General features: G+C 42.8%; 17 protein-coding genes across 37 annotated transcripts; 9 read left to right on the forward strand and 8 right to left on the reverse strand.

The window, feature by feature from the left end:
• Positions 1-1,751: 1,751 nt before the first annotated feature.
• On the forward strand, positions 1,752-4,278 carry LOC115382283 (ICOS ligand-like). The gene is made up of 5 exons (XM_030083987.1): positions 1,752-2,130; positions 2,219-2,542; positions 2,622-2,903; positions 2,980-3,150; positions 4,192-4,278. The coding sequence occupies exons 1-5, from the start codon at positions 1,995-1,997 to the stop codon at positions 4,269-4,271; spliced, it is 993 nt and encodes a 330-aa protein (XP_029939847.1). The 5' UTR covers positions 1,752-1,994; the 3' UTR covers positions 4,272-4,278.
• An 822-nt stretch (positions 4,279-5,100) lies between these two features.
• On the reverse strand, positions 5,101-9,423 carry nit2 (nitrilase family, member 2). The gene is made up of 10 exons (XM_030083988.1): positions 9,349-9,423; positions 9,116-9,234; positions 8,715-8,835; positions 8,159-8,247; positions 7,983-8,076; positions 7,825-7,899; positions 7,679-7,757; positions 7,082-7,180; positions 5,941-5,996; positions 5,101-5,630 (listed from the first exon to the last, which is right to left on the reverse strand). The coding sequence occupies exons 1-10, from the start codon at positions 9,374-9,376 to the stop codon at positions 5,530-5,532; spliced, it is 861 nt and encodes a 286-aa protein (XP_029939848.1). The 5' UTR covers positions 9,377-9,423; the 3' UTR covers positions 5,101-5,529.
• Positions 9,424-11,492: 2,069 nt separating this feature from the next.
• Positions 11,493-25,069, reverse strand: tbc1d23 (TBC1 domain family, member 23). 2 transcript variants are annotated; one of them, XM_030083305.1, is made up of 19 exons: positions 24,932-25,069; positions 23,175-23,286; positions 19,700-19,805; positions 18,932-19,136; positions 18,731-18,854; positions 18,188-18,312; positions 18,039-18,085; positions 17,859-17,962; positions 17,586-17,708; positions 17,414-17,506; positions 17,156-17,326; positions 16,781-16,823; positions 16,311-16,417; positions 16,047-16,192; positions 15,651-15,695; positions 14,822-14,910; positions 14,367-14,502; positions 13,945-14,139; positions 11,493-13,553 (listed from the first exon to the last, which is right to left on the reverse strand). In XM_030083305.1, exons 1-19 carry the CDS (start codon positions 24,970-24,972, stop codon positions 13,469-13,471), a joined length of 2,097 nt encoding a protein of 698 aa, XP_029939165.1. In that variant the 5' UTR covers positions 24,973-25,069; the 3' UTR covers positions 11,493-13,468. The 2 variants fall into 2 exon arrangements, with proteins under 2 accessions (XP_029939165.1, XP_029939166.1); XM_030083306.1 differs by lacking the exon at positions 15,651-15,695.
• Positions 25,070-27,662: 2,593 nt separating this feature from the next.
• On the reverse strand, positions 27,663-35,839 carry tomm70a (translocase of outer mitochondrial membrane 70 homolog A (S. cerevisiae)). The gene is made up of 12 exons (XM_030083501.1): positions 35,510-35,839; positions 31,157-31,330; positions 30,642-30,768; positions 30,445-30,554; positions 30,196-30,344; positions 29,742-29,949; positions 29,198-29,332; positions 28,981-29,088; positions 28,762-28,878; positions 28,172-28,269; positions 27,949-28,071; positions 27,663-27,861 (listed from the first exon to the last, which is right to left on the reverse strand). The coding sequence occupies exons 1-12, from the start codon at positions 35,738-35,740 to the stop codon at positions 27,708-27,710; spliced, it is 1,734 nt and encodes a 577-aa protein (XP_029939361.1). The 5' UTR covers positions 35,741-35,839; the 3' UTR covers positions 27,663-27,707.
• A 15,124-nt stretch (positions 35,840-50,963) lies between these two features.
• On the forward strand, positions 50,964-54,961 carry lnp1 (leukemia NUP98 fusion partner 1; the record flags this gene model as incomplete). The annotated part of the gene is made up of 3 exons (XM_030083625.1): positions 50,964-51,174; positions 53,871-54,116; positions 54,902-54,961. Coding segments are annotated over exons 1-3 (492 nt in total), but the record flags the coding sequence as incomplete, so codon positions are not given.
• Positions 54,962-61,484: 6,523 nt separating this feature from the next.
• On the forward strand, positions 61,485-67,928 carry tmem45a (transmembrane protein 45a). Of its 3 annotated transcripts, none has more exons than XM_030083129.1 (6): positions 61,485-61,706; positions 64,256-64,456; positions 64,619-64,831; positions 65,960-66,144; positions 66,219-66,361; positions 66,513-66,609. In XM_030083129.1, exons 2-6 carry the CDS (start codon positions 64,261-64,263, stop codon positions 66,607-66,609), a joined length of 834 nt encoding a protein of 277 aa, XP_029938989.1. In that variant the 5' UTR covers positions 61,485-61,706; positions 64,256-64,260. The 3 variants fall into 3 exon arrangements, with proteins under 3 accessions (XP_029938989.1, XP_029938990.1, XP_029938987.1); XM_030083130.1 differs by having other exon boundaries at positions 61,485-61,701; XM_030083127.1 differs by lacking the exon at positions 61,485-61,706 and having other exon boundaries at positions 64,261-64,456; positions 66,513-67,928.
• A 1,880-nt stretch (positions 67,929-69,808) lies between these two features.
• On the forward strand, positions 69,809-73,983 carry sft2d2a (SFT2 domain containing 2a). The gene is made up of 8 exons (XM_030083157.1): positions 69,809-70,037; positions 70,121-70,210; positions 71,657-71,742; positions 71,858-71,939; positions 72,350-72,385; positions 72,487-72,545; positions 72,629-72,658; positions 73,139-73,983. Exons 1-8 carry the CDS (start codon positions 69,972-69,974, stop codon positions 73,176-73,178), a joined length of 489 nt encoding a protein of 162 aa, XP_029939017.1. The 5' UTR covers positions 69,809-69,971; the 3' UTR covers positions 73,179-73,983.
• A 2,942-nt stretch (positions 73,984-76,925) lies between these two features.
• chd1l (chromodomain helicase DNA binding protein 1-like) lies at positions 76,926-88,928 on the forward strand. 3 transcript variants are annotated; one of them, XM_030083816.1, is made up of 25 exons: positions 76,926-77,090; positions 77,295-77,407; positions 78,303-78,409; positions 78,496-78,607; positions 78,705-78,736; positions 79,156-79,237; positions 79,331-79,493; positions 79,707-79,862; positions 79,955-80,047; positions 80,153-80,249; positions 80,691-80,764; positions 81,262-81,372; positions 82,276-82,390; positions 82,726-82,879; positions 82,948-83,134; positions 84,081-84,226; positions 84,582-84,745; positions 84,869-85,065; positions 85,167-85,265; positions 85,352-85,422; positions 85,560-85,674; positions 86,768-86,876; positions 86,971-87,258; positions 87,408-87,489; positions 87,840-88,928. In XM_030083816.1, exons 1-25 carry the CDS (start codon positions 76,997-76,999, stop codon positions 87,960-87,962), a joined length of 3,084 nt encoding a protein of 1,027 aa, XP_029939676.1. In that variant the 5' UTR covers positions 76,926-76,996; the 3' UTR covers positions 87,963-88,928. The 3 variants fall into 3 exon arrangements, with proteins under 3 accessions (XP_029939676.1, XP_029939678.1, XP_029939677.1); XM_030083817.1 differs by having other exon boundaries at positions 77,003-77,090; positions 77,241-77,407; XM_030083818.1 differs by lacking the exons at positions 87,408-87,489; positions 87,840-88,928 and having other exon boundaries at positions 86,768-86,816; positions 86,971-87,110.
• A 341-nt stretch (positions 88,929-89,269) lies between these two features.
• On the forward strand, positions 89,270-95,238 carry traf3ip2l (TRAF3 interacting protein 2-like). 2 transcript variants are annotated; one of them, XM_030083258.1, is made up of 10 exons: positions 89,270-89,496; positions 90,455-90,536; positions 90,771-91,438; positions 91,518-91,560; positions 91,647-91,711; positions 91,810-91,907; positions 93,030-93,098; positions 93,731-93,847; positions 93,949-94,023; positions 94,181-95,238. In XM_030083258.1, the coding sequence occupies exons 2-10, from the start codon at positions 90,478-90,480 to the stop codon at positions 94,325-94,327; spliced, it is 1,341 nt and encodes a 446-aa protein (XP_029939118.1). In that variant the 5' UTR covers positions 89,270-89,496; positions 90,455-90,477; the 3' UTR covers positions 94,328-95,238. The 2 variants fall into 2 exon arrangements, with proteins under 2 accessions (XP_029939118.1, XP_029939117.1); XM_030083257.1 differs by having other exon boundaries at positions 89,271-89,496; positions 90,455-90,540.
• A 1,376-nt stretch (positions 95,239-96,614) lies between these two features.
• Positions 96,615-136,169, reverse strand: wwc3 (WWC family member 3). 2 transcript variants are annotated; one of them, XM_030083527.1, is made up of 23 exons: positions 135,792-136,167; positions 115,786-115,895; positions 115,430-115,630; positions 115,016-115,092; positions 113,622-113,701; positions 109,975-110,104; positions 109,436-109,585; positions 109,208-109,281; positions 106,452-106,700; positions 105,229-105,318; positions 104,570-105,147; positions 104,373-104,493; positions 103,613-103,693; positions 103,420-103,506; positions 102,214-102,409; positions 101,960-102,130; positions 100,898-101,049; positions 100,666-100,813; positions 100,421-100,585; positions 100,237-100,329; positions 98,439-98,669; positions 98,230-98,357; positions 96,615-97,322 (listed from the first exon to the last, which is right to left on the reverse strand). In XM_030083527.1, exons 1-23 carry the CDS (start codon positions 135,935-135,937, stop codon positions 97,256-97,258), a joined length of 3,525 nt encoding a protein of 1,174 aa, XP_029939387.1. In that variant the 5' UTR covers positions 135,938-136,167; the 3' UTR covers positions 96,615-97,255. The 2 variants fall into 2 exon arrangements, with proteins under 2 accessions (XP_029939387.1, XP_029939386.1); XM_030083526.1 differs by having other exon boundaries at positions 104,570-105,318; positions 135,792-136,169.
• A 5,962-nt stretch (positions 136,170-142,131) lies between these two features.
• On the forward strand, positions 142,132-143,429 carry cldn33b (claudin 33b). The gene has a single exon (XM_030083240.1). The coding sequence runs from the start codon at positions 142,391-142,393 to the stop codon at positions 143,048-143,050; it is 660 nt and encodes a 219-aa protein (XP_029939100.1). The 5' UTR covers positions 142,132-142,390; the 3' UTR covers positions 143,051-143,429.
• A 5,468-nt stretch (positions 143,430-148,897) lies between these two features.
• cldn34a (claudin 34a) lies at positions 148,898-152,976 on the reverse strand. The gene is made up of 2 exons (XM_030083481.1): positions 152,840-152,976; positions 148,898-150,347 (listed from the first exon to the last, which is right to left on the reverse strand). The coding sequence occupies exon 2, from the start codon at positions 150,289-150,291 to the stop codon at positions 149,545-149,547; it is 747 nt and encodes a 248-aa protein (XP_029939341.1). The 5' UTR covers positions 150,292-150,347; positions 152,840-152,976; the 3' UTR covers positions 148,898-149,544.
• Positions 152,977-153,091: 115 nt separating this feature from the next.
• Positions 153,092-194,974, reverse strand: shroom2a (shroom family member 2a). Of its 2 annotated transcripts, XM_030083400.1 has the most exons (13): positions 194,774-194,974; positions 192,866-193,076; positions 176,435-176,583; positions 164,798-164,899; positions 164,421-164,438; positions 163,773-163,895; positions 161,083-163,555; positions 160,585-160,670; positions 156,942-157,532; positions 155,837-156,391; positions 154,933-155,122; positions 154,569-154,841; positions 153,092-154,489 (listed from the first exon to the last, which is right to left on the reverse strand). In XM_030083400.1, exons 2-13 carry the CDS (start codon positions 193,070-193,072, stop codon positions 154,217-154,219), a joined length of 5,040 nt encoding a protein of 1,679 aa, XP_029939260.1. In that variant the 5' UTR covers positions 193,073-193,076; positions 194,774-194,974; the 3' UTR covers positions 153,092-154,216. The 2 variants fall into 2 exon arrangements, with proteins under 2 accessions (XP_029939260.1, XP_029939261.1); XM_030083401.1 differs by lacking the exons at positions 164,421-164,438; positions 164,798-164,899 and having other exon boundaries at positions 194,774-194,973.
• Positions 194,975-195,394: 420 nt separating this feature from the next.
• Positions 195,395-200,862, forward strand: LOC115381636 (synapse-associated protein 1). Its single transcript, XM_030083135.1, has 9 exons — positions 195,395-195,688; positions 195,774-195,892; positions 195,966-196,032; positions 197,629-197,702; positions 197,812-197,951; positions 198,065-198,216; positions 198,403-198,458; positions 199,309-199,453; positions 199,543-200,862. The coding sequence occupies exons 1-9, from the start codon at positions 195,517-195,519 to the stop codon at positions 199,668-199,670; spliced, it is 1,053 nt and encodes a 350-aa protein (XP_029938995.1). The 5' UTR covers positions 195,395-195,516; the 3' UTR covers positions 199,671-200,862.
• Positions 200,863-204,517: 3,655 nt separating this feature from the next.
• LOC115381637 (AP-1 complex subunit sigma-2) lies at positions 204,518-218,495 on the reverse strand. 10 transcript variants are annotated; one of them, XM_030083138.1, is made up of 8 exons: positions 218,408-218,495; positions 217,565-217,743; positions 215,080-215,188; positions 214,862-214,999; positions 213,572-213,602; positions 209,766-209,828; positions 206,627-206,635; positions 204,518-205,429 (listed from the first exon to the last, which is right to left on the reverse strand). In XM_030083138.1, the coding sequence occupies exons 2-6, from the start codon at positions 217,741-217,743 to the stop codon at positions 209,776-209,778; spliced, it is 510 nt and encodes a 169-aa protein (XP_029938998.1). In that variant the 5' UTR covers positions 218,408-218,495; the 3' UTR covers positions 204,518-205,429; positions 206,627-206,635; positions 209,766-209,775. The 10 variants fall into 10 exon arrangements, with proteins under 10 accessions (XP_029938998.1, XP_029938999.1, XP_029939000.1 ...); XM_030083136.1 differs by lacking the exons at positions 204,518-205,429; positions 206,627-206,635 and adding an exon at positions 206,950-208,659; XM_030083139.1 differs by lacking the exons at positions 209,766-209,828; positions 213,572-213,602.
• A 3,140-nt stretch (positions 218,496-221,635) lies between these two features.
• LOC115381983 (retinoschisin-like) lies at positions 221,636-225,260 on the forward strand. Its single transcript, XM_030083627.1, has 5 exons — positions 221,636-221,690; positions 222,064-222,321; positions 223,019-223,160; positions 224,092-224,287; positions 225,108-225,260. Exons 1-5 carry the CDS (start codon positions 221,636-221,638, stop codon positions 225,258-225,260), a joined length of 804 nt encoding a protein of 267 aa, XP_029939487.1.
• Positions 225,261-228,021: 2,761 nt separating this feature from the next.
• On the reverse strand, positions 228,022-267,545 carry LOC115381359 (cyclin-dependent kinase-like 5). Of its 4 annotated transcripts, none has more exons than XM_030082665.1 (18): positions 267,412-267,545; positions 264,651-264,685; positions 245,062-245,107; positions 244,740-244,876; positions 244,470-244,590; positions 243,236-243,295; positions 240,497-240,587; positions 240,177-240,366; positions 237,543-237,623; positions 236,598-236,764; positions 233,994-235,032; positions 233,466-233,567; positions 232,853-232,958; positions 231,619-231,724; positions 231,305-231,410; positions 230,948-231,070; positions 229,062-229,223; positions 228,022-228,974 (listed from the first exon to the last, which is right to left on the reverse strand). In XM_030082665.1, the coding sequence occupies exons 1-18, from the start codon at positions 267,473-267,475 to the stop codon at positions 228,624-228,626; spliced, it is 3,087 nt and encodes a 1,028-aa protein (XP_029938525.1). In that variant the 5' UTR covers positions 267,476-267,545; the 3' UTR covers positions 228,022-228,623. The 4 variants fall into 4 exon arrangements, with proteins under 4 accessions (XP_029938525.1, XP_029938524.1, XP_029938526.1 ...); XM_030082664.1 differs by having other exon boundaries at positions 231,619-231,742; XM_030082666.1 differs by lacking the exon at positions 233,466-233,567 and having other exon boundaries at positions 231,619-231,742.
• Positions 267,546-269,333: the final 1,788 nt, after the last annotated feature.

Consider the following 269,333-nt stretch of genomic DNA (forward strand, 5'->3'; position numbering starts at 1 on the left):
CTTTCATATATAAAGTGGTGTCCCAGAAAACAGTAGTGTCAGAGCCCAGTGCGATAGATCCGCCTGGAGCCACTCATCTGGCTCATTATGGGAGACCTGCAGGGAGGCTCTGACAGGAACAGATGCAGGGACTGAACCACGCGTTTTATTCTGTTTGCCAAGCTGACTGGAAACTTAAGTTCTTGCTTTGGACTGCTGCATACCATTTTCATGTTGTATTTACTTAATGTCGCTCCCCCCTTTTTTTTAAGGCAGCCATATTATTAGGAGCATTCTAAATGGTGGCATTCATGCTCATATATGTTCAGTCCTGTGTGAGATGGTACTTAATTTCTTTTTAGATTATTACACTTCTATTGACAGGTATCAACTAAGGCCATTACATCCAGTTTTCTTTCATTGCTCTCTCTCTCTCTCTCTCTCTCTCTCTCTCTCTCTCTCTCTCTCTCTCTCTCTCTCTCTCTCTCTCTCTCTCTCTCTCTAATCCTCTGTGTGTGTGTGTGTGTGTGTGTGTGTGTGTGTGTGTGTGTGTGTGTGTGTGTGTGTGTTCTCGTATTTCTATCCTTGTCGGGGCCAAATGTCCCCACAAGGATAGCAAAACGTGGAACGACGTGCCTTGTGGGGACCTTTTTCCGGTCCTAAGTAGGAGAAACAGTGTTTTCTTGACCATGTTGTTGTTACTGAATAAAGTAAAAGTGCAAAAACATTTCTTTAGGGTTAGGCTTTGTTGTGGTGTGGGTTAGGGTTAGGGTAAGGGTCAGGGTTAGGGGCTAGACATGAATGGGAGTCAATGGACGGTCCCCACGAGGATAGAAATACGAGACTGTGTGTGTGTGTGTGTGTGTGTGTGTGTGTGTAAATTAGTTGTAAAAACGGAACGTGTCATTTGAGTGCAAATAAACCTGATCTTGAATTCAAAAAATATGTTTGAAAACTGTATTTGTAAACTCTCTCTGTAATGTGCTCCAAGAGAAAACCTTTGCAGTTTTTGTTATTAGCAATTATCTACAAACTCGTTCATTTCAGAGTCTGCTGGAAAAAAGCTACTTAATAGCAAAAATAATAATATATTTACAATTAAAAGCAATTAAAAATACATTTTGATTTGATCATTTGATATCTTCGATCAAATTCAGGCAACAGAACGATTTAAAAAATGTATTGAGAAAATTCATAGTAACGCTAATTTTCAGGCCTTATCTATTAAATATGTTTTATTACAAATCAAAGCAGAAAGTTGTGCAATGATCATTTTACAATTTACGACGTGCAGTTCTTGTCGTTACACCACAGGTTAGATCAGTCAACCAACACATACACAAAAAAAGGCTTTTCCAGCCAGTATCCTTTTAGTTTATTCAATGGTTCATTTAAAGAAGAAAACAAAAAGAAATACAAATATCTTTGTGTCATGTATTACGTGAGAACTGAAGTTATAGAGCGAACAAACACTTTTGATGCAATTTTTTATTCATATAACATTTTTTAAGAGCGTAATTTTAAAAAAAAAGGTTATTGAAATGTGTGGAGAAGAGAAACTTGTGTTAAAAGTGCAACATTTTTGTGCAAAAGGTAATCAGATTTTGTATTATCAATCTTAAAAAGTAAGTCCAAAACATTATAAGGCTGTGTGCTGGCTCAGAAGTTGCCCAGACCCACAGCTGGGTGTTTTTTTTTTTTGTTTTTTTTTTTATGTATTGTTGGGTGGCATCACTGCGCTTCCTCACCTGGGCTTGTGGGTGTGTGCGACCTGGAAAGAAGTCAGACAGGTCGGACGGATCTCCGCACAATCAAGGCTCCTAACCGGATCTGCGCTCACAGACATCGCCTTCCTCTGGATTTAACTCTTATCTCTAGTGGGAACCGGTGGTTTTCCGGGATATAAAGTGCAGGTATGGTGCGCCGAACCGCGGCATGAAAGGTAATGAAGTTCAGACCGGGGAAAGGTGCGCTGTGTGTGACTCGGAAATAGCGGAGGACGAGGAAGTGAAGTCATGGACGGATCGTGGACTTCTAAGTTACAGACTCGAAGCTTTTTAACCTTCTTAATTGCGCGGAATTGCGCGAAGCCGCTGGCTCTGTGGCGCACCGGACTGCTGCTCGGCTCCCTGTGTCTGTGCGCCTCTGCGGGTAAGGCGACTGTTGATGCAGATGACACACCGGGAAAAGTATTTACCATCGGCTTACATGTGTGTGCATGCCTGTCTCCCATGTACAGAGGAGGACTGTGTTCTTGGCATCGTGGGTCGGCCTGTGGCGCTGCCCTGCTTTTACCCCGAGCTCCTCAAGTCTGAGAACGTTTCCATTGAGTGGCGGAGGGACGGTGAAGTGGTGCTCAGGTCAGTGTGGCAAGGTGACAAGCACGAGCAGATGTGGGGATTCTCTGTGGCCACACTGGCTCATGATGCTGCCAGCACAGGAAACTTCTCTTTGGAGCTGCCCAAGGTGGACCCCCAGGAGGACAGGACCAATTACAGTCTTTTCATCATTTCAGAGGAGAGTCAGAGTGCACCTCTGTGCACCGTGTGCCTCCGGATCGCAGGTCAGTCCCAGTGCAGTGGCAACAAATCAAGTCAGTGCATAGAGCCTCTAACAGTTGTCTTCTTATTGCTTGTTTGCAGCTAGTTTTAGTTTTCCACAGCTGAAGAGAACAGATGGAGAGGCGGGCGATAAGACGGCCTTCCTGTGTCAGTCCAGTGGTGGATATCCCAAACCAACAGTTTCCTGGCTCATCAACAACACCGAGGAGCCTCCTGAAGGTGCGGTGAGGACCCTGGCGGTGACGCTCGACTCCCTCCTCTATAACATCACCAGCTACCTGATGGTCAACATCTCCAAAGACGCCAGCGTGTCCTGCATCATTAAGAACCCGTTTATGAACGAAACCTTGATGTCCACAAGCTGTGAGTCTGGTTTTTCCTGCCTGGTCAGACCCTTAAAGGCCCCAGCACGTCTCTCATCTCTCCTCTTCTTCTTCAGATGGAGTGAATTATGGACCCACTGTCAGTCGAGCGTCCGAGGCCATGTGGATGTTCAGCACGGGACTCTGCGTCGTCGTTGGGGCCATGGTGATTGCTGGGGTGGCCTATCAGATCCACCTGGACAGAATAAGTAAGAGGAAGAAAAAGGAGTTCCAGGCAACGCAGAGAGGTGAGCAGATCACAGCCTCACCACCCGGCACGTGTCTGCATCTGTTCCTGTTCATGAAAATAGGGAATATCTTCAAATTTAATGCCACGAATAGTTTATGTATCACGGCTGATTTCACACAGGTTTCCACTTCATTAGAGCACGTACACACAATCACACCTACAGGCAATTCAGTTACCATTCAACAAAACAAACAAACATTCATGTACAGAACCAAGCACACCAAACAGAGATGCACTTCAACTGTTGGAGGAAGCTTCATTGTCTGTTTATAAGTGGTTTAAACAACCAAAGCTGCACCTTGCCCAAAAATTAAAAATAAAAGATTTAAAACAAAACATTTAAGCCTCTAAAAATGCAAAGAAAAATTAAAACTGATTAAAAAAAAAAAAAGCTTTAAGAACTGAAACAGTCAAGGCAACTGATTAACCTTAAATAGGTTAACCTACATAGGAATAACAAATAGAAAACAGGAGAAGCCTAGTATTTACTATTATTTAAGCAGTGGTAATCAAGATTTTAATACTTTACTCTCTCTACATGTGTTTCCATGTCAGTGTGGATCAGCAAACCTTTTTTTAAGTTTCTCTTGTGGTTTAAAAAGCTTGCAGTGTATTGACACGTAATCTGGAACAGTGGAGCCCCAAATAATACACACATAATGACCAATTCATGATTCAGCATGAATATGAATAAAATCATATCTGTTATGATTATTAAATATTATATTATGTTTTCTGTAACTTTAGGGTAATCAGTGCATTGCAGGTTACCTGAATAAGAGGAACTCAGAGTTGCATTTACAGCTGAGCATACAGAGAAGGAACAGTGTTTACTTTACATTAAATTAAGAACTTCTGGTAATTCATGGATCAGTGAGCAACGGTTTCTCATGTGACTGCAGTTTTGCTCGACGAAGCTTCCTACTACTCCTGTCTCTCTCCGATGTGAATCTGAAACTCATTTATTCTGCTCCTCTTCAACCTCTTTAAGTGTATTTCTCCATGACTTTTACTGAAAACAACCGTTTGTTGCCGTCAGGGTACAAGCGACGGCGGCGACAGCACTACAAGGAAGAAACGGAGGTGATGAAGCCGGCGTCGAAGGAGACAAACGTCTAATAATCTCCCACCGTATTAAAAACCCATTAAAGTCATGGTTGTTTTAAGCTGTGAAGCAACCAAAGCACTGAAGTGTAAATATGTGTGTGTTGTCAAATGATGGGCTGTCTGTGTGGATGTTTGCATATTTCAGGGACGTTTCATGTTCATTAGTCATTTTTTTTCCGTTTCCTGTTGTGTCTCAGGTTTTCAATAAAAAAAACCTCCCACACCTAAACCCATACTTTAATTTCACCTCACAGATGAGTTGAAGACAATTCTAAATAAAACTTCAACTGCTGGCTGCAATCAGACAACAATTCCCATTTATTTTCTGATTTCCTTGACAGTGTTCACAGGTTAAACAGCTTCGTTTCAAGTGTGTGTTTCGCCAGGAAATAACAAAATGCCATGATTTTTCTTCTGTTCATCAAAGTTTCAACACTACGCACAAACGTTTCGGCCAGATTATAGCCCTTAAATCTCAGTAACCAGTCTTCCTGTGACTGACTCTACAGAAATGACGTGTTGCCACAAAGAGCTGTTGCACAATTTCTGTTCGGCTTTTGCAACCTGCCTCTGAGGAGCCGTCGTCATGTCTGTGCCTGGAATACTGAGGTCTCCACGTTAAACTGCAGACTCTCTGACATGAGTTTTAGGTTTGACATTGCCCTTGGTGCTGTGAGTAGAAAGTCTGGAGTTAAACGTGCTTCGCTGTGCGCTCTGCTGGATTGTCGAATCAAGTATTTAACAATATGAAAATAAAGTTGTATTTAAATGTTTCAGAGTGACCGCATAATTTATTGTCCTTTTCTAGAAATGTAGAAAAAAAATTCTGAAATTGCAGAGATGTGAATTAAAAAAATAATTTATTCTCATATTGTACAACTCTATCACAATATTTTCTGAATCACGGTTTCTCAATGAAAGGTATCATTTCAAATAGGTCAGCACAGAAGTGCCGCTCATTCACCATACTGGACTTGTTGGCTGCATTTAATATGAACCCAACACCGCAAGTTTACATGTCACAAAATATGAATTAAAAGCATGATTAATACCTTTTTTAAACCCTGCAAATTCCTCCTCCAGCTCATTTATGTGCAAGCGGGATCACAACGTTGCCAATCATACGAAGGAGCTGTGATACGAGCGTTAACCGAGGGCGACAAACCAACCACTGCTCTGACAGCCTTTTGAGAAATGAACAATCTAGATGAGAATCGGCACGAGAATTTCAGCCGCACGTGGAGAACAGGACCGGGTCGTGGCGCTGGGTTCAGCCTGAGGCTTCCTGTGTGCAGGTCACCGAGTAGAGGTCGTCCCGACGCTGAGCTGTGATCGGAATCTGCTGCCTGATGTCGGCCAAATACTGCAGGTCTGAAACAGGAGGCACAGTCAAAGGATTAAATATTCTGGATTCCACAGCCTTCCTGTGTCAGCTGCTGATGGGTCACTGCTGTGAAAAAGTTTGAGGGAGAAAAGATTAAAATAAAATAAACTAAGGTGGGTAATTGATATTTAAATCAAACTCATTGGTTTATTTCTCCTCAGAATGATCCGAGGTCTCTTAGATGTGAAGATTGTAAATCCGTTTATCATCCTGTGGTGCACTATTATTTTCAGAAGATCAGCTTAAAAGTTTGGTCAGTTTACAGAAGCCGAGCTGCATTTGTTCCTGAACACTCACCAATGTCTGCATATATGATGGATTCCTCTGGTCCAGCTTTGGAAATCACTTCTCCCCTGTAACGAGACATTGTACAGTTTGGATTAGTGGATTAGTGAGGCACTAACAAGTACCATCAAGACAACATGAGAGAAACTTACCCAAGTACAATTAAATATTACAGCCCTGAAAGTTTATTGTTGTTGTTTGAGTATTTCAATTAAATGCTGAATAAAACATTTAATGACCTTAAAAACAGAACAAAAATTAAGTAGCAAATGTTAAATGTGCAACAGTTTCAACTTGTAAAGTCTTGCAACTTGTCAGGCAAATCAAAAGTCTCCATTAGGAATAACAATGTGGCTTTGGAAAACCAATCAAAGATGGGAAAGTTCAGCGGCGTCTCTTAAATAGGTCAAACATATGAAAGCAAGTCAGTAAGAAATGTAATGTGCAAACACACAAACCCGCCATGTGAGTAAAATAAATCAAAAAACTTCTGCAATTCACAGAACAGGATTCCTGCAGGTTTAGCATGAAGTGTGGAATTCTGAAGCTTGTTTTGATGGAGGGCAGCTAAATCAGCCCTGAGTGGACTCCTCGTGTCCTCCCAGTCTGCTGCTGGCATAAAATGACTTTAATGTGAGCTGAAGACCTGTGAGCTGGGATCTTCATGCATCAGACCACCTCAAAGCCTTTATCATGCTCTTAAAACCTTTCTTAAATACTTTTTATCCAGTGGTTCATGAATGAATGAATGAAAGTTTTGTATACATTTTATGATACATTCATTATTACTTTGCTAATAATAGATATTTTAAAATGTATTTCATTTTCAAAAATCATTTAGGCCCTTCCTATATGCACCACAAGAGGGAGCTTGAGTAACACAGTTTGAGAATCTATGATTTTTTTAAATTTTTGGAAAACCCCTGAAATCATGAAATACTGTTAATACGAAGGAGCATGTGAGGGTCTGCAACAATGCTTCACTGCAAATTTCCCAATCCTCAAAAGATGTAAAAGTCATGAGACAGTGATCAGTGTTTTAATGTTGCCACCAGAGATCGGTGTGTGTGTGTGTGTGTGTGTGTGTGTGTGTGTGTGTGTGTGTGTGTGTGCAGTGGTGTGAACAGGTGTCCGACTGGTGCTGTTCTCTCACCATGGGTTCACCACAGAGCTGTGGCCCCAGGCCACATAGGATGCAGTCTCATCTCTGGCAGGTGACGCTGTGGCTACATACACTTGGTTATCAATCGCCCTGGATTGGTGGGAAAAACAAACAAACAAACAAAAAAGTACATTTCAGTAAATTTCACAAAGTGTTTGTTAGAACATTGCAAATGCTTGTTAGTCTCGCCTCAAAACGTCTGGATCAATGACAGCATGGACACAGGAACTACAAAGAGTCTGCAACTGTTAAACCAAATGATTATTGACGAAACCAATCAGGAGAGAGCATCATGATTATTTAAGCTGTGGTACCTGTGTATTGACTCTTGTAATGTAAATAATCATTTTCACCACCAGTCCAGAATTTCAGAGCGTGCCTCTGATAACCTCCACAGGAAATGTGAGCTTTTAGAGCAAATTCTTTATGCAAATGTGTGAAGTGTAAGTTTTCTGGCTTGGTTCAAAGCTGGTATACATCTCCTTAAGAGAGACATCCACCACTCCACGATTAAACTCTGGCTGTTTTCAATATAGGTGCTTTATAGAAAGTTTCATGAGAACGTTTGAAAGAGGGTCTCGGTCTGACCTCCCCCGCTGAAGGAGCTCCCAGTGGGCCGGACCGGTCGTCATGTTGAAGGCTCCTGGGTAAACCAGCAGCTGGCAGCCTGAGAAGCAGGATTTTCAGTCATCATGCAGCCAACCAGACCAAGAGAGCCAGTGGTCCTGCCTCACCTTTCCTGCTGTAGAGCTGTGCGAGCTCAGCAAACCTCATGTCATAGCAAATCCCGACACCCACTTTACAGAAGGCTGGAAGGCGAAGAACAAACGATAACATACATCCAGATGATTGTTATCCAAACCCCAGGCAACAAAAACGCAAAAACACTCACGTGTCTCAAACATGGACAAGGCGTTTCCGGGACTCAACGTCTCAGACTCCTGGAAGCGGATCTTCCCCGGAACGTCAATGTCAAACAGGTGAATCTTAAATGAAAACCAGAGAAGTGAGGACTGATATGACACCACCTGTAAAGCTACCACCGCCCTACGAGCAATGCACACACACCTTCCTGTGCTTGAGGATCATCTTTCCATCAGGGCCGAACACAGTGCAGCTGTTGTACAACTTTCCCCCGTCCTCTTCAGGGATGGAGCCTGTTGGATGGAAAGCCACACGGACAACTAATCATTTTTTTGAATGGATCCTTTGGACTCTTATTCTCTGTGCAATTAGCACCACACAGGTCAGAACTTCATCTCCTCCGCCCGTTCAGTGTCATAATACAACTCTTCACTATTATGTTGCATCGATGAGCACCTTTGATTCAAGTGACTTGCTTTGAGTTGCTTTGTGTGCTTTACATGATTGAGAGAGGGGAAAAAGTGCAGAGTTAATCAATGACATTAGGATTTTAATCATACTTGTTTTGCTAAAGAGTAACTGCTACTGTCTAACTTTGCTGCTGACAAAGAGAAAGATTACTGATCTACAGATGAAAGCCAGCGACTGTGAATATTTTGAAGAGGCTTGGATTGAAATAAAAGCTTCTATGAGAGATAAACTGAATTACAGAGTTTCATTTTTCTAATGTCACTGATGCATGGGTGAAATGGTTGCCTACCTCCCACGAGATACACCTTGCTCTCCTTTGCCGCCTCAGACAGCACCTGAGTGGACTCTCCCGGGATCCTCTCCGCATACTCTGAGAAGAAGCTGGTCCCATATGGAGAATTGAAGCACTCCTGGGTTTGAGACACGTGGGAGAACGCATTAGTTCCTTTTTAAATGCAAACGCTTTATCACTCCGGGGTATTTGGTAAATAATCACATCCCGGTAGAAAACATGCCCACCAAGAGGTTTGTGGGTGGGCGGGGTCTGCAGGGACCCTGTCCCACACTGAAGTGAAACATTTACATTCCAGGACTTTTCTTGTTTTCAGTATTTATCCCGCTCAGTACCAGAACCACGTCCTCAAACAGAGCAGTGCCTGTAAAGCAGCGGGGCCGTCAGCCCGTCCTCACCGGCAGCAGCACCACCTTGCCCCCCTGCGCTGCAGCCTCCCTCACCAGACCCCGGGCTCTGCTCAGGTTGTCCGCTTTGACGCTGCTCACCTGCAGCTGGACCACGGCGAGGCGGAACTCTGAGGGAGGACGGACACACACACACACACACACACACACACACTCACACCAAGGAAGGGACAACCGGCCCACAATGCACAGCTACACATACACTGCACACACTCTGTACTTACTGGACATCACTTTAGCCAAAGTTGCCATGAACTCGGAAAACTGCAGCCACCAAAGATCACCACTGAACGGACATGTGTTTCCGGTGGCTGCTTAGCTTTCAAATTAAGAGTATTACATCAGCCAAAAGTTTTAGCAGAGCTTTTCAACTCGACTAAATCCGATTCAATGAGACCAAATACTAAAGGATGATACTTAAAAATAATTTACTGGTAGAAATACAAATCTTATGATATTTAAACAACTTTCAAGTGCACTGTTGTTCAAATACAAAACTGAGATGTTTTTACTTTGAAGGTTAGGACACTGAGTCCGTCACTTCCATAATCGGAAGTGACGTTTTATTTATTTATTTATTTATTTATTTATTTATTCTTTCTTTCTTTCTGTCATTATTTCATGAATCATACTTTATTATCTTGCGGGTGGAGAAGCTTGCTCAGTGACCCCCTGGTACATATTTTTGGACTTTGGGAGGAAACCACGGTACCTGAGGAAACCCACGCGCACAACGGGAGAACATTGCTAACCACAGACATAACATATGAGAGCCTCATGTCCCGATGGAGCTGATGCAAAAACATTACTCTTTGATATTTATTACTGTTATGGAGCTGAGTACCAGGCCGACCGCCATCTTGGATGGGTCCCCCTCTAGTACATTTATTTTTATTGAGGAAGGAGTTTACCCAACTCCAATAATCATAACACCGTGAATTTTCAAACATTAAAACACAAGCTTTCATGCAGAAATACTTTGTACAAATGCTGTTGTGACTTTCAGCTGTTGTATTGTAGCATTTGCGTTTGTGTCTTGGCTGTTGTGGTGTTGACCTTTCTGGGCTGAATAAAAACAGAGAGAGAGAGAGAGAGAGACAGAGACAAGCATAATAGCTGAGAGAAGAGATAAAGGTTTAATTGACTACCATATCCTTCCTTTCTGTGGGAAAGTTAGCAAGTCCTCCTTGTGTATTGGAAGTAATATAGTTTCTATTTCATTGTAAAATGTCAAAACATTATGAAAAATGCTGGAAAAGAAAGATTATACTGCTAAAACCATATACAAAGAGTTGAAAACATGATGAAATGTTCCTTATCCTAACTTGCAAATGACAATTTATAAAAGTGACATTAATGTACATGGTCATGCAGTGGTTAGTAGTCTCACCCCAAATCATATCTGGGCCCTAATGCCAGCTGGGGCCTTTGTATATGGAGCTTGCATGTTTTGAGTGTGCACGGTTTTCCTTCTGCAGTCCAAAACCATGCATGTGAGGATAATTGGTGACCTTAACTTGGCCCGAGGTGTGAATGTGAGTTTATCTTACTGTGTGTGTTTTCCCTGTGATGGACTGGTGACCTGCCCAGGTGTATCTCACCTGGAGCAAACAGACAGGCTCCAGCAACCCTGCACATGATGAAGTGGTATGGAGGGACAGAAATGCAACATATGATTCAGTTTTTGTACATTTAAAAACTACTGCATATATGAAAGTTTAGAAACTGTGTTCATCTCATTTCAAAAGTTAAATGTGTTTCATCAGTTCATGTAAGTTTGATTTGGTGTAAAATCACAAACATAGCTCTTTTGGTCATAAATGTTGCAAACCCCTCATCCAGTGTATAAATGTCTATTTGTACTCATGTTAATTTGATTTAAGAAATCCATTTCAGGTCACATAAATCTGATACACTTGTTTGTACAATTGAGTGTTCATAGTAAACACAAGTTTATCTCATTGATTTAGAAAAATAGATTCTATGTTTTCATTTGAACGCAATAGTCAAACCTCTTTTAAAGCAAATCCACAAGTTTTAATCACTTGTGTATTTGTCTGTAATCTTTAGATCTGACACACAAAGTTGCATTAAAAAAAACTGTTGAACGTATTTATCTACTATCAAGTCAGTTATTTGTTGCTTTGCTGCTCCAAATATGTAACAGGTCACATTTTAATTACAAGACAGTTATATAGTAATTGTTCTCAAACTTTGTAAGAAATACGACTTCGAAATTCTGGGTTATAATAATTACCCTGCATCAGCGTGAATCAATAAAAGATTCCTCCCTGTCTTGCATCTTTTTCTTTTAATCCCAAGCAACTCAAAAAATCGTCAGGTTTATGTCAAACAGCATGTCCACAGGTGCAGTCGAATAATCTCCATTTATTAAAAACAGAAATGCTTAGAAAATAATAGCAGTACAGTAAGGTGCAAATTACACTTGAGACATGTTGCATCTTAGACTAGTGGTTGACATCCTTCGCCACCTATGGTAAAGTTATGTAAAGAGTCAACGATGTTCCGGTCAACAAGAATACTGAAAAAATATCACAAAATTACTAATTACAACACACTGCATGGATTACACAGGAATGCTCGGTAAAGACTGGAGTGAAAAGGACCCAAATTTACAGCCTTTCATTCAAGTTTTGGTTTATCTTTTTTTTAATGTGCATCACGTCAATATAATGAACCCCTGTGTAACTTTTAAAGATGGAAAGGGATCAACACTCTATGGACTGAATCTGTCACAAGGGAGGCTTTTGATGCTTTAATCCAAGTCTGCAGACACACCTAGACTTCAACGCAAAGAAATGAGGAGCCGAGAACCAAGCAGAGAGAGAGAGAGAGAGAGAGAGAAAAAAAAAAAAGGTCCGAAACAGAGTTTGAGATTAGAAGAGAAGCAGCAGTATACCGTGATATGTTGCCACTGCTGGTGCCAATATCACACATCACAGGTATGAGGCCAAAGGCAATAGTGGCAAGCAAACTAAAGCTGCTCAGTTTCAATGACTACAATTGACAAGAGACCGATTCAAAAACAGGTATATAGTACATTTCCTCTAAACAAATGATCTTTCCATTCCTATCCATGCTGTGCTGGAAAGTGTAAAGCACACTGTCCTTGTTACAGCAGGTTTTTTTTGTTCCTTCCTTTATTAACATCTGTGTAGCTTTTAGCCTTCTGAATACAGATGCGATCAGTGAGGCCGTCACTTGTCGGGCACCTCCTGAGCGAGAGGCGAGAAAGCTCATTCACACACTGAATCGGAGCAGGATGAGAGAATACTGAAGCACTCGGGCTCCTGTTCACTACAATCACTGAGCCTCTGCTGTAATCCTAATGTGGTCCAGAGGGGCTGTGGGTGAATCCTTCTGAGAGCTACATCAGACTGCTGAAAGATGAGGTTAAACTCATTATATGTAAAAGCACTGAATAAATTATCTCCCAGAAACACTATGAAAGGCTTTAACTCAGGAAAGAAGGGGAACTGCAAACCGTGTGAACCGGCTCAGAAACCAGGCTAAGCTTTACTGCATATTCTAGCCATGAGGATATGCTTTCAAAAGGACTTTCCAAAAGGTCTGTGCTGATATAGAGCAGTTTACACAATATTTACATTACATATCTTTAAAAGACCCTCAAATGAATCCTATTTAAGGCTGCCTGCTGTAAAAAGAAGTTATCAAAAACCGTTGTTTGCAGTCGGAAACCTGCCTTATGTGCCAGCACTGCTTTTTTAATTTTCTTGCTTTGTTTTAGGGATGTGCATTTTTCACGTCTGAGCCTGCTGGCCGACTCACTTTCACTTCCTGACTAAATCGATGGAAATCTACTTTAGAGAAACACAATACCGTTCGCCTCGAAACCAATGAGTCAGAACTGAAATGCTCGAGTCCAAAGAAAAACGTCAGTCATGTATAAATCAGCAGCTGGTCGACCAGCGCACTATGTTAAGGCCAGAGAGAAACCATGAGAGGTGGAGCTGCGCCGTAGTGACACTCCCATGCATGTACAAACAATAAAGAAACCAAACACTACAACCGATATATGTTTAAGTTAAGTGTGAGAGAATAGTTGGATGACTGCAGAGCACCGAAGTATATGAATCAAACGCAGCCCGTCCCACAGGCCTGCAGTCAGCGGTACGCCCGGCCGTCCTGAAGGACAAATGCTGGGCTTCTCAGTCAACACTGCACTGGGATCAGTCCAGCAGGACGACTCCTGATGGGAGAGCGGGTCAAGGTTTCAGTCTTGGCAGACAGAGATTCTGGTTAGAGTTTACGTTGGAGGCGGGAGGGCGTCACGGTTTCCCCCGGTGAGACCGTCGTCTTGGTTTACGAGCTCTCCAGAGCATCGAGGACTTTCATGATCTGCTGCTTGATGACCTTGGTGGCATCGCCTGCGTTGGGTATCAAATATCTGAGCAAGGACAGAAAGAACATGTCAGCCCTAGACCAGAATGACACTGAAACTCTTTTCTTTTTTTTTTTTTAAAGAGGGCAGCAAGAAACAGGTCATAGAAGAAATCTAGTCTCGAAACCAAAATGGCCATCTGGCTGTTGGAGTGTTTTTAAACAGTTTCCCTCATTCGCAAAGAATACCACAATGTGCACAGGGATTAAACTTTTTTTTTTTAATCACTGCACTGGAAAGTAGCAATTTCATTGTTTTATTTCTTTCAGCTTTTTGCAAAGAAAAGTACTTTGCGACTGAGCAGTAATTGTTGTGAATATAAATGTTGTAGGTATTGGGAGGATCCATCTGTGAAGCATAAATCATCACCAGTCTTCCATGTGAGTAGAAAAAGCACCTCTCAACTGCCGATATCTCCACTCCAGCTGAATTGTTACTCCCAAACTTGAATGTAATCAGCTCTGGGTGCTTCTTTTTGGATGTGATCTTCACCACGGAGTTCAGCGCCTGTCTGGACTGTATGTAGGCAAAGCCTTTCCTCGAGGCAATCTCCCTCAGGCAGTACATGTGAGTCGCTGTGATCAACAAGTGACTGCAAACACAAGGACAGCAAACAAGGTCAGAGGTCAGGTTCAGAGTTTGTTCAATCAGTGCAACACTTCTTTGTCTGTTGATTTGTAGGGAGTGAGTGAGAGGCCTTGTTAACGCGACAACAGCAGAAACACATTTCTGTAACCGACATGAGATGGCCATCTTCACCCTTACATGCTACACACTAATCATCCCTTATAAACACAAACGGTACATTTTCCAACTCACCTGGGGAACATGTGACCCGTTTCTTTCACCTCATTACATGGAATGTGATGCTTTACATCGGGCTTGTTTATCCAGGTCTGAATGTTGACAATCTCCTTGCGGTCATCGTCGGACATGGACGAACTGTCGATTTCATCTGGAAAGACGTCAGAGAGACGTCACAAAAGACGGCTGGATTTTCAAAATACAAGCATCAAGCTTCCTGTTTAGTTAATGCTCAGTCATAGAAGTTCATATAATGGAACCCCACTCAGAGCTTTTCATAGTGAGGTTCTTGTAATTTGACGCCTGCCTCATTAACTGCTGCAGTATGTGGTTGACAAAGAGGATCACACACAATTTGTCACTTTTTGGCAACATAACAGAAAAGACTAACACATTTAAAAGTCTCAGTCCGGGCAGCTTTAATAATACCATGTCAATTTCAAGTCAAGACGCATCTCTTCAGCCTTTACCTGTATCATACTCTTCCTCATCAGCGATGCTGAAAACAGGCTTCACCCCGCGGTAAGGTTTGCCGACACGGTCGCTACTGCTCACGTGCCTGATCACAGAGAGCAGAAAACCCGGTTAAATCATCACTGAGCAGAACTGAGTGATGGCTGTGAAAGCATGCTGATACCTGCGATGAAATCAAACAAATACACATTACAGCAAATTTGCACACACATAGCCATGGTATGAAAACCTCCAGCCTGCTGTAGAAACAACTGAGGAACTACTGCCACAGATTAAGCTGTTAGGTATAAAAGGAAAAGGTTAAATAGCACATTTGTAGTTGGGTATTAGATGTTAGCGCTCAGTCACTTCATGATATTCAGGGCTATCGTAGGGCAATTATGCTTGTTTGGTTTCGCGTAGCCCTGACTATCATCTACAAGAATAACAATGAAATGGAGAGACAGACTTCGGTGCAACTCAAAGCAAACAGAGGTGAAGCCAGGTTTTGCCCTCAGTGACTCAGACTAGGCCTCGGTGCGTTGGAGATGCAAGGATGACTTCCTAAAAGGTTGCAGCAACTCCGACAGAGCAAAAGCGGCTGAGTGTTGTTAGTGACAGCATGAAATAAAAAGATCTACAGAGGATACATGAGCCGGTACAGTGTCCTTGCAGGGTATAATAATAACGCGCGGATCTATTAAATGAGTGAGCGGTGTAGGCAGAGATGTCGGCACTAAGCATGCGTTGATGTGACTGAAGACTCAACAACCTCTGGGACTGGTGTGGGTTTACAGCCAGCCTGGCATGCTTGTGACAGACAGCTCAATGTTTGGGAGCTCTTACCGATCTGGAATCGCCTTCTCTGGCCAGGGCAGATTGAAAGATATTCTAGTGTGGGATAAGGCACAAGCGACTTTTTTTAAGTTAAATTACAACATAGCCTCTGAAACATGTTAGGTTCATCAGAACGACCACAGACGATCCTGCGTTAATCATCCAGACACCGAGAGTGACTCCATTAGCTCTCCTTCTGATCTGATTCAGCTGTGAAGGGAGAAAAGTCCTCAAGCCTTTAAAATAACAGATAAAGTGGCTTTTCTTCCCCATCAACTGATTTTTGGTCTTTTAATTATTGCATGTGTTAAAAATCATTGACAAAACAGCGACACATTACATACAAAGCCGTGGCTTCAAAGACGGTGCACAAAATTAGGACTACGCAGTTCTGTAGAACCCCACCTGTCGACAGGGGTGGAGGTATTCTCGATGAAGCTGATCATCTTCTCCTTGACGTTGACCGACTTGGACTTCAGAGCAAAGGTCATTTTGTTTACCAGAGACTTAACCCCTTTGCCGTCACCACCAGGGCTGGTCAGAGACTCCCCCTGTGTGGTAAAAAAAAAAAAAAAGATAAACTGAGGACGGATGAACTCCTATTCCAAGAAGCATTTTGTCTCACTAAAGCTCTTGACGCAGTTCTTTCTAACGTATCCAACTGCTTACATCAGCTGAGCACAAACTGCTGTGTGATCCCGACGTGCTGACGATCCAGTGGACGTATGAAGAGTCCAGTCCCTCGATGTTCATGTCCACCAGATGCTGCTGAAGAGCTGCAATTGCACAAGAAAGTTCTCATGCACTGCACTGCAATTGTGTCTTAGGAAACAGATGTTATGTCACTTCAGTAGCCCAAGGTTTAATGGACGGATTTCACTGAATTGAATGAGAATACATTCAAATGCTTTTAAAGGAAATCAGAACCAGAGTCTATCTGACAGACTTCTGTATTTTTTGACTTAACTACCAATTTCTGGAACTCTTTTCTGAAGACATACAGAGTACAATGAAAATGTGATGAGACCTGTGAGATAAGAGATTCTTAGAGTGTTGAATACTTATTTCCATAAAGAAACTTTGAATGATCCCACGTCTCAACAGAAATTTAGCCAGAGTTACGCTATGTAAATACGCACCCATAAACCCGCCTTTAGCGATGCTGACATATTCTTTGTTTTTCTGGAACAGAAAGATCTCGATGAGCAAAAATATCAACAGCAGATCTTGACATTGATTAAGAGCATAGACACAAATATATGGCAAAAGCTACCTCCATGTTTTTCTCCAACTGGATTTGCACTGATTATCAGAGAATGAATGAGCCAATATTTGATTCTCATACGAATTTAAAACCACATTAAAAACAGAAACAATTCAGCTGCCACGGCTTTTAATCACTGACAAATTCTGCATTTTCTATATTTGCAGTCCTGTATATAAAATTCTACAACTACTGATTTGATATTTACAGCACTTTAAATGTTGGAAACTCTGCAGATCCACATGCTCACCTGCAGGAAATGTGCCAACACCATGTTCATGTACATGTCTTCCTCTTCTCTCCCACTGCCCATGAAGCACAGGTGCTCTCCACTGGCAATGGAGCCCGACTCTAAAGACTGCTTCTGTGCTTCCAGGAGGGATTTCACAGAGAGGGCGAATTCTGAAGGGTTCTGCAGCATCTGTCAGTGGAAATGCATGACCAATCATTACAAAAGAATATTCAGAAATCATGGCCATGGAGAGCTTCTCATGCGAGTCCCTCTCACCAGATCAGAGTCCAGGTGGAACGCTGTGGACAGGTGACCAGCGTTGTACTGCTCGGCAGGACGACAATCCACCACGAAGAATCGTACCCCGTCCTGAAAGACAGACGTTCTTGATCACGTGACCCATCGTCTCAGATTAGCAGACTCCCAAGAGAAGCGTGACAAAACCTGCCTGCTGCAGCTGGTTGGCTTGCAGGATTTCAGGGACAGACACTGGGAGGCACAGCGCCTGACTCAGGTCCATGTCCTCCTCTTTCAGAGCCAAGAGGCTGCTCCCAAACAGATTCTGATTCATCTGCCGCAGCACGGAAGACAAACATACAACAATGGTTATTAAACAATGAGCTCCATTGTGAAACTGGCTCCTTGTCATCGGGAGCTTTCAGACTAGTCTGACGACTCCATGTGGATAAAGCACAGGAACCGATATTTAAAGTGTTTTTACCTTTCTGAGTGACAGAGGGGTTTTGCTCTGGTAATACTGAGCTAATGAAAACAAATCTTCAATGTCCTCGGATTCAAGAAGAGAAGGAGACGACTGCAGCATTTCTGCAAGAAAGAGAGACCTGTCAATTCCAAGTGTTTAACAAAGACACCAAACAAGGTATCAGGCAGGTAAACTTACTGATTATGTCTTCTTTGCTGTCTCCTTCTTGCGTGAGGATGGACTCTCTAATAATCAATGAAATAACGAAAAGTCAAAAACGTAAAGAATAAACCAACAAATAAAGACAAATGCATGCAGTGTGCAGAGCTGGCAGAGACTGTGATTACTTGGCATTGACGAGGATAATGAGCATGAGAAAGAAGATGAGGAAAGGGTCAGCCTGCTGGAGGTAGGAGTCCCACAAGGCCTGGGTCACATCAGGGAGGCAGTGGCTCGAAAACAGACTGCCCAGCTGTGAAGAAAAGACAGACTGCTCAAACATGGATATGTGGGAAATGCTGTTTTTAGAGGCTGTACACCTCAAAAGATCTGGTGTGGTCATTTAAGCATTTCGTTAAGCTTCTGACAACTCCATTTGCAATCTTTATTTGACCTCCACAGGCACTTTCTGAAACTCCTCACTTACTGTTTGTCTAAAAACAAGCTGCATTTATGTGTTTTTCACTCATGTGAACCTGGTCTAAAACCATGTTTGATGTTCACAGATGTCTGAAAGCCTGACTGTCTCATCTATTCAGGTATTTGTATATGAAGTAAACACTTAAATAAAAACCACCAAGATGTGCAAATACTGTACGAGACAAAAAAAAAATCCTGACAATGCGACAGTTGACTGCAAAATAGCTTTAAAAGAAGAAAGACAAACAGACCCAGTTGATTGCGTAGGAGTCAGGTGTTATCTTTTTGGTGTCCAGGAAGGAGCAGAGCTCCGGCTCATGATACTGCAGCAGTAGTCTGTAAAGGTGGAACGGTCGGCCCTTCGCCACACAGTCCCTGAAAAGGACACATTTCAGACATAACTCAACATGACCGTCACGTTTCACCTGTCTTCAGGTGTCCTGATGATTCACCTGGGGATGTATTTGTTCATGATAGCATAGAAGCAGTTGTAGAGGTCGCTGCGGGGCAGCTGGAGCCCCAGTAGGGGTTTGAGCAGGTGAGGCCAGCTCAGGTCCGGGGTGAAGGTGATGTTCCGAGACTTGCAGTAAAACGTAATGACCGACTCGACATCGGACACCATGTCACTCTTCTCATCTGCTGAGACTCCCAGCTGATCTGGACATGGAAAACAAGGGAGGATGTTAGGAATCTTTTCCATAAAGTCCCACACAGCAATGAAAAAAAGAGGAAGAAGAAGGGAAAAAAAGGAAGCACTGAAAAGAGGAATTTTCTATTTCAAGCTACTTCCATTCTGCTTATTAAAAGCATGCTGATCAAAGAGGTTTCCATGAAACCATGAAGGTTTTGAACACAAGCAGAAGACAAGCAAGACTTTAAAAATCAACAGCCTCGCTTCTTTTCTCTAAATACTGCAACAACATCATCCTTCACCGCATAGTCTTTATTTTCTTCCAGTCAGATTTATGCAGTCCCTTAACTGATTACTCACAAAACATCAACTAAGTACAACAGTTTTGTTAAGAATGTTAATGTCTTCTTATTGCATGTAAGTTAAGAGCCTGGCTCAATCACGCTTGATACTCTTCAAAATGAAAAGAACCTGTCAGTACCTTTACCCATAGATTACATGTTTCTTTCTCCATTCATGGGACAAGATGCATACTTTTGTTTCAGATTATTGATATGAAACTATTCATAGGAAAAATGACTTTACTCACCAATCAGCTGCTGACTCCTGTTGTGAATGAGCGTTTGTTCTGGTAAATCGAGGACACCGTCCCAGGGAGACAGGCTGTCTCCTTTTCCAGAGACGTTTAGAGCAATCTGACAACACGAAACAAAGACTCACTGTTAATGTGGATCTACTCACGGACCAATAAGTGCAACACGTCTGGTTTGGAAGTGATGTTTCATTAACATGCATTAGATTCGTAGATATGCTGCATCTGAATTCAGTCAAAGCCAAAGCCACAAACTAGCAATGCCTGCTATATCACAAATTAATTTTTCAATAGGTTCATTGGAAATTATTGTACAGTAAAGCACTTAAATGCCAGTCAGATACATAAATTAGTGTTTGCTACCTATAACAATATCAACACTATAAAACTTTGAATGATGAACAACAAATATGTTAACCAAGAAAAAAAAACAGTGTGAAAAGAAGCCTCTTCATAAAGGGCTTCAATAGTTATTTTTGCAGGCTTTAAAAATAATTTCAAATACAACACAAAACTGCAAAAACTGTTTTTTGCCGTCTTTCATAACATCGGTTCTATTTTACACTCCGTGGAGGCATGGAGAACAGGAAAGCCCAGACATCCCTGTTCTTTCCTCCAGTTCAAGCTGTTCCCAGAACAAACCAGTGCCATAATCAATCCAGCGGGTCCTGGGCCTCCTCCTGATGTGACTGGTAGACCACTAATGGAGTGGCAACCAAGAGGCATCCTAATCAGATGCCCAGACCTCCTCCACTGACGGGAAAGAGGTTCATCGAGTCCCTCCTGGATGGTTGAACTCGTCACTCTATCACCTACACCCGGTGGGGAAAACTCATTTCGGCCCGCTGTAGCTGCAGCCTCATTCTTTAGTCATGACTGACAGCTGGTGATTAAAGGTGAGCGCTGGGATGTAGACTGACAGATGAACAGAGGGCTTTGTCCTGCAGTCTAATGTAGTCAGCACATTACTGCAACTGTCTGTCTGAATCTGTGGGGCTGATGTAGTGATGCCTCCTCCACTCATTTCTGAAATGAAGGGGATATTTAAACTCCACCAGGGGAAGATTCTCCCTGTGACCCAGAGTGGACAAACCATCTTTTCTCATGAGGGAACTAGAGCTGCACGTAACCAGTTTGTTGAATTTTGGCAACAAAAATATCAGTTGATTTTATCCCTGTACAGGTTCAACTATCGTGCAGCTGCTTACTACTCATTATGGCTGTAGCGCCGTCGAGCAGCAGTCCAGCTGCCTGCGCCACTGCTCCAGAAGGCTGTAATTAAGACGGTGCTGAAACAGCATGGTGGGAAATTTAGAGATGTCCTCTCCTAAAGACAGTGTAAAATGGTACTTTCACCCAGAAGATGAAAACCACATAGCATCTACAAAATCTGCAAACAACTGACCCGCTTCAGGAATTTGGAATCACATTTAACCCAAACATTTGGATAATGACTTGAATGCAACAACGGCACGGTGCTAGTCAGCCAATTTTACATTGTTGACCCAGGTAAGCTCTACTCCCGCATAATCCGAGGATGGTAAATGGAGTTCCCTTAAAAATCAAAGCACTTTACACTGTTAGTCCTCCATTCACACATCAATGAGAGTGGACAATTTTGATTCAGTGACTTGTTCAAGGACATTTGAGCATAGAGACATGATGGAAGATCAAATCCAAAACCATCAAAACAATAACCCGGCAAGATCTGCTTCCACCTGACTTTAAAGGGAATTTCTTCAAGAATATTCACATTATTTTTAAAATGTGCTTAAAATAAGTATAACAAATTGCATTAATATTTTACTGTTTTGTTGGGATTTTTTTTCTTCACCTAAATTTACTTAACATCAGAATTTAGTTTTAGACTGAGAAATCAGTCCCTAGAATAATAACTAGAGAGCACAGTGGACTGAGGCTTGGAAATGCTGATCAGCGTTCCAGCCGCTTCCTTCTTGGTGGAGGCTTTCACGTGATGGACCAAAAGAATGCTGCTATCTAGAAACAAACACTATTCTGTACTTCCCCAAACGAGGCTGTCCTGACTTTGGATGCACCTCATCCAGGAAGGCCACAAACAGAAGAAGATATCAAGCACAGCAATTGCAGAAACTAACAACTGCCTTGGACAAGTCTGACTTAACGCTGAGTATAAGCTTTCACAACAACGTACAGAGCAGAGACTGGATGGCCTGCGGCAGCGGGCCCCGTATCAAATACCCCTGAAACTCCTCCCACAAGATATCTCACTGGATGGTTGTAAGCCTTTTCCAGGTCCAAACAGCATTGTCAAACTGAGAGTGTACAAATCTGGTCTGCGTCGACTATCAGTCAGTCTCCTTCCCAGTACTCAGTACAGACTTTCCCGAGGAGGTAATACCTGAATGATTAGTACAAGTTTTCCAGTCCCTTTGTTGTAAAAAAAAAAAAAAAAAAAAAAAAAAAAAGAACCACCATCTCTGATTTGCCGGTCCGAGAGTACTGTACCCTTGGCCCAATACAATCTCACAATATACAGGGGCCAAAGCATTTACTAACTTATCTTATCTATGCCCAGTTCCCTTCGATCAAGAAACTTTTTTACTACCTTGATGACTTCCAACAGAATCATGGACGCTTCCAGTGTTGCCACCCGGGAGGAGGTAGGTTCTCACATGTTCAGCAGGTCCTCAAAGTGCTCCCTCCACCTCCCAATAACATTCACATTTATGTCAGAGGATGTCCATTTCTGCCATGCAAGACCCCTCCAACCCCTTGGGGGACACTCTTTCGGGATGACTGAGAGTCAGTCTGCATGGCTTTAACAAATCCGTCCAGGACTTTGCTTTGCTGTGGCTCTTATAGCTTGCCGATACCCATCTGCTGCAGCAGGGGTCTCCTTCCTTCACCAACTACATCCGGAAGGCCTCTTGCTTCAGCTTCACTTAAGCAATAGATGTGGCTCAACATCTAACATAAGAAGAAGGATTTCGGACATTCATTCAGCAGATTACAACCAACCAAACAAAAACTTGAGTCAAAATCACATGAGCTTAATTGTCAGGGGAAGCTGTTCAAACCCTATCCCTTATTTGTTTCTGTTTTTTTTTTTTTGATGACAAAACAAGGTTTTGCATGTGAAGCCAATAACAGCACAGCATCAACCAACAAAATGAAATGTATGCAGACATGTTTGACAATATACCAAACAATCCTTCTTGCATTTAATCACATACTTGAAGAGTGAAGCGAGACGCAGACATGCCATTTCAGACAGAAATGTTACCGTGGGAGCGTCAGTCCAAGCTGATGACTATGACGTCATTTACAACGCTGGTCTTTCCCGTTTCTTGACTCCGGTACACGTGAACAATAGCCTATTCTTAGCTGAATGTCTGGCGTCCATTCAACCATGTTGTCATCATCGTGTATTTAATCACCAACACTTTCTAATGGTTAACACAACTGAAACAGCAGTCGAGATGCTCCTCACCTTCCACATCTTGGCTCGGTGTTGAGCCGATTGCTCCTGGACGTGAATAATGCCCCTCTCCAACTCCATGTCTGAACCACCAGAGTCCAGAGCGTCAGTCAGATCCTGGTCCCTAAGAAGAACGGGCATATTTTGAAATATGTTAGTTCCTAAAAGGTCAACGCATAAACTGTCAGCATTTGCTTATTAGTTTGTATGTGCTGATTAAAATTCCAAATATAAAAAAAAAAATAAGCATTTGATATTTTGTACATATTAAAGCCAAATATGAGAATGACTATCTTTTCAGAAACCTGACCTTTGATTTAGGTTGTAAGTCCTAACTATGCATTTTAAAATATCAAAGACTTGAGTTAGAACATTCTTGAAATTCAAACTGTAACAAAAAAAATACCACTGACATTTGAATCACTATATTTAGGTGACCTACCAGAAGAAAAAATAGGAAAGGACAGATATCTCCTGAAAATATCAACAGTTACTCAAAAATGGTTACAAACAAACCCTCCTTTAGTGTATTACTGGATTGAAACTGTTAAAGTGATTCATCAGGTAGAAAGACGGACATTGCTCTTGAGAATAAGGAAAGATGTTTCGGCCACCAAAGAGGCAAAATGGACAGAATATTTGTCACAATAAATAAGTGGTTGATGGCCTTGGTCCTCATCCCCATCGCCCACAATCTCAAACACTGTTCATATTTCTCTATCCAATGCTATGATAACTCTGTTCAAGTATTAATCTATTTTATTTGTTAAAGCCTGATATGAATGTAGTACCTGATTGATTTTGAATTTGGATGTTAACAAGTGTCTGCTTTTATGTTAAAAAAACCAAGCATAAAAAAGTATAATATTATTTTAGAAAAATATTTTTAAAAATGTATAATAAACTCAGAAAACCTCGAGTTAAACAATAATACGACGACGGAAAAATTGATTAGATCAAAAATAATAGTGTTGCTATTATGAAACATATTTTCACCTGGCTGTAAAGTGAAACAGATTTAAATGGTTTTATTAATGAGCACTTTAAGTAACAGGGACAAATTAATCAATAAAACATCAAGTTCAAATTGAGGTGTTGTGACATTCCAATTATGTACATTATTCGATAAGAAAAACGAACAATTGATCGGATTTAGGGCCTCGTGGAGACACTGTCTGATCGATGTTTATGCTTATTAAAACAGAACTAAACCCTCTAACAGGTGATCTTACACCGCAGGCTCAAGTGACACATGTCGATGACATCGCTAATTATTGATCAATGAACTGAGAAAACGCCAGTCATTAAAGTTTAACCCGCGATATCATCTTTAACTGGTTTGAGATAGATAATAACAATGGCGTGGGGTTAGGTGTAGTTAAAGGGAAGCAGCAATCAATGCAAAGCGGCTATTTAAGCTGGATGTATTAGCGTACTGGCTGGTCAGCTTCGTCTAAACACGCTTCGATGCCATAATCAACGCGAAATGCGACTGCGTGAAGTTTGTCGTCCCTTCATCGCATCGCACTTTAAATGTTTTTAAACGTGTGTTGTAATAAATCGCCGGGCTGGACAGTGTTAGCTCGCTAGCCGCCGAGCGGTAACATTGTCAAACTGGACCCGCACGCTAATGTCCACAAAGAGCGGGGCGCACGACCCACGCAAACTCGTCCCGAGTTACTTTACACAGAGGTCTTCGACGAGGAGCCGCCGCCACCGTGTGACAGTCGAGCCATCGTCGGTGAAAAGGCTGGAACAAATCGTCTCACCGGCTGCCCTGAAGAGCGTCTTCCTCCGCGGCGTCCGCCATGGCTGCTCTGTTGACGGAGACACGTCAAAAGCCGTCAACAGTGCTGGAGTGTCGCGCAGCGCAGCCCCAGATCGATGGGAGTGTCCGTCACGTTTTTAGACTTCTAGCCTCTCGACCGCATCAAATGCGATCTTTGCACATTTATCAAAACGGGCGTGTGATAGAAGACAGCCGGTTTGGTGGCATTCCATTGTTCCCCGCGTTCATAAGTTGCGCTCTAATGGCTTCAGAAGTTAGCATGCTAGCCAGCTAGCCCCAGCATCCTTTCTCAGTTATAACCTATGAGATTGAATAATGCACACAGCACAGGCTGGAGCTCTGGGTTTACTAATCAACTTTAAGACAACGGCAACATCTCAGTTTTCTATTCAGCTGATTGGAATTTCTTGTGAAACTGTTTACTGCATTGACTCACTACTGCCACCTAATGCACGACAGTGGCATGACTTACATTGGACCAACAGTCCCTTCAGAATAGAACCATTTATTATTAACAACAGAAGGACATTATTTTACGGCGTTTCTTAAAACTGAATAAATATAAAAAAGAGAGGATTATTCGAATAAGGAAGGGTAAAATTCAAAAACACATTGAATATACACCAAATTGTACCACGATTTTCTTTCTTTGACAATGGCAGTGTCATAATATCTCAGAATTCAAGTAAACAAGTTTGTCTGAGAATCAACTTTCCTTGATTAAAAAAAAATCTCTTCTCAGCATTAGTCAGAGCGTACTGACATGAGAAACCATTGTCACACTGATGTCTTCTATGCTTCTTAAAACTTCCTAGGGCTCAGAGCCTGTTCCCACTGGCATTTAATGCAAAGCCACAATCACACCTATTATAAATTAACCAAGAAGTTAGGCCTTCATTTCAGTTTTTATCCAGGCAAACTGTAATGAAATACTGAGTGGTTCTGAAGCTTTGAAGATAAATGAATGTTCAAGATAAAATTATGAAAGCTAAACATTACAAGTGGCCACAGCTGTATATGACAGAATAAAAATGTTTGAAACAGTATGGTTAGGCATGGTAAAAAAATAAAGATATGCACACACAGTTAAGAATATATTAAGAAGTGAAATTCATTCCAAGAATTGTAACTTTATTATTCTCTGTCACTTTGGTCACCATACATATTGTTGATGAAGATTTTTAAACAAATTTTTTTAGGTTGAAGCCATTTCCTCCAAGGTGAACTTTATTTCAGATGATGGGATTATAAACAAAACAAAACCAAAATAAAAACAACCATAAACAGCATTGCAAAGATGACCCCACACGAGGTTACATCAGGGGGCTGGTTTGACAGAGAGAGGTTTTAGTGGAGAAGCAGTCCTCGCCAGCTGCAGCTTTGATTGAATGATTTGGCTTTGTCATGAGCACACATTCACTCATTCACTGACGATGTGCTATAACTGCTGTGAGAAGAGTGGACTTCGTGAACATGCATGGTTTCTGCAGCTTTGTGTGACTTTGTGTAATATAACGTATATTATCAAAATATGCAGGATTACTGTTGCAACATGGGGTAAAATGAACCCATCTCACATACCAGAAATGATGAAAGCTTAACAATGATATAGAAATGATATACAAAATCAATCATGTCTCTCCTTTAGCAACATGAACTAAGAAAACCAATTCAACGTGACATCTGACACTAGAGGCAACTCAAAAACAAAAATAAAACAAAACACCTAAGTTTGTCTAAAAGAATTTTACTCAAAGGGTCAAATTGTTAGGGCTTTTCTAGTGTTCAGGACAGCAGAAGCATTGAACTTACATTCAGTGTTACCAACTTAACATCATTTCTGCCAATGCATCAAAAATGTACAGTTAGCTAAGAGGGGATTTGTAGTTCACAGATTTTTAGCAAACAGATGGTTGTTTTAAATTCACTGGTGTCTTCTCCACCATCTTTTACAATAACATACACGTGCAAATGTGATGTTATTTAGCAACGTTTAGGACAGCCACTACAGCTACATTTCTGACTGCGGCATTGGCAACACTGTTTACATTTATGTATATAGTGAACATGCCACACAAAGATATAAACAAGCAGGCATTCCCCCATAAAAATAAAAAAAAAGATGTCGCCCGTAATCCCTCCAATAGCCCGTATCCATGGGATCAATTCCAGCATTACAAATACAATTACACTGTTAAATTTTAATCTTGCATTCAGAACAGATGCCTCGACATGGAAATACCTGACAGAACAATTAAGATCAGCATAAATTAAAAGTGAGTGATCAGTCCACTAACACATAAAACTCACAGTATTCTCTGTAGACTTACAACGGTAACAAACTGGACAATTGCATCAACTGAGCGCCATTCTCTCATATAAGCACAGCTAGTTTTGTATGGTCAATCATGTATGCTCCTTCTCTATAGGTGACAACCTTTTCTCCATTTTTAGCAATAAGAAAATGGGAGAAAACAAAAAAACTTCCAAAATGATCAAATTAAGCGAAGGGCTGTCCGTGTGTGTATTCAGACCTGCCACACATCTAACAGACTCAACCCGAGGCCATGACAATGGCCACAGGTTGATTGTGAGTAGAAATCCCTTGCTTGCATCACAAACAACTCACCCAGGGTTTTTTCTTTTATTATCCCTTAAGCTTCGCTTTATTTTTAAACAAATTAAAAGACAATTCAGGCATTTGCACTTACAACGTATTCGGTAAAGATGACTGAGACTGGGGAAAACAGACGGCGTTACAGTGTCGGGGGTTTCAAGCCGTACTTCCTTGCCACTTCTGTTTGAGCGTATGCTGCATCACATAGCGAGTACAAATGGGCCATCTCCATTTCTGACTTGGCTAGGTTAATTGCTTTGTTGAACATCTCTATTGCCTTGTCCAAATTGCCCCTAAAAGGAAAACAGTCGTGTTAACTCAGCAAACATTCAAACATTTTTTTAATGTGGGATTTCGTTCATTCAAACTCCAGTTCTCACCTCTGGACTTCAATAGTTCCCATAGTTTCATAGGCAAAATCACATTTGTTGTCTATTTCAATCGCCTTGCTGATGAGCTCCAGACCCAAGTCGAGGTCCTGTTTCCACTGAAGCTGCAACAACCTGAATAAATGATCAACAATTAACAGGTTTATAAAACAAGCTGCCTACAAAAAAAGGAAATAAAGACAACTATTTGAGCTTTCTTCTTTAAAAATCTTACCCCTTGTGGACATATGTAGTAGCATTGTCTGGTTCCAGTTCGATACACTTGTCGTACATCTCATCAGCTTTTCCAAACTGCTGCTGATCAGTCAAAGCCTGTAATGAGCAGCAAAGTAAGAATGATTGATTGGCCTCGTCACAGGCCAGTGAAGAAAACGTGTGCAGATGCGCTGAATTTATTTTCACATATTGTTTGCACCGTGGAAGTAGGTACCATCAGGATTGTGACAACACTAATTTTTCTGATAGTTCCAGTGATATTTTGCAGTTTCTTTCCAATCAGTTCAAATCACAGCTTAAAAGTAAATCATGTTTTTCAACGAAAGGAATGAAAACAGCAACCATGGTGCGATTAGATGGAGATGATGCAGATATTGTCATAGCAGGATACCAAAGAACTATGCATTGTTTCATTGTTTAAAACTCTACAGTAATGGGGTTTCCTGCAATCTCCTCATCAATCTTTAGTGTCACTATTTGAAGGTTCTGACGTGGAAGAGAAGCGAGTTAGCAACAATTTCATTACTTAACTGACTGGTTTATCAACATTTGTTTATAAAGCATACATTCAGTGTTATGTTCTCTTACCTGGGCGTACAGAGCGTAGCCTTCAGCGCATTTCGGAAACCTCCGAATAACATCCTCAAAGCCGTCCATGGCCGTCTGTACCTGTGATGGGTTGTTTCCAGTATATGCTTGTCTGTACTGAGGAACACAAGCAGGGAGGGGAGGATAAATTATTAATCAATTAAATCAGTGTCAGGCCAACATACTATTCAGTCAGTCAGTTTTCAATGGATCACTTACAAGGGCAAAGCATTTCTGTGCCTGGGCCAGGGCAGAGTCTGGCCTGAGCAGAATGCACTCGTCGAAGTCTCCCACTGCCTCATCCACCTGGTCCAACAGGATCTTCAGCTGTGAAAATATACAGAGCACCTGTCATTTAATGTGTTAAACAAGCTCCGTGTAAATGTTCAGTTAGTCCTTTGCCAGAAAAGCGACATTCAGGTGTGTTTGTTCTCACCTGACCCCTATGGTGATACACGTCCGGGTTGCGCGTGTCGATCTCGGCTGCCATATTGAAGTCTTGCGTCGACAGCAGAGGCTGCTGCTGCTGCATATACATGCTTCCACGCTTGATCAAAGCATTGGCCCGGAGCTGGAGCATTGAGATGGCAACAAAATGAGTTACCAACGAATACAAAACAGGTGCTCTTTCTTAAAAATAAGCATGTCCGAACTGACTTAGTGTAATTCACGTTTTCTTATTGAATAAATCAAGTCGACAGTAAAATGAACATGTGACCGAATAAATTATTGTTTTCCTCCTCGTTCAGAGGAATATGTAACAGTCCAGACTGACGTAGTTTACAGAAACTGTACTGAAATGACCAGAAACCAATGTTTGAAGAAGACAAATCACCAGTACAATTTGTTCCAGGGGTTATTATTACCAGATAAGAGCAAATAATCGAGGCTAACAAATATCTGTGGTTTGCTATCTTTCCATCCTCCTGGACTTCAGATAATTAAAGAAAATTAAGAGCCAGAGAATAAAGTAACCTCACCTTCACACTGGCCTCCTGCATGTTGATGACCCGATCCAGATCGGGCTGAGCAGCAGTAGCATTTCCTATCAGGAGGTAAAAAGTAGCGCGCAGCAGCAGGGCTTCTGCAGTGTATCGGCCCCCTGACTCGATCTCCTTGGTGCATTCACTGATGATTTTGTCGTAGTTTTCCTCCTCCATGTACTGCTTTGCCTTCAGGTAGCCGGAGCTGAGAGGGCAAACAAGAAAAGCAATTCTTTGAATTTCTTGAATCATTGCCAAATGTACTTGTAAGAAACATGTTTGAAATGTGGCCACTTCAGTCTGTCCCTTACAGACTGACTTTGGTTCACGAGGATGTTTTGTCGAACCTGAGGAGCGAATAATCCTTCATGGGGGAAAGTTACCTTCACCACCTGATGATTCTGATGCAGCCAGGTTTAGTATGAAACTGAAATGCAGGAGATGTTCAGACCTTTCAGTGACCTCGGCAGCCTCGCCCTCTTTGTCCTTGTCTTCATCTTTCTTCTCGCCCTTCTGCAGGGGCTGTGAGATAATGTCATCGGTGAACGAGCTAAAGTAAGACTTGATGAACTGAGGGGAAGGCATCATCGGCTCACGGTTCTGCAAAAAAAGACAGAAAAAAGGGTTGAAATACAGTCAGAAGTTACAATCTGGGAAAACAAAACTGGAGAAAAAAAACAGTCTGAAATGAGACACATACCTTATATTTCTCTTTGGCCTTCTCCTTGCCCAGCTGCTTGAGTACCTTGTCTGCAAGGAGCATGCTCTGCTGATTCTGGAAAGCCTCAAGGATGCACACAGCTGTGACGTCTAGAGGAAGCACAGCAACGTCAGCGGTCGTCAACAGTCACACGTGACATTAAAAGAAGGTGTTTATTGTGAACGCGAGCGTCTCACCTTCCAGACACTCTTTCTTGTTGTCCAGTTTTTCCAGGGCTTTAGCCCTCCTGAACAGAGCCTTGACGTAGCGCGGGTTCAGCTCCACAGCCTGAGAGCAGTCCTGCACCACCTCTGTCCATTTACTCTGAAACACAGATTTCACACCATGAGTGCTCCATCTGGCCAAGGTGTCACTCTGCACTCTGACACGATCTGTAGTCAGAGACAGGAGCGGGATGCTGATGATTTGCAAAGACTCTGCTACACATTGACCAAAGAACTTTAACCACTGTTAGTGAGTAGAGCAAAATCCTCTCCTGTGGTTTTAGGCTGTGAAAATTAAAATTAAACTGAAGATGTAGCTGTACTGATGCATTTGGCTCAATCCTGGGAACTGTAGAGATAAAACTCCATGTTAAAGATATTTATAGCTGTAGGTTGAGGCACTGAATCAGAATATTTATTGGCTGTTGAACACTATCACTCTATGAGATGAAGAGATTCTGCCGGGATTACGAGGAAGTGGTACCAACCTGCTGTTCATAGGCTGCCGCTCTGTTCTGGTAAAATGTGGACAAGTCCGATTTCTGTTCTGTGGGGCACAGAGCGATGGCTTCTGTGTAGCACTGGATGGCATTTTCATATTTCGTGGCCTTGAAATACTTGTTTCCTTTGTTCTTTGCTGCCTGGGCCCGATCCAGAGGGCTCTGAGTGAAGGACAGAGAAGAGAAGCAACAAATATTGGTTAAACCGTCTCTCCTTTACAATGAACTAAGACAAGTACTTAGAAGAGCCAAAAGCCAGTTTTCCTTTAAAAGTTTTACATACATTTCTGCCTCAAGTAAAACAAACATTGAGCAATGATTGTCATGTGCATTTCACTGGTGCATACAGCAAAAGAACAGTAAAATAACCAAACAATGCAAGAGCGTAAAAAAAAAAATCTTCAACTTGTAGATGTACAAACTCTGCTGCTGCAACAACATCCTCTCTCAATGCAAGACTTTTTATAAATACATGTTATAATCCAACTGAGTATGAGGACTTAAACTTATCCTGACGAGAAGATCCAATTTGTGCTGACATTAGCATGAGCATAAAAGTTGAAAATTAAAGCAGGTGAGCATTACTGGAGAACTTCAAAAGAATTAATTCACACGTCAAATCGGTCAGAAATATTGTAATTGCGCATAAGATAAAGTACAGTCCTATAATATGTGCAATCAAACAGCATGAGGTTGATATTTCTGCAATCTATACGCTTTCTGTGACTCTTAATCACCAGGGTAGCTGGGGCCTGTACTACGAAGCAGGATTTTCTTCTATCGAGGTAACTTGAGGATTAACCCTGGGTTTTCAGTACTAAGACGCCGGTTTTTGCTGGGCTAAATCGCCAACGGTATCTTCTGCCGAACAGCCAACCTGCTCCAGAGCAGGTTATGTCCTTGGTAAGAGATCAGCGAGTATAAAAGCTCCACCTCCTGACCGACCAGATCTCTCTGAAAATGACCTGCCCATTCTTTGAAGATCCTGGTTGGTGTGTCGATCGGGTGAGAGCGGTGCACTGAGGAGAAACAGTTTTATGGATGACAAATTAAAAGAAAGCCTCGTCACTGGATGTTTTGAGGGATGTTGTTAGTTCTTAACTTGTTCCAAAGTCTGAAATAATGATCACTTAACTGCAGAAACGTGACTTTATGGAACGGAACTACTTATGCTGTCATGGTGAGCAATTAATATTCCAATGTATAACGTGCTCACATGGGGAGCTGGGCCTCAAAAGAACTCAATGGAAAATATCAACGAAAGGAAAGGCACTTCCCGAAACGTCTGTGTCGTAATAAAGTGAAACTGAGTGATCAGCGTGATGTCCGTTTATATCGCCCGATGAATTAATGCAGTAGAATTTCACATAATCTCACTCTCTGCATGGTTTCTCTATGTTTGCGATTTGTCAGAGGCTGAATACGCCTCCCCTTTCATGTGAACACGCGCTGCTCAAGATTCTACATCCTGGGTTGAACTACGGAGTTGATAACCAGCTTCGCACTCCTGCTTATCAAGGGCTGCAAATATCTGGGTAAGTCAACACAGAAAACCGATATCTCGGGGATGTTATTCCTGCTTCGTAGTACAGGATTCAGCCCCAGCTGTCATTCAATGAAGGGCAGAGTACACCCAGCTCAAAAATATATCACAGGTAAAATGCTCACAACTCCAACCCTCTTAGTTACCCATTGGTCTAACAAGCAGCTGTTTGGATTGTTGTCAGACAGATTTTGAACCCAGAGCGTCTTGTTGAGCCAACAGGGCTAACTGAAGCTTTAAGATGGATAAAATGTTAGTTTTAACGTGTAGTTGTACTGTATGTGGCACCTGAATCAAAGTTAAAAGCCCCAAAATAGATCATTCTTTCAGTTGTTTGAGCCACCGTCTGTTTAAAAACATCACTAATAATCCCAGACCCCTTATCAAACACATCAATCTGCAAAAAAAATAAAAAAATAGGAAAAAAACAATCTGCAAAAACACCAGCAGCCATCTCCACAATGCTGTTACACTTCTGATAAGGAAGTATCTGATTGTAATGGCTGGCATAGATCTGACTATCCACTCCTTCAGCATTGCACAAGTTTGGTTGAGCAGTGCAAAGAAACCTAATACAGCAGTTACCCAACAGAATACTTTCACTTTCGCTAAATGAAAGTGTCACTTGTGGTGCTAGCATTTTGGGCTCCACACAGCCTTGCTATAATGAAGATCAATACAAGGCTTTAGGGCCATCTCTGTGCTGTCACGCCAATCTTGTAACCCTACAAGAATCAAAAAGATGCGACAAGGAATCCTCCATTCACTATGCATTACTCGCCATGTTGTGAAGCTGTTCACATCGCTTTGCTGGACTGTTAATTAATTCTGGATGACTTAAAGTTTGAATAAGCCTAGAGTGAGTTGAACAGTGTTAGAGGTGGGGTTCTTAGTGGAATTTGGAGGCAAATTCAACAAATGAATGGAGGCGACAATTTGACAGAAGGCACACGATCAAAGAAGTGTAACAGTGTGGCAAGTCACTATAATATGATCAAGGTAGCATTATCCTCTCCTTAACTTCCATGATGCTGATGTTTGATTTATGATTATTTCAGTTCAATTAGCGTCTGAAGGCCATTTGAGTACAGCTAAGTCATGTTCAAGAAAATCAGTCTGAGATGATTTGAGCTTTGTGGCATGGTGCCCTGTCCTGTTGCAGGACCAGAATTTGACACACATTGTTTAAAGTAAACTCAACTGATACTTGAGGGACCCAGGACGTGCCAAGAAAATACTGTTAACACCAGTACTTGACCAGCAGTCTGAACTCTTCTATTCTGTGGTCCTGTAGCCTCAGTTTCAGGCTCTTGAGTAGCAGGAGTTGCAGGCTGTCTTCTGAAGCTGTCGTCAAACAGCTTCAGAATCCTATGCGTTGTGTGGACAGAGATGACTACAGTATTCTTTATACCCTGGGTGCAACATGTGGCCATTTGAGTTATTGTTGCCTTTCAATCATCTCAAACCGGTCTGAGTGTTCTCCCTTTACCTCCGGCATCAACAAGGCACTTTGAACTATAGCTCATTAGAGAGCTTCTCTATTTGGACCATTCCCTGTAAAGACAATCTGCAGTTTATAAAGCACCCAGACCAGCTTATCCAACAACCATGCCACATTTAAAGTCACATGACATTTTCTCAACCATGGTCCTCAAAGCTCACTGCCCTGCACGTTTGAGTCCTCCTCCAACACACATGGTTCACACAAACAGGCCATTACTAAGATGTGTAGAAACCTGATAATGGACAATTCATTCGTATCATGTTTGATGAGGAAAACAAGGCAGTAGGCTCTGAGGACCACTGTTGAGAAATAGTGGCTCAAGTCACCTTTCCCCTTATCTTCATGTTTGGTTTAACCTTCGCCAGGTTTTCTTTTAAACAGGTCTAAAACGTGGATGCCATGTGACTGGCTGACCTGGTGTACCTGATAAAGTGATAGGTCAATGTGTGTGTCTGATTGTGAATTGGGCTGATCTAATCTCATTATGGGGAAAAAAAATACATCATTGACAAGTTGCAAACTTGCTAAAATACATATTAGACTATCTTTTTTTTATTTCCTGTAAAGAATTTGAAGCAATGGATGTTTGATGGGATAGCCATGTACACCACAGCAGCAAGCATCTCCAACTGGATGCTATCAATCATTTCTCGACGATTTCAAGATTTAAAAAAGCGTCTTCTCCCAATTTTAATTATTTTTCAGCATAAAATACCAATGGGAATGTGCTATTTGTGGCATTTACTCAGACGATTCGATCGATCTATGTTCCTGTTAAAGAAGCGGAAAATAAATACGTGTTTTTGGATTCATTTCACAATTTAATAAAAACAATTGACGGATTGTTAGATTAAATATTTGAGGGTCCTGGGGGTGATAGCCGTCCACGCCCACACCGAATTCGTGCGGAAAGCGTTAAACGGGCAGCACGCCACGGTCCCTACAAAACTATGCCAACCTGGAAATAATCTCCTCGTGCTTTCCCTGTTTTCACGAAAACTACTACTAAAAATGTGTTCCGCGAACGAGTCACGCATGCAGAGAAGCTAGCTAGCATCAGACAAGGCTAGCAGTCCACCGGGCTAATCCAGCACCGCCGCGCCGGCTGCTCTCGGCCTGCTGCGGGGAGCCGCGAGCGACGGGCTGCCTCTCGCTCCGTGCCCTTGACTCTACCCTCCCAGCCCCACGCTTTCAGGCGGAGAGGCGTGCTCACCGCGGCGGGGCAGCTAGCGCTAGCACGCGGAGGGGTGTTACGTGAGCAGCGAGAGTCTCCCCATCAAATTCGCTCTCTCACCATGTTTTCCTGCTCCCTGGTCCTCCCTGCTCCGTCCTGGTCCTGCACGGGGCTGGCGCTGCCTTCGGGAGTTTTCCGCTCCCCGGTGCCTTTCCTCGCCTTCGTCCTGCTGCGGTTCCACAGATAGACCGCGCCGACCCCCAGCACGATGGGAGTCCCCACGAGCAGCGCCAGCTGCCAGCGGGGAAGTCCGGTCCCGGACTGCGGCTCGACTGGCTTTGAGGCTGCCATGATCAACGAGGGAGCGACGATTAGCCAGCTGCAGTCCTCCTCAGACAGCGTGAGGGAGCTCCGCTTCTTCTTCCCGTGCTCCCGAGAGGTCACACTCAGCCTGGGGCACCACGGGAAAGTGGCGGATGGGCGCAAGGGCTGCTGGGACTTGGAGTCCAAAAGCAAAAGTCGCGGGGCGTGTCCCAAACGGGGGAAAACGAGTTACGAAAATTTTAACTGTTTCAATAAATAAAAGTTTTTCGCCCAAAGCATGTCTCTACAACAAAAAATAATGGAATTTGTGGTGTTTGAGACTGTTGCTACTGATATGATCAGATTCCAGAAATTTAACGAATTTACCACTTAATGTTTGCTTTTGACAGCCCAACTTTCACTGTCTTTACTGTCAATAATAATCCTGCAAGTCGGCGCGTCTCTTATCTCAGTCCTGTATTGTGGATGCAATGCCAAATATTCGCCACCAGACGGCGCGCTGAACTCCTTCTTGCAATAGTTTTTCTATCAGAATCTATCAGAATCAGAATCAGAAACGGGTAGTAACAAGTAGCCTATACAAGGAATTTGTTTTGATGGGGGTGCAAACATAGAAAAAAGAAAGAACACATTTAAAAGGCACAAGTATAAAATACAAATAGAAGGATTTAAGAGATGAATAAATAACACAATAAGAATAAATATGGCAAGGATTTACAGAAATAACATAAATTACAAAATTACATAGGTATCTACAGTAAAGTTTATGGGGCTGAAGATTGTCCGTAATGCATAGTCGGTTTCTATGCATGCGTGTGTGTTTGTGTGTGTGTGTGTGTGTGTGTGTGTGTGTCAGTGGTGGACTGAGGCCTCGTTCACGAGAGCGGAGGCAGAGGGGAAGAAACTGTTCTTATGTCGTGAGGTTCTGGTCCTGGTGGTCCTGGTGGACCAGAACCTCCTTCCAGAGGGGAGAGTTTGGAAGAGTTGGTGCCCAGGGTGGGAGGGGTCGGTCACCATCTTGCCTGCATGCCTCAGGGTCCTGGAGGCGTACAGGTCATGTAGGGAAGGCAGACTGAAGCCAATGAAGCCAAGCAGTTTGTCCTTGTCTCTGGCCGTGGCTGCACCGTCGTACCAGACGGTGAAGGAGGAGGTGAGGATGGACTCCATGATGGAGGAGTAGAAGTGCGCCATCATCTTCCCTGGCAGACTGGACTTCTTCAGCTGCCCTAGGAAGTACATCCTCTGCTGGGCTCTCTTGAAGAATTATTATACAGTAATTAATAACATTACAGCAGGTTCGCTAGGGTGTCAGGGTGCATAACTACCAGATACTAAGATACATTCTGAGATCTTTTGTTGATTATTGTTTTTATGGAGTTTGAGCTTCATAAACTCAGATGAGAACAAAACTGCTATTGGCAATAAGGAACATAGTCAGGCCCTTGTGTTTCTAAAACAGTGTGTACTCATCTTGTGAACCTTGTGTTGGATTGTATGCCTACTAAAAGTATCAAAAGATACAGCCAACAACTTATTCCTGGGGGCTCTGATATTAAGTTGCATGTGAATTAGTAGTTACTGGATGTAACTCCAGTTCTACGAGTAAGTGCGTGCCCGCCTACGGGCTTCGCTAGTGGCACACCTCCGTCTCTGTCCAATCCACTGAGACAAAACAAAGCTCGACACACCAATCCCCCGCACGCGATGGCGAAGCGCCACGACCCTCACCGAGGGTACATGACCTCGGGCGGCGCTACAGCAAACCCTTCTTCTGACGTCAGCAAAACAAGGGAGGCACACAGCTGGGCCAGCAGGTAGGCGGGCACGCACTTACTCGAAGAACTGGAGTTACATCCAGTAACTACTAATTCTACTTCGTAAGTGCTTAGCCCGCCTACGGGCTTCGCTAGTGGTACTCACCAAGGCGAAGGCCGTAGGTCGATGAAGGCCCAGCTGGCCTGCTGACGGGATTAGTGCGTAAGACAGAAGTAAACAAACCGTACATGCAGAACGGCCGAAGGACGAGGCGGGCATCCAAGAGACGAAGCGCTGCCCACGACGTACAGAAGCATCGCCACAGCGACACACATACACGTCGGTCGGGAAAAACCACAGCAGCAGGCGGGTGGGGGGGAACCCCTGGTCGGCGACCCACACACGGGGAGCGGCAGCGAAACCCAAAAACAGCAAGCAGCAGAACTCCTGTTCCAGCAACAACATCCGCAGAACGCAGCAGAGCTGAGTGGCAGGTGGGAAATCCCTGGTCCGCGACCCCACCTGGGATGCGGCAGCCGGGCAAGAAGACCAGACACGGCAAGCGGCAGAACCCCTGTTCCCACTAAGCACCGCCACAGTCATAACATCCGTGGGCTGCGGCCAAGCCAGGCGGCAGGCGGAAAAGCCCTGGTCCGTGACCCCACCCGGAACGCGGCAGCCAGGCCAGAAGGACCGAAACGGTTAGACAACTGAACTCCTCTTCTCGCCGAAAACCGACATGGCCACAGAGTCAGTGCACATATCCAACAGATATGAACGCACGAAGGTGGACACAGAGGCCCAGGAGGCAGCCTGGCAGATGTCACTCACTGTGACCCCTCTGCACAGGGCCGCAGAGGCAGCTACACGTTGTGTGGAATGGGCATGAATCACTGCCGGTGGCGAGAGAGACTGTGCCTCGTAGGCAGCTCCAATAGCGCCCCCCACCCAGTGGGCGAGACGCTGAGAGGTCAGCGGGGCTCCACGCCCCCAGGCTCCAAACCTCACAAACAGCTATTCCGTGGGGCGAAAGCCAGCTGTGCGCTGGACATAAAGACACAGAGCCCTGACCGGGCACAGCAACAGCAGCTGTGGGTCGTCCCCAGACGAGCCAGGCATGGAGTCAAGCGTCCTGATCCGGATCACTCGCGACCGGAAGTCCGAAGTGATCACCTTAGGATGAAAGGCTGGGTTAGGCCAGAGGTGCACGAGTACCCCATCCTCGCTGAACACCATGCAGGATGGGTGGACCAACTCTTTTGGCGGACGCTAGCACTAACAAGATGGCAGCCTTGAAGGACAGAAAGCGGTCCTCTGCCTGCTCCAAAGGCTTGAAAGGAGGTCCTTAAGACCCTCCAACACCACGTGGAGGTCCCACGGAGAGACCACATGCCTGGAGGGTGGTCGCAGCCGGCACGCCCCGCGGACAAACCGCTTCAGAAGCGGGTGGCTGCGTGCAGAGAAGCGGGCGAAGCCGCCATGGCCCGCTGCGATGGCCGATGCAAACACCGCCAGTGTGGATGCAGTGCGACCACTGTCCAGCAGGGCCTGGAGGAACTCCAAAACTCCGCCAATGGTGCAGAAGACCAAGTCCAAGCCCCTCTCTGAGCACCACGACGTGAAGAGCTGCCACCAAGACCTGTAGGCCTTGACAGTAGATGGGGCCCTGGCATTCTGGATGGTGGACACCACTGCTGGGGGGGAGGTCTAGTTCCACTAGTCTCACCCACTCAGCCTCCAAGCCAGGAGCGTACCGCCCAGAAAGGGGCGGGACCGAAGGGCGCCCCCTGCCCGCTGCAGCGCGTCGGGCCCGTCCGGAATCGGCCACGGGTCCCCGACCGCCAGCTGAACCAGGTCCGGGAACCACCATGCACTCGGGGTGTCCGGAGCCACCACAATCACCTGAAGATTGTGCAACCTCATTCTGTGCAGCAGTGGGGTCAAGAGGTGGGCCGGAGGGAACGCGTACAGGAGGCCCGACGGCCAGCTCCTGTGTGCGAAGGCATCTACACCTAGAGGGGGGGTCTGATGACCTAAGTGAGAACCAGAGTGGGCACTGTGCGTTCTCTGCACTGGCGAAAAGGTATGCCACTGGGGGTCTGAACCTTCGCCAGAGTCGGCTGCCACCCACGGGGACAGGCCTCACTCGTCGCAGAGTGGGCCTCCCCGGGACATTCTGTCTGCACCGACGTTGAGGACTCCGGGCACGAGACACGCTCTGAGAGACGCGAGGTGCCGGTCCGCCCACAGGAGGATCTCCGCCGCTTTGCGATGAAGAGGGGGAGACCGGGTCCCCCCCTGCCTGTTCAGGTACGCGACCACCGTAGTGTTGTCCGTCCTGATGAGCACATGGCTGCCCTTCAGCCTGGCTTGGAAATGGAGCAGGACCCTCTGCACCGCCGTCATTTCCAGCACACTGATGTGAGTAGGAGTCGAATCCCAAGCACCGCCCACCGCGTGGTGGTCTAGGGCGCCTCCCCATCCTGCAAGAGATGCATCCATGAACATTTCGACGCGATGCGACACACAGCCCAGGGGAACTCTTTGCATTAGGAGAGCAGGATCCATCCAATAAAGGAGATCCTCGCGTGCTTGGGGCGGGATCGGGAACCGTTTGCATCCGTCCCGCTTCCCCACGCAGCGGAGGCGTGCAAACCACCGTTGCAGCCTGCGCATGTGTAGAATGCCAAACTGGGCCACTGGATGGGCCGCGGCCATCAAACCAAGGACGGTCCTGATCAGTTGAACACCAACCAGGGGTGCAGTCATTGCAGACCTCAGAGTCGAGAGAAGGGAGGTTCGTCTCTCCTCGGAGAGGCAGGCCGTCATGGAGAGCGTATCCAGCTCCATCCCCAGATAAGCCATCCTCTGAGCTGGGGTGAGCGCACTCTTGTGTCGGTTCACCATGAACCCCAGGAGCTCGATGTGGTGCAGGACGTGGGTCGGGTGCGGCACAGCCTCCTGATGAGAGGACGCCAGTATGAGCCAGTCGTCGATGTACGTGAGGACCCTCAGACCACGACGACGGAGGGGCTCCAACACTGCTTCGACACACTTGGTAAAGGTGCGAGGAGTGAGAGAGTAGCCGAAGGGGAGCTGGTTGTATTGAAAATACCTGGTCCCCACGGCGAAGCGGAGGAAGGCTCTGTGCCTTCTGAGAATGGGGATGTGGAAGTAGGCATCCGTAAGGTCAACCGAAGTCATCCAGTCCCCGGGTCGAATGCTCTCCAGGAGGTGTTTGACCGTCAGCATGCGGAACCTCCTAGTGGCCATGTGAGTGTTGTGGACCCTCAGGTCCAGAATGGGTCTCACACCCCCGCTTTTCTTGGGGACCAAGAAGTAGGGGGAATAAAAACCCGAGTGCGCCTCTGTCACGCTCAGCTGCCCCCGCAGGGCATGCGAGCCGCGTACGAAGGATGCCGTTGAAGAGAGGCGGACGACAGGCGAACTGCAGGGCATAACCGTTTCTCAGTGTCCTGGACAGCCAGGGAGAAAGCGGTCCCAGCATAGCACGCCTCCTGTGAAACCGGAGCGTGAGTGGCTGTACCATGGCCTGAGGGGACGGCCCACCCGTCCTCCCGGCCTCGGGAGACAGGGGGCCTGTGGCGAAAGGGCTGTGGAGGGGGCGTCCCTTGAATGAGCGCGGACGGCCGCCGGGGGGCCGCGGACAGGCACTTTGCTGGGGACAACCCGAGCAGAGGCAGCGCGATCCCGGAGTTTTCCGGGTCGCTGTCCTTGGTGCTGAAGTCGGAGCCTTCCGGGTCGCTGGCCGTGGTGCTGAAGTCGGAGCCTTCCGGGTCGCTGGCCGTGGTGCTGAAGTCGGAGCCTTCCGGGTCGCTGTCCTTGGTGCTGAAGCCGGAGCCGGGACGCTCAATAGCGGGAGCCCGGGACGGCAGAGCTCCGCTGCTCCGAGGCTCCGCCGTGTCAACACACGGGGAAGCCGAGGGAGCGCTGCCGGGAGCAACACGAATAAGGCCGGGATCGGGACGCTCTACGGCGGAAACTCGGGCCGGCGTGAGCTCGGCGGAGAAACTCCGCTGGGAGCGGCATGAGTGGCACCGGGGCTGGGGCGCTGCATGTCGGCAGCCCGGGGCGCTACGGCACCGCCGCTCTGACGCCTCGTCATGCTAACACGAGCAGAGGCCGGCGGACAAACGCTGCTAAGAGCACTATGGGTGCAGCCGGGGCTGGGATGCTCCATGGCGGGGACTCGGACCGGGACGGGCCGCCGCTCAGGCTTCGTCATGCTCACTCGAGCCGAAGCCGGCGGAGAGTGCAGCCTGGGGCGTTTGCGGGGTGCCAGAAGGACATCGGCAGCGCACCGCTTGCGTGGCGTGCACAGCGGGAAAGCTAGCGGCCCCAGCGTGCTGCTATGCCCCGCGTCCGCAGCCGCATTACCCCCAATTTCCACCGGCGCCAGCGTCTTGTTCCTACAGTGAACGCACACCGGGAGCGCAGCGCAGCGGATGGGGAGGGCTGCTCTTCTGAGAGGCTCTCTGCTCTTGATATATCACTCGAACAACACATGATATAAACAGAAAATAAAACAAAATAAAAACACACCATTTCGCTTCTGCAAGGTCGCTCTGCTCGTCCAACCACATTGATCTGAATTTATAGACTTCCAGCAAGGGTGAGTGCATGGTTTATGTTTTGATCTCAAATGAGTGCTTTTCTTTATCCAATAGTTCCTTTTGTTTGGTTTATTCTATATAAAAACGGTAATTTCCGCGTTCGCTACTGTCTGGGACCCTGTTCAGCTGATTCTCGTGCCTCCCGAGGCGGCGACAATATGTAGAAAAAAAGTTACGTCCGTGAGGTCGTGCATTGCGTTTTATTTTGAAACTTCCGGTGTAACTTCCGGTCTGGTGCTCTCTCAACGACAGTGAATTTACGAGGTTTTGAAGCGGCGGCGCAGAAAATAGAAGCGAATCACCAGCGAATCACTTCGCGCCCGGTGGAAATTGTCTCAAAGAAGAGAATGGGTTTTAAGTGCTGCGTGATGATTTAATGTTTTGTTGTTGTGATTTTATGTTTTGTTGTTGTGATTCAATCCCCTGTTTAATGTTTTGATTTCTTGATGCGGTTTTTTCTTTTGCAAGTTTTTGATGGGTTGATTTCATGGTTTGTTCGTTGAAATGGCATTGTTCCGCAACGTTTAGATGTTATTAATTTCCACAGACACTTTTACTGTAGATAGACTTTATCATTTTATCAGCTGACTTCGGCCCACAACTAATGTGGAACCATTTGATTTGATTTGAGGTTTTCATGACTTAGCTTATCCATTTGTTGTTGGCTTGGTGTTTAGCTTTAGGAATATTTCACTTTATGTTTTTTGAATTACTCTGTTCATTTGTATTCATTGTTTGTTTTTGTTTTTTTATAAAATGCATAAAAAATAAACTTGCAAAAAAATATGAAAGTGTGTCATGTTTTCATGTGGTGCAGTTTTTCAAAGTGTGGAGTTTCAGAACTTGGACTCTCAGCATACACTGCTAAATGTCACTTCTTTGTACAAGTTCACAAAAATATATGAGCCATTGATATGGCCTTGTAAGGAACATTTAGGTACTGTGGCATATACAATAATGGTTCAGCTGTTAGTTACAAAAGTTATAAAGGATGCTGTCATGATGACAACTGTCAGGTTTTTTTTTTTTATGGTTGATATTTTATTGGTAGCTACCTTACACTGGCCGTATTATAAAGTGCTACCATTTTAGGTAGAGTTTACAAAACAGAAAAACACTCAAACGTAAAACAAAAAAAACAAAAAAAAAAAAAAAGAAAAGAAAAGAAAAGGAAAAGGACGGCCAGACAATTGTAAATTTTCAAAAATAATTCACTCAAAAACAAAACACACTGCTGCAGTAACTAAAGTAAAGCAAGTACAGCATGATTAGTTCAGTCAAGCATCTCAGCTGACACCAGGAACGGTTACCACATTTTTCAGATCGGTTCTGTTTGTTGGGTTTATGCAAGCGAAGTCGTTCTCTTTGAAGGACAGATAACATCTCACTGAGCCAGTGAGCAAAGGTTGGTGGAGTGGTAGACTTCCAGGCTAGAATAGGAAGCTTCTTAGCCACCACCATCTCTCGGTGCAGAGCAACTTGTGCATCATGTAGATCAGAAGTCTCAACAGAACATCCCATGATGGCCGGGTCGTGATTAGGTGGAATGACGCTGGAGTAAGCTTTTGATAACTGTTTAAATACAGCTGATCAAAAGTTATGCAATTTAGGACAGAACCAGAAGAGATGTGCTCGTGCAAATGCCGCTCCATCACCTCCACAGTATAGTCGGGGAAGATTCGGATTCGGTTACCTTCGTGTTTCGCTGAACTCTGTCTCCCGAGCCACAGAATCTTTTCCTTCTCCTGTATGAGATGAACCCGTGTGATCATAATGCGGGGTCTGGATCCTTCTGGTGGTTTGTGCTGGTTCATGCAGTGTGCTCTGTCAACAACACCCGGCTTGGTGAGGTTGTCGTCCCCCACCAGCTGAGGGATCAGGTTGGACACAAACTCAGTAGGCCTCCCTTTCTCCACACAGGATGCCTGCAGGAGAGCAGGTGTGCAGGGTGGTGTGCAGGTGAGCAGGTTGTTAAAAGTGGAAAATAAAAACTATTCATATAAAAACATATATTATACAATACAATACAATACAGCACAATACAATGCAATACAATACAAAAGACTTTAGGGATGTATGAATGAAATCAGTGACAGAATTTAGCTTACACTTATCCAAATTTGGTTTGTTTTAAGCCATCTCTTGAGGTTGGATTTGAAGGTCAAGTAGTTAGCAGTCTGTCTTATATCAATAGGGAGACTGTTCCAGTGGTGTGAGGATCTAACAGAGAGGTTTGTCTCACCAAACACACTCTGTCTGACTGATCCCTCACAGTCCCCTCTGGCAGTTGCACTTTTTTTTTTTTTTTGGGAGCACATTCTCTTTGTTTTATGAACTTGTTTAGTGGTGGAGGTGCAAGTCCTTTTAATATCTTAAAGATCAGACATGCATCTAAAAAAGGTGTAAAGCTGTCAAAATTAAATAAGTTGTGTTTTTTTGAACTATGTGACAATGGTGATAACTGTTGGGCTTTTGAGCAAATGTTTTTAACGTCTGTTTGTATAGGAATTCTGTGGATTTCAAAGTAGTTTGATTTGTCTGTGACCAAGTTGTGAAGCAGTATGTTATGTGTGAGAAGATCATAGCATGCATACAAAGTTTTGTTCCATCTATGCTTAGGTATGGTCTTATGTGCCTGAAATTGGCCAAATTGAATTTAATCGTATTGTCTATCTTTTTAACTTGCTTTTTGAATATCAAGTTTGAGTCTAATGTGATTCTGAGATATTTAAATTTTGATACTGCCTGAATACTGTTTCCATTGATCACAATGTCATGGTTGGATTCCGTGTACATTTATGTGAGAAAAACATACAAACCGTTTTGTTTGTGTTTAGATGTAAACATGAGTTCCTCAACCAGACATGGACCATGGCTGCATTCAGTTTCTCTGCTGTTTGCTGTTTAATTTCAGCATGTGTATAAAGGACTGTGTCATACATTTGTATGGAGACAGTTGGATTTAGTTTAAACTAAACAAAATAGGCGCCAATATCGATCCCTGGGGAACAGTTACAGTTAAGATATGTTGACTGAGATTTACCAATGTGGACACTTTGCTTCCTGTTGGATAAATATGAGACTGCTTCCACAGAAAAATTAAAAGAAGACAGCTTTGATATAAGTACCTGATGGTGTACTGCAGAGGCGGAGCGTGGGTCTCAGTACAGAGGGGGCGGAGCATTCTCGATGGGCCCTTATGAGAGTAATTTTACCATTCAAACAATACCTCATCCTACCATCAACCAACACACTAATGCTCACTTTTATTGAGCCAAGCAAACCTATATGCCTCAGAAAGCAGAATAAAGTCACAAACCAGTTCACAAACTTGTTCTGAAGAACAAATACACATATGCACACAACTGCAGCCTGACAGGTGTCGCTCAGAGCGTTCGCTGTCCATGGTGCTGAAAATTCAGATAAGAAGTCACGGGCTAAATTTGTACCGTCTTTGATACAGCTTAAATACAAAATGAACACAGCTGGTCTAAAATTACACAATCTATAGACACAGATATCTATATCTTTGGGAATTCACGTATATTAGAAAAAAAATAGACTCCCGGTCTCTTATAGTTGAGAGCAACACAAGGCACATTCAGATAGCCAGGTGTTTAAGACCACAGCATTCTGATAAAGATAATATTTCTGAAGGTTTCACTGACTCACCAGTGGCTCCGATGTTAGGTTTTGGGTAGTACCGCTAGCGGCTAGCATAGTGTTTAGCATACAGTTTAACTTCCCTCCAAACAGTTCAGATCAAGTGCAAAAGAAAAACCTGGTTCATGCCGCACAGCCAATCAGCGCTGGCTTACAGCTCTGATGCATTCATGGACAGTCCTAATGTAAGAATTTGCAAATTGGAGCCAACACTCATATGCGTATATCTTCTCGCACACGCTGCACATTTTATTATAATATGTGAACACATCACATGAAACGGGGCCCTATGACCTTGTGGGCCCTGGGGCGACCGCCCCCTTGCCCGGACTCTGGCTCCGCTACAGGTGTGCTGTATTGAACGCCTTCTTAAGATCCAGAAATGCCCCCCACCCCCCGACACACACACACACACACACACACACACACACACACACACACACACACACACACACACACACACACACACACACACACAGTCTCGTATTTCTATCCTTGTGGGGACCGTCCATTGACTCCCATTCATGTCTAGCCCCTAACCCTGACCCTTACCCTAACCCTAACCCACACCACAACAAAGCCTAACCCTAAAGAAATGTTTTTGCACTTTTACTTTTTTCAGTAACAACAACATGGTCAAGAAAACACTGTTTCTCCTACTTAGGACCGGAAAAAGGTCCCCACAAGGCACGTCATTCCACGTTTTGCTATCCTTGTGGGGACATTTGGCCCCGACAAGGATAGAAATACGAGAACACACACACACACACACACACACACACACACACACACACAGACACACACAGACACACACAGACACACACAGACACACACATACCTCCACCTGCAGTTTTCCTTGCAGCCACAAGGTGCTGCTGACTCTCTATGAGCATTAAGCTACAAAGCACAATGAGAGAGTGCAGCCACAATGTGTGTATGTATGTACTGTTGTCTGTTTTTTGATTGCAGTTTTATTATTTTTACTTTTTCTATTGTAATTTAATGAGTATTGTCTCCTATGTTATTTTCATTTTGGGAAAAAAGATGGATCATGCCGCATACTCTCCCATATCTACAAGGCTATTCCTGGTTAGAACCTGCTGCAGAACAGGACTATGATTTATCCTTTTAAACTTGCATGCTCTTCCTGTGCCCCAGAGAGAGTTTTTCCACATATAACAAACCTGCTTCATAGCTGAGACTCTTTTCCAAAGCAATGGCCACGCATCATACAGATGTTCTCTTTCCAGTTTTAATCCATCTCTCCTCCTCCTCAGACACCGTGAAAGCTACAAAAATAAAGAGACAATACATAACGTTTGCAAAACCTCTCTTTCGTTCATAAGTGTCTCACCAAATGTCCAGCAACGAATGTCCAGCATTTAGACAGGTCCCAACACAGTAGCACAACAACAGGAAACATTTAATGGTCAATTCAGGGGTCACTGATTCAACATAACGAACTCATACAACACCATAAAAATGTTCAAAATTAAAGTTACTTTGTACGCCTCCTGGACCAAGTAGAAAGTTATTATTTTGTGGCCATATGCACTCACTCTTCAGCCATGTCGGTGTTCTGCTGTGCAGCCATCTTGGCACTCTGCTTCACCCACTATCACCTCTGAACTCAAACTGTGACCTATTCTCTAAATCAAATTGATTGAACTTTACATATAGAACAATGTATTCTTTAATCAACCCATGTTTTTAAAAGCTAATGTATTTTAAAATTACTTTTTAATACGCAATGAATTAAAACAAGGAAATGATGACAATGAAAAATACACATTTCAAATAAATTTCAGGAAAAAAATGTCTTTTATACAGTTGCAGCCCCTACAAACACCTTGAGCAAATGAGGAATGATTTTTTTTTTTTTTTTTTTAATTGAGTTTTTTCATGATTCATGTGGAATGTTTCCATGTTTTTGGGGCTTGGCATTGATCTGCCTGGTCAGCACTGTGGTAAACCCACAGCAAACTCAGTTTGTGCCCAAGGCAATAAGTTCTCAATCTGCAACCAGCACGTAAACAATTTTCAAAGTCAACTGTTCAGCTGGTTCAAGAGAAAACCTTGTGGTAACATTCACTTCAAATAGGACAATCAATTTCTTTTGTTGTTATTGTTGCTGTTGATTGGAAATTGGAAATATGATGGTACACTATGGAGTATATTTAAATAAGTGTATATATACACAGTTATCTGTACTATTTTCTTCTGTTATTGATATTATTTCACATTAAAAAAGCATTTTAATTTTAAACAATTCTTTATGTAGCTAATGGTTTTTATGCAGTTATAAATGAAACATCAGAACTAGATGATTGGATGGTCACATCTGAGTAACTAAACATGCTGCTCTCAGAATAATCAATTTCTAGGTTGATTTGTCATAAAATCAATTAGCTTCTAACACATGACACATGCTTAGACACAGTAACCTTGCATTTTACATGCATGACCACAGTTTCCCTAAGTAAAACACTTCTCCGCACCTAAACAGATGGTCGCACAAAGATGGAAAGGCCTGAGACTGAGGTTACAATAAGGTTGTCTGATCTTCTCGCTATTCTTGTCTCCCTCTGTTATTTCTGTGAATTGTGTCTGCTATTGTTAGTGCTCCCTGGCTTAGTTGTGGCTGCTGCCACTATAAGTTTAGTAACCTGCATCAGCTCTTTTAACTTAGGATGGTGTTCAGATAAGAGAGCAGGTGCTTTGAAATTGTAAATCTTCACTGATCCCCTCAGTGAACTCAATCAATTATTCCTGTTGGGTCATTTAATCCCATTAAAGAGAGTTTGTGCAGGCACGCCGTCGAGCACCTTTGTTGTTGGGAGTTGGGGAAATACTTTTGCACACTTTATTTCTCCGAATATTTTCACAAGTGGAATGAGTCTCAGAAACATGCAACTCAAGTAGACCTCACAAGCAAGTAAACAAAAAGAAACATACTCCAAATTGAGAAAAACTGCATATTACTCTTTAACCATTGAACATGTATTGCAGCTTTGGGAAATTCATTTAATTTACCTGCCTGGTATATCCATGTTCCTGGGCCATTTCATGAACACGAACTACAAAATGATTACACTACAGTAAGATAAAAGTTATTTCTTTTATTTCTTATATCATTAGTAGTATTCATAAGCAAAAGCACCAGAGTATTTTCATTTTTGCTTTGACAAAGCATCTCCTATTTCGCTTCCATATGCCTGGTTGATGCATTTATCCTAAAAACCTCAGAAAAAACACTGTGTAGAAATTTCAGCTCCAGATATAGAAAATAACTAAACATGAAAAAAATGTAGCCTGAAATATATATTCAATAACCATCAAGCCATATTTTGTTTAAACTCATGTTTTATTATTATCTCAGAAAATCATTTAACCAGACCTAAAAAAATGTGTGATTTTGGTCACTTTTATGCCACATTACAAGACGCTTTCTCATAAAATCAGCTTAACAAAGTGTCTTTAGACTGATTTTAATGACTTGTAGTATAGAAATATTTTTTTAAGAGCTTTGGGTTGAAATGTTCATATATTTTAGCAAGTTCCTGACAAGGGATTAAAAGACATGTTAGCCATATTTTACTAAAAGAAACATATCCCATTCAAATGCATCCAGGTTGGCACAACTGCAAACTACAGCCCTGATAGTGGACATTCAGTTGAATAAACAAAGAGGAGTTTTGTAGAGTAGCAGCACTCAGATCCCTGCTCTGGCTGTTCTATCTGGAATTTGCATGTTCTGCCTGAACAGATGTCCTCCAGATAATCAGGCTTCTTCCAAGAATCCCACAACATCCTTACGTTTTTGAATCAGCTGGATGTGTATGTGGCTGATTTCATGGTTTTGTTTTTTTTTTGGAGGTGTGATAAGCTGGTGACCTGTTTGGTTGGTTCAGAAGAGGCTTCCAGTTACCTGCATTCCTGAACTTGGATAAAGTGGTTCTTGAAAATGGGTGGTTGTGTGTGTTTCTCCTCAGCACACCCAACTTTCCAACTTTAAATCAGATGTGCTATATAAACCAAGTGATTACTCAGTACAGTAATCTTGTTCTTAGTAGTAATCAGTGGTTACATGGACAAAGCTCCATCAATGCCTTACAACCGTGCCCATCAGGATTAATCCTCTTTAAGACTTTCCATTAGATTCCGTGAGATTCTCAGCAGTGTTTTGATCCGTGCAAACTATGGCAATGTTTTCTTTCAGGGTAAACTCAGATGCCCTTTTAAACTGAAAATGATTACATTGTAGTGAACATTGTTGAAATCAATGCACAGTTGCAGGTTAGTGATAAGTTCTTCAGGGTAATAATAGGAAAACTGGAGTTCAGCCATAAAGGTTACTAGAACTGCCAAACAGTGAGAGTGTGACTTTAGAGTCGTTTGCCACTTTCACTCTGAATTTCAGCACTGCTGTACAGAGGTTCTAAAATATGTTTGATATATCTTCCCAGTTTGCCAGTGAAATACAGCATTCATCATTTCTATGAAAGGCGGATGGTTTTTAATTTGAGAGAAAAAGAGAAAGAGACAAACAGAGTAAAACAGAACCAACGCATGTTTTTTTTTTTTTTTTTTTTTTTAAGTAAGCAGGAGGGGGACCTCATAGACTCAGGGGGTATTTTCCTTCACATCCCCAGCACATCACACGATTTGTATTACACAAGCTGCAGGCTGTCAGAGCACAGCAGCAGACTGGGTTGCCTGCACTCCATATTTATTGACAGGTTTGATGTACTCAGCGAGTGGAAAGTATGGGGAAATTGGAGTTTCAGTTGTCTAGCCCCAGGCCCGGGGCTGCAATGGAAAGATTAAAAGCAGTGGTCACATCACCAGCATCCAGTGCCAAAATACAAGCCGCTCCACCATGAGTTCTGCCTCCCTGTTTATTCTCATCACCCCCATTTTCACTTTCTGCCAGCCTCGTTAAATAGATTAAAGAGGATTCACTTATTTAAAGACTTGGGGAAAAGCTCTACGGTTTATTTTTGGATCTTCCAAGAATAGCTCAACGGTGGAGCACCAGAGCTGGAGGGATCTAACCGAAGTTATCTTTGCCTTGTGTGACAGTTCAGTGTAGTTCAGCCAGTCAGATACTTAGTGGGTCAGCTCGGCGTTGTTTGTCATTGCCTGCGCCACAGTGCACAGAGTGCACTTCGGCTTGTCGTACTGGGACTTGCTGCACGGACAGGCTCTGCGCCCGGCTCGGCCATGTCTCTCAGGCTCCTGCCGGCCATCATTATGGACAATGACGATGACGATGATGGGAACTTCACCAAATGGATGAGTAGTTACTGGGGTCACGGAGCAGAGGGGGGACACTCCAGGGAGAGGAAACGCAGTTTCAGAAGGCCTGCGAAAACCCAAGCGGATCGAAGAGCATCCCTTCCAACTGTGGTAAGTATCACCAACACTGCACTCTTTATGGGATCCTCAAAAAATAATACTTGGTGGGTGTTGTGAAAGGACATTTCAAGAATCTAATCCAATTTTTTATTGTGACTTTTAAGAGTGACTATCAAACACTATTTTATGTTGCATGATTTGTAGGGATCAAGTTAGACAAAAAAAAAAAACATTTAAAATCTTGTAACTGCATCCTATTTACTTATAATCCATATGAATTACAAAATAGATTGTGTACTTGATACATTCGGTGTATATTCAAAGCAAAGTAAATGAACCTTTACTCTGTTTTTATTTGTATCACTGGTGTCACCATTTTCAAATTTATTTTCCCTATTTATAAAAAAAAAAAAATCTACATGTAATTTAAAACAGCAACAAGCTGAAATGAGCCTTGTCAAAGCAAACCAGTCAAATAATCAACAGTCTGTGTGTTATAAGTGTAAAGCAGAAAAGCCAAGAATCGCCGTATTTCTTAAAATTCTTCATTGCAGCACGGTCTGTTGCAATTTCTAGTGCAAGTATTCACTCATGAATCCTCAGCACCATGGAAACAAACAGAAAGAAATCAGGAAGTTACCTAATCTAGTGACTTGAAAAATAAAAGATGTCTTCAGTATTCTAGTGTTAACTTTACAAATTGTATCTTTAACTTTTCTCTCATAGGTTCCTCATTAATAACCTTCACTCCCCTCCTGTGAATTCCCAAACATAGAGAATGTATAAAGGAAAGAGTGATGGACAATGTCAGCAGGTTAATGCTTGGAGATCCGTTTCCCTGATGTTGGCATGAACACTGACGCTGGCCGTGCAGAATGTAGGTCTGTGTTGGTGTTTGGGAATAGGATGTCCTGACCTGAGATTTGCCTCCACTAATTTCACATCAATAATGTCTGCTGATGCACCAACAGTATATGACGCCCTCTGTCTCTCCCACACACACACACACACACACACACACACACACACAGAGTTTTAATATGAACAAATCCTGTTTGCGAGTCTGGTTTTTGATCTATCTACAACTGAAACAAGTGAACACTGTTCCCAATTTTTTTTTGGTTTTGTGTAAACACATGAAATGTTTGGTCAAATATTGCCCATCGTGTCCTTCAAAAAGCGTCTCACCCTAGGCAGGTCAGATGTCAGAGCAAGCCACACCAAAAGTAGACATGAAAACATTCTTTCCCACAGCTAAAGTTGCCTCAAAAATGTTCAAAAATAAACGTAGCAACGGCACAAACTATGCACTCTCTTCAAGTCGCATAGTTTGTTGAAAACCTGTCTCTGTGAGCGACATGCTCTATTTATCTCCTGTACTGTGCATGGATTCAGTTAACTTTTTCTTTGGAAATCAGTGCATATTTTACATCAAGAAAACACTGCTTTTCTGATGCATTTCTGCAAACTGTAACCCAGCAATCTTCAAGCAACTTGTTGTTGTTTAGTTCTGTGAACTAAATCACATCCATCCATCCTGTTCAGAGCCACAGGGTGCTGGAGCCAGTCCCAGTGACCTATGGGTGACAGCCGGATGCACCCTGGAAAGCTCTCCAGTCCATCACAGGCCAAACACAGAGAAAGACAACCATGCACTCGCACCTATTAAACCAATTAAACTCACATGCACGTTTTTGAACTGTGGGAGGAAAGTAAAGTAAAGTAAAAACAATAATTTGGCTCCCCAGAGCGTTTTCTTTTAAACATTAATTTCACTGTTGGACGTTTGACAGTGAAACTTCAGAGAGTCAGCAGCACGACTGAGTTTGATGCTCCAGCAGGAGAATCCAGAGCAGATCACTTTAGACAAGGAGTGTGACCAGAAACGTGAAGGGCCTGTGAAATGTGTTTAACACAGGAAGGGTGAGCAAGAAACATGAAATCTGGGTTCAGTTTTTAGATTTTTAATCCATAATCATTTGCTCTGATACTGAAAGATTAAGGATTGAAATGAATTAACTAGTTTGAAGGTAAAACTTTGTTTTTGTTGCAGAGCTGCCTGAAACGTGACCATTGGTAGAAGACTTTTTTTTTTCTAACATTGGATTTTGCCCATGAAATCAGACGTTCTCAAAGTAGGGTAGGAATTTAAAGCAAATAAAAGGTTTACAACTTGAATTGTAGGGAAAGTCTGCCTGTAGTCTGTAGGTTTTACAGTTGGAGTATTCTTGTATTCATCATTCTAATTGCTACTGCTTAAAATGTCATTTAAAAATAAATTCACTTATAGCTTTACTCACAACCTGCTTCTTTTCATCATGATTTCTTATTGAAAATTAGTCAGAAGAAGTCCTGGAGGAAAAAGGCATGAATTTAAGATGCATATACTTTTTTTCACCAGTGGGAGTTGGTTATGAATGGGACCAGCAAAAGCAGATTATTGTGTTTGTACTACATATAACTTAATTTCAACTGTATAATCAGTATAATAAATAAAGTTCAGATTCACTCTGCAGTGTAAATAGTAACTTCTCTACCAGCTTGGACTCAAGAACCACACTATAATTAGGTGGGTGGTTTTGCCAGCGTGTTACTTAGAGGCATTAGTGAGGTAACGGTTCACCTTTTTCCCAGATAACAGATCAGAGGGTCATCTCTCTTCACATTCTTAGAGAGAAAAACACCACTAACACCATGGGCTCAGGTGTGTAAACATGCTTTTTTGTCCTTCTCTGTGCCATCCACAGTCACAGTTAGATGCCATGAAGTTGAACAAGCTCCACGCGGCGACGATGGCGCCCGCTCCCAGCCACATCAAGGTGAGAGAGGAGAAGGGGGAGGTCAGGCCCCACCAGAGAGCTCGACGCACCTCCTCGGACGAGAACAGCCGCACCAAGGCCTCCATCCCCGAGAACCGCATCACCCCAATCCCAGAGCTCACGGAGTCATTTGAAAAGAGACTGAGCCTCAGCAATAAAAGGACCGTGTCTCTGGTAAGAGAGAGTCCCCTGAAAATAAGTAAAACCAAACCGCTGCTTACAGTTTTCTCATGAGGTTAAAGCGTTTCAACTGCAGGGTCACTCCGCTTTGGTGACGTCTGTCTTTCTACAAAAGACAAGCTTTTTAAGAGCATTTAGGGAAGGTTACAAATGTGTATTGCTATTGTGTGCTTCTGGTAGGATCCCGGATAGATTTAAACTGCACCGGCATAACCCAGAAAATACCTGGTTTTGCAGCTGGTCATGTTTCAGTGCTGACAGTTCAGCCCTCCTTCTCCGCTGCTGAATTCATCACTGAAACCCACATTAGTAAGGCAGCTCAGTCGTCACTGTTGGTGTTTGAATATATTAATGAATGGATTATTGTGACTAACAACATAAAGCGTTTTGGGGAAACTGTAAGTGAATGCCATCTGGAATACATTGCTGTATGGAGTTTGCATGTTGTCCCTACCCGGGCTTTCTACAGGTATCATTGAACATACTCCAAGTGTTTCCTTCCTCAGTCCAGATGTGCTTGCTACTTATTGGTAGCCCTAAGTTGTTGGCAGGTGTGAGTGTGTGTGAGATTGTGTCTCTCTGTTATTCCTGTGATCGATATATACCTCAGCCTTCAACTGATGTTTGCTGAAGATACAAGTTTTCTCACCCTCGAAGCACCAGAAAACTTTTCTGGTGCTTCGAGGGTGAAAAGTGTTTTTTCCTCCACAAACCTAACAGAGGAAACATTCCAGTCCCATTGCATATCTAACTTTTCGAGTGTGTGTGTGTTTTCACAGAACGATGGAGACAAATTGTGCCATATCTGTTATGAAGACATGTGTAAGGCTGCAGGGGGAGTTCAGGAGCTTCAGTGTACGCACCGCTTCCACAAAGAAGTAAGACAACTTGCATTAGTTCTGTTGCATGCTTCATCCGAACGCTGTGTTGTGTGAAATCCCAGCATGTCAGAAGCTTGTGTGGTGCATGGAGGCAGCTCACACTAGGATGTGCATGAAGTGGGCTGTCGTGACAGCAGAACACCCCTGGACCGCTCACTTACTGATTATATCTCCGTCTGGTGGGTGCTGAAGGTGGCTCGTAGGGTAGAGCCGTGTCGGCCTGGCAGTAGCAGTGAAGCAGCAGCGTGTCCGCTGAGGAGGTCCTCGGATGAGAGGAGGAAGTCCACAGATGAACAGATTTCCAGGGAGAGAGAGCAGCTCACGCCCCGTCGCCAGCTTTCCCTGCGCAGACATCGCTGATATCATTCTGTGGACAGATAAAGGACCTGCAACGACTTGCAAAACATCTGCATTTTGTCCTGAACTTACACCGAGTGACAGTCAGCGGTTCAAACTTTTAGGGCCTTGACTCCATTTGATTTGATCCTGTGTGATGCTTTGACTTTTTAAAGGTCATTCAACTCTTTCTTTAACTTCAAAAGTCAAACTTAAAACAGTATGTAAACCAAAAGTTGCAATTATATTTAAAGGTTTTTAGTGTGTCTATTTTTAGGATCTTTTGCCTGTGTGTGTGTGTGTGTGTGTGTGTGTGTGTGTGTGTGTGTGTGTGTGTGTGTGTGTGTGTGTGTGTGTTAGGTTAGGGTTAGGTGTGTGTGTATTTGAAGTAATTAAGTGTTTGTCTCCTTTATATATTACTCTTACTTGAAGTTTCCTGCCTACACTCGTTAGCTTGTACATGCTCTCTATTTTGAAACGTATATTAACTTACAGTTGTCAAGTGATGTGTGCCTCAATATAGTGTGACTTTAATATATACATAAAATATAATCAATAGGTCAGATGTGATGCTAAAGATGAAGACAATAGGAAATATCTTTATATACATACTTTGGATGGCTTAGAATATCACACAGGGGGAACATTTCCAACTCAAAGCATTTAAAACGCATCCAAACAGAACTGAAATATACTTGTGGTACAGAGTTGACGGCTGTGTTGCTGTTTTTTTGCACCTTCTATTTGTGGTCACTTGAAGTTTGGTAAAGTCTGACTAGACTAGATAAAGTGGCTGTATTGTGTTCAGTGTTGATATTCTGTGTTGTAACGGGCAGAATGAAGCGTCACGAAGCATTAAGAGAAATAGATGAGTCATTTCAAACTAACTTTGTTGAATTTTCTGCGTTCCATAACTTTTAAGTCAAAACAATGAAGTGAAGGTAACTGACTTGGGATTAGGAAGCTGCTCAGTGTGGGTTGGTATGTTGTATTGTCAAGTATCACTGGAGAAAATCTGGACTGGCAGAGATTTCATGTATTCAGCCTGTGTGAAAAACAGCGTCAGTAGATTTAATGGTGTTTTCTAAAAATGTCTTTCAGTGCATGGCGCATTGGCTGTGGAAGAAACAGACGTGTCCCACATGCCGCGTCCACGTGTCCATGATAAAACCCCTCTACTGGTCCTCGGTCCGCACCACAGTCCCATAGCGGCCCTGTACCTTCACTTGCAATGCCTACTGGTCCACACAGCCTGGTGATCCTAAAGTCTCAGCTACAACAGCTCCTCTCCTCAGTCCTTCTGCATGAACACCCACCGATGGCATGCCAGCAGTCGGCAGAGGACCCTGAGAGAAAGGCTGGTTTGGCGGCGTCTGTCTCGGCTTATTGCACAAGGTTCAAATGCTCTGTGCAGTTTAATGCACCCATGTCAGGTGTTATGACCTTTTTTCATTTGGTGGTGTGATGCCTTTTTGATAGAGGCAGTAAAAAGATTTATTGAAAACAAAGGAATGACATGCTATGCATATTTTGGTATGTGGTGCCTCTGGCTAGTGGGTTTCCCAGAGTGCTTTTTTTTTTCTCACAAATTTGTATTAGTGTATACCATTTTGTGTGTTTAACGCCCATTTCAAACGAAGTAAAACTTAGCGATTGACTTCTTTTATTACTGAAATGTTACATTCAGTATAATTAATCAACACAACATACAACACATAATAGCATCAGCCATGAAATGTAATCATGGAGTCTCATGGACCCTGATTGTTACAATACAAGAGGACATTTGTGTCCTCAAATTAAAATGCTGCAGATTAATTAAGCAGCAGATTCGAGCAAGTTTGACAAAGACCAAATTGTGACGGCTACACGGCTCCAGACATCTCCAAAGCTGCTGCGTATCAAAGATGTGTCCAGTTAGTCTTGGTTTTTTTCCTGGGAGAGAGAAGTGAGGAACCTGTGAGGCGGGCCACAGGTGGTCATATCTCACTGGCACACGAGGGAACTTGGGGCTTCCCTGCAGACTTCAGTCCACCAAATGGTTTAATGCAGCTTAAAATGCTGCAGAACTGAATGATGCTTCTGATTGAGACGTGTCGAAAACACCGTCCGTCATTTTGTTGCAAAGGGGTATTAACATGATGCAGTCAAGCTGTCACAATGTTATATCATTATAAACCCAATGAGTCAGTCAGAGTGTTTGCTATTGAGCTTTGCCGTGTGTTTTATGCAAATTTTTAAGATGTTAAGTTGAGGATGAACCCATACTTTAAAAGAAAGCTTGAGTCAACTGAGTTTACATCAAAGCAGGCCATAAGGCGTTGATAAGTGGATTTATGGAGTTGCAATGGTTAATACCAGGCTAGTCTTTAACTACTATTACTGTTGGATATTGGTTTAAAGTACAAAAGTGCGCTTGCACTGGTATATTAAGGCTGCATGCAGTTTACAGAAATTGTCTGCAGCACCCTCCACCCTGAACAGGCTATTAGCAGATGGATGGAAATAGCATATTTGGTGAGTTGATGGAATCAGTCATATTCAGCTGTAACAGTAGACAGCCTATGAGTCCCTGTCCTTTCTGATAAAAGCCAATGACACATTTCTTGGTGAAACATTATCACTACAAAGACAGTTCTTGGTTCCGGTCCATGAAACTGGCTCCTCGATGGGTGATTCTTGAATTATTACCACTTCTCCATATTTGCAACTTCAGTGTTTTCATTGTCTTCGTGATGGTGATTATTTGAAGGGCATAGACAGCTTTATGGAAACTTCAATTGAACTGTGAAATGGGATTGAGTGCTTTCACTTGACCCCAGTTTTCATCATCTGCTGCAGTGAGAACTCCTCTTCCTCCTCCTAAACCTTTGTCATAGCTCAGCTTCCATCTTCCTGCCTTAACACCTGTATGCCCGCTGCCATGTCTTTGCATTGTTGACATTTCAAACATCTCTGTTGCGTCTTGCACTGCCAAACAAGAAGTTTACAGCCTGTAAAAGTGACGAAATCTGATGTATATGTGTATATAAAATGTATAGTATATGTAACGTGTCCGAAAACATCTGCTTTCACTTTTTCTGTAGCAGCTGTCTTTGAATTTCAGTCGGGAATTCTCTTCATTGTTATTAGTTTTAATCTAACGGCATTTCTAATCTTAGTTCATTTATCGACAGATACAAATGCTGGTAAACTTCAGTGACCCTGTTTGGATTCGTGACCAACCAACAGGAATGTTTGTGCACACTGTGGCACATGAAGTTCAATATGTCATATTGAACAACTCGCTGGTGTGCCACATTACAAAATCAATTATATTTTGCCATCAGGCAGGCGAGATACCATACTTAACAAACAACAAGCCAGTGGCTCCACAAACTAACTGCTGTTGCTGCAGTTCATGGGAATAATGCTGTTTATTGACAAATTAATCCAACACACCAGCAAATTCTTTTGATGTGAATAACATAAGAAAAACCTTATTTTTTGATGTTTGTGTCCTGTCTGTAGATGAAGTTTAATTTCATCCCCATACAATAAAAATAATTCTGAATGAGCACTATGAAGATGGTAAATCCTGCGACCCTCCGGTAAATAGCACCCTGGCTGCCAGACTCACCCTGAGAACAAAACAGCCGCTTTTTTCCTGTGTATGCTCTCGTCCTGCACCCTTGAATAAAACAGCAATAATGTGACACACCCCTGTCTAGTGTGGTTGGTTTTGTTTCCTTCAAATTACACTCTGCACATAGTTTGATCTGTAATTTTCAGACATTATCTCACTTTAATGTGCTTCCATTAAACAGATTATACCACTGTATCGTCTTATAAGGTCAACAACAGCAACCATTTGAATACATTCAAATTCCATAACATAGTCACTACTGTGTAAAATATTGTATTCAAAAGTTGAGAGTATTAAATAATTCGGAACTGTAGTAAGGTGTGTCAATAAGTCAGTGCAAATGATATGAAAGCTTTTGAACTGATTAACCTATGATAATGTGCTTAATTCAAAATTGCCTATAAGGCATACACATGGTGCACATAGGTACAAAAAAAATATGTAAATTGCCAAACAGATACTTACTCTTTATTGACTTTTAAAGTCTGTGTAAAGCTGTGATGAATCTGTATCCAGATCTGCCAAGTCAAAACCATCCGTCCATTCATCCAGCGTCTCTCCTGTTTGGAGGAACTGGGTGATGGAGTCAGGTTCAGCTGAGATGGCTGAAGGCCGGCAGGTCATATGTACCACCATGCAGGCCCACTTTTGTGCTATTTCATTATGATTACAAATGCTTCAGTTTGGGTTGGATTGGTGCGAAACGCCTTGATGAGTGTCATTTTTTTTAACACTAATGCAATAATTTGCAACAGATTTGAGCATATGCCATGCTTTTTAAGGAAATCTACGCACGTCTTTTTTGCGTGAGGCCCCTGTTAAGCAGCTTTCGTGTTCTGGTAAGATGCCAGTACAAACAATGTGATCTTCAAATGCAAAATGTATAAAAGGCTGGGTTTAGGGAATGTACGGGTTGGTTCCTGGCAGCCGGAAATGACTACGGGTCATCAGCTGTGGTGTTTGAATGTCCAGCGGAGGGTGTGGACTAGCGGATCCCCCTCCTTTAAGGTAATATAAATCATTTACAAAATTTCCATTAGAGTATATATCTAATTAATTGAGACCTTTATTATTTCAGCATGAACAGTTAAGAGAATCAAGCAAGCATAAAAGAGGCTACTGTTCACCCTGGTGAATTTTTAATGGATAAACATCTGAAATGAAGAGCATTTATTTTCTTCAGCTCAATGCATAAGCTTGGGAATACCCTCACAAATAACATTTCTATACAAAGTGTTTTGTCATTGGTGCGATAATTTTACTTGGTTTACGGAGGCTGTGGTCCTGTACAGCACGTGACTGCCAAATAAAACACGTTCACATTGTTTTACGGCTGTGTGGTCGGTTTAAAAGATAAATGAGGGTTCAGCACTCCGGCTGATGTTACAGATGTTGACGCCTCTACGTGCGTACGTGCCGGGGCTCTTGTGCCTTCCCGGCCTCCTGCCTGCCCCGGGCACGACCAGGGTTGCCAGATCCAAACGATCTCCAGGCCTAACAGGTTTAATCCTGCCCAAATCAACAAATCACAACTTTTCCTCACATAGATAAACAGTATAGCGGTGAAAAGCAGTGAATGTCCACCAGGCTCCACAAACACAAAATGCCACAGTGGAGGGAAAAGATATAAGATACACAAGAAAAGCAGAACTACAACTACAAACAATACTCCTAGAAATTACATTAAGAATCAGAAACTGGATGCCAAGTACAGTAGCCTATACGAGCAATTTGTTTTGGTGGAGATGCAAACAAAGACAAAAGGAAGAACAGATTTAAAAAGGCACAAGTATTAACTATAAACAAGAGGAATTAAGACACAAACAACACAATAGCAATAACAACAACAATAAATATGGGTACGATTTACAGAATTGACATAATTTACAAAATTACAAAGGTCAAAAGCATTTGCAGTAATGTTGGCTGAAGATTGTCCATAGTGCGTGGTCGCTTAGTAGTCAAAATAATACACAAGTCACAAAAAGGTTAATATGATGCATTTGAAAGTCTAAAAAATTTTTGAAATAGTGAAAAAAAACCATCAGATATTAATATATATTTAAAACAACTATATAAGCAATAAGCCCATAATAACCCTCCACCACTGTTTGTTCAGGTGAGTCATATTGAAGGACGGCTCAATATTTTCTCAGGAGGTGCACTTTGGGGAAAGTTTTGAGAATAACTTTTCAGTATTTTTTAGCTTTTTTTTTTTTTTTCTTTTTCTAATAAGAACAGCCCGATGTTGTGGAAGCAGCTGAGATAAAGACCCATTTTGGCGGAAAGTGGCGCAACCTGGCAACAGCGAGCCGGGCTGAAAGTAGCGGTTTCCTGTGATGAGGGGCTGAGGAGGGACCGAGCGCGAGCGGGCGGAGAGAAAGTGCACACGTGGACACCTGAGACGGACGTCCTCGTCCTCCAATGTCTCCCTCCGCCTCTGACGCGTCTGGCCGCGGCCCGCCAATGGGAGAGTTTATTGGGAAGTAAAAACTAAAAGTGTTTGGAGTCGGAAAAATCAGAAGAAAAAAAGGTTGTGAAACGGATCTGGATTGTGGAGGCGGCTGGGAACCAGACTGCGAGGAGGCAGCAGCTGATGTTTACTCCCTGTCTCGCTCAGGAACAGAGGAGAAAACTCTCTACTCTGCTACTGGGCCAATGATCTGTGAGAGATAAAGATGAAGATGTGCTGATTCCTCTCTCCTCAAGCAACTTTTCTTCTCCAGAGACAAACTAGGTTGGGTAAGACCTTCTGTTTTTCTTTTTAGCGAGAGGAAAATCCAAGTTTCACACTTGCAAACCTCCAGGCCAATTGTACATAAATTATTCTGTCTTCTTAACTCATGGAGAGATGGAAAGACCAGAAAAGTACCCAGGTATTTCAGCTCTGATGCTGGGTTTTGCGTCCTCATACTGATTTCCACACTAATTAATCTCTGACTGTTGCAGTAATTTCATTTTCAAAAATGTATGTTAATTTTTTGTGTGTATGTGTTCTTTGAACGACACGAACGAAAAAACGAGAAAGAAAGAAGAAAAGGATGGAAACAGACTGAGCACACAGGCTAGTTTCTACAAGAAACTGGAGGGTTTTGTAAATACCAACCTTGTTATTTTCCGTCTACTCCCATCATACCAGGATCCAAACTAGACCCACTGCCTGCCAGAAAGATTACCAGGCTGCAACCAATAATGTAAAGCAATGATAATAATAAGAAAACTACTGTAACCACTGTCTAATCGAATGAGTTCTTAGGGAAAATGTCCATCTGATGCATTAGTAACTGCTAGAATAAAAACACGATTTGTGGAGAAAAAAATGTGTAAAGTTTTGTATATGACAAATAAGTCCTTTGTAAAGTATCTCCAAATTGCCTCTAAGTGCTGAACCTGAGTGATTCCACTTTCCACCAATTTCACTGGGTGTAATGAAACCATGCCCGAGGGGTTTGCTGGTGCTACCTGGACAAAATGGGCTAGGTGTTGTCCATTTTGATGTTTAATCAAATCATCATAACATTGCAGAGTCCTTTGCTGCAGACAGGTGAGGGAGGCAGCGATTGCCATGGCGACTCAAGTGTTTTCCTCAGTCTGGAGAGGTTGTTGTACAGGCCGTCTGGCACAGATGAGCCCAGTTTAACATCTCAAACAATCTGTTTGTATTGAGTGTCCTCCCTTAAAAGGCTCCCTTTTTTTCTGTGTCATCTCCATCACAAAGGAGAGTACAGCCATGCGCCTTATTCTGATTCACTGCTCGCCATTGATGTCACTGTTGGTTTGCGCTCCGGCTCCACAAAGCATATATTATTGCCAGAGGAGAACTGAAGTCAAACAGGTTCTTTTCAGGAATCTCATATTTGCAGTATAGCCATCACACAATGGAAGGGAGATTGCTGGATACATGACTTAATACAGGTGGCAGAGGGTGACGGCCTGGTCGCCCAGCTGCAGACAGCAGCTCACATAAATCAGGTGCAGCTTTAATTGTTGCGGAAATGATGGCTAATCATTACCAAGGAGAAGCTGCAGTCAGGGTTAGATGACTCTGTCTGGGTTTGCACAAGCTAAATTAAAATAAGCGCTCATCATACACAGCAGGTGAATAAGCAGGCTTCAGTTTTTACACTTGAAACGTCAAACCGGGCAGCTCTTAGGGCTCCTCCACACTTCTGCAGAGGTCAGCTGGAGGGCTGTTGCCAACACACAGACTAATTATATATGATTATGCTGTTTAACTAAATTACAGGCACTCCTCCACATTTAACCCCTCAGCTCTTATTCCTCCTCCTTTCTTCGCCTCACTAAAAATACATCTCCTGTCCTCCACTGTGCCGATATCATCCAATTTGCAAAACAAAAACAAACACGCACAAAATATAAAAGCTGCTATTAATGCATTTTTAGATCATGTAGAGGAGATGAGCAACATTTTTAGAATGTCAGAAAGCGCTGCCTCCTGTCAAAATCATATCCATAATATAATATAGTGTCTTTAAGAAAAACCCGTTTTCAAAAGAGCCATACCAATAACCAGTACAAGACAATATTGACTTCCAAAGTATCCACTATTTCTTAAGTTGAGTCTAACTGAATTTCAGGACTTAACTGATTATAGACTCTTCAAAGAACTCTTTAAATCTCATAAATACCAGCAAACAAATGAAAGAGAAAGTCCTTATAATTTAGAAGGTAGAGCGACAATAAAGAATGTAAAGCAATTAATTGTTGCATTTAAAACCAAGATCAGTAAGGAAAAAAAACAAGGAGGAGCAAAACTGAGACAATGTATCATTTTAAAATTATACTAATGTGACATTGTTATAAATGTTTGTCAAGAGCTAAACAAAGAATAACTCAACTGATATTGTTACCATGTTACTTTTTATAAATAGCAACATTTCAACAGTATTATATCACTTTGCAATTGTTAGTTTAACAATGGTGGTGTTGATAATGTAAAAAATTGTAACGATAACGAAACAGGCATTGCTTCAAGGTGAATTATGCACTTAATGGACTTTAATTTAAAAAGTTAAAATAAGATTATTCTTCTTTCTGCACTCCCTCATTCACAGATTAACATGTTATGAAAATGATCAAATTTCATTATTTTCTGAAGAATGAAGCAAAGCATTTAGATCTGAACTTGTAATGAAAATAGGAATGAATGATGTTGATGACTGGAGGAGTTTGTGTATCGATCCGGAGGGCAGCAGTGAAAACTGATCATGTTCGACACACAGCCAACCTCAGAAAAAGTGGGGCTCAACTAACAAGCCATTTCCCTCCAGTTATCATGGGGAGCTTCAAGGGCCACGCCCTCCCCGGGAGCTTCTTCCTCGTGGCTGGCATTTGGTGGACAGGAAAGTACTCGCTGTGGCACGCCACCCGCAGGAACAAGAACCTGGGCTCCACCAGGCTGGCCAGCAGAGCCTCGCAGAGACGTCTGGAGATCATCGAGAGCTCCGTTATCCTCTTCTTCTCAGTGGTCGGTAAGCAGACCACCATTCGGGGGGGGGGACGGGCCTCACCCTTCATAAATTTAAAAGCACAGCTTGACTTATTAAAGTAAATGTCCAAATGACATTGATTCTGCATACCTGCCGCACACATCAGAGCAGCAGCGGTTCCTGATCCTCTGCGCTGCCTTTCAGGGATGTTGGCGGAGCAGTTTGTCGCAGATGGACCGAGGCTGCAGTTGTACGACTTTGCAGAAAAGCACTGGGAGAATCTGATGAACTGGCAACACGCCACCATGTACCTGTTCTTCGGCCTGGCCGGGACGGTGTCTCTGATCATCCACACCACAGACACCGCGCCGCTGGCCCTGGACAGGTTAATGCTGGCCATAGCTTTCTTTAATGAAGGTAATTTAAAAACACAGCAACATTATTTTACGTCTTCAGCTCAGCAATTTATTCACAGACTTCCTGCTTAAGACACAATCGCACAACTCTGCCCTGTTATTATCTGTTTACTGCCATCTGTGAAGCTGGATGTTGCTTCAAACTGAGTGATAATTCATAGTATTGTTTGTTCCAATTGACCTTAAAATATTCAGTTTAGTTTGGGGAAGTTTTGATTTTACAGTTGCTTGGTTTTCATGATCAAATATAAATACAAATTTAACACTAAACACTGTTTAAATACTAGGTCAGCAGTTTGTTGATTTAATTATGGCATATTCTAAACAGGTCATTTCTGTGTATTCAGTTGCTATTCATCAATTTCAAATTTCTGATTTCTTACCAATACCAGTGAGGTATTGAAATGGTTCATTAATTACTCTATAAGCCAGTCCAGAGCTATTTGCGATTTACTGATTACATTTGGATAGCATTGACATTATAAACTGATCATACATAACTTATAGTACAGTTTTTTTCAGGAATATATATATTTTTTTGTTTATGATACTTTTATGTGGAGCGTTTTAACAATTTAACTTTTTTTAGTTGAAATTCACTACTTTTAAATCTTGCGTTTGCTATTTAAGTAAACAAGTGTTGAAGTTGTTGAAGCACACAGTGTAAGTTTTACTTTACCTGATTAATTAGAATATAAAGTATGGAGTAATTACTATATAACACTATTATATATTTGAGTGTTTGAACTATTTTGAAATGACTTAAGCTGAAAGATCAAACATCACCATCAGCTAACTAATCAAAGGATGGGTCAGAAGAAGGTTTTAACTCTGTACATTACATTACTCTGCCCGACCTTCTACATGTATTTTAAAGTGGTCGCCAAAATATGGGAAACATTTTTCAGTACAATTCTGAACTGAATTGAGGCTAACTGGGGAATAAAAATTGTGGCTGAAATTGATTAATGTTGAGACAGACACATCGCTCCTTACCGTGAAGAAACCTGATCGTTCAGAATTTTGCTGCATCGGCGTCGGAGCTGTTGTTCTTGCTCACAGACAGTAAAGAGTGTGAACTGGACGGTGGGTGTTCGCCTCCGCGCCTGACTTCCTCCTGCTCTTTCAGGGTTTCTCTTCCTCTACCACCTCCACGGCAGGAGTATGCTGGACGTGCACGTGCACCAGCTCCTGCTCTATGCCGTCTTCGGCGAGGCTCTGGTTGCCTTTCTGGAGGTCTTCCACCGAGGAAACATCCTCCTGGAGCTGCTGCGATGCACCTTCACAGTGCTGCAGGGAAGCTGGTTCTGGGAGGTAATCTGAATACCGGCAGACATCCGTGACGGTCTGCCAGCAATAACCTGACGCTGCCCTCTGCTTGGCCACAGATCGGTTTTGTACTGTACCCTCCCCGCGGCCCTGAGTGGGACCTGAAGGATCACAGCAACATGATGTTCATCACCATGTGCTACTCGTGGCACCTGGCCTTCGCCATGCTGGTTGTGGGCGTGCTCTACTGCACCGTCAGCTGGTGAGATCTGCTTCCTGCTGTCGGCGTCACACAACAAGCTGCCTGTTTATTTGTCCCGGATGTTTGACCGGAGTCGCGCCGGTTAATATCCACTGGAGTGCAGCCCAGCAGTTTATGGTAACTCTGCTGTTTGTTGTGTTTGGTTCCGTAGCGTTGTTCGCTCCCGGCTGAAGAGGACTCCCCCGATGGAGATGGGGCTGCTGAAAACCAGAGAGCGCGATGCAGATTCAGAGGACGAGATTTTATAAAAGATGGACTGTGGGTCTTTGGCATTGTCACTCATGATAACCACGGATGAATCAGGGAAACGATGACGTCTGAAAAACAAAGGCATACAGACGGAAGAGAGATATGGACGTGGCTTCTGGATGCTTTAAATCTGTCTCTACCTCTGCATTATTAATTCAGCTGTAAGCCTAAGTGTGCATTTCTATTTATTTTACAGTGACGTAACACCTTCCATATAGCCTTTCATGTATTTGTGTTGAATTTGCACACAGCAGCAGTGCACAGGACATTAAGCCTCACTTTGACTATCCAACCTTTTTTTGCCAGGATTTTGGTCTTAAGTAGCACCATCTTGTGGTGAAAACATGTCTTTTCATGTTTTATATGTTCTTGTGGCTTTATTTGTTTAGTTGATAGGAAATGGACACATGTGAGAATCAAACACAGCTGCCAAACAATAGGTATTTTATTGCCTGTGTTGAAATATTTGTACTTTCCTAATTTACACCAAATGTATCTTTTTATGTCCTCCATTATCTTTTAACACAGCTGCTATGTGCTATCAGTTTATCAGCAGCAGTGATTTGCCTATAGGAACCTTCATGCACTTTTCTTGCTCTTGAAAACTATTAACTTAATTCATACTTAAGTGAAATGCTGAAAAATGCAGGCTCTACATGCATGGAAGCATCATGTCTTAGTTTATCTTACTTTACAATCTGTCCTTCTTATCTGATCCCAATATCTTCTATGTCAAAAGAAGATAAAATATAAATGTGGTTTTGTATTTGCCTTTAGAGGGAAAAACATTAAACCTATGAGACAGTGGCATTTTTACTGATTATCAAAACCAGAATTTAATTTAATGGTGACACAACACTGCCAAATAACAAAAACAAATCAGCATAAGTGAATGTGAAAGTTCAATTACAACTATACCAAGCTATATGGCTCTCAGCAATGCACAGTTTATCTATATATCATTCATCCGAGTAGTGTCTTGATCGCAGACACAGCCTTGTCAAATTAAAAGAAAGAAGAAGAATCCAACAGCACTGCCTAGAAGCATCCGCTCCAAGCCAAGAGGCGAGTATCGTGTGTGATGGATAATTGTTAAACCTCAGTGTAAACAAGACTCAAGTGTGTTTATTCATGTTAGTAGGAATAAAGACATTATTCTGGTGACTAATGAGCATTGGCAGGTCAAAGCAGTTCAGTCAGATGAAGACAATATGTGAAGTGAAATCCTAAACCCACCTCCAAAAAAAAAAAAAAAACCTAAACAAAAACCTCAGTTATGATCAATCTTTCCTAAAACATTGTGCTCATTATTTGTGTGCCTTGTAAATGCAATGTTGCCAGCAAGTTAGACTCACTTGAATGAGTTTATATAATAAAGCTGTCTAATAATATCAATTGTGTATTTTTTTTTCATGACAACCAACCATTGAGGAAATTTCTGTAACACAGACTGTTGACAGAAGAGACTCTCCTGCTCATTTATTTGTGGTGAGACTGTACTAAAGGGTCTTTTCATAAATGATATAATATGCTTTATGGGGCTCTGGGGTTCATAAGAACAACCACTTCTAAATACTTGTCTATTTAAAGTAATAATACATTAAAACCCGCTAGAGAAAACACTGGTTTTCAGTCGTATCAGTACAAAATGGAGTAAAATAATGTAGCGCCAGTGATCTCAATGACTCCTCCATTGAAGTCAGAAAAGGTTTCTAAATAAAGTTTTTCTCCATGGAAAGCATGGCCAAGAGTATCCAGGTGATCCTGGATCATGACTATCCTCAGAAAATATCAACGATGTGGACTGGATTATTTCTCTGGTTTTTATACTGCCAGTGGTTGATTTGGTTAGACAGGTCATAGAAAGTACAGTTTCATATTCTCTGAGCCTATTGTGAAGCTGAAGGTTGTTAAAAGCAAAAGGAAACACTAAATTGTGCAGGAATTCTGTCTTGGGAAGAGTCACATTTTTGCACACAGGAACCTGAGAGTACTACAAATAAGATTTCCCTCCTTTTATTGGATATGGACAGTCAAAAATAGATCAGAGTTGAGTTGTTTTTTTGTTTTTTTTACAGTTGCAACAGTCTTTAACGAGAAAATCATTCTGCAAACAGAGGACATGCTTGTTGGACATTTCACCTTATTTTACATAAAGAGACATTGTTTAAAAGTTGTTATGTTTGAAATTCTACTCAATTTCTTTGGATATTCAAACATTTTACAGTCTTGCAAAAAGCAATGGCTTTTTAAATTGTTTTTATCGTTCGTTTCACTAAAAACATTTGGAGTTGTGATTGTTTACAGATTATTTCTGTCTCAGTTTACTGGCCCAGTCGATGTTACATCCAGCTGGACTGTATGTGACCCCTGAAATTAAGTGAGTGTCAGTGTTATGATGATTCTGTGGAACTTCCCACTTTCCTCATGGGGGATTTCAGGTTTGACAGCATAGGTGTTTTTAGTTAGAAGTGAGACTTTTCAAACTTCAGAGTTCCTAATCCATTTCGATTAGAATTTCTCTGTCCAGTTCTGTCCTTAGTTTGTCATTGTTAAGCATACCAACATAACTTTTGTTTTTTTTCTAATGTACACTTTAAAATAAATAAATGAGTATGTTTATTTCTGATCTTTCACGTACATATTGACGTTTAACATAAATAAAAAGAAAAAAGATATTTAAAAGAATAGACCAAATGACCAAAATTACAGAAATCTAAATTACACATGAACAAAAAGAAAGAACGAAACTTGCTTTCTTCTACTCCTCAAATGCCTCTGCATCCTTACAGCTTACACTTACTCACATATCCCGCAAATAATAGAAGCACAAATGTGTCCATTTATACCATCACAAACTCAATTGAAATGTTCAATATTAGCAACAGTTCCCCTTTAACTGCGCCATATAACTATTTATGAAAAGTGTACCTCATAAGTTGTATTCTTCTTCTTCTTCTTCTTAATAATAATAATAATAATAACAATAATAATAATAATAATAATAATAATAATAATAATAATAATAATAATAATAATAATAATAATAATAATAATATATTATTATTATTATTATTATTATTATTATTATACACGTGTCGGGTGCTGGAAAAAAAGCATCAGAGTGAGACGTCTTTGCTGCCGCTCGTGGCGGGCGCGTGTGATTGACGTGAAGCGACCGACCTGGCCAGCCAGGTGAGGTGCTCGCGCTCAGCCGCTCCTCCGCTCACAGCAGACAGACATGTGACTCTGCCGTCCATCCACGCACTTCTGAGGGAGCTCGGTAACTTTTCTCTGTCTCCGCCCAGGAAGCCCCTTCGCTCCTTCACCTGTCCAGGTGGGTCCTTGAAGGTCTTGGGAGATGGACAAGCTGAAGTCCGTCCTGAGCGGCGAGGAGGCTCGCAGAGATGACCGGAACGTCTTACAGGTAAACGCTTCATTCCAGCCCTGACGCGGTAAGGTGAAGCGCGAGCGCATCTCTCACGCGGGCTTTGTTTGAACGCGCCTCAGGTGGTGAACGAAGCCTCCACTCTGGGCTGGGGGACTCGCCTCAAAGGCTTCGTCGCCTGTTTCGTGGTGGGGGCCGCGTGCACCGTCCTGGTAAGGATTCCTGATGGGTTCAGTGATAAAGCTCAGCTGCTCCTCACTATGAGGAAGAGATCAGGCTGGGCTGATGTGGCCTTTCTGGTTCTGCTGGCTCAGGAATGCCGAGGATGAGGAGCTCATTCACTCTGCAGTCTGACTCAGTCTCGCCCGCATGTCAAATCAAGTCAGAGTTTATTTTTGAAGCACATTTAACAAGTCGCACTGACCACTGAAAGACAAATAGAATCAGTATACAAGTAAAGTAAACACTAGAAACCAGGTGTGCTGCACAGTTTAGTGAATATGAGATTAAACAGGATGAATTACAGAACGACTGAGATGCAGCAGTGTCATCAAACTGGTTTCAATGGTCAGCTGAACAAAAGGAGGTTTTGGCTTTATATGTCAGATTTATGGCATGGGTGTCAAAAATAATGCCCATGGGCCAAAAATCAGCCCGCAACAAGCTAAAATCTGGCCCGCTAAAACACTATGCAAATGGTAAAAATTTCAGACAACTTTTTTTAAACATATTCCTTAAGTGTAATTGAAAAATCAAAACACTGAGAGCTGAGCTGAGACCCTGGCGATGCTGTCCTGAGAACTCACTACCAGGAAGCTATTAAAACTAGCAGCTCAGCCATCCTGTCAGCGTGAGTTTGTCAAAACATGCATAAAACAACTATATAGGAGAAGCTGTTTAAACATTCCACTGTGTTTTTGCTTTATGGTGAGATTGTAGTGATTTTCAAGTGTAATTGTTTGGTTTCGTCTAAATATAGACATGTTCGTTAACTATACTGTGTTGCAACTACGAAAAATCTACAAGTAAAAATTTAGGATTATTCTGGCTCTATTTTACCTTCTGCCACACTCAAGATGGACTTGGGCTGAATGTGGCTCCTGGATGTCTGATCTGTGGCTGAGGCAGCTTATATTTAATAGTGGAGGCTTTTCCAAAACTTGTGGGCAGCAACAACCCGATTGCTGAGGGTGTCTTTTAATCTAGAGTTTGGATTGTGTAAGAGCAGATCACTGGTCTATCAGCACTCTGGATGAAGTGCAAAGTTAAACTTTAGTTAAGTAAAATGGTGACATTTCCTTCAAATTTTATAGAAACGGGTAGATTCCTGGACTGGGTTCTAAAACTCAAGTGGGATCCAGTTTAAGGAAGAGATCGCCGATGCATTACGATCATGTTGCTTCTTTCCAGTTAGCAGGTAGGCAGATGGATTTTCTCCCATCAGCGGGCAACAGAGGTAAGACTGGTCTGATTCTGTGTACAAAGAGGCAGGATGTAGCAGAGATGTGCGGTCAGTCCAGGGAAGGTAGACTGTCATTGCATCAAGTAGCCTTAGCTAAAAAAAAAAAACAAAACAGGTGTGCTCTTTTGACTGCTGTAGCTTGGAGATAAACAACAGTTGATGTGCAGTGATGGAAGTCTGTGTTTGTGTGTTGCAGGGAGTTTGTACGCTCTTCATCCCCAGGATCGGTATCACACTCTTCATTGTCTTTTATACCTTTGGAAACATCTGTACGCTGGCCAGGTGAATATTAACAGTGGTTTGGAAAAAGAATAGAAAGCAAGCAAAACAGTTAGTGGTGAATTTCCTTTATAATAGAGGAATTATTAATCTGCATTTGCATGATTTTGTTTCACAGTACAATGTTCCTGATGGGCCCCATGAAGCAGTTGAAAAGGATGTGTGACAAAACAAGAGCACTTGCCACAACAATAATGATTGTAAGTTGTGATCATTTTTCAAAGTCCTGTTGTTTTCTACCTCAGTTCCTAAAACCGAGCATAGAAAACCTTTTCGACATCATGCAGGTTTATGCCACAGACCTCCGCTCGACCTTAGTTAAGGACTGGTGGATATCTGCAGAAATTCGGTTTAAATTTGTGTTTGCTGTACTTCATTTATCAGGGGAATTTAACACTGTCAGCATTAGTGGAGCCAAAAGCTGCAGATGAGGAACAGCCTGAGAGAAGTGATAGGAAAGAATGAGCGAGAAGAGAAGCTCAAACCACCAAACCACAGCAGATAGAAGATAAGAAAAGTTTAGAAGTTGGTAGAAGGAAACAAAGGTTGTCAGTGTTGGTTTTCATTAGGCCAGTGTGATTGTTTACATTTGTCCCATTCGTTGCTGCAGACCTGCCTTGTGTTGACGCTCTGCGCTGCGTTTTGGGTAAGTTACTCACTATGAGTCCTTTTCTTCTCTCTTCCTGCAGCTCAGTAGTTGCCTGCAGTTGCTTCAGTTTTTCTTAGTGACCTCTGCTTTTCTTTCAGTGGAAAAACTTTGGACTTGCTTTGCTGTTTGTCATCTTGCAAGTCCTGTCCTTTACCTGGTGAGTCGCTTTTGCATTTTCTATCAAACTGCTTGCTTTATTTCTGAAACTATGTATGTTCATGGTATGTGCTTTGTTTGCAGGTACAGTCTGTCCTATATCCCATGTGTGAGGTTTGTGATCTTACAATCAATTATTCAAATCATTTGCAGCAGTGGTTTTCAAAGTAGGGGAGCTAGAAATAAGTTGAAATACACTGTACACTACTCAGCCTTCCAGCTCTCACACCACTCCAGCTTTGTCTTCCACAGAGCAGCAGTGTTGAGCTCATTATGTGAGAAATTATTGCTGAGGGGTGTTTGGCTCTACAGAAATAAAAACGCTCTTCTTCTGCTGTTGAGGCAGTTTAAATTGGGGAAAAATACCCATTATATTGTAACATCTTTAGTCTGAAATCTTCACATCGGTTACGTTCATGGTTTTGCACTAAAGAGTTTTGTTGCTGCTGCAGCAAAACTCCCAGGCCTCCATTAAGTCCTCCATTCAAGGGGGAAATGCTGCCAACTTTGAAAATCTGTCAATTGTAAAAAGTTCAATATTGATCTGTCAGATAGTCTTGTCCATGGATTTGACTGGTGTGTGTTACCTTGCAGGGAGGCGATCATGAAGCTGGTGGCTATGTGCATGAAATGAGCCTCATGTTTGTGCTGGAGCTTTTTAAAGCAAACAGGTCTCTTGTTTCGTACTGTTTACTGAAATTTCCTCCACGTCGTTATTCTTCTAAGAGTCTGTGATTCTTACTGCCCATTCCTGAATGTTGTAGCTTTGCTGTCTTTTTCCGTTTTTATATTTTTATCAACTTGACCTTTGGCTCTTTTGTCTTATTGATCCCTCAAATTTAACAATTTTTGCTTTTGTGCCAGTGTGGAAAGTTAGTCAATTGCTGAAGGATTTGTAAATAAACAGATGAAGGGATTTTGTGTGAAAAGAAATTCAGGCAAGGATACCAGCTTTTTCATCTGCAGCATGTCATTGTTTAGACTCAGTATAAGGTCTGTCAGCAAATTCTTTTACCTTGTCTGAGATATTTATGAAAAATTGTTGTTGATCAGAACAGTGATAATTTTCACTAATTTTATGACAAAAGCAAATCATGTAACAAATCATTCTTTTAGAAACAAGTTAGGCTGTGGCTCCTGATCCATGTGAGTGTTTACATTTTAATATAGCACACTTTAATAGTTTTCAGTTTTGGCAAAATTGTTTGTTTCTTTACATCTTCATCAAGCAGCCATTTAAAAAACAAACATTGAACAAAAGTGATAAAGATGATCAAAAAACTAATGAAACCTTTTTTGTATTAGTTAGATTTTTGAAGTATACTTTTGTAATGAAAAAATGCTCAAAAGCAAAGGTTCATGAAAAGTGTTTGCTTTTATTATTGTACAACAAAAAATGTGAACCTACATGAAAATAAAGAAAGATTGATGGCATGGTACATTGTTTGCATTTTATTCTGTGACACTTTTGTCATTGCTTTTAATTTTTTTTTTTTTTTGCATTTATTGAATAGAAATGTATAAATTTACAGATGATATTGACCTAAATTATGTGCTTAAATTTCACCTTACTGCTGTACTTTAAAAGAAGGGGATTTCATGTTAACTGGTACATAAGATATGGAATTGCGTACATTATGTATCAAGTCAGGCTAATGGAAAATGTTTTCATAGGAACAAAAAAACTTCTTCTTGTGATGTATCTATAATATTTGCTATCTTAATTCAGAAAATATCTGTAAAAATGCATCTTGAACAAAGCAATGGAGTTTACTGCGGCCCTGTTTACATGGATCCAAAAATCCTGCTTATAATTGGACTGTAAGACCAAACAGATCATAAATGTCTCTTATAAACACCTGATTGGATCAGATTAACAAACATGGAGTAACACCAGTCAGCTTATTTTACAAGAGTTGGCAGCAGCAACCAGTGCAAGCTGCAGCAGTTCAAAATATCCAGGATTGGCATGGGTTCCATCTCACAAGCACAGATTTCTTAGCTCAGGGGTGGCCAGTGACCAAACATTGTTTTCCAAAATAAGATCAGTCAGTGAGAGACCCTCAAAGAAGTGTAAACAGCATAATTTCTGTGCCATTCAAAACGTCTAAAACCAAGGCTGTGCTTTTTTAACATGTCTGAACCTTCCTTATTCAGCTAATAATTTTAACAGAGGATTAACAAGTTTCAAAATAGGGATGCTGTGGTCAAATCGTTGAAGATCTGAGTCTCTCTGTAGAAGCATTCTAGAATGAAGGGGTCAGAGTGACCAGGCGGAAGTCATTTAGGCAGCTCACAGTGTTTTTCTTGGGGACTGGGATGTTGGTTAGCTGACTGGCTCGGCAAACCAGCAAAGCAAATTGTAAAAAAATTCAAAGAAGACTCAGATTTTCTGAAAAATATTTCTTAAGAGTAGCGAGCAAAACACAACACTGAGACCTGAGTTGAGATATTGGAGATACTGCCATGAAAACATGAGCAATGCAGCAGTTTTAGAAGCTTTTTGGATAATTTTACACCAGAAGAATGAACCTGCAAGGCCATAACAAAGATAAACGTTCATTTTGAAATTTAAAAGTTATTATGACACTATTTTGCCAGTCCAGCCCACTCAAGATGAAATTGGTCTGCAAGTGGCCCCTGAATTAATTTTTTGACACCTCTGATTTAAAGAGTCTTTGCACAGTTTACATGCATGCATGTAAACACTCATTTACCACACACGTGCAGGCTCTGTGATCTTGAGGCGTGTAGAGAAAGACAAACCCACTACCAACATGAGCAACGTCTTACTGGAGGATTCGTGATGCTGTCTGTCAGATCATTGACTAGATGAGCCACTTGAAAGATAAATTTTGTTTTAAGTTCAACAAAGGGTAGGAAATTGCTTTGATCATCCAGTATATCCGTAACAAATGATTCCCCTTTCACACCAACTTTGGATGAACATTTTCCTGTCAACAGTAATAACTTTTATTCCACAAGGTGGAGCCATGTGGTGTAAAATTATGGGTAAAGACCATCTTCCAATAATACAATACTTGTTTATGATATTGAGACAGTGGAACTGGCAATGTGGATAATCTCGAAGTCACATTTCAGAAGAAACTCCAAGTCTCTGGAATAGCTGGGGTACACCGGTTTAGAGAATCCCTCTAATTTTGACAGAATATTGCAGCCTCAAAAGGTCAAGTCTCAGGTCAGTCAGTGATTGAGAGTTTTTTGCAATTTCATCAATTTTCTCATTATTTTTGGACTCTCTCGATTCCAGATCTTTTAATACGTGTATACCCAAATACTGTAGCTCATTTTTTTAAATGAATCTTCTCCAAATTAGAATCAGTGCAATCATTTAAAGGTAATAACACTTTTTTTTTTTAAAAGATTGAGATAAAGGCCTGTTCTTTGAGAAAAAGTCAAAATTACATGTAAGGCTTTTTGAAAAATTGATTTGTTTGTTTTGTTTGTTTTGTTTGTTTTTTTTTTTAGGAATATCAATGTATCATCAGGAAATTGACTTATCCTAAATTCAATGTCAAAAACTTGTATCCCTTCAAAATCTTCATGATTTACAAAAATATAATCAACAACTGTGTCCAGAGAATAAATAATTTGGCTGAAATAGGACACCGCTGTCTGATTCTGCAAGACATGTCTGAATGTAATGTATATATGGTTATTAAACATTTTGACTATCATGCAAAACCGGTTGCCAAAGCCATACATTTGTAGAGGTTGTACAACACATTCGTGTTGATTGGATGGAATCGAATGCCTTGAAAGAAAACACTGAATAACATTAAACTTTTTGAATTAATGAAATCCTGGTAATCTAACATACCTATAATTAATCTCACATTGTTGTGAATATGCCTGACTTTAATAAAGGCTGGACTGAAATTCATCAATGAATTTATTCAAGACATAATTGATCCCATTAGCATACCCTTGAGCCAGCAATTTATAATCATACACAGTAAAGTCATAGGTCGATGGACATTTCAGCAGGAGAAATATGTAGAATGAATCACATCAAATGTGCTAAATTCACGGCCAGTCCATGAGAGTTGGCAGTTATGCAAATAAGTAAGAGTAGTACTCTTATTTATTACTAACCCCCCTTGCTACTACTACTACTTTGAGTGATGGTGGTGTAGTAGTTGTAGGAAAAATTGAATAAATAAATAAATAAATAAATAAATAAATATATATACATATATATATATATATATATATGTGTGTGTGTGTGTGTGTGTGTGTGTGTGTGTGTGTGTGTGTGTGTGTTTGTTTTAAAAGTTTTGACTACTTTGACTGCATTTTATGACGCACGCGCCCTTTGCGTGTGTCACGTGACCACCGCACCCGGAAGTGTCGGTGTGAAGGCTTTCTGCTCCTGAGGAGGCTCCGGAGAAAACACGCTTTCTGACAGTCCCGCTCTTGTTTTGTGGAAACATGACAGACATTCTGGCCCGGATTAAAAAGAGTGTCGCGGATAAGAAGAAGACGCCTGTTGCCCAGAGCGATCTGCAGAAGTGGGGTTTAAGAGGTACGAAGTCTCCCCGGTCCTCTCAAAAGTTACCAAACTTCTTCATTCATTGATTTGTACTGAGACAAGTGTCCCTCGTGTTCTCAGTCAGAGCTGTTACACTTCTACATTCTTTTGAAAGTGTGAAGAATGTTTCATGTCTTCCTGCAGCCGTGAACTAAACTGATAACCACGCCGCTGACTCGAGTGTTGCTGTGCTCGCAGGGATCCAGCTGAGAGCATACCAGCTGGATGGAGTCCAGTGGTTAACCCAGTGCCTCAGCAACCAGCAGGGGTCCATCCTGGGAGATGAGATGGGTCTGGGAAAAACCTGCCAGGTCTCACTTTTTTCTTCACCAGTCCTGCTCCGGGCAGATGTGATTCTGACTCTCCTGGCTCAAATCATGAGTTGACATTAAACCAAACAAAGGCCTGATGATATCTGAATCATTGTTATCTGATGCTGTGACTCATCCATGGTTGGAGTATTCAGAATTGTCTGTTTGGTTGAGTCAGGACTGGGAAATACCATTATGAAGTATCAGAATTTATAACTGTTTGATTCATCAGAGTAGCGAGTGACTTTATTTCTCATTCTGAAACAAGTAGTTGCATTTTTCTTGTCTTTTAAAGAAACTCTGCCCAGGTTTAGTCAGTTTAGAGGACCTGCGCTTCACTTTCTCTGCTTCACCTTTGAATAAAAGAGAATTCCTCTTCAAATGATTTACCAAGGACATGTTGATATCACTTTGATTGTGAAATGAGTTTTATTATGTAACGTTTTCCCTTCACAGAGCTACTGATATGTTTCTATTACTAGATGCTTGTCTTCAGCACTGTGCAGAAAGCTGGTGCACAGCAGAGTGCAGTAACAAAGTGTTGATGGTTTTATTTTAGCAGAGAAGACAATGCAAAGTCAGTTTGTTTTAAAAGCATCAACATTTAATCAAACGGTTAGATATGAGCAGTTCATTTTTGGCCTACTCACGCACACTTTCTGATAGATATTTCATATTGTGTGTCTTGTAGAACTCATTATTACTCTCTACACATTATTTTTAATGGTACTGCTTGTCTTAATGATATGAGCAAGAAGGATCAGCTTCTTCCCCCTTATTATTGCATGAATTAAACGTTTTATATACAGTACATACATGATAGTTTTAAAACCTCTAACGTTCATTTGTATTCATAAAGTACTTTGAGAAATGATCAAATGATTGCTCCCCTCAGACGATCTCTCTGCTGGTGTACATTTCTGGTGCTCTTGGAAAGAAGGGTCCGTTTCTGGTGCTGAGCCCGCTGTCTGTCCTGGAGAACTGGAGGAATGAGCTGGAATGGTACAGACACGTGAGCACTGTGGCTGGTGTTGCATCTCTTAACATTTGATCAACAGTTCACTGGAAACTCACCTCTGTGTCTGCAGCTTCGCCCCCTCTCTGAACGTCCTGTGTTACAAAGGAGACAAAGAGAGACGGGCTGAGCTTCAAAGGGAAACCAAGACACAGGACTTCCAGGTTCTGCTCACTACATACGAGGTCTGTCGCTCCTCCGTGATTATATATTCACCGCAGCGATCGTACGTTCTCTAAGTGACATGTTTTTATTTTTTGTTTTGTTTTGTTATGGTTCTAGATGTGTCTCAAAGATGCTTCGTTCTTAAAACAGTGAGTAAAAACCTTAGTTCTTTGCACATTCATTTGGTTTATTCCAGAGACTTCTTTCGTTAACTGTAGAGTTATTCTGAACTCTCAATCTGTAAATACTAGTCCTCACCTTAATGTAATCCTAATCTTCAGTTTAACCTCAAAACATGTCATAAAGAAAGAAATAAAATGATTCACTATATTTGGACTTAAATTTTAACTCACCAAAGGATTTAGGTTCTGAAAACAGTATCAAGTCATGTACAAAAAACAGACCTACGTCTGTAATTAAAGGTAACTTTAATCCATTTGTTATCCTAAAAGTTTGTGCTCATAATTTTCTGTTGTTTAATATGTTGTTCCCTGTTAAAATTTTAAAAAAATTTTTTCTTAGTTTCTCCCTCCATGTTCGATCAGCACTCACTGGTTCTGGTCCTCAGGTGGAAGTGGAAGGTGCTTGTGGTGGACGAAGCTCACAGGCTGAAAAATCAAAACTCCCTCTTGCATGTAACGTTGACTCAGGTACTAAACTGCTTTATTCTCTGCTCCTTCGTTTCTTCAGCTGTTACATCGCTTCTTTGCTGTCATTCTGACCTATTTTATTTGTGTGTTTAGTTCTCGGTTGGTTTCCGAGTCCTGCTGACCGGGACTCCCATTCAGAACAACATACAGGAGCTGTACTCGCTGCTGACCTTCATTCAGCCGAACATCTTCACAGCAGATGAATCGGACCGCTTCGTCAAGGTTTACTCACAAGTACAAAGTCAGCCTTCTCTGGGTATGATGCACCACTATTATAGAACGAAGTGCTGTTTTTAAATCTTTGCATATACATGGATTCAGATAAAAAAAACATGAACTGTAGGTAAAACCTACTGTTTACATAAAGAAATGAGGTAGAGGATGTTTGAAAAGCCTTTGTAGCAAAAAAGGAGAACATTCCAAAGCATCTCGAATGAAGTAAATTTGATTTCCTTGTTTATGTTTGTAGCTGCTGAGCTCCAGAGCATCTTGGAGCCTTTCCTTCTTCGTCGGATCAAGTCAGAGGTGGCTGTTGATCTGCCCAAGAAGACAGAGCTGGTGGTGTATCACGGCATGTCAGTGCTGCAGAAGAAATATTACAAAGCTGTTCTGATGAAGGATCTGGGTGAGACTTGAACACTCTGGCGTGTACCTTTACCATAATGCTCCTTCGTGGCAGCTGTTCGTCACGTCGTGTTTATTAAACTCTGCCTTCAGAGGCTTTTGGAAATGATCAGGGCAACAAGAACCGGCTGCTGAACATCTTGATGAATCTAAGAAAGTGTGTTGACCATCCATACCTCTTCGACGGTGAGACATGCTCACAGTGTGATTAACGACGACTGTTGGAAGCCTGGCCTGTAGTGGTTAGATACGGTCTCTTTTTTAATGTTTTGATCCCTGTTTGTTTCCCAGGAGTGGAACCGGAGCCTTTTCAGATTGGCGAGCATCTGGTTGAAGCAAGTGGAAAACTGTGTCTTCTGGACAGCCTGCTGACCTTCCTGCACAAAGGGTGCATGCTTTTACTTGTTGTCTGCTTCCATCTGGTGGTGGGCAAATCTCCACTACACTGTTTTTTTGTAGCCATAGCTGTTTCATCTTTGATCTTTTCTGATTTTTTTTTTTTTTTTTTTCGTGGTTTAAGCTGTTTTAGTCATTTGAGCTGTAAAACTTTTTGCCATTTTAGTTGTTTTCACATTTAAGCCATTTAAGTCTTTCAGGTCTAAAAGTGATATTTATCCAGAATGTAATATTTCTTTTGAAAATGAGTGTGGTGTGTGAATCAATTAAAAAAGAGCTGCTGCAGACGGGCTGCAGGACAGTGAGCTGCAGATGTTCAAACCGGACACTGCAGTGATTCACCACCTCATTGAAAATCTGATCTTTAAAGTCATGTTATCTCTGTGTTGTCACTATCAAATTGATCCTGTTTTTGTTTTTTGTGTGGTTGAAGAGCCCACCGGGTTCTGCTGTTCTCTCAGATGACGAGGATGCTGGATATTCTTCAGGACTACATGGAGTACCGAGGTGAATAACGTCCACTGGGATAGCATGAATGTGTACATATGCTGAACGCCGTGGCCTCGTGTGTCAGACTGGAGGAAAGAAGTTCATGATCCAGGAAGAAATGAGGAGGAAAAAAATAAAAGGGTCGTGTTGAAGTTAGTGTTTAAACAAAACTGATGTACATAAACATGGTGTACTCTCGCAGCAGGTCCTCCGGGAGGAGTTCAGTGTTTATGATGCAGTTCAAAAGCCTTCAAACCAAACTTATTAGGCTGTTTTTTGCAGCCATCACTGGTTCTCTGAGACAGTTAGAGTTATACAACCAAAGTAAAAGTAAATTTTAATCTGATATTTCATTTACTATATCGTATGAACAGCTACTCATATGTGTGTTTTCATGTTTGAAAGCAAAATAGCAAGTGAACACATTTTATACACACTTCTAATGTTCAGTGGACACACTCGTCTTTCTTCTGTGTGATGGGACGCTTGCACTGATTTCAATCTTTTCTCTTCAGGTTACAGCTACGAACGTCTGGATGGGTCCGTCCGTGGGGAGGAGCGAAATCTTGCGGTGAAGAATTTCGGCAGCAAAGATATCTTCGTTTTTCTTCTCAGCACGAAAGCAGGTGACTGAAACCCTCGAGTGTGAGCAGGAAGGAACAAAATATGAGGCCAAATCGAGCTTTACGTGCTCCGAGCAGTGCAGGACATTAAAAATACATGTTTACCTTTAGCTAACTCATTCATTCATTCATTCATTCATTCATTCATTCATTTTCTGAGCTGGAGCCAATCCCAGCTACTGATGGGCAAACACAGACTTGTAGCTCAGGTTGCACTTTGCAAAGCTCTGCATAAGTGAAGCAGCAGCAGCAGTGTTGATGAAAGTACCTGAGAGAGGAAAGGGGAGTGATCCCGCAGAGATAAGAGATGCTGCAGAGTGAAACCCTGAGTAAATGGAAGCAGCTGCACTGTTTCTCGTGCTCTGTGTAAAGATAGGGAGAAGGAAGTCTCATTTCCTGCCACAGTCATCTGCTTCGGTAACATACATAAATGCACTAATTCCCCTGTGTGTCTTGCACCGGGGTCCGTAATCTTTATGACCAAAAGAGCCGTTTTAATCACTTTGCACTGAATTAAATGTAACTGGGGACGCAAAACACATTTAACTTTTAAAATGAGAATAATAGAGCTCTTAAATTTTCAAATATAGTTTTGATTTATGAAAATCTTATTTTGCATTTATGACATTTCAGTTACATTTTAGGCTGGTAAACATTTTCACCTGTTTTTGTTACTGATTTTAGAGGTTTCAACCTTCTCTTTCAGCATTTTTTTTTAGACAATTTTCACTTTTTAGTTCTTTTAAACATTATGGTTCTTTTTATATCCTTGTCATTTTACTTTTTTAATGCTGTTTTAGACATTTTTTCCCCATTCACTTGTGGTATTTTACCACATTTTAGCCATTTTCATAACTCCTTTTTGGGTGGGAAATGGAGTTAATTCTAACGGGCCTGTGTTTGCAGGTGGAGTGGGTTTGAACCTGACTGCTGCCGACACCGTCATATTCGTGGACAGTGATTTCAACCCTCAAAACGACCTTCAAGCTGCAGCGCGCTGCCATCGCATTGGCCAGACCAGGTGACACTGCGATGCCGCGTTGCACCGCGTTACTCTTTGCTCCACAGGTTGGTCAGTTTAGTCCGTATGGAAAACTGAACTCGAGGTACAAACCAGGCTGTTGGTGACTGTCAAGCTCACTGCACTCTGACCTTTTTTAGCTTTTATAGTCGTATGGCACCCTGCAGTGCAGTCCATAGGCTGGGAATATAAACTGCAAGAAATTAAACATTCAGGAGAAAAAAGTAGTTTGATAGAAGGACTAGAAAGCAGCTTTATTTAAAATTTCTTTTTTTTTTTTGTATTTCTGTCTTTAGGTCCACTTCAATGTGATTTAACTGTGCTTTTTACTCCAGGCCTGTGAAAGTGATCCGCCTCCTGGCGAGAGACACCGTGGAGGAGATCATGTATTCCAGAGCGGTCTCCAAGCTGCAGCTCACCAACACCGTGATCGAGGAGGGACGCTTCTCCTTACTGGACCAGGCTCAGTCGGCCGCCGCAGGCCTGCAGGTCTGTGAGCCTCTAGCCGGTCCCTCGGCCGGTCCCTGCTCCCCTCTCACATCTTCTGTCTCACACAGCTGAGCGAGATCCTGAAGTTCGGTATCGACAAGCTTCTGTCATCGGACGAGAGCTCCATACAGGAAATCAAGCTGGAGAAGATCGTGGGCTCGTCGCGTGACGGCCAGTGGGTGGAGGATGAAGAGCAGAGTCCGCTCAGAGAGGAGGAAGAGGACGAGGAGGAGGACGCTGAAGTGGAGGGACAGGGTATGCCTTCTCGCAGGGTCCTCTTTGACCCGGTAATCACAGTGAGGCATTTGGTGTATGATGTGGTTCCAGAGCAACATGTGAGCTCGGTGTGTGTGCAGCTGGAGTGAGATCTAGTGAAGCTTGTTACTGGAAAGCTCTCGCTTCTGCTTTTGGTTCTCACTCCGCGGACTTAACCACAAGTAAAAACAACACCACAGATTTCACACGGTGGGCTTCTGTTTGCTTCAGTTAGTGTGAGGAGAAGGCGCACAGTGAAAGGTGGAAATGTATCATAGATATTATTAATAGGGTGTGCGTCACGGTGCGCGTCGTCACCTGGTTTTAGCATACGCATCACGAGAGAGGGAGAGGAAATACTTTAAAGAACTTGCACTGAAATAAACTGAACAAAAACGAAACCAGCGGCTAATGCTTGAGCAAGGAGTCGTGATTGCAAATGGATCAGTGAGCAAAGTTATATATCGACCGCCTGCTGAATCTCGAAACCTCCCAACCTCATTTTGGAATTAAAATATATACTTTCAAACAAAAAGTGTTGGTTATTTCGTGGACAGGTTCATCAGCTGGAGCATCTTCCAGCTCTGAATTTGATGTCTCAGGCTTCAGGCTGCTTTACTTCCAGTTATAGACTCCACCATAACGATACGCCACATCAGCAGGGACCACAGTTTGAGCTGTTACTATTTGTGCCAACAGAAACCTGGTAGGGTGGAGAAAAGCGAAAAGGTCAAAGTGCCGCAGTGACTCATGCTCACAGCAGTGAGTTGGCCTGGAAAATCAGATGCTTCATGATCTTAAAAAACAGGTGCATTTGATGTTTTATAACACTGTGAAGATGTCACAGTTGAAGTGCTGTTTTTGATCCCGTGCTCTCTTTCTTAGCTGTTATGTGAATTTTGAGGCCATAATCAGATTGACTGATCGTGCTGTCCCGTCCTTTCAGACCACATGTACTACTTTGAAGGGAAAGACTACAGTAAAAACCCCAGCTCCGACGACCAGAAGAGCTTTGAGCAACTGTTGGAGGAGCAGCTGGCCGAGTTCCAGAAGGCCGCGGGAGAGGGACGAGCTCTGCGGCACAAGGCTGGAGTAAGACTCATCTATTCCCTCACAGCGGAAACGGATGTTTTCCACCTGAAATACACTCCCACAGTGTCACACTAACCATTGATTCAGTCCCAACCAGGTGTATTTCCCATGCTTCCTTGCTCTGTTCTAGCAGCAGTGTGGAACTTGAGGTTTGTGTGAATTGGCTGAGTTAAAGAAACACTTAATGTCAGCTTGAAAATGAAAATGCTCTGAAAAACTGCCACTGAAACATCAACCTTACACCAGTCTGTGCCCTGTCCATCTGTGCCAACAGTCCATTGCAATCTTCTCAGATGAGTGCACATAACACCATCCTTAATACAGTTGTTGTTGTTGTTCTTGTCCGTGTTTCCAGGTTTCCCTATCCGTCACCCTTGGCGTTCCGTCCAGGAAGAGGAAACCTCTCACTGAGGCGGAGCTGGAGCTGAGGCGGCAGAAGAGAGCAGAGGCTGCAGCCAAGAGAGCCAAACTCCAGGAGGACCTGGAGAAGAAGAAGCAAGAGCAGAAATATAAGAAAAAGTTCGGAAGCAATTTCCTTTGTTTCGTATTTTTATTGATGTTTATATTCAAGAGGAGCAAAAGCACTCACGCTGGAGCGCCACACCTTTGCCGCAGGTCTGTTTATCGATGTTTATGTTGCAGAATGGCGTGGTGGGAGTCCTGCGGCTACAGGTCGCTGTGTCTGCAGCCTGTGGACAGCGAGGAAGAAGAGGAGGAGGAGGAGGACAACAGCAGCACGTGCTTCTCAGACTCCGACAGGACGGATATCCAGTACGTGTTGGGGGATGTCACTCACCCTCACACCGCTCAGGGAGACGCCATCATCGTCCACTGTGTCGGTGAGCCGTCCTGTCACTCTGCTTGTATCACAGGACCTCTTTGCTTGGCGGATTGACACACAGATGCATTTACAGTGTGTTTTTATCCTTTCTTCGTGTAGATGACTCGGGCCGTTGGGGCAGCGGCGGCCTGTTCACGGCGCTGGAGGTGAGATCCGACGAGCCACGAAAGCAGTACGAGTTGGCTGGCAAGATGAAAGGTAGCATTAGCAAATGATCTACAAGAGAACCGACGGGTGTCTCGGTTAAAATAAAACGGCAAAGTTTAACATGCACTTTACTCCAGATTTAGGTCTGGGAAACGTGCTGCTTTTCCCCATCGATGACAAGCAGTCCAGGTTGAATGGCCAAGACAATGTAGGTGTCAAAACAAACAAGCAAACAACTGCTCCTGCTTGGACCTTCTCTCTGGATTCAATACAGTTAACCTCTTCAACATGTCTGTGTTGAAACGATGAGAGAGCTCTCCTTTGATAACCTCACTGTCGCCTCAGTTGGCCCTCATTGTGGCGCAGGAGCGGGACAAAGCCAACAACCTGTCGGGGATCTTTCTAACGGCCCTGGACGACGGCCTGAAGAAGATTTACGCTGCAGCCAAGAGAAAGAACGGTACGGCTCGGCACAGACCATTACCGGTACCCGGCGGTCACACACTCCTTACTTATTATTAAAACACACTTTATGACACCATTAATAAGACTGTGCGCCCTGTGCGGCTGTTACTCATTACCTCTGTTGTTTGTGCAAACAGCCGCAGCCTTTTCCCTCCACAGTGCTGACAGCTCAGCTAACAAGTTACCGGTTACTTAAAGTCACAGTTTATAAAGTAACTAACTCTTTACTTGAAAAAGTTACCACTGTATGACCAAAAAACTATAATTAAGCCATAATCTTCCAGAGTATGACCAGAACATGTTGAGAGTGGATTTGTAAAATACAAATACTTCATTTTCTTTTTTTTTAAGTGAAGCTCTGTTGAAAATACCACATCCTGATTGTGAAGGATGTGCAGAGGGATATTAGGGGGAAGGTGGACGGTCGTGAAAGTTGATGGAGGAGATAACGCACAGCACGTAGAGCACCGTTGGTGTTTTGGTTTGCGCCTACATTTCGTGACTGAAATTCGAGGCTTGCAAGTGAAATTGCTGCAGTTTATATTGTATACATAGTAAACGCAGATTATTCACATAGATGAGGAGAAAAGAATCTTAAGTCATGAGAATATCTGCCAACATGTCCGCAGTCAAACAAGAAGATACATGGATAAAAGGAGACTTAAAAGTGTTCTGTTGTCTGCAGTTTATTTTCACACTGGAGAGGATGAACTGATCCAGAGAGTCCGAGCTCTTCCCTTTCAGCTGCTTGTAGTATTTTTCAAACTGGAAACTGTAACACAAGCTTTTTGGAGAGAAAGCTAAAGAAAAACCCAATGGCAGACGTGTTTGAATGTTGGAAACAGCAGCAGGAGATAAACTAGATGAATTAAGCATTTATTATATATTTTCTCTTTCCTGAAGAGCGAAAGTTTGCCTTTTTTAATTGACTTTGGACATTATTTAGTGTAGTATTTGCTCTGAATCCCAGAATTTGCCTTGAAATGCGGTTCCTGTTCGTTGTGATCAGCCCTGCAGGATGTGCTGAAGGTCGCCGCTCACGGTCAGGTTGACGCTCGTCTGTTATTTCTTTGTCTTTGTCCTCAAAGCAAGCGTTCACCTCCCCCGTATCGGTCACTCCACCAAAGGCTTCAACTGGTACGGCACAGAGAGGCTCATCAGGAAGCACCTGGCGTCCCGGGGCGTCCCCACATTCATGTGACTTTCACTCTTTTCAACGTCCGAACTTTGACGATCAGCAGCGGCTGGAAGAGGAGTCTCCTTCAATCCTCTTCTTTTGCCTCACGGACAGATACTACCACAGCAGAGCGGGCAAGAAAACAGCCGCACCTCAGGCGTCCACATCTGCTGCCTCAACTTCAGCGTCTTCCTCCTCCTCCTCCTCCTCCTCCGCTGACCCTCGGATGAAACCCTCGTCCGGGCAGAGCGGCCGGGCGGAGGCGGAAGCCCCGGGTCCTTCTGTGGCTCAGACTCAGAGCCGCAGCTCGGCAGAACTCCCCAGCTTCATGAAGGGCGTGCGTGTGTTCTTCTACAACCTCCCTGCGTCGGAGAGGAAGACGCTGGCCCGCTACCTCATCACATATCCTTTGAGACGGCAGAGTGCCGGCCGAACCCACCCAGCAGTGACCGGTGTGCTTCGGCCTCAGGAGCTTCGTGTTAAACAAACAGATGTTTTTTTTTACAGTTACTGATGAAGGATGAAGCCACCGCTCCTTAACAGAGGCACACTTATGACGGCGATGAGGAGGAGATCATGAGTCCGGAGGTCACCCACATAGTCGCAGAGGTGGAGAGCAGCATCCACTCGCAGGTTAGTGTGACGGAGAGCATCACTGATGGTGATCTGACGTTTCACACACGTCACTGTTTTCTGAGGTGAGAGTGGAAAACCGAACTCTGAAATGTTTCCTTACATTAACCTTTGACGGGCGAGGTGTCAGGTTTAGTCGCTCATGCACCTTTTCTGTTGTCTTTTACACTAAGAATGGTACATTTATTGAAATACTGCAGTTTTCCCCACATTTGAACACATTTCCTCAAGGGCAATGATAAAATACGATTAGTTTGGTAAAGCTATTTGTGATTATTTAGATTTACTGGAGATCTCACGCTGCGTTATCTGCCATAAACTATTATTTTTGTGTGATTTCTGTGAACCAGGAGCTCCAGGATCTGGTTTCTAAGTACCCCCAGGCTGTCGCTGTGCAGAAGGCCTGGCTGGAAGCGTGCTTCTCCAAACAGCAGAAAGTCAACACTGCGCAGTTCCTGCACGAGCTGAGATGAACCTGCTCTTTATGAGACGAACCTGCTTTTTATGACATGAACCTGCTTTTTAATGCCGTTTCTTGATGGCGCTTCTTCGTGAGCCAGTCGGACTGCTGCTTCCACAAATGCTATGCAACAAATCATATCAAAAAAAGCCGATGCACCTATATGACATAATGAGCTTATTGAACAAAGCAGCCTTTTATCTCTGTTGGAGTGTAAAGTTGACACTTGTCTTGGTTTGCAGTTTGCTGTTTGTAACACTAATCAACCTTGGTTTGACTAATAAATTGGTCATATAAATGTAGTGTCTGTCTGTGTGATTTATGTTTTGAAGACCTAAATCCAGAGCAAAAACAAAAAGTACTGATACCATAGTGGCTGTTACAGTGCTATCATCCCTGACTTCATGATTTGTCTTGAATTACCTGCTGTAATTGCTAATATGGATTAACTTAGTAACTCAGTGTCTCAGTCATTTGCTTTCTGAAATGATCACAGACTGATAAATATTGGCAAGCTCCCATAACTAATGTGGAGTTACATACAGCTCACAAAGAGCTGAAGTGACTACATCTGAAATATGACAGATGAAACAAATTAAACAGCCGAGCCAGCTAAAATGTCAAACACTGATAAACATAAGAAGAGATAAAACATCTTAAGAAGCCCAAAGTAGCTTAAATAAAACTTAATAAATCATCTTTCATGGTTTAAAGTGCTAAAACAGTTGAGGTGTCTATTTCAATGTCCATAAAAGTCTTTTCCAAATGAGAAACAATAAAATGAGCAGCTACAACTGTAAAAACTACAAAGAAAGATGACTCTAAAAACAGCAGAAAGCTCTTTCGTTTAAACAGCTGAAATGACAAGAAATACCAATATTCTTCTGTTTGAATTACCTTTTGTTTGTTGGTTGCTTTTTTTGTTTTCTTGTTTTTTAATATAATTTCTGAATTTCTTTCTCTTTGTGAAGCATTCTGAATTGCTTTGTGTATGAATGGTGCAAAATAAATAAACTTTCCTTGCCTAAAATGAGACTCAAGGCTGAAATTCTCTAAAGACTTAAAGTGCAAAGAAACGACTGAATGTTTCAAATGACAAGAGCACAGCAGGAACTTTAGGTAAACATGGAAAACTTTGTGCGAATTAAGTTTATAAGTTGTTTGATTTGTGTTGAATTTTGTGAATTACAGAGTGAAATTGTGGGTGAGAGGTTGCAGGAGGAGGAGGAGGTGCGGAGCTGCCGCCTCGGGGTGTTTTGCGCACCGCGCCGCGCTGAAGGTGGGGTTTCTCCGGGGGGCGGCGCGCCGCGCGCCTCGGCTGCGCTTTAAGACACAACTGGCGGCCGCTGGTGCTTCAGTGTGTGTGTTTTCACCTGCTCGTTTCCCGACTGAAAGCGAGGGTCCGTCCCGTCTGCGTCTGTCTCGGAGGCTCCGGCGGCGCTTCGTGCGCTTCGTGCGCTCTTTGCGCTCTCTGGTCGTTAGTTTGCGCAGAGACGCGGATCCGGCTGAGTTTACCTGAAGGAGGCTGGAAGAACTGAGTCCCGACGGTGAGTTCTTACACAACAAGCTACCTGTCGTAGAAACCAGCACCACACAGCTTCGCATGATAAACAAGAATTAAAAAAAAAAAAACAAAAAAAAAAAACTGCTGTTAAAACTATTATTGCCACTCTTATAATACTTATTATTGTTATTAGTGTAAGTCAGTACCAGTTTCCGCTCATTAAAGTCCGGACACTGTTGTTTACTAAAGTGAAGTACATTTACTAGTCAATGTAACTTCTTGTGTTTATATTTTCATTGATTTTTAGGTGGAATTTCTTTTTTGGGTGTTTTAAATTTGTCATGTTTATTGTAATATAATCACGTAGTTATATATTCAGAACTGCTCTCCAGCCCTATACTTCCTCCTCATCATCCTCTGTTTGTTCATTATGTAATTTAGAAGAAGCACGGTATACATGCCCTCCATTTACAGGAACAGAGACAGTAAAATCCCCTGAAGTAAAGAAACATGAGTTCAAAAGGCCCCTCATGTTTCTCTGGAGTAACTCATGAATGTCTCTTGTAAATGATTGGACTCTACTCGACAAAAAGTTTGTTTGAAGGCTTTAGGTAGGTGTGTCAAGTTTACTTGAAGGTGTTAATTGTTTTGTTGAATGAATTTTCCAAAGCTTAAGTCTTCATCCAAACTTTAGTTTTTTTGTGTGTTTTTTTGTCACCTCAAACGATTCGGACTGTTATTTTTCTGAGTGAGAAGCAGCGTGTCCTTGTCGGTGTGTTCTTGACTTTTAGCCACCTGGAGAAAAGTCCCCTGTGTGGGAGACATGTCATCACACACATTCACACCCACATGCCAAACAGAAGCAGCAGAGGAAGCGTGGGCCGACGCTCACTGTTCAAAGCTGTAGCATCGGCGGCTGCACTGACTGACTGACTGACAGCTGCGTCAGATATTCGGCTGGTTGTTCTTTAGGTGATCCCCCTCATCCTCTGCTTTTCCAGGTGCAGCTTCAAACCCGACACACATGGATGTCAAGAGCAGGAGGCCCAGTGATGCTGCCCACCTCAGCCTTCTCAGCACTAAGTAGGTGAGAAAGGCGACGACTCTTTGTTACAGAATCGCTGGCGACCTTTCTGGTCGGTGTCTGAACAGAAGTTTTTCAGTGGGTGTTCAGAGCAGAGGCATAGATTTCTCACTGCGATTAGAAGAAGGGAGAGGATGTGAAACCCGAGGAAATACGGCATGTGTAATCACGGCAGCCGGCCTTCGGTCTGTGGTTGTAATCATCCGTGTTGCTGGCGCTCTGGTTCCCCTCAGCCAGCAGAGCCGCCACCCCAACACCCCCGAGGAGGACGATGAGACCATGAGCGCGGTGCAGCAAGACGCCGGCACCAAGCACAAGCTGGACCCCACTCCAGAGGCCTTCGACGGCCGCCTCCGCCTCCGGGACGACGCCACGCCATCCGATTTCTCCCTGTTCGGCAGGCAGAGGCTGGACCGAGGGCCGGAACCCAAACACGTCCACCTGGCGCCCCAGACCAGCTCCAGCTTCTACTCGTCGCACGCCCCCCAGAGCCTGCCGGCCGGGTACGGCCAGCCCACCCCGTTCCCCAGCCAGGCCAACGGCAGCCGCGGCTGGTTCCCCCCGAGCATCGCCAGCAGCGGCTCGGGCTACCCCAACAGCCTGCCGTCCCGCCTGAGCCAGGAGGACGACGACAGCTGCCGCTGGGAGAGCTGCCCGTCCCGGAACAAGTTCCTGTCCCTGGACGGCGGCCACAGCGCCTGGACCAGCAGCCTGGAGCAGCCGCTGTCCCTGCGCTCCAACCCGCCCTCGGCCGAGCCGCGCCACCACACGCTGTCCCCGTACGCGTGCTCCCCCCAGGGGGCCGTCTGCTGCGCTCAGTGCCCCCCGGATGCCTTCCCCCGGGTGCCGGCGGCCGACGAGCTGCCCTGGCCTCAGCGCCGCCCGGCCCACAGCCCCTACTGTAAGTCTGCTACCGGTTCGCCGCGTCCGTCCTCATCCTCCAGGTCGGCCATAACATGAATCCATGAACGGTTTTTCAGATCCGGGCGACTGCAGACCTCTCCGGGGCGGATTCACCCAGATGTGAGTGTTTAAACCAAAACCCAGCCTCGTTCCAGAGTCGTTCGCAGCTCATGAATGTGACTAACGGTGTTGGTGACCTCCTGCAGAGGCCACAGCGTGCCGGCCAAAGAGAAGCAGCCGGCCTACAGCATGTCGCTGTCTCTGGAGCAGAGTGAGTGTCTGGCTGCAGGGCCGCTCGTCCTCACGCCCTCACGTCTCCAGGACACTGCCACATCACCTCATGCTCTTATTTGTCGTCCTCCACCGCAGGGAAAGTCTTCGTCACGTATGAGGCCGATAACGACAAACACATCAACGAGATCATCAACTTCGTGGCGCTGCTCCGACACAACGGCTTCGACACACATGTATGACCACGGGTTTGTTTTGTGTGTGTGTGTGTGTGTGTGTGTGTGTGTGTGGGTTTTCATATGGTCGTGGGAACAAAATGTCCCCACAACATAGGAAAACCAGGCACAATGTCATTTGTGGGGACATTTTTTTGGGTCCCCATGAAGGGAAACAGTGTTTTCTTGACCATGTTGTTGTTACTGAAAAAAGTAAGAGTGCAAAAACATTTCTTTGGGGCTACGCTTTGTTTTGTTGTGGGTTAGGGTTAGGGTAAGGGTCAGGGTTAGGGGCTACAAATGAATGGGAGTCAATGGAATGTCCCCAAAAGAGTGGGAAACCCAACACACGTGTGTGTGTGTGTGTGTGTGTGTGTGTGTGTGTGTGTGTGTTTGAGCCGGCAGGGAGCAAAGACACTGGAAAGGGTCACATCAACTCTGGCGATGTTATTTTAGAATGAGTTAGAGAACATAAAGCACTATTACTTAAAATAACTGTTTTGTGTAGTGACCACATTACTATTAACTCGTTGGTAATCTATATTTTTACTCCTGTTTGAGTAGAATTTAAATCATGTAAACTATTCAGCTTTTGAAATGTTAAGTCACAAAACCGGCCGTTTGAATGTTGCCGTATAATCGATTATTAGAACTGATAAAAGGACGACTTTGCTTTTGTTTACCACAGTGTAATTACTGGCTGTAGTGCACTAATCCCAGTCCATAACCCGAAGTGTCCTTGAGCCAGGCAAAAGGGATTGAGCACTTTTCGAGGCAGCTGTCACCGTGTGTGAATTACAGAAATGATGTGACATGTTTTGAGGCTTCTTACATACATTTGCTTTCTATTAGTTCATGGAAATATGCTGTAAAGACACACTTTCGTTCAGGTGAAGTGAATCAATGCTGCTACAGATAATTCAGTTTCACTTGGCTACAAAGCATCAGAATAACTTGCGTAGTGTTTGAAGAGCGTAAACAGCTCTCTGTCGTAGAAATCGGCTTAATGGCTCCCATTTCTTTCAACGTGCAGACTTTGACCTGAGCCAGGCTTAGGCTCTGCTTTCACCTCTGAAAGTGCAGATCTTCTCCCGCGAACCCGTCCGAGTCGTTCTGAAACCGGGTTTCCTTTGTGTGTTGCAGATTGATCTTTTTGAGCAGCAGTTCAGAAGTATAAGCACGATCGACTTCATGGAGCGGTACCTGAGTGAGGTGAGCGCTGCCCACACTTCATCAGACCTGTTTTCTTTGTTTGCGGGGTTGTGTGAAAAAAAAAACAACGTGGCACCTACCGGGGTCAGACACAAGACATTCTTCAGCCTCAAGGAGAAAAGTCAGTGTCCGTGGATGGGTGACCTTTTCCTGACAGATATCGGGGCTCCCTCTTCTTTGCTGTAGCTCGGAGCACACGGGCGTTGCCCTGATTGTTGTATGTGTTGCCGAGCAACGGCGGTGTCTTGTCATGTGTCAGGTTACACAATGGGACGGGCTGCCCGATGAGACCACGGCGCGGCAGAGCGGCGCTCGACGAGCTCGCCAGGCGTGATTGTTTGTGTGAAAGTATTCCGTTGAAGTTCAGGGAGGAACTTACCGGGAAGGAAAGTTCCACTTTCGTAAACAGCGAGGCGAAGCTTCGAGAGTATTCTCAGGTTATCACTGAGGCGGCCTGTGTGGTTACAGAAACCTGCGTGTCTGAACTGAAGACACGTCGACGCCACATCTACTGCTTTTGTCACGTGCATGGGCTCCAAATGTCTCACACAAAACAATTTATCCATCAGAGGAATCACACTGACTGGGGTTGACGCCTTATTTTTGTGTATGTGTGTGTTTGTGTGATCCAGAAAGAGTATCTGATCATCATCATCATCAGTCCAAAGTACTACGAGACGGTGACGGCGTCCCCCGTCAGCCTGGAGAACGACGAGCGGACCTTCAACACTGTTTACATCCACAAGCAGGTGAGAGCCCTCGGCGCCACTCCTTCTGAGAAACGTCAGCTCCTGAAATGCTGTCGAGTCTCATGAAGTATGCGTGTGTTTTCCTCCGGTGTGTCACTCAGCTGCAGAACGAATTCATCCAGAATGGAAGCAAGAATTTCAGGTTCATTCCGATTCTGTTCCCCGGGGCGAGAAAGGTACGTTTCTATCCTCTGACAGGTAGAGAGAGCGAGAGAGAGAGAGCGAGAGAGAGAGAGAGAGAAAGCACTTTGAAGCTGCCGCCTCTTGTTTTGAATTACTTCACTCCTTCATATCCAAACCTCAGCGCTCTTGTTTCTTTCCATTTCTCCCCAGTGTCACGTTCCCAACTGGCTCCAGAACACACACGTTTACGGATGGCCGCGGGATCGGGACGACATCCTGCGGCGCCTGATGAGGGTGGAGAAGTACAACCCGCCTCCCGTGGGAGAACTGCCCACCATCGTCTCCATCCCCATCTAGAGGGAAGCCCGCCCGCAGCGCACAGACTGGACTGTAATCCAAGGCCGGCGGTCTGCGGAGCTGCCGCAGGCCGACGCCAGGACAAACCGACGTGCGCTCAGTGATTTTGTGAACTGGAAGCAGCCAGGAGTTAAGTTCCACCCATTGAATTTACATACAGACAAGTTAAATGACAGAGGGTCTTAAGAGTTTATGGCCACTGAACAACCTGAAGATTCCTCTTGAACCAAATTGAACTCATCCTCGTGAAGCAGAGTGACCCTGTTTCCCTGCAGCTCGTGTGCCCGTCAGTCGCAGAGCGGACACGGTGTGAACGGCTGTATTTTGCCGCTCCCGTTTATGAAATGCAAACATTGACCGGCAGATGAGCTTCGGCTCAGCCTGACTGAGTCTCATCTCAGGTGCAAACTTGACGGTTAACAAACGCACCGATTTAATGTGATGTTTTCTGTGGCCTTTGTTTTCTGGTGCAATTTCTTTAAAGAAATAAAGAATTATAGCCGAGGCTGGACAGTCAAGATTGTTTCATATTTGGGATATTTTTTTTTTCTGGTAATAAATTATATACAAATTAAATATTATCTTTCACTTTTTGCCCCTCTTATGTGAAGACACACTGTGTGATTCTCCCAGCAATAACCCACTTAATGACTTGTCTGCATGTTTATTTTAACTCATTTAATAAAGACTGTTTGTAGTTTTGAGCACCAAAGAGAAAACTGAGCTCATAATTCAGGGGAACCTGTTGTGAATTTTTCTGCAGTTCGTGGCTTTATCAATGTAGCTGTTCATAGTGAAAGTGGGTGAGGTGTTAAAAAGAAGCAGGTCAACTGTATGGTGGAGTGACTCCTTCAGTAATGCTGTCAACAGTCGTTTCCTCGTATTGCTTGTATGGTCATCTGCTGTGAAACGACCGGAAGTAAAATGATGATGCTGATGTCAAATTACGAGCATGTGACGATGCGCCTTGTCCTACTTTCAGTATGATTTCTCTGAATGTGAATTACACACTGCATGTTTCCAGATTAATTGAAAAAAACAAAACAAAACAAAAGCATAATTTGATTCTCAATAGAGCTAAGAAACATTTTCCATTTAATTTCCCTCACGTTGGAATTCCTCGCTGGATCTCCCATGCCAGTTTGTTACTAATTAAAACTATTACTACACAATGTCACACACTTGGCCCTAAGCTGTGTGGGAAGGAGTGTTTTGAAGCCGCTCTCTTAATGACAGACAAGCAGAGACCTGGACTCTGCCCGCAGGGGTTTGTGGGCATTTTTCTGAAACAGCCAGCCGCATTTTTCTGTTGCGTGAGAGCGAGCGACGGCCGCTACACGGCCACGCTCGGCAGCTGTTGCTCCCCGTGCCACTGGGCCGACAGCAGAAGAAGAGAAGCCTCGACAGGATGTTGCGCGGAGATAATGAGCTGACACAGCCGCCTGTTCGCTGTGTGGTACGACTTCTCCAGAATCAGCAAACTGATACCAAAATAGGTCATCGCCACCCGCTCTGCGGTGAGAGAGAAATCACTCGGAGCATCGTGACACACTTGAAGAAAGTGTTTGCGTGTGCGGAATAGATGCGGCTCCATCCCTTTAACAGGTGAAACTCTCCTTTAGGCCTCTCACCTGCGTTTGAACCCGCAGCGTGTTTGTAGACCAGAGGTCTGCAGCCTTGGAGACCACAACAGACATTTCAACGCAGCTTTTAAACTCGCCAGCGGAGCTTTCCCATATTTACTAAAATGAACGAAAATAAAGAATTAGGACTCAGTGTTTTTTCTACTCCTTGCATATTTCAAAGACAGAACAAACGTGTCAGTCCAGATTATATTGAAACGGGGATTTCCTCGCAGGCTTTTCAATCTTTGGAATTCGGGAAACAGGATGGTGGCGCTGCCAGGCAGGACGAGGTGAGGAAGACCTCGGTGAAGAGTCACGGATGTGGGTGGTGTAGGAATTGAAAGAGTCAGAAAAAGGAGAAGAAGAAACCTCCTGAGCATCACTGTTGGAATTTTTACTCATTTGCAGCGAAAGTCATCCTGAAGGCGACACCGTAGGATGAGATGCTTGTTTTCTATGCAATTCCCAGAGATTTAAATTATATTACTTTATTAATGCTTTCGAGGAAAATCATCCAGTCAAATTAACACGTCCTAGTTCTTATTTAACCTCCCCGGGGATTTGGGGGAATCTGTAGATTTCTGAAAGCTTGAAGGACAAACAACAGTGAGACTGAAGAGCTACAGACTGCAGAGCCCTCCGGGAAAAAAGCACAATCTGAGTACAGTGTTTCATATATTCATCCATATATTGAAAAGTACATGAAATAATATTAATTTTAATAACATAACAAAAGAGGAAACAGAATCTGTAATAAAAGTGGATTACAAAGTGACATTTTATGTAAATAAATCTTAGGTAACAGAGACAAAAAAATCAGACAAAAGTTCCATTTTACTGAATGAAAAAACACTGAAGTGCTATTTGTTCAAAGCTACAAAATACACTTTAAGAGCAGGAAGCGTCTCTCTCTCTTTTTTTTTTTTAAATTTCCTTCAAGGAAAAGTACTATAAAATAAGTTACAGTACAGTGAATTTGTCGACTTTTGTTTCCGTCCTCCAGCGTTTTGGAAGCACAAATAGAAGCAACTCATATGGGGGGGGGTGAAGAGGTTTAATGTCAAAGTCACTGTCAGACCCCCTGAAAAGGAAACAAACAGCCGAGCTGTCGCTGACATCGAGTGTGTGTTCATGAAAGCCGCACAAGGAGAAAAAAAAAAAAACAACAACAAAAGGTGAAGCTCCGACGTTGTCTGTGTGTGGCCTTTCCTGCGTCCTGCTTAGAAACAACTTTGTACTTCATGAGCTCAGAAAATTCTACAAAAATACTTCATGTTTAGTCACAGATTACCGAGGCAAGTCCTCATACATCGTCAGCCGGCAGAGGAGGTATGTTGAACCTTGGTCTTGTGAAAAACGCCATCTTCTCTCTGCAAGCAAAGAAACCAGCTTTCACTTGATTTGTTTTAGGTAATGATAAATGAAAGCTTCTCTGTCGTTTCTACGGTGGTAGGAGTCGGTTTCATCTGCTCAACATACACAGAGTAAATCCAGATCCTCCTAAAATCTGCTTCAAATACTGCAAAGTATTAGAGTCACATCAAAATGCTGAGATTTTTTAAACAAAGACTCTCAGAAATCAATATTTTAAGTCATAAATAGATTTGTATTTAATTTAGTCGAAACTTTAACAATACAGATACGAGTCTGTGACTGAAATCTACATAGATGCTGACAACAAGTTTGCAATTTTGACACTTTGAAAGTAACTTTACACCTTTTTATGAGCAAACCTTGAAACACAATCACTGCCTTGATATTTGTTCAATAGAGTACGAGCAAAGCTTTGACGGCCGCTCTTTATTTCAGTTCAGGTTGGAGAAAAACCTCAGCCAGGGGTGCGAGAGCAGCCCGCGAGCAAAAAACACCCATAAAATGCACCGGAACTTAAAACAGAGAAACTCTGTAGATGAAAGGCGTCGACCCGACGCGACACGTGACCTGCTGTGTAGTAACAGCACGTGTCGTGGCGTTGCTCTGAGTGTGTTTGCCCCAGATGAGCCTGCGGGAGTTCATCGGGTTTGTTGCGCTGCCACCGAGGCTGAGAAGCTGCTCAAAAATGAAAGGGCGATCCAGAGAGGAGGGGCTGATGGGTGTGTGTCAGACGTCATTCATTATTTACTCCAACGCTTGATTAAAGAAAGCCGGTGAGACTCGTGTGTGTGTGTGTGTTTCAAAGGTTCCCTGATGATTCCCCTCCAGGATATGTCGCCGTATCGCCTCACTCGCACTCCTCCACTGCGTCAGTGTGTCTCCGGTGGGCGTGGTGCGTCATACCTGAACGTCTGCACCGGCAGCGGCTCCTTCTGGCTCTGGCCTCTCATCTGCAGAACCTCTTTGGAGGCTTTCCTCAGCCGCCGCTCCGCCGCCTCCTCCTGGCGCTGCTCCTGCTGACTTTGGCCGGCCTGCGGAGGAACGGCGGGAACGGGGGCGGTCAGCGGCGGCCGTGCCGGCGCGGGGCGCCGCGGCGCCGCGTCGGGGCTCACCTGTCTCTGGGCCTCTCGGAGCAGGCAGCGGAAGCGCTCGTCCCGCAGGGCCCAGTGCGGCAGCTCGGCGGCCTCCCGGCTCTGCGGCTCCTCCAGCCGCAGCTTCAGCTCCCTCAGGGCGCTCAGCTCCTCCATCAGCTGCCTCTGACGGGTCCGGCAGGCCTGGAGGTCCAGCTCCAGGTCCAGGGAGGTGCGGGTCGGCTGCTCGGCCAAAGAGGAGCGGTACGACTGCTGCTCAAGTGCACGCACAAACACACACACACACACACACACACACACACACACACACACACACACGCGCAAAAGAGGACATGCAACAAATTTTGATGAGCAGTAGAAAAGATACGGACTCCAACGTATCTTCCGCAAAGCCATGCAGTTATAATTGTAACCATGTTCAAACCTTCATGCCGCACAGGGAAACTATCTAACAAGTTAGGAGAAATGAAAGCAGGGATGTCCCGATCCGATCACGTGATCGGAAATCGGCCCCGATCACGTGATTACGGACTCGATCGGGATCGGAAGTGTCCTCCCGATTTGGACTCGGTTGGATACATATGTTTATTTTTTCTTTAATTTCCTTTTTAACCCATTGAAGCCGGGACGCATTTACAGTAGTGGCGTTGTTGCGCAATTCTATCATTAAACCTGGAAGCGCTGTTGCACAGTTCTACCATTGACGCCGGGTCTTTTTTTCTTCTTCTTTGCGCTAATCAGCTGTTTCTTGGGCAATGAAATGCATCAAACTCGCGCATACGCATAACTGGTCCTGTTTCCGGGTCCAGATCGTGTTGCTGCACTGCCTCCTAACTTTGTGTTGAACGTTTCTGGCCTCTGCTGCACACTGCAGTGGTAATGCGTGCCGGCTTTAATGGGTTAAATGAGATGTATTTAGGTTTTCCGTGCTACAGAAAGATGTAATTACAGAGAGACGGCAATATGTGTTGTTTTGAATTGACGTTAAGAAAATAAAAAAGGAGAACTTTTCATAAGTTTTTTTAGTTTTTTTTTTTTTTTTTTTTTTAATAGATAATGTACATATTTTACTATATTAGAAAAGAATCGGATCGGGACTCGGAATCGGCAGATACTCAAAATGATAGGACTCGGACTCGGACTCGGAGGCAATAAAACCTGATCGGGACATCCCTAAATGAAAGCACACAAACACCGTTATATCTGTAACAAAATCTGCTGGAAAGTGCAAAACCGTGCGATTTCCATCACTGACAGGTTAAAAACGCAGATGAATGGGAAAGTCTGTAGGTTTTTACCAAACTGCTGTCACGCCAGTCACACTCTGCTCCTGTTCACACTCACTTTAATATGAACATAAAATTTATCCAAGCCTATATAAAGTACACTCATACACACCGTGTATGTTTTTCACTTTTGAGTTTATGAATATCATTATAATTATTATTATTAATATTATTATTATTATTACAATTATTGGCCTGGAAGAAATGTGGAAATTGCCAGATATGGTCCAGTGAGGTTAAGCTCTAGTTGAGTTTGATCTCTTGATCTCTGTTTGCAGGGTGTGTGTCGATGCATAAATGTTTTCAGTCACGTTTGTTTTGACGATAACACTGCGCTCCCCCTCTTTACACAGACTGAGATATTTAGATGATTTGCTTCTGGCATCATTTTCAGGTTTACCGTTTCTCAGACTCTGCTTCTCTAAAAAGTTTTCTTCGATCCTGTGTTTTTCGCTCATGCTGGCATCAAGTCCGCACAACATCCCGACTGATTTTGCTCGGTCTTGAACAGGAAAGACGACGCCGTTGCTCACCTGCTTGTATCGCATTGTTCTCCTTTCCAGCGTGTTTCTGACGAAAGGCGATTTCTTTGGTAGGGTGGAGCTGTCGCTGTCGCTGCGGTATAGCTGGAGGAAAGACGGGCGTCATATCAGAGCAGCCGGAAATGTCAGTCAGCTGTGATCACGGCGGAGTCTTCGCCCGGTTCGGCGGACTCACCCTGCAGACGTACTGACTGCGGGCGCCGGGGGAGAAGGTCTGCGAGCGGACGATGGTGCTCCCTCGCATGAAGGGGGAGGCGTGCCCCCAGCGGCCCCCCCTCTCTTTAGGCCGGACTCGCACCGGCTCCGGGAACAGGCCCTCCGTCATGGTGGCCTTCTCCACCTGCAGCCGCACGTCAGCGGTCCTGTTAAAACTTACTCTTCTGCCAACGGCAAAAAAAGAGGAAAAAAATCTCACTTTACCTTCACAGCAGAGAGCTTGCTGGCCGTTTGTTCACAGCGCCCCCCGGTGGTGATGCAGGAGCCTTCAGCGCAGAGGCCCTCGGAGCAGGCGGCTGTGAACGCCGTGCTGTTGCTGCAGCCGCTGTCCACCGACTCCGCCTGCCAGCTCCTGAGAAACACACGCACACTCGTCACACAGCGCCAAAGCCGGCGGCGCCCGTTTCCAACGTCACGCCACAAAACACTGCGTCACCTCTCAGACGCCGCCTCGCCGGGCTCGTCCTTCTTCTCCAACCTCTGCAGCTCCAGCTCTGCGTCCCGGACCTCCAGGTGGATGGTGCTGGGGCCGGCGGCGGCAGCAAGGGCAGCGGCGGCGGTCCGTGACAGCGGAGTGAACCCGGCATCCTGAGATATCACACAGCAAACACACACTCAAAGCAAAGCTGGCTCGATTGCACCAAATCATGTTTTCCCTCTGTGAACACTGGAGGACCACCTCCTCTTCTGACGATGACCCAACAGGTGGGTAAATTGAAAAGTTGATTATTTATTGTTTTATTAACTTCTGCTCATATTTCTCTCCATCAAAAACCAACACACTTAATTAACTGATGTTATTTTATGGAGTCTTATCTGACGAAAACACATAAGATTTTAATGAACCCTGTAAAATAATCCAGGGTGATACCGTGTGTGTTTTTTGTTTGTCTTATTTCTTGGCACGTTGTGGGTAATTGCTTTTTGTTTTTTGTTTTTTTCAAACACCATCTACCCAGCAAATCAGATATATTTTGTCATTTTGGTGAGATTTTCCATTTTTATGTCGGGAACACAGCCACAATGTCAGCCTATACATACACAAATAAAGATAAATTACTGGCCTGATGAGGCTAAGCCAATACCTCGGGACAGACTTCATCAGTGTAACTGCAGAGGAGATGTGGTGTGGGGAGCAGACAGAATCAATTCTACATCATCAGCTCTCCGTTTATGTGTCAACATGTAAATCCACTCATATATCCTGTATTAGTTCACAGCTGTTTTCCAGTCTTAGTGACTGATCGTAAATTCAGCACAGAAGGTAAATCTGTGCAGCAGAATATTATAACGTATCCAGTTTGTATTTATTCAGTTTGATAAAATGTTTTTCAGGAGCGGCCGATAAACGAACGGCTTCACGAGTTTCACACTTCACATTTCTAAATTTGTGTACTTAGGTGCATGTAGCTGTTTATTATTGATTACTATGAAATGGCCTTTCATGTTTATGAATAAATACGTTTTTTCAACTCTTTCTAAATGTGTGTGTGCTCACCACGGTCCTCGGCCTCTGCTCGTCGTCCTGGCCGTCGTGGTGTCGGCGGTGGCCGAGGCTCTTCTGCTCGGGCCTCTGGGACTCCGCTCCGCTCACGATCTGAACTCTCAGCCAGTGGTACACCATCTCCGCTCGGCCCTCGCAGTCCGCCAGACTCAGCTGGGCCGTGCCCTGCGGAAACACCCGGCGTCAAACCGAGTCCCATTTCACTGCTGCGAGGACGGGAGCGCCACCGCCCGGCCTCTCACACCCACCAGCAGCTCCTCCTGCGCCTGAGGACCCAGCGAGCACACGGACAGCTGCAGGGCGCACACCGCCAGGGCGTTTGCAGGAACGGGAATGCGGAAGCCCTCGTTGAAACTCAGCTGGTGCTGCGGCTCCAACGCTGTGCAACAGTAGAACGCACAGGCCCGGCTGGCGTCCAGAGGAATCAGGTGCACCTTCACATACCTGAACAACACAGACACACAGATGTAAAGCAGAACTGGGCTCATTGTCACACCAGCTGCAGTTTAAAGGTCGACTTAAATGCTACTAATGCAGTCAATCAATTACATGTTCTGCTGCCGTTATTTAAACCTTGAAAGATCACACAGATTGTGGATGAAATGATTTAAAAATGTGAAATCAAAGGAGGAGTCAACAATTCCTCATCTATAAGAAGCACACAGAGAGCTCACAAACACTCTTGTTCTTCCTAATGGACTCTAGTGACCTCCGCTCCCGTCTTTAACTCACCTTTTCAGGCTCAGCATTGTCTGTGATGAGTCTGAAGTAGGATTGAATAATTATTTGATTTTGGGTAATGCAACAAGCTGCGATCCATCTGACTTTGTTTGTGTGAAATAAAACCACTGTTAATTATTTAAGTTTCAGAAATCAGTAGGTTATAAGATGTGTGCCATGAAGAGGTCTTTATTTTTTGGGGAGATTATTTTTAATTTACATTTGGAATTTAAAGCCCTGATTTGACAATTAATGAAAACTGATCAAACTCCCTGACATGGTTTAGTTGAAATGATGACTACATGAAAATAATGTGTTCATCTCTCTCTCAATACTGTCCAAAGACCAGCAGACGTAGCTCCACTGAAATGCTGGTGGTTTGTAGCTGCTTTTTCACTGAGTTCACCAGATTTCTGTCCAACGTGCTGATTTCACATGACGGATGTGCAGCAGCTGTGTGACGCTGTCATGTTAGCGCCAAACAAACTCTCACAGGACTGTCTTCATTATTATTAATCTATGAAACCACCAATAAGGCAGCTGTGAATGAAAAATGAGCTCAATCGACTTCGAGAGGGGAAAACCTGATGTTGTGTAAAATACTAATCGCATAATATAACCCAGAATCCATGCAACAAAGAGAAAAAAAAACGTACTGTCTCTAGTAAATTAATGAAAAGAGAAGAGAGTAAAAACACACTTTACCAAAACCTCAGCAAGCTGGATATACTCACACTTTGAAGCCATCCCTCACAATTGACCTGTTCAGATTCTTAAGCTGTAACAGATGCAGCCGTAGCGACTGCGAGCCGGACTCCCACCTGAGAGGAGGAAAAGCAAAAAGCTGATCCAGAGCGAACGCGCAGGGCTGCTGACGGTGAACGAGGCCGCCACCCACACGCACGCTGCCGTTTACAGTTTACTCACAGCAGTCCCAGCTGGATCTGGGTGGGCTCGCTTGCAGGCGTCAGCTCTTTCATGTACGACATCTCGTCAAACTCCTCCGGCCTGTTGGTGAGACGACAAAGCAGATCCTTCAGCGATCCAAACAGCAGCGGGTATGCGATACGTGTGTGTGTGTGTGTGTGTGTGTGTGTGTGTGTGTGTGTGTGTGTGTGTGTGTGTGTGCACAGCATGGATTTGAACGGATCAGTGTGGCTCAAGCTGTTAAATATTGTTAATTTTGTTAATTTTTATACATGAAACACAAAGGGTTCACTGTGTAAATGAGTAACTTACTCATGTGTGCGCAGCCGTCGAACTGTTGTGTTACTGTGACTCATTAACTGAGCTGTCGGCACTGAGCTGCGGCCACTGACTGAAACGCTCATTAAGCTCAGCCAAAGCTACACCAGTTATTTGGAGGAGACACTAAATTTAGATTTTAACAGCTAATTAAAAAAAGGACAGCCGAGATAAGAAGTGAGAACAGGTTAACGATAACGTTACGTGCAGTGAGTCATCTTTCACCTGACTTGGTGGAAGACTGAGCGAGTTCAGGATCAATGCTGCATTTCTTTCCGTTAGATGTGACTTTAGAGAACCACTAACAGCTGCTCTAACCACTAACACTTAGAATCATCCTATAATCACATCTGATTGTGTTCTTCTCTTTTTCTCAGGTGCTGCAGTTTTCCTCTCTGGCTGCAGGAGGTGCAGACAGCTCAGCAGGTGCCTCTGCTCTCACCTTCGGCCCCAGGCCTCGAACACGCCACTGTCGGTCGCCAGGGCGTCTTCGGAGACGCCTGCTGAAACTCTCCGGGCTCGTCTGCCACTTCTGTTGGCGCTGTTTCCCCTCAGAGTCACTCCTGAAGAGGAAGAGTCACAGTCATCCTCATATCTTGAAGAGAAACGCGCGACAGAGGGCACGGCGCCCCGACTTGCCTGTGGAAGTGAAGGGCGCCTGAGCGCCGCCGTCTCTGTGCAGCTTGTTATCCAGCAGATGCGCGGCGGCGGCGGCGGGGTTGACCGTGTCCTCGCCACTCAGCATGGCGGTGTGCGACAGGGTCTGTGACTGAGCCCGCAGCCCCTCCAGCAGGCCGCGGCCCGCCTGCTCCATGTACTCCTCCGTCATCTGCGTCAGCGGGCAGTCCTGGGGGGCGGAGTGATACGGCGTGTCCATGGGAGAGCTGGGCGGCGACAGGGAGGAGAGCGAGGAGCGCGAGGACAGCGAGGCCAGGGACTGCGGGGTGTCGTGGGAGCGCTTGGCCTTGCTTTGCGTCAAGGGGTCCGGCGTGAACATGGAGCAGTCTCTTGACACGGCCTCCGTGGGCAGCAGGTAGCGGAGGTGGGACTCCAGCGGCTCGCCGGCCCCGTCGTGGCGCTCGTACTGCGGAAGGCCGTAGATGTCGCTGAAGCTGATGGAGCTGAGGGAGCCCCGGCTGGACGCCAGCGAGCCGCGGCTGGAGGCCAGCGACCCGCGGCTGCTGCTGGACGACACGGTCAGGGAGCTGGCCGACAGGCTGCAGGGGAGGCAGAGAGACGCGTGAGGAAGGGAGCGGGAGGGACGCCTCCTGTCCGACGGCTGTAACCCGCCGCTGCACCTTTTCAGCTGAGAGTGAAGGTAGGTGGTGATGCGAGTTGCTTCCTCCAGCTGCCTCAGCAGCGCGTTCCTCTTCTCTTGCTGCAGAATCCTGGCAGGAAATACACAGATTTAGTCACACAGATTATCCAAATGAAACAGTCATAACACAGATTTCCATGTTCTGCGTCTCCTGTAATTGAGATGTTGGATCATAAACTCCAAACGGTTTCTGCTGCGTTGCAACATGTCGCAAAGCTTCTAATAGAACAACCTGAGTGATGAAGACATCCTAATTGTCCATGACAGGTGAAAAGAGATAACTCTCCCCCTCATTTGGCCCTCTGTTCCTCTTTCATCCCTTCGTTTTCTGTCACTACAGACAACTTTAGGTCACAGGGGGCTGGAGGAGATCAGGGAACAACGTGATCCCTGATCTGTGGCTAAAACCAGGAACAAAAATAACAGCGATGCGCAGACATGTTTAACTGTCACCACATTCCAACAAGCCATCGGCATTTTTCATATAAGATTTTAAAAATCAGGCAGTTTCAGAGGCGATTTGACCTGCGTCACGTCACGAAAAACCATTTGAACATCTGGGGTTGGGTTTTGTTTTTTCATACCATTTCTTGTCGTTTTTGGATGAACAGTGAAGCGTCTTGCTTTTACTGTTGCTTTTAATTGTCTTGGATGTAAAGTTAAAGATCATTCCTCAGAGTCACTTCGTAGGCACCCTGTGCCTGGGTGGTACTATAAAAATAAACTTGACTTGCCCCTTCTGTGTGTGTGTGTGTGTGTGTGTGTGTGTGTGTGTGTGTGTGTGTGTGTGTGTGTGTGTGTGTGTGTCTTGTGTTTTAGGATTCCTTTGTCATATCAGTTTCTCTTTAATAAATTGTTTTTAACCATCAAATAATTCTGCAGTCACATGACTTGTCCATCTGATGCTATTTCATGTGTGTGAGCACAGCTAAATAATTTGAGGATATTTTGAAATAATTACGTCCAATTAATAAAAAACAAACACTTTTCCACACATACATGTTTGTAAAGCACATGTACAGTATAAAGACATAATTGTATATAATTAGTAATGACTATAATTGACCAACATTCTTTTGACCTCATGCTTGTTGCTGCTATTGAAACCAATTGAAATAAATACAGAAAAGTCACGAAGCTGCAGACGTAGAAGTGTTGTGTCTCTTTCTAAAGCCGGACTGTGTCTCCCTCCTGCCGTCTCACCTCTGATTGGCCCCCTGGCTCTGGGAACTGTGGGCCCGCTGCACCTCCTCCTCCAGCCGGGAGCGCTCCTCCTCCAGCTGCAGCAGCGTCTCCGGCGAGTGCTGCTGCTTGCTGACCAGGATGATCTCCTGCAGGAGGGCCTCCTTCTCGCGCAGGAGCTGCATGAAGTCGCGGTCCCGGTCCGCCTCGGCCCGCCCCGACCAGCTTTCACTGTCCAGCTGTGCTAGCTGGTGCTGGATGCTCTGCACCCTGAGAGATTAATGAGGAGACACCAGAGGGTTTGCACATTTTTTAAGGTGCCGCTCACACCTGGCGAAGCCGCGCTGGACGCAGCTGACAGCTTTACAGTCAGGGGTGGGCGGGTGCACGGCGTGCACGGCGCGCCCGCTTTGGTCCTGAACGTTTGTTTACAAAAACTCTGCTGGAGCCAAATGTGCCTGGCAGCCGAGCGCCAGTGCAAACAGCACAGAGTTTACATGCCATGATCAGGAATGTATCGAATACAAAAAACACTCTCCTCACTCCTGTGACACCTCAAGCTCTCAACTCGGCTCAAACAAACACGAACACACACACTGACGTGGTATTTTCTGGTGTTTGTTGAAACTATAACAGATCATAAACAAGTGAAACAGACTGTACATCATGCAGGTTACAGGTGCGCTCACAGGACGGGTTAACACACGCTCAACTTCAAACAATGAAATACTTACTTTACTTAGTCACTTAACAGCCATTCGGGTCTTATTTTGAAATTCAAAACCTTCAACAGCCATCCTAGGATGGCAAATTTCTCTCTCTTGATGCACTAAATGTTTTATTTTCCTCCTTTTTTTTTGTTAATTATGAGCTGAAAGCATTAGACAAAGGTCTAATTTCACCTATTAGTGGACCGGTCGATCTCCATTCAGAAAACATTTGGACTTGCACCGACAGGCTTCACTGCTGCGTCAAGGATTGTTCCCACGACTGGAAGAGCCAGATAAACTCCGACTGCCGGCAACAGACTTAACTCAGGAGCGTTCCATCGGGTTTTATGCAAACTTTTGTCATACAGGGGAAAAAAGTTTACAGAGATGAAATATTTTCACACTTCCACAGAATTTTCTAATGTAATGTTTTGATTTAACATACCCCCACTATTTTTATTTTTTATTTCAATTGTCTGCAAATATTCTTCATAATTATTAGGTAGAATTGAAAAATTGATGGGTTAATGTTTAATTTCTTTAAAAATAGCAACAATATTGTGTGGCCATGTAAAAAGGACAACTCTGTGTAAATTATAGATAATTTCAACACGTTACTGTCTACTGATTAAGCCAGTTTTATTTATTTTGTTGCTTTAGGGTAATTTTAGTCAGCACTTCAGTTTATGCATTTGTTAGTAGGTAAACCTATCGACAGGCTTTACTCAGGAGTTAATTGAATTTATTAAAATATGAAGATTAAGTCACAAAGCTACTGGCTTGCATCAGTATATGAAGCTTTAAGAAAACTAAAAATCGTTTCTCGATTAAAACAAATGGATATTCAAATACATTAGGAATTGTATTAAAACTTGATTGTGGAATGTGTGTCTGTGCTGGCACACACTGCACAAAATCAACTCAAGTATAATAAAATTAGTTTAAAACCATGAATACAGTACATTTCAAGTTACTTAGACTGGTTTTCTTCTTGGTGTGTGTCTGAAGTCTTTTCATAAGTGACGCCGTGTGTGTGTGACCTGCTGAATGACTGATGGAACATGCACTGTGCACAAAGCTTTACAACAACACGGGAAGACAGCACACACACACACACACACACACACACACGCACGCACACACACACACACACACACACAGCAGCATTCAGAGGATGTGTGCGTGTGTTCAGAGCTGCAGCCAGCCGGTGCCGTGGCAGCCAGAGAACTTGCAGGTGTATATAGCCCAGAGGCTTGTTCAGGGTCTTAGCTTCAGTTCTCAGCTTGGATGAAATAACTGTGTTTATGTGTGCTGGATTTCAAACCAAATGACTCAGTGACAGAGCATGCAAGTTTCCACAGGTCTCCCTTCTCCCTCCCTCCCTCCCTGATGTCATGGTTGGCATTGATGTTGCCAAGTCGCCACAGCAACATGATTCTGGCTTTTAAAAAAAATAAATAAATAAAAAAAAAATAGTGTGTGCAAAGCATCCAGGGTAATAACAAAGGGGATGTCTGTTGCAGCAGCAGCTTATCATCACACTGCGGCTCCGCATCGCTTCGTGCAGGCATCGTCACACAGCCCCATGATGTACCTGTCCCAAACTCACACACACCTCTGACCCCTGAATTTCAGCCTCTATCTGATGTTGATCCTGCCAATGTATAATGTAGCATGTGTGAAAGCATGTGCGAGGATATATTTAACCGGCCGTGTGTGCATTGAACCGCCCTGCGGACGAGCAGGGTGTCAGCGTGGAGGCAGGGCGGTGGGCCCAGTCCTCGCTCTCTGCCCAGCCCGGCGCACAAAGGCAGCACACAGTCAGCGGCTGCGGCGCGGCCAGGCAAGAATGTGACCACCCAGCTCATTCTGCTGGCCAGACATCGCTCGGCGGCCACCGGGAGCAAATACTATCCAGAACACATCCTCCTACTCTCTGGCGGCGCAGCGCACAGGGCCCGGGGACGGAGGGGGGAGCGCCGGCGGGCACCTGTGAGTCACGGCTGCGTGCTGGTGTGTCACACAACTACTACGGCTGACAAACAGAAAACAGCGGGACGAACTTACTTTTTCTTGGCTTCCTCATACTGCCAGTTGAGTTTCACTTTGTCAACCAGATGTGAGGAATCTTGGGAGACGCACTGCGCGGGGAGGGAAACGGAAATCAGACGTCACAGATGACAAAACACACGTCTGATGTGAGGATGCGTGTTTACAAACAGGGGAAGGGAGCTGAAGTCACGGCTTCAGCTTGTGTTTGTGGTTTCAAGGCGAGAGTAAGAGACGCCGCCTCACCTCTCCGAGGATGTCCGTCTGACAGCCAGTGTCACAGTACTGCTGAGGATTACACGAGTCACCCGCAGTTCCAGTGCTGTTCGCCACTTCGCCGGCCGACTCGCCGATCGACAAGCTGCTTTGGAAGTTAACCGTCAGCTTTGCAAGGCTCTGCAAGGAAAAAGGGCAAAACACACAGTGTCAGCAAATATATACGTGTCTCAGAACAGAGATGAGCATACTGTGTAACGACGCTTCATCTTCATATTCTCATTTTGAAGCTTTGACACACGTCTAAAATGACTTGCAGCTACACAATCCTCCAGAATAAACTGTGATCCTGTCCGGTGAATCAGCCCCATGAGAAAGAGTCCGGGTGATTCAGATGTCTGGAAGTCTGCTTTCTTCAAAGACGAGCGGTGGAACAGTAGGTACTAACAAACACTAGAGGTCAGTATGGAATACACCTACAAAGCCAGCAGCTTCACAAAAGAAGTGGTGAGGGGCAGGAAGAGGATCGACCTCCACAGAGGCCCAGACTCAGAGGAGGCGGCTGGTACCTGGATAAGGTCCTGCCTCTCCTTCTCGCCGGTGCTGATGGCCTTCTTGATGCTGCGCAGCTCGTTGAAGATGGCCTGAGCCTCATCCAGCTTGTAGTTTGTCTGACTGCACGACATCTTTCTGTCGATCCTGGATGGAAAAGTGTGTAATGAAAGTCATTCCTCAGCGAGCTTCGAACCTAAAACCGTCTCAGAGACATTGAGTCTTTGCAATTTGCTGGAATTCCTTCAGAACTAATTCATGAAATTATAAAAACCATTAAATAGTGACTATAAAAAGACTTTAAACATCCAGATAATGATATCAAGATCTTTGGTGTTCTTTTCCTGACCGTTTTTATGACAGTTATTATTTATATTATTTATGAAATCCAGGCAACGAGTTCAAGTTATGATTTAATATAACTGTGGACATTATACATGGTAGCTCTCTAACTTAATTTTATAATAATAAAGTGTGGGTCCTCAGTGCGTTTGTGAAATATTGTGATTACAGACAGCTGGTTTGGGTGCTTTTAGTACAAGCTTGCATGAAGCTTTTGTGGGTTAAACCAAACATTTGCTAATAGACTTTTAAAATAAATACAAACTAGTGTATTGAGGACCTAATCAGTCAGTGAAAAACACTTCTGTTTGAAAACTTGTTAGCCTGTTAAAAAGGAGTTTTTCCTTTCCACTGCTGCTTACGCTTGCTCGTGGCCAATTGTTGGGTTTTCCTCTGTAAAGCTGCCGTAAAATGACTGTGTTGTATTTAACAATGTCTGAATAAAATCCAGCTGAATGCTCTGATATCACTGAGTGTTTATGTGCGTAATCTCATCACAGATTACAGAAGACATAAATATTCCACAAAAACAAAGTAATCTACCAACAAACAGCTCTGAGGAAAAGCAGGTCAGTGAAAATAAAGTCGCTGAAAAATCCGATGAACATCTGAAGAATTTCTGTGTGGGAGCTAACATGAACGAGTCAAGTGTTTTTCTTCATTTTCTTTTTCTTTTTTTTTTAGAGTTGCGGTCAGTTATGAAATACTGACTCTGCATGTGACCGGCTGCTGTGCATGCTAATTTCTGTTTGACTCTATATTCACATTTTTCCTCCGACAGTCCTTGAATTCAACAGGTGAAATCTGCCTGCATCCTTATTATTTTTAAACTCAGAGTGAAAATTAGCAGGTTAATTTTCCGTGCACATGTGTGTGTGTGTGTGTATGTGTGTGCGAGGTGGAGGGGCTCGGGTCGGGTGGTTGGGAGGCGTAGTGCCTCCTCCGTCAGTGGGCCTGGCACGTGGCCTCCCCTCTCACCACAGCTCGCTTCCTTCACTCTCCTTCAACAGCAGGTACTGTTCATCCACCAGACCCTGCCTCTTCCTCCCAAAACAAGGCCTGCTTTGTTCCCCCCCACCCCATTGGCAGGGCCTGGGAGTTTATAAGTTTATATGCCTAAGCAAGAAAAAAATAGAGGGGTACTACCCACAACCCTTAGAGTGCCTGTACTGAAGCCCCCACCCACCAATCATCATCAGCACCACCCGATGTGCTGGTGGAGCCGCCAGTGAGTTCGGCTTTCAGACGTTACGCTGGGATGGTCGCTGAATACAGCCCGTGCGGCTCCTTGGATTTTAATAAACTTCATAAAGATAAAGCGGAGGAGGGCTGAGTTGAAGAGATATTCGTCCAACAGAGATAAACTATAAACTCCTGCATTCTTGGAGTGACGATTAGGAGGAGCAGGAGAAGGGCTCGATGCAAGAAGCATGTTTGTTTGCTTTATCTTATGCGATGTGGCGTGGAGAACAATTAGCTATATTGCTGACTACAACTGAGATCAGGAGGGAAAAAAACAGCCCCAGGGTCCCTCCCAGCTTTAACCCTGTTCTACAGAAAAACAAAACAAAACAAACAAACAAAAAAACCTTTGGGAACAATAGGACGTGCACATACACAGGCAAACAAAGACACAAACACGCACATGAGCGCGCGCACGCCTGCAAGAAGGCTGGACATGAAGATGCGTTTGTGTTTTCTGCAAGCTGTGTATTCTCTCTGCTATTCTGGGAATCACTTGAGTTGTGTGTTATCTAAAAGATAAGTGACTCTTTGCCAGGACTCAGGAAGTTCAGAGGAATTTGCTGCCAGATATCTCTGTGTTTTTGAAACTGCTTTTTGGGCCTACACCTCCCCTCCTCCCCCTCCCCCTCCTCCTCCTCCTCCTCCCCGTCATCCTCCTCCCTCCCCTCTCCATGGAACGACTTCCTCTCCAGGCTGAGCCTTGGCTCCATGCACTCCACTAGTGCATCCTCTTCCTGAGGTGGAGTCCCCTTTTCCATCAAAAACTCCCTCCATTTGCCTTTTCTCAAACACACTTTTTTTTCTCTCTCAGAGAGGTGGAGCTTCTGCTTCCAACATGAAATTTGGAGCTGTACAGAGTTTTCCCAGCACAGAAAATACTGTATGCACGTTAATGTTTCTAAGAAGAAACTCTGTATAAGAAAAAGTTTAACGAAAAAAGAAAAACTGAACTAAAACACTTCTCATTTGTGAGTTTGGAAATATTCTGCTTCAGATCTCCTTTCTGTATTTTCTGCTTAAAATGAGGTATTTCTGAGCTGCTTAAAAGAAGTTTAAATATTTAAAATGCTGCATATTTACAGGTCCAGCTCCAAAAAGGTTGGGACACTGACATAAATGTAAACAACAGAAAGCAATGACTTTTGTACATCTCATATTTCAAACGGAGACATTTTACCATTTCAGTGGAGGTTTCAGCTCATGTTGAAACTGATAGCAGCGGCACACCTGAAAGAGGTCACGGGCCACGTCCCCTCTTTGCTCCACTATCGGTAAATGTCCGTGACGTGACGACACCAGCTGCTGGACTTTAGGAGGGACCAGTTCTTGTAGCTGCTCAACAGTATCAGGCATTTGCTGCTGGATCTTTCATGTCACGGACAGGTCCCTTCAAAAAATGGATAATTCTACTATGGAACGTGATAAATGTTCAAAATTAAGAGAGCATTTAAATTCATCTGTCTACAGAAGAGTTTTCCAATTGACTGAAGTTTTAAATGGCACGTGTGCCGTATGTAATGAACGGTGCTCAGACTGTGATTTCCAGATGTGAATCACGTCTGATTTCGATGCCTGAAGACCTGAAGATCAACAGCATCTATAGTTTGAACTTTCAGCCTTGCGCTTAATTTCTCCTGAATCTGTTGATATTTAACAGTCTTGATGTGTTTTTCCAACATATATTTGATGAAGTGTGTTTCAGACCGGTGACTGTCTTCCCATCTTAACATCATGGCCCTTAAATACCACCCATGTTACTGATAAATTTACAGTTCATCCAGCCGGATGTGAATGCCTCAAGTTATTTTTCTGTTTGCGTCAAGTACTTTTCTATCCTTTTAGTGCTCCACTTGAAACTTTTTTCATATGTCTTGTAAATAACCTAATATTTGAAATGGTAAAATCTCTCAGCTGCAGCATCTAAAACACAGGATGAGAGGTGCTGAACATTAAAGACAATACCAAGCTGAGGGAGGGAGTGAAGAAATGAAAAGGCAGAGAGCTGTAGGAAGCAGAATGTGGGTGGCTGTCAGAGGAAGGGTGGGCCTGGGACACACGAGGGCAGAGGAACACTCACTCTTGCAGGGTCTCCACTCCCATTTCCTTATACTGCAGCTCCTGCTTCACCTGGGCCAGCTCCTGCTTCAGTCTGGAGAGCTGTGGACGCAAACCAGCGCGGGAGTTACCACAATGGCCGTCTCTCACCACCACCGCCAAGCAAAACTGCCGAGTCATGACTATTTGCATACAGGAATGTTTGGTTATGTTTATGCAGAGGTGCACCTCCACCTACGCTGCACAAAGACATTTGGAAGTGTTTTGGGATTTAAAAAAAAAAAAAAAAAAAAAACAGGTTTTCTGCTAATGCAAAATAAAAACAGTGGCGACGATCATGAGAAGGACTTTTTTCAACTGAGTTTTGAACATCATGTTATTTCGAAACAAGGCCACGGTATAGTGCGCGGTCATGTGGCAGGTTTTAAGGGGACATGTCCTTTGGCCGAGGGACTAGCTGCTATCAGCCACCCAGTCAATCCGTCTGTCCCGTTACGCAAAAGCAGCAGGAATGCCTGATTTTAGACACAGCGACCTTTGACTGCTCATCGGAGTGGCGGCTTTGTACGTTGCACAGTGGGCGAGAGCCTCCTGGTCTCCACCGAGAAAGAGCTCACAGTTGCTGCTGCTCCGTCTAGACAAACTATTCCTGCTTACTATATTGATTCTGCTCAAGCGAACTGTCCATGGCCGAAAAAAAACTGAAGCCGCCTGGAAATGTCCAGCTGCTGCCGACAGGCTGCAGAGTATTTTTTCCTTTCCTAGTGTGTTGAATTTATTTTGGCTGGGATTGAAAATCAAATCTATTTGTGAAGGTTCATTTGTATTTAATTGTTTTTATACTTTCGAAAGTATTTCAAAATAATTCCTTTAAAATAACAGACACCATCATCAGAATTTTAGGCCCGCAGCTCTTAATAGAACATTTACTGAAGTTTACGGTCTCGTCAAAGGAAGTAATAATGACGACCTGTGACTTTTGACCGACTGACCATTGATCATAGCAGCACAACCCGCTGACTCTTCAAATAATCTCTGTTGACTTTAGGGAGTTGTCTGCAATTCTTAAAAAAAAAAAACCAAAACACTTGTCTTGAGTGTCTTTTGTGTGATCCGTTCAGATTTCTATGGAAACATCACATTACGTCACGGTCATGTTCTCAGAGTAACGGCGCAGGTTAACACACTCCAACCCGTATGACTGATCTCACACAAAAACACACACACACACGTCCAGCCTGGCCCCCTGAGTCAGGGACCTAGCCCTGGCCTGACCCTTTGATGATGATCTCATCTTCATCCTCCCGGGGCCCCGGCCAGAGCCACGGTATCCTGTAGGGGCCACACCCCAGCCCCTTTCTCTGCCCGAAGGGGCCCCTGACTGCAGCCTATTGTTCTCCTCTGATAATGACTTACCCGCTCTCGTCTACAGGCTATTTCCACTTTGATTTGGTCAGGGTCGTATTTCGCGTTTGAGGACGAGCCGGAAAGTGCTGTGAGGACATAAAAAGAAAGAGGGGGGGGGGGGGGTACACAGTCAGTCTGCAGTGGTGACTCTAAGGTTGGAAGAGTGAGCAGTGTGGAAGAGGAGGGAGGTGGGATCCGATGTCGTCTCCCAGCCTGAACGCCCTCCCAATGCTTTGTATGCGACAGGTGGCTGAAGTCTGAGGGTGGAGGTGGGCAAAACGGGAGGCCAGAGGAATAAGGGATGAAGATAAAGCAGATGTTCAACAGAACTGCATCTCCTTGAGAATAAATAGGGACTGTTCATTTGTGCAGGCCAAACAACTTAAACAAGGCCGGGCTGCTGGCTGTCGTGAAGTTCCTTACTGCTGGTGATGGAGCGGTTGTCCTCTGAGAGCTCGTGGAAGAGCAACATCTCCTGCTGAGCCAGCTCCAGTCGCTGCTGCTTCACCAGATACATCTCCTTCTTGGCTTTGAGGGCCTCCTGGGCCACCACCAGGTACTCCTTCAGCATGCGCTCCTGCTCCTGCCGCCACTGAGTCCGCGGGTTCTCGATCTGGGTGGTCTCTGACGATGGCGAAAAACAGAACATTAACTCACAAAAGCATGTTCCTCTCCTCTGTTCAGTGTAGTCGCTGAAAGACATTTCATATTTATATTGCTTCTCTCGGTTTTTATATATTTCTTCCACCGTGTACAGAGTGGATATGGGGCGTACTTACTGTTAATGTGGTCTATGTAGTAAACTCCAACTTGCTGGTCGTAAACTTCCTCCCACCCGAGAGGCAGTTCATCTCCAACACAGTCAGCAAAAGTCAGCGGCTTGGTGATCCTGAAATTTTTTCAAGAATGATTCAGTGAAAGAGTAACACAGATAAAAGCTGCACACAATTGTTTTTACAAATCCTGAAATAACACCATTATTGTGCGCGGTAATTCTGCATGTTAACTTAGATGAAGTAAAAACACTTTGCCCTTGACCAATAATCACAGTGTTTATTTCACCCATTAAAAAAAAAGTGTGTGAATGTGTGTGAGTGGTTATTAAATGAAAATTTTATTACAGGACCCTTTCAATGAAGCGCCACTGCTGTTAATTTGCTGTTATTCATCTTGATAAAAGTAGAGGAGGAAATTGAAGAGATTTATAAAAACTTGTGAAAAATGGGTGTCAGTAACACTCCACTCCGCTCCACTCTCACTTTGTTTGGCTCTCAGGTAAACTCTCTAATCAAATATCAAACAACTCACCAATCTAACAATCCCAAAGTATCATGAGCCAAACAAAGGCAGTGCAGGGTCAGGACCGCCATCAAAGGAGCAAAAGCATAAAAGCAGCAGGGAATCCTGAAAGCTATCAGCTCAGATAGAGTACTGTCTAAACTGAGGGGGTTTATATGAGCCACAATGCCTGTAAGACGCCACACAGGGGATTTTGGTTTGGCTCACAATGTCTGGTTATATCGTTTAACTGTGAGATGTCAGAGCCTTTACCGAGAACATCAGTAGGGGAAGGTATTTCTCAAAGAGAAACAAAGACACGATTTGAGCCACACAAGTAGCTCCTTCAATATGAAAACAAGTGATTTTGATACATATCCAGTGCATATAACACTTGCAAACAGGATTTTATCCAAGTACAATCAGTGTAAACACATTTAAATATCTAGTGTTTTGTCCCTGTTATCTCTTTACAACATGCAGAACTTTTTTTTTTTCATACCACGCTTTGCTTTCTCAGCAGTAATGCTGACAGGTCTGTCACGTCTCAACAGTCTAGCAATATTTGCAGTCTTACAATCTCATGAGTGTAAAGTCAACAAAACTTTTTGCAGGGACTAGCAATTTTTCAAAATCCCTATAATTTCACTGGCTTTAAACATTACTCCAACACAGCCAAAGATGCTGCACTTGCAATCTCATGTGAAACATTTAAACACACCAGCAGATGGCTTAACGGTGTGGACAAAAGCTCTCGTCTGTTAACAAGAACTGAATGCAGAATCAGGTCACACACAGCAGTTCCCGAGTGTTTAATACAGCTACCGGTGAAAGAGGCGATTTTTGTTTTTAAATTTCTGGCAATTGCATGCTTTAAAAAAAAACTTTAATCGCTCAAAATTGATTCCCCCCCCCCAAATTAATAATATCGACAAAACTGGCCCTTATGGGTGTGAAGTTTAATGGACATGAGGTTGAGGACACGCGCCCCTCAGTTCACTCTTGACTGCTATAACAGGCTCTATGACGAGGCAGAGCTAATGACATAAGGCTGAAACATAATTATCTCTACTAACCCAACACATATCGATGGCCTGCGAGAACCGCTGGCTCTGATGACAGCAGCTCCAACACTCACAGATCAACATCAATCAGCACGGGGACAAATGGGGGCTTGGGGGGGGGGGGGCGGGGGGTCCAGAGACAGCGACCCCGTCCACCGCAGTATGTTCACAATGCAGACGGGGCACGAGGCCTTATCCTGGTGAGGTATGCGCACAATGAGGGGACGGCTCGGAGAGAGTCGCTGAGACATTCTGCACCGCATTCCTCAGGAGACAGACGCCGCGGCTCTCCTGGTTGCACACAGCCACTCCGGACTAACCCCCTCCGCCACCTTACACAGGCTGCCTCAGCGCTAAACACACAGGTTTCAGGACGACTGTCAGCCGGCCTGAGACTCCTGCTGTCGATTCAAAGGACAGTAACACAAAATTGGAAGTGCTGTTAAAAAAAAAAACGCCTTTTATTAAAGCGGTAGAGTATCACTACAAATTTCTTCGGGCTGAATCGTGATGGATGACCGATCGCACGGTCGACCCCTTCAGCATTTCACACATTTTCAGGGAATTCTAGAGGCTGTCCCACTCAGGAATGACAAACATTCAGCCAACACTACCGTCCAGCATTTCTTCTTATAATTTCCCTTCTAGAAAAAATGAGGAACCTCTAAGTGAAGTCACTTTCCAAATCTTTTGCAATATTCAACCAAGAAGGCTAAGGAGTATTGTGACACTGCCGTCGATGTTTTAACACTCCAACATTTAGCAGATAAGTCCATGAGCAAATTTATATTAACCTTTAAAAGCTGATTACTCGTGCCTGTCAAGCAAATAAGGTGAAAATATTCTGCAGTTCACTATGAAAAATTAACTAAAATTAATCATGTAAGAAACTCTGAATTTCCTGACTGATAAGAACATTTGTTATGGAAAAAACATGGATCTCTTTGGCAATTTCATGGGCTTCAGGATGCATTTTCATTATAGAAAATAAATAACAGTTTTACAGAAAGCTCTAAAAAGACACCAGTGAGAGGCGCCGAGCCCATCCGAGTTCCCATCAGGCCAGATTAAGAAGTGTTTCATCTCGACACTACTACATCACCCTGTCTGTTCAAAGCACAGGCCACTCACTGCAGCAGAAAAGATCCAGATTTTGACAATGAAAAGAGCAGTTTTCATATATATAGCAGCTTTTAGAAGAACAGCTCCAATCTGGCACAAGCAGTAAATCTCACATGAACTGTGCCGCCAGTGCCAAACAGCAGGACAATGCAAACACAAGCACACTCCCTCCTCGCTGCGACTCTTAAGTATTTGTTGAAGGTAAACAAACGTCCAGACACTAAAGACACTTGTAAACACTTAAAAAACACTCGGGCGTGACAGCAGCTGCTGTTTTCACTGTAATGTAAAGAGGTTTAAACAGGGAAGCTCGGCGTTATAAATCAAACCGATAGAACGGTGAAAACAGGCGTGTAATTTCATATATGCCACAGATTGGACTGCATCAAAACAGAGAGCAGCAGCAGCAGCTTCGGATGGGAAGCAGCATGACGTCAGAGTGAGGTTAGTCCTGAGCTGCCCTCTGACCTCCCCGGGGAGGGGGAGAGAGGGAGAGAGAGAGAGAGAGAGAGGGAGAGAGAGAGACAGGAGGGAATAACACATCCTCTCACAGATCTGAATCTGACTATCTGAATGTTTGGTTTGTTACGCAGTCTTGTGACAGCGGCCTCGCTTTTTCCAAGTCATGTCCCGGGTCTTGGGAAGAGTCTGCAAACCGCCGCAAAACGAACGAACACAAAGCAGGAGAGAGGCGACGCAATGGCGTAGTTTCAAGAAGAGCAATGGGCTGAAACATGGTGCGACTGGAGTTTGCTGCGTCTGCTGCGTCAGCGTTTCACACTCCTCTTTAACATGAGATGAAAACTGCTTTTTAATCAATTGGTCTCTGTCACTCAGACATTTTTACATTTTCAAAAAGAGACAGAAGTCTGGTTTGCTGTTTAAACAACAGTTATTTACTTGAGTGACTATTTAACTGTAGGATTATTATAGCGCTCCTATAGAATTACAGTGGACGCTTTAAAAGACTCTCAAGAGAGTTTTCAGCCAAGGAAGACGAGTGCGTCTCTCTGGCAGGAGACGTCCGGATTATTCTGCCCTCCATCCTTCTATCATTCTGATTTATGACACAGAGATCGAACAACCCCAAGTATTCAATTACAACCGTCTGTTGTTCAACTACCTCTTAATATTATTAGAATTCGGAGTAGCAGCAATTCAAAACATCATCTGGAAGACGCCAGCGCTGTAACTAAAGGAATTTTAGAAAGTAGCGTATCATTCAAGTTGATTTCCTCATATTATACTGCAGTATTTCTCCATATAACATGTGACATGAGTGCTGCTCTGAAGAAGAAAGGAATTACCTCCTTTGCATAATTAACAGCTGTTTTTTTTAACCCTTGTGTGAGCCTCAGTGTTTTTTGCAATTCAATTTTGACCATGATAATAAAGATGAAACTGCTTCTTTTTTGTGCAAGATTTAGTTTATGTTTACCATTTTTAACTTCTGGATCTAGCGATATGGCTTTAATACAACTTGTAAAAAAATGAACAAAAAATAAAAGTTACGAAGTGAGTCATAAAGACTGCCAATATAATTCTGGATGGCAATTGACAAGATTTTTACGATTCCATTTTCTATAGTGGTTAACTATTCGGCGCTTTATTGATTTTTTTATTAATGCATGAGAAGTCATTCATTGAACGTTAACAGTAACTAATACCAGGTTTAACAATGACTTTGGAAGTGTTGCCCTGCTGGTCTCTTTTCTCAAGAAATAAAACAGAACGTCTGAGCGTTCGTGTCACTTGAATGCTGATTCTTGCTGGCTGTGCTGGTGAATGACGGTGCCGCAGGCTGTGCACCTTGAGGAAGGTACGTCACGTACATGGCGACATCTTCGGATAGCATTGTTGTGACTGCTGTCCTGCAGTCCTTGACTTGACTTCTGCATCCAAAACTAAGGCTTGCATCCCAAAGTTGTCTCTTGAGTTGTTTATCATCAGTAATTTTTAAGAACACTGATCCACAGAGAAGATGAACAACAGCCAACAGGATATGTGGACGAGGAGGAGCTTCAGCTGAGGACACAGGATGGTTCCAACAGATTCAACAACCACCTGAGCAGATCAATGTGTCAATGCAGGGACGAGATGGCTGAAATTGGCAATTTGTGGAGCAGCGACCTTGCCCTGTTTTTCGACCCAGGCCGGGATGTACAGCCAGTCCTCCTCAAGGACCAGCATGTTTGCTTTGGACGATACATCTGAAGCAAACAGGCAAAGCAGGGGAAGCTGTTCAGAGGCTCCTGTTTCTGGAGGAGATGGGGAAATCCCTTGTTTGTCCCACTAATGGCCCGAAGATACCGCACGTTGCGAGGTACCAGCAGCAGCCACACTGGTATCACAGGTCCAAAACCAACAAACAGAGCAAAGGAAAGTTCAGAGGCAGAGCGCTGGAAGAAACGCAGGCCGGCACACCAACAGCATGAGCTTAGGTTGCCAAATGCAGCGAGTTTACATGCATCAAACACATTAATACAATCTGCAGATCCTCTGTACAAACACACACACACACACACACACACACACACACACACACACACACACACACACACACACACACACACACACACACACTAACACACAGAAGTCAATAGTTACAATGAGGACTGGCCTCAGTTAAAAATTTATTTGTGCATATTTTATCACACTTTTCAGGAACAAAGTGTGTAGTGTTTGTCTATTCAAAACTTTTGTCGAAAATGTCATAACTATGGGAAGAATGTCCCTGGAGTTATGTAGAGTTTTGGGCTGGAATCATCACTTGATGAGTCAACTTTTGACAAAAAGTCCACAGCAGAGAGACATCTGGATCCATTCCATGCTGCCATGAATTGCCAACGCGCAACAATATTTAAAACATCATTGCCATTATTTTTGACTGAATATATCAAAACATATTGGATTATTTTCCTCTGGCGGAGAGACGTCCATCAAACGCTCCATCAGTTGACTCTGTGTGGCCAATCAAACGAACCCTGTCAGTCACGTGACAGCACACAAACGCTCCACACGACAGCAGGCGCTCTGCTGTCACCCAAAGTCAACGCGTCTTCCAGCGTCTGCAGCTTGTGGGAGACTCTTCAGCCAGGTAGAGTGTTTTTTTTTTTTTTTTAAGAGAGAGAGAGTGAACTACTATTGAAGCTCAACAGTCACTGAGTGATTCCTTCTGGGACTGAGGATAAACTTTCTGCTGCAGAAACTCACTTAAACTTGTTAACAATGTTGTCAACTGTTCCACTGATTTACTCACATGCAGTCAGTGCCATTTACAAGGTTTCTAAATAAAAACAAAAACGATTATCTAACAAGAATGTCTTAGGGAAACAATGTTTTGAATAAAAAAAGAAAAAAGAAAAAGTTTATGTTTATGTAACAAGAATGTCTTGAGGAAATGACAATGTTTTGTTAAGGGGGATGAAGACAAGTTATTACAGACTTGTTGTAGTAAACGTTGCCTTCATGTTTTATTTTGTAAGCATTTATTTATTTCCAGCCTCATTCATAGCTATATTGTTTTATTGCATCTGAATTTGCACACCCTAATGTAATGACATAAACAAGATGATACTCGGAAATTACTCACTGCTTGAGTAGGTTTTAATCAAAGTATTTTATTACTCTTACTCAGGTATTTGGAAGTCTACTCTCTATATGTTATGCAAAAGCAACTACTTTTACTTGAGAAAATTCTTGGATACTCTACTCACCTCGGGAACGGATGCTACGAAAGTTTGGAAACATTTTACTCTTCAACTCAAGAATGTAAACAGTGTCCAGCATATCACGAAAGTAAGTCTGCAATATGTGAGCGTTTAAAGAAGAGACAGAATGAGACACGAAGTGGAAACAGACTCTGATTCTGAGTTTAACAGACTTGAAAATCCCTGCATGTGCATCTCTTAATTAAGGACCAAGTGCATAGGTGTATTCTAGATTCAATGTGTATTTGAACATTGTGTCAGTTCCTCAGGGATTTTTTAAATTTACTTTGTGTACTGGTCGTAATATCACAATATCTTACAATAAAATTATGACAATGCATTAATTTAGTAAACGACTGAAACGGCATAATATAAAAAAATTACCCGCAAATAGTTCAACATTCATGTTTACTAATTTTCTGCGCATAATATGATTAGTTAACACATTGTTTTGATGGCTGATGATGATGATAGTTTACTATCAAAATAGTAATTTGCTGCAGTTCTATCAGGAGGATCAGTGTCTGATTGATGAATATCGGTTACTTTGCTGATATAGGCTTTCATTTAGCAGCACTGTGGAGATTTCATCTGCAGTATTGAATTGAAAATGTTAAGCTTATTTCAGAATTGTCATATTATTTTAACAATTCGAGTCACCTGGTTTTGCTGAGCTACACATGGGTGAAGTTGTACTTGATCTTAAAAGGATACATCCATGATGAACATGCACATCATGAAAGCTGGGATTTGTTTTGAGTTGTGCTTGAATCAAGTTAAGGCGTGGACAACACCTGGACAACAAGAGTGCTTAGAGGTTATGTGGAGCACCTAACACGGCCACAGTAAATAGTTGCTCTGCACATGCGCAACAAGATGGTTATTAACGACATTGGTCCCTAGAGCATCATGACTCCCAGGCCATAGTCTCCTTGGACTTGGTAGTTTCAGACTTAACAGTCACTGTAATATCAAAACAACTTCATCGTCTGTCGATACGACTGTCCGTGTTCTCACTACTGTAATTCTTAATAGAGTAATGTTCTCAGCAAGTGTTTGCGGCTTCATTTGCAAAAATAAACATGATCACCAGTTTATGGCTCAGCGTCATTTCTCATGGCTCATTTTTTTCTGTGTATCCAGACATCGTTTTCAAAGTGCTAAGCTTTTATGAATTGAAAACGCAAAAACAATGTGTTTTTCACATTAAATGTTGTGTAAAAGGTCTCCAAAAGATAAAAACAACAGTAAAAATACAGTTTACTCCGTTGTGGATCAACTTTATCGACAAATGCATCTGTGAAAAAAATATGAAAACTGTGTGTGGCCTGTCAAAGTCATGGCAAGGAGGAAATCCTAACACAATTTTATAGAGCTATGTTAAAATTATCTGAGGAAGACTTAGGTACGCTGTCCTTTTTTTTCTGTATTGTAGTGCAAAAAGGAAATGCACAAACAACAGCCAGGGCCAAGTCTAGAAAGCTCTGAAATCACAGTGGAGTTATTATAGCTCATCCACGGATCAGTGAATTAATGCTTCACTTTGAGGACGGGCGGATGAGCCAGTTCTGTATAAAACCATAAACTGCTTAGTTGTAAATAAATGTCTTGACAGCTTTGAGTTTTGGATGCAATAAATACCAATATTAGTACTTATTAATGGTATCAAAATTCTACAAATAATTTTTAAAAAGACTCAATTTCTGATTTTGACAAAAGATCAATTACTGATACATGGACATTTACAGTTCTTGTAAAACACAGTTACTCGGTGTGAGCCTGTGCAGCATGTTATTTGAAGTGCTGAACCCCTGCATTGATCATTTAAGATTTTTTTGGGGCATTTTTGTACCAAAAAGCAAAACATCTGAAGAAGTAACCTCAGGCAATGTCAGCTAAAAGAAAACAGTCAGCGGAATACTCAGCAACTAAAATAATCACCGAGGGCAGCCTCGGGCTCTCATTGCATCTCAAGCTATTTCCACTCCGAAAGAAAATGAATGAAAAACAAAGAAGGCTTGAACAACAGGATTTTATATATATATATATGTATAAGCATAAAGAAGAGGAAAAAAAAACTTGCCTTCATTTGGAACTAAGTCATTTCCAATAAATAAACCAAAACACAAACCCGTCATGGGTCCTAGGTGTGCAGCAAATGAGAGCGGTTATTAATAAGGTTGAACGTTTGGATCTAAAATGCGACACATTCTCCAGGATCATCTTTCGATCTAAGAGGAAACAGAAAATGAGACAGATATCTGAAATAGAAAAAACTGTGACTGAGAGAATGACAAGCATGTTCAGCTGTGGAGGGCTGAAATGCTGCTGTGCCTGCAGGGGTCTCACAAATTCCCAACAAAATATATTTAGTTGTTGAAGACATTTGCTAATTCTAGAGTAATCTGTGCGATCCTGGGTTGCCCCAGAGGATATTTCTATCTGTCGCGTGCACACCCCGACTCAGTCGCCTACTTTTTTTTGGGGGGCCTGGCGACGGACTGCTGCATGGGAAAGGCATGCGAAGCTGGCGTCTGGACCTCATCTTACAGGGCAACCTTCACCCATCCCTTTGCCTTTGTGACAAGATAACCACACATTTCACTACTATTTTGCTCCTGCTATTGATTTTTGGGGCTCAATGGATTAGCTTTTATACTCAGCATATTTCCAAGGCACTTCTGACACTGTCGTCTTTCATATGGGTCTTTCAGCTCTTATTAAATTAAAAAATATGCATCTGATTTTTTCTCCTTTGGTGTTTATTCAGTCCAGCTGTGCATGTGATGCTGGGATTTAACCATGTAACGGTTCACAGCATAAAGAGGAACTGTGTGATAAATGAGCTTTAGTCGAGAGGTGTGATTGCCTTCCTCAATTCAGCACAAAAACAAAAGTCATAAAGTCGCTGCTAGTCTTCTATCATCCACGCCAAACAGATGCTTTAGTCTAGAAGTCAGAAGGGAGGTTTGACCTCTGGATGGCAAGAATTGCTCACAAAACTCAAAACAACACGGGCGATGACAGCGACAGTCACAGATGAGCCCACGGTGCGAGAACAGAAAAATCTGCACCACAATCCCCACCTGCTTTTATTCTCATATTGTTAGGAAGTGATAGACGAAGTCTGAGGGAAGGGGAAAATGCCACAAATTCCTTTGTGTTAAAAAAGAAATGTGAAGACCATTTTAAGCGCCATGTCACTTGCGTACGGCGACTCCAAGAGTCTGGTGGAGCATTTCAGTGTGAGGCCTACAGCAGCTGATTGACGGACAACCCGCTTCTCCCATTATGTGTTGAATCTTATAGAAATAGGTCTCTATAAGTAGACAGAGATTCCTGTCTCTGTACACTTTTAGACAGCGTCTGGACACATGGAAGGGGCTCGTCTGGTGGGGAACTGCAGCAGATGCACGTCCACTCCAATAGCTGTCCAGCCTGCAGTGAAATAAGGACTTCAAATCTTTTAGGCATTTTTTGAATGCAGTTCAACACAGAACAGAAGAACTGAATAATAATTTAAAAAAATAAAATTAAAAAAAAAAAAAAAAAAAAAACACTGCTCATTTTCACTAACTGAAGCACAATTAATCCATGTCAAAGAACCGCCAAAGCCCATGGCAATCATTTGAGGAATTTATCCAGTGGGTATCTTCAGAAAACTCTTTGTACTGAAGAGACTTTGATTTAAATGCATCTGTCCTCGAGGGCTTTCTAAGGCAGGACTCAAACACAAGAGCTTGGACAGTTTCATTCAATTTTATGGAGTTAGTTGAAACACATGAATCTCAGATCTTTGCAGTAGATTTGTAGCTGATACGCTTAGTAGCCTGGTGTTTCTGTTCATTTCTGCTCAAGATAATGTGACCTACAAAATCATGGTACTAGTATAATATCGATCAAGATATGATGAGTAAGTTATCAGTCAAAGCACTCCAGTCACATAAGGCCATCTTCACCATAGTCATGGAGGATATGGCTCTCTAAACCACCACTGACTGAGGGTGTGAGAAAATAAATAACAATACGGCAATACATCACGACACTCAGCATCTGATACATCAATTTATCAGCTCCTGAGTTTGATTTGTTAGGAAAATAATGATTCATGTTTTAGATGCACTTTGAAAACAGTAAGACTTCCTCAGCTCCACTCCGGTAGATGGCGCTGAAGAGCCACTGCAGAGCGGCGCAGCAGCATTGCTGCAGTAGAGGCAGTCACAGTGACTGAGGTACACAGAAGCCAGCTTGTCCAACACCTTTACATCCTACCTGGTTGTCGCAGCAGAACTAGCAATTCTAAATACTTCAAGCACGCTCTCACCTCGGTTTCCCAGCATGCCGTAAAGATGCACAGCCATTCAGCGCTTGCTGGGAAGAGTGAGGTGCATTACGTAGTCTCTTCAAATGCAGCACTATAGGCAGCCATGTATAAAAACAAAAAACAGGATCTGTACAAAAGTAAGACTGATGTTGTCACCAGACGGAATAGTGCACACAACATGCTCAAGCCGCCAGCTGCTCCTGCTGCCCTGCTCTTGAATTAGGTGAGGAAAAATGAAAAGGACATCAGCACTCTGAGCGAAGCCGACACAACAGCTGCAGGAGAAACAGCCACTGCAATGAAGCACACAAAGATTTCCACGGTCACCGTGGAAGAAGAGAAAACTTCAACAATGTCAGCAGTTGCGCCAGTCCATGCCCAGCTGATTCAGCAACTCCAGGAGAGACCAGGTGACTCTAGCAGGAGATCAAATCTGCCATATGTCAGGATATTGAGAAGAGGTACTTCCATGGGCAAAGGGAGATTCTTCATATGTTTGCAGCTGTGGATTCCAGATTTAAGACCTTGCCTTTCCTGACTGAGGATAAACGCCAGGCTGAGTCATCAGAGAGGCTGGAGCGACCCAGGAACCGCTTCAGGTAGTCCAAATATCAGACTGCTTTTGCATATTCTTTTAATATTTTTTAAAGAGAAGCCTTTAGTGAAATATTTTAGAAAGAATAAATTCTAAGAGCTCCAGGGATTCTTTTGGCCTTGCTGACCTTCTTGGCCACTCCTATGCTTCAGGTATAAAATTAAAATAGAATATATATTACATTCTGCACCGTGACACTCAAACATTAATTGTCGTGAAAAAGGACTCTGGGTGGTATATTAAAGAAGTCACTAATTTTTGTGAACTGGTGGAGGGCACATGAATATCCCTTCCTATCAAATCTTGCAGAGAGGTATTTGTGCATCAGTGGGTCAAGCGTTTCGTCCGGGAGACATTATCACTGCACAGAGGAGTGTACTCACTCCAGAACACCTTGATCAGACGCTCTTCCTAAACAATACTCTAAAAATAAAGTACTCAAGTATAGGTTCTATCCAGTATCACAATGTTTAATGTAGAAAGAAGTATTTTTACTTCTGTACTTTGTGCATTGTCAGTAACTTACTAAATCTGTCATGTTTTAGTTACAGTATGAGCTAGCTGTACTTACTGCTGGTCACAATGCTTTTATTGTGCTCCCCAGGGAAAAGACCGTGGTTACTTTGAGACTTTTACAGTAGTTTCAATCCAAAGAACCTTGATGCACTTTTTTTTATGGTTTTAATTGAATCGTTTAACACCACATTTTATCTTCAATAGTTTCTCGGTGCAAAGGATTTTCTACAATAAAATCCAAAAATTGTTTTGAATCAAATAATTCTTACTAATTCGTCCTCTGAATGATCAATATTATCTGATGTACGTAACTTCACCTGTGTTATCTCCACTTTGACTTTCATGTCATGGTATCGCAATACTATCGTATTGTGAGGTTCTTGCCAGTACTCACCCCGAACACTGACTGTGGAAACTTTTCAGTAGACCTCAAAATGTTGTTTCTCCAGATTGTGACAACTTGATTTTTAAATAAAATGCAAAATTCACTTTCATCTGAGAAGAGGACTTCAGACAGTTTTTGTCCATAGTCCAGCTAAGAAGTCTCCGATGATGTCTCTGGTTCAAGAGTGGCTTGACACAAGGAACGCAGTGGTTAAATCTTGACTGTCCCGGATACGTCTGCAGCGTAACGGCTCTTCAAGTCCTGATTCCAGCTGCAGTCCACTCTGTGAATCCTCCTCCAAGGTCTTGAAGGGGCGCCTTCACTTCACAATCCTCCTTTCTTTCATTTCTTCCTTCCATTTAACTTTTCCGTAGTGTGTTTGCAGGCGGCACTCTGAATTACCAGCTTCTCCAGCAAACACCTTGTGTTTCATGCTCTTTGTGCAGGTGATCTTCGTCTCTACAGCTGTCTGGTCAGCAGGTTTCCCCATGATTGTTGAGACCACTGAACCAGACTGTTAATGAGCGTATTAGAGCATGACACCATGAGTCTTAAATATTTAAGTTTTTCATAATCTTCTAAGTTTCAGTTTTGGATTTTCATTAGTTGTCAGTTTCACACATAAAAATTTAAATAAGTTGATACTTGAAACATCAGTCAGTTCAGTCAGTGTTTAGTGAGTCTTTAAGTTACAATTTACATTTTGTTAGGCATAAACCTGATATAAATCAACTTATTAGATGATATTCTAATTTATGGGGATGTATATAATTTCTTGCAATCAGCATGCATGAAAAGGAGATTAATTTGCACTGAATGTGATTGCATAACACCGTCAACAACCTCTGCAGCTTTGTCTAGCATCTTCCTGGTAATCACCTTTTCAAAAACTACACAAAAGTTTTTAAATAGTGAGTTGGATGAATACCAATATTCATAATGTCTAATAAAGCACAACAATCGGTTCATTCTTTAAATATCTCAGCAGCCAAAATTTGGCTTCGAGAAGGCAGAACCAAAATAGAAAATTTCTGTTAATCAATTTCTAGGATTCAACATCTGCACTGCAAGGTTCAGTCCTCCATGATATCACACAGCGTATCATTGCCACACTTCACATCTAAAAACAAATAAGCAAGATGGAACATGTTAATCAAACAGGGCTTAGAGGTGTTGGCAGATGGATTTTGTCACCTCATATCAAACCAAACTATCCCTTTCCTGTTGTTTCTAGTCTTTGCACTAAGCTGGCTAACTGCTGGTTGTAGCTTCATGATGGCAGTCCAAACATGACGGTGGTATCAGTGTTTCCACTGAAAAGCAAACAGATCTTCAGATTCAACAGAGTGCTCCTCTTTAAAAGACAGCCAAAACCACCTGGAAGAAATTCTGAAACAACACTGAACAGTTTTTAACTATGATGCAGGTTTTTATTAATTTATAAGGACCTGTCAACATGTATAAATGTTCATTAAAAAAAATTCAAAATTTAGTATAGTTGTAAGAACTAACAAAGGAAGATTGCAAAAAGACAGACTTAATAAATAAGACCACTGAAAACAGTCCTTCACAAGCACATTAAACCTTGCTGAACAACTGGTCGAGTCTGTGTCGTCAACTACATTTTTCTCTCTTTTTGAATAGCAATTGTGCAGATGTGTGGAAGAGGAAAAAAACAATGGTGGCCCAGGGCTCGAGGTTGGTCCAGCAAGTCTGGCATGTCCTGTTTAGGTTGCATTCTTCACAATATACACATATCGTGCATGAGAAAGCTTCAGGTCCAACTCCGAACTGGCCAAAGAAAAATCAAGAGGTCACTTTTTACTTTACGAAGGAAACAAACAAATGTGTTCAGAATACAAGAATTATAAATACAGAACACAAACAACACCATTAAAAAAGGATAGAAATCCTTTGACCTGTTAACAGACAGCAGCGCCAATGCTGGCCTGTCACCCTGCACATACAAAAAGGATTCCTTATCACGGCAGAAACCCAGCACCAAAATATTTGACTCACACTGCACCAACCTGAAGTTTATGAATCAATTGAGTCCCGTTGCCACAACAATAAGCGTCTGCGTGTTGCTTTTTGTGTGTGAAAGCCACAAGCAGGACGTAGACGGCGAGGTACAAAATGCTCTGAACAAAGCGACTTTCACAGCTGTGGATTCAAGTGGATTTACTTCAGCGTTTATACATGGGGTGCAACACACACACACACACACACACACACACAGCTCTCGCCTACAGTCATCCAAAGTGTTTATGGATCCTGTCTTGTCTTTGGTATCTGGCACCAATATCACATGTAAGCTTGACTCAAGCAGAAAGCCATGAACAAAGGAGCCAGTGAAACCCATAGCAGGAGGTGGAACAAGCTTCTCCATCGCATGTTTCAAGGGTTCAATCTGTGATACATGTCTTGTTACAACAAGACGTGCCAACTGTATTTCTGTCTCATTGAATTCATCCTCATTAGTGCCACTGTAACTCCTTTCAAAACTGTTATTTCTCACAGTGCAATAAAACAAACTATTTAAAGTGGTCAAAATGATCACACTAAAATGAGTGGAAACAGTCCTGAACTGAGCCTTTGTGTCAGACCTTTGCAGTCCTTTCATACTAAGATGTTACCACATCTGTCAGGTTACAGCTACACAACCGAACCCCCTAAAGTTGAGGCTGCAGCTATATAACAGCTACTTGTGGCCCTTACCTTTTCCAGAAGGCAGCATGATATTATAATAGGTCTAATAAATTCTCCTTCCATTCAACAATTTGTATTTTCAAAATATCTGCCTCTGCCTACATTCGCTGATTCAATCCAGGCTTCAAGAGAATTCAGTGTTTTGGTATTACCACGTTTTCCCATCGTTCAACAATATAGTTATGGGCATACACAGAGCTATACTTGGAAGGGGTTTTTGTGGTACTTCTGAGTGTCATCAACAGACCATACTATTAATATTCTCGTGTTTTAAACACAGTGATAAAAGAAAAAGTCAAAGGTTATAGTTTCAGCAAAACCAAACTGACAGTGACATTCCATGGCACCTAAGGGAAAACACCCATCATGTGAACAGAGTATTTAAAAGTTAAAAATTGAAAAACTAAGTTAAAATTAATTGAATGCTTTAGGAGCATGGAAAGAAATCGTACCCACAGGGAAACTATGCAAACCCAGTACAGGGTAGCTTTTGCTGGATAGGATTAAACTAGCATTACTGCAAGAATGTTTTAGATAAAAACTACTTTGAAAAGAATCAACTCATTGATCTCTTTTTCCGCTGCCATTATTGATGGATTTTATTTTTTGAATCAAGAAAATACATAAGCTTTTAAGTTGGGACAGGCGGACATCATAGGAGGGGAGGAAAAAAGTTTGAGCTGCCAGCAGAAGGAGCTGAAGGCAAAAAAAAAACCCCAACGACAAACTGATTGTGTGATCACGAAAAAGAACACAGAAAACACAGAGGGCCAAAAGGACACCGGATAAAGCACAGGCGTGTTTGTAACCTTCCCCCAAACCAAAAAAAAAAAAAAAAAAAAAAGACAAAACAGAGCCATCATAATGAAAACACTGGGGGAAGCAAAATAACAGCGGGGTTCAGCGCATGTGAATAACCTTTCGGTGCTGGAAACACAGCTCACCCTTTCCAGAATAATTGAATTTGGTGTGCTTTGTGACCAAGCATAAAGGCCTCCCTTTGCTGAGCGGCAGGCCGGCCATGGCTGTTGCATAACAGAGCTAATAAAGGAGGCCTACAGGGCCCGGGATGAGAGGAGGAGGTAGACACGTGGTAACTGCCTCTGTTCTGCTGCTTTGTCTGGGGCCGCGAGCAAGCAGAGCCCCTGGGCATTAGTGTAGGCATGCCTAACATAACGCTCATTCCAAAGGAACAAAAAAGCCCCACAGAAGCGCCCCGCTTATCTGCAGGAGCCGGTCGCGAGCTGCTCGAGGTATCTGCTGCTCATCAAAGATGTGAGCATCATTCAACATCAGGGGCGAGCAGAGGAAGGTTTAGGAGTCGCTCGGCTTTAAAGTTTTGCCAAAGTAAATGTGAAAACCGGCACTGTGTTAGAGAGAGCTCCACTCTCATGGACCAACTTCCCGGGTACCTGTGCGTCGCGTTCACACGTCCATCTAATTTTTCACTACACGCCGCCAGCAGACCAGAACTGCTCCATCTCAGGCACTGGACAGCTTGAATCACAACGCACAGCTCCGTCACGGCGCATCGTGAGCATCACTGACGATTAAGTTTCAACTCAATGGCTCTTATGTGTCATTGATTAGGCAAAATCCAACTGCCGACGTGCCCCGTGGCCCCCCTGCAGTGGGTCAGCAGACCAAAATCTTGTGCGCGGAGCAGACAACTTTCCTCATGCAAACAGTGCGAGCCACTGAAATACCAGAGCATGGCAGCGTCTGCCACAAGCTGCAGTGACACTGCACATGCTCACCCGAGCTGCCAGGCCAGGCGCCTGTGTGTGGAACAGGAACTCCACAAGACACTGCTTTGATTCAGGTTTTATTCATTACCTAAAAAGGCATGTTTCATCCTGATGACACCCAAATCCCCCACTGTCATATAAATCTCAACAATCTATCAGAAACCTTTTTGTAGCTTTTGTAGCTGTTGTCAGTCTGCTCTCACATGTGCAGAAGAAACACTGAGCAGAGTTCTGGAAGCCAGTTTGGGAGATGTTGCTGAATGAATGGACAGTGATAACGTAAAGAAACTTCAGCATTTCAATTAAAATCTTTGCGTACACGGGGAATCGGTCGCAGTGTTAGAAGCAGCTAAAATGTTGAAAAGATTTGAGCGAGTTGGACAACGGGTCAGGGATCCTCTCAACAGCAGCTCTTGTGAGGAACTGCAGTATTGATTAAAAGTGTCCAAAGATGATTAAGAGCTGATTTGTCAACAGGATTATTAGTCTTATAGAAATGAGTTCTTGCTTCAACTGATCACTTCAGTCAGGTTTGGTAGTAAAAGGTGAATCCACACAACATGCAGCAATAACAACAATAATAATAAGCAGGTGGTAATAATATGTGTTTAATAGGTTATGTATAGCTGCATGCACGGTGTGGGGAAGTGCTGCAAACTCTGCAAAAGACAGACACCCATCAACAAGCACTGAGGTATACATGCAGGATTAAAAGCTACCAGCTCGTCCTCACACACGCTCCCTTCAGCACAGGGACGATGATTAAAACACCGAGTTTCACATATTGTCAGTAAGTGTTGCATGCCTGCCGTTCTGCTGGACACCACAGATTTAAACTTCCAAATCAAGAGAACTGGGAAGAGACCTGGGATCTCACCTCCTCTCCACTGACTGATGTGTGTCAGACTTTTCAAAGTGTGTAATGTCTCCCACACGGCTTGCTGCTGTAGAAGCAATGTTTCCAACGGCTACACAAAAAATATACTTTAACGTTTTCATTATTAATTTCTCTGTAAATTCAGTTAGAGTTCATATCACAGTAATTTGGAAAAATTCCCAATTTTTCCCTTTAATGTGAACTTGTGTGCATTTATTCTTTTCTTTTAAAGACACTGGTGTGTGTACATAGATGGTTTATTATATGTACTTTATCTTAAGAGCCGCTGATAATTTCAGTGTCCTCAATATCAATAATCAAAACAATAAATTGATTTAGAAATAAACATTATGTACCAAAACAACACTTAATACATTACTAATGCTATGTACACTAAGAAAATAAAACCAATAGATAAACATATAAATACTTTAGTAACAGTAATAGACCAGATACTTATCACTATAATAGAAATGTGACTTATGTTCTACCTTTTCAGCTTGCTTTTCTATTGTTTCTCGCAGCTCTATGGAAAAATGCATCTAATATTTTTAAATCATTGACCTTGACATTATCAAATACTAGAAATATTTTCTAAGATGACAGACAATGGACAGCGTGCTGAAATACCCAGGCCACATTTGGATCATTCTTCTAATTCCACGTGTCACCTCTCAAGAATCTGATTACAATCACTTTGTATTTCAGTTGTCTGTCTGTCACACGGCTTCACGCAACACTGTGCCACCCTAATTTAAAGGTTGTAACTTCGCAACGAAGGCCTATAATGACAGATACCACACGGCTGACCTCGAACTATGCATGCTTTGACTTTTAGCTGTTTTTTAACAGAGTGGCTGTCAAACCAGGACTGGAGAGACAGGGGAAAGCATGAAAACTGTCTGTTACACTTTAACAGAAATTCAGCTTTAAAGCTTTACTAAAGATGTGATTTAGTGGAAATTCAGTTTCCGGTGGTGACAGAGAACATTCCTCTGACAAGATAACCTATATATCACTGGGAAACACCGGAGCAAATGCAGAAAACATTCTTTAGTCATGCAAAACGAACACGCTGAGAGTCCCCTCCCTCGTACTCTGATGACAAAAAGATCTAGAGAAAGTGCTATCAGCTGCACATAACAATAGTTAATCAACTTGCAACCAAAGGGAGGGGTTCCTTCAAGGAAATCAGGTTTTTCTTATCTAGATCACATGCTGCTACTACATTCCCATTGCTGAAATCAGCTGCGGGAAATCTGGAGTAGAATGTGCTGTGCTCAGTCACACATCCTTTCCTTTAAGACAACACAGCTCAACTCTGAGAACTGGACTCATGCCTCCATGCCCCATTGTTGTTTTTCTCTTCTCCTAACTTCTGTTTTGCCATCATGACACATCAGAGTTAAAATGCTTGCTATAAATCCCCGTAATCTCTCAAAGTCTGCTGTGAATGCCTGATCGAGCTGGTTCCTGGGCTGGTGACACCCCTGTCCCCCCTTCAAAAGCACATCCTAGCAGCTTTCCCAGTGGCCCAACGAGCATTCCTCACATATTTGCACAGAGATTTCTGGGAGTTGGAGTTTTGGAGAATCTGCCGCCGCTCCATTCTCAAATCCAGTAAAAACACTCGCTCAGTCACTGACACCCCGCATCATGGGCCCTTTCTGGGACGAGTGTGACACTGAAAAAGAGCAGAGTGTCGGTCTGAAGGAGGTGTCTGCGAGGAAAAGTAAAGGGGAGCCGTGTAACAATAGCTCTCTGTGTTAGGTGTGTGTGTGAGAGCCAAGAATGTTTGAGGTCAGTGGAAGTCATAAATCTGCAGGGCTTACCGATGAGTCTGAATGACTGAAGTTTGACACAGACATCAGGTTTTCTCCGTCCCCGGGAGGAGACAGATGGATACAGCAGGAAACCACACTGACAGGGTTAAGGCTCACAATAAACCGAGGGTGGCCGAGCAGCCGTCCACTCTCACCGCCAGAAAGCAGAAACCCGAGGGGTTAATGGTTTAAACGCCAGATTGAAGTGTAATCGGAGGCACGGTGGGAGACCGTGGGCGTTACATCCCGTTTGTTTGTATGGGAACTTCTACAAGAGCAGCGGGGGCCACAACCTGCTGCCAAACCTCAGCTGATCCACCGGGTCGCGGCCACATCACCCGCCGCAGCCCGGTCCCTCATTAAAGGGGACGGAGGGGATTTACAGCCCCGACGTCCCGACCGGGGGAGAAATGAACACAAATAAAACACCGAGCGTCCTCCAGTGTCGTGCCCTGCCTCCTCCCTCCAGCCAGCCTGACATCCCCATCCACCAAAAGTTACTCTGCTTACACAAAAACACTTGTTGACTAACAGCAACTCGTTCACTGTGTGCGTGTGTGTGTGTGTGAGTGTGTGTGAGTGAGTGAGTGTAAGTGTGTGTGTGACCCCGCTCATTCCGGGGCCCGTGGCGTACCTATCTCTGGGGTCAATCCACGAAGTTTGCCGGGTGTTGTGGTCGATAAAAAAGACCCTGCCATCGTAATCCCGGGCTTCCTCCCAGCCCGCGGGCAGCGGCAGCTCCGAGCTCTCTCTCCGCTTGTTGCCGCCGGTCCACGGCATAGCGTCGGGGCGGTGAGAGGGCTGCTGCAGCCCCCTGCTCTGCTTTTTATCCCCCCGAAAAACACGGCGCTGCTCACTGCATTACAGCCAGCTCCGCCGCGGCCTCGCCGGACACTTGAGGGGGGGGGGGGGGGGACACCGATGAGAAACTTTCCACCTAAAGTTGTCCGCTGAAAAAAAGTCTCGTACATTCACCCTCTCTTCTCTAGGAACGACCCCCCGAAAAAAAAAAAAAAAAAAAAAACGCTGCACCGCGGCGCTCTCACGGTCCTCGGTCCTCCATTTTCGCCTCCTCCACCATATTTCATTCCTCCCTGTCCATATTCGGGAGAGGATTTGCATAAACGGTCGGACGTACGACAGAGCGAACTCCTCCGTCCAATGGGGGCCGTCGAGAGCACGACCCCCTCATTAAGGCTCATTAGCGCCGCAGAAACACGGTTCCTGACGCCGGGATCACGCCTCACCTCAACGTGGTGGAGCGAAGTCAGTCCGGCGCGAGGAGAACGAGCCCAACTGCAACCTGTTGACTGCACTGGGGCACCGCGGCTCTTCGACCAATGCACGAGGACAAACACGGACACTGGAGACGCTATGGGAAATATCACCAGGATTAAAAACAAGTTTATATTACAATATGATGCATTGTTTTAAAATACATAACTAAGCAAAAGTCCCCCAAGAACTGTGACAACTTTGAGGTTTGTTGTTGACTGCAGGTTTGAATACTTGTACAGCAGCGACATCTGGCGTCTGTAAAAAGTATTGCAGCGCAGTATATTCAGCATTTATTACACAGTGTGTCCAAAAAGGATACAAATGTAAACTTTATTTGTTTTAGTGGAACTCTAAAGCCTGTCTTAATGGTTGTATTTTTTTTAATATAATTATTTTCATGTGTGATTATGACAAAAATCCACAACCCAATAGCAAAAGCCACAACACGAAATGCAAAGGCCACAATAGGCATTGTTATATAGCACATACATAACCTTCTGACAGTTTCAACGCAGCGAGCAACATTGTGGATTTAGGAAAACACATAACATTAATTACAGTCATAGAGTTGTAGATCTTAACTTGCATTTCATTAAAGTCTCCCTTGATTAAAATAGTCTTTCAGAAAATATTGCCCTCCGGAAACAAAGCCTGCTGTTTTGACTGTTGCAATGTTCTGTTATGGTCATTACTGTTGTGTCTTTTGCTGTTGCTTTGTGGCTTTTTGCTGTTGAGCTGTGCATTTTGCTTTTGCATTTGGGCATTGACCCTTCTGTGCCACTGTAGGATTCTAGCAGTGCAGACCAGTAGAATAGAATAGAATAGAATAGAATAGAATAGAATAGAATAGAATAGAATAGAATGGACATGCGAAGAATTGCAAGACTCCCCTTCACTTCAGATGAAGACAAAGTTTTTCCACAAATTGCTGATCTAGAAACATTAGATAAATTCAGTGACTCAAAGTGATTGAGTTAAATCACTGGTAACTCAATAAAAATGTGGAAACTGATGAAAATGTACCAGAAAGTAAGAAAGCTTGTTGGAGAGTTCAGACTGAGCATAATGGCTTCCTATTGCATGAAACTCCGCCACGCATTTAATTGACGTTTTAACATTTTTTTTTCCTGAGATGGACTTTTCTTAATCAAGGTAGGACAAAACTATTTGATTCCAATCAGCGTTTCGACTTGTAAATGTATCTCTCCCTAGTGTATATCTAGGCACCCTGTACACCAGCAGATTCTTTTCCAATACAAGTTATTTTAAGTAATAATAGTAGTAACCATTCTATAATAAGTTATTTTAAGTAATAATAATAACAATAATAAACAATGATAATTTAAACAAAGGAGTTAAAACAGTAGAAAACGTTTTTTGGGGGTATGATTCTGCAAAGTCGGGTAACTTATTAACAATTACCCAAACTAAGCTGAAGCAACAACAGTAATAATCATGCCTCATGTACAATTAAGCTAGCATTATTAAACATAAGATTTCCATCAGGGAAAACAAACATCAGTACTTTTATAAGAGATAAGATAAGATGAATTTTATTAGTCCCAGAGGAAATTGCTTTGCCAGAGTATCAAAACACATGTTTGAGCACAAGCTGGATTTAAAGTTACTAATTCATAAGACCAAAACCAGGCTGTGCCTTCTTATTGAGTGGATTTATTTATTCATTTTTTTTAATCAAACTATGCAATGATAAAGGAGACAGAGATGCAATACTCTTTTAAGATTTCCTGTGATGCAGATATTTTAAGAAAATATTAATTATTACAAATTTGCTGCTCATTTTGCAGAGCTCTTCTGATGGTTTTGTGAGAATACTGTCTATTATCTGGGTTAATTTAAAAAAAAGTGACTACTGTATTTGTGATGTTAATTTTAATGTTGACAAACCACAGGACAGTGTGTCAAAAGGACTGCTTCAGGTTCTTGATAATAAGGAACCAGCAGGGGGACAGGGGTCTGCATGGAAAACACCAATGCTTTGTCAGTACATTTTGAGAAAAGAGAGATAAGTGTCTCAAATAGATCGAGGCAGACGGCCAACGTCACTGTCCTGTATGACTTTGACATAATCAAGAGAAACACCAATGTTGCATATACCATGCTGTTTTTGTTTCCATAGAGAGACAAACAAACCCTCCAGCAAGAACAAGCCCTGAACTGTTATTCAGCAATCCCTGCAAGAAATTAGCTTTTTAAAAAAACGTGGTAATGAATGAATGAATGGCCAGGAGACAGGTCTGAACTGCCAGAACCCATTTGGACTTTCAGAGAGGAGATCATTTTTGCGTCAGGACTGCTGTGCAAAGCAGAGAAGCTCATGGTACCACTGCAGCTGTACTACACACGAGTGTTCACTCAGGAGTGTTCACATGTAAAGAAAGACATCAGAGAAGTCCATCTAGTGTTCCAGTTGGTCTAAAATAATGTCATGATCGCCAGTCAAAAGCAGCCTAAATATGAGGCAAAATAAGATAGAGGAGGAGGAAATGTCCGCTCGAATGGAGTCTTGGATTGTTTTTTTTCCAGTATGACAGTATAATGTGTGGTGAATTTATTGTAGGCCGTGATGGTAACAGTTCAGAGGTCAGTCGAACTGAAGGTTTGGTTAGTTGGTCAACACAGGTGAAAAAAGTCACGTGCATTATCAGGGAAGTAGGACACCTTTGACTTCCTGAACTGTGAGTTTTAAGAGCAAAGTCTCTCTTTATAAAGGTCGTTATGATTGTGAAGATTTGTATTCCTCCACCTGTGAACAATCCCTATGCATACACAGCAAAGTAAGCTGACTCCTGGTGCTCTGAATGCTTGGGACAAACTGACTGAAAAACTGCAGACCTTCCTGTTTGCTTCTGCCTTTGAGCAACGCAGTCATTCCACCACTGAAACAGACAATAAAAGCAGCTTTGAAATTACAGAATGAGCAACAAGTTATTGAAAAGCAGTCAAACATCATCATAATCAAAATGTATATCTGCTTTTTTTCCCTATATTATGGATCTGCAAAGGTGAATTCCAAAGCAGGCATAGCATGGATTGGTTTCTGTGGTGAAACCCACACAGATTTTCTCATGATGTAAAAGTATGTTGTGTTTAAAATGATAAAACCATTGCATTTACCAATACGTGTGGGAGTTGAAGGCATGCAGGTGGTCACTGTAGTTTCTAACAACAGAGTAAAATTGAAGTTTAAAAGGTGGAGCAGTCATTCTTTACCAAACCAGAAAGCCATTGTATTTCAAAGAAGTGCCTTGAGGTGAATACTTTTTGTAATCTGAGGTGTTTGTCGCCCTCTATGTTCAGTGGAACTGCAAATACATTCATGAAAGTATTTCCTGAGTTTGCTGTTGATGTTGTTGCTGTCTCTTTTAATTGTCCCTCTTATATTTCAGTTTGATATAAAATTCAGTGGATATTTGTGGATAGGGACGCATGATGTGATCCGCAGGCCATTATATCACGTGTCTGAGAAGCAGCAGATTTGTCTTCTGAAGTGCTTAAAAATAATATGATCTTAATTTTCCAGAGAGAATTTAAATGCTGTGAGTCGTTCTTTGCAAAGCAATCAGAGCAGTCAGAGTGTTGCTTCTTTTCTCCTCCATCTCCAGCAGTAGAGGAGGAGTTTGGCAGGCCAGGGATTTTATCTGTCTGCATTTTTCCGTTTGTGTGTTTGTTTGTGGCACGTCCAGCTGCCTGTCTGTTTATGAATGGGAAACATTTTCTCACATCTCGACTTTGATCTCCAGCCTCCTACCATCCCGTCCCACAGGTTGTGGTGTTTAGTATGAGAGCGCACAATGAACCGCACTGTTGCTCCACGTTAGTCACATGGAGAGAGAGGAGCCAGGCAGCAAGGCACGCTCAAGCTACGGAAGCCCGAGAGGCTCGAAACGCAAAATCGAGGCCTTCAATCCCAGGCGCCACCTAGTGGTGCATGGCTGTTAGAACGGCGGAAGGACAACAGGTGCACCAAATACAACCCTGATGTGACAAAGCACGGAGGAGAGCCATTTCTGTTTGTTTGTTTGTTTGTTTGTTTGTTTGTTTGTTTGTTTGTTTCTGTCCAGCTTCCGAAACAGACAAAGAAGCAAAGCGAGCTAACAGTCCTCTGCAGTGGTGGGCGGACCGTCCATGAAGGACATGTCCTAGGACCAGGTGTGGACTCCTGCTCCACCACACAGAAATCCTCTGACTGTCTGTACCTTCAGTTGGGGGGGCAAGACGATGTATAGGTGGAGAAAACGTAACGGAGCAACACAAAAACAGAATCCACAGATCAGTGGCGCTGATCCAACATGTCCAACAACGTATGATCATTAACCACATTGCTAAAAAGCACAAATGGTAACAAAACAAATGATAAAATAAGCAGCTCTCACCTTTAGTCGAGCTGGAGTCTCCTCTTTTTTTGAATTTTGAATAGCACAACACTTCATATTGATTTGACCAAGCCAGTGGAGTTTGCTGTTGTTTTTTAAGCACATAATTTACTCAAAACTTTATTTTTTTTAAATGAAATACTGTACTTTGACTGAGGGGGCGGGGCCGGGTCCGTCCCACCCTGAGTCAGAGTGATCTCAAATATATGGTATTTAATTAAATAGTGCTCCGTTCAACCATCTTAATGTACAGCAGTGCTGTGCACAGGCCAGTGGCACAGTGACTCCTGAACACAGCGGGCAGAGGACTACACACCACCTCCTGAGAAGCCAGAAGGTCCTCTCAGTGTGGTAATCCCTCCCTTTTCATATTTTTGTCACATTTTTTCAGCAAACTGACAAATGTCCTCGTTTAAGCTCTTCAGAACTTTTTATGTCAATCTTTACTACCAACTGAAAAACAAACAAACAAAAAAAAAAGATAAAAATATCATGTACTTGTTCTAATCGAATACTTTCAGACAATGTTTGGCACCATGGTGTATTGAACCATTCATTTAGGGGACATATGGAGAATTCACATCAAATGTGGATGTTTGGAAACCTTTTTCTTGCATTTACTGCTTAAGTCTTCATTAATGCTGACACTGTCAGCCTAAGATCTGAACTTTTACTCTAGCTTTGTAAATAGCACACTTATAAAAGCTCTTTTATTGCAGGTCTGACCTGACAACAATACATTTACAAAAGGTGAATAAGATTTTCATGACAAACTTATTTTTGTGTCAAAGTTTAACAATATCTGCTGAGAAGTAGCGCACGCCTTCGGGTCGTCAGCGGAGCTCGCACCTGCGATCTTTGGAGCCACATCTTCCCCATCAAGCACACAGTCAATGACAGATGTTCCCCACGTGTTTGAAATTTCAGGAAGAAATTGGATCCGAGGAGATCATAAAGGCAGCTGATCTAAAGGCATAAAGCGCTGCAACCCCAAACTGATGAATCTGTTCAAAAATCTCTGTTTATTTCAAGCTGGGTTATGGTAAATTGTTTATCTGTAAATATTTCTGTTATTGAAAGAAAACCCAGGATAGGCATCTTTTTTCCTGGTGAAATACATAATTCATATCCTGTCTGCATGTAATGATGTCCCCTGTGGGCTTTTAGAGAGAAAACACACCAGATGACAGTTATGTCAAAGTGTTTCCTGTGGATATCTCTGCCTCTGCTGCCCATTGGCACAGCAGAGGAAGCAGGAGGACCACAAAAGGGGAGGGCTGAGTGCCCCCCCCCCCACCTCTCCTCTCCGCTCAGCAGCAGAAGATGTGTGGCTCCTCCGAGTGGGAGCCGCTTGTGTGCACGGAGCTCTGCAGAGCGGTCCGCTCTGACTGTCAGGTGTTCGTGAGCAGCTCTCCATCACTCGGCCTCTCCAGCTGAAGTGCAGCCGCAGAAGAAACAAGCTCTTGTGGCTCTCGTCAAGCGTGCAGGCCAGCGAGAGAGGGAGACAGAGAGAGACAGAGAGAGAGAGAGAGAGACACGGACTGAAAGGGAGCCCGACATGGACACGTGCGCCTGCGCTCTGGAGATGTTGGGGATGCTGGTCTACGTTGGAGCGTGGCTGTGCGCGCTGGCCACCACCATCCTGCCGCAGTGGCTCACCATGTCCACGGCGCTGCTGCCCGTGGAGAGCTACGAGCTGGGCTTGTGGGAGACCTGCGTGGTCCAGGATGTCGGGGGCATGGAGTGCAGGGCGTACGACAGCCTGCTGGGCCTCTCCAGCGACCTCAAGCTGGCCCGCGTCCTCATGTGCGCGGCCCTCGCCGTCGGCATCCTGGGAATCCTGGTGGCCGTGCCCGGACTCCACCTGGTCAACAGCTGCAAGGAGCACGGCGGCCATCGAACCAAAAGGACCCTCACCATCACCGGCGGGGTGCTGGGGATGACCTCCGGAGTGCTGTGCCTGATCCCCGTGTCCTACATGGCCCATTTGGCCGTGGTGCACTTCTTCGACGACAAAGTGCCGGACGTGGTTCCCCGGTGGGAGTTCGGAGACGCCCTGTTCTGCGGCTGGGCTGCCGGGTTTCTCCTGATCGTCGCCGGGATGCTCATGGTGGCGTCCTGCTCCTGCTCGCAGGCGGAGCCTCAGCCTGCGCAGCAGCGGAGGTACCAGGTGATGGGTACGAACGCTAACCTCAGGAAGCGCACAGAATACGTTTGATGGCGGGACCGACGTCCGTAGAGACCGACGGCACAACGCAATCGCCTGTAGACGTGCACTCGAAACTGCATTCCGGCAACAATGTAAATATGTTTTTATATCAAAGTGGTTGCTTTATCATGACGACACACCTTATCTCAGCTTTTAAATGACTCACCTGCACAATCAAACTATACATCTTAAGATGACCTGCTGTGATCAGTAAATATGAATATATTTTTTAAAAGTATGTTTCATAAAAAGGTTTTAAATCCTTTATTTTGGGATTCTTTCATTCACAAGTGCCAAAGAAAAGAAAGTATTATTCTTAGCTTGTTTTGAAATGCTGTGATTGTAAATTATTCTGAAGGCTAATACATGGAGATTAGTTGTTGAAGCACAAATTGTTCCGTGTCTTTTTTGTTGGGCAAGATTTCAGACTATCCACATGAAGACGTGTAAAAACTTTCTTTTTCCATTAAAAAATACACTTCTCTTCTGTTAGGACATGCTTGCTGGAGATGGGGTCTGAATGTGTGACGCTGTCAGCTCGAGGGAAAGAAACACACAGTACTTTGCCTGGTTTCCTACGAGCTCCCTGTCTTCAACCAGTTCCTCCACAGTTCTGGGAGAACAGGAGTGTGTCAAAGCAGCTTTGATAGTATAAAAAAGATCAGTTTAATTCAATGTTTAATGGAAGAAACTTCTCTTTTCATTTAAATGATCAGTTTGTTTGCTTTGCAGTGCATACGGTTTGAATTTAGTTTTTGGTGCCACAAAAAGTAGATTCACCTTAATGTTAAAAGTCCAGTAGACTGTTTGTTCAGCATCACTTTTGCTTTGTCAGTTCATTTAATACACTTTTAGATTGAGTATATTCTTATTCCAGTCAATCAAATATCTGTGCAACCTACTATTTTATGGTCTACCTAATGCAATATTTCCTCTTAAAAAATATTGAGAAACTTTTCTTCTGCTGCGCATGAAGGGAGAGTTATGTTAGTTAAAGTTGTGAAGAAGTGTTGGATAAAAAAAGGTGACTATGCTGGACCGCTGCTTCTTCTTAAAAAATGCATGAGAAGTTAAAACTACCTAAAAATCCCCGGTCAGGGATTATGTTGAACTAAACTGCTGCTCAAGTTACATAATTATTAGCTATTAGCACCAGCTGGCATCTTTAATTACCTAATTACTAATCAGATAGCTTACACTGTGTTTTATGGCATATTGTCGTCATTTGGCATTTCCTTTGACGCACTACTGAGATACAGCCGTTTGATTTTAAAAGGTTTTTTGTTTTCAAGGGGAACATAAATGGATCCCATTGATGGTGGAAACCATCAGGTGGAAAGGTGGAAACCCTGTTGTGTGGCTGTTGTGTTGAACCCGAGAACGATTTTAAAAGGGCTTCCTGTTACAGACCTTCTTGAATAATTTCATGGTTGCACAGCTGCGCCTCTGACCTCCATCAGCAAGAAGTCAACATGCATATGAAGCTGCTTGGAAAGTTTGTATTGACCAGGATGGGAAGCAGTTTTATTTTCACACTATCACAGCAGCATATCAGTACAGCTGTGATTCATTATTACATAATTACACCCGTGCTGCTGATACACGACCAGAGTCTTACACTGATTTCATGTGACATATTGGTTTACGACAGTTAGGAATCTAAAAAGAACTTGACGGAGGAGGAGAAAAACACAGCTCTGTCAGTCAGGAAGCCATGGCTAGCCGTGGACTGGCTGCTGTTGTGTTGCTCACGAACAGTCATCACACCAGATTCTTCACATTTTCCTCTTGCATATTAATATAATCTCTATCTTTTCATGGAAATCTGTTTAAGATCACACCGGTTTTTATAGAAATAATTGGTAACACTTTACTTAAAGCCCCCCTGTATAACACATTATAAGTAGTTATAAACACTCATAAATGATCACAATGCTTTATAAGCCACTATACAGCATAGGGTTAGGGTTAGGGTTAGGTCCTCGGCGAGGCTGCCCATGACCCTCACATTCAGTTGTCTCTAGGCGTGAACATCATTCTGGAGGCCACAACAAGATCACAAAAAACATGTTTGTAACTGAGTAAAAGTCCTCGTATTGACTACATCTCTGAGCTACTCCTTTCATCATCACACACCCTGCTCCTGCGGTATTATTTCCCTTTTAACCGCCGATGTAACGCCGCAGCCTTGATCCCGGCAGGTACGTCTTCAGTTATGTCAGCGGTAGGAAACACAATGGCTCCTTTTCTTCCTCGGCCTCTGGAAACAGCCGTCTGAGTTTGTCAGGTGTGTCTGCGGCGGTGGAAACACAGCTTGAGACTAATTCCATCAGATTTCCTGGTCACTCGCTGAGCTAAGCTGTGTTTAATGAACGCTTTAATGGCCTGTGTGTACTGCGAAGAATGTAGAACAAGTTGACATAATTACACAAATTTGCCGAGGTCAGAGGGCGCCGCTGCTCCCCGCACTTGGAAACTGTCTCTTTCATTTACATACAGGCAGGTACAGTGACATGAATGTGTTATCGCATGGGAGCAGGGCACTTTATGAACCTGACCGCCCGAGCCGAGTTTATAGGATGAAGTTAATGAGAGGTAATGATGTTGTCACAGAAGCATATGTTGGCCTGAGAGCGAGCGAGCCGGAGAGTGAGAGAGAGAATCCGAGACGTTCACTGGTAAGTAGTGAACGCTGCTCCTGTCAGGCTTCGGCAGATTCGGAGGCGCTCTCGCATTTTTTTGACGCCACGCAGGCTACAGGGCGAGCGTGGAGCGATCAGCAGGGCGGCGCTCCAAACAGCCGCACAGATCTTCACTCTGATTGTTACAAGACTCCTGCTGCTGTGTGCCGGGAAGGAAATGACATTTCTTGTTCTCATGACAGGGAATTAGGTCTAAGTGGATCCTGCTGCTAATAAACAAACCTGCTCGGAGGGCTTGATAAGCAAATTGCTCCATTACGTTGTTGATGTGTTCTCCAAACGGTTTCTGGTGTGCAGAAGTGACAGAGTTCATCAGGACTGTGAGATGGAGCTCACACACTGACAGCTACACTTTAAATGATGGAATACGTCCATGCTATGAGCCACAACATTATGACCACTGGTAGACGACTCCAGTCAGTGGGAGGGACGCTCTGGGAAGCAGAGGTTCCAGAGGTCAGAGATGCAGACTTGGGATTGGAGTTTTTCAGGTTTGAGTCCCACTGCTGACAGGATACCACTGTGAATCCCTGACCAAGCTGCAAAGGATCATTCTAAAATCATTATAAACCTGATTTACTGCTAAATGAAACATGCATTTGATCATTTCTAACTTTAAATGCATTTAGGTTTGCAGTATTTAAGTAAATATTGGGTCCAGATGTAGGTAACTATTTTAAGCTAAAATTTTTTTTTAAGAAATGTTAACAACTTATTACAGTTTAAGCCATTCTAGCAGCTTTACACTATTCTTTTTTTTTTGCACACACAGTACATGCACACCTGCATCTAAAACTTACGTAGCAGCACTCACCTGTTCTGTCTGCACAGTCACCACTGGCTTCTTCTGGCCTGGAGTTTACCTGCGTGGAGGGGCATCTTGACCTTAGGGGTCATCCAGAAATTCTTCAATCTGCCATTTCTTGAACAAGAGGCGAACATGGACCATTTTTCAGAAAGAAAAGATAGCCTAAATGCCTGCAGGTGGGTCTCACGCAGGATAAACACGGAGACAGACAGTCACACACACTCGCACTCACACCTAGGGGCAAACTAAGGTCAGCAGTATCTATATTTTGAGTTGTTTATGAAGCATTTAAAGAACTCGTTTTCCTCCCACAGTTGATGTGAGACGATGAGTAAATTATACATAAGTCATGTATAAGTAACTAATAGATAAACTGGGTTGAACTCTTCCATCATGACATTAAAGGCTGAAAGCTGGGTAGTGGTTTGTCGACACTGTGATATCAGTAAAATTGAGTAAAACTGTATTAATTTTGAAATAGTGTGTTAAACTTTACAAAAGAGGCACCTAATATGTAAAATTAGATTTTCATCAATTTCTTACCTTTTAATTTAAGGGAAACAATGATTTCTTTTTCAATATATGCATCAATAACATAAAAACAACATCTGCAGTAGATGGATGGCCTTTTGTTGTCCTCAGTACTGCTCCCTGCAGTGAGGTGCAGGTACTTACTGATGACCAATCCACCCACCCATCCATCCACCCATCCATCCACCCATCCACCCATCCATCCATCCATCCATTTCTGTCCTTTTTAGTCCTCTTCTGCCAGCTTCTGAGTCTCTCTTGGATGACTGCACAAAAATCAACAAGATGAAATTTATTATCGGCTCATGTGAAGTGAACGACCTTTGGAAAGGGATAAACCATAATAAAAGTGTCTGCTGCCGTGACGTTGGCGGTTGGGCGGGTGAATGAAATGCAGTTTCCCCAAAGAATTAGCTCAGTTGCTCAACGAGGGCAGGCAGATGGAAGGTGCCTCACTTTGTGTGTTTGTCCTCACGAATTGCCTCCCTAACCGTTCCTGAAATGTTTTTTTTTTTTTTATACCATGTTGTTTTTTTTCCCCCTTTTTCAAACAGATTCTAACTGATGATAGCAATTATCTTTCAAGATAATTGAAGGACATCAGATTGCACATCTGCTGGGGAGCTTATCACCAGTCGACTCTCCTTAGTCTCGCTGTAAAAGAAGCGTCATCAGCTGAGTTAAAATGTCACCCAGCCAGGCGTTGGCTCGTGGTGAAAACACGGAAACGAAACATCAGTATCAATCACTATGAGTCCCTCCGCTCTCCGTCGTCTTATCAGACCTCCTCCCTTCTACCCTGTAGTTTATGGATAGATGGCTTCACCTGGCAGATTAGATAAATGTCACACTGGGTAATATGTTGAGGTTATCTGCAGGTGGCAGCATGGCGAAGGAGGGGCAAAAGGACAAAATAAAGGCCTGGTCTGGATATTTTTGTAAAAATGTATCTGACTCCTGACGATACCCAGAGAAATTTATGTCTGACTTGTTTCATTTGTCTGCCGTGAAGTGCCTGACCACCTTCCCGTGGCGGTGGGAGCAGGTCTGCCATTCATCTCCCTGCGAGGCTTGTGTTTTTGACAGAGGGCTGTGCTCGTCTGAAGAGGGCCTTTTGTTCCCCAGCGGCTCGCCGCCTCCACCGAGGTGCAGCGGACCACTGAGCCGCAGTGTGTGCGTGCCTTCCCTGGCAACAATCACCACAGTGAGCGAGGCGGCCCCCTCTCCGGGCTCACATGCCTGTTTTCGTCAGCCTCCTACTCGGGTCACATGAGCAGGGCCCCGAGTCACCCTGACCCACCATGATCCCTCCTCACATGGGGCCCATTAGAAGCCCACACCTTGGCATGTCACGCTGCCTCTCCTCGGCCGCCGTGACGATAATGCTGATCAGTCACCGCGGCTCACTGCAGACGGGGCTGCTCGATAACGCAGCAGAGATAAAGTTTGTTATGATATCCCTGGATAAGCGCCCGTCCCTGAACTTCAATCCGGTATAGCGTCATGAGATACTCAAGCCTACAAAAAGCAATGCAATGTTATATTTTCCTTTATAGTACAATATAAAGAACAACCCCTCTCCTGAGTTTTCATATGTTTACAGCAATAGAAAGGCGAGGACAGAGTGTTGTGCTGATTAGTAGTATTAAATCAACAGACATTCAAACCAGCAAATTTAAAGATTTAATCAACATAATACCTAAGTTCAGGTTGTGTAGCTGGATATGTCCCTCCTATGTAAAGTAGCTTCTCATTACAAATCGCCCTGGGTTGGATTGAGCAGCAGCTTACTGCACAGCCAGGGGTTCAGCTGCTAAAATGCTAACTTTAGCTGATGATAAATACATGCAACTTGAAAACCAGGTAGAAAAATCTCATTTTTTAATTGGGGGTGTTCAAATCAGACCAAGAAATATCCATCCAGTCAGAGTGCTCTTTTGTCGTAAGACTCAAAAGGCTATTGCTGTTTTCTCAGTGACTGAAATCCTCTCTTGTTACTAGAGTGCCTCATTATCAAAAAATGTTTCTTATTTAAAGGCTGTAATGTTAAGAGGTGTCACATCAGTTGTAGGGAACTTTCCATTTTTCTGAGTTTAAAGGTGTTTGGAAGTTTTTCTTACATTCTGAAGAAGAACCAATGAAGATGAAATTACAACGAGAACAAACAGGTCTGAAATTAAATAGGCTGAGAGAAATATGACTCCAAGGCTTCATTTGGTTTGTCAGAATTAACTAAGACTCTTTGTTTCAGCGATTTAAAAAGCATTTATTACTGTGATGCGGTTCTGGGTCTCTGACAGTGATGGTGAATTTTTCATGCAACAATGATTCCCACAGTTTTTTTTTTTTTTTTTTGCATTACAAGATGACGGCGAACGTTTCACAGTAAAATCGTTAAGTTCTCAGTCTCTCTCGCGTGGAAGGGTAAAAATGGAAAGATAAACAATGTTGGGTTGTGTCTTTTATAAGAGTTCTTCATCGTTGTAGGTCGGGTTATCCACACCTCTCAAATCTCTGTTTGACATTTCTGAAGTCTGCGGCAGTGTCGCTGCCGTCCTGGGAGCGTTCGGAGGAACCTTGGGGATTTCAGAGCTCAGAGATTCCCACACATGCCGGTAGCAGAAGAAAATCAGGCTGCTAATGAGCATCATGATGGAGGCCACGATGCCCACCGCGATGGCCGAACCCACCGCCTGGCCTTTGGGCACACTCGGGAGGTAATACTCAGGAGGAAAGGCGATGGTGCTGTTGTTCAACACAGAGGTCATATTCCACACCAGGGGCACCAGGGACAAGGTGGCTGTGAGGAGATACAGCACTGCCGCCAGCAAGAACAGCAGCCGGAGATACCTGCGATCCTTCACCGAGAAGTAGGCCATTCTCATGGCCAGCCCGCCCGCGACGTTCGCCGCCAGGCCGCAGATCCCCGAAAGCATCATCAGCACCTGCGCCACGGGGATCTCCACCGGCAGGAAGCTGTCCGAGATGCTGAAGCTCTGGCAGTTCTCGAAATCCGAAAGAATGTGGCTGTAGAAGCAGGCCCTCCAGATGCCCACCCAGGCCACCCCCGAATTGATGACGGACACGTCGGACACAAACCACAGCCGCCACTCGTTCAGGCCGGCCGTGGCCAGGATGAGGATCCATCCCAGGAACCCGACGATCAGGCCCAGGAACTGGCCGTGGGCCGTGCGAGCCAGAAAAAGCATCCCTGCCCGGCGTGACGGCTAAAGCTGGAAGACACCGACGACTACAGTCATCACTCCTGCGAACAGACACACACACACACCTGTGTTAGAACAAACCGCGTGTGATGTAGAATTATTTATTCAACTAGGATTAATCGGAATTCTCTAAATTACAGAAAGCTAAGAGGACTGAGTCTCGCTGCCTTGTACCACATGTCAGTTCTCTGAATCCATCCATCCACCACTTCATCCTGTTCAGGGTCAAAGGGCGCTGCAGCCAATACCAGCTAGCTATGGGCAGGTGCAGGGTTCATCTGCTAGCAATTTAGGGTCACCGCTAGTAAACCTCACATGTGGGAGGAAACCGAAGGAGCCATAACACAAATCCTAAAAGCTATAACACAACAGCAATGAACAACAACAGCAAAAAGCCACAACAGCAACAAACAGCAACAATCAACAATCAACAACAAAACACCAACAACAAACAAGAACAAAAGTCACAATACAACATCAAAAAGCAAAAATTTGCAACAGCAAAAAGTCACAACACAGCAGCGAATAGCTACAACCCACAACAGGAAAAAAGCAACAAAACAACAGCAAAAAGCAACAACATGACAGCAGAGATCCATAACTCAACAGCAAAAATCCAAACACAACTTCAAAAAGCCACAAAATAATAGCGAAAAGTCACAACAGCAAAATGCCACAATGTAACAGCAAAAACCCACAACACAACATCAAACAACTACAACACAATATACAGAAGCCACAACAGCAAAAAGCCTCAATATTACAGCAACAAGCAACAACACAACAGCAAAAAGTCAACGCAACAACAAAGAGCCGTAACTTAAATGCAAAGGCCATAACAGAAGTCAACCCAAAGTGGAAGAGTGCAGTGGCTGGAAGAACAGGTTTGGTTTCCAGGGGACAGTCCTGGAAGACGCTTCCTGACCGATGCTTTCAATTGTGGGAGAGTTCAATGCTGCTCTATGATTGTGTTTAAAAAGAAATGTTGTTTTTGATTTGACCTTAATACTTGATATTAGTTGAGAAACATGTCGAAAACTTTATCTTGAGGTTACCTCTTCGCAAACATGTCTGCAGCAGAAAATTTCAAAACAGTGTGTAGATATTGTTCATATACAGCTGTGGCGACGGTTTTCCACCATGAGACTTGTTGAAGCGATGGACCTTTAAAAAAACTATTGGCCGCTTCAAGTCACACAGTCTCAATTCTTTGTGCTCATAGATAAAAAATAAAACAAAAAATATATATATATCAGAAGCAATAGCTTAATCATTATTACTCTGCGATGACTAATATTACTTGTCAGCGTGTTGATTCACTGAACCTCATTTGGAGACAGGTCGTAATCATTTTTCATCTCTGTACTTTGGCCATAACTTGGCCGCTGTAAAAGTTTCGTCTTCTGTCATAAGACATATATATCTTCTGGAATGTTTTCAGAATCGTACCACCATATTTGAAGTAAAGGAGAATTAGTTTTTCAGTTTTTCCTTTCATTTTAGCACAATCATCACAGCGGCTTATTCGACAAGCATTTTGGTTGCTTTTTAACAGTCGTATGGTGGACAGGTGGGAGAAACAAAGGATGGGACGACTGACTGTTTAAATTCTGGAGAGACGAGTGGATTAATTTCGTGGTTCTCTCAACGAGATTTATTCTTATTTAGTATGGGAAATGAATAAATTAATCGCCGCTTTGAGGCCCCAGAACACAGTAATTCACAGCAGGTTCACATTTCTCCATTTTTTAATGTGTTTATCACTCATGTGTATATACTTTAAATTCCGGAGTGACAGTAAGTAAAGAATCTAGAAGGTTTATCTTAAAAGTGTAATGAGCAAAATTCTTTCAACTGAAGGATTAAAAAAAATCTATGCTCTCTTGTTATCCACGTGGCTTAGCTTCATAAGCTACATTTATGGTTACATGAAAAAAACTTTTCTTACTCGCCGTCATTGATCATTGTGAACAGATGCACTTTATGATCAAGAACAAAACCTAGCTTACATGTAAACAATCAAAAAAATTGTATTTTGCTTTAGTTTTGTTTTTGTAGGTCTCTACACACGAACAATGAGCAGTTACAGAATCCAGTATATTATGTGCAAACATACAACCAGATAAGACATTCACTGTAAACATTGTATAAACATTTATCACTGTGACCTTTGCTTAACACATTATCTACTGAAATAGTACATTTAAAGACAGTTTGGTGTAGATGGTGTGTGTATGAGCACACAACAATAAATATTTTGATTAACAGAAGATTAAGCTCATCTAGGAAATAGTGAGTCAATTTTTTTTGTCCTTGAAAATTTTCACAGGAACCTAAGATGAAAACCTTTATTTTTGATCAGCTATCTTTCAAATGAGAGGAAAACCTCAGTAGGAGCCAGTGGAATATTCAGTTTCTATGCCTGCGTGCATCGTCTGCTCAGTTCCTGCTGTGGTTAATGATTTCCTCTTCAAATCCCTGTGAGAAACAATACAAACCTTCCAGCTCCCACCTGAATGACGCCTGTGCTCACCTTGTTCCTTACTGCTGAGACTTTCTCTTCGCGGCGTCCAGTTAATCCATGCGCAGGTGATGAGGCGGCAGAGCCGGCCTGCGTTTGCATGTTGCTTCTTCTGTGCCAGAGGAGCCTGTTAGAAGACGCTCCTCGTCATGCCAAAGTCTTTTCATTCTGCGCTATCAGTGACAAGGAGGAGGGCGTGGTGGGGTTAATGAGTGACGCGGATCACCGCGAAGAACTCAGCCAGACTCGCCTGTGTGGTTTCAGCACACTCTTTATTTGATATAAAGGAGCACAGCTGATAAAGTGTTAAAAAGGGTGAGGATGCGGCAGTGCACGGGGTCGTGGGTGAGCGTAACAAATGTGCACAGCGAACATCCCCCAGCCGGGGCGGAGGGGTTACCTTCAGGTTAGCCTCGTTTCAATCTGAAATTTTAGACATCTGATGGACTGAAGATTGAGCTGGTCACACACTGGAATAGCTCTGATCCAAATTTGGCCGGAAAACGAATAAAACAGAGATTCTAGTGTTTGGAAGTATAAAGTGTGGTGTGTGTTTTCAGCAGCTGTAGTGTGAAAAATAAACAGTGAAGCAAAAGGACAAAAAAATACAGAAACTCTCGGTCAGTTGACAGGCTGGATTATCAACTGACCTGCAGAGGTTGAACATGGCCTGGACAGTGGTAACAGTGATGCAGTGATCAGGCACTTCAAATGTGATCTTTTTTGTTTTTTGCGTCTTTTTTTTGTGTGTGTTGAGTTTAACTTGGATCTAGATGTGAAGTGCTTCTTCGGGTTTGTGAAGTTTTAACAAGTGCTCTTTACAAAGTGAGCAGTGTCTGCACACTCACTGTCTGCGGGTGCATTCCCAGCGCTGCCACCTCGCGGTCTTCATGTGATCATGTGAAGGGCACAAAGTAGATAGATATATATAAAAAAAGGCCACTAAAGTTTAAAAGTTAATAGAAGTTGAGTTTGCTGAAATATTTGGCCGGATTCGACAGTGAAATTATTGAAACACATGACAAATACTCTTACTTATTCAGCGTGTAACACACATCAGGTAGCATGGCTGCTTAAAATGGAAGAAGAAGAAAAAAAAAATACTGTCCCCTCCTTCGCAGATTCAAAAGGCTACAATAAATTACTAAAGAAACCATCGAACAAAGCAAAAACATGGCATATAGATACAGTGGTCGGTTGATGCTAGAAACAGCAGCATCGTTCCAAAAAGGAGTTACTTATGGGTGTTAACAGTCTAGTTCACAAACCATGAACAGTGTCAGGATAATGCGTCAGTCCTCGTGTTTGTCTCCCTCTGCTGGCCACATGGCTTCACTGTCACCTGGAGCAGCAGGTTGTTGGTACCTGAGCAGAGCGGAGTCGGTCCCCTCACAGGGCCAGCCTCTGCTCGATCGGCAGGCTGTCCATCAGACACTTGAGCTGCTCCTCCCCAAGTTTGATCTTGTCCTCCAGCTTGCGCTGCTCGATGATGAGCGCCGACTTCATCTTGACAAAGTGCTCGTAGTCCGTAAGGCTGTCTTCGGGCAAGTAGTTGGCTAGGATGTCGTAGACCACGCGTTCCCGCCGGTCCAGGTTCTCCTTCAGCTCCTTTGCGTCCTCGTGTTGTCGAATCAGCAGCTTCCTTTTCTCGATCAACGTACGCTGAAGGAGAAATTGGGCACATTAAGATTACGGCGGATACAAAGGAGCACGTGAAAAGAGGACGGGGAGGTTCACTCACTCGCTCCTCGGGAGTGGCGTCCTCCTCCAGACTGTTGATGGCGTTCTCCACTCTGGCCAGACGGCCCGACAGTGACAGCAGCAGGCTCACCACCTTGTCCAGGTCCCCGACGAACATCCGGAACTTGTCCAGCTCGTTGGGCTTGCAGACCTGCTGGACGTGGGCCTCCACCTCGTCTCCCAGGGCGTTGTTGTCCAGGATGTCTTCCTGAAGACTCTCCCTGGCCTCCCGCAGCACCTGCAGCTTCTTGCTCAGACTGTCGATCAGCTCTTGCTGCATCAGGAACGAAACACGCAGAACCCGATCTGAGTGACTGAGGAAAAAAATGTGTTCACAACTAAATGAGAACTTGTGCCTCGGGTACCTTCTTGTTGGCCAAATCAATGTCCAGCTCATCTTCGGAGTCTTCCTCCTCCTCCTCCTCTTCCTCCTGCTGCTGCTGCTCCTGCATGTCCTTCATCTTGATGAGGAGCTCCGCTTTGGGGGCAGATGTGCTGTAATATGTGGAACTGGTCACCATGGTGACAGCTGCTGCCATGCTGTCTTCCTTCTCCCTGCAATCATCAAACACAGGAAACTCTTTAAAGTTAAAATACATAGCAACATACATACATACATACATACATACATAATACAGCAAGCTATAGATCAAGTGGCTGCATGCTCAGTGTAATTAGCTACTGAAAATTTAAAACAAATCTGCACAACCCAGACTCCACACAGAGCATATTATAAGAAAAGTGTAATTATAAAGGGGCATGGCTTACCTACATCAACTACCAGGGTGTTTTAAGTTTTATCTCATCTGTATTTACAACAAAAACTGAGAACCACAGAAGGAGTCCAAGTGCTTCACATCTGAGATAAGATCGAAGAAAAAAACGATTCTGAAGTGTAACTGCTGGTGAATTCTGGTGAGAAATCAAGAATGGATTGACATCCACCATAATCTTTGCCAGTAGGGAGCGCTGTCTCCATCTCTCACAAGTTCAGGTTTCTGAATTGATGCAGGGAGGCAGAGTGCTCTCAGCTCACAGGGTTCAAATACATGCCGGGCCTTTCTGTGGGGGGTTTGCATGTTCTCCTTGTGCGTGCACGGGTTTACTCTGGGTAAAACAGGCATGTGAGGTTAACTGGTGTTCCTACACTGGTGTGACAGTGAGCGTGTGTGGCTGTCTGCTTGCTCTGTGGAAGTCTGGAGACCTGTCCAGGGTGTCCTGTCCTCACACACAGTAAACTGGGATTGGCTCCAGCGCCCGGTGACCCACCTTTCCTCAGCAGGCCGGGCGTTCGTCTGCTTCATCTGCGCCTTCCTGCGCTGGTGAGCTCCCTCCAGCAGCTGCTCGCCCTGAGGGAAGATCCCCTCCATCAGGTCCATGGTGGTCTTCATCTTGCTCTGATCGAGAATGTCAGCCAGGGATTTGTCCTTCCCCAAGATGTCCCGGGCCAGTTCTTCTCTCTTCTGGTCCTCCTCTATCAGCTGGGCGCTGATGGCCGCCTTGTTGCCGCCTGGCGGCTCGGCAGGCGGCTCTTGATCCGTGGCACTGGTCATGTATGTGTCGGTGTGAGGCGGCCGCTGTGCCTGAGCGGCGGGTGTGCCGCTCGCTTCCCTTTGCCGGGTGAAGGAACAGAAGACAGAGTCCTGACCCGCTGCTCCCAGACCGGGGAGCCGAGTAGAGCCTTGACCTTCGGCCGGGACGGCAGGGGCGTCGCTCTGCTGTAAAAATGGACAATTGTCCTTGTCCGTGCTTCTGTCTGAATGTACGATCCTGATGGGTACTTTCCTGACTGCAGTGTTTTGGCTTTCACTCACATGCTCCATCCTGATGTAAGAGAGGGAAAAATAGGACAAATTAAAAAAGACACTCCTAAAAGTTTTCATTTCAAAACTAACTACTTGTTGCATTCACTCCTGCTAAATGCTTTCACTGCATAATATCATCCATGTATTTTTTTCCATGAACAACGTGCTGGAATACCCAATACAGCTCGTCTCCTCCCATCACTCTGGTTTCTGCTTGCTGCAAAAAAACCCCATTGCTCTACAGTCGCTCAGTACAGATGATATCAATTAGTAGTTCATTAAAAAAAGCTTCCTGTTTAGGCTTTTTGAAGCTATTTCACATTTTTGAAGAATTCTCCCTAAACCGTAAGCGGCTTCAATAGAAAGGCAGTGAAGCCCTCTAATTCACTGCAGCTTGATGGCACTCACATGTTGATTGTACTGAAGCAGCAACTCTCAATAAGCTCCTTTGTACGTGATGCAAGAAGACACGAGCCTGGGAGTTACAGCCGCTGCGTTCTGACTAGTCAAAGAGGAATGGAGCCACTCTGAAGATAAACAGTCTTCTGGTGTAATGGAATAAGCTTTACCTCTTGGAGTCTTCATTCTGGAGAAAGGCTGGAGGCTTGTCACTGAGTCTCTGTGGGGAAAACTGTGGAGATGGCGAGCGCTGCCCGTCCATGCTGGCCAGCGCCGCGGGTCTGTGGGAGGAAGCCGGGGGCGACGAGGCAGTCTGAGGATTGGATCTTGATGGATGGTGTGCTGCCCCTTGTCCTTTGTCCACTAGTCCTTTGCCCTGCTGGGAGTCTCCCGAGGAGTGGGCGGGCCCAAAGGAGGAGCCGTGATCAGCGTGAGGGGAGCAGTGGACCAAGGCTTCGCTCTGGGAACCGGCGAGGAGCTGGTGGGTGTTGCCAGCCTCTGGGCATCTGGGCCGGGGAGGCTTCTCCAGCACCGAGGGCTTCTTCCTGGGTCCAGTCGGCGGCTCGGGGCGGCTGCTGTCATCAGACTCTGCCAGACTGTGAGAAGTCGACGTGGGTTTGTGGCTGACGGTGGCAGGGGAACCTCTGTGTCTACCGTCGGGGTTGGCCCCTGTCATGGGCGGGTGCTGCGGCGCCGGATAATATTCAAATTCTCCAGGCTTTTCTCTCGCTTTGCAGTCACCTGGTCCTCTGTCAGAGAACCTGGGGAATACAATAGAAAGCTTTTAATTACAGGCAGGCAGCGTGGACTATCATCTCCAGCTCAGTCAAATAACACACTGCGGCAGGCCCTGGTGTGTCTCTGAAACAGCCACTGTGATTATACCAGGCATGACAAGACACACAACTCCCTCTCCTCTCCTCTTTGGTCGCTGTTCAGCTGGCAGCCTGGAGAGGAATTTCTCAGTTCCCACAAAGTCAGCAAGAGGAATAAAGAATCCTGCAGTGCGAAGATGCAAGATCACTTTTTCCTTCCTGATTTAGGTTTATAGTTTTAACTCTTTGCGGGTGAAACCAGACAGGGAAGAGAAGGACTTCAGGAGCCACAGGACCTGGCAGAGGGCTAACAGTGAGCAACATACTAAACTGTGCTTAATTGTAAATATTAAGAAGCCGTTTCTAACTGAGACACCCAGACTGCAAGCTAAACGCATACAGCGGCAGCAGCCCTGTGGTCTGTTTTCTTTTTTACAGGCTGAATACAACAACAAACACCGGGACACGATTGAGAAAGAAAGCCGACTTGAAAAAAAAAAAAGCATAGAATTTTGATGAAAAGCATAGCTCTACTGATTCTGCAGTCACAGGGTGACGTATGGTGACTTTTGGTCCAGCAGATGCCAAAAGCCCTCCCAACTGAAATTCTCACAAGTGGAGACAAGTCGCCGTTGCCAGATCAGGGAGTGAGGACGTTTCCCAGCGGAGGCGTGAAACGCTACACCACAAATGTTACTGCTTTGTTCAGTGGAAGCGATACGAGCTGCGGTATGAATGAGGCACTCAACCAACGCAGACCGCAAACGACAAATGACAATTCAAAATAAAGTGTAACAGGTAGAATATGGCAATGAACTTCCTGCTGATTAAATAGTTTTATCTGCTGTAACTTTATATACCCTGTGAGAGAACGCTGTCCATGGTATAAAACCTTTGATTTCCAGTTGTCTTACCCATTTTGACAAAAACTTTACAAAGAATGACTGAAAGCATGTTATTAGTCATAGAGATGTTGCTATATTTACAATTACAGTAGACTACAGAAGCATTTCAAAACTCACCCTATGTGCCGTTTTAACCTTTTCATTTCAGTAGAAGAGGAGCAAAAGCAATGTGAGCCGTCCGCCTGTGTGCATGTGTCTCTTCTGTGGCTGAAGCCACCTGTGGGGATCTCTTTCCACCGGGCGCTCTCTGGGTGGGGCACAACTCGCTGAGCTCCTCTCCCAGACTTCTCAGTGACAATGACACCTTATTCTCCCTTGGCGTAATGCAAACGTGAGTGTCATATGGTGTGGCCCCCATCATTCAGGTTGCTCAAGATGGGACACTCTACACCCTTCACCGAGTTTCACCTGCCACAGTTTACATAATAGATAAACACTCCTGAATAACTGGTTATGAGCCATGGAGTCATCTCCAACGTGACTCCATGTCAAAAAGGCTTCATTGAAAAGTGGCATTTTAACAAATCACAGAGTTTACAAGTGATTCAAAAAAAAGAAGTTAATAGTCGATATGGAACGAACTGCAATAACACTGGATTCTACATTTCTTTAAATGCTTTTAAATTTCTTGAAAAAGACCTCTGTCTTTTTCCCAAACGGATCCCCTACATGATGTGAAGCCGGTTAAAACATGAAGTGGCAAGCCCAAAACCAATTTTACTTGTTTTTATTACCAAATCAAATAGCTCACCAGCAGTCTGATTCAGCCATAACTAGTTATTATCACTCCAGTTTTTGTAAATAACAACTTTGACTGATTGAGGATCTTGTTGATGTTGTTGACCTCTACTCGACAAATGATAAATGAAAACATATCAACTTATAACCTAATACCAAAAGACAGTGTAAGATAGTGCAGGTTGCCTCAGTTTTAATACTGAACACCTGTGAATCACTGCTTTCGCAAGATCACATGATACCATCTGCCTTTACCTGTAAAAATACCCATAAAAACTAATTTTTAAAATGTGTGAACAAAGCTCTTGATATATATATATATATATATATATATATATATATATATATATATATATATATATATATATATATAAAAACATGTTCAGCCTTTTACACAACATACAACATGTCACAAATAACATGCTAAAGTTCAGTAACTAAGTGGTTACTATCTAAGTTAAGAGTGCTAATACTGGTTTAAAAAAAAAAAGCATAGGAAAAAAACCTCAGGGTTGTCAGTTAGGTCACATAAGAACGGTAATGTCTGAGCGAAGTTGAAAAGTTAATCAATTCCATACTTGTTGAGGAATAAGACCATAATGATGCTATTCAGGAGACCTTGCGTGCAGCGTTATATATATTGTAAGAGGTGTTACAGCTCAAACATCCTTACTTCATCCTTATATGTCCGTATTACACCTCGATTAAAAAAGTAATGTTTGCAGAATGCAGCTACCTGATGCCTGCATTTTTTCCAGCTGTGCCTTCCCTGAAAATTCCCTCATGCCCCCCGGTGGAGTCCATCCCACACTGTTAAAACCACTGAACTGCATCTTCCTATCGAGGGCTGAAGAAACACTGACTCAGTGTGAGAGATGTGTGGATTTTTTGTCTGCGGCTCTGCTACATGACACAAAGCACATCCGAAGAGGCAGTTAAAGTTGTCACAGCTGCACCACAGCAGTGCCACGGCTATGCCTTTACAGATTATAAAGACTACAGTGTTGTACACATGCTTACTGTCCCCGTCTCATTGACCTCAAGCAGTCACTCAGTAAAATTGAGAGCTCAATAAGCTGCTATAATTTTGAAAGCACGTGTACAAGATCATATAAAGTATTGTGAGATGTACTTTCACAATTCAACTTAGTCACTGATGACGAACGATGACACAAAGCGTACGACTTTTGTCAACACTCGAGATTTCACAAGAGCCAATCCCACATGTCAAAGCAAGTAATGTCTAAACACTGGCATAAATGCACTTGTGTGGTTTGTTACTATGTTGTAATGTCGAGATAAAGTCCCATTGTTGTAAGCTTTCCATTGAATTACATCAAATGAGATGTACTCACCATGTGTCTGTGTCGAGTGGTTCAGCAGGTTTATTTTCTGTCTGGGAATATTGGAGCTCAGACTTTCTTGAAGGAACCGGAATCTTCTGTAAATAAGATAAAACAAACACATACGCATTTATGCAAAAATTATCAAAAAAAAAAACAAAAAAAAAAACATATAGAGGCTTCCAGGCGTACTAAGAATTCGAGAATCAGGCTTCTTTTTCAAAATATAATTCTTCTAGGAAACCCATACTGTTGCTCCCTAGTGTTTCACTACTGTAAAAAGTGAACGTTGATGCCCCTCTGTATTCGTTAAGCGGAGGGTGTGTCGTTATGAACAAACATTGATATTTGACTTGGCTTTTTTCCTCTTTTGCTTTCACCTCAGTCAGCATATTGGCTGAACTGGTTGTACAATAAAGCCACATGAAAAAAATTGACAGCTATTTTAATTTTGAAATGTTTTTTTCCCAGTGAATCTGAGATCAAAAGCATTCTGGCGTTGCGCCTCACCTGTCCATAGAGGTCTGCCGATGGGGATGACCGGGATCTCTCATGGAAGCATGTGCTTTTACTCCTCTCCTCTGGTCCGGGATCGAGTATGTTATCAGCTGACCGGTAGCGTCCAGAGGCTCTGTTCTCTGGGGGTTTCTTCTGTATATTCCACCTCGCCTCATACTCAGCAAATGTGCCCAGCCTCTGCTGATCCTGGATGGATGGGTTGTGTGCAGAGTGAGGGATTTCTTGGGTCTCCTGTACACTCTCTCTACCCCTGACTCCTTTCACCGCTTCCACTGGCGCGTTGGTCGAAGCAGGGTCTCCGCCTTGGTTGTGGGTTTGTTTCTGAAGGCCTGTTTGATAAGGGAATCCTGGTTTCTCACTTTCTTGGAACAGTTTTTGCTGATCTGAAGACGAGCTGGATTTGTCACCGAGGGCTAAATTTTCTTTCATTCCAACCTCATGGATTTTGTCTGGTTCGGAGAATGACTTAATCTTCTTTTCTGCAGGGAAACGCTTCCGACCACCAATGCGGGTTACCTGACCACTTGCAGGTCCCGAATGGCTTGCTACCAACTCTGTGACTGTCGGCAGAGGCGTGACATCTTTATTACGAGCGTGTGCTGAAGATGGGTAGTTGGGTAAGGCTTCTGCTGCTGCATGCTCCTGTAAGACAGGCTCAAGGTCCCTTCTCCTGAAGGAGGTTGCCTTCAGCACCCTTGCTTGTGCTTCTTTCAGATTATCCTTGTAGATGTTAGAGAAGGAGCCATCTGACGAGGACGGAGTGGTACATTCAGTGGACTTCCAGATGTCTGGATCTTCTTCTGTCTCACCATCAGCGCCAGGGATGGCAGCGGCACTCTTGCTTTTCTGCAGCCTCGCTCTTCTCATCTGTATTTCGTTTCTCAATGTGGTGGCAAAACGGTCGCTGCGCTTCACCTGCTTGCTATCGTGGTACTCATCAGAGGTGGTGCCTCCCATCTTCTCATCTTGGTCCGCAGCATCCATAGACAGGGAGTGAAGCATCGGAGTTGCCTGGGGGCAGATTTTATTGCTCACTTGGCTGTGAGGTCTGCTGTCCCGGGGCACTTCTCGGTGCTGCAGAGGCAGAGACCTCCGCTGTTCGGACTGGCGACTCAGAGGATAGCTAATGTACGGAGCTTCAGCATTCTGAGTGCTGTGTCCTCTCTGGCCTCCTTTCTCGTCAGGGTTGGGCTTCAGCACAGAGGTTTCTAGTACAGTGGTAACTTGGTGCTTGCTGTATCCATTGCTATCTTTACTGTGTGAGGGGTGATGTTGCTGTTGGGGCACATTATACTTGACGTTTGTTGCGGTTGGTGGATTAAAGGACGTCTGCTCATTGACAGGGTGTGTGGACTCACTGGCTGTGGCACTCCTTCTGTCCTCTGGTATTCCTGACAAAGACAGCTGGTTAGGTTGAGTGGGCTGACATGTAGTGACACAGTAGTATCTGCTTTGTCCGCTGCTCTCTGTGTTTTGGTCAGTGGTTGTGGAGGACAGGGAGGAGCTTAGGTTTCTCCTCTGGTTCTGACTAAACTGTTGTACAGAACCATTTGTAGGCAGTTCCTGCAAGCTGCAATAGTAGCCACCTACGCTATGTGGCTTTGGTACGGATGTAGCCCAAGGCTGAGGACAGAAAGTGCTTTTGTCACTATGTTGCCTTTGATGCTGGGACTGGCTAACTTGGGCCGGTTGGCCTTGCCGGACATCAGTGCTGGACAGGGAATACTGTTTATTTGTAGCAAGCTGGTTGTGAATAGACTTCACAAACGGAACGTTAAAACTGTCACCGTCGTTCTTCTGGGAAACATTGTGACTGCGGAGGTGTTCAGTTGGCGCTTTAAAGGATGCTTGTGAATCGGGTCCCTCAGGCTGAGCCACGACCATCCCCTTCTCATGTACCTTAGTTGCGGCAAAACTATCACTGCGTGCAGGTGGAGGAGGTGGTGGGGGAGATGGGGAAGTGGTCTTCTTTTTTTCTGGGACGTTCCACACGGGTCCAAAGCTGGTTCTACTCGAAGTGGAATGGCGATTTCCGGCTGGGTCGTCGATCTGCGAACCTTCGCAGATGGAGCTGACCCCCGGGATTTGAAAATACGTGACCCTGTCATCCTGCCTGACTCCTTCAGCGGCCAAACTTTGGCTGAGTCTGCCATTGTTGTGCTTTCCTGTTGCATCCCACTGACCCACTTTATACAGCATGTTCTCTGTTGACGCAGCATTGCTCTTTGAGAGGGTGTAGTCAGGTGTGCCAGAACTGGTGGAGAAGGAGCTGTAGGCGGAGTCCCGCTTTCCTCCTCCAAGGTGCTCCATGCTGTTGTTTGACTTGGCAGGTGACAGTTGACCGGCAGGATAGGGATGTGACACATGTTCTAGACTGTCCATGCTGCCAAGTGAGCTGAACTGGTCGGACACTCTGCGCAGGTTTGTCTGCTCCCAGCTGGTAGACAGATCAGTTGAGGAGGAGCTGCAGGGTCAAAGGGAATTTTAAAGTGAGAAATAATTCCTTTTTTTCCATCGATATGAGCTTCTTGAACACCAATGGCGTAAAGTCTTCAAAATACACCTCTGACACTCATGGATTTGCACCTACAATTCCTAAGTCTGTGTTTATACAAGGTTATAGCATTTCTTGATGTCTAAGATTCAGGCTGAAAAAGAAAGCTTCAAGATGACAGAATTACCTTGCATCGTATCTTGTGTGCCAGACTGCCGTGGGTGGAGACTGTGTTTTGGCCGTCTCTGATTGGCTTTCATTGAACTTGGTCGAGTGCCAGGAGTGAGGCCTGCTTATGGGTTCATTCCGCCTGCAGAGAAGGCCAAAGACAGATCGGATTAGAGACCAAACCCTTATGGAAAACAGTATGAATCGGTGCAATAAGAAGTAGCAGCTAAGACTCACAATGTTTCTGAAAATGCAACATATAAATACTATATCCCTTTATGCTTTGGAAGTTTTAAATTAAACTGAATTTGTATTTAAAATATAGAATCTTTTAAGGCTATGTTCGGTGTTCCTGTCCTTACGAAAGTTATGTAAACTTTAGACACATTATAACCAATAAGAAAAGTAAATGCACTTGCAGAGCTGAGCAGTGGAATTGCAAATTTGTAAACAAATGCAAGCTGACAATGCATGAACAAAGACTGAGCTGCGTTCCTATTTTCTGTAGTCAAATCGAAATAAAGAAATCAAACAGGAAGCAAGTGGTTGTTTAACTGTTTGTATTCATGCAGTGATTTATCCCAACAGCCATAGATGGAAGCTACTTTGAGGAGTTTTATTCTATATTTATGCTATGCATAGCTGTCAATCTGCAGAGAAAACATACCCTTTAAAACGGTTCTTTCTGAGATGCATGTTAGAGAGTAAAAAGAAGTATGAGTAAATGACATATTCCATTACACAGCTTATTATTTATGTACTCTGGTGCACACATATTACTGACAGACGATATACTGCATGCTGCACAAAGGGGATGGATATTAGTCATCTAATGATATGAACCACAAAACAGAGCTAAAAGGGCATGCCGGTAGAGGCAGGTGATGAACCACAGGAGTGGGACAGTTGCTATGACAGAAGCGACAATTACAGTATCACGGCAGAATTGATGATTGATTATGATTATGTGTACAGACCAGACGAGAAGGAGAGTAGAGAATGAGAGGGAACACTACTGATTACAAGGAAGCCACACAACTGTACCTCATGGAACTTCGCAAAATCTTCGTAAGAAAGCTCCTTGCCACATGCACGTCATTCTCTGAAGGCATTTTCTGAGCTACAATATCCACCATTTTCACATTCCTGGGCAGCAGGGAGGAGGAACACACACACACACACACACTAAGAGCTGACGGTAGACATAAACACCAACTGAGATTCACAATATTGGTTGATTGGACACGCCAGCAGAAGAAAGGCTGATGGAAATCCAACACAGGTCATAATTCATAATCTTTTATATATATTATAGTATCAAACATGGCAGCTAGAGAGCAACGGAGTCAAACATGCTTTATGGTATTTCATTCACCTTGAACACCCCCCCCCCCCAAAAAAAAAAAAAAAGAAAAAGGTTTTTATTATGGTAATGAAGTTATTAGCTTTGTACTAACAGAAAGGAGCGTCTTTAAAAAAAAGTAGAGTCCCTATTACATGACAGCAGCCTTTGGTTATCCTATTGCAAAATGTTGGAACTGATTTGTTTGAGTTCATAAGAGAACTCTAGAATGACAACGTGTTGTGGGAAATAACTTTCAAGAACCAGTAAGTGCCTTCAACAGACATGCCAAGGAGTGTTTGCTGTATGTGCATTACTACATTAATGGATGTTCATCTGAATGGGACTCGTCAATTTTCCATATATGAGCTACAACAGATTGGCTCAACCCTTGTGCTAGGTTGACTGTTAGTGGGTTAATGACAGTAGTTTAATTGTGTTTTTTGTTTTTTTTAATCTCAGCATTTACATATAATACAATTCACTTTTCAGAACTCCAAGTCACCTAACTCAGACCATGAGGAAAGCTGTGCCACACGACTAGAAGCTTCAAACCATAATTCTTATATTATTTCAATAATAGCAGCCATATAACATTCAAGCTGCTGTACAATTGTGGATTTGTTAAATCCAGCTTTATTTAGTAGAGAAAACAATATAATAAATGATCTTCTTTCACAGTAAATATTAGCTGATAAGTGGTGTTACAGCTCCCTCTCCTGGGCAAAATGGAGCAAACTCAAGAGTAATGAAACATTTTGGACAGATGTATGACAAATACAACAGCACATCACAAAAAAGTAGAGGAAAAATAGGGGCACAGTTTCACTCATCTCTCATTAGGCTCATTATCTGAACAGGATGTAGCTGAGGTGAGCTGGTTGCACTCAGTCTTTGCCATATGGTCCCTGAGGGAACACAAGCCCAGCATGGGGCAGGGGGAGGGCTTAAGGGAATAGAGAATATCTTACACAATCAGATCAGCCTCCTCACCCCTCAATACAAGCTGTCGTCTGCCTCTCAGACTGCTTCTCTTTTCCCAGTGTGGCTAAGAACTACCATAGCTTGACAGTGAAAAGGGATGGCAGCAAATGTTCTCTTATTCTACAAAAGCTGGAGAAAATGTGTTTTGTGTTTTAACAAACAAATTAAGAGCTAGATTTATTCTAATTGTGCACACAGACAGGTAATTTTTATTCCTTTAGGTGAAAAAAAAAACACCCTCAAGCTGAATAAACACAAAATCTAAGTCATCATGTTATTTTTGAAAGTTACATTAAAGACATTTCATATTGGTATCTGGCATCTATATTGAATAGGAAATACCACCACTATAAATCTGACTATGATGATCATGCAGTGGTGAAAAAAAATTAAAAAGGTGGGGCCTGCTTTGATTATCATTGGATTTAAGACTTGCCCTAAAATATTATGAGGCCAGTAGGTCTTGCCCCCGCAGTAACCTTGTCTAAAGGCCTTCAATGATCTAATGACAACAGGTCCAAACAACAGTTTCCTCCAGATGAACGCATCTGAGACAGAGTCCGAGCTAAAAAGGAATAATATAAGCTCTGATGTTTGCACCCTATGCTGGTTGTTACAGATTGAGACTGAGAGAGATTTGGTTAAGCTTAATAATGTAGGACAATTGCACAAAAATTAATTGTGGATTAGAGTGCAGGCCTATTTAGGAGACAAAGGGAAGCCAACATGGAGCTGGGTCTTCCTTGTCCCCTCACAGTCCATGTTTCTGGGGCACTAGGATCTTGCCACACATGGCGCCTGCTATTGGTATGCAAATGGGGCTGGTTTTATTAGGCCTATCGTCAGGACTACAGCTGGGCCAGCACAGAAATGCTCGGAAAGTGAATCAGTTGGCTGAAATAGGGGGCAGGGGGAGAGGCTGTTTTCTGAGTGATCAGTTCAGAGCTTCATTTCACTTTAGATGTGTCCTGTACTAACCAGTCTGCTTTTCAAAGTAACTGCTCCCACAAACCCACAGCACCAGAGAACCCACAGGGCTTCAGTTTGCTGTAACATTTTGTGAAAATAGTCAGTTTATTGATTTTTGATTTTGCTCTACCTACTATTCATTCCTCTTAAAGATTAATTTACATTTGGTTTGGAAATGTTAAGTCTTGCTGATCATGGCTTAACCTAAATGATGGGTGACCTCATACTGAATGATAAGACAAGAGCAATCGCAACAATAACAAAGTATTAGGGTCAAAAAAGCCAAACCCATGAGACCACAACTGAGTTTCTGAAAAAAATCTGTGACAGACAGAGAAAAAAATCTGCAGGTATGACAGTAATCCAAAGAAAAATTAAGAGGATAAAACAGCGGTTAAAACAGCAAAGGTACTGTTGACTCACCAAGCAGGTGGAAGTGGAGAATGCAGCAAAGACCCAAAGAAGAAATATACGGTGTCCCAGAAATGCTCCAGTGATATTAAACTGGAACCCAGTATGAACAACCAAGGGAGAGCAGTTGCACCAGAGCTCTGGGCAGCTACTACATTCCAAAGACACTTCAAAGAAGGGCTAAAATAAAGGAACATGCAGGCCACCGAGGTCCGAGCATCTTCACGCAACTCTACCGCCGACTGCTTACCTCCGAATGCGCACCAGCTGATGACTACCACATGATGCTCAACGCAGCACGGCCATTACTGAAACTTAAGTTCCCCTGGAAGAATTAGTTTGAACAGAGGGGAGATTTCCTTCAAGGATTACTGGGGTTTTTCCCTGAGAGGGGGTGGATGAGTGCACAGAGAGGGAGGAGGGCCATTGTCACAGCCAGTCCCTTTGGAGTAGTCCCGTACCTTGCGTCGTCTCATTGGCTCTTTAGGGGCTAATATGCAAATGGTGGGATGAAATGCCGGACTCCTCTCTTCCCATCTCCCCTGTTTTGAGGCAGACATGCATTTCTATTACTATGGCAACAGGTTGATCTCTAGAGTGCAAGGGCACCCTGTTTTCTGAAAGCCTTGAGTAATGAGCACTGCAACTGCCCAAAAAGGGGTGTGAGCAACATGTGGCAAATACAACTTAGTGCCCAACCCTGTTGACATGTTAGTTCAGACAGTGCTGGGTAGTGATTGTTCCAAGACTGGTGGGCTTAATATAATCTACTGTGTACATTCTTTAATAACTGAAAATGCAAAATTACTATACCGTAAAATATACTGACTTTTTATGTCAACCTGAAACAAATTTTGGTTGATTTTCCTTTCAGCCGCATATCTCTGAATGTCCATTGTCTGATTTGGTGACAGTTTCTTTTTTATCAACACTGAAACTATTGAGAGGAATATATGACCCCAGGCTCATGCACACGCCAAATTTATAAATTAATAGTAGTCTCAGCCATGGTTTGTTATGTGAAACGATCCCAAACAAGTGTGAAAAAGTAAACAATAATCAAAAACATTTCATTTAATATCAGTTCAATCCAGCTTCAATTATTTGACATCAAGTTAATTAACTGCTTGTCATTTGACACCAGCTTCATCAAGTACTAGTCATTCCATGCCAGTCTCAACAATATTCTTGGCATACAACACCACTTTGACTGTGTTGTTCTTTTAATGTAACGGAAAACCTCATAGAAATACTATAGAACACTATATGAACAATTAGGAGTGGAGTTTAAATTTATCCTCACAGCAGTACTAAGTTTGAAATTAGCCCTTCAAAGACATGTGAACTTGCAATTTCTATCAATATTTGACAGTGTATTTAATATCAATGCTTAGGGTTCAAACCTAATGTGGCAGAAAATATATGAAAGTTCTGTAAATTTAGCGAATTGGTCTATATTATTCCATAACTTGTCAGGATGTATCATCATAATCAGTACAACAAAGTGAGCTCAGCTGCATATTTCAAAAATACCCATTTGTAAATGGTAGCAATACACTGGATTTTACCTCAAAGCAACCAGTCCAAAAACAACTGAAAGCACATTTCAAAACTGTATTAGGGAGCCACCTTAATCCAAACTGATATGTTTATTTTGATAGAGGCAAAATAATCCTACAATTCCTAATGACAAACAGTCTTTTCTTACTCCTTTAAATGTGTTCTGGCAAGCTGGGAAGAGGTCTGGTGACAGGCAAGAAGATTAGCGAAGAAAGGTTGCAACCTTAAGCTGATAGGTAGGCAATAAAATCCACAGTCTTCTATTGTGAGGGAAGCAATCAAGCATGCAGTCCAAACAAGGTTTTCATTGTGAGGCGCTGCCACTGGATTACGCTCCTCACAAGTTTAACAAAAGCATCCCATATTATTTGGAATGTTAATGATATGTAATACAAACAAAACAATTAAACACATGTATTACTGTGAATTGTAACTACCACAGACCACACATCCCAAAACAAGCACTATGTATGTCCTACCTGGACATGTATTCGTTTCTGTTCTGCTACTTCTTTTATGCTGCAGAAAAAAACTTCACTGACAAAGTTAAAGTGTTTTCTTCATCTGCATAATCTTCACAACCAAGCTCAGTCTAGTGTAGTCTAGTTAGTGCAAATTAAAAAAAAAAAAAAAAAAACTGCAACAAAGTCAAATGCCTTCAACATCAGTACTGTTTCTCTCTGTCCACTGATCAGTTTTTTTGAAGTTATTTTCTCTATGAACTGTAACCCACATTCAACTGGTCTGGAAGAGTGCCAATATAAAAAAATGAGAAGGCTGAGGACAATTAGATTAGCAAATCTCTGAAAAGCCCCCATAGCCTCATTTATCCACTAGTTAGCAAATAGTTTTTGTAAGACATGTAAAGGCTTACAAAACATGTGGTAGGATTGCAGTGTTCGCACTGGCATTGAGGGTGTAAGAATGTCAAAATGTATTAAGCGGGTGTTAAAAAGTAGCATGTTTCAACATTTCATTATAACATGAACTCACACGTTTCATGGCTTTACGTGCAAATAAAGTACTTACCAATTTATTTAAGTGGCTTTCCATTTAGTGCATTATGATTAAAATGCACATGAAATGTGGAACTAAAACAAGTATTAAATCCTATCACTTTTCATTTATTCGACTGATAGTTTGCTAATTAGTGACAGTGTTTGTCTATTTTCTTTTAAAATCCTCTTCCCATGCTGTGGTCTGAACCGGAGATCTGAGTTACCAATTATGTAAAAAAGAATGTGGGGTTCACACCCAGTGTGTACAAAAGCTTTGATCATAAACACACGCATTTCAACTCTATTCATCACACTTATCTCATGTCCAAAAACGTTACTGCATTAATTTCCTGCTATTACTGAACTATAGTTTTTGTACAGATGATGCTACAGGAAAATTCATGTCCCCATACAGGGACTTTGTGGAAGTGAAGCAGTTCTGTGGGGAATTTCCATGTTCTTCTTCAGTGTTGCTTTGACAGGATACCTGGTTTACACCTGGCATTAACATGCATTTCAGGTGATCGAATCACACGTGGCAACATGCAGGATGCAGACTGTTTTCACTTGTCCGTATCATGCATTACGGGCTAACTATTTCTGAATGGATTGTATTACTACCTCTACATCACTTCCACTAAACGTCCCGGTTGTAATGTGAGTCATCCAGCTTGTGCAGGACAGCATCCCTGCGCAGGTCGCTTTCAGCTGCTGTGTCTCTGCAGACCACCAGGCATGGCTCATTTGGCTTCAAATCAGGAAAAGAATGATTTGTAACTCACTTTCTTGACTGTACTAATGAAATACAATATTTAATCTTTTTGTTTTTGGCACTACTGACACTGTATTTGCATGGTAACGGGCAAAAGATCTGATGAAGACGCTACTACAATATGTTGCATTTTTGGTATGTTTCTGTAAACTCTTCCTCGTGACGGGATATTGTTCAGATTTTACTTTGTTGTCTTCCTTTTAATCTTTCTAGTTGTAGATCTAGTACTGAATATACTACAGATACATCTTTTATTTAGTTGATCAACTTTAACTTTTTATCTTATTAATCGAAAGGTCCAGCAGCAGAAAAAGAAGAGCCTTTCTCTCAACATCTTTCTTGAGTACATTCAAATTAAATGTAACTAAAATGAGAAGATTGTTGGTTTTTATAGTTTATGGGTACAAAACACTATTCCAAGAAAAGCTTGTATTCAAAACACACATTACTACTTGGGACAAAACCTGCATGGAAGTTTGGGGAGCTCATCCTTCCACAATTTGAGAACCGCTGGATCAGAGTGAACTCGTCAGTGCTGCAAAAGCACAGCATCAATGAACCATGTGCAGCATCATTTACAGCATTACTGGGCAGAAAAATGCTGAGGCTGAAAGTCTGCAACCTGCACTTTACAGGTGAGCTGCTGGATGCCCTCAAGAGGCTTGACAAAGGCCCTCTTCAACCAACCCTACAATCAAACCCGTCTTGTTTCGGGTGAGAGAGGTGAACCGTGAGCTCCATGTAATGACCAGTGCATTCCTGGGGTGAGTGGCATACCAGCTGTCAAGTCACAGGCTGTCCGCAGTGACCCACAGCCCGGAGACACCTGGAAACCTTTACCCTGGAGGCCGGAGTTATCCCAACCATCCCTGTCCTGTATCTTGAAACACCTTTTATTTAGCATATTTCAGCTTCATCATCGATGACAACCAGCTACTTAAAAATTACAGCTGGGAAATAAGACGCACTAGAACATAAGCTCACGCAACAACAACATAGAGCAACAGTGTATATTAAAGATGACATGCTGTGAACTGCACAGACCAGTGAAATACAGTCTACAAAACAGACATCTGACATAACAGTGCAAATTAACATGTACAAATGTGTCAAAACATTCACAAGATGCAAGGAGCGATCAGATGTTTATATAACATCAGCTCTGACTTGCTCTGACTGCAGCTCCCTGAGGGGGATCGTCTCCATAAATACTCCTAATAGGTGGTGTGTGATGACACAGTGTGTCTGAGGTGAGACACAAAGTGTGAGTGATGAACACAGCAGAAGCTAGTGAAGATGTCAAATGGCATATACAAGAACGTGTGATCAAAATAACAAAACACTTATCAGACAAGCTTCCTTATTCATCAATGGACAAAAGACCATCAAACAAAACGAGGGGTGCTGGTAAAACTAGGAAATGCTGAATCCTGTAAACTATGATTTCCTCTCTTTAAGGCTTTAACAATTTTAAGAAATCTACTTACAACAAGAATTCACTGCACAGCATTCCAAACATACTGGGCAGGCTTATTAAGAAAAACAAAGCCTTGTAAATGTAAGCCACCACACGGCCGCCCCAGCTGAATGCTTACACTGTAACTTAGGACTGTAAGCTTTTCCTGGTATAATTGGATTGTGCTCCAAAACTCTCTGTAGTCTTTGCTTATTAAAAACAGTCACATACCTTTGTTATTGGTACTGGAAACTGTTTTTTTTTCCTCCCCCCGGAACACTACAACAACTCCACTGAAGAAAGACTTACAACTACATTTGACAACTTTGCCTCCAACTTTAAATATTGGGACATTTTTCAGAAGGTGGTACTTCTATGAGAATGCCAGAAGGGGGAAACCAAATACTACACAGCAAAAACTTTTTTCTTTTTTTTTTTTAAATTAAACCATCATGATGGTGGGTTTAATGAATCATTCCACAGTTAGCCTCACGCACAGCACCCGCCTCGAGGCTTAAGGCAAGGGAACGCAATCCAGACTGCAGGGGTCCACGCAGTGAGTCAAATCCTAACTGCCCGGAGTATTGATGCAGCCAAAATTATGCTCTGAGAAAAGAATTAAGCTACATTATGAAAGCTATTTGTTTCCCTTGTGTCGTCTGATCTCAGAATAAAATGCACAGTAAGAGTAGTTGGCTCATGGATTTGACCCTTTGGTAAGCTGAAAAAAATGTCAACGTGGGAAAACTATACTTTTTAACTGCACATATTAATTAAAGTGTGGATGGTGATGTGCAATTTAGCTGTAGCTCTTTCACAACACTTGTTTCTGATGCACAAAGAAGATCAACACGGGAAAAACAATGAAGCTGACAGCACAACTTTAAAGATTTCCTCATTTGACCAGCTGAAAATGGTGGATGAATCTCACAGCACAGTTTTGCCATGGCATGTGCCAAGACAGTAAGATGCATTCCCATGATGAAAAGCCACACCTATCTGCTCTCTGAGTAACCTGTGTCAAGCCTCTCCCCCTTCGCTTACACAGAGAATGACTGCAGCATGATTACAACATCTCGCGTTAGTCACCACATGCAAAATGCACGGCATGTCAAATCAAGCTCTTCCTCCTCTGCTGACACCGAAGAGACCGCACCTGTAGGCTGGAAGCAGGTTCTGACAGCTCTCTGATCCTCATTCCACTACCCAGCGTTATCCCTGAGATTAAAGGAGAGGTGTTTCACCACTGACACCTCACATGCACAGACACAGATTAACCAAACATCAGAGGGCAGCGTGTGTTCAGGCAGTGGTGTGGAAAACAGCACCGTGAAACATTTCCAAACCCCGACAGCAGTGTTTTCACACAGCAGTGTGCAGACTGCAGCTGGATTAAAAGGAGGAGAAATGCGACTGTGATTGAAGCTTTGAGGTTTGGTAATGAGCTACTATCACTTTGCTGCATTCTAAATTCAACACAGACTTGTTATTGTGGCCTTGGAAAATGACTGAGTGGGGATGCTATTTGAGACGGTCAGAACAAAGCGAATTCTTCAACACGGACAAACAGGAGGAACTACGAGTCTCCTGGGACCAAATGTCTGAGTAAAATAAAAAATGAACAATAAGACCTGTCCATGTAAGGAAATGTCTGTCTCAGTTCAGAATCCCGAGCACACTGAAACGACAATGCTGTTGTTGGAGACTCGAGCCTTCTTCCCTTCTGCAGCTTGGTGTGTCCTGAGCTAATTCCCAATTCCATACAGTCTCAAAAGGAAAAGAGCTTCACGTAGGAGAAACTAATCATGTGAAAATACAGACATGCGTGGTAGCTGGCTGTTGGACTGTTGAAAGTACTTTGAAAATCATCAGAGAAACTGATAGGACATATAATACATTTTCAATTAACTGAGTACTTTTTCTCAGAGAATAAAGCATGTTTCCTGAATTTATTGTTTATTTTACTAAAGTAAAGGCAATTTCTTTGAACAGTTGTGCTATGGAGAAATAATAATGGAATAACCAAGGTTTTTTTTTTTTTTTTACAGGAAGTAGCATGTGCCATTTGAAACTGAAAATTACATCCACAAATTCAACTGATGAAAACTAATTTTAAAGACTTTTTATATTGTTGTCTAATAATACAATTTTTTTTAGCTAATGTGTATTTGTAAGCAAAATCTTTGTTTGTGCAAAGTAAAGTAGTGAAGCTGCACGGCATTCATCTCTGCTTCTTTGTGAAAAGATGCTGATAATAAATTATGCGCAGCGCCGGCAAGCTCCAGCTTTGTACCTCCAAACAGCTCCCCAATGAATTGAACACGATTTTCCTGCCTTCTCACTGTAACTTTAATTAGGTTAAACACCAATAACCTAAGATTTATGTTTAAGTATTAATATAATAACAAATGTAGCACTAAAGAGCTTATTCACTCAAACTGGGCTAATCCCCTTCATAACAACTTTATGAGTGTGTGTGGTTTTTAAGACTTGACTGACAATCCTCTGGAAAAACAGCAAACCCTTGCACTGTTAACAAACTGAGATTTAAACTGAGTTGTGGTGAGATGAGCAGAAGACCGTCTCAATGGACTATTAGCTCTTACAATGAGAACACCCAATGCTCTGCTAGACAGAAAATCCTATTCACTATAGAAAAAATAACACTGGTGAAAGTGTACATCTCTTTAACAATAGCATACCATGAGCATTTGTATTTAGTGAAGCAAACATGCTTTTCTTTGGTGGTAAAATAGAAATCATATCCACATGAGACTTATTCATCATGTGTTTTAAAGATTTAGTTTTTAATCTGTGCGGTATGAATGTTAGTAAAGAATCAATCTGAAAATGACACACTGAGGTTCAGTCTTTATCTTTTCATGAATGTAACTTGAAAAATGTGGTAACCCAGACACAGTGTAAAGCTTAGTGTAAAAGCTTCCATATACCTACAACAATAATAGTCCTAACATGAGTTCTGAAATTATATAGCTCTCTGGGGGACAGTGCCAAAAATTTACAAAAATAAACAGTGTACTGTTTTTCACTTGTCTGTAGTTCTTTACGGACAAAAGTAGTAAACAAAATTTATACCACATTCTGCAGTGCGGAATATGGGTTTTAATGTACTCCCGAAAGAAAGAATTCCTCAAAATAGAATGGAGATTGACACATTTTCTTTTCTGACCCTTTAAAATGAATACAGATGATTGTGGGGTTACGTGTTCCTGCACGATATTCAGAATCATGCAGGTTACTAAATGAACACAGACTGCCACACACAGTGAAGTGGCATTGTTTCCCATTCTTATAATACACAGTACTGTTGAGGTATAAAAAAGAAAGCGTGATAGAAGAGACACACAGCCTCGTCCTTGCGGAGAGAAAACTGATGAGTGGACTTCTTTGTACGGCAGGATTTGTTCAGGGATTACGCTATGATATGATACAATACTGAAAGAAATGCAGACAGCAAAGACAGACAATGAGAGTAGTGTCTCACAAACAAAAAGGCCATTTGTAAGGAGATGTCGGGACTCTGCTGACAAGCGATCTATCATTTAAACAAGATATGAACACAAAACAGTCCAAAGGAGTCAATCATTCAGAAGGAACTGACTTTTGACAAAAGAAGCCAGTGTACCGTAATTATTTATTGTTGGTTTACCGTGTCTGTGTGTGAGGAGAAAGGATAGGATGAGTGACGTAAGAGCCACTGTCACAGAAAACGTCGTACTGAGGGTGTGTTAACAACTGACGAGGCGGAAAGAATCCAGTGCCATATAGGGCCGTTGGCGGCATAACTTCCTCCTGTGTTCACACACCTGCGCGTCAGAGCTAACGGATGAAGTGAGGTCATTCACAACGTCTCTTCCTTGTTCCCCAATGTCAACATTTCAATTAAATGATAAACTGTCACAAGCTCTCAACTTGACAGCCCAGTACAACCCAGAAAAACAGAGTCATCCATCCACCCACCGGGAACTGAACAGTGACACCAGGCAGTGCAGGAAGTGCAGGCTGGGCCACAGATCCACTGCAAACAGCAGCACAGCCCCAGTGCGCTGCTCGGGCTGTTCGAGATGTTACCGGGGTGACCCGGTTAAGGCTAAGGCGATGGTGATGGCAGCAAACCTGGGAGGAGGAGGAGCGGGCAGAGGGAGGGGACGGGGGATTGGTTACCTACCGTTTCACCACCAGGCTGAGGGTCTTGTGGGAGCCTTTGACGAGGCAGATTGCCTCCTGTCTGTAGCCACTCAGGGGAATCTCGTTGATGTTGACAAGCTCGTCTCCCACCTGGAGACTCACGGCAGCTGCTTTGCTGCCCTCTTCCACCTGGAACATAAACGGAACAGATGGGAAACTGCTTAATATCTTAGTATTTATAGAGGTTTAAATATTTAAGAACAGCAATTATAATAAGTCTGCCAGTGAGCAAGTGAGAATAAGCTTTAAGCTTTATTTATAAAGTACTTTTCAGGGCATAAGGACAAGCATCATCACCAAAAAAAAAAAACAAAAAAAAAAAGAGAGAGAGAGAGAGAGAGAGAGAGAGAGAGAGAGAGAGAGAGAGAGAGAGAGAGAGAGAGAGAGAGAGAGAGAGAAATGAAGAGTGAAGAGAGAAATGTTCAAGCAGTAATGACTCCTAATAAGACAGAAGTGAAACACAGGATGTAGGTGACATGTCAGAAACATTCAATATGAGGAGACTTCCCTCCTGCAAACCTGGATCCACATGCCACACACAGGCCTTTGGTTGTCTCTGACCATCATCCCATATGAGATCTGTTGCATGACGCATGCAATACATCTGTTTTTTTTTTTGTATTTCGAAGGCGGCTGCTTATGTGTCTTCAATGTATGTAGTTAATGTGTGTTGGCTGGCAGAGCTGACAATCATACTACAAATGGTACAGTTGTCAGGAGCGTGAAATTGGTGCATGCACTCAAAACAACAATGGAAGAAGTGGAGGACATTCCATATTATAATCACTCTGTGTAAATGCACTTTTAAGAAAAGACAATCTCAGAAGCTACCACCATCTTCCACTTTCTAAATGTCATTTTAAAATCAAATTAGATAAAAGGAAAAGTGTAGTTTTTTTTTCAAAATAATCAAAACTACTTCTGGAAACTATGGAAGCATGTTCTGCAGACTATGGAAATCCAGCTTATTATAAGCAGACACTTCAAAAAGCCTGCATGTCTGATTCTGAGGGGTTGCATTAGTTCCTATTCTGTGGAAATGGAGACACAGGGAGAAGCACTGTACTGAACAGCAAATTGAGGCTTTAGGGCAACATCTGCTCCCATCCAAAGAGCGTCTCCTTTTAGAAAGGCCTCCATATTTCAGTAGGAAAACACTAAACCACATGCTGCATCCATCACAACAGCATGGCTTGAACTGGCACGCCTACACTGCAGATTCTTCTTCAATAAAAACACTTGGAGCATTTAAAGCTTTGTTGATCAGATAAAATCATATGTCATACAAAAAGGGCACATTTCTCTGGAAAACTCTCCAGGAACTTGTTTTCTTAGACATTTACAACCAGTGGTTACAAGAAAACTCAGCAATGTTTGAAATGCTACATAATAGTAAATATGGTTTTGTCCCAAAATGTTTGCCAATGTCTTCAAAATAAAAATGAGGAGATACATTTCATGGAATTTCAAAATTTTATGATTTAACCATCTGGTTGACTTATAAAAATTGCAGATCATTGCAATCTCTTCGTTTTATTTATTTATTTTTTGCACATCATCCCCATTCCCCACCATTTGTATTTTAAAAGTAAAACAGACCCAAAAGTGAATCGAGTATGAGCTGTAAAAATCAGTAACTTTGGGGCTACTTATTCTATTTTAAGCATCATGGATTAATAGGGGAATTGTTATCTGTTACTTTGGTTATTTTGGTTAAACTGGTGTAAAAATACTGTATGTGAGGAGCGTGCTGTATTGTCTCGTGGTGATGACTCCAGGAAGATTAGCTGTACTAGCTACAGCTAATGGAGATCATAATAAATACAAATACAAATAGGTGAACACAAATTTAGCACTTTACTGAGAGTCATAGAGTTAAGACCCACAGCGATCTGAGAGAAGTCTTCTCATGAACTCACCGGAAAAAAACAAACAAAACCAAAACTGTTGGACACAAAATTATTAAAGAAATAATGACATGCTAATAAATATATTCACATCTTATAGCTCATCTGTAAATTGTGATAAATATTGGATATTAAGAAAGGAATATTACTTATCAATTCTTTGGGGCTGCATTCCTACAAAAGAAGCCGCTTGATGAATATTTGTGTAAAACACACCATAAAGCTACCAGTATCTTGATGAAACACATTCTAAGTGGATTTTATAATGGAACAGTGACAGAGGACACACCACAATGTTTACATAAATTAACAGCAGGTAGGCAAGCTTCTAAAGGCGAGACTCAAAGGCTATAAAAATACTTCAAAAACCTGCTGTCCGAGGCAGTGTCATGAAGTGAAAACAAACCATACTGCGTTCGACTTACGGCACACACCTGCAAAAACACAAAGGGGTGTATACAGAAGGGAGAAACATGCACTGAAGTCTGAACATGTGCTGGTGTTGGCAAATCTCTGAAGACAACACAGTGACATGAGGGCTGACTCAAACTGAGTAAGCCACGGCCACACTCAGGGCCAGTGAAGCGCCGGAAAGGTCAAGCATTAAGGTCAGCGCTGTCCTCACACTTGGTGCACAAAGTCAGATATGAGAGGTGAAAGAAGTGCAGCAGCTCCGTGTGGAAAGAAAAGCAGCGAGAGCTCTCCTGGCAGTTGGCACATTAACACACAAAAGCCAAGCTCTGCAGCTGATTATCAGTTCTCCACTCAACCTGCGAGAGACTGAGGGAGGTGGGGCGTATGACTCAACCGCACAAGTATGTGTAGGTCTACAGGCCATTACTTCTTATATGGCCTTTATCCACAGCTCCGAAAACCAGAGCCCCAGATAGGACTGGTTGTACTATAGCCTCTTCTCATTTTTCTGTAAGGCAGGGTTAATGTGGGGCAGACTGAAGATTTTTATGCTGGCTGGCAAGATTCCTGAGCTGGTCCTGATATGGTAGTGTATTTTCTCAAGAACGGCTGCCTGGTTTGCACTCTGCTACAGTGTTTAAAATAGTTACAAAACACCCCAGATTGATGCCAAAGCCTGTTTTCAAACTGATATTTCTGACTTTGAAACTGAAAAGGAAAAGCCTGTCTGGGTATCTTCCACAATGCGAAATTAGTGGTTTTCAGAATCTGAATGTCTTTATTGTCATTGTATTAGAACAATGAAATTGAAAGAGAGTCTCTGAAAGTGGAAAATTATGTACAGACATAAGCTGTTCGTTTGTCACCATATTACGAGAATCATCAAAATGATCAATTTCTCTCTTTGGAACCAACAAGGAAAGAATGATGACTTTTTCCTGACGAGTACGTCAGAGTTAATCCAGAAAAGAGTTTTGTGAGGTGAGAAATTGTGGCTGTAGGCAAGTTTCCAAGAGATAAGGGCTTGCTGTGAAATTTTGACAACTTGATAGGTAATCTGTTTGGTAAAAAATTACACGTACAAAGAAAAGGCCAACCTCCAAATAAGTTAAAAGTTAAAAATTCCTAAAATTTTAACACAGCCCTTGACCAGAACATTACCATTGTTATAGTCACAATTATACAGAGCCAAAAAAAAAAAAAAAAAAAATCACATTTCAAAAGTGTAGTGTTATCTGCTAACTGGCAAGTTTTTAACTCTGCCGAAAATCAAAATACCAAATCTCTGTTCTTAACAATATTGACAATAGTTCAGTAAGAAAATAACAGGGGTGATAATGGGGAAAACCTGCTCGAGTCCTCTAATCTCAATACCTCTAAAAAGATTCCAGATGAATAATTACAACTGAGATGTTAATATCTTTGTAAAACATATTGACAATTTCAATAAATTCATCAGCAAAACTGAATGCCTTGACAGACTAAAGGAATTTGTGTTCAATGGTAGCAAGGGCTTTCTAGAGGTCCAAAAATATCAGGAGCCCTAGATTTAATGCCATCTGGACAGATCAGCAAGTCTAAAATTAGTCATATTAGAGTTAATGTGACTGTTGTTCAGAAAAAAAGCTAGTTTGAGATTCTGCTGTAATAGTTTTGCCTCGTTTTTAATCTTTTTGCATATGCCAAGGCCAAAATCTTGTCATCTATTGTTAAGAGAGTAATGGGGCGCCGATTATCGATCAATAAAGAATCTTTGTCAGGTTTGAGAATTAGAGAAATGATACCTTCTTTCACTGTGAAAGCCACTTCTCCCTGATTCAATCAATCAGTCAATCAATCAATCATTATTTCAGACTCTTGGGTGATTAAAAAGAACAACAAACAGAAAAAAATAAAATAGAAAAGAAAAAAGAACACTGAACAACAAACATAGGCAACAACAAAATAGAATATCACTGATCATATCATCACTGCCTCCAAAGTCCAGATGATTATGTGATACTGCGGAGTAATAGGACTAATTAAAACCATTACAATTCAATTTCTGGATAACTCCCTTCTCTTCACAGACTTATACACAATATTTCTGATTAAGAATTAACACATTATTCAGCACAAACAGCTGACCGACGCTGCTCCACCATGGAGCCTGTCAGTGCAACCTGCAGCTTCTTAAATTTGGCTCTGCTGTAATGACACCACAAGTGGGCAGTGAACAGGGCAACCAGTAGGCTTTAAATAAAGTTATGTTTACCTTGTCAGTACATAAGCTGAATGTATGTGCCAACATCTTAGCTAGTGCATATAATTTACAATACTGCATTTGAATGTCATCATCAGAGAGATGATTCACGATCACATGACCGAGGCATTTGACTTTGTCAACAGTATGGAGCTCACTTCCAGCCAGATAGAAAGCGGGAAGCACAGTCTTCCTGTCCTCTTTTGTTCTCACAATCATAATCACACTCTTTTTGGCGCTGAACTTAATGTAATATTGTTCTCCGTATTCTGAACAGGCTTCAAGCAGTTGTTGTAATCCAGCTGAATACGGTGACAAAATGACAAGATCATCTGCATACAGGAGATGGCTGAGGAGACGATCACCCAACCCTTGAGATTGTCCATGTAGAAATTAAAAAGCATGGGGGACAGAATACCACCCTGTCAAACTCAATTTGTCACAGTAAAGGGGCCAGAAGTTGCACTTCGTCATCTAACTAACATAGTTTGGTTTGTATACCAAAAATGCAGTGTCCGTATCAGATCAGGAGGAACACCTCGCCGCTGTAATTTTTCAAATAGTTTCCCATAGTTGCTTTGGTCAAAGGCTTTGGAGGTGTCCAAATAGGATATAAATACAGTGGAGTTCTGTCTTCTGAACTTTCTTCCAGGCTCTTTCAGAGCGGAGATACATTGATTGATGCATGGTTAGTAAATAAAGGGTTTTTAAACAAGATCCCTAGAAGTGAACATAAAATCTGACCAGATTTTAAAAATAATGCCTCTTTAACTTTATTTATAGATGGCTCCAAATTACATCCAACTTGACCTAAAATCATCTTCAATTCATTATCAAATGTCTCAAGAAATTTTCACAGTCTTTTTCATTTGATTTAGACTCATGATTTTTTTTCAAAAAAATTGTGGCAGAACCAGAAATTAAATTAGGGTCTTTAGAAGGAGTTCCATCAATATTGAGGGTAGTTAATGATTTTATCCAAGAACATTTCTTTTCCAGGGCAAAAAAGTTATTTGTTTTTGTTTCCATTTAATTCAGTTTTATTTATAAAGTGCCAATTACAACATAGTCATTTCTAGACACCTTTACAGAGAAAACCCAACAGATCCACATGAGCAAGCATAGGCGACTATGTAAAAGAAAAACTTCATTTTAAAAGGAAGAAACCTTTGCAGAACCAGGCTCAGAGGTGGAGGTTTCCCCTTCCTCTAACCATTTAGCTCTCGATCTAATGAATACTCCTTTTTCCAGATTTAAACAGATCTGGTCCAGCGGAAGTCGGATATTTTTCAATTTGAGTTATTCATCCAAAGTGAAATTTTTTTTGGTTAGCATAAATTTAAGTTAATGCAACTGTTTTTTTTTCCTTCTTAAATTCTTTACTTCTTCTGATGGCAACAAACCAAATTTTGTATTTAATAAATTTCCATTTATTCCTGTAGTTGTCATTTAAGCCATCATCAAGGAAGTCCTCAGCTAGTATTCCCACATCGTTATTAAATATGCCATTGTTCAAGAGAGAATTGTTTGTAAACTTGTAAACCTCTCATACTTTGGCTTGAGTGTTGGTACTTTTTGCCCTATGATATGCCTGATAACCCTGAAAATCATATTCATCAGGGTTAAGAGAAGATCTTGAGAGAGGAAAAGAACTAGCGTGACTCGTGCTGCAACATGTACAGGAAAACAGACTGCGATAGATGTGATGAGATGCACAATCAATTAATCACACACTCAATCATTTTGCTGCGTTTCGACGCAGTGTGATTCACATCTATTTACCTTACGAAGGCCTGGTCAGTGGGCCTGAGTCGGGGAGTGGTGCTGAGTCAGTCGTTTGAACGGCTCTTTTAAATGAACAAGCAGCAGCGGCAAATACTAAAGGAAGTCGGTCACCACCAGTTAACAAAGAGGAGATTTAAGCAACGGATATTTACACAAAAAAATGCACGTGTGCACACACAATGCTCAGTCAAAGGACACGCAGCAGTATTTGAATGCACTTTTCTGGGGACGAAACGCAAGGTAGAGCACAATGCAGAATTTGTGAGGAAAAACATGTCCATCAAATCCGGGACAACAACTTGCACCCCCATATGAAAACTCGGCACGTAACAATAATTATGTCAGGTGTCAGAAAATAATGCACCGATTCTGACCATAATGAGATAGATAGATAGATAGATAATTAATTTTATTTCGGCCATAAAGAATACATGTCATAAGTTATGTATGCATACATATAGATATACACTTATATACATAGACATACTCAGACATATTTATGTGCACATACATACATACACTTGAACGCACATACACATGAATACACATATCATTTGGCCGAAAAGGTTTAGGGCTGAAGCCGAAGCTTATTTTGCCCACCACTACCTCACCGCTGTATGAAAATTAAATAGAACCGAACTAAGTCGAGCTATGACAACAAGCCGACAATCTAAATAGGGCACAGCAAAAGGAAACACTTTTGTTAATTAACATTTTCTTCCTGTCGTTTTTGTTGCAAAAATTTATTTATTTTTTTTTTTTCTTTTTTCTTTTTTTTTTTTTTTTGAGGGCTCCATCTCCATCAGTTCCTCTTTTATAGACCACGCAACATTCACCAAGGAGCCAGACTTTTGAACGGCTCATTGAAAGAAACAGCTCCTCAAGATCTGGCGTCCTACAACAACACAATAACTCCCAGTTCCAGCAGCTAACGGCCCAATGCTGTTTGGCTCGTGATTCTCCACTGTTTTCTGCTTGATTGGTTGAAGTTGTAACGCCACATCCAATGCTGTATGATAGACATGAGTATTTCATGTGAATAATTGAACTCACAGGTGTCAGTAGCTTTTTTGTTGTTGTTGTTTTTAAAGAAAGAATTATACCAGTGAATTTTGATGACAGATTACGCACTGGCAGGTGTGCAAATGTTCCAACCAATGTGAAACATTAAAATACCAATTGAACTTGTCTATTTCACTTTTCCACATACCAAAAAAGTCTGTAAAGGAGTCTATGTTTTTTTTTGTTTGACTCAATTGGCACGTATTACAACATTTTTAACAAAAGCATAAAAACCATAAATTTTTCATGAGCAAAGTAGTTAAATCCACTTTGCGTGACGTGATGCCCGATGAGGCAGGTGTAGTCAGACCAGCATTTATAAATAGAAGGCATTTTGTTGAACTACCTTTTCTTCTTCTGTCATTCAGGTTAACATTTCAAAAAGTAGATAATCTTATCTTTTCTGAATACTGATGTCCATAAAGGCAATTAAAAAAATAATGCTTTGAAGAACCATAACCTGTCGTCAGCCCAGGGCAACACAATATTTAATTGATTGAAGAAAAAGTAGCCATTAGAGAAAATAGTTTCAAGAATATATTAAAAAAGTTAAGAAAAAAATGAAAATAAAATAATCAACAACTCATAGAGTTAACATGAACAAAACATGAAGAAAGTGTAAGATACGGTTCTTGCAACAAGTAGGGGATCTGCAATGCTTTTTCAAACACTTTTGACCACCAAAGCCAAATCAGCATGAGCCTTACCAAGTCCTTTGTTTACCATCTTCCTCCAGGCTATAATCAGTCTAGCTGCAGCCATCCTGGATTCCAGAGTATCCTCAAAAATAGCCTAATGTCCCTGCATGGGTCATAAAGGGAAGGATATGGTGGCGAAGAGGTTGAGGAATGTGTCTTTTCTGCTGACAGACGTCCTGTGCAGCGTGCTGACAGGGAACTCAAACTTTTATGTATGGTTTAATGCCCTGTCGGCACACATGAGTAAGAACGCTTCCTCTATTTTGTCAAGGTATCAAAGACGGCATAAACAATGCCACTCACAGCTGACACTTGCACAGCTGTCTTTCTCATTTGGATTCTTAGCATCTGCCTGCATTGCTCCAGACAGATGTTTGAATTTCTAGTTTGAGAAATGTGTGTAGCAGATCTATATTTGGTTGCAACATGTGATTGCCATGCAAACCCGTACATCTGCAACACAAATATGGGCTGTGGAGTTCGAACTTAATAAAAATCCATCAATAAAAGTTTTGTAATTTATCAATGTAGTGTTGACAGCTTAAAAAAATGCAAAAGTTGAAATCAACAGCAGGTGTCATGACAAACTACAAGAGTTTGCTTGTTAAACATTAAAGCTAAGTTGATTTTTGTGTAGGCCTGATGCGCACACACAAAAATGGAACCAAAGGCAAATGTTTACTTCTTTAACTGCTAACTATTCCACTGAGTTCACCAGTTGGTCACTCTGGCTGTCTGTCTCCTGTTTGGACAGCATGTGTATGGTGGTTTTTCACGTAGCTTTTGCACACAAATTGGCCCTCGTCCAGAGGTTGAGGTTCGCCCTATGAAATGAAAGCAGTAAGTTGGGGTAAAAAAAAATCCTTTTCTATTACCTATGGAGTCAGTTTATATTAAGCATTGAAATGTGTTTTCAATGATCAGATTTGAAAGCTTTTGAAAAACCACAGAGAAACAACTGTTTTACTGCTTTGATCCATGTTGCCACATGCTTATTTGTTTTTGTGCAACACAGATTGAAAAACTGTAAAGGTACAAAAAGTGAGAGGGGTTTTTTTTTAATCATCAAAATCTGCTTCCTCACATTTTTTTCCAGTTGTATTTTCATATTTAAAATGTAAAGTAATCTAAAATGGATAAATTAAAAGATGAGCTTTAAAGAGTAACTCAAAGATGCAAAAGTTACCATGAACTACTTGCCCAACTTATTCTAAACAAGTAAAAGACTAGCACACCTTAAAACATAAGGTGCCACTTGAAAATGGGAAATTGGTTTTTACTCAAAAAAACATCTAGACAATATGTCCTTCATTTGGCTGAATCAATGGGCTTAACATTTAAAACACAAACACACGCAGTGATGAAAGAGGACAAGAAATATCAGGATACTAACACATGGAGAGGAGTCGGCTGCTCTCACAGGAGGAATGGGACGCGCTCTGCATTGCAGGCTCATGACCATAGGCAAATTATCTGCGATGTCTGTGTTCCTTCTTGCTCACCTGTACAATTGTTGATTTAAATTTATGATGATGAATGTACACAACACAGAACTATTAACGTGACTTTTTTTCCTTGTGATATACACATTATGAAAAATAAGAGAATTCTCTCCAGACTAATTGAAATGACGCTTTTGGAAAGAATTAATTATTCTAGGTAGACTGAAGTGACTCACTGCAACATACTCAGTACCCTTGGAGTCTTTTCACACTTTCCTTCATGTGCATTTCTCTGAAACATTATTCATTTTACCATTCAATCACTAAGGTCATCAAACACATTCGGGTTGCACACTACATGGAGAACGTATTGGTTGCTGCACGCTATAACTAACAAATGGGCAATAACTTGGGTATGGCATACAGTTTGACTACAGGATGTCAATCACCACTGAATATGAAGGAATTGTCTGTATTTGTCCTGTGATTGGCCTGGTGACCTGACCAGTGTGTTTCCCTGCTTTCACCCAGACTCAGCTGGACTGGCTCCTGTACCGGGGCCGAGTAATGCCCTAAAACAAATACATGGAGCAAAGCCTTCTGACATGTTATATATGAGAACCACATGGGCCATCAAAATTTAAAAACGTGCCCAACACAGTATAAAATGGTCATTCTTGTGGTATTTATGTGCATGAAAAAAAGTCTGTTAATGCATTTGGTTATAGCAGCAGTCACACTCTGAGAAGCAGGGAGCTGGACATTCATTTGATGGTCATTCAAGCTCTGCCAGCTTCTCTAGCTGTGCTACCTAAAGCTAGCTATCCAGATAGATACTGACCACAGAACACATTTGCCACCATGGCTCATCTTTAATCAGGGAATGTCTAAGGTTCAATAAAACAAATTCTACTTCTTCTTCCAGGGTTCTTTTTTTTTTAAAACCTTTTGCTTCAAGTGTTACACTATCTACAGAACCCCAAGGGACCTATGCACTGCCTTTCACTATTCTCACACAACTACAATTGGACTCCAAGAGGGAAAATCACTTTTACAATGAAGACTTATGCTTAACATTTATAGTTATTGTTTGTGCTTGTTTTGTCAACTGTTCCATCTCCTCTCTGACAACTCAAAAAAAAAAAGTATCTAAAAGCCCACATCCACACCTTTTCTATCTGCACTGAAGCCTTTTACAGGAGCCATCACTCCATTGTACATGAATCATCTTTGCTCAAAAGCTTGAGCAATCTTGGGGCAGTTGAGTCTATCCCAAAATGCTGCCACACAAAGGATTCAATAATTGGTAAAACCTGTTTTCCTGCAGGTAATTTATTACAGCGTGTAAGAACAGAGCAATTTTTTTGGAAGCATGTCTGTTACAGCTTCTCTCAGAGCGAACAATATTTTCTTCCATATAAAATCGGATCCTGGCAGGAGAAACATATGTATGAGGTTCATGCCCAGCTGGCTTGTGTAAAACAGGATTATTTAAGTTTATTGAGCCTAAGGACTTTAAGTCCAAGAAGACCTTGTGCATAACCTGAACTATGAGTGGTATGTTAAGAATTTTAATTAGATCCAGAATATTTTTCAAACCAAAGCGCTAAAGCAAACAATGAACCATACTTTAAAAAATAATAAAAAAAAAAAAAATCTTGCAAATGATGAAGATGCCTAATGTGAAAAAAACTGCCAAGAAAGCTATTGATCTTGATGTAAAATAAAGAAAAGGAAATGTTAGTGTTCGCTGTTCATAAACTGTACATAAAATGAAGATGCTGATGATAAAGCCACACTATGTGATCATTTCTTGCACATATACGGCAAACATGAATAAACTAATCACAGATTGGCTCCATCACTCTGTGACCCTGCACTGGATAAGGCAACAAAGAAGCACAAAAGACTTATGAATCTGTTATTCATTTGTTTGAGGCAGGTTCAAAACTCAGCACTGCCTGGTTGAACATGGTTTTCCTGACCAGTCGCCCTCATGTCCACACAGGACTACAGCTCCAGTCCACTAGTATCCCTGGACGTCCTTGTCCACAGTGGATTGCCATACAAGCTGAAGCTCACACTATGCGAGCAAGCTGGGCCTTTCTCTCATAAATGCACTTTTATTTGAAGCCAATATATTCGGAATACTTTCCATGGGTACTGGAAAGAATGCGTTTGCTCTCCCTGGCTGTTTGTAAATGTTTGGGAAATGTTGCTAAATATGCTCACAAACACAGACAGTCACTAATATGGTCAGTGGCTCATGTGTACTTTGGAGGATTGCCCATTCAAATTGGCATAAATGTGGCAGTGAAGTTTATGTTGACTTTGACTGAAAAGCTGACTGGGCTTGGAAGGCCTTGGCCTCACCTGCATCCATGGCCTGAATAAAGCAACAAGAGCAACAAGAAGCAGCAAACTCAGAGGTATTCAAGCTGAGTTATAAAGCTAAAAGTTTTCCTCAACAACGAGATGGACCATACATTATAATGACAGATTTAGATTCAGCAAATAAAATGGATTATTTTGATCTCTGACGTGTGTGTCGAAGGATTCTTCAGGGGTTTTTTTAATTTTTTTGTTAACTCTTTTGTAGAATGAAGCAGTTTCTGCAGACATCAGTGTCGTGAGCTGTATCAAACCTACTTACTACCGACCAAAGCAGACATGTATATTGCTTGTTTTGGAGTTCTGTTTTCCCTCTTGCATAGCGACAGATGCACCAGCTAGTTTTGTGGCTGTTTCACAGATTCTGCTCATTTCTGTTCAGTGCCTGTTTAACAAAAAAAGAACAAAAAACACTGAAGACTCAGAAACTGGCCCCTGGCAGCGCATCGTGACTAGTCTGTTACATGGCTGCCGATTCACTAGCCAGCATCACAAATATTACTGTAGTCCACCTTCAACACTGCACTGCATGAGTTAGCGGCAGTTTTCATAAGGTTAGGGTTAGTGTTTTCATCTATAAAATGAAAACAAGGCAGCATGTGCACTGTGCCAGAAAGAAAAAGGCATATTCTCACGCCACCAGAGCACTGCACAGTCACATCAACTCAAGCATTTGCATGCTAACCTGCGCCAAATGATGGCTGCTCCTGGCAGTGGTGCTGGCTAGCCACAGTCAAGCTAGTTTGACAATGTTCATGCTCTCATTCTACCCGGTTTAAAAAGATAATGTAACTCACCACAGCAATGAGCCAACAAACATCAATTTGCTCATTTAAGTCACTTGATGACTGCTTGAGAAAACCGATGGAATATACTGAGCCTGAATACACTGGGCCGGTGTGCAAAATGACAGCTTTCAGAATGAGTCATGTCTCCTACTTCAGCAGCAGTTAAAACCTGGTAAAAATTTTGGAAGATTGTGATGAAAGACTTCAAATGGCTCTCAATACACAGATTTTGAAGAAAAGGTATAAAATACTTCACTAAAAGCTAGACTATAATTGTATTTGACTGTTTTCCTTTTTTTGTCCAAGACGAGTCAAACAGTCTTAATTTTTTTGTTTGGTTAACAGAACATAGCTATGGACAGCATCAGTGCATCATTCGCTCTGTTGAGTCATCTGCTCAATGGCCTTCTGTGCACAGGCTTTGCCTTTCTTTCTATTAGGTCAGATTAACAGCTTCTTCTCTGTAATACGTTTTGGTTAAAGAACTGAAAAAAGTAGGAGGATTACACTGAGTTAAGGTCATGTTGATAGTACACACTCCTTGGTGACCATTTACACAGATCGTCTGTTAAAATAAGATTTCTGCTTCAAGAATGGACCTCATCTACTGCATTTGAGCAGTTGAGACAGTCAAATAAATTTGTACATTGACATTGTTTTTCTTTTCTTGGGGAAAAAAATGGGTGAGCCGATAAAGAGTAAAGTACTCCTACACTTACGCTGTGTCTGCAGTATCTTCACATATTGATGTCATCAAACACACAAATGGTTTGAATAAGAGTCCTTACTGTTGTTTTTCCCCTCCTAAGCAGACAGTAGTCTGCTTAAACCCAGAGGAGGAGGCGGCTTAAACACACCTTCATCTAGTTAACACAGATAACTCACCGGATTTTGGTGAATCAATGTCTATAATCATTGAGCTCTCTCAAGGAGCACCAAATACTAACCCTGTCTTAATATATCCCATCATGCCATTCCAATGGGCTTCGGACTGTCACAGATAATTCACTGCATCCACAAAATCAAACAAGGCTCAAACATTCCTCTCCTGCTCCTGGTACCACAAGCTTCCCCACCAACTTAAACTCAACCCAACTCACAGGCATGAGAGAGCAGATGTCCAGGTGAGACATAACAACACACACCACTGCCTAAGTGACAGCTAAATTAAACCTGGAGGCACCTCAAGTCATCCTAAGAAATCTGTGTTGAGTATAGCCCATGACTAATTTATTTTTTCCGATAATGGTAGAAAAAAAAATCTTGTCATGTCAGCCAGGAGAACACTGAATATTATTTCAGAGGAATGTAATTACACAGATGAAAATATTGAGAGCAAAAAGCTGTGAAAAGAATATAAGATTGAGCCTCTCACCTTCTGATGAAAACACGGTGAACTTTAGTTGCTCGCTGGAGAACACGTGCTGCTCGGTGCCAAAGCATGAACAATGAATCGCACAATATTAAAGCCTGTAGTTGAGCTGGGCAACAACCCACATTTCAAAATTCAGTAATGTAACCTTGGCATTTAATCATCCAGCTAAGAGACTTAAAATGGTCAGAGTTCTAGTCAACTCCATCACATGCTTGCAAAAACAACAGTAATGGGTCGACTGTGGGCCAAACTGTATCACTGCCAGTTTTGTGGAGTTTCGGTCATCTGGGTTGAACTTTGCTCGCACGTCCTGCCTGTTTGGTCAGTGCAGAAATAACCGAGCAGGGACGCAGCTCCTGACAAACACGGGTTGGCATTCTGCCATTATGAAATCAACGAGCAAGGTTTTTGTGGTAAATCATTACAAAGTCTACAGAGAAGTGAGGTCATGCTGTTATCGATGAGCTGACTGGGTGAATCTGCAGAGAGCTACTATTCTTCACACAGACACAGAATGCAGACTGTGGATCAAAATACCTATTCAACAAACACAAAAAAACAAAAAAAAAAAAAAAGAGAATGCTTGGCTTATTTTCAAATTTGAAGCTAATTTCCACACACTAGTAGTGCAAACAAAAAGCAAATGCTTTGAAGGTGTTTTGACTGACAGCTCACACACTAAAGCAGACAGCAAACACTTCATGTTCAAAGGCCTGAACGACTGCATTACGAGCCCAAGCCATGGTAATGGCTGTCTAACAGTTAAGGTAAATGCTTGCACTCAAAGATTTATGCTGTAAACATGCTGATGTTCACGAGACTATGTTCTCCGTCCCGGTCTCAAATAGCAATGTGCTACCATTTCATAATTGGCATAACAAATAAGCTATTAGCTCAGTACAAAATGTTAGCACACACTTATAATTGGTCATATTTGGTCATGAAACCTACAGGTGGTGAAAGTATGCACATTCTTTACGTAATCAGAAGTACACGCATGCCTAATATTAGAAAAGAATTCTGGACAGCCTCTTTTACTGTTCAAGCCAAAAAAAAGTAACATTTCTCTTAAATCAAGTTATGAATGAGGAATATTTCAATCTTCCAGGTTATCTGTGCTATTTAGTTTATGTTCAGACTGCTCAAGAAAACTTCACCATGTCGACTTTGGCATCATAAGTGCCTCTTCTATATGGCCAATTCTTTCTTTTTCCTGTTACAACTTACAGGTATATCCAGTAAGACATTTTTGTCTCTCTGTTTTGAACATCTGTTGAGCATGAAAAGAACCAATTGGTGCACAAATTGATATTTGGAGAAAAAGCAAAGATTCAAAAACCATGGAAACAGGTAAGAAATTTCATTTGAGTGTTAAATAATCAGGAGTGAGAGCAAACTCCACCATTAGATTAATATTCAGGGATTATTCAATATTAATCATGAATAATTCAAGTCTACATTTAATTTTGTGTTCATTCATTTTGTTATTGCTGAGATATTTGAATTTCAACCTTTAGCATTCTGCCTGTGAAAGTGCCAACAAATAACTGTGCTGTACTGTTGGCACTATATAAATACAGCTGAATTGAGTTGAATGGAATTAAAAACACCACACAGTTGAATTGAATCACAGTGGAAAAAATGCAATGACTCAAGCAAGGTGAAGAAAGTGGTGTTTCATTAGTTCACAGCAGAAACTAAAATTATAATCTTGGCTTCTTTGTGTGTACCATCCACCATAACCTCCAACATCTGGTTAAAATCCTCATGACAATGCTGGAAATCATGCTTTTTTTCTGATTTTTAGTATATTGTCTTTATGAAGGTCAATAAAAGAGCATTTTAGAGGGACAGTCTCTAAGAGAGAAAGATGAGCAGAGATTCACCAGTTTGTGATTATCAGACTAACTACAGCATGCACATAGATTCACTGACTGAAGACGAGGAAAATTAGTATTGTAAAATTCAAATGAGTCGATGTTTTTTTTCTTGCACTAAAAGCCCTTTTCATATGAAGAAAGAAAAATGAAAAAAAAAAAAACATTGCATCATCAGATTAATAAAAGGCCATAAAAAAACAGCTGGCAAACATGACTGTGTCCTGCTTTTTGTGTGTGTGTTGCTAACATCAATTTCATAATGAGATCACTATTTAAAAAAAGTTTATCTTTTCGCTCTTTTTTTTTTCTTTTAAGAAAATTTGTTCAGCTAGGTCAGCAGGTCACTCCTCGCTCTGCAACCATCAACAACAACTCTGTTTGCACCCTGTTCTTTAAAACAAAAATACCATTTGTTTATATACTTTACCTTGGTTATGAGCAGTGGTTCTCGGTGCTCCAGCCCTCCTCTGAGCGTGAACCCCCATGGTGCACCTCCTGAGAGAAACACATCCACCAGCCTCCAGCTCTCTCCATCTCTGGTCCTCTGATCCACATCTCCTGACCTCTGCCTCACATGCCAAAAGGTCTCTGCCTCAGTACCATGTGGATCCTTCTTGTATCCCTCGGCGTCCATTGTACTGGTTTGAAAGTAAATTAGCACAGGCATTAAAGCATGTCTAACGCATGATAATATCAATCAGCATTTGTCCAGTATGGTCACCGGAAGGCTCAATGTATGGCAAACACTTCTGACAGGTTGATACTGCTGCTCTGAGACATAAGTGTGTTTTTCTACAACCTCACGCTGATGATATTTAATCATAACTTTAGCTCTATATTCACCACTGCAAGCAGCATGATCACACTGATGAGATTGTGGTAAAAGTGTGTATTAATGACAATGTCTAAAAGTCTACTTCTTTAAAATAAAAAAAAAATTGCTTTCCTTTTAATTTTCCTGTGCTGAACTGCAGTATTTTCAAACAGCATTCTTCTTTTGGGGACGAAGGAGCTAGGATATCAGACTACTTGAAGGATGATCACATTTCATCACATCATTCTGACCTTCAAAGAAACACATTGTTCCCAACAGTATAGTTCCATAGGTATGTACTTCCTTCAAGGCTAATAATCTATAAACTAAACAAACAAACCCCCATCTTTCCTTGGTTTGCTTGTATTTCTTTATAAAATTCTGAGAAGCAGGCAACGCCTGAAATCTTAGACTGCAAGCAGAAAATGTTCTTGTTTAAGAGCCTGGAATCAAACAACTCCAAACTAATTTCTGCTAACCAACAAAAATCAAATGATCAACTCAAATGATGCACTACATATTTCAAGTACAGGGCAGATATTTGCTGTGTCACTGTAAATATGACACAAGATGATTCATCTTCACCTCGAAACTCTCAGATGACGATTATAAACATAAACAACTATGTGGCTTTAAATAAACCCTGGGCTCTAAAAAAAGAATGTTTACTTTTATCAATAATCTAATGTGTTGATGCTATCTTTGATAGTGTAGAATTAAACTTGCAGGACACAATGTTGAAACACATGAAAAATTAAACAGAAATATGTAATGACTTTAAATATACACTTAAACATTACAATGTCCTGGGTAGTGAGCACATTTACAATGAGGCAAAAGGACCAACCACAGATGCTTTTACTTATTGTATACAATGATATGATTTCCAATGTGGATGTTACTACACGTGGATGGGATGCAATTAAAAAAAGGTTTTTAGCAATACATGTTTGGATAAAATGAGAGAGGATATAAATAATATTTAAAGAGCTTTAAGTAGTACGTCTAAAATATTTAAATTAAACTTCAAGTTGCAATTTAAATTCTTATCTCCATCCACTCTTATCGGGACAGCTACTCAGTGTTTATAATGACTGTAGGTTTTCTGGTAATTAATTTAAAGGACTTGAATGTGCGGAAGTTTCATGTTATAATTTCCTCTATACAGAGTGAGATGTTTTTGCATCTTTCGCCGCAGTAAGCATGTCTGATATACGCGTCTGATTGTTAGAAACTTTGCCTAAACACCTGTTGTCATACTCCAGATAGGCTGACTTAAACGTAATCTAATTATTTAGGAGAGAATAAAGGAAACTATGACTGTGGAGCAGCACAATGGTGCAACAACAAATAGTACCACCACCGCCAAGCCGACTTTAACAGCTCGATTAGAGGTAACACAATCTTCGTGTGAAACCAACAGCGCGTCATGATACGCTGACTTCTCTTTCTCTCGCTACCGTGAGCTACTTTATCCTCCAAATTAATGCTTTAAGTTACAAAACTCACGGCTGACCTTACCTGGAAATTCCACTTCTGGATAGAGCGGTAAAACAGGAAAGCTCCGTCGGGCAGGCACGTAGATATATCCCAGGTTTACGTTACACATACTTCATCTTCTGTGAAGTGCTTTTATTTCTAAATGAATTACTCGTTCGCCAAACAGATACCAACTCGTGTGAGAAGCCGGGAAGTTACGCCGTTGAGAGCCGCAGCAGCTCGGTCCGAGTCCTACCTCATGATACAAACCGACAGCGGCACACTGACACGGACACACTCCGGAGAGTTTAAATTAGCTAGGCTAAACTAGCAGCTCCGGCCGTGGACAACAGGGAGAACAAGTGGATGAACCGCGGCGCAGGTCTGCCATCTACCGTCAGCAGCAAAAAAGCCGGGAGATTAACTCACTCTGTGGAGATTTAAACAAAGAAAACAATAAAACTGTTTTAAAACAGGACCGGGACCAGGACGTCCTGCTTTAACTCATTTCTCTGTGGATTCGGATCGGAATTATCGCAGATTTTAGCTATGGGTTAGCTTAGCCAAGAAGTAGAGCGGAGCGCGTGCGTTTCCATGGCAATCCGTACGGGTGACCAGCAGGGTCAAATCACCGCGCTTCGCGGAAGAAGAAGAGAGGAGCCGTGTGAGAACGTCAGCAGCGTTTAGTTTCACACAACCAGAAAGTCTGCATTCACAGGTAAACAAACAGCAGGGGAGCATGTCAGCGCGCTTCTTCTAACTTTTCGTCGTCGACACACGTGAGTATGTTTAAGAGCTGGGGATCGTGGCTCGGAATCGAGGGCGAAAGTGACCAAGTTGAACAAACGAGCGATGATAACACGAAGGTGACGGCTGCTGCTCAAAGTGAGCAGACTCCTGCCGAGGACACGCAGGCTCCGCCGGCTCAACTTGTAGAAAAAGCCAAAGGTTTCAGTGGTGAGCTTCTGGCAAACGACACAGAGCACAATCAGACTTGTATCTGCAGAAAGACTATATATTTGTTTGTTGTATCTTGTTGCAGGTTACATCTATAATTTCGCTAGCAGTGCTTCAAAGAAGCTGTCCGAGTCGGTGGTTGAAACGGCACAAAACCTAAAGAAGAGTGTGGAGGAGGGCAACATTAATGGCATTATCGATAAGGTTGTAAACTCTTTCGCCTATTTTTCACTATTTTGATGTTTGTTTTGTTAAGTAAGATCTTCTCTCCCCTCAGACGATCTTGGGTGATTTCCAGAAAGAGCAGCAAAAGTTTGTCCAGGAGAAAAAGGCCAAACAGTTCAGTAAGTAATTCTGTTTTCAGTGTTCATTATCTGTCTGCCCATCAGAGATACACAGTAATGTTTGAGGGATGTGCCTGTTGTTGTGATCACACTGGCATTCAGTTCACTGCCAGACAGGCCCTCACAGGGCAAATACACCATCTTATGGTGCACAGTGGTATTCCAGTACTACAAGGCCTAAACATGTATACCAGAGTAGATTACTGTTATGTTTAGCCATTTTTCAGTTCATATTTTTGAGCAGAATGCCAATCAAGAGATAGAAGTGAAAGCCTACCCAGGCACTGGCCATCAGTGAAGGTATGAGATGAAAGAAATTCCAGCTCTGTGCATTGGGTGGCAGTGTTTAGCCGCTGTAGCATTCACTCTGCCTTCACAGTACCCCCCCCCCCCCCCCCAAAAAAAAAAAAAAAATCTTACTGTCAGGGTTTGGTAAACCTTTCTCTGCTAATGTATCTTCTCATATCTTTAGTGAGAGACAAGGTACTTGAAGGACTCTGTGCAGGTTCCTTTGGTACAGATTGGTAGTCCATTAATAATTGAAATGCAAAGAGCTATTTCCAAATATGTCATAGAAATTATTTAAGTACTCCTCCAGTTCCAGATTTTTTAGCACTCTGTGTTAAATGCCAATTAAAACAGTCCACTGCTGTGCAAATTCCATGAGCCATGTTCTGTCCCCAGTTAAACATAAACAACTATTGAAGCCCTAACATTTTATCATTTCAGGGAAAATATAATCCATTTTGAATTTGACAGCACATCACAAAAAAAAAGCAAAAAAACAAAAAACCTGGAGCACAGTCGTGTTTACCACTGTGTGGCACTCCCGCCTTTTCATGATGACACTACTACAAATGTTTTCTTTTGATAGAAGATCATGCCTGTTTAAATGCAGGCTTGGAGCTCAAAGATTATCAGCATCCAGGTTGGACCTTGTCCTGCGTGAACAAGGATTTCTCTCAAGGATCCTTTTGACCATATAACTCACTGAGTTTGATGGGATCGTAAACGTTTGTTTTATAGAATCATTTGAATTTTTTAATTAAATTTTAATGTTTTCCATGATTTTACTGAATCTCTGCTCATATTTACATCTGAGAGGCTGTTCTCTGTTAAATGCTACTTTTATGTGAGCTCATGTTACCTGTTGAAAATAAACCTAATAAGTTGTAAAATAAAATGTAAAAAGTTATAAAATAATAAAATAATTTTATATTTGTAACAGTTACTATCCTTGAGCTCCTCACTTTCCAGGTTCATTGAGATGTAGTGCTACCATCAAATTAAAAATGGTCAGATATTTTCCAGGAAATCGTAAAATGTCTCATTGTTAACTTCAAGCTTGTTTATGGTTAATTGGAAATGTATATGTTAATGAGGTTTTATTTATTTTTTATTCTATTTAACTTCTGTCCTTTGTCAGTGTTTTTATTGCAAATTATTGGACTGTTATAATTCTCTCTGTCAAGCAATATAAGGACTTTTCTTGTGATCACATTTTTGTCTTTATCAACCCTCTTATCAACATATCAACCATGTGAGTACATTTACAATACAGTGACTACATACCTGTGTTTTTTTTATTGTTCCTAGGCTCTGCTGTGCCTCCATGGGTTGGTTATTATGAAGAGGACACCATACAGCAACAGATTTTAGCCCTCTCAGCAGTGAGAAAACTCATGAAACACTTGTTGTGGGATTAAAGGAACAGTTACAATGTGCATGAATGTCTTGCCAGAACAAGCAACTTCATTGTGTTGTGTCATCTGACAACAGGACAAAAGAAATTTCTTGCGAGAGCCTCCTGCTGGGGTGCAATTTCACTTTGACTTTGAGCAAATGTATCCAGTCGCCATGGTGATGCTGGAGGAGGACGAGCTCCTGAGGAAGATGCGCTTCCATCTGGTCCCCAAACAGTGAGAGCATCTCGCTTACTGATGAACTTTACCATCCTGTGTGTTCAGAAGCGTGTGGAGGACTAGATTTGTCACTAAAAAAAAAACTTGTCTATGTGTTGCTCTTTTTTAAGGGTCAAAGAGGAGGCATTCTGGAAGAATTACTTCTACCGCGTGTCTTTGATCAAACAATCAGCTCAGCTCACAGCTCTCGCTGCACAGCAGGCTGTCGAACGAAAGAACGCAGAGACAACTTGCTCCAGTGGTGAAGATCCTCATCAGAAGGGTACGGTCCTTTGTCAAGTGTAACACTGAGGCCCTTTAATCTCATTCTCATGTTTTTGTCAGTTGAATTTTACCTTTGGCTTTGTGACGGCTCAAATGCAGTAATAGCAAAGCTACAGTCGGAATCTGTAGCGTGGAAAAATGTCACAGCATGAATAACGAGTACCTTTTTTTCCTCTAAATACAGACGCAGATGCGGTCAAACCGACATCTCCTGCCATCTGCAAGCCAAAGACAAAAGAGGTAATCCACGTAACGTCAAATAATAGCGCTCATCTCGCAAAGTGTAGCTCTGTATATATATTTATATATATATATATGTATATATATATATATATATATGTATATATATATATATATATATATATATATATATATATATATATATATATATATATATATAAAAATAATAATAAATTTCAATTTCAGGAATACTAACAAAGTATAAATGGAACAATGTCTGCAATGATCACATGACTTTTTGCTATTAATTGCATTGTTATGCCCAGTATTCAATAATGAGAAGTGCTTTTTTATTCAGAGAGTGCTAAATTATTAAACTGAAGTGCAATAACATTTGATTTACCAATAACAAATACAGTTTCAAGCAGTACTGTTTCTTTTTGCACAATAGGTGTTTGAAGTGTTTTTAAAATCCTTCATTTGAAAATTATAATAATCAGTAGTGTTATTCGTCACTGCTAATGTTTTATTCAGTTTGTCTTTACAGTACGGGCTTCCTTAGGGTCCACAAACACCATCATGATACCATATTGGTCTGAATTTAAGTTATTTTTTTGTGAACAGGCCTAAAAAAGTGAGGTTATCTTATTTTTGGGGTCGAATGTCACTTTCACACTGAAACTCATCTTTAAAGCCAATGTAATGGATCAGATTTCAGTACAACCACATTGAAATCTCAACATGCAGCCTTTAAAGTTGTTTGGAGTCAGAGGTCAGGTTCCTCCTAAATTTGACATATCTTTTACAACTTCTGGAAGCACCTGGGAAACACCTTTACCTGAGAATGAATTTCAGAGCCATGGCTGAACTATAATTCAAAATTTCATCCTTTCATTTTTGTTGTGAAAAGGATGAAGAGGAGCTCTCGCTCAGCCCTCCTGTGGCTGAATTTGCGAGCGATGCGTTCGGGTCCTGCAAGATAAACGAAGACGATCTTCTCAAAGAAATGGAGCAGCTGGTTCTGGACAAGAAGGATCATCCGAGCCAGCCACAGGGTGGGGCTGCTGGAGGAGCTGGGCCATCACTCCTTCACAGATTTCCTGCGTGTGACTCATCACTGTGTGGTTTGGTCTTTATCCTCCAGAGGAGACGGCGGACTGGGAGAAGGAGCTGCAGGAGGAGCTTCAGGAGTACGACGTGCTGGCTGATGGCGAGAACCGAGATGACGGCTGGGATCAAGAAATCGAAGAGATGTTGAAGGGGGACAGCTAGAGCGATCGGACAGATGCCCCCAGCTGCGGCCGATCCGACGACACCCTCCAACCGACTGGGTTATTCGATGTGTGAGGTAGTTCCCAACAGTTGGTGGATTGGCTGCAGGGGACGGGAATCAGCCCGAAGTCGGTGTGGAGAAGCTAAGCAATGCCCTGCAGTACACAGCGTCAGCTAAAATTAATTTGTAATTTAGACATACTCGAAAAGGAAAAAATCAAGTGTGAGCTATTTTGTGTGTGTGTGTGTGCTATCAGGACCTCACTGTGTTGTAGGAGAGGGTTGGGAGAGCAGCAGTGGAGCTGCAACCTTTGCGTCATAACAAGCGAAATCACTGTAACACAACGGCTGAGTTTACCGCCAAGCAGGCCTTCGGATGCCTCGGTAAATCCGTAATATCAGTCTGAACACAGCACACACAAACCAATATCTTATTCAACACTGATTGGTTTTTTTTTTCTTTTTTTTTTTTCTTTTTGGGAGAATTAATCATACCTTGTTGTTAAAGTGCATTACTTAGCTTTATTGTCTCTAAACTGAGTGCAGTCCCTCTCGATAGCAGGTAACCACCTATACCCACCTGAAAGTTAAAAGTGTCTCTGCTTTCTGAAATACCACAGTGAGTGCAGCTGACTTCATCTTTCCCTTCAGTTGTCTTTGAGTTGTGGTGCAGATAAAACTTGACCTGATAGATCTACAGTATCTGCACTCCTTAAGGTTAAGATCGACTGCAGTTTGGCTCCTCTGAAAGTCTTAAAGAACTCTCCCTGAAAATCAATAAATGTAAAGGACACGATTTCTTCAAATAACTTTGCAGTTGTACGCAGAAGGCTGTGCTGTCATTTACAGGAGACATTTGTTTTTTTTTCTCTCTGTTTTTCTTGAAGATGCATATTACTACCAAAGGTTAAAGGTCTTGAAAGCTAGTTGCCTAAACCTGAAACTCCGATGTGCCTTTTGGGCCTTTTTTGATGCAACATCTTGCAATAATGGAATGAGTAAAAAAAAAACTAAAGTCCAAAAATATTTCTTTCTGCATTTGAAGGATTTAACGTGAGCTGTAAAATGTATTTTCAGACATAGTTTAAACTGAGCCAACTCTTTCCTCATAAAAAAAAAAAGAAACACCACCGTGTTGTTATAAGTGAATTTTAGAAAGGCTGGGACACTGTGGAAGTCTAATAAGTTGTCATTTAGTTCCAATAGAACATTGATCAGTGATCAGCCATTGATTGTTGAACATTTAACCAGTTGATGAAATATATTTGCTGATTTTGAATTTAACGACAGCAACATATTGAAATGTTACATTTTCTTGTTTTCAGCATCTGATGATTTATCTGTGTTCACTTGACATTTGCAGATATACTCCATACATTTATACAACTATTACTGTTTACTGCCGGTATGTTCTCCAAGTGCTTTTGGACCTACAGGAGTACAAAACTGTCTTACTTAGACGTCACTTTCAGTTACTGTCAGCGGGTTATGACTGGATGAATCGTGGCCCGGCGCCTGGACAGTGTCAGAATTGTTGAGTGGATGACTGAACGCGTGTGTCATTTTGTGATCGGATATTTTCTCTCTCTTGCCTGTGAATGCTGAGTCAAGCTAGTCGAAACAAGCAGCCTTCTTTTCTGGAAGATAAACCAAATTATGTTTTGTGTTTGTGCCTTTACAAACTGCATTTTATGTATATTCCCACAGTATTAAAAAAGAAAACAAAAAAAATTTAACTGTTTGTGTTTTTTTAACACTGCCCTGCACTCTTCTGTTTTCATCTTAATCAACAGCCTTTTTGCCTGAGCTATAATCGTCCAGGTTGTGTTCTGTGAGTGACGACAGCAGAAAAACATCTAAGGAAACATGCTGTATATTTATTGCTGCATCTGACAAGAAAACATCCCTTTAAGTATTGGTCCATCTCAGTCACTGTTAATGGTAAAACACACATACTGCACTGCAATCAATGCTCTATCTAGCTACTGTGCATTGTCAATATAGAATGGCATAGATTATTATCAGTCACATGGAGGAGATACAGCCTGGAAACACTTACATGGCGTCACATAAAACTGGCAGTATTAAGACTTTAATACACTCATACGTAAAACAGCTGTGATCATGGTGAAATTACACAACAGGAATGACAGGTCCAGGAGCCATGGGGCAGATTAAACAACCAAACAGAAACAAAAAAGGCCCAGAGTGACTCAGAAGATCAAAGATGATCAAACAGACAACAGAGCAACCTCTAAAACAGGGGTTTTCTAAGTGTGAGAGGACGACGCTTACAGGGCTCAACTCATAGACAAGGGCAGCAACAACCATGACTCTTCTCATAATAGGCAGATGCTTAAATTTAAAATTCCTGGTTAACTTTAACATATAGTCAGTAATTAATACAACTCTTACACTTATGATTTCACATTACAACTTATATTTTAAAAAAATTGAATATTGAATCTATTACATGTGAAAATATTTGCATTTCAATTAGAATTTAAAAAAAGGCCGTTCCTCTAACCGCCAGATGTTTCCTACTGCTGCGTCTCCCCTGAATAACACAGAGATAATCTTAAAAGAAATATATAAAGTAAAACATACAGTGATAAAAATAATCTATTCTGTCTGTTCAGGATGACAGTAGGTGGTTTTTACCATATCAGTTCCTCAGTCTGTCCACGGTCTCGGTGAAGAGCAGATGTTGTGTTTTCTGTGCAGCTCTGGGTCCGGGGCATTGATCACTGCAGAGACTGCAGTGTGTGACACTGGCCCATTTATAAACGTCAACAAGCAGCCGATCACCTGATACACAGCGGAAGTTCACACAGTTTCAGTATCATTCGCCGCATTAGTTGTTAACCTCATGGTTCTGTGGAGGGTTGTTTCCCTGCCATTGTTTTTGCCTCGCTGTTACTGAATTTCTTTTTTTTTTAAATGAGACTGACCACCGACAGACTGACTGAGCTGTACGGCAACACCCACTTCCTGTAAATATTAATTTCACGCTGCTCCGCGATTGAAGATGCTGAACTTCCAGTTCTGTTCCTGACGGGTTTGTGTGTGGCTGCTCATGAGCTGCCGTGGTTAGCTCTCTTCCCTCACAGTATGAATGACCTCCGGCTCAGCCCAGTTGTTGGGTTATGTTGAGGATTATATTTAATCTGAGGTGATTTGGGAGAAAACCTGAGCAGATGATGAACTGAACAGTGGGACAAACACACTCATTCCTGTGTTCTTTAGTTTGAATTTAACCTGCAAGTGAACGGCTGACTTATTTGCCATGAATGCCATTTCATGCAATATTCAATTATTGTTTTGCATGGCTAAAGGAAAGGAAAACTGTAACACATTTAAAGTAACGATCGCTGCTATTTTTGGCCAAACAATGTTTCTTGTACCACAGTACGAACCTAACGTTTTGTGTTTTGACAGACGGATCCCTGTCGCGGGTCTCTGCACACGTCCTTTAACCCTCTACACTTCAGGTTTGAAGCTTGTGCCAAAACAAACACACAGATCACAAGATTCACAAAAGTGACCCCCAACACCGCCAACGCTAAACACACACAGATACACCTCATATGGCCTGGACGAGTGACGCATGAGGCCACAGAGTCAGTGCGGTGGATCTAGCAGCCGCTTTTACAAACCACTGCTGTGCTGAGAGGGAAAGTTTGTCACTGCGCCTTACGCTGAATTTAACAACATCAAAATGCGTTATTAATTTCTCCAGGGGGGTTGAGGGTCTTGCTCAGAGATCCACAGTTTGATTGTGGCTGTGGGATGAAAACGGAGCAGTTAGAGGAAGGAGAAGATGCAAACTCCATACAGGAAGGCCTCGGCTGGCGCTTCAACCCAGACGTTTTCTCTGCGAGGCGAGGGAACTAACCACTGCTCCACCGTGCCACCAAAAAAGTGTGTTTTATTTGCATTTTAAGCATATTTGTGTCGTGAAGTGAAACATCATCTTATATCTTCCCTTCATGCATCCCAATCAGTTCCTAAAACAAAACCATGCTGGTGTAAGTGGGTCAGCTCTCCCATGGGGGCTGTGGATACACTCAAAAATATCTGGGAGTAATAGAGGGGACATATGGACACTTTGATTATAAAATGGATAAAACTAATAAAAATTTCATTAGGATACGCGTGATTTATTATAGCAGTCACTGTTATTGTAAGAAACAAAATGATCAGAGATGATATCATAAAATAATCTTGAGTGCAAAACTGTAATTTGTGTATTATGGTTCAAGTTCCTTCCACTTCTTTAGCTGAAAAGTTACTTTTCTTTTTGTAACTGGTAGCTCAATTTTGAAAGAAACCAGGTAAATGGATAAGTGCATAATATGCACTGCATTTAAGTTTTAGCTTTGTACTAAAGAATGCAGAGGAATAAATGTTCACAGCATTACGAAACATGAGTATTTTGCTAAAATTTCTGTTCACCGATTTGAATCTTTGGCCATTTTAACTCAAAACATCCCATTTCAAGCATAAGTGATGTTCTTGAGGTGCGAAGGTAAAGCTGTAGAAATGAATGTTTTCTATATCAGCTTAAAAGTTTTTTTTTTTCTTAAAAACATGAATATCTGTCTACTTGAAAGGTTGAGTCTTTCCAGTCTCATGTTTCTCATGATTAGCACCAGCCGGAGGTCATTTCCACCAATCAATCGTGTTTCTTTCCAGTAAGTTTCATAGCTGGAACTACATCGCAGACAAGATCAGAGACTGTCTAGGAGAGAAAGTCAAACGTCAAGCAGTGAGACATATCAGGAAAATGTTTCTATAATGACAGTCCTGCTCAGTTTCGACGCACGATAACAGCTCTGGGACAAAATAACAAACATGTTTCTCTTAACTTGCGCTGAATGTCGCCACATTTTGGCCATAAAATGATTAACACAGCTTTAAGTCACAGAGTACACCGTCTTTAATTGATTATCTATGATACTGATTGATTTTGCGACATCAGTGGTTTGAGAATCACAGTAATAAACACTGAGAACAGTAACTTAGTTCTTGCATGTAACACATGAATACAGTCAGTTCAGTGTATTTACCTGCTACATTGCAGCGGCATGCAGATGTACAGTATCTCCTGTGCAATGAGTTGTTTCTTTTTCAGATATGAACATCAGGGATTAAGGCATTCAACAGTATGGAATGGGATCTGGGAAAGATAATGGCGTGTAAACCGAGAGGTCTCTCATCATTAAACGTACATTTTCAGTTTTAAAGCCACTTCACAGTCAATACAGCTGGAACTGCAGTGCAAAAACAGTTGGTGTAAAGTCTTAAATTAAATGATGAAGATGAACATGTGGCGATTGGAATAATCACACCACAGCATTAAAGAAGCCGGCGAAATTAAACTCTTTGGTTGTCGTGATATAATACTTCCCACAGTTTTGTCAAACACATTTGAAATTCAGAACTTGCTCCAAATGAAACACAAATTAAAAATTATTATCGTTTCCAGTACAGTGAATCCCATCACAGGGAAGATATAAATAACTGAGCAGGGAACATACAAAATTTGCTACATTGTTTGCCTCGAAACATAGAATTAAAAAAAAACAAGAAAACAGTGACGGAATACAGACAGTGGTTGACCAAAAACGAAGAGGACTGGTTATCGGCTACAAACAGCTGAGAAGCTGGCAGCAGACGGTGTGGCGAGTGTTTGTTGATGAAGACAATGTTTATGTGAGTCCAATCTCCTCCAGGACGCTGCGGGGAGTCTCTGCTTCCTGTTCGAGGGAGAACAGCACATTAAACACACTGAGCACCACCGGCGTCTGACTGGGGGCATTAAGGACACTTCAAAACAGAGCAACTCCACTTTAAAGCTACATTACTCATCAACACCAATGCAAACAACGAGTTTTGATGATCAGGGATGAGCGCTCCTGGTCCTGGCGGGCCGCAGTGTCAGTGATCAGCTCATTATCCTGCTTTCTGCAGAGCTTCATGACGCATTCATTAAACTCAAGCAGAAAACATGCAGGACTGCGGCCGTCCAGGACCAAGAGTGTCCATTCTGCCATCGATAGTGAAAGTCTGCTGGAGATGATCAAATATCACCTATTGAAAAAAGGTTAGGGGCGCTGAGTGTTGATACTGACAAATAACTGCTTATCTAAATTTGTACTACAGATTAAATCATTTTTGAATTCTGTAAGATTCTGGACGCCTTGTTCGTCCGTCTTCCATCGCTGTACTATAAATTGTTACAATCTTATTGTCGCCTACTGGACACCAGGGATAGCATTCTGATTTCAACGTTATATCAACTGAATGTCACTGTTTTGGTGTATTAAATAATTAAACCTACACTCTGAATTAGTCAAAGGTTAAATGCCTAATTAGTTAGATCAGTTCAGTGTCCTTGAAGCTCTTCTGGCGATCTCAGTTCGGTGGGGTTCATCAATGGCATACCCCCTCAGACAGTTTTTCACCCAAAAACATTTATTTTCATTACTTGTTCATCATTTATTTGATTTAGAAAAAATAAAATGACATTCCCAAGCTCAAATTCAAAGATTTTAACCTTTTCTTTTCTTCTAAATGAGTGAAAGAAGTAAAAACATACTGTCCATCATTTATTTTTATCCTCTGGGGTGAAACTATGTACTAATGTCACACAAACCAAAACCAGTTATTTCTCCAGGAAGTCGTCTCGGAACGGCTGTAATTTCTCTTTGTCATCATAGGTGTCGCCAAATAAAACGTTCTCAATTATCTCCGTTTTGCTCGGTCAATATTTGCTCCAAACAGCTGTGAAAGCTTGTTTCTTAGATATCTGTAATAAGGTGCACTTGCAAAGACACAAAGACATGAAAAAAAAAAGAGAAAGAGAGAGAAAAGGAAAGAGCAGCTGCTCTCATTATGTTTAAACAGCTAGTTAAAGTCTTTAAATTTTGGCATAAAGAAAGAGGAACACTTACTTTGGCGTCCTAAATGAAGGTTCAGCACAAAGTAAAGAGAAGGGTTTTGTCAGAGCAGTGAGACAGACATCCTGCTTCAGAACAAGAGAGGAGAGACAACAACACAGCTGCAGACAGCGCCGGCGCACTCCAGGTCACTTTAGGTGCAAATCCTGGGAATTTGTAACGTCGATCCCTCGTCTCCTACGGATTGTTAGCTAAATGTAAGAATCTAAAAGACACTGGAGTTTAGCACAATTCAGATCATTTCTGAACACGGATAAATATCAGCATGTAATTCAGGAGGTTTTTAAAAAAAAAAGAAGGAAGACACAAATGTGTTTTACTGATCAAGATCAAAAACCTTTTATTCATCACCTACTGTACTTTTCACAGAAACACTCGGTTTATAGGGATGGTCTGTTAACGAAATCTAACTATTAACTGGTCGTTTCTTATCAGTAACAGGCGATACAAACATTTCCAGAGTGCAGTTTTTCAAGATGGGTAGGATAAGTTAAGGCTGATTATTAGTCAAGTGCTGTCAGAAAGCTACATTCTCCTTGAACTGGAAAACCAAAAGGAGCTCAAGTGAAATGGAACAAAGTGCATTTCGGTTTAGCAAATCCCCACTAACACCACTTACCTTTAGTGTTTCCTCTGTAGTTATCTTAAAAATACATATTCCTGATCCATAATTAGTTTTAAAAGCTAAATACCAGCTTGATATAAAAGCTACTGTGTTGACGAACATTCCACTACAGCTGAAACACAGCTTCGGTCTGGTTCTTGTAGTTAAAAACATCAATCAAATACATGTGAGGGTAAGTTAGAAGATACAAGCCAAAAAAAGACAAAGCAACAAAAGACCAGATAAATAAACACGTCTGATACCACGTAAATTCAGGCAGAAGTCATGACCTGTGAACCAAACTAATGAAATGTACATGAAGAAACTCAAAGGAAGTGGAAATAACACAAGTGTGTGAGTCAAACAATTCTGCTGAATCTGTAGCACTGGACTTCATACAAATATATATATTCTTATTAAGTCATTTCCTCAATTATTTATCTTTAGTGTTTAAAAAGGGAGAGTACACAACATCTAAAGTGACGCCACTTTTGTCCTGAAGGTAAAACTATTAGAAGCAAAAATACTCCACGTTGTACGTCTGAAGTCTTTAAACGCAGACACACACACTTGTGCGCCTGTACCACAACATCTGCAACAGGGGGCACACTTTCCCCACGCCCTCAGAGGCAGTGGTACAGATCAGACAGAGAGGAAGAAGGGATTACACACACAAAAACACTCACAATAAAAATAATAATAATAATAATGACAATCTGTCATATTTCACGGACATCTGTGATTTAAACCAGAGTTTAAAAAAAGTGTCATCCTGATCAAACACTGAACTGATCTGAAGTATGTTTGAACATCAAATCTTAAAGAAATGTCATCAAACTTGAGTCATTTAGGGATAGTTTAAAAGCTCTGGAACGACTGTAAAGAAGTGAATAATATAATGGCGGTCGTATTTGATCAATCAGCGGATGTTTGGCTCATGATGACACAGGATGCAGACGCCCTGCCGTTTACAGTGCTGGTGGTGAAATGACACAAACAGGATCAATGACAGACACTTGACACACGCAGTGGCGCCATAATCACATTTTTGATGTAAATCCTGGCATTTTCCTCCCTCGTTCACAGGACCACCAAAATACCAAATTCCTCTTAAATATTTATCTTTCTTTGTCCTTTTTGTTTTGTTTTTTTTAATTTTCCATTAACACTGTGATAATAACGCATCGTGACTGTCACATACGGGAGCTGAATTTAAAATGAGAATATTGCAACACTCCCAAACCAGATGGAAGAGAATGGCAGGTGCTCAGAGGGCAGAAAGAAAGGTGCCAGGCACTGAGGAGCTCAGCATGCAGGGTGGATAGCAGCGGCAGCGGCAGGCGCAGCGGCGGCAGCGGCAGGCGCAGCGGCAGCCATGGCGGCCCAATCAGTACACAGGCACATTAAAGTACTCATGACGGGGCTGGGGGAGAGAAACGCACACAGCTTAGACATCGTGATAACACACTTCACACACAGGACATGCAGCAAGGCCAAGGGCCTGTATTTTTTATTTATTTTTTTATTTTTTTAGAGCTCCCAAATATTATTTGGCTTTATTCTGACTGACACATGCTCGCTCTCTCTCTCTCTCTCTCTCTCACACACACACACACACACACACACACACACACACACACACACACACACACACACACACACACACACACACACACACACACACACACACACACACACACACACACACACACACACACACACACACACACACACACACACACACACACACACACACACACACACACACACACACACACACACACACAAAACAAGCAGGTTTTATTTCAATCTTGTAACTTTCTGGTTATCTAACGGGGTTTTCTTCTGTTTGGATAATTTAAAATAAATGTATTGTTAAAGCATGTTCAGATCCAGATATAGACTTTAAACATTTGTCACTATTTCTTTACTTGGCATCTATTCTGTATCCATACCAGCTTTTATTATAATAAAATAAAGGCGCTGCATTTAACTGCTCTCAACCACGAGGCCCAATCTCCTGAGAGATTCAAAGTGTTGTGCTGGGAGTTGAAATCTGAGTTAAGAATGGCTGCAAACTAGCAGCAGCCTGGATGTTAAGGCCAGTTTCATTAAGACGTATCCATGCGTCAGAAATACCTCTGTAAGTGCAAAAAAAAAAAGAGTTGTCAAACCCATAAATATAAAAGCAATTCCATGTAGGTAAATCTATCTGGGAGTGCAAAGTGAAACCTGCCTAAACTAAAATCATGTAACAGACTTAAAGGAAAGTGTCAATGAAACGTTAAGACACAAAATGGAGAATACAGTGAAATGAAGACAGACTTTTGTCTCCAATACAAACACAGTCAGCTGTGTGGAGACTGTTTCTACTGGACCATAAACAACACCAGGAGGACCATTTTAACCAGTGGGAATTGCACTACAGACACATCGATATACATACAAAATGTACACACAGTAAGAAGACTGAGACTAGAGGGCTCTAGAGGTACAGACAGCCTAAACCGACAGACAGAAATTATTCACCTTAGGAGGCCTAATTCTGGAAAAGACCAGAAGACTCAGAGGCCATATTTGGGACCATCACACCTGTGAGGCAAACATTTTTATAATAAGGACAAAGACAAAAGAGAATGATGCACCGTCAAGTCGTCTCAGATCTGCTCAAAGTGTCTGGGCTGCCTGCGACGTCTACACAGCAAACTCTGGGGGGTTAACACCACCACAATAACTGTGCCCTCGTCACGTCTCCACCCAGTTTATCTCTGATGTCTGCCGTGCAGGGCCGAGCGGAGCTGGAAATCTTCTGAGGGGTGATTATTCCTGGGGAAGATCTGCTTGCTGGCACCAAAGTAATGGCCAGCTCCTGAGAAATATTTCATTAAAGGCTTATTAAAATAGCTCCCACCAAATCCCCTGTGGTATGCTTTCCATGTAATTACTGCACTGTGTGCTTGCTAATGCCTACAAGCAAAAGGCCCTAATTCCAAATGAGCCCCAACTGCCCCGGCATTGTTTTACCAGGCAGGCTTTGATGGCCTCTGATCTATATAACAACTTGTTTTTTTTTTTTTTTCAGATATTCATGAAGACACCAGCGCAAGGCTTCGGGAACAAACTTTACCGTCAGCACGCTAGTGTGTGTCAAAAGCTCCAGCTGAGCAGCCTGATTACTAAATTACACTGTCAGATAGTTTGTTAACTAAATTATTTATCCCTGTGTTACTCGCTGCAACTTGCATGCCAAAATAATTTCTCAATTTGGATTGATTGCTCTACTGATTTCATAATCACTGCAGCTATGCATAGAAATAAAACCATTGTTTTTCTTACCAAATAGATTCCTTTCCATTAATCCTAAAAATAACTATTTTGTTCAGCTGGTGATAGGCTTAGAAAAGACCAAAACCAGCAACAAATTAATCTAACTGATAGGTATAAGTAGTTTATTTAAACACAAGCCCTTGTGGTTTAAGTCCACCCTAAAAAATATCATCCTCTTCCTGCTGGTAAAACTTTATTCGTCAGCTGAAAAGAGATCCCAGTGACACCTGCAACCACTGACTAGTACTGTTAGCTAAAACCTGCAACACACTGACGACTGAAGTCTTTTTAAATGGGAAAAAAAAATACATGTAGAAATTCCAATTTAATTCCTGGACACACAGACGCCCGGAGCTGAGAAATGGATATAAGGCTGTGAGCACGACGAGACAGATCAACTCTTTGCTGGTTTTGGTCTTTTACATCTAGAACAAATGACACAGTTTACATCTTTCATTGTCTTGATGTTAATTAGAAGATGCATTAAAATATTAAAGGGGACCCATTATGCTGACTTTCAGTCTTTTGTAATTATTCCGGACAGCCAGTTAAAAAGACATTTCATATCCAAAATTCATTTTTAAATATCTTTATATTTTTCATTGAGGAGGCCCCTCTAATGCAGGCTGCTGCAGCGTCTGTCTCGCCAAGTCTCCTTTAGAAGCTTTTTTAACAATGCCGAGTAGCATCGGCTGCCGTTAGCTTGAAACAAGCCTCGTCGTCTTGCCACAAGTCGTCGTCTGAAGCAAACGTCAAAATACTGAAATGGTTAACACGCTGACTTCAGCGTTGTGAAGACCTCCGAAACATGCAGTGAACTCAGTATTTTACACTTTGGCTGTGTGACTGAAAATCCAGACCAACATAACCAGTCCCCTTTAAACTTTGGTTATATCAGGCTTTCTGCATATTAGTAAAAAGAAATGTAAACTTCAAATAAAACAATAATCATTAATCAGAGCGGTCTAATTCAGTGTTAGTATACATCAGGCTGATGTGCACACAGGCAGCAAACCTCTTCACTTTTCCCACAAAGACTAATTGTGTCAATTGATGAGTAGAATAAGCCGGTTGTAACCAAGCTGGAAAGTGTAGGTTTATACTGCCTGAGTATTCAGACATGTCTTAAACGCTGAAGTTTGAGCTCATGCCTGCTTCAACCCTCGCGCCGCACCACGTATCTTTCACTGAGAGCTCTGAGAGCGAAGGGCATGCAAAAGATCACGGCACGCAGAGCTGTAAAACCCATGCTGGCTGACTGAGTGCACCAGTCCAGTAGTTACCAAAGGCCTGGATGGAGGCACGGACGGACTCTAGGCCCATTACAAGATCTCCTCATTGGGCAAACTCCCCCAGTCTTCACTCTGGCTCTATAAATACAGAAGCGAGCCCGTCAGACACCCCTCCAGGTAAACCTGATCGCCCCCCCTTGAGGTTTTTGACCCCAATGGTTTCCAAAAGCTTTCCACTTCACACACCTTTAATACACCCACATTAGGAACTTACCATAAGCCTCTGAGGATCACAGCACAGTATGTTCTCTGAGGGGCTGCTACCTGATGGTGCTGCTGACTGTAAATCAGTGAACAGCTTCACAGTTTGCCCTCGGGGATTACGGACTTGGCTGGGCAGCAGCTGCCTCATAGCAGACGCTAACAGGCCGCGTTCACATTTCCAAACGCTGCCAGTTTCATAGCGCACTTCATTACTTACTTCAGCCTCATTGGCATCGGTGGTCTGGTAACATGAGTGCCATTTCAGAGAGGGTTTAAACTTTGGTGCCCTCAGCTTCATCTTACGTAACATCTTATTCATCCTGAGGTGATTATTCACCGACAGACAGGCTGCATTTTAACACAACTGATGAAGACAATTCCCACCTCAGACATACATGTTTGTCACTCGAAGCAGAATTCGTGATAGTTTGAGAGCGTCTTCCAAGTTAAGTGAAAAGAAAATGTCCCTTACAAACCAAGCGATGTTGATTCTTGAGAGTTCACATCCATTTTCTCTGGTGGTTGTTAATAGGCTGTCAGCAGTGGCCTCATTTTCTTTCCCAGAACTCATTAGCAGTGGCCTTTTGGTGCACTAACTGACTAAATGTTGAGCAAACAAATCCAGAAAGCCCATCAGTGGCTGTCGGACTGATTGATTACATCTATGATAGACCAGGCTACATTGTAACACCAAACACAAACCATGTTTCAACTATTCGCCGCGCGTTCGGCCTTCACAGGTTTATGCTACGTGTCGATTTGACAGGTTGGTGTTTTTCATTCCGTACTGACGTTTGGTTAAAAATAGCCGCAGCCATACAATTTCTCGCCAATATGACGGCGACAAGGCATCTGCTGGAAGGTGTGTTAAAGTGTGAATGAACCGCGCAGCTCCTCTGAACCGAGACTGAAACACGACCCCGGCGCTGTCATTGCTGTTTGTTGGTATGCCGCCGCTGACTACCCTGACGGTCAAAATTACACTGGCTGCGACACAGCGGTTGGTGCTACTGTAATTATGTTCTCACTGCGTGAAATGCTAATCTGGGAGAGACGTGCCCGAGTGGTCTCTGCAACGCACAGAATGACACTTTGTCTCTGCGGTGCAACCTGAACCGCGCTCGCTTTGGGCTACGATGGAAGTCTGGAAGAAACTAGATTAAACTGAAATCAAAGAAGAGAATTAATCATGAACACTCTCGTAGATGCACACAGTGAATGATTATTTAGTGTCTGGTAATAGCAAGTTACGTCGTGACAGTATGCTACTGATGAGGAGTTACTGGTTAATGCATATTACAGGTACATTAGAGGTATCGGGAGTTGCATGAGGTCAATAAGAGGCAGGAGAACACATGAGCAACGGCAGCTTCTACGCTCCAGACGCGCTGAAACCTTGCAGTTGCTCACATGTTGGCTGCAAGCTGTAGAGGTTATACTAGCAAATCTAGAGCTCCTCTACGGCTACGGGTCTAAACGCTACGGCAATGGCTTAAAGTGCACAAACTGTACCTGCAAACAGGCGCATCTGATAGTCTATATTCTGCAAATCACAACAGTGAAGAATACACAAGCAGAGAGAAAAACGTTTCAGCTGAAATCAAGGTTGAGATCAAACACACTAGGTGCAACACACATTCAGCACTGTGGGGCTGTTTTTAAGGGAGGGTGGGGGCCAAAGGGGAACAGGGGAGGGAGGCAGGCAATCACAGGAGAAAAAAATAAAAATCGACTCAGATATTGCTTCACGAGTAAATTTCTGATCAAATGGCCATCAGGAAGTGTGCGATGGGTGACAGAGAGCGACTGTGACCATGTAGTGGAGGAAGTAAAGAGGCGGAGCCGCGATATGAAAGACTCCCGCTAAGCTTAACGTCAAGTGAGACGAGTTGAAATGTGAAAAGTAGAGAGAGAGAGATCTGCATTTACTAGAGTGACTCAAAACCAAAACCTTTGGTTTGACTTGACTGGCATTCTTTCTACAGTGTTTCTTAAAAGAATATCAGTTATTGCAGCAGGTGAACTGGATCGTATACTTAAAGTTCTAGTTGTAAAGTCAAAACATACATGTAATTTGATAACTTTAACAATGAGGCAATGTCTGATTTTTACCGGAAAACACATCAAAACAGCTGAGTTTCTAATAAAGTCAGACATAAGTTTTATATTGTTGACAGAGTATTTATATTCTGTTTTTTCAGCAGTCAGCAGTCTTACAGTATTGAACTGCCTTCATCTGAGCACAGGGGGATTACAGGTGTTTTCAAACAGCTGTTTCTGAGTATTAATGGAAAGATGTCTGAAATGAGTGAAAAAAATAGCATAAAAATCCTAGTGTTTATGTTTTAACATTAAATATACCTAACTGAGCAGTCAGAGTAAATCCCACATTGCCTGCAGATGCATCAAGAAAGAAGTTGAAACTTTAATTTTACTGTTAAATTATCCTATATGAGCATAGAGGAGTAAAAATCAGGGAGAGACCAAAACAACTAAAGCACAGTCCATTATTTGATGTAATGTGGAGTTTAGAAAACCTCGGCACACTCAGCTAGAAACTGCGGTTTGCTGCTACCAAGTGAAAGTCTAACAATCAAATCTCTGACCCAGTAGTAGCAGACCAGAGTAAAATATAAATCCTTTGATTCACAGTATTTCCTCCTCTGTTCAAAATCGGAAATGTCAGCACAGAATAAGGAGAGGGTGCAGACTGCATTAAAAAAATATGGGTATGGCTTAGTGTGACTCGATGAGAGAAAGCTCTGGTTGTTCACACGCCGACATTACATCCTGAAATCTTACCTCCTGCAGCAGGTCAGCCTGCTCTATCGCCTTCAGCACGTTCTTTTTGGACGTCTCCTGAGCTTCGCCGCCCAGCAAGAACTCGTCCAGGATGAAATAGGCCTTCTCGAAGTTGAAAATGATGTCCAGCTCACAAACCTGTTGACCAAACTGTAAATGAACGAGGCGCCACAGAAAACCCCCGGAGAAAGAATCAAAAGGGAACAGCACAAACGCACACTGCCAAAGTATTTATCCAGCAGCTCCACGTATCTGTGGATGATCTCCAGCGTGATCAGCTCGTTGTCCTGGTCCTCGATGGCGCAGCAGAAGTACAGACTTGCGTATCTGCAACACAGCGGCGAGCCACACAACTTCAAACAACAAAAATCTGGCAGCATAAAACACAATACATCAATGCGGCGTCTACCAGGAAAAGCAACAGTAAGCAGAGCTGACTTTTTAATTTTTGTGCTTGGACGGGCTCCTCGGGTTGATGTACTGTGTCGCGTCTCACCGAAGCAGTGCTGAGTGAGCGATTCTCCGCCGTTATTAAAGATGGCTGTTTACTCTGTGCGGGGTATTCATTTAAACTCCAGAAGCCGGATGCAGAAGGCTGAATCAGTTAAGCCCTACTCGGCCATGCTTCTTTATCCAACGATAATCCCTAAGGCACTCTTTAAGCATGTGATGATTGGCTAATGAAGGAGCCGGTCAGTTGATCCCTTGCAACCAGAGGGGCAACAGGGTGCAACCGACTACACCGAGGGGCAGAACGTCCTGTTCCCCTCGCCGAGCGAAATGGGCACGCTTTAGAAGGGCAGAGTTATCTTTTAGTGCCTCCACTGCTGGAAAATGGATTGCAGATTGTTTTGTGGTGCTCTCGCTCTTTGTCCAGTGTTTGTGTAAATGAATACGAGGCACAGCCAAGCTCAGGGAGCACAAAGGCTTCGCTTCAGTGGCCTCAACTGCGTACAGTGCAGGGAAGTGAGGCAGCACTTGCGCTGTGGCTGACTCACACGGGCCAGCCAGGCAACAGGAAGTGAATGGGTCGTCTTTCTTTTAGAAGGTCCTGTACTGTAGAAAAAAAGTCCCCAGTTACTGTTTTGACAATAAAAAGTTATTCGGAAATACGGCAAAATTGTAAAAGGAAACGAATCCTCCCGAAACCTTTTGAGAACCTCTATTTTACTGCAATGCCTCATTTAAAAAGCGATTATTCCAAAAACTGGAAATAACTTGATTTGTGCAAGTTATGGAGTGCAAATATGACACCAAATAATTGAGATTTTTAAAAGGATTCATTTTCAGTATAGATTAGGTTTCGTATATTTTTGCATAGTAATTCAATTTAAAGATTTATATTGTCTTTTCAACATGAGGCTCAGAGCTAAAGTCTTGCTTGATGCTGTATTTTAAATCACCAAATAAAATATCCAAGCAATTTAAATATGGGCAGGATGAGCTCCACTGGCAACAGACTCAACATAACTCTCTCTGATCCCAGATCAATTCTGACACATCAGACAGAATACAATATGAGGTTTAAGGATTCAGAGAACTAAAGCGCTGAGCGTCCCATTCAGCTGTCTGCAGGGCTGGTTCTGGTTTGGTGCAAAATTACACATGAGGATGAAGGTGTCTAAGCATGTTGGATTTAACATTAAAATGGTCTCACAAAGAGCTTTTAATGAAGACGGGGTCTAGTGTGCAAAAAAAACCATGTCAATCACACAAAATGGAAATGTAATTAATTTTAATGCATATTTAATTTCTAAATTATGTCAAACAATTACTACAGAAAATGGCTGCAGCATTGACATAGAGTCAATGTGAATGATACTTTCTGAGGCAAAATACAGTCAAATGTTCAAAACAGCACAGCTGTTGCTTTGTGTGTGTTTTTACTAACTCATCCTGGCAGCACGGCTATGATTATAGTTTGACAAGGTAGCTAGCTGTCATGGCAGCATCGCCAATTTCTCAGTTCAGGTCTCAGTATTGTTTTGCGTTTGCTGCTCTTTAGAAATTTCTATAACAATCAATGCTTGATTAATCTGCTTATTGGTTCGGTGGGCCAGAATGGAAGCTCATGTGGGCCATTATGGGCCAAATTTTTTACACTCCTGGTTCAGGGGAAAACACGGTGCATGGCAGCGTTTGGAAATGTTTTCTTTCTAATTGGATGATCCAGTGAGTAGTTTGGTTGCATTCATATTTTAATGACAATGCTGAATGGAATTTCACTGCATACATCTGACCCAGTCACCCGCCATGTAATTGCTCCAATCCGAGCAGGGAAAGTGTTATACCCTATAGGAGGTACATCATTCAAATCTGCGATCGCATTAAGTAGGAAAAAGGTGTAAGCAAGCACACTTAAAGAGACAATAACGCGGGCTCTTTAAATCAGTTAACTGTAGGAGGTAAACAAACATCTGTGTGGATGAGCAGAAGTGCCGGTCCCTGGTGGGTCACTTGCGTTCACCAATAGTCTGCCTGCTTGTCCGTTGGCACGGCAACAGGATATAATGAGGCAAAATTAATGCTCTTTCTTGTTGTAGTCTGAGAGCAACTCTTTGGCAACACTCGCTCCCAATTCCCCAACTGAGACACATGCATGAGTGATAGGCCTTGAATCATATCATAGCCAGAACTCAATCAGGCAGAAAACATTCAGATTCATATTTAACCAACGGAACTCCCAGTCTGAACTCTACCCACCTCTTATACACAATCTTGAGGTCTCTCCACTCCAGGAAGCTGCACATTTTGGGCTTGCGAGCCAACACTGTCTGGACCAACTCTCTGGTGATCTTCTTTTTCTCCTTATCAGACAAAGGCACGTACCACTTCTGGAGCCTGAGCTTGCCTTGCCGGCTGAATAGAAGCATGAACTGCATCTGCAATGAAGACATGACACACACCAAGCAGAAGTGAATGGAGACATGAGGGGAAGCAGTGGGTGGATGAGGACACCTGCAGAAAGACAAACCAAGCTTTGGACGGAGCCAGATCACTTTCTGAGAAATAACAGATGGAGCAAATGTGAGTCTGACAAGTTAGAATGAATTAATATTACAGCAACACATGGGACACAGTGAATAATAAATAATGAAGATGGTAAAAATCCAAATGGAGCTTAAAATTAACACGTCTGATTGTGATAGCGTGATCAGGACCACCATCAGGACAGTGAGTTTGTATACACAGGTGTACTTCCATGTGTCACACATAAAAAGCACACTATTTCACTTTTTTTAAGCTTCATATTTAGGCGGAGTACTTCAGAAAATGCCGTGCAGCAGGCTTTAAATTCTAGCGATAAGGTGCGCCCAATGGGAGCATTCAGAGGCAGTTTTCCTCCGGCAGCTGCACCTTCTGACCCGGCTGAAGCCACTCCGTCTGCACCGCTAACCAGCACCGGCTCACGGAAGTCCCGTTATCCGGCGGTCCACATCAACACGCTCCGCTACCGCCGCGCTCTCCTTACAACAACACCTGCTAACAAGCCCATGCCCGTATTTTAAAAGAGAGTCGGCGTCCGACAGCCTGAAAAGTACTTACCTTTATTATTAACACTGTATTCCCCTCTGAAGCACCGAGCTGCCCGACGCCACTCTGAAACACGGCGAAACACACCAAGCTCCTGATTGGCTGCTCTGGAGCTCACGACGTTCCTGATTGGTTGAATTTTCTAAGGGAGTCCCTGCCCCTTTAGAGGCTTTAACTTAACAACTTGAACGTGATTGGCTCGCTCGGCCAGCAATCACATCGCGCGCTCCCGCCCACTGAAAGTTGGTCACCAGACGCGCTGGAGAATGTATAAACGGAGGAAGAATGGACCCCATCACAGCGGGATTACCTTGGCTACAGAAGACCAAATGCAAGAAACTTAAATTAAAATTATACACATTAAAACTGAGCAACAAAATAGTAAATAAACCCCAATAGTTGTGCTTCTGAGTCATTTCCTCAGAGGGTGGATTAATAAAGCCAGAGGTGTCGCAGTGGGGTGGCTAATGGAAGTGATTTCCCAGGGCCCTGAGGTGAAAGGGGCCCAGCAGGGCCTGATATCAGAACCATATCAGGAGGATGAGAGTACACAGGGGCCCAAACTTTGGTTCTTTGGCCAACTGCAATTCATCTTTATTTTGTCAACAATTAATTTTTATAAAAGGAATAAAATATGGCCTGACACATGAACTTTGCACTGCACAGTATTGTCCATCTGAGTTTTAACACAAATCACAACTTCATCAACTGAACAAGGAAAATCATACAAAAAATGTTACTGATGGTGTCCTGAATTAGCAGAACTAAAAGATAAGATGACCTGTGAAATGCTTCTCAGTTGGCCCTGCAATTTGTATAATTTTCTTTATGTGGCCCTAAATGAGAAAATGTTTACATACAACCTGACTTTAAGTGTGCAGAAAAGACAAGTTCTCAGGAATATGTAAAAGACCAACTGTTCCTGAATAACGGAAAGAAGGGGACCTCCCAGAGGTGGATGATATTTGGTCTTTATCATTAAAATTCATATTAACACTACTTGAAACCCCTTCTGACTGCAACAACCGGTCGGGAATCTCCCTAATGGGGCCTCCTGCTTGCTGCCTGGTGCTGCTGCTGTGAACCACATTGAAAAATGAATCATACCTATTCATTATGGAACACTTCAAGAAATAAAACAAGAGAAGGATGGGTAGTTTGTCGCAGTTTATCCTTTTCCTGACCATGCCTCCACCTGTCCAAATGACATATACTGTGAAAAGTTCCTGGATCTGTTCAGTAATCGGAGCGTTGTCAGAGTCTGTCCTCTTCGCTTTTCGTCCATCCGCGGCCTCAGCTGAGAGGAACCCAGGGGTGATCCTCTCTCCTAGAGACCCTAGACTGTCTGGAAACACCCCTGATTGAAGCCAGCCATCCCAGAGTAAGACAGGCTTCCCTTTTCATTTTACTGAGAAAATCCAGACGGAAATTTGGAGGGGCAGGTACTTACCCCGTTTCCTTGGGAAAACATGCACACAAAAAACAATGTTTCAAACGACCTTTGAAGATAATTTATTGAAGATATTTATTGTCTACCTCAACATTGTAATGAAACTTCCGTCCTTTGTTAGAAACACAAAATGACAAAGTTTCTGTTGCGCCCACATTAGTAGCTGTAAGTATTGAAGATTATTTTCATCACTTCGGGTTATATTGTGCTCATTTTTACATTTTTGGTCATTATTTTGCCTCTTGCTTTTCAATATGATGCACTGTTGCCAGTTTATTTTTGTAAATTTTAATCCGTATCCTGTAGGCAATTTTTTTTTGTTTGCTTCTGTTACTGTTCCCTCTGGTTGTGGTTGTTTCTAATTTCAACTTGGTCTCTTTTTGTCTCATCAGACTCTCGTTCAGTCTCCCCCCTTGTGACAATGCTTGTATCTTTGACCTATGTCATCCAAAAATGGCCGATATGGATCAGTTATTCGCCTTTTAACTTTGCACTCAGTGTGCACAACAAATCAGAAAGGTACCTATTCCATTTTTGATAGAAAAACAAACTAAAAGGTTCCTTGGTCTAAAAGCTGCTTCAGCTTTGATTTTCCTTTGACTCTGGGAACACTGAGTACATTTCTTCGGAAGGATCCTGAAAGGTCTCAGTGTATTCTGTGTCGTGAGTAATTCTGAGATTTATTCAGGCCCAAATCTAAGAATATTACCAAATTTATAGAAAAAAAACATAACTTGTATAACTATACTATATTTGATAATTTAATGCTTTTTTTATGCTTTAACGTTTTTGATTTGTAGATGAGATTTTTTCGATTACTGTTTCTTGATTCATTGATTGATTTTATTGTCACTTTGCTGAAATGACTTTCTTCCGCAATGTTCAGTGAAAGATGCCATTGATTTCCACAAAGACACTTTTACTGTGAGAAGACTTTATCATTTTGTGGTTTTGATGAAACCTCAGAAGAGGAAGAAGAGGTCTGAACTCTCAACTAACTTTGACTCACAGCAGATGAGGGACCATTTCATTTGCTTCGATGTCTTCATGACTTTGGTAGTGGTGTTTCTTTAATTGGTGAGATTTCCTTCCAGACGAACAAAGCGCCTAAATTTAGATGTAGAAGTGTGTTACATCAGTGAAAGCAGCTTATCCTACTAAATACACCGGTGAACAGGGTGGCCAGCCTAAACTTTGGCACTGGTGCTACTTACCCACTCACCGTGCAGCACAGCTATACTAGTGTATACAGCACTTTAGTGTCTCTCTAAAACTGCTGCTTCAGCTGTTTTTGTGGTGGCTGCACCGATGCTTTATTGCTTTTCTGCTTCTGTTGATTTTTGACCTTTGTAAGTAATAGTTTGATTTCATTTTTATAAAAATAGCCTCCTCTTGAAATAGATGATGACTTGTGAAGTTTCAGATCTTCCTTCTTGCTTATTATGCAGAGTTTGGGATATCTACAATCACATCCAAAACAATGACTGAAAACAAGACTTCAATATTATTTGAAAATGTTTCTGGGTGATGAATTTTATGATGAAGAAAAGATGAATTTTAGGCATGGTGATAAAAAAAAAAGGCAGAGCAGCCTTCCTGTGTCAAACTCACCTTTGATTTATGGTGGTATTTAGCACAGGTGCAGTACAAGAGAGCAGCCTAAGGGAGGTGTCTCAGGGCCAATAAAGAGTATTAGATAAGGCCATTGCAGGCCCGTGGATTATGGTAATCCTAACCACTATCGCGTCTCCTATCACACACTCCTCATTCCAGCAGAGCAGAGGAGGAAGATGGAGGTCAACGCTTGTCGTGTTGCTGTGCTCTTCCTCCTGCTCCTTTCTCAGGGTAAGTTACCATGCAGACGGGGGTAATATTCACTCAACCTTCTTTAATAAGATGTCGGGCAAATGCCTGCTGCCTTCGTCTCGTAGCCGAGGTGCTGCAGACTTCTCCTGGATGCTTACAGGCTACATAGTTTACAGTTAATGTAAACTATGCAAACACTTCCTAAAAACTTTTTTTTTTTTTTTTTTTTTTTTTTAAAGTTTGGTAGATTTAATCATTTAAATAATTAGTTTTTGTTGAAGGTTGTTCTCTGTACCTGTTATCCTCACATGTGATTTCATGTCCAATGCATCCGTCTTTGTGGAGTAGCCCTGATCTTTGTGCACTCACAGGAGGTAAGATGACACCTGGGAGACTTTTTGAAATGTGACAGAGACTGAGTGTGAGAGGAGAGGGAAGCAGGGGTTCACTCTTTCGGCCTGCACTCTGCAGGAGGAGGAGGAGGTCATCCAGGAGGAGGAGCTGCAGGAGGAAGACCAAGAGACCATCGACTCATGGATGCGGAATATCAAAGCCTGCACCTGTGACTGCAAGTCCACCGATTCCCCGACTCGCATCCCACCTGTCGCGTCAACCTCGCTGCCTCTGCCAACACAGCCGCCCCGGGGCCACTCCCTGAACTGTATGCCAGGTGAGGACTCCACCTGGGTCGGCCGGACTGGGCTCCCTCGGTCCCTGCTTCTCTCACTCCAGCGACCATTAGCCGCTTGTTGCTGCACATGATATGAAGGTCAGTGAGAAGATGTGGAAAGTCTCACCCGTGGAGATGGATCACGGAGGCAGCAGCATTCTGTGGATTTCCATTTTTTTTTTCCCAGGATTCTCTGAGCGTCAGACAGTGTGTGGTGGATGAGAGCTGTGTCCTCATGTGCACTCAGGTTACTTTTGGCTCAGTCTCAAACTCTCTACTCTCATATGATCCTCAAATTTTGCAGCGATCTTTTCATAGCGAGATGACAGTGGCTTTGCACTCAAGGCTTGGGGTTAGGAAATGAACTGCAAGAAGCCTGGACGGCAAATGCTGCTTAGATAATCTCATTACCTGAGCGGGGATGTGATGAGCAGATTATGGAGCCCAAAATAGGGAATGCCCTTCACCTAATAACATGATACTGGGCAGTAAAGCGGACATCAGATGATGCCCAGATCATCTTCTTCAGTCTGATCACGCAAGCTTGAAACCTTACGGACAGTTAGATCACATGAGCCGAGAGCTGAAGTCACTTTTCCCAGAAAATGTACTCGAGAAATTGCTGATCACATTCACGTGTTGGTAAAATGTCCTTTTCAGTTTGCAGCCAGAGTAAAGTCAGTGCTTTCCTCGGCAGAGTGCCCGTACCACCGAGCCCTGGGCTTTGAATCTGGAGCTGTGACCTCCGATCAGATCAGCTGCTCCAACCAGGACCAGTACAGCGGCTGGTACTCATCCTGGATCCCCAACAAGGCTCGCCTTAATAACCAGGGCTTCGGGTGAGTCGCAGACGTCGCTCTGCTCTCCTGTACATGCGATGTCCCCATAAAAAATGCGTAATTTATTGAGATAGAGTTGAAATAGGATGAGTCGTGTAAGAATTACATGTAAGCCCTTGGTTTTACCGTGTTGGAGGGGAATGACGTTTCCCTGGACAGATTTCATTGATAGTTTTTGTGGAGGGTAAAACTGTTGGTGTTCTGGAGGCCAGCTGAAACAGTAGAATATGCTTTGCTGCAAAACACGAGAGTTTAAAGACTCACCAAATACTTTTAATTCAAAGCATCAACCCAGCACCAGATGAGAGATTCTTTGGAATGGCTTTCAACTGTGTCTTTAAAATACTTCATGGAGCCCCTTGGTTAAATTATTTCTTCTGAATCCTAAACGTCCTCTGTGCCTGGTGCTCGGAGCGAGAGGCTGCGCTGAGCTGCAGGGGGGCGGTGGCTTTCCTCAGAGGCTCAGTAAGCTCTCAGCAGCGGGATTCACACCTGCGAACTGCCGATCTTAGGCCTATTGGTCTTACCTCTGTGCCTCCATAGCTCAATATCGTTAATATTGATAATTATTAGAAACCCAGAGCAGACCTGGGAGACTGAAGACTTTCATTTTGAATTCTGATGCTTCTGGATGTCGGTGAAATTTTTGTGTGTTGTCTCAGTGAGTTTTCACTTTAGTTCAATCACTAGTGAAATCAGAAATCGGGGAAAAGGTTGAGAATTAAAGAACAAGAAGGTTTTCAGTAAAAAAAAAAGTAAGATTTTTGGCATTATAGCTAATGCATGACAATTTCACAAATAAAAGAGATCTCGAAATCGTCTAGATCTTTGATGTACTGGATGTCTCCAAAAAACAAAACAAAAAACCTCATCATAGTCTGTCTGTCAACAAATAAAGTGAGTGAGTGAGTAAACTGTGAATCTCTGCTAGGTGTGCATGGCTGTCCAAGTTCAACGACCAGTACCAGTGGCTCCAGATCGACCTGCAGGAGGTGGGCGTGGTCTCCGGCATCCTCACGCAGGGCCGATGCGATGCAGACGAGTGGATCACTAAATACAGCATCCAGTATCGCACCGTGGAGTCTCTCAACTGGGTCTACTACAAAGACCAGACAGGAAACAACAGGGTGGGTTCGCACAGCAGTCCTGTCTGTTGGTGTTTGACCACTGGAGATGAAAGAGTTTGACTCTTCATTGTTTCACATTAGACTCAGTTTACACTGCAACTGAATTATTGCAAGAAACAACCTACTTTATGTGATTTCTTTTTTCTAAACTTCTCTCTAAAATATATCGAAAAGCTCAACTGAAAGACTTTTTCTCTGGTTCAAAGAAACACTGAATGGGGCCCATTATGTAACTTTTTGTTCCTTTTGCATGCTTTTTGTATTCCACCACATCTTTTCATGAGTCATAGCTTAATAAAAAGCACACTTATTCATCCCGTACTGCCGCTTTGTGCAGCCCCTCTGTGCAGTGTCTCCCTCTAAGAGGAGCTGTCTCAGCCTCCTTTGTGAAGTCCTCCCTGAACGCTCCCCGATAGGTCAGCCGCCATAACAGTTTGTCACTCCACCCGAGGAGGAAAGGGTAGTGGAAACCGCTGTCCCATTGCTCATTATTCTATCTGCGCTGAGGTCAATGTGCAGCTGTTATGAACATATTAAGGGAAAGACCAAGGTACTCTAACTTTTTAACTGTATTTAATTGACTTGTCAATAGCCTTAACTTTCCCGTGGCACATCTGTGAAAATTTTAATTTTAGGGTTCTGCTGAAGGTGAAGGAGCCAGAAAAACTGCAGTGACTGCTGAAATGTGACATTTTACACTTCTCTTAGTATTTGCAACACTTCAGTTATTTGGGGCAGCTAGAATTTGTGTATCTGAACAAGAATATACAGACATTGACTTTTTTAAGAACCTGCTTGTGGTTTGCGTCCGTCTCCTCAGGTTTTCTATGGGAACTCCGATCGTTCGTCCACAGTACAAAACCTGCTGCGACCCCCCATCGTGACCCGGTACATCCGCCTGCTGCCGCTGGGCTGGCACACCCGCATCGCCATCAGGATGGAGCTGCTGATGTGCATGAACAAGTGCATGTGACGTGCACGCCGACTCAGTCCCCTGCCAACCTGCCACCTGCCAAACGGGGAGCCACGGCCCAGAGAGACTCGGAGCGGTCTACACGTGGGCGGCCGGGCGCACTATTTATCTGTCTTAAAGTCTGTAAAGATCCGTTGTGTGGATACATCAGTAAAAATAAAAAAAAAAAACTGGTCACGAGTGAGATAATTTTTAGAAACACTTTTGGCAAGTCTCATTTCAGCTTAAAGAGTTTCTTCTTTGACTTTCGCTACGTCAAGAAAGGACAGCCGTTTTTTGAATCAAATCAAATTGTCTTGTTTTATTGGAGATTTACCGTTACATATGTAAACATGAATATTCTAAAGTTGTTAAGCATTCATTTGTGGGTTTATGTTATCCTGTAAATGCTCCCTTGGGGGGGAAAAAAGCAGATAAACACTGACTATGCTACCAATTTGTGTCTGTAATAAAGCACAAACTCAATACTTGATTTCATTTAAACAGTTGGTAAACATTTTCTGTTATAAATATTACCAAAACGAGTAGTCACACATCAGTATTAATATAATACACGGTGCTCCTTCAGCAAAAAACAGTAATCCAAAGAGATAAAATGTGTTGTGTTGAGTACAGAGTGTGCACAGTCCTTCCTTACCGATGCACAACACACAGTACAACACGGCTGGGTCTGGACTCTGTGTGTTACTGCCGGAGCCCGCGGGCCCCTGTTTCAGTCTCCACACACTGTGCACATGATGAACACAAAGTGAGGAAGAATTTACAGAGTCAGAGCAATATTGCTGAGCCACACAGTCTCTTCAAAGTGCAACATTAAAAAGTGTAGGGCTTATTTCTGCCAAGCTACTCTCATGGCACTTTATTTCCAACAGAAAACAACGGTACAGTACAGAACCTGCCTCCACTGAGTTTCCCTTTAAAGATTTCTGAAAGGCTCGTCCCACGTGGTTCACTGTGTGTGATCAGTTAAAAATACAGTGGTTCCCGACCAGAGGTACATGTAGCCTGAGGGAAACTTCTGTAGCTGCAGAAGCTTCACGACGTGGGGGAGAGAACATGGAAACACGGCCGGGTGAAATATATAATAAATACCTCTTTAAATCTGATTAAGGCCAGCTGTGATGAATTCACTACGTTCTGCAAGCTGAAAGTGAGAGCAAATGGTTTGCCAGCAGAAAAGGTGGGATGCAATTGGTTGATGTTAAATATAGCTCGATCAAATAGAATCAAGTGCATGAATAGTTCAAATAGTAGACGTGGAGCAAAGAAAAAAACAAAAACAAAAGATGAGCATTTTAAGCAATTGCCTCAAAGTCCTAAAAGGAATTGCATGAAAAGTGCATTAATAATGTTAATCAGAGATAAATCAGAAAATATAAATGTAAAAATGAATGTAACTTTCAAAAAAAGAAAACAGGCAAAATATAATCATGAAATGTGGAATTCAAAGCAAAACAAAGTGTTTGCAAAAGGCAACAAGATAGATTATGGCATATGTGTGGTGGAGTAATGTAGAAAGTGTTTAAATTTTTTTGCAGAAAGTAATGTACAAGTTATTGCAACAGGTTAAAAACAGTAATCAAAGTTATGCTTCAGTACTGTTTGTTAGCTGAAATTAATGTATCAGTGTGTAAAAAGTTAGATAAAACAATCAATGATAGGAAAAGGCAAAAATGAGGTTGTGTTACGTAACTTGTAGAATTTCTACATTATGAATGTGTGTAATGGCTAAAAGCAGTTGGCTGTATATTTAAAGCACTAAGTTAAAACTGACATGTAAATGAGAGCCACAGTGGCGAAATGCATGCCTCTGAATAATGAAACGGCAAAAGGTCACTGAAGGAGCGCTGATAAAAAAAAAAAAGTTGAAGCGAAAGAAATAGCTAAACAAACTGGATAAATGGCAGCATGAACCAAAAAGTGGCAGTTTACTGGTGTGATGCATTCAGATGAGCCTCAGTTCATCTCACAGGGCTGCAAGCTACAGGGGGCCAAAAAGTTGGGAGCCACTGCATCAGAAAACCCAGGATGGCTTTTGTGTTCGTCCAGCTGCTGTGAAAATTACCTTCCAAAATACAACAGGGGTAAAAAATACAAGGTGTGTAATAAATGGTATTTTTTACAGCAGTTAAACGTTCTGTGGTTTTTGCGGGTGCTTCTGAACATTTCTTTAGCTGATTACACAAAGTGGGACCACTCGGAAGTTGCTCATGCAAAACTGAGAGTAAATAAAGTGACGCTTTTCCATGTGTTTTGCCCGAAGCAGTGCAAAGAATTAAGATTTAACTTCCCCCCTGCAATTCACCGACAGGGGAATGATTAAGAGTTTTACATTTACAAATAATTCAGTAGGTTTTTTGACTGATGTGTGTATCATGAGGTTTATTTAAAATGACTGATGTGTAGCTTTAACTGTATAATATTGGTTTATAAAAGGAAGGGACTCCGGTGCAGGGTGAGTCAGAGCCTGCATGTTAGTGCAGTGCTGCGTTTTCTCCCATAGGAGGCGATGCAGGTTCGGATTTCTGTTTATGGCATCATAGTCTCTAAAATGGATGCATTTCATAAGAACATTTAAAAAAAGAAAAACAATTATCTTAAATAAAAAACAAAACAAAACAAAAAAAAAAAGAGCCATTGATTTGAAGCATTTCAGATTGTCAGTGCCAGCTGGGAGAAAGAGCACACACTAAGGCTATACTTTAAGAAACAATACCGCAATGGACTCGCACACTGAGTCGCACGTTAGAGCGCCTGGAACCAGTTCGACAGAGCACATCCAAAGGCAAGAAGACAGCTTGGACAGAGAGTTACAATCCTGAATGAGATGAGCACGAGTTACTGACATTACCAACCTCTATTTGTAACGACTGATAAAACTTCATGTTTAGAATGCCTTAGATTAGTCTGAAAGAAATATTATGCCATAAAATGTACTATATTTATATATTCGATAGAAACAAAAATACTTACACTAGAATCTACACTTCATCTATCCATTATATATATATATATTTATAGATATTTTCAATTTGTAATATATTTACTTTATGATACAAATTATCAGAATTACAGTAGTAATAATATAAAGTCTATCAAACATGGAAGCTTTAAAAAAAATTAAGACATATAAAGGCTTTTGGCCTGTTTGCAAGCAGTGTTTAAAACTGAAGGTTTGGTGGTGTTTGTGTGTGTGTGTGTGTGTGTGTGTGTGTGTGTGTGTGTGTGTGTGTGTGTGTGTGTGTGTGTGTGTGTGTGTGTGTGTGTTCAGCACTGTTATACAAGAGACGTGTAGGAGCATCGGAGGGGAAACAGAGGAGTCTGAAGTGTACATGAGCGCCGCCTCGGGTGGGGTGTGACAGATCACAACGCCGTCTCTTTCAGGTCGTTGAGGTTTGGCATCCGGGACCGGGACGGGCGTCCGAAGCCGTGCCCGTTCTGGCCGATCATTTGCTCCGGGTAGGGGTTTCCCTCGGGGCGGCCCAGGGCAGAAGAGTGCCACCCGGACTCCAGCTGCGTGGGCAGCGGGTACGCCGCCTGCCGGCTCTTCAGCTGCGGCGTGCTGACCCCTGAGTGGCCCCGGCCTTCGGCGAAGCCGCCCTGGCCCGAGGTGGAGTTGGGCAGAGGCTGGTAGCGCATGTCGGAGGGCGGATTCTGGTTGGAGGATGAGGATGAGAGGTGAAGGAGCTTGCGCAGGGACTTCAGAGGCTGACTCTGCAAGGAAAGCCACAGATGAACCCATTTAGCGCTGAAACCGACGGACGTCATGAGAAAAGCTCAGGTTTCGTCTTCGAGGCTCACTGGAGAGTGCGAGTCGGACAGTTTCTCCGGCGGCCACTCCTTGTCTCGCTCTCGGCTCTGGTCCCGGTCCCTGCTCTTGTCTCGACTCCTGTGGCGGCTGCTCTGGTGACCCGAGGACCTGGAGGACTTCTGCATGACGGCGTCCACCCCTTCGTTAGAAACCTGATACACAGAGCAAGAGTGAGCGGGCCTGTCCAGAACCACAGGGCGCACCCACACAGCGGCGAGGACAACGAGAAACACACACAGGAAGTGCAAAAGAGTTTGTTCTGCTGAGGTGGAATAAACAACAGATGTTTCCACCGAGAGCTTTCATTGCAGAAAGTGCTTCAGAAAAACACTTTTGTGTGTGTTTCCCGGTGGCCTTTAAACCAGCGTTCATCTATGTGTGACATAAGTGAAGCTATTCTAGGAAACAGACCTGTATATTGATTGGTCTCAAGTGCAGCCAAATCATACCACAGAAGGAGAATGGACATGCAACTGAAGGAAAAAAAAAAAAAAAAAAAAAAAAACAACCCAGAGCATTCGCCGAGGAAGAGCAGACATCTCAGCTTGTTCTTGATAGAAAAAGATTTTTTTTTTTAACACATCTTCTCTTCATGCAGAGCACACTATTTTCCACTAAATCTGAGTCTGACAGCCTCATTCCTCCCAGCCAGATTGCGTTTATTTGAGCTCAGTCATAGGCAGCAGCCACCCACCCCCCCTCCGAAGAATCTGAACAAACTGCCACTTATAAATAGAAATGTGAAGGGAAGAAAGACTCCCAAACACCTGTTTCATGCTGAACCACTACTGCCACTGCGAGAGCAGTCGCTTTAGCAAGTCAGAATTACGTTACCGAGTAATCTAAGTCTTGGTTTTCTCTAAAATAATGGAAACCACGATGGAGAGCAGGTGTTGTTGGTAAGCAGTAAAGCTTCATGAGAATGTGACCAAACATGCAGATCTTTAAAGTCTCTCTCTCTCCTAAATGACAGTCAGAGTGCTCCTGTTCATCCTCAGCTCAGAGTTAAGGGTTTTTGCTGTTAGAACTGTGGTAGGAATCGTGGCTGGCTGCTCAGAATCAAATGGCCAAAATGCAAAAAAATAACATGTCAGATCCATCCGATCAACTTAAGAGTCTGATATTTCACGGGGACCTGCTATGCTCATTTTTAAATACGTTTGTTAATGATCTGGATCATACTGCAGTTTTTTTCCCATCAATCACAGCTTTAAAACGTGTGTTTTCAGGCTTTTCAGCTGCTGCTGTATCAAAACACTTGAACTTGACCTCAGCTTATCCACATGTGCCCCAACAGCATCAAGTTTGCTGTTTTCACCTCCTCTCATCAACGTAGAAGAAACACTGGAGGGGCTGGCATGCATCGTCTATCCATTCCTTAAGCTCGGTCTTTGTAATTTGACACCAGCCTCATTCGCTGTCATTTCTTGGAAGGGACTTTGTGCAAAAGTGTTTGTTTCATGCGCTGCAAACCCAGCGTGTAGCAGTTTCAAGTTAGAGCAGCTTCATGATCAAAGGAGTTAATTTAACATGAGGTTTGTCTCATTAATCGAAGCTTTGATCACATTTAGCCTTAAAACCAAACGCTGCAACATTTATGCGTTAGAAATGACAAACGAGCCTCAGAGGTCCCCTTGGAAGAGTGAAAATACCAGCGCATCGGTCAGGGTGCTCGTAGATGGATCTGACTGGTTCATGACATGGATTCACAACTAAACACAATTTATCATGATTACAAGTTTATCAAGCAAACCAAGGCTTGAAATGACACAGTGAAAGAGCGTGGATTAAGGCAGTGAAAGCACAGTAATCGCATGCCGAGTTAGACGGGTGACGGTGAGGTAGCATGGTGAGGAGGATCGTGTAAAACATGTACCATGGCGGAGGACACTACAGGGAGGACTCTCATGGAGGAACTATGCTTTATGTTATTCTTTGGACTAAACAGAGGGAAAAGACATTTCTTGATGACAGGTTGTCTTCCTTCAGGGATTTCCATCTGTAATACAGAGGCACATGACTGGTGGCACAGGTAAACATGAAAGCACACAACAACAACAACAACAACAACAAATGGCTTTCACATCTCTGGAAATACTCCGTTACGACAAAAAGGGTCAAACGTTTGAAAAGCACAGGAAGGGAGAAAGCGTGTAGACAGTCACAGTAACAAAGTACTGACAGTCAGGATCATAAGCAGGAGAACGCGGCTTACGCGCTCCAGACAACTTACCATTTGAGATTTTTTCTTTTTCTTCTTTATTGCTCTGAAGAAGCCCTGCTTCTCCTTTTCTTTGGATGGCTCAGAGGCATTTAAGACTACAGTATCTGGGCCAGTCCTGAAAACAAAGCAAGTGTCACATAAACAGGTTTTCAACTAGTATAAAGTACCTGACAACTGATGTTAAAGCCACCGTGTCACGGGACTAAAGCTCAATAACACGCACAGCCTACAATCACTGCTGCTGGCAAGATAACCTTGGTTTAAAATGATCGCTCTTTCGTGAAACAGAAACTATTCTTGGCCTTGCAGGAAGATATAATTACCAGGGGTCAAAGGCCGGCTGACGCTTGGAGTGGTTGGTCATGCTGCTGCCGTCCCCAGACAATCCCGAGCCCCGGCTCTGACCCCTGCTGTCGTGGAAGGAGTTGTCTGGCCGGGGAGAAGGGACTGTTCAACAAGCACAACACAGAGGTAAACTCATTCTGACCACGTCACACCTGGGAGTCATCAACCGAGAGAGTTTCTGTGAGCGAAACATGTTAGACAGCGAGCGGAGCTCAACCCTGATCCTGGACATCTCCCATCCTGCATGTTTCCCTGCTTCAGCACAGCTGCCTCTCACGTCATTTCCAAGCTCCCAAGAAAAAAACCAACAGTGAGCCTTTTTTTGGGAATAATTCTTTTTAAAAAGGTGGAAACTTTTTGTGGGAATTTGCTGTAATGAAGTGAGTAAGTCACTTCAATAATAATGTCAACAGTGAGAGATGAGCTTGGATATGGCCTAATACTTTGACAGCAAACTAAAAAGTAGGTTCTGAACCAAAATATTGATATAAATAGGCTTTTCCTGAATACTGTAATTACACTGGCTGTAAGTTATGTACTGTATACTTCCAGCTAGAAGTTTAAATCCAACAGCTTTAAGGGAAAAAGTGGTTTCAGGGAAGGTGTGTTTAAAAATATCTGCAATAGTTTTTACATTAAAAAAAACTTTGTTAGGCATAGACACATAAATGACTCCACCGCTAGCGCTCTGGATACGCCTTACTTTACTTTCTTTCTGAAACAATCTCATTAATCTTCAGTTTCTTAAGACCCACCTCTCCCACTGAAAGCCCACAATCCTATGATTCCATTGAACTTCAGGGATTTTTTTAAAAATATTTCTGACAAGCAGCAACAAGTGTAGCTGTAATTTGGCACCAGCTTCATCTTGCCCCTGATGTTTGCGTCAGCTGAAGTGTGCTGTGCTTGAGATTTAAAACACTGGTTCAACTGAACACGCAGCAGTGTGACATTATATAGGTATAATTACTGATGAAAAATATAAACTAAATACAAACATAGGGCCTAAACGTCATGTGGTTATCACATAAACATTTAACCAAGAGTGGCACTTAATGAATATAGATCACGAAACTAAGAAACTGTTTTTTTCATACGGTTCCTTTCACAGGAAAACTGAAATGAGATGTAAAAAATCTGAACTGAGGCTTCCACAGTGAATTGAACAAGAAAAATCAAACAGATGGAAATTTCACCCCTGACTAAACCCACCTCTGTAGAAGCTGCCCACCCGCCTGGGCATGGATTCACTGTAGATGTTGCGGTTCTCTTTGGAAGAGCCCCCATCTTCTGCTTGCTGGTCATGGTACAAGCCAACCTGAGTCACAACGAAAGGACTTAGACGATAAAAGCTCAGAGACAAGCTGCTTAGCATGCCAGTCTATCTGAAAGCATACCTTTATTTACCTGAGAGAAGTGTGAAGGAGAGAAAGAAAAACAAATGGGGGCGTATTGATTTACGAGTGGTCGTTATAATAAAACATCTGAGGCTATAAATGTCTTCCAGCATCAAACTGAAACGCTGCCATGACAAGCTTGACTATGCTATCGTAAGTAGTCACATTAGAGGGAAGCAAAGCACACAGAGAAAATGAAGAGGCATCTGATGCAGGGAGAGAGAGAGAGAGAGAGAGAGAGAGAGAGAGAGAGAGAGAGAGAGAGAGAGAGAGAGAGAGAGAGAGAGAGAGAGAGAGAGAGAGAGAGAGAGAGAGAGAGAGAGAGAGGGAGAGAGCGAGCAGTTCATGACAGCAGTATCCACCCACATCCGCACTCTCGGAAGACTGGATGTGGGTGGGGAATGGTGGGTGCAGGCAGAATGTCGGACCTCGCTTTTTTGCCGCTGTGTGTGAAAAGATGCGGTGTTGTCCCTTGTGGAGTCCCTTATTGGGGGTCTGCTGTGGGTGACCTCAGTGGGAGCCTGTTCGCTCTGTTAATGGAGACATGGCGAAGCATGACGTGAGCTCAGCACTGCAGCACATAGATACAAATAAGCACATGCGCACAGAATATATATACTATATAGGTGAATACAGTATATATAAATATACAGGTAAGAGGAGCCGCCGTATATCCTAACAAGGAAAGCCGGGCTGGTAGCGTCGGCCACAGATGAAGCTGCACTTTGGTTAATCCTGCCTTGTCTGATAAACCCGGGACAAAAGATCTGGCTTAAAAACCGAAAAACACACATCACGATATTTTCAGACGGCACCAGAATAAATCCTGGCTGAACTGCTGCACAGGGACCGAGGCTAAGTTACCCAACACAGCCTGGTGTAGGCACCGACATGACTAGATGCTTGTAGGTTTTCGTAAATGCTGGGGAGGCTGGGTGTGGGGGCTGACGACTGACCCTGCTCATGTCGTCTTCCCTGGAGGAGCCGCCGGAGTGGCGGGGCAGCGTGCGGTGCTGCAGCTGCGGAGACAGGAGCTGGAGGCTGCTGGCTCTGGTGGGCATCCCCTGCCCCACCGTGAGGCCCTCGTCCGCCCCGTGCGTCCTCTGGTGGTCCCTCCGTACGTACATGGAGTGGCGGTGCGGCCGCTGCTGGGAGGAGAAGGGGCTGGTGTATCCCTGACCGTAGGACAGGGGGTCGTGCGGGGCGGACAGAGAGTGGGAGTGACTCCGTTCACCGCTGTCCCCCGGGTCCAGGCTATCGGGCGACTTGGACTCCTCGGAGGTCTTATGGCGGGTGGAGGAGCGCCGGTAGGAGGAGTCCAGGGTGTTGCTCTCTCTGTCTGAGCGCATGCTCCCCCTGCCGCCCGTGCCGGGCCCCAGCCTGTCCACCCGGCGCGCCGCCGGGCTGCTCGGCGCCGTGAGGTCCAGGCAGCTGGAGGGGAAGTATCGAGACGTGGGCTCGTCCGCGTAGAGATGCATGTCGTTCAGGTTCCCCACCGACTTGGCGTCGCTGAGCGTGCCGTAGCTCTTGGACAAGTTCAGGTAGGCGAACTTGGACGAGGGCGTGGAGCCGTGCGACTCCATGTAGCTGTGCCGACTGTGCTTGTCCCCGGACTGAAGCGTGTTGGTCTTCCCTTCCACGAAAGAGTGGCGGTTCTGCTGGGAGCGGAAGTTGGACTTGAGGTACTTGGCTCCGGGGCCGTCCGACACCTTGGACCCCAGGTTCATCTCGAAGTCGCCTTTGCCCTTGGCCTCACTGGGGCTGAGGAGGTGGGGCAGGTTGCTGCTGGCCAGGTCCATGCCGCAGGAGGTGGAGTGGTTGAAGAGCTGCGGCTGGTAGTTCTTGGGATGCAGCGTGGGGCTGAGGTTGATGGCCGCAGACATGTTGCCGTTGAGAAAGCTGTCGTTGTTTGGGTGGAGGTCTTCATGTCGGGGTAAGCTGGAGCACTCTCTGCTGCTGGAGCGGTGGCTTCCTGAGCTCTTCCCCCCGTGGCTCCTGAGCAGAACCAGAGAGAGAGGACGTCTAAATACGGCACGTTGGTTCCATCTGCAACACTCGGTGAAACAGTTTAGACCAGAGTTTTTAATTTGTTTCTTAAAAGTTCATGTAGGAACCCTGCACACTAAAAAACTCCAAATGTGCGGACTGCTTTACGGCAAGCGTCACATCATGATATAACATCGTTTAGCCACCATTAGATTCATGACCTCATCGCTATCCGTCCTTCACACAGCCACTGGAAACAAATGTAGGCGAGTTCAGTCCGACAGCACGCCACCGGGAGCAGCATTTTACCATGCCACGCCCATGCTAGGCCTCATGGGAACTGTAGTATTCCTTCAGGCAAAACACTACCACTTTTGTCCACTGGCGCCGCCAAAATCAACGAAGACTGAAAGTTCCTTAGTGTCGCTTTAAAAGCGCAAAATTGATTTTTACATGGAAAAATCTGAAGTTTGGCTACATACAAACTCCAATGCAGCCGCACGACTTAAACATGTTCATGAGATGTTTGCATAAATATTAATCGAACTGGCCAAATAAATGTTAGGATTTTTGACAAAAAACAAAAAAAAGGCACAAATTTTGTCTACAATTATTGAACAAAAACTGCAGTGTTAAGCTCCTTTTTCTTTCTCTTCAGTAATTTCTACTCAAAGCAGACTTTTCCAGAAAGACCCCATGTCATCCTAAACAGGTGCGTCTTATTTTTCCTCATCGTTTATCTGGAACAACCTCGTCACCGCGGTGCCCTCCAAAAATGAAGGAGGACCTTGTTTTCACTGCGTGTGACTGTTTTAGTATTTCTATGGTGCATCCAACAGAAAAGATCACAAGAGAAAGAGAAAAGCCTGCTTGTAGGAGCTGATGGGGTTTTTTTTCCGTGTTGTCAACTCTTTGTTAACTCAAGATAGTTCACTCCCGAGCTGTCATAGAAACAGTATACTCATGCTCTGCTTTTTTTTCTCTTTTTTGTCGCCACAAAAGCACTACATTCGAGTGCTTTGCAGAGTCCTGCCAGCACTTTTCTGCCAGAAAACAAAGTGCTATGCGCACATGGATCTGAGGACAAATGGACTCAACAACAGGCACAAAGAGAGTCTCGTCTGCTCGTTCCTGCCTGATGAAAATCACACCTGAAAATAAGCTCAAATTTAGCCTAAAAAACATGACTTCCTTTTAGTTAATCCATGATTATAACTACTGATAACCAAGTGTAGTCACATGTGACCAAGATCAGCACAATATTACTGTAATTAAACAATATTATACACTCAAGGACCAAAACTAGAAGCTTGTTTTGACAATTATTTTACACCTATTTGATAGATCGGGCTTCTGGTTCATAAATTCCCAAAAAATACTAGGTTTATCAAAAACTCTGACCCCTTAATTGAGTTAAAATATGATTGAAAATGAAACAAAAAAATGTTGTATTTTGGCTGATGGGTAAAGAAGCTGTTAAGATGAGAGCGAGCAGTAACATTTCCCTAACAGATGGAAACACCTCCTGTGGAGACACAGGCGAGTCTGAACCAGGTAAGGGGCTGGGCGCTGACCTGCTGGGGGTGGTGTTATCTCCGTGGTGGGGTTTCCTCTTGGAGGAGCGCACAGGTGTGGGCGTGGGCGGGCCCGGCCGCTCCACCTGCCGCAGGGTCTGGAAGGCATGGTGGTTGAGGCTCTGCTCGGTGAGAAAGCGCTCCGTCGGGTTCAGCAGCAGCAGACTCTACGGGCGCAAAGGCAACAGGTAGGGAGGCCGTGAGTCCTGAAGGCCGAGACCTCGCACACAGAGCTCCAGCAGTCACAATGAGGTGAGTCATCCCTATTATCATAAAAGTCAGGCTTCTGCTGCATTTAATTAAGTCTTACAGTCACCAAACAAGGAGAATTATGATGTTCAATGTGACATTTGTATTCTTTGCTCGCCAGAATAAATATGTTACATGTCTCCGCAGACTGCATCCTGAGTTAATGCACTCAAAATAAAACCTGTGATGGTTTGTGAACTCTTGGTGGCAGCTGCATGTTTCATCCCTTCGTGACAACGACAGAATTAGTGTGACGCACCATGACGGCGTGTGCAGCTCGGTATCAATAATATTTAGTGAAGGCCATCTCCAGAACGCCTGATTGGCTGGTAATCGGTGAGACGCATGTCCACAGTAAAGTCAGTCCTGAGATGACATTATGTTAGCAGTGAGTCATTATCTGCTGGGAAAAGCGCAAGTGCACAAGCACAGCCCACAGTCTTGACACGGAGCTCCTGTTTACAGTGTAGACACAAGCAATAACAGCAGTGCTGGATGGAGGATATGAGGGGAGAGCGGCTGAAGCAGTGAGGAGGCTTCACGCTGTCACGACGTAAACACCACCATAATGATGCAATTATCAGACGCCTCCTTTAGAAAACCACTTTCTCTGATGTCTCGTGAGCAGAGATAAACCGACATCTGCCTCGGCAGGTGGAGACTCCGGCTCTGCCAGGAGCCGGCTGTGAGCCTCACCTTCAGCAGGTCCAGCAGGCCTCCGCCGATGATGCCCAGGTACCGGCGCTCCAAGGTTTGGGGGTGGTTCACAGCAGGAAACTGAGGCATTGGCAGAAAGAGAGGATGAGGGTACGGTTAGAAATGTCAGGGTGATAAATGGCTGAACAATCACTGCTTTTAGAACAGACCAACAACATTAACCGGGAAGTATGAGGAAGCACATTATTTTTTGCTGTGGGAGACAAAACAGGGTTGTTACAATTAATTGAGAGTGTCGCCTACTCAAATAAAAATTTAACGTTTGTATTTAGTGGTGCCTTCAAAACTACAAACAAAAGCTGAGCCCCAGTTAACATCGGTCATTATTCATGGTCATGGGTGCATAGTAATGAAACTGTTTACTTCTACAACACAATTACTGAATTAAATGAAGCAAACACTGCCAATAAGATAAATATTTGAATTCTAACACCAATATTAATAAAACTAAATGAAAACTATACTATCAAAGGAGGATGTGGAGGCCTGTCCCATTCAAACACCAGTCTCGGATGCTTTGTGGCCAGTGAAATGCTTCATGCTGAAGCATTTTTGGGAGTAAGAGCTTGGAGGTCAAAATGTTGAAGCAAACATTCACATCGATAAAGACTAATCTCTGTATGTGCAATTTATCTAACACATCTGTTGTGGCTATGTTTGGCTGTTTTTGTTTGTCTGCATGTGACCGTTCGATCTAAGAAACTTCTGCTAATGGTATTAAACGGTTGATCTTCTTGAAATGAACAAATCATATGGAAATTGGTTGTTCATCAATCATTCAAGTATCTTAAAAATATCTACAGAGGGTGTCAAGACTATAAACAACTGTTACAGCCTAAAAATGCAGCATGTATTTATAGGTAGGCAATACATGTATTTATATAAATGTATTTTGACGTAAGTTAAAACATAAAGAACACACTATATCTCAGAAGTGCAGGATAAAATATAGTTTGTCAAAATAATCAGCTCTCTAGCAGTGAGAGCTGCCTATGTGAACAGACTAATCAATAAGCCGCAGCCTGATAAGTACTGGAATAAATACCACATTGTGCCACAAGAGGGTGAAGTGAGTCACTCCACCTGTCTTCCTGCAGCCAATGCAAGAACAGAAGCAGCAGCATAACTAAAATCAAGAGCCCTAAACAAAATTTAAATTAAAAAAACAAAAAAAACAATTGAAGCTGTAAAGGACAGTAACTCACTGCTGCCACCCAGTGCACAAAAGTACCATTACCTTAATATTACATACAGTACCGTTAGAGAAAACAGGAATGAAGTTAAAAAGTTAAATATGCATTTTCTTAACTCCAGAATATTAATGTTAATATCTAAAGTAGTACAAACTTATATATATATAGGTGCACAATAGGTGCAAAGAGGCACAGATCATAAGAGAGGATGAGAGTAAATTGTGCTTCCTTCTGATGGAGTCAGGTTGTTACTATGGAGGTTTAATTCTGTTCACCAAGAACTGATGTGATTTCACCCACATTCAATCGTCCTGTGTCAACCTTTCATTTGGATAGAGTTCTCTCTTTTTTTTTTTTTGGTCTCACGATTGTGAATTTAAAAAAAAAAAAGTGGGAAAAAAAACTCCCCGTCCAGAAGCTGTTCTTCTTACATCACACATTTCCAAGTGTTAGAGAAAGCACACCGTAGGTGGCCAACGCGATAAAACAACCATCAAACAACCTGCGTTCGCTCACAAGACCAGTGTGGTTTCTTGTCAGTCCGATTTATACTGATGAAATTGGTTCTCCATCAAACATAATTTTCTTCTCTTTCACTGTTATTAAGCTGGCTCGTATCTGAGAGCGAGTTTTAAGTGCATGTGTTCAGAGATACGAGGAGTTTGTTTTTGGCTCGCTGTTCATTTAAATCCACACAAGCGCAGAAATGTGAAGACAGAAACTGTTTCTTTTCTTTTCTTTTTTTTTTTTTTCCTTGAGCGAGTGCTAACAATAGCGAGGGCTCCATGTAACATCTGCCCGTCTCACAGGAAAGAACATTTCACTGTAGAACAACAACTTTTCTATTTATAAAATAGACTGGAATATGGACGGAAAATTGAGGGTTAAAACCATTAAAAATATCTACAGGCTTTTACATCTACAAGTGTCTAAAATTAAAAGAAGACAAATGCAGCACTATCGAGAAAGGGCCTCGTCAGTGGGTATTTGCTGTCAGGCATTCACAGAAGGGCAATTTGCAAGCTAATAATTATATTCTGCGCTGTGGGCGAGGAGGGGAAGAAAAGGACGACCCAGGTCTGTTGTACCACCAGCCTGCCACCGAGGACTTATCACAGCCTTCCTTCACAGTGCATACAGGATACATGATACACCATGAGTCATTGTGATCCAATCAGTCACGGCAAAGCAAACTCAGCTAGAAAAAAAAAAAAAAAAAAAAAAACAAGCAGAGAGTGTAGAGAGACACAGCAGGGAGGGAAAATAAATAAGGGACGAGTAAGAAGAAAAAAAAAGAGGAGGAGGAAGATAAAGAGACAGCAGAGTGGAGAGGAGATGAAGCCGCCGAGCGGCGAGCAGTAGTAAGAGCAGCGGGGAGGGGCGGGGGTGCAGGTGCGGCGAAGGGGGCATCTGGTGGTACCCTCAGTCCGTGGAAGCGAGGGTTGTTGTAGAAGAGCTTCATCTGCTCCGGTGGCAGGGGTCCCAGCACTTTCTGGATGGTGAAGAGCTGGTCGATCTCACTTTCGCCCGGGAACAGAGGCTGCCCGTCACTCAGCTCCCCCAGGATGCAGCCCACTGACCACATGTCCACCGCCTTCCCGTAAGGAGCCCTGGGACCACAGCACAGTTAAAGCCATTAAAAATAAGCCAAACCTGAGAGGAGCTTAAAAAAAGAGGCACGTCGGGACAAACGCTGCACACGAAGCTGAAAAACGGGGAGCGAATGTGAAGCAGGCGTACCCGAGCAGGAGCTCTGGAGAGCGGTACCATCTAGTGGCCACATACTCAGTGTAATTGGCATCAGTCCCCTCCGAGAGATTGCGTGCAAAACCTGGCAAAAGAAGACAGAGGAAGCAATATTGTATAATGAGGATCATTTTGATACGCTCTACATGCTGACGAATCTAAAAATGATCTCAGAAGGGAACTTCCCCGCATGCCTGAAGTCGATGCTGATAGAACATCCGACGCTCCCTCTGAGATCACATTATAGAGGGAAAAACAATACACTGTTTACAAGCTCGATGAGGACAATCATTAGATTCGGGTGTGCTAAAGCAGGGAAACAGCTAAACCGTGGAAGATGGCGGCCCTCCAGGATCAGGGCTGCGCAGGAACAGAGCAAAGGCATTTTGGTCACACTTTCCAAGTGAGTGATCCTCGAGAGGCTGCACGCTGTTCAGACCCCATTATGTGATGCTGCTATCCTCTAATCCCATGATTCTCAAACTGTGTTACATGTACCATCACTGGTACACAAGCGCCCTCTAGTGGTACGTGAAAGCAAGTCATAAATATATATTTAATATATTTACAAATATCAAAACAGTACAAAATTTAGAATAAAAAAATGTGAAAAATATTACATTTATATTTAAAAGAGGTAAATAATTAATAAGTCCTTTGCTAATCGGGTAAGCCTCCACTGCTGTATGCTCCAAATGTTCTCAGGTGAGGACAGACACTGGTTTAACCCCAACCAGAGCTGCACAAGCCATCTTCCCTGAGCCTGGCTGTAAAAACGTTTCCCCCTGGCAAAAGGTGCTTGCGCATGTGGGACGGTTGGGGTTTTCTTTGGAAACGTTACATGAGTACGTTTAAATTGGTTTTACAAAAATAAAACAGTAAGCAGCTACGAGCTTGTCGTGAGCAGAAGTTGTGCCTCTACTGTAACACTGAGACTATGAGACGTTATTTACAACGCTGACAGCTACACGGTTTCCATTCGAGTGTTTGAACGAGCTGCAGAATTTCACTTTGGCTTAAGAACAGTCACATGCAGACAGAAGAGAGTTTTATTTCTCTTTCTGGACAATCTGCAACTCCATTGCTAGCTTAATGAAATGTTGTTTACTTTAGGACGGGCACTTCAAATAATCCTAAAACATCCCTCGTGACAGCGGGATGAGAGACGGCTGACAGAGAGAAGCGCTCGCTCTAACACCCACAGCACCTGCGTTGCATTAGCAGCATTAGATTGCTGGATTATCTCTGCTCTGGGCATCTTCCTAGCTAATCTCAGATGTTGTGTTGCTGCTTCACGACAGAATTTTCCATGAATATGTTTCCTTCAATAACGGCAAAAATGCAAAGCATAGCAGACACATTCAGCATGTTCCTTGAAGTTACTGCTCACCGCCGACCCTCCCAGTGACTCAGAAGCATTGTGATTACTCTTGAGACAAATACTTTATATTTATAAGTCTCTCCATGGTGACACTTGTTTAATAGCTAAAAGCCGTTGGGCATGTGAACAAAATAAGTGAAACCGAGTGAATTATAATATGATGGGCGAGAACGGTGGGATGTGCAGATAACCTCACTGGAGACAACCTGCTCTCCCACCTGAGTGGCAGCGGCACAAACCCAAACCCAACACAAACTTCAACAGGCACCGAATATTTGACTTGATTTTTTTTTTTTCCTTCGTGAAGCTGGCTATTTGCAGACCAGAACAGAACAAAACTATAATCTGATATTAGCACAAAAACAACAAAAATGCTGCTCTTGTCTAAGACGTGGCATAAAGTATAACACCTCAAAAAACAAAACCTGTTGTTGCTTCCACAAAACACACATTAAGTACAATGTTTTTTGATTATTTTGGCTTAAACTTTAAATTGAGCAGAGTAAATGTAGTTCTCCCTTATTTTGTGGATACTGTTTAAACCTATCTACGTTATAACATCTTTCTATTTCAATTGAAGAGCTCCAGCTGTGAGAAGCCCTGCAGAGAGATGCACTCGTACAGACCAAATATATCATTCTTATCACGAGAATCTCATGTTTTTAGATTTTATACAAAGTTAATCCAGTCACCAGCTGGCTATAACTTCATAGGTTAAGACTATCAGTGTAATAATTTTGCTATCTGCAATGTGAGGTAAGGATGTAAATCCAAACATCTTGAATTATCCCTCTTTAAAACAGCAGACTGATGCACTGTTAACTTCAGCTTCCTTCATTTCTTCACACTGTTTGCTGACATTCCCAATCAAAACACCAGGATGGAAATAGCTGCACAGTAAGACATTCCTGAATGTAAACCTTCACAGAGGAGTCTGTTTGGCCTGTGTCTGTTCTCTCGGTGCCTTTGGCTGACATGGAGCAAACAGCAGGTCTTCAGTCTCTCACTCCAGATTGCCGGCGCGCTGTTGGCAACGCCGCGATTTACGTTTCCCCCCCCCGTTTTTTGTTGCGGCGCGACCAGACTGGATCAAAGTGTGATTAGGCTCTTGTTTCCCTAACACGTTCCATTAATTGAGATGAGAGAAAAATGCACAGCAGCGGGGCTGAAAAACAGCAGAGAGGGATGCGCACAGAGCTTTAGATAACCGGATGAAGCCAGCCTGCCTGCTGCACTCTCAAAGCACCGATTCCACCCAAATATAGTCTCAGTTGAAAATACTCCTTTTGCATCACGGCGTTGACTGCTTGGCCACCTCTCTTGCAGCGCGAGGATTTGATGGAGGTGCTTACCGAAGTCACATAGCTTGAGGACGTCATCGGCGCTGATGAGAAGGTTCTCTGGCTTTATGTCTGAGGAGGAAAAACACAGATGGGGGAGTAAGCTGCCTGAGGGCATATCACTACACCACCACCACCGCCATCAATTTCTCTTTAATTCGTTCACTGTTTGAATTATTTCTCCTCATAAGATCAACTAAGGGAAATCAGAGGAATGTATGTTGTGTCAAAAAAGCAATGCACAGACTGTAAAGAGGAACCACAGCTTATACATCTTGTCCCTGATATTTAATACTACGGGCGTTTTGGATTCTCGCCCTGTTGCTCTCACTGGGCCAAAAGCTCACATGGACCATCTGCTTTCCTCAGTTCCTGCCGCTGCCATAAAACCTTCTCCCCCTTTGGTGAACAGTAGGATGAATATTGATGTTACATCAGGGAACCAGCTGAATCCACATTTTAAAAAGCTTCACTCAAAACCAGTTTTCAATTTTGAAAACACTATTGTGAAAAGAGTGAGAGATTACCCACGATATACAGCCATAACATAATGATTATCATTATCTTTTCATACTTTGGTCTGTTTGGTGGGTGGAACATATCTGCCAGAACATTTTCAGGGAGTTGATTTGAGATTTGAAAGTTTGGGGAAAGAGAAAAATGGACAAATGAGACAATTTGAGAGTTTGAAAAACACTAAGGGGGTAAGAGGTGAACTGGTGACAGGCTCACTGATGGTCAAGGGGAATTTGCGCACGAGGGGAATGAAGGCTGATCCATGTGGTCTCAGCCAGCAGATGGGCTACAGTAACTCAAACTACTGCACAAGTCAGTGCTGGTTCTTAGAAGGTTAATTACAAAAGAAGAGGGGATTGAAGCTTTGGGTGCGGGGGCTCCAGTTCAGACACCCATGCGTACCTCCATGGGTGGATATCATCCATGTACACCTTGGATAAAAACTATTACCTGATGGCAGTAACTCCTTTCAGCATTACAATGAACGATTTGAGGAATGTGATAACTGAGCAATGTGATCGAGTACCGGTCGGTATTCTTCACCATTTCCAAGATCTGCTTCTAACATCAAAAGCGGGGACCTGAAGGTGGTCGTATTTTCATCAAACGTCAGTATATGGGTGCTTTTTCCTCTCACTAACAATGCATCAATCTGCATTTTCTTTTTGTGTGTGCCCTGGATAAGATAAGAAAAGAAAAAAGCAACGGTGACAATAATAGACATTTTTACCTCTATGAACAATGTCATGTTTATGGCACCAGTGAATTGCTTTGATTAACTGGAAGATGTAGCTGCGCACTTTTTCAGCTGGCACTCCGTTCGGTAGCTCCTCAAGCAGCTCAAGCATATTCTAATAGAGGGGTAGAGGGGAGAAAACACACACACACACGCACACACGCACACACAGACACACACACACACACACACACAAAGGAGATGAGATCAGTTCATGTGACAGTGGCGTCGCAGGTCGTTGTGGAATGGCCATGCTGGACTCACCTTCTCCACATACTCAAAAACAAGGTAGAGCTTCCCTCTCCTCCGGAAGGCTTCTTTCAGCTCCACAATGTTCTCCTGCTTGAGAGTGCGGAGCATCTTAAGCTCCCGCAGGGTTGTCTCTTTAACCTCCTCATTTTCTGAGACAGAAAGCAAACCAGGCTGAAGTGTGTGTGGATGTGTGTGTGTGTGTGTGTGTGTGTGTGTGTGTCAGTGAACAATGGGATGAGAGCCAGCGGAAATAAAAGTGATGGACTGCTTGAAAATAAAAATGACAAGCCTTCTCCAGGAAGAACTCTTTTCAAAAAAATGAATGTCCACTTACCTTCACTGTCCTTGAATTTCTTAATGGCCACAATTTCATTTGTCTCCTGCAATAAAAACATAGATGAGCTGGAGAGAAATCAATGCTGCTTTTCATTGTTCCTGGTAATGCAATTTACTGCAAAGTGTGATAGCAAGACAACAAACTCAACAGCAAAAAGACGACAGTCGATGTGACGGTGTCACTGCTGCGAGGGCTTCCCAGCAGAGCAATTTCTAGATCGTTTAATTTGCAATATCAAGGTATATATTTGAGGCAAAATCTGCAAAGAATAAATAGAGGACTTCAGTAACTGAGAAAACCTGTAATCAAGTTTTGAATCGACATTATTTTTATATGTCATAAAACACTGCAGTCCTGAGACTGTGCAGGGCCACACCTGACGACACCTGACGAAATCTGTACAGGCAACAAGACGAGTGCTGAAACTCAGAGTCACTCAACATTTACAGCGGAATTGTTTGCGTACATTCAGACAATCAATGCATTTGAATCCACAATGCCGACATCTTGCCTATAGTCTTTCTAAATAAGGCCGCCACAGTAAACTGTGATCAGCGATCGCTTCATAATTCCTCCTCTTTAATGTTCACTCCAGACGCCTGTTTTTCTCTCAGCTTAGTTCACTGGAAAATTACCGATAATAATCCTGGTTTATTCATTCTGCACCCCAGGCAGGAGGTGTGTCATACACGTTGCAGTACACATCCATTTAACAGACATTTTATATGCTGTTAAAGGTCCTTTTTGAAGCGGATAATTGTTCTCAGTAAAAATGGAAACAGCATAAATCTGATGGCAACACCTTGGAAAAATTTCCTCTTACTAGGATTTGAAAGCATTTGAAAGGATGGATAATTTGGTGGAGGTTTAACACTGTTGTTTAATGTTTTAAATAAAAAGTAAAAATTATAGTACTAGCTGTTTTACAGGGGATAAAGAAATGACACACACCGTTATTAACTTGCATTGTAATCCAAAAGCAAGGTGAACTAATTAATTTAAAGACACTACACATGGAAAAGGTGAAAAGCCAGCAAAAAAAAAAAAAAAAAAAAATTGTTGCCACTTAAAAGGTATGAGCGTTATGTAATAGTCAACAATTGAGAGAGTAAATAAAGACATTGGGCGCTAATCAACAGTGAGTCACTGTGTTTCACATCATCCCTTCATCAAGTCCCACCACTAGCCCCGTTTCTCGACATGTCCTAGTTAGGCCGAGTATTTCTGCCTATGGCTCAGAGCTGTGCTCCACTTTCTCCCCCACCCTCCTCAGAAAGCCAGAGGCGGCGTCGCACCGCTCCAACACGGATCGTAGCGGCGAGCGGCGAGCGCTCCTCCCAGCGCTCAGACATGTGAGATGACTCACAGCGGGGTCAGCTTCATGCGCATCGCTGTTCCATGCATATGCAGGAAAGCTGGAGCGACGGGAGATCAGGAGCAGATGAGTACTGGCTAAATAACCAGTTTTATGTCTGCACCATCTTCTCTGAGGGAGGAATTAATACCTGGTCAGTCGCAATTCAAACACGAGCTTCAGAGGGAGGAATGATAGACTTCAGTGTCCTATAGAGACTTTGGAAAAATAGATTTTAAGTAGGCTGATGGTTGACGATGTGAGACAATCAATAAAAATTGACTGAAAATGTAACCAAGTAAAGATTAAATGCAGATTGGATCATACTGCACACAAAAGTAAAGCATGTTGTCAGATATAAATGTGCCTGCCTATTTATTATGAGGTTAATTCAGTTGCAACAGACTTTCATATTTTGATGTATCTTGATGCTTCTGTTTGTGATGTGAGTTTTGGTTGCATTCTGGACATTCAGTCTATTTTTCTTACCTCATTTCTTAACCAACTGACCGACCCACTGACCAACAGATTAGCTAAAATGCCGTTAACATGTTACCTGAAAGCCACAGCCACTCAAAGACTACCCAGACACCTACATACCTGCCCACCTACCTACCGACCTCCCGGCCTCCCGAGCTCCTGCCCACCTGCCAGCCTGCCTACCTGTCTACATTTGGGTGAACAGAAGAGAAGACTTGCTTGAGCAGCTTCACACGCCAGTCCAGCTACACACTGCACACTACACACTTCGGCGGGTTGGAAATGGCTCTTTCTAGACGAAAGCCACGCAGCAGTGCAGACACAGCTAGCGCTCCAATCTATGGTCATTGTGGGTTGCCAGGGTAACCTACAGACAAGGCGTCATTCGATCGGACTGAAAGGTGTTAGCGCTCTTTGAACGAGGGTTATTTATACTATGGCCAGAGACTGTTCCAAAGGGGTGTGCATCTGCAAGCAGACACACGATGCACTGCCATGTCAGGCCAGCAGTGTACATGCAGTGTGCCGAGGAACCGGAGCCAGACGTAGCAGCGTCCGTGAACAGGACAAGATCAATTCTCTCAGTCTGTCCTCAATTGATGAGTGTGACTGTTCCAGCAACAGACACAAACGGCATTCTCCAGGCTTCATTTACTCCTGACTTTGCATTTTCTCTAAAAATAATAATTTTGACTTGATTTGTAAACTAATTTTGGTTGTGAGCATAAGTGAGATACAGTAAACCCAACCTAGCGATTCTTTACACAGTCATGAGTCATGTACTTTATGTGACTCATGTATTTGTTTACCAAGAAGCTATGTTAGATTGAGCTGAATAAAGTAGGAATACCAAAGAGCACAAAGAGCATGTGAAGTACAGGAGTTTGATTTTTTTCCCTTCAAACCAACAATTCAGAAGAAGTCAGGACGAGAAGTTAATACTTGCATAATAAATTCCAAATATCACATTCGTGTCAAACTGTAGGATGAAGTCAACCGGACTAGCTAAAAGTGTGTAAAATGTTTCACTGTTAAATCAGAAGGGTTCCTCAGTTTTGACAATTTAGATGAATATATAAATGTGTAGCATCAAATCTTATCGTAACTACCACTTTAATAAAATGTACATCTTGCAAAACGTGTTTTCATCAGTTTCTATTTTCCATCAGATTGTATCACATGATGTCAAATAGTATTACACAGCACTGCATATTGTAGTATGTCAAATTTATTTTACTGCATCGCTTCACATGTTCTGGAGTATCACATTAAATGACGTCAAATCGCACTGAGTAACATAATGTATTGTTTCTGTATCTGTATTGTGTCGGTATTTTGCTGTATTGAAACCTGTGATTTAGCATCGTGGTGTTTTGTATCGTAAAAAAGATGGATGTCGGTGCTCACAATGGAGCTTTTCCAACTTAACCTGTTGCTTTGTAGGCTGTAGATTGTGAGGAATAAAACATGTTGTTATCCATCCACACTGTATTTTCTGGTGTCCTGTTACCATGTCCTACTGTATTCTATTGTATGATATTACATTATACTGTTCTGTGGCATTCAGTACCATCAGTATCTGATGGTATCACGTCATATTGCACTATGTCTGTTCTCATATTCTATCCTGCTATTTTGAATTAATTTTATTATGTGGTGTCCCCCCAAGCAGGACGGCATCAGTCACAGCAGAATTTCTTTTACTTTGCTTGTGCACAGCGAACTAAATCGAACACACATTATTCATGCCTGTTGGCAGAGTGTGATTGCGACTGTTTGTACGTCCCCAGCTGCACCCAGGCTTCACTAACCACCTGCCAACAAGAGGGAAGCCTAAATTCCAATTTCAAGACATTCTTTGAAAAGCAGATAGATTGCTGACATCCTTAGCGATATCATTTTGTCCATTCTCTGTGAAGTGGACACAGCGGCATGCCAGAAAATTCACACTTCCCACTGCAGACGCAACACACACGACTGGACACACACTGCGGGTCTCATAAGTCAGCTGTCCTGCAGGCGGCTGTCTTGACCCACACCCCTGCGCACAGAACGCCACCCAAAAACACCCAACTGGTGAATTCAGAACTCCAGAGACCGAATGTCACCCACTGTGGCGCTAGAATTCACAGCAGATTGTAGTCGTCATTAAAATCACTCCAGGTTTTTTTGTGCATCGGGAACAAACTGTACGAAGCAGCGCAGTCGGAATGAAAACAGGATCTGTGAAGATGAACCGCAAAAAAGTTGTTGTACTGATCTCACATTTGTTAAGATTCCTCCCCGAGGACGCGTGTTACAGTTGAAGAAGTCGTGTAGGACACCAGGTGCTCTGCATGGCTTTTATGTTGCGGTTCCTTTTAAAATGCTTCCCAACTTCCCACGAGGGGATGAACTCATTTATGAGCGAGCGCAGTGAAGTCTGGTTGATAATTACAGATTTTTCTATGAACACAAGCTGCCATTGTAGGTACAAGTGTGTACAAATAAACCCATTTCAAGCCACGCACCTGAAAGGTGGTACAACAAGAACGTCAAAAACAGCAGGGCACAAAGGTGAGCACATTACTACACGGCCAAAAGAGAACCTTATAGATGCAAACGATTGAAAATACGTGAATAGCAGCGCCGTGTAAGCTGCTGAAAAGCTGTACTTGAGTAGAGCTGCTTTTATTGTCTCCTCAATTAGGCGCGTCTTCAGTCATGTGCACAGAGCTGCGTTGTAGCTGCTGTGACACACAACCTGAGCTGTCAGCGCTGTGTGGGTCAGTCTGATGGCTGATTCACTCGTTAAGTTCAGCTCCACAATCAGGATGTTAGCGCAGTGCTTCTGGAAAGAAACTGGTTTTTGATGTCATGACAACAAGAAGAACCGCCAACATGCAACAAACAGCGCCCATAAAGGGACGCTAACGTTTATGGAAGACTGCTTATGCAGGGGCCACAGTAATGACAGAATAATGAAGAAATCAGTCACTTTAATAGTTCAATAAAGATTTATTCCCAGGGGATCGCACTGTTTTAGTATAGAAGTCATAACAGAACGGCGGCCCGGGCTGAGGGATCGGTGGCAGAGCGGAGAGTAACCTGCTGATAGCAAAGTAGTGTTAGCATCCAAGGTGTGCTGGGTGGGTGAGTGAAAATTCATGCTGCCATCATAAGCCTGAGGAGAAACACTGTGGCCGACAAGGTTTATGATCCTTCAGCAGATTTACCAAAGAAGGCTCAGAGTTACGTCATTTCTTGCACTTTTGGAAACAACAAAATTCAAAGAGAAATTTTGAGCTGCAAACGGAGGACCTGCTTCAACACAGTCGACTGTACGGAGGTATTGTTCAGAACTGCATTACTTTATGATGTTGAAACTGCATATATTTTAATTGGACAACGTCATGTTTCAAATTCAGGTTTGTGATTGGATATTTAATTTAATGTAGACATTTCGCAGTGCACTTTCTTACTGAGAGACATGGAACTGGAGGTTTTGCCACTTTTAGTTGACATGCAATCATTTCACTCCAGATGATACTGTGCTGAATGAAGCCTTTGAGGAAAAAGGAACTGTGCTAATGCATCACAGGTCCTAAGGATTCAGGCCTGAGTTATTAATATTACTTGAAATTTGAATTCTTTCATGTTGCTAGGAGGATGCGGCTGAGTTAGTTCAGATATAATGAACCGCTCCTCCTGCGGTCACCCGGAATTTAGTGAAATAGAAATCACTTATCTCTGTCTCTCTCAAGGTGAGGCCTTTAATCAGCCTGCATTATGACCACACCCTAATCAGCTCATTTCACAGCGGGTGTTCGGCCCGTAAAACATCAGGAAAGCAGCTGACGTGGTCTCTGCTGCGGTCATGATTAACGCTCATACTGAGGGATTACTTACCCGTTTTAAACACTGATGCCTCAATTTAATAACTATGCATATATCACCCACTGGAAATGATATGAGACATCAAATTAATTACTAAGGTTTTCGCTGTTCATAATCTTGATTGAATCAGTCATCTCTGGTGCTTTCCGAGGTGCAGTTAGTCAGTGGAGGCTGCAGTGTTAGTTTGTGCATCACGCCGTCCTCTTTATCCATCTGGCTTGAAGAGTTTGCTGCTGATCTTCACCGAGCTCAATTGTTGTTGATTACTTAGATTTTTGTTTTTTTTGTCAGAGACACATTCAAATTAGTATGTCTCTGTTTACGTAGATGAAACACAGAAATCAAGTGGGAACGGTTCAGCTAGAGAAACTTCTCACCACAGCCTTGTCGTTCTGTACATTGACGAATACTTTAAGCGCAAGACCAAGAAAACATTTTTTTTTATTTTAGCGGTGACAGGGAAATTACCAGCACTTCAAGTAATTCAGACAGACGCCTGCAGGTGACATTCAGTACGGTCGTCCCTGCAGATAGTTCACACAGAGTGCAACAATAGAGTAACTGCAAGCAGAGGTAATTACATCGATGGTAAAAAGGATTTCTCTTAAAAAGCGCTGTTCCGGCGCTTTAGCAGCCTCTAAACCACTTCACATTACGCTGCTGGTCACATTCACCCATTCGGGACACTTTCACACGCCAGTGGAGGCAGCTGCCACATAATGCACTCAGTCCGTCCACTGGTAATGCAGAAGTTCACCCCCCAGAAGTGAACTCACACAGAGCGCTACACTCACTGTGTGACGGCGTATCGTCTTTTAATGATCCTTCATACTATGCTGATGTTTATAAAATTTTTATTATGTACATGCTTTTTTTGTTTTCCTCATTAAAATGAAGATCCCAGAATTATTTTCTTTAGGGGGAGGCCCAAAAGGAGCATTAGCCTGTAAATCTACTCTGCAGCACCAGTCCTGCAGTTGAAGAATTAATTTAGGAAAGGATGAATCATTTTTAAATAAGTATGGTAATCCTGTGGGGGAGTGCAGCTGCACAGAAAATGAGGGTAAATTACATGAGATTGAACAAAAAGTTTGTATTTAGCTGGAGATTTTATGCAATGCCACTGAACTTTTAAAATGAAACTAATGCAGGAAGTCTGGCCTTCTTCGAGGTTTCAGGAAAGACGTCGTGAACAAAAATATTCTGAAAGCCTTTATCTTTTTTTTTTTTTTATGTGAAAAATGTGGTTCATAAGGGTTAAAGGTGATTTTTTAAAAAAAAGAAAGTTTGAATACTGTATTGAGAAAAACATAGGCAGATATTTCTTATTTCACTTTAAAAACGTAAAAAGAAGAAAAACTTCCCAGAATTTTGGGCAGCAGAAGTTGCTGGTTTGAATCCCACTGCTGTTTAACCAGCCATGTGTCCACTTTAACAGGAGAACTTTCTGTGTACCTCTGGTGTGTCTGGTGTTAAAAAAAAAAAAGGCAGCCAAAAAAAGAAAATCAGCATCCAGGACGTGCGCTCCAAAAAATCTGCATAAACAGGTGGGCTGGCCTCGGACAGTCTGAGTTCAACAGCGCTTCGCACCCAGACCTGAAATAGCCTCCAACTACCCGGGGAGGATGACGACTCTTACACTGAGACCGGAAATGTGTGTCCCTGCTACATCTTCCTGTCACCCGCTCCTTCTCATCGGACCACATCGGCGACGGCTCCACTCAAGGTGACCCATTTAATGTTCGATGCGATCGTCCTTCTTCCCTCTCCTGTCCCAGTTTCTGCTCACTGGCAGCGAAAAATAGCTGCTCCCTTCAAAAGGGGATGACAGACTTTTTTTTTTCCTTTTCTGTCCTTCCACCAAATAAATCTACATCTTATTGACACTCAGCTTATTTGGGAGGAATAAAATTTAGGCAGAGCGCATCGATGCTATTTTCTGCGGAAGACACAAAATTCGGTTATGCAATGTGAAAACCAAGCTCGACCAGTACTAAAGTAAAAAGATAATGATGAAAGAGGAACATTTATGATGGAGATAGGACAAACAACAGATGACTGCAGAGCGCCGGTGACTCACTTGATGCTACACGGCCATGGCAGCTCCTGAAACTGTGATGTGCTCATTAGATATAGTCAGTTCACTAATGACCAATTTTTGGACTACTGAGAGGTCTCTCTGGCCTATTTACCACGCAGGCACAAGCAGGAAGCAATTGAGAACATTAAGGAATCATTTCCAGGTGACAGGAGTTTTATTTATTGGCAGGTGAAACCGACATATCATCTGAAAGACTGCACTGCAAAAAAAAAAAAAATCCTTAAATCAAGAACTGTTTTCATACTGCATTACATTTGTGGTCACTGTTTAAGTACGCATCAACCGACTGTTTGTCTTTGACTAATTAACATGTGGTGTGTGTGTGTGTGTGTGTGTGGGGTGGAGGTGGTGTTCTCAGGCCATCTGATCTCCATAAAAAAATAAAATACTTCACACAGTGACTACTGAAGCGTCCTTATTACATTTACAAACCCAGCGATGAGATGGTGTAATTTTTTAATTCCTCTACACTCACAAACAGCATAAATGAGAGAACGCGTCCTCTGCAGGACCAACAATTCATTACATCTGTAGCGAACAACAACACATTGCTTACTATCTACCAGGATCATTACCTCTGCGATCCCTGCTCAGCTGAGGTTCTTCTTTATGAATCCTCGTCTCGCTTTTCTCTTCTTTATTTTTTACTGCACCTTGTCACCTCTTGATTACCTCACTCTCATGACTGACATCTTGAGTTACGCTTCGAGTGGCACCACTTTGCTTGCATGAAAGCAAGAAAGATATTAGTTTTTAACTTTTTTCCTGGTTTTGTACTTTCTTAGCGTATCGTCAGCATCGGAAAAGAACACGACAGGAAAAACGAGCCACATCCTCCACTCTGACTGGTGTACAGTGTATGGGAGCAGGGGCTGAATATATGGAGCTCAGTGGGCAAATAACCACGACGACGACCCCAGCGTTTTTATTGATTAAAAATGTCATCCAGAGATCACATGAATATCTCTGCTTTCATTTACATTAGAAGTAATTTTTTTGTGGTCGTCCTTGCGCAAGTAAGCCATAGCTGACAGAGATCAGGTCAAAGGTCAACGGAGAAACAGTTCTCTGGCTTCTTCAAGGGTCAAGTGCTGCTGGAGTTCTTATATTTTCCTTTTCCTGCCATTATGCTACCTCATGTTGGTTTTCTCTGCATCTTATTTGTACATTCGGCGTCCTGAGACCATAAGGCTGTTTTCAATGTGTGCAGTATTGAGGGAGCTTGGCGGCCATGAGACCACCACTCTGAGGGGACCCTCGGGAAATTCTGGGTTTTAGTGAGAAGCTTCCTGAATTCAGATTTTAATCATGGCTGCGTGCATGCGGTGGTCGGTTTTTCTGTGTTTACGCGACGATGGCCTGATGCATATCAAAGGGTGCTGATATTTTATTAACTAAAGACCTAAAAGCATCAGCGAGCATCATGATGATGATGATATATGACTTCTTCATCGGCTGTGTCACAATGAGAAACGGCACGGCCTGGATCACACATATCGCTCCAGCACTGCATGGCGGAGCGTGTTCCCTAGGAATAGCTTCCTGTTGGCATGTGTTGTGTCGCTGGCCCTCAGGGCTTCTGTGAACCCGAACCATGCCAGGAAAATGCAACCCCCGGCCACGGCGCCGCTGCCAGGAGCGTTCGCCATAAGAAGCGAGTATTGTGCCTGCAGACTCCTTTTGGCATGTGCCACATATGTTCCTGCTCACTTGCTAATAATAGGATGACTCATGTGATCATGTGAGTCTTTCTGCTGCTCGGTGGAGCGCTTGCTGTGTGTGCCGTTCACTTTCCGATCAAAAAAAAAACTGCTTGTTTACGTTTAATTACGTGATTGATTATGCAGTGCAACCTGTGAACATTGTGTATTACTGTCTCCAAACTTTCCCCGTCAGTATAACTGATGGAGGTGGCCACTTACCGAGCAAGGGAAATTGATTCACTTGTTTACTTAGCTGTCGGTTTCTTTTACCGTGTCAAGTAACACATGGACATCCCTGTCAAAAGCTATTTCTATCCACAATCAACTCAAGCTAACATCTTTCCTGTTGATTTTCCATGCCGATGTGTTATTAGCCGGCGTTCTCACGGAGCATCAGGAGCAGCAGTCGCCCTCTTCCTTTTCCAGTCAGCTTAACTTTTACCCAACATCCCAGTGAACCTTTTATTGCACTGTTTCGCTGTAAAACTTTGGATAAATTGCTGCTTTTGCTGTTTTACCTTGCCTTTAATTAGAAGCAGTAAATCTTATCTGCAGCTATTAGAAGACAGGTCGAGATTGTGCAAAACACAGCTGTACCTTCTAACTTTACAGCTTCTGCAGGACTGGAGGACAAAGCCAGTTTAATGTTGAATTTATGCTCGAGCATTATCTTGACTTCAGTAGTTAGCCTTACTTATTTCCTTTATGTTTTATTCAATTAGATTTTTCAATGCTTTTTTTTCATTTTAATCCCCCCACAGCTGACACATTTCTGGAATACCTTGAAAGAAAACTTCAACAAGCATATTCACTTTCTGTCAAGACTGCACTTATTGCTTCATTATTCACAGCTCAAAACATTCTGGCCGTCCTCACTTTATCTTTCTCCAACTTTTGTGAACAAAATGTTTCACCTTAATTTTTTTTGGCAAAAACTGTCCACTAGGCCTTTTCTGGCTAAATCAAATATATATGACCATCAGCAGGTTTTTCCTTTGGCGGTCCCACCAGCAGTTTCAGACCTAATTTACAGCAGGCATGGCTGTGGCCCACACTTCTGGAGTGATTCACAGCCATTCCAAATAGTGCTCCTCTTCCCACAAGAGACTTTTCAGGCTTGTCCCAGAAGTCGCAGAATACATATGCAATCTATTTTTGTCAAACTGTGCAGAGAAGATCAAGCAAGACTGGAAGTTCCTGCATGGAAATCTTACTTTTCTACTTGGTGGGGAGTCAGTATTGATGATTTTTGCCCTCAGTCAGATCATCATCTTTTTGGGATTACCAACACCTGATGCCATTAGAGCCGAGGAGCTGGGGGCTGTGGGGGCAATCAATTCAAAAGCTGCAGCTGATCGGTCAATAAAGACGGATAAAAGACTAATCAATAAAGACAAAACAATTTATCACCAACAGGAGACACACATTTCGAAAAATGACTGTATTTATTACGCTTTTTTTCATGTTGGATGACAGGGACCTGCAGGTGTATCAACGGAGGACAGTGAGATGCAGAGTGCAGATGTAAAAAGGTTTAAACTCTTCGGGTTCATCTACTATTCAAGCATTTTCAGTCTATTAATGTGAAGTAGTGTCCAGTTCGCTTTAAAATGTCAATGGCTGCCTCACGTGAGTCTGTAATAAGCAGATGAATTGAGTACTGGTAATTTCATAGCAGAGATCAACGCTGACAAAAAAAGAAGTTAGTTTAGCAAATGCAATTTTAAGTTCTGTTTTGATAGGGAAAGTTTCCATCTAATTCCTGATTTCTGACAGCGAAGACGATAACAAATTAATACGATGCAATCACTGCACGCTGTGAAGATAAAGAGACCTTTTTAAGGTTCATTTTTATTTAACATTTATCCACTTTTTTTTTTTTCTCCATTGTGGGTAGACTGTTTCTCATTGATGCAAAAAATACTTCAGGCATGCCATTTATAGACAGCGCTCTCTTTGAAATGCAATTATAATGCAATCAGAACACCCCCACAGCCAGAGTCAGATCTATACATCCCCTGCGATTATTGATGAAATAAGACATAAGTGCTCCAAATCTTCCTGTTGCTGACTATCTACCGAGGAGGCAGAGGCTGTCGATGTTTCACTGCTCTGACGATAAAGTGGCTTGGGAAACCTGTTCATCAGACGAACGGCTCATTCAAGGCGCCGCTGTATGTCGTACACATTCCTGAGAGGTGTTCAGCGCTTAAACAAATACAGCTGCTCTGTTTACCTTCCAACTCCCACACTTCACATGCCGCCACATGCTACAGCGCCCCCCCCTAGTGATCATATGCAAGCCTCGTGCAGGATTTAGATTAGCTTCAAGGGTGAAGACTTAAGGTACGAGTTCCAACAAAGGATGGTGGAAGGTCTAGAAGCAGAAGGATATCGACGACAGTCGTGGCAGATCAGCCCAAAAATGACATGACGACAGTTAATTATCCCATAAAACAAACTAATTCAAAGAGGATTCTACATTAAAAACAAGTAATGAACATCACCAAAGGAACCTCAAACTGTGATTTATTTTTTTAGTCAACTGAGGGCCACTTGTGAGAGCGCTGGCTTTGTAACCCACGCTGAGCAAACATGCTTTCTGTCGTGTGTCAACGAACTCAGGGCCACGCCGAATCGAGCAGAAAGGGTGGTTTCCACTCTCGGTGCTGATATGCCCAGTTTTGTCAACAATGTGAATCAACAAATGCAAGTTTAAAGTGTAACTTTGTGAAAACGCTGATTCAAAACACACACAAGCACCAGTAATAACAAATATGGGTCCTTTGGAAAGACCTATTTAAAGTCAGTATATAAAAGCATTATTGAGTATGTGCGCTAATATTGTTAATACACACCTACCCAGATTTGAATGCATCAACAAATTTAAGAATTCGGGCTTCCAGTACACGGAAAGATAAGTTACCTGTCTGCCTTTAGATGTGGCATTAACCAACAATGCAGGAAGTGAAACTTAAGAATTTTAGATAATAAAGGAGAATAGAGGTGAATTAGGTCAATTAGCAGTGAGAATGAACAATGTGTAGTTATTGATCTATTTTTTAAGCACTGCAAAACTAAAAAAAAAAGAGCTTACACCTCGATCAACACATGAAACAAACCATGTTTCCTGAGACTTGAGGGTTGGTCACTTTTACGTGGAGCTTTAACTCTCAGTTTCACCTAAGTTTCTCAAAGTTTTAGGAGAAAAAACATAATTTTAGAATTTTTTGGAGGTTCTAGTCATTTTATAACAATGCATTGTTGTGGTGTGAAGTTGTTACTGGTTCACAGGGTCTTTATACTCAGCTCCTTCTTTCACTTTGAGTCTTTGGAATAACCAGCGTATTCAGTGAGAAATTGGATATTGAGCTGGAGAAACAGCTGCAGAAAAGCTGAACTTCCTACCAAATCTTTCCAACAATGAGTGCGGTTGGAAATGTATCCATCCCTCCTCATTAGTTACTGTTGTGTGAATCTCACAGCTTTCCACCGCTCTTTCAGGAGAGACAGTTTTGCATGTGTGCATTTTCCTTCTGTTTCTTTTCAAATAAACCCAACCACACGATGAGTCACCGCTGAAACAAACACAATTTTCTGAAATATGTTTTGATTTCAATCTTTTTAAAGAAATACGACGTCGTCCATGTTCCACAAGTACGTTCAAGGCTCCTAATTAGGTTGTAGTAAATCAGCATAATTGGTGGAGTTTTGTCAAGCTTTAGCAGGGAGGACAAAAAGTCCTGGAGCGCCTTTACAGCTCGAATGGCAAAAGGTGGAGAAGTGGCTGCAGCGTCCTTGAAACTGCTTGAATCAGTGAGCCTGCTCATTTCCTGTTAGCACACCGGAACAAAACAATACGGCCAGAGCAGAAAGTAGGCAAAATGCATTTCATTTGGCTATCTGTTTACATGGAAAAGAAATAAATGAGAGATGAGCCACAGCCACAAAACAAAAGCTCCTCTGCATCTCTATGGGTTCAACTTATTTGACAAACAGCAAGTTACAGTTCTGCTGTGAGTACTCTTCTGTTTTTAATGAAAAAAGCTGTGAAAAATATTGGATTTGCAGTAAGAATGAAAAATATCTCAAGCTACAGAAGTTATGTGTACAGATATGTTTCTGTAGCTCATAGCTTGTGTGATTTACATCGGACGATGTAAATTTGGGGATTGTTGGGGATGATCACAGTAAAACGAACGTATATTGTATAACAGCGGTTCCAGCATTTTCCCCCCTGGAGGTCTAAATCATCTGAGTCTGTGGTCACAGAGTCCATTCAGGCCTTTGATAATCAATACAGCGAGGCTAATCGCTGGCTAATATATTTACTTTCATGCCTACAAATGGCAGAACCTTCAAATTGAAGAGACAGTTTCCAAGTCTGCCTTAAATTCTAAATAGTGCCTTAAATTTTTTTTTTATTTTTCTGACATGCACAGGTCATGAAAGTGTTTTATAGAAACAACCTTGCATCGATAAGCATTTCAAGCAGCGCCCACTGCTCACCAAAAGAACGCTTCATATACATTTCAAGAGGCAAAATCGAAACACGGCTGCATGTTCAGCTTTTTGTTTACTGTGTTTTGTTTAATGTGGCAGAGAACTCTGAAAAAAAAAAAAAAAAAAACACTGCTCCTAATTTTTTTGTTTGTTTGATTTATTTTTTAAGGCTGACCCAGTTGAGTTTGCAGCAGCATGGGTGAACAAGGCACTCACACACACTCTGGTGGGCACCGGCCTGAAGAGGTGCTCCCAGTGGGACTATTGTGTGAAAGCATCCCACCTGGAGCGAAACCCAGCACCACAGTCTTATTGACATTTGGTTCGATAACTTTATAGGCACGCATTTATCAACAACAGTATTGATGCACATGCTGTGTTCAGTAAAGGCCTCATGGAAAGGAGCTTTAATTGCTCTGTGTAGGAGTGACACATAAAAGCTGAAAATATAATTGTGGAATATTTTGAAGTGCTCCATGCACCTAATAAAATGGAAAAGGGTGGTGCAGAAAAGGAAAAGCTACACAAAGTACTCGGGGACACGCCACATAGACAGGATCCTCTCTGTGTGGCCATGCTAACTCATCAGAACCACAACGCTATGTAAGCTAGTTTAGCATTCGGACCAATGAGTGAAAAAGGTGTGAATACACTCTGAAATAACTTTCACGGCAAATTAAAATACATTGACTAGCATTAACACGTTGGTTTGGACCCATTACACACTTTGCTATGGGACTCTCAGTCAGCAGTCTGTGTCTTTGATTGATCCGCTGATCTATTGTTGGAGCTTTTGAAGAACTACTTCAGCAGAACAGGATCAATGAAACCCTCCATTACAACGACTGACCGCAGATTTGATTATTAATAATTTTTCACCGTACCTATGATCTCTGGGCATTACTAGCATTAAAATTATAGAAGTTTTGTTTATGTTATCAAACAAGAGAAGCACTACTATGATCATCATCAGAATTTGGAAATAGCTCAACATTCAGCAAACAACTGATCACGTACCTTGACGTACCTTGAAAAAAAAAGCACATGGAAAACATACACACTTCACTGAGAAAGGCCCAACGCTGCTGCTTTTCAAAGAATACACGGTAATTAATAACTAAGTTATCGTAACTCGCACAAAACTGTTAATAATCCTTGAATACTTATCAAGTTCAAGTAGAAGAGACAGTGCTACACAAACAAAAATTCATACCAGAGAGCTCCAAATAGCATCCTAACAAACAGTTTCTGTCAGAGTTCTTCTATGAGAGCCACTTTCAGTCAGTCCAGGCGACGCCGGTGTCTAACCTAATAAATCAGATGTGAGATTCTGCACACAGTAAGCCGCCGGCTTTCTAAATAGGTTCACAAGAATCTGCAGACACCGATGAATGCACATTTGTCTATTTCTATCCCTTCTATATTTGGCCCCACATCTTCCTGGACCTAATTATTCTGGTTAAATACATGCATTGTATAAACCAAATTTAAGGGGCGTGCCACTGGTGAAGTAAGTGTGCTCTGTCACAATGAGCAGCTGCGGCTCCATATAAATGCAGCCATTTTCTCAGTCCGGCACGCTGCCGTCACAGCACCATCAGACCTCTCAGTCAGACCGTGTTCTCCTCCGCTATGTAGGAGTCACACATGCATGTGTCAGAGTGCATGGAGTGCATGTTTGACTGCGTGCCAGAGTCCATGTGTGTGTGTGTGTGTGTGTGTGTGTGTGTGTGTGCGCGCGCACATAATTAAGCAGCATGGATCCATGTTAGCCTTTAAATAATTAAATAAATAAAAATAAACATGTCAGTACATTCACACTAACAATACAATATTTTCCAGATGGCATTGCTCCACATTGATCTGCGGCCAGATAATCCGCTCTCCTGTTCTTTAACACGTCAACGTTAAAGTCACCAACAGATATTCCATCAAAAAGGCAGTGCGAGGCAAAATGCCACATTAATGGAGGACTGTTTATTTGTCATGTGCTAGAGAAGTTTAAAAACGTTAAATTAGCTAGTTAAAAAGCTATTATGAAACACAGTAGTTCTGTATTGTAAAGTCACATCAGCTAATGGAGACACAGCTAATGAACAATAATATAACAACTTTATCAGACTGCCTGCAGTAAGGCGCTATCCAGCGCATTAGTCAGGAATAGTAGATGCATAAACTCCCCTCCCTCCACCTCAGACCCATTAGTGTAGTAAAATCTCCCACGACCAAGAAACTACAACATTTCCCTTTTACCAGCTAAGACGAGGTTGATGCACGGCGCCCTTCAGGTCAGTAAGTCTCACAAAGCTCTTGCTTTTTTCTTTCCGGACTTAATGGCTTTGTGTTTGTAATAATCTGGATATAAAAACAGGCAATGTACTTATTTCAGGAAACAGGGAGACGAGAAATTAAGACATGAAAACAGAAAACGTGGAATTCAAGAAAGAAAAACAGGAACACTTAAAAGAAATGGTGTTGTCTTTTCTGCCACTACTTTATTAGGTCGTACACGCTGTGTTTCATGTCGTGTTGCACCTAGCTGAGTGTATTTATGTGAGCTGCGTTGTATCAAATGGAGACACTGCCATTAGCAGCTGCCTAGGCCTGTGATCAATCAGTCTGAACAATGAAGCGCACTAATTACAGCCTGTTATTCCGGCGTGCACCAGGGCTGTCCGCTCTTCTTCGCTTCTGACTGCTTGCCCCATGCTGTTGTCTTTTACGCGTCTTACACTCAGGTTAACTGACGGGCAACAGAAACCAAGCTAATAGATACACCGACTGGAACAGAACACTGCAGTAACGGAAAAAAAAAATCACAATACAGGCAAATGAATGACAATAGCAGAACATGAAAGAACATTAATATTTCTGATGAGCAGGGCTGAGAAAGTGCTTTGTCTCTTTCCTGCAGATTTCTGTAAGTAGGAGGTAGTTAGTCTCTCTTATTCATGCTGGATTGCTGTCAATTCCTGGCACAGCCTCTTCCTTAAATGGACTGAGATGACAAGGCTATTACTGCAGTGTGGGTCGTCTGCTTTTCAGAGTAAGGCTTTTTTGGTTTCTGTCGGTCGTTTTCGATTTCCTTTTTCTTATGCTTAAAATTATCAGTATTAGGACGAGCCATCAGAGCCACTCACACGTGGACGGAAACATAATGGAGGAATTTAAACAGACCCATTTGTTATCGTTCAAAGCAGATCTTAGTGCCGGTTGAACCTGAACGTGGAACAAAGGACGAGAACCAGCCATCCGGCACTGCATGTCTTTGTTATCCTCCAACAATGAAAACCCTAATGTCAACTACCTCTCTACTCTCTTTATCTGTCAAGCAAACAAGACCCTCTGATCCGCAATGAGATGGCCTGAAACGATAAGGCTGCCTTTTGCAATTTTTGTTGTCATGGTCAATAAATTCCACATAAATTCGCCTGCCACGTGCCTGTGGCTCTGAGTCTCAAGTCCATCACTTCCTACCTACTGAAGAAAGTAGGCCATGAGGATTTGCTGTGATTGAAAATCAGCTGGGCGCTGAATGGTTTTGAGGAAACGCATAGACCTTCTTCCACCTGAAGCATCGCAGAATGCTCCCACTTTCCCAGCTGGGAGAGCAGCAAATGAAGCAAACGACTGGCGTCCGACGTGGAAAATACTCAAGTCTACAGTGTGAGATGCAAAGACTGGCTGTGGTAACCCCAGTGGAATGGCAGCAGGTGACACTTCTTATGAACGCTGCTTATGCAGCTGTTATTGGATTACTGGATCAATCCACACAGAACTGTCTACCAACTCCAATACTTTCCCCATCAGTCACGTTTCCTTGATATATTGACCTTCAGTTGGTCTTATTGTAAACAAAATGAAATTAATTCTGTCTATTTCCAAATTGCTTGTCATCTCCCAGATGTTCTGTCGGTCACTGCAGCTGTGTGAGACCTGTGAAACTGCCGAACATGAAACGCTGCTGGATTTAAGTGAACGGTGTGAGAGTGGAGTCAGTGTGCAGCGAGGCCCAGCTGTCACATGGGGCAAACACTGGAGCTCCAGATGTCTATAGCAAAACTAACAGTGATCCCAAAGATCCAGAAGCTCTCAAAGCGTCACAGTCTGTTGGTTGCAGGCCATAATGTTTTTACTGCGTTTTTTTAACCTTTATGCAAGCCACTTCCACAGCTCACTGGAATAAGAGAGATTTCTCAGTGAAAAGCTTGGGGCAAACGCAGGTGATTCGGTCTGCAGTCTACTACAATTGCTTTTCACATCACATCAACACTGCACTGGAACTTGAGTGGAGCTGCTCTGAGAACTTCTCCCCGGTGTGCTCCGCCGTTTTCGCCACGCTCGGACCAAATGCTCTGCCTTGACTTCACCTTATAGCTGTGTATCAAATCGGCTGTGTTGAATGAAGCTCTGACGCCTCAGCCTCTGGAAATGCTGGCGCTACAGATTACATGGAGAAGACGTTTTCCGCCTGATCAGTGACGGACTGAAAGTCACAAAAAGAGGAGCAATTACCTGTGCAGACATAAAAAAAAAAAAAAAAACGAACACGCAAAACAGCTCCCTAAAGATTTGTACAAAAGTAAAAGGAAGCTTTCTGTACTCTGCTGATGAATGGTGGTGAAACACAAACAAAAACGCGGTCTAGACAGACACTGGGTGGAAACATCAGAGAGCTCTCGTTTCCACAGCTTGGATAATAACAAATAAACTTCACCTAAAGCTACGTCAAAAAGAAGAAAAAAAAAAAAAGAAAGTAGTAGCAAGCACAGAAATAATGTTGTCGACTACAATAGGAAGGACTGTCTCAGCATGAAAGATTTCAGATTTAACGATGTGTGTTAAAGAAGGCGAAGCTGCGTCTTTTAAACTGTTTACAAAGAAGAGAACTCAAACATTTACAGAACCTATTTTTGCAAATCATCACTTTTTTATTATTATTATTAGAGGAAGTGATTAAATGACTAACACCAAGAAGGAAAAAGTCACAATTTTTTCATGGATGACATTTTTTAAAATTCCACAATTTATTACTTAGAAACAATCACATAAAGAAACAATAATTCTAGATTAATTTTCCTTAATCTGCAACAAATTCTAATATTTTACTTAAATTGACACAAGAAAACAAAACTAAGGCCAAAACATATTATATTAGTCATAGAGAGTCACTGTCAGTGTGTCAATCCAACATTTCTGGAGTTTTTTGTTCGCTATAGATCCCTGGCTCGCTGCTGTTAAAAGCTCTTGCGTTCATCATGTTGTCTAGTCTTACCGTTGCCTGTTATTCCTCTTTTTCTACAAACTGGAGTGGACTATGGGCTACTTGTTGGCTTTACTCGCAGGACAACTCATTAATTTATTGAACTGTTTCAGAAAGTTCTGTTTGTTTGTTTAGCTGAAATTGAACCTATTGTGTTGCATTAACAATGGTGATAAGTTATATACCACACTACCTCTTTTCCAGGCAATAATAAAATAAAATAATTTGCATTTATTTATTTAAAAGCTTTGTTTAGTTTCTGGTTTAACTTTGTTTTTTCTTGAAACACATAATATAATCATTTACCTTATGTCGGCACTTCAGAACAACACCATAGGCACCTGAAACAGAAAAACACACCATTACTTTTTTTCCCTTCACTGAGATTCTTAAAAAAATAATACATGACAGCAGAATCGCACTGAAAATGGAAAATCTGCGTATAGCATGTCAGCCTGATCTACAGTCATCAACAAACAAAGATAAAGCGTATTTAACTAATTTTTCAAAATCAAATGAAATGAACTGGCAAACAATGTATAGTGCAAGAAACTGGGGAGTTTACTGACTGTCAGTGTGGGAACACAAAGCAGAGGCCATGCAAGGTTCCCAGTGCTTCCTACAAACTTATCTGGATTAAGGAAAAACATCCTCGATTAAAAGGGACAGGTGGTTCAGAAAGTAGGACACAAGTGTTGGCCAGCTACTGTAGTTCTGATGTTATCGACCCTGGCAGTCTCTGACACACGCACACACACACACACACACACACACACACACACACACACACACACACACACACACACACACACACACACACACACACACACACTTCCCCCGAGGGTTGAAGAGGAATTCTTGGACTGAAGAGCCATATGATAAGTGGATCTGCGCTCCTTCACACACAGCGGAGATACGAGAAGTGATCTATGCTCTCCAAAACGACGTTTAAACAATTTACATTTCTGAAAGGGGATCTTTAATATTTAACGATTTCCCTGCCAGCTGCAAACCCTCACAGGACTGCCAGTGGCTTCAGGAGTGAGTATCAGCTGTAAATACCAGTTTCTGTCATTTCGAGAAGAAGTGACACTGGTAAATGGATTTTACTTGTACGGCGTTTCTCCGCCACTTGAGCAGTTCCCCAAAGTGCTTCACTGTTAATCACATTCATCCATACAGAGACGGCTGCCATGCCAGACGCCTGGATACATCAAAGATATGGCCATTGTGTCTTTAGTGACAAAATAACAGAGTTTTAGGTAAAAATTGCCATTTTCACAGTTTTCAGAGTCAATTAGGCGAATAAAGCAAACAAATGACACAAATCTGCTTTTATTTCTTACAGTATTTTCCATGAAAAAATCAACGCATTCCAGTATAAATACGTGTATGGACAGAGGGTTAGGATAAGTTTGAGAATAAACCAATCGTCCCAAACCCAAAGCACTGAACTGACTCACGACGAGGCGATATTATAATTATAGAGACGTCAGAATTTTGGACTGAGCACAGACAAAGTTTGTATTTCTTATTCCACATGAAATACTGCAGAAACTGGGAAAATCAAACGTTTCAGGCAAAGTTTCAAGGAAAAACTAGTGTTTTCATATTACTTTAGGACAACAAACCAGGAAAAACAAGACTTTCCACCCAAGGAAGCTGAAGTTTTGTTACGTGCTGTTGTTTATTGTCTATGGAGTCTAGATTTGATTTTGTTTAAATTAAATTTTAAAAAGGTACAAGAACTGATTTTGATCCATTCGTCCAGCTTCTGAAGCCCCCATATAAATTCTATGTTGACAGGGCACTGGAGCCTATTGCAGCCAACATGGGGTAATGTGCAGAATTCACCCTTCACCGATCACAAGATTTAACAGAACATTTGTATGTAAAGAAAATTTACAAAAACATTACTGAAGCACATTGAAAGGGTTAAACCAGCAGGTTAGCTCTACCCACTGCTGTCATGATGCCAAACTTTAAAATTAACAAAAAAAAAAAAACACAAATGGAATTTCACAACAATCAGTGGATTTTTAGAATTCATGCATTTATCGCTTGTTTGATATCTATCTATGTTGTTGGGGCATTAACCAAAATTACAATACTCCAAATACTGTTATTATAAACAAGTACACAATTATGACATGACAACATTGGACAAAAAAACTAAACAAAACAGTTCAACATGTGCTGAAACCATCAGAAAAAAAGTCTTCATCTGGAGCTGGAGGCCATTACATAAGATTCAGTGTATTTTTAATAGCCGGGATGAGCATACATTGAACACTTTCGACCTAAATCATTAACCAAATTGACTGACCTCAAGATCACTGAGGAAAAATCTATGGCGCTGGATCAAGCGGAGCACACAGCCCCATGAGTGCACAGGCAGGGAGCGGAGCTGCACTGAAAAACTTCCACAACTTTACAGTTTAATGTGGCACTGTCAGTGCCGACTTCCTCCCAGGCCAGCTCATCACCGGACAGGCGCTCAGCCCTTAAATTCCAGCTCAAAGTTTCTCCTCCGTGCGTTCCAGCGACACATTATCCTCACATTATAAAACTGCTTGGATGTGGGAGTGGGGTGTAAAAACTGGGACAAGTGGGTGGCCTCACCTCAGGGCTGCTGCCACTTTATATCAACCCAGTGGCTCCAAGCACAAACGAGAGCCAGGAGAAGCCTTTCAGGGGAATTTAACTATCAAATCACTGCGTGCCTTTGCCATTTGAGGCAATGAAAGTGAAACCGCACGATCCACCACTCACGGCACAAATATGTCGCAGCATCTCGCTTCATTTTTTTTCACATGAAAATTTTCTCTAATGAATAAAAAAAATTCTAAAAATTTGTACTTGACCTCATTGAGCTACACAGATCAGCCTTTTAGTGGCCTTGTTCCACAGGAAAATTGGATAAAAACAATCAAATGATTGCTCACTGAAAAGCCTGACCACAAATCTGTGTGTGTGAAAACCCTCGGCGGAGGAAGGCTCAACTTTAGAAGCGAAACGCTGAAACAGACTGCAACGCACATTTTCTTAGCAAATGAGATCTACTCACCTTCACCCACAATCCCAAGGACTTCAAATTTATTCATTACATCACCAATGTCAGGGATCTTCATGAAGTCAAAAGGGATGCTGTGTGGCGCGCATGGAGCTCAGGCTCTGGGGCCCCGGCTACAGGAGAGCGAGAGGCGGCCAGCTGTCGGCTCCCGAGAGGCGCTGGCCGGCGGTGAGCCATAATATCCACCACATGCCTCGTCTGGTGGCTCCTCTTCACCTGCACAACGACCACCAGGCAAATCAAAGGACAGCCAGTTCAGCCGCAGAGAGCTGAGAAACTAAGAAACATAAGACCGTAAACACGGGTGAACGCTCGGCGTGAGAATTGATGCACACAAGCTGAAGAACGGGTTCTTCTAAAGCGCTCTCCCCGAAGTGAAGGACCACTCCAGCAATTTATCATCAACGCTTCCATTAACATAAGTGAACTAAATAAAAAATGATGATTGAAACTAACACCACAGATGCTGAGATTTCCCAAATTTTTACTCGTAAGAGTCACTCCGCAAATCCTGGAAAGCCATTTAACTCCATATTTCATTGGAGCTCCCTCGCCTGTCAAATGCAACTCATTTTTCAAACTTCACACTCCCCATTTGTAACACAGGCTTTGCGCCGTATAATTAAAATCTCAACCACCCAAGATAACCTGATCAGATCGTCAGAACAAATTCCTCGACAAAACTCCTCTGTGGGTACGGAAGACAAGTACAACGCTTCCAACAGGCTGCGCAGCGCTAGAAATACAGTGTGAAGCGAAAATCAGGAGGGATGACAGTGGACTGTCAGCCACAGTCAAGCAAACAGAAAAGCATCCTATTCCATTCCATTTGCAATTATAAATTTACTATACCTGGTGAGAATATTGGCTCCTTTGCAAAAAGTTACTTCCAGTATTTCCACCTTTTCGGGAGAGTGAAACAACACCACACACAATCTTAATGTGATCTGAGCCTCTCCTCTGGTATCCGCGCACTCTTCAGACTTATTGAATCAGATAAGACTCCTGATACCACTTTCTCCATTTCATCCTCTCCTTGCTGGGGAGCTCAAGGACTCGCGGTGCCTCGTACTCACGCTGCCAGTCTCCTACAACACAACTGTGGGCACAGAGGAGCTGCTCATCACAAAGCCAGAAAGAAAAACCCACAGCACCAAAATAAACCGTCTCCCAGAGCACCGAGTATCACCCTCTGTGGTCTGAGCACTCCTTATCTTACTCAGCGGCTCCAGCCTCAATACAGGTAAACTGATAGCAGCTGTGGGCAAACTTGAGGCGAACAATATGAGAGTGAACTCATACACTGTTCACATCTGAGGAAATGTCCTCAAAGAGTAATCTCCTAAGTTCACATCCGACACAAAGTGGCATGCACCTTTTTCAGTGTTTTTCAGTTTTTGCAGGGCAGATCTGAGCCAGCTGCCCCCCCAATGCCCAGACCTAAAAAGGTTAACATGATCAGGAATGTACTGGGCATCTGTGTGGATAATATACATATCTTTTCCTTTTTTTTCTCTCTCTATCAACAAAGTGACTCATGCGTGGTAATGGACTGAGTGTGGAATTCGCAGCATACAAGCCTCCAAGCCTCTTCACATGATCACAGCTCTGCTGTCTGCACAGAACCGGCTCTGGGGTGGCGAGACCCGGCCAGACTGGGTCTGGGTGAGCCTTAAAATACAGTATCTCTGCTTTAACAGCGCCACTGAATGAGGGGGCCAACACACATTTAAAGACACACAAACAGTGTGGTCCATTGTGAAGGTGGGGAATGTGGAACTGGCCACGCACCTGTCATGATGGGCTGGTACACTGTAGAAAAAAAACATGGTTTGTTGCTACAGTGGTACTGTGGCTGACAGTAACAGCAGCTCGGCTGTACTGTACTGTACTGTGTGTGTGTGTGTGTGTGTGTG

This window comes from Salarias fasciatus, chromosome 23, assembly GCF_902148845.1.
Source record: "Salarias fasciatus chromosome 23, fSalaFa1.1, whole genome shotgun sequence".
In the NCBI taxonomy this organism is placed as follows: Eukaryota; Metazoa; Chordata; class Actinopteri; order Blenniiformes; family Blenniidae; genus Salarias; species Salarias fasciatus.

What these genes read in the sequence shown, in the direction of transcription:
- tmem45a (XM_030083129.1), top strand. Translation starts at nt 64,261, where the DNA reads ATGGGGAGCTTCAAGGGCCACGCCCTCCCCGGGAGCTTCTTCCTCGTG. An exon ending in CATAGCTTTCTTTAATGAAG is followed by an intron (nt 64,832 to 65,959) that starts GTAATTTAAAAA and finishes CTGCTCTTTCAG; the next exon opens with GGTTTCTCTTCCTCTACCAC. An exon ending in AGGGAAGCTGGTTCTGGGAG is followed by an intron (nt 66,145 to 66,218) that starts GTAATCTGAATA and finishes GCTTGGCCACAG; the next exon opens with ATCGGTTTTGTACTGTACCC.
- chd1l (XM_030083816.1), top strand. Translation starts at nt 76,997, where the DNA reads ATGACAGACATTCTGGCCCGGATTAAAAAGAGTGTCGCGGATAAGAAG. An exon ending in GGACTACATGGAGTACCGAG is followed by an intron (nt 80,765 to 81,261) that starts GTGAATAACGTC and finishes TTTTCTCTTCAG; the next exon opens with GTTACAGCTACGAACGTCTG. An exon ending in CGGCCGCCGCAGGCCTGCAG is followed by an intron (nt 82,880 to 82,947) that starts GTCTGTGAGCCT and finishes TGTCTCACACAG; the next exon opens with CTGAGCGAGATCCTGAAGTT.
- shroom2a (XM_030083400.1), bottom strand. Translation starts at nt 193,072, where the DNA reads ATGGACGCCGAGGGATACAAGAAGGATCCACATGGTACTGAGGCAGAG. An exon ending in CTCAGCCTGGTGGTGAAACG is followed by an intron (nt 164,900 to 176,434) that starts GTAGGTAACCAA and finishes CCTGCTGCCCAG; the next exon opens with GAATGTGAAAATGGTGGATA. An exon ending in GCCCGGCCTGCTGAGGAAAG is followed by an intron (nt 155,123 to 155,836) that starts GTGGGTCACCGG and finishes TGATGATTGCAG; the next exon opens with GGAGAAGGAAGACAGCATGG.
- LOC115381983 (XM_030083627.1), top strand. Translation starts at nt 221,636, where the DNA reads ATGGAGGTCAACGCTTGTCGTGTTGCTGTGCTCTTCCTCCTGCTCCTT. An exon ending in CTTAATAACCAGGGCTTCGG is followed by an intron (nt 223,161 to 224,091) that starts GTGAGTCGCAGA and finishes AATCTCTGCTAG; the next exon opens with GTGTGCATGGCTGTCCAAGT. An exon ending in ACCAGACAGGAAACAACAGG is followed by an intron (nt 224,288 to 225,107) that starts GTGGGTTCGCAC and finishes CCGTCTCCTCAG; the next exon opens with GTTTTCTATGGGAACTCCGA.
- LOC115382283 (XM_030083987.1), top strand. Translation starts at nt 1,995, where the DNA reads ATGGACGGATCGTGGACTTCTAAGTTACAGACTCGAAGCTTTTTAACC. An exon ending in GTGTCTGTGCGCCTCTGCGG is followed by an intron (nt 2,131 to 2,218) that starts GTAAGGCGACTG and finishes TCCCATGTACAG; the next exon opens with AGGAGGACTGTGTTCTTGGC. An exon ending in GTTCCAGGCAACGCAGAGAG is followed by an intron (nt 3,151 to 4,191) that starts GTGAGCAGATCA and finishes TGTTGCCGTCAG; the next exon opens with GGTACAAGCGACGGCGGCGA.
- traf3ip2l (XM_030083258.1), top strand. Translation starts at nt 90,478, where the DNA reads ATGGATGTCAAGAGCAGGAGGCCCAGTGATGCTGCCCACCTCAGCCTT. An exon ending in CTCAGCCTTCTCAGCACTAA is followed by an intron (nt 90,537 to 90,770) that starts GTAGGTGAGAAA and finishes GGTTCCCCTCAG; the next exon opens with CCAGCAGAGCCGCCACCCCA. An exon ending in CTGTTTACATCCACAAGCAG is followed by an intron (nt 93,848 to 93,948) that starts GTGAGAGCCCTC and finishes TGTGTCACTCAG; the next exon opens with CTGCAGAACGAATTCATCCA.
- LOC115381359 (XM_030082664.1), bottom strand. Translation starts at nt 267,475, where the DNA reads ATGAAGATCCCTGACATTGGTGATGTAATGAATAAATTTGAAGTCCTT. An exon ending in TCTCCAGAGCTCCTGCTCGG is followed by an intron (nt 240,367 to 240,496) that starts GTACGCCTGCTT and finishes CTGTGGTCCCAG; the next exon opens with GGCTCCTTACGGGAAGGCGG. An exon ending in CAGCCGGCCTTTGACCCCTG is followed by an intron (nt 231,411 to 231,618) that starts GTAATTATATCT and finishes CTTTGTTTTCAG; the next exon opens with GACTGGCCCAGATACTGTAG.
- LOC115381636 (XM_030083135.1), top strand. Translation starts at nt 195,517, where the DNA reads ATGTTTAAGAGCTGGGGATCGTGGCTCGGAATCGAGGGCGAAAGTGAC. An exon ending in AAAAGCCAAAGGTTTCAGTG is followed by an intron (nt 195,689 to 195,773) that starts GTGAGCTTCTGG and finishes ATCTTGTTGCAG; the next exon opens with GTTACATCTATAATTTCGCT. An exon ending in GCAAGCCAAAGACAAAAGAG is followed by an intron (nt 198,459 to 199,308) that starts GTAATCCACGTA and finishes TGTTGTGAAAAG; the next exon opens with GATGAAGAGGAGCTCTCGCT.
- wwc3 (XM_030083526.1), bottom strand. Translation starts at nt 135,937, where the DNA reads ATGCCGTGGACCGGCGGCAACAAGCGGAGAGAGAGCTCGGAGCTGCCG. An exon ending in GGCGCCCTTCACTTCCACAG is followed by an intron (nt 104,494 to 104,569) that starts GCAAGTCGGGGC and finishes CTTCCTCTTCAG; the next exon opens with GAGTGACTCTGAGGGGAAAC. An exon ending in GGCGAGGCGGCGTCTGAGAG is followed by an intron (nt 100,814 to 100,897) that starts GTGACGCAGTGT and finishes TGTGTTTCTCAG; the next exon opens with GAGCTGGCAGGCGGAGTCGG.
- sft2d2a (XM_030083157.1), top strand. Translation starts at nt 69,972, where the DNA reads ATGGACAAGCTGAAGTCCGTCCTGAGCGGCGAGGAGGCTCGCAGAGAT. An exon ending in GGGCCGCGTGCACCGTCCTG is followed by an intron (nt 70,211 to 71,656) that starts GTAAGGATTCCT and finishes TGTGTGTTGCAG; the next exon opens with GGAGTTTGTACGCTCTTCAT. An exon ending in TTGCCACAACAATAATGATT is followed by an intron (nt 71,940 to 72,349) that starts GTAAGTTGTGAT and finishes TCGTTGCTGCAG; the next exon opens with ACCTGCCTTGTGTTGACGCT.
- tomm70a (XM_030083501.1), bottom strand. Translation starts at nt 35,740, where the DNA reads ATGGCAGCCTCAAAGCCAGTCGAGCCGCAGTCCGGGACCGGACTTCCC. An exon ending in CCAGGGAGCAGGAAAACATG is followed by an intron (nt 31,331 to 35,509) that starts GTGAGAGAGCGA and finishes TCCTTCACTCAG; the next exon opens with AGCCCTCTGGATCGGGCCCA. An exon ending in ACTACATATGTCCACAAGGG is followed by an intron (nt 28,072 to 28,171) that starts GTAAGATTTTTA and finishes TCATTTATTCAG; the next exon opens with GTTGTTGCAGCTTCAGTGGA.
- nit2 (XM_030083988.1), bottom strand. Translation starts at nt 9,376, where the DNA reads ATGGCAACTTTGGCTAAAGTGATGTCCA. An exon ending in GCAAGGTGGTGCTGCTGCCG is followed by an intron (nt 8,836 to 9,115) that starts GTGAGGACGGGC and finishes TCTCAAACCCAG; the next exon opens with GAGTGCTTCAATTCTCCATA. An exon ending in GAGCTCCTTCAGCGGGGGAG is followed by an intron (nt 7,181 to 7,678) that starts GTCAGACCGAGA and finishes CCACCAATCCAG; the next exon opens with GGCGATTGATAACCAAGTGT.
- cldn34a (XM_030083481.1), bottom strand. Translation starts at nt 150,291, where the DNA reads ATGCTTTTTCTGGCTCGCACGGCCCACGGCCAGTTCCTGGGCCTGATC.
- LOC115381637 (XM_030083138.1), bottom strand. Translation starts at nt 217,743, where the DNA reads ATGCAGTTCATGCTTCTATTCAGCCGGCAAGGCAAGCTCAGGCTCCAG. An exon ending in TGGATAAATACTTTGGCAGT is followed by an intron (nt 215,000 to 215,079) that starts GTGCGTTTGTGC and finishes TTTGGTCAACAG; the next exon opens with GTTTGTGAGCTGGACATCAT. An exon ending in TCAGATGCGCCTGTTTGCAG is followed by an intron (nt 209,829 to 213,571) that starts GTACAGTTTGTG and finishes TTTGCCTCACAG; the next exon opens with GTGTGATGGTCCCAAATATG.
- cldn33b (XM_030083240.1), top strand. Translation starts at nt 142,391, where the DNA reads ATGGACACGTGCGCCTGCGCTCTGGAGATGTTGGGGATGCTGGTCTAC.
- tbc1d23 (XM_030083305.1), bottom strand. Translation starts at nt 24,972, where the DNA reads ATGGCGGACGCCGCGGAGGAAGACGCTCTTCAGGGCAGCCG. An exon ending in GACGCTCTTCAGGGCAGCCG is followed by an intron (nt 23,287 to 24,931) that starts GTGAGACGATTT and finishes CGTTCTTCTTAG; the next exon opens with GGACCAGGATCTGACTGACG. An exon ending in ACCGAGCCAAGATGTGGAAG is followed by an intron (nt 19,806 to 23,174) that starts GTGAGGAGCATC and finishes TCGTGTTGTCAG; the next exon opens with ATTGCTCTAAACGTCTCTGG.